The 269,358-nt window shown below is 42.0% G+C and overlaps 2 protein-coding genes across 2 annotated transcripts; both read right to left on the reverse strand.

The window, feature by feature from the left end:
* Window positions 1–8,956: 8,956 nt before the first annotated feature.
* ADAMTS17 (ADAM metallopeptidase with thrombospondin type 1 motif 17) lies at window positions 8,957–201,510 on the reverse strand. Its single transcript, XM_059824030.1, has 24 exons — window positions 201,441–201,510; window positions 200,355–200,716; window positions 189,819–189,984; window positions 173,397–173,569; window positions 161,912–161,995; window positions 161,172–161,329; window positions 154,815–154,858; window positions 126,807–126,912; window positions 104,345–104,485; window positions 102,855–103,005; window positions 88,194–88,295; window positions 86,341–86,486; window positions 81,025–81,191; window positions 78,499–78,626; window positions 67,405–67,525; window positions 64,848–64,922; window positions 59,275–59,355; window positions 52,545–52,702; window positions 48,079–48,238; window positions 45,952–46,087; window positions 32,872–33,076; window positions 28,290–28,442; window positions 12,334–12,511; window positions 8,957–9,108 (listed from the first exon to the last, which is right to left on the reverse strand). Exons 1-24 carry the CDS (start codon window positions 201,508–201,510, stop codon window positions 8,957–8,959), a joined length of 3,417 nt encoding a protein of 1,138 aa, XP_059680013.1.
* An 18,279-nt stretch (window positions 201,511–219,789) lies between these two features.
* CERS3 (ceramide synthase 3) lies at window positions 219,790–261,132 on the reverse strand. The gene is given in 11 exon segments (XM_009811687.2): window positions 219,790–219,928; window positions 237,751–237,907; window positions 239,892–239,998; window positions 241,704–241,832; window positions 242,105–242,197; window positions 243,412–243,462; window positions 244,353–244,410; window positions 248,193–248,311; window positions 250,356–250,473; window positions 252,064–252,246; window positions 261,104–261,132. Coding segments are annotated over 11 exon segments (1,170 nt in total). The 3' UTR covers window positions 219,790–219,802.
* Between the last annotated feature and the right edge of the window lie 8,226 nt (window positions 261,133–269,358).

The following is a 269,358-nucleotide window of genomic DNA, read 5'->3' on the forward strand; positions in this document are numbered from 1 at the left end:
GTCAGCCAGCCACAAGCAATGTTGTTGCTAATAACGTTGCAGAGAGAATGGCGTATAAATACCTGGGAACCCGCTGAAAGCCGTTTTCTATCTTGCTTACACAATAATGTGGTTTTTCTTTTTCCCCTTTAAAATTTTTTCTTCAGCAAAACATGGTTGGGAAAAAAAAAAGGCTGGAATCTTCCTCACCCTCTGGGAAATGCGACTGACAGCATTTCTTGGGCTCAGTGTCACAGTCCCGTCCTCAAGGTATTGCTGGCCAGTGCTGTGAAACGATGTGGGGAGGAAGCCACAAGCGAGAGCAGCTGAAGAGACCAGCAGCCTGGTAGTTCAGCAGGACTCCCCTTCCTTGACACAAACGGGGACATAAAGCAGAGGTGACGGTGCTGAAGCCAATGCAGCACAAGTGGCACAGAAGATGAATCAGTTCTGTGAGAAAACCAAGATGTGACATGTTGTTATTAGGCAGTGGGGAGCAGGGGAGGTTCAATTTATAGTGATTTCCTAAGGAATTAGACTATGATTCTGGACAGGATTTGTATTTTAAACAACACTTAATTTTTTTAAAGGACTAATTCAATCTAGATGTGGATTTCATACCTTTTTCTTAATGAGAGCAGCACCGGGGGAAGCACGCTCAGAAGTACTGACGTGTCCTGGCAGGGGCTCCGACTGCTGCAACTCGCCTTGCTGACAGCCCAAGCTTGACTCTCGTCCCACGACAGCCCGGGGTTACAGTCCCGGCGACTTCCACCACAAGCAGCTCTGGCTTAGAGCCGCCGAAGTGATAAAAGACTTCTTGTGCGATCATCTCAGGAGGAAAGTTTGGTGCCAAACAAAGCTGCAGTCTGGTTGGGTCTTTTTGCCATTAGAGACAAAATCAAGGCAAAAAATACAGGGCTGGGGAAATAAATGGAAGCTGCAAAATGTTCAAATAATGTCTTTTCCAAGAAAATGAAAAAAACCCCAAGACAGCTTGTCTGGCTTTGCTGGCCAGGCCGTGGTTGCACTAATCTTTGTGCAACCTAGAGATCCTGTTAGAGGATACCCCTTTTTCACTGATTCATCGACAGTCTGAATAGTTTCACTGCCTGTCTCCACGATGGCTGCACAATGATGTTGTAATATGCAGTGACCTTACAGAAAACTGTCAGTGATCTTTCAACAGCTGATGCTTTTTGGGGGAGCGGAGCCAGCCGTACAGACTGGCGTGCTACCAGCGCTCTCCTCCTGCTGAACAAATGAGCATTTCCCTCTCTGCCAGCCCACGTTTTGAGCAGTATCCAGGCTTGGGGCTGGATCTTGCAGCCCAGTTTCTCTAAGGGGCATCTCTGAAGTGATGTGAATTTTAGCCTTTGCTACTTCCAATAACAAAAAAATGTGTCTAAGGATATAAAATCAGTGGGGAGTAACCCTTTCCCTCCCCTGCCAGTGCGGTAACGGTGGCACAGCCTCAATCCCTCAATTCAGTAGCGGCCTATGCTCATCTCCATGCCTTTTCCAATTGCTGCTGCCAATAACCGCAGCTAGCTGCTTTGGGAGTCTCCCTTTTCCCCAGGACCACCTGTGGTCTGCAAGCTCTTGAGAGAAGGACCATTTCTTTGGGCATGGCCTTCCAGCATCCACACATCTGGTTGTAGCTTTTAAATGCCATTGCACAAAGAACATCGAATCATTATAGAAGACCTCAGAACAAAAACCATCCAGAAAGCAACAGGGAGGGGAGACATAAGGGCTACTACAGGAGTACGATGAGAAAAATATTTTTCTTTAGAGGGCTGAGGGAGTAGATTAAATGCACTTGAGCAGATGAGGGAAGGTATTTTGTATAGACTGCAAAGGTGGTGAAGTTTCTGGCGGGTGCAAAGCAAGTTTGTGGGGGACAAAGCAGCTACAAGCAAAACAAGAGGGGAAAGAAACAATGATCATGCAGGGAGAACAGGGCCATGAAGCATGTCTGTGGGGAAGAGAGGAAGAAGGACAAGGCAAGCATCTCTGGAGTTACACTGAAACTGCTATAAGCCCTGGAGGCTCAGGAGAGGCTGGAGATGTTGAGGATGCAAGGGTTCACCTGGAGACCGAGTGGTGCCAGGAGCTGGCCCCACACGCAGATGTCCTGCGGGCTCCACCATGGCGAGCGTGCAGTCTCTCTCTCCTGAGGTCGAGGAGGATGCCAAGGCCTGTGGCATGACCCAGACAAGTCACACTTGAGGCTCCAGCTCCACCCAGGCCACAGAGGGAGGAAAGGATGAAACACCCAAACAGGAGTCTTTCACAGCCAAACAAGAGGAGCCGAGAGAAACCACAACTTTCAAGAAAGCCCAGCTGCTTCTCTCCAGCCCAGTGGCCGAGGCGGTTACCTACCCGAGGCCATGTGGACCTGGCCAGCGTCTCAGCTGTGGTAACGTGCAGGGAACACATATGCAAGCCCCAGACATCAGCTGCAGGACTCTGCTAATTGGGAAAGTCTGTCTGAGTGTCTGGCCACCATTTGGCAGACATAGCAGCTCTGACAAAATAATAAATGTGGTACAGTGCAGCCTCCAGGCGTTCTTCGTGGGGTCTGTCACATGAAAGTGGCATGAAAGGAGATGAGGCGATGCAAGACACATGGAGGTCAGCTTTGGAGACTCTCTGGATTACCTTCTGGGGTAGTTACTGCTAAGGGGAGTTTGTGGTCCCTCTCTGCTTATATACTCTCTTGTTTAAACTCTCCTTTTATAAACAGACAATTCTTCCCATCCAACGCGAAGATGCTTCAGTCTGGCTTGTCCAAGGCAGTTATGCTGTTGGAAAGTCTCTCTCCAGGCATACCAGTCCATTTCTAAAGAGTGTGAAGACAAGCCAGAGACATGATAAAAGGACAAAAAAATATGCACAGAAAAGATAACTGGTCTTTGTGCATTAGTAGCGTTTGAGGAACTCCTGTCTTCCTATTGACCTGCCTCCAAATCAAGATAAACAGAAGGATGCTGAAATGCAAGTTGTATGGAGAAGTATTATCAAGGATGTTCAGGACAGGTCCAAGTACTTGAAGAAGAAATGCTGTTCAGGAGCAGTTCCCACAGCCTGCCTGTTTCTGGGAACACTATATTCATACAGCAGCAGGACAAGTGAGGCAAGTAACTTGTCAGCAAGTAGGTTACCAGGGCTTCTTTTCTTCCACCGTCAGAAGTATGAGTGCATTGAACAGGAGTGTATCCGGCAGGGTTCTTCTCTGCCTGGAACTCTACAGCATATTGGTATTTGTGCCGATGCTCTTCAATAAGAAGAAAACATACCTTTCCCAATGGACCATGTAGTGTTGGGAAAAGCACAAAGGAACATGCGGTTTTCACTCTACCAACAGAGAAAGGTCCTCCAATAGTAGTAGTCTGGGTGATGCATGGGGCTGGTGCTGGGGTAAGGTGATCCATATTGAGTTTTTTGGAAAGAAATTTCCTTCCAGAGAAAGCAGGGCCCTGCTAGCTTGCTGCAGGGGACCAAGAGACAGCTAAGGCTGCCATGTACACCAGGACTTGCAAGAGAGTGAAGGAAGCAGATGGAGTTGGTGGAAGCAGGTGGAGTTGGTGGAGGCAGAAGTGAACTCCAAGAAGCTGAAGAGAGATTATACTTTCCTCCTGGTACTTTTATGCCAGAGCACCAAAGCCATCCGACCTCATCTGCCTTCAATGGTCTTGGCTGAGGTGTCTTAAATAAAAAGACAACTGAGATCATAGGGAAGGACAATGGCTTCAAATCATCTGGTTTCTTGGTTAGAAGATGGGGATTAGGAATAAGAGAAAACCAGCAAACTGCTACATGCAAAATAGGCAAACTAAGTATATAAGCCTACTGGATTTATAGAAGAGATATTGGCACATACCAGGAAAATTTCAAGCCAAATGTATGACAGCATGCTTTACACCCCTCCCACCCATTGCCATATCCCAGCTTAATGTAAAGCCTTTTGGCTTCCAAAGGCTTATAGCGATTTTTTATTGTTTAAACAGGTCAACAATTGCAATCATATGTTGACTCCAGGCAATACACAAACACGATGATGTGTTAATATACAGCAACACTTGGATGGAGTTTCTACAATTTTGCTGCTGTTAACAGTCATACGTATGATTGCAGCTGGGCTGGTATCTCCTAAGGCTACCTCTGAAAACTAGGAAGCCTGTCAGTGTTGTGCCATTACCAAGAAGCCAGTGTGAGATCAGTAAATGAGCTCTATTTTTAATACAAGTATAAACTCCATTTCTGGAAATAATTTTCGGAGGAGGACTCTTACACCAACTGCACTTCGGCTTGTTTTTAAGGCTGCTTTAGAAAGGTGCTGCTTCCATCTCCAAGAAGTGTCCTTTTAACAAGAATTGAGCTGGAATGGCATACGGATGATGGCATCTTTGTAAGACAGGATGGGAGAGGATCCTACAGGCATATCTGTGAGCAGCTGTCTGCAAAAAACATCTTCACCATTCTGAGGGGGGAATTAAATAGTACAAAGATTCTGGCTAGTGCGTACAACAAAGACATCCAAAACACTTGGCACTGAAGTAATTCTGTTTATTTCACACAAGGGAAGTGTGCAGCTAGGTTATGTAGATACCTTTCCAACGGATGTGATAATTCTGCTCCAGTATAAATTTCCACATGCTCAGTAGCCTTCCTTATCAGGTTGCGCCTGTGGAGCAGCTACCATTAAACATACAGTAAGCTGCCACTTCATCTCAGCTCCAACATACATCGAAAGCAACCTTTCTCAAAAGCACTTGCAAAGTGTCCCTTCCCCCATGTATAAGCTTTAGCTTCCCCGCAGCCTGCTCAGGCGTACACAGTGATACCCCAAACAGAGCCTGGCTCACTTTTTCCAGACAGGCATTTTCTACTGTTGTGTCACTGACCACAGACCTTGCAAGGCATTAATCAGGTATGAACATTCCCCGTGCTTTATTTTGCAACCTGACCAGGACAAGACCCATCATTTCTTGATTTGTTAGCACACTGGGAACTCTGAGATGCCAGAATTTTAGTGACAAATGACCTTTTACACCTACCACAGCTATCAAACAGTTGGCCTAGACTTAACCGAATCCCAGTCTCAATCCAGTATTAGACAGATGCATAATGTACTACTTACAGCTTCACTCCTTCCTCCTAATTTTCATGCTAGCTGTTTGGTTTGCTTTGTATATTTTTCAAGTTCAGAAACCTTATTAAAGTTGTTATGGAAAAAATAAATTTATTATTCAACATACTCAATTTTTTCAAAATGGAATGATCCTCTTCTTTTTTTTTTTTTTGGTTTTCATTTACAACCGGTTGCATTCAGTTTGACTGTTTTTATCTTTTCTATTTATAACCAGCACCAAAAAGAAAATTACCATGGATACAGTACATATGCAAATTAGCTAATGGAAAAATATATACATTTCACTCTGTAATGAAAAACTTAAATGATATTATTGCCATGGAGAATATATCCCTGTATTATAATAAAATATCAAGCAATAATCGACTGCTAAGATTCTTTTCCACCAACAAAAAATAGCACCATACATGAGATAGTGAGAATCTACACTCAATAACACAACTGTGCAACTAGAAATGTACAGTACTTTAGTAACAGTACAGAGTATTGTTTACAATATGGAAATACCACCACTGTAATCAAAAGAGCGTCAATCTCTTACGAACAACTAAAAAAAGTATTGTCATAGATACACTGAAACAAACAGCTTTCTTTTCACCAGTATGTAGTAACTGAGGGCAGAGCATAGCTGTAAATTCATAGTAAAGCTCCTATAAAATGATACAAAACAGAAGTGCAGGAGTATTGAACAGAATTAAACTTTTTAATTATTATTATTTTTCTGGCTATTATAAAATGGGAAGGTTGTCACCACATGAAGTAAGAGAATGTAATAAAATGGAGCTGTGTTGTGCCATCAGTTTTTAACTAATGTTGGTTTCTGACTATTAAAAAAAAAAGGTTGATGCACACTAATCTGTGGGCCGTGAGAGCAAGCAAGGTGTTTTTTTCAGTGCTCAGATGTTCCAAAGAATTCCTTGTAAATTCTTGTTTCCTTAAGTAGGACCCAGAACTTGGACCCAAATGTCCTTTGAAGGCCAGGACCTAGCATACTGGGACAGGCCACAGGTCTAACTAGCCTAGTATCCTGTTCTGGACAGTGGACAGTAGTGAATTATTAGTGAAAAACATAAGAATTAAAAACCTTCCTCTCCTACGCACCTTTCTAGGAGCCCACCTTTTGCCTAGAGAGGGTGACAGATCAGCATCAGAAGGAAAAATGACCCCTGCTATTTAAAAGCACCTTTGATTCCCATTAATAATAAACAAACATACTATTCTTCCAAGATAACAGAGAAGCCCGGTGGCAATTCCTTCAACAGCCCAATGTGAGTATTAGTAATGCCAAAAATGATCAGCAAGGGGGTGGCGTTTCATCGGGCCAGGCCACTTCATGGGCAAATGTTGCCCATTAAAAGAAAAACAGCAAACTCCAAACCAAGTGAAGGATGTAAGGGGACCCCATCTCAGTCAAACTGCTGTGAGGTGGCTGGGGTGGTAGGGAGGCAGCAAGGACTGTCGCAGCCTGCTGTACAAGCAGGGCTGTGTTACTGCAGGGTATGTCAGCAGGCAAAGGGGAGAACTACCACTGTGAATTACCAACATAAATCAGGTCTCCTGGGCTCTGTCTGATCTCTTGGAACTTTCTCATTAGCAATTCATCTACCTATTAATTTCCCTAACTGAACATCACCATCGTCTTGCCTAAATCTTCCCTGTCACCCCTGCCAGCAACATTTTCCATTGATTACTTGCTAAGTAGTCACACAATCTCTGTGTTCGGGCTACAGGGTGGGAATAAGAGAAGAAGGAGGTCTGATCCTGACTATAAGATGCCAAAAGAACATCCAGTATAATAAAAAACAAGCTGGAATCATTTCCCTGGTAGAGAAAATCATCTGGGGCATTGGAAAGCAGACCTGTTTGAGACAGGCACTTGAGAAAAAAATTGTGTGCAGATGTGCCTTTGTGCATACAGGCCAGCCCTTGTGCGCACACACGTTCATTTGCACTACTAAGCACAGATGCGAATGTGAAGCCCACACAGTATTAGTCCGTTGATGAACATTAGCTCCCTGTGCTTGAAAAACTTAGCCCTTACTAAAATGCTAATGAGTTATTCCAGTGAGGTCCTGGATATTGAAAGGACTGTAATAAGGAAGAAAAAGTTGCTTTAAAGATATGTTAGGTACTAAGGGTCTTTATCCCTCCTTGTATTGGAAAAAAGAGACAACAGCAACAAAGACAACTTGAGGACAAGTGTGAGCTGCAATCCAGACTGGCCCAGGGGCTGAGGGTAGTAGCTGGGCTTAGTTCTGCACTCATTTCCAAAGAATAAAACAGTACCACGCAGTTCTAGAGCGAGTACAAAGCTGCAATTCATCCAAACGGCTCTGTTCGTATCATGAAGAGTGGGCTGTAACTTAACCACTGCACAACTGACCTTGGACCCTGGCAAGGGAAATGATACGTGTTGGAGCAAGATATGACAGAGAGACATTGATCTGTGGGACTAACGGAGGGGACAAACTCTGCCCTGGTAGAGCTCCTGTTTCAAGTCTCACATCTCAGAGAGGAGTTTGTTTTAAAGTGCAGAGACATGGAAGAGAGTATCATACATGCAGCACTTGCTAAGTGCTCTGATAGCACCAATCTGATAGCACCAAACCTGACAGCACCACAAAAGTAAGACAGGAAGCATTAATGTACAGTGAGTAAAATCCTAACCGTTACTGAAGGCAATCGAAGTCTTAGCCTTATGGCTTCAACAAGCTCAAGATTTCACTTTGAATGTCTTTTATCCCTGACTACTTTTGACTCAAAGACTACATAACCTCAGATGTATACAAGAGCCAAGAGATAGGAAACACTTGTTCTGCTCTCCACTCCATCCTTCACACAAAGGTTGTTCCAAAGCCTGTTTCTGTACCAACCCTATCTAGTTTCATGGTCCTCTTAAAAAAAATAATTCAGTCTCATTATCTGATTGACTTCTCAAAACTGGAGAGAGATTAGGCCAAGCAATCTCTCAGTGAGCTCTACTGGTTTAAATGATTTCTGTCTTCTCCTATCTCATGTAAATGGTTCTTGCTTAAAAATAACTATCTACTGCTGTTAATAAGATTCCATTTCATTAAGCTCAGAGAAAAATCAGGTTTCATAAAAGAAACTGTATTATTCTGGGGAAAAGAGAGAGAGGATTGTTTTGTAAAATTAGAAAGAAGAGCAGTCCCTATTAGTTGCTCTAAAAAATATGACTTGGAATGTTGGATATAATTGTACTGAGTTTTCTGCCGGAATTTCAGAGATGTCCATCCTCTGCTATCAGTTTTCACAAGCTTTTACAGCAAAGCCTCTCTTTAAATTAAGCCTTTCATTTATGTGTGTCCCTCTAAGCCCAATCCACAGTGGGATAACTGTTGGGAATTGAAAACATCAGATGAAAGTCAAGATTAAAAGATTAAGTAATGTCTCTACCTTTGCTGAATTATGTTGCCAGAGGCCTTCCTCCATGGAGGTACCCATAACCTTAGTCAATGTAATCACTTTGCAACTCTTGTCCTTTTCTTTTAATGGTAGCAAGCCATCCAGTGGCTGGTGATTTAATATATTAAAGTAAAAAGCATTAATGAAAAATGTAAGGATGTCAAAATACGATAAAATGATTGGCTCCTTGAGATGACTCTTTCTGTTTGTTTTTTTTAAGGTGGATGAGTGGATTACTTTGGTATCCAGTCTGTAGAATTAGTTTCAAGTCTTATTAGGTATGCTTTGGAATCCACCACATTGTAGCAACTCATGAAGTTCCAGTACTCAGACCTACTAGTCCGTGATTTACATACAAATAGCTGTAATACCCTAAGAAGTAGCACAGGTTCATTAACTCTTCTGCTGCATCTTGTTTGCATAAAAGTCTCTGCAAGTCTGGCAACAGCGCTGATACCACCGCATGTCTTGGCACAGATTCTTCTCCCGGATCACCCTGCAGTACACTGTCCACTGGTCGCCTGTGCACTTGTACGTGAGAGCAGCTTTGGACAAGAAAAGAAAGGAGAAACTAGCGGATTAGCCAGAGAACAGCATTGCAGGTGTGATCAAAATGACTGCATATGAGGGGAGAAAAGGCCAGTCTCGCTGTCAGCACTGGAGATCAGATGATGTTCTTTCTACCGAAATATCGGGCTCTTGGAAGTGCTTACTGCAAGGGTATAGCTGGAGATGACCGTGGGAGCGCAAGCCTCCTCACGTTGTAGCTATTTTGTCTCAGTGACAAATAGGCCTAGATGAACAAAATGTCTAAAGCATTGGCTTAGATTTAAGCACATGAACACCTCACAGCAGTCAATGGGAAGCTGTGTGCTCCCAGGGAGAGTGCTTTGCTAAGGCATGCTTTCAGGAGTGGCCATCATCCTCTTGGTGGAAAATGTTTTCACAGAGGAGCAAAATCAAACCCAGTTTGATAAAGCCAAATTAATAGGAAGTAAAAATAATACTTCTCAGTGTATCAAAACCAGTAGGAGAACAATTAGCTATTGGGAGAGGGGGCTGGATGGCAGAAACTCCCTCAGACCGACACAAGGTTTGTGCAGGGGAGAAAGTGGCATGAAGACACTGTTGCTGAATCTGTTGACGGTATCATTAAAGGATCACACGTGCTTTTATAAAAAAGTACTGGTAGCGAAACTGTACACTTGATAAAAATGCACACATATAGTGAGTGCTTTTCATGGTATGTGATTTATAAATTGTATGTGTCATTCTTACAAATGCTGTGATAATTGGAAAGTCTTCTAAATGAATGTTGTGGCCTCTGAGGTTGGGAAAAAACAGTTTAATTAAAGAACAACAAAAGGTGCTGGCCCAGCAGCATCTTGAGTCCCTTGTTCCTCATCTCTGCCATCTGAAACCAGGAAAGGGTCTTATCCTGTATTTAGCAGTGAGTCTCAGTGCCAAGCACCACAAAACGATGGCAGCAAAACTGGTAGGAATATTTATCACTGAAGCTTCATTCAGTTGGACAAGAAGCAAAAGTTTGATAGAATCTGATGAAATGAAGTTCCACTGTCCCAGAAAAAAAGGAACATGAAGCCAATTTAAAAAACCTGATTGTGAGAAAAAATTTGGAGTGAAAGTGACCATCCTGAACAGGGGGATGGTAGAGCTATTTCCGAGTCTGCCAGCAGTGGAGGGGCTTTTTGCGGGGGTTAAATTTGCAGCACTCCCCACTAGCTATGGTTCCAAACAGGCACAGTGTTCAGAAACAGTACACAGTGATGTAGCTGAATAAATTACACATCTTGCAAGAACATCTGAGATAGACCTGAGATGAGACACTTTATATAGTAGAAAGACACTGAGCCAAAACAAGGCTAGGACTCTAATATTTTGGAGGTCCAAGGTCCCTCATAGGTTGTGAAGTAAGACAGGAAGCATGTCGAGGAAGCAACTTGGGTCAGGTGCCTGAGGGCCAGAATAAACCCCCTCTGAATGTGTCTTCACTGAGGGACACTGGACACAGATGTAAATTCAGGTCAGGTGAACTCTACGCTTAGATACTTCTGAAAATGTTACCTGGGATGAAAAACATTCTGGAGTGGGGACAAGGCAGCATGGGTTTTGTAGACTACTGGGTTTTTTTTTCTGTATAATTTTTTTTTGGTGAGGTTTCCATTGCAGAAAACAGAAAATTTTGTTTAAAGATAATCCAATGAGAATTTGTTTATAAGCAGGAAGAGCAAACCACTCAATGATATATCTTTCTGCTAATATCAAATATCATTGTTTCTGGCCCTGGTGATTCCAAGCCCAGTTTAGAAACAAAAGCATCCCAAATTACTTGCAGATTACTTTCAGCAGGGACTTGAGCCTCCTCAGTCGTCTAAACATGTGAGCTTTTTATTGCTTTGTCCTAAAATGTGAATTAGGATGGATTTCTTGTCTCATCAGTGTATCAAAGGCTTACTTCTAAAATGAAATGTTTTCCTTTCACTGTGCTCTTAGTGCTAAAATATCTGGGAAGTACTCTTGTATGTTGTTAAACAAGAGGTTAGAAGCCCCTCAGTATGACTGCATTTGCAAGAATAAGTTTTCCCATATTCTTTTAAACACATTAAACTTCTGCGAAACAAATTTCAGTTCAGTTAAAATTTCAAGTCCAGTCCTAGTTTAAGTGTTATTTAATGCTGGACAGTGCTGTTAGAAAATGGTTCTCTATTACTTAGCATCTCTGCCTTTTCATGTGTATTAGAGGCTCCTTAGCCTACAAGACTAGGTCTGCTGAGAGGGTGGAGGCTGTTCTTCCTGGTAAGCTCTTAGCAGCATTGTTTACAACCCAGCCTCATGTACTGAAAAGTAATGGGAGGCACCGATGAGGCTGTGTCAGTGTAGCTGATGGCTTAGCTTAGCTTCATCTTAGTGGTGATGATGTGTGAAACGTAAAGAAACCAGCTTGGTTCTTGGAGCTGTGGCTGAACACATAGGCCTCAAGTCTGGAAAAATGTATTTCTATCCCCTTATAAATTGAGCAAATATGACATGGAAAATAATGGATTCCCACAATTTTGTACTAACAGAAGCATTCTTAACTAGAGCCATTTCTTAAATACAGTGTTAAGGTGTTTCGGGAAACAGATGGTTTATCACCATATTCCCATCTCAGCCAGGTACACAGGGGATGCAGGGAGGGTGAGGAGAAGGACAGTGACAGAAAATCAAAGGGTTCACAGAAAGAGGCTGGATGCTCTCTTGCCTCCCTGGGCAAATTAATTCATCAAACCACATTCTTGTGGCAGCAAATGAAAAGGGAAAAAAAAACCAGCGATGCTCTACTTGTCAAGGTCATGGACTTTTCTTGGGGCACAGATGAATAAATTATCATACTTTACACTCACCACAGTGAAAGCAGGGTGTGAAGGTGTTTGTGACGGAGAAAGATATGCCTGTCAGCTCCCTCACCTCTGTGATCAATCAATCAATCAATCACCCACCCACCATTTGTGTGCTCCTGTTGATCTCTCCGGTCTATCTGCTGCTGAGCACTCCAGCTTGGGCAAAGTCTGAGGCAGGGATTGATGGATAAAAGAGGACCTAGCCACACAAGACCTTTAGTCTAGAGACTGACTGGGGGGCTCTCTCCTAATTTCTGACCCTGGGCTATCCTCTGAAGCCCCGCTTTTATCACACAGGGCACACTGGGACCCTGGGGCTTTGTCTGGTCCTTCGCAGGTGGCATCTTCCCCGCAACACCCCTCACTCACCAAGTCTGGGCGAGGTAATTGTGTTGACGTTTATCTTCTCATTGCAGACCTCTTGGTGGCACTGCCTGTAGGCCGCTGGCTTGGACAGGACAGGGCACTCATTGCCGTGGCGCCCGGTGACTTTGTGCATGCACTGGACCACACGTGACTGAAGGCCCTTCCCACAGGTTGAGGAGCACTGGAGGAGAGAAGGCACTGAGACATGGTCCAAGCAGAGTAGCTTCAAAATCACATTACACACATACACCAGAAAAATCACTGCCAGGCTGAGGTGTGCAGCAGATTGGTAGCTCAAATTGGTGCTGAGGACTCAACAATAGAGGCATCGCATCAGCCAGGAGCCCTTCATATAGCTTTTGCATTTGTCCATGACAATTTTGCAGCTTCAGGGGGTGCTGTGAGCTGAGGAAATGTCCTGGCACAGGGAAGGCAGCTGTTGCTTTTCTGTCTCGACTTGCTCTGAGTCCACCTACACTGATTGTCCCTGTGGATGCCCACGAGGTTCAAGCAGGCAGAGATGCATTTCCCTCCACCAGCCACAAAGCTGGAAAACGTATACTGCTTAGTTATGGATGAGCAGCTTCCACCTCTCTCTCCATGAGGGACCCGGTGGTACTGGTTGCCTTGGTTTAAAAGCCCTCTCCAAGACTTGGACAGTCTAACAAGGCTTCCTCCACAGCCAAGATGACCACTGCCAGGCACTGATATAAGATAAAACCAAGGATTACAGCAGAGGCAGGCAGATCCTACTGCATGCCCAGACCTCTAGAGAAGCTCTGTTCCAGTACATGGCAGAATCAGGTATTCAAATATTCACTCTCATCTATCCCTGCTAACTGTCTGGCACTTGTCTGTCCTCCCGGGAACAACTGCAAATTGTACTCCACGAGTTTTGGCTTCTGTTAGCCAGGAGGCCCAGCCTGTTTATATGTTCTCTTTGTTGTCACACAATTGGAGTCCCTACCTCTCCCTCCCTCTTCCTGTGGACCAGTCGCTTGTGATTTACAATGTCCTACTTGCACGCTGCTCAATTTTAATAAAGCAAACACAGTGAGCACAGTGAGGTGCACCAGCTGGAGTTAATAAAAGAACCTTGTATTTAAAATAACGAAACAATGGATTGCAGGACTTCGGTAAGATTCCTACTTCTGCTAAAGCCACACACAAGCTGTGTGTGGGGAGAGGAGGAGGGGGAAAACTCAGGAGATATAATTAGGACAATGTAAAAAAGATCATATTTTCTGTCCTCTGCTGTTTCTCAACAAAGTCAGGGCAGTGGAGCTCTCTTCCTGAAAAACACTATCACCTCAGAGTGGTACTTCTTAAAAAAGGCGTGTCAAACATTGAAGAAGCTCAAAAGATGAGCAACATTGAGGTTGGACTGAAGTCCACGTACAAAGGATGTGTATGCAGTATGGATGCATGTAAGCCTAGGACCCATGGATGCATGTAGGCCGCCACCTCTCCCGTCTGTGGGGGAGAGCACAGCAAAGCTGTGGTCATTTTGTTCTGGAAGTATCACAAGAAACCCCTGCTGCTTCTCAAAGACCATCTGATACAAGAAGTATAGAGTTGTTCTGGGCTGGAACACAGGGAGCTTTTCCTTCCTATGCAAACCACTGAAAGGTCTGACAAAAAGTGGCCTCAGATGAACGGGACCATGTAAAATACAGCTGATGGAGTCCTGCTTCAGACAACCCCGTGCAGAAGTACATTCGCACAATGCAAACTCTTTATTTCTGGGGAGAAGGAGTTGTAGGATCAGTGAAGACTGTTGTCAAAAGTAACAATGACTCTTTATCTAATTTTCTTCTTTACGTCACTCACATTAATAACTGTTTATTAAACAGGTTTCTTATATTTGGTGTACTCACCAAATTTGTATTTGCTTTTCTCTTAATTTCCCCCGCTGTATTCCACCTGCTCTTTATTCCTATTCTTTCTCCCAGTGCCTTTCTCTAGGACTGAACTTCTCTATTCAGAGCAATCTCTGGCTCAGATCCCTTCTGGACTTTGCCACTAAGCCATGCTGGTGTGCAGTTTACCTCTGTGTTTCCAGCTATGCAGCCTCCTCCAGGACCTGATTATTGTATTCTGAAGGTAGCAGTCATGCTATATTAAAATTTTACATGTATTTTTGAACTTTTTTTTAAATAAATGGGTTTTTTCCTTTACATCCTTCTTATTTCAATTTAGGGTCAACACACTAGTTTACGACAGATTTTTTGCACTTAAGATTTTCAGGTGTTGAATTTACATCAAAATTTGGTCACTGTCTATTAATACGTCATATAAATACCTTACAGTATTTAGGACTATGCTGAACGAGCCCTTCCCTTGTATGCCCTACAGTGAGCTATTCCAAAAAGCAGTTGTTGAAGTCCCTTATTTAAACCCCCTCCATAACTTGAGCTTCTGCAGTGGGATGTAGGCATTTCATTAGTTTTGGGTGTCCCTCTGCTCTTCCCCAGCACTGTGTGCCCTCAGTGACTGCTACCGGTCTGGAAGCCAGTCAGGCGTGGCCATTACATTTGGATTTAAAGTTAACAATTTTTATCCTGATAAATGCAACTATTAGGCCCTTCCACTTCACTAGTCATATGCAACCTCTAATCCTCAGGATTTCAATGGCACTTTCAGTCTTCAGAGTGCTTTACTAATCTTAATCCTCACAAAAGTCTTTGCAAGGGGAGTGAATTGTACATCCATTTTACAAACAGAATAGCTGTTACTACATAGACGTAAAATAACCCATACAGGCCACGGGTTCCTTCACATGATTGTAATATAGTGAGTTTGAAACCTCTGTCTCTGGCTTTTAGGCACTCCCTGTGCTTAGAAATTGTCTTAACAGAGAGGAAAAAATAAAAAAAAAAAGAAGGGAAGAAAGAAATAAGCATTTTTCTCATAAGGTGAATAAGGTTTTCAGATACCAATATACAAACACTCACCTACCTTTGTCTGTGTTCCTGTCTCTGCATTTGTTAACCAGCAAGGAGGGCAAGCAATGAAACTTTTTCCACAGACACTGCCAACTCCAATCCTTAGACAAATAACAGCAGAGTTTTTGCCCGAAGCAGTTTTAGTCTTTCTCTTGGGAGACTGGGATCATCACCTATGCTATGCAATTAGTTTTTCACAGCCAGGAAGACAGATTTTAACATCTTTCTTGAACTCTTTTGGGCTTGGCAGCTAAAGGAAGGTTGGACATCTGGCTTATTTTAAGACGAAAATTTTCAACTCTGTACTTGGATAGTCTCTTTCCTAGGAATTTCAATAGGAAATAGGAATAGATACAAAATACATACAAAGGGGGAATTGTTACTCATGCTGCACTATGAAGAGAGGACATCATTAAAAGAGGCGTAAAAATCAAACTCCAGCTGAACAGCAAATTCCCATAAATACCTTCCCTCCTGCTCTGGACAGCTAAATGCATTGCTACAGTCTCTCTGTTCCCAAATATTTATGGAGCAAGTAAGCATATCCACAGAACAATTTTCAGGGCTAGATTCACTCTGTGCCCTTTGATACAGGAGCCTCAGGCTTGGACACAGGTTTAGAGGAGTTTGAGTAAGGAAAGGTGCTGCGGCCTTCTTGGAAACAGAGGAACTTCCAGGCAGCCAACAGCTACCAGAGCAAGCGTATCGCTTGTGGCAGAGTGTGGCCTGGGCTGCAGGGGCAAAAGTACTATTACAGACCAGCACCTGATCCAGCTTCTGTATAGCTGCTACAGTTCCACTTTGCCGAATGCTGGGAGGCTCCAGTGCTGCACGGTAAAACTGCGCTGGTCGTATTTAACATGCTGTTGATGGACACTGGACTCTTTGGGCAAATATTGAGTTCTTACACTGCTATTAACAAACACACTCTGAAAATCGGAAAAGCCTTTACAAGCATTGATGTAACTCTCAAAATACGCACATGTTTTGATGCCATGGTGGAGTAAAGTGATCTGTGAATGTGGAGGACTGGTTTTGGAACCTGGTTCAGAGCTGCGTGGATCTCTGCCTGCCACCTGAGCTGCTACGCAAGTAGTGAGAGAAAACCCACAAAAAACTTGCCTACTCTGGGAAACTGAGGACTCAGACAAGGGGTTGAACAGAGACACTGGTGTCAAACAAAGAAGTGTTTTTTTCCTTCTGCCAGGCATTGCCAGTGATATCACTATCAGAAAAATGCATATGCAAAATTCATGTAGTTTAACCATAACGCATTAAACTGACAATATAGCCATTGTAAATTGGAAATCCACCCATGTGCAAAGATCAAAGGATTCTTCAGCACTGTAAAAAAGAGGGAGTTAATGAACAGTTACAAAAAGTGAACCTAATGAGAGCCCTTATAACTCCCAGTTCAAACACTGCTTGAGAAGACAAAAGGAATACAAAAATGTCTCCATTCACATTCTTTGGCAGTAACATGCAAGTCAGTGGGGATATCCAGAAGGAAATAAACTCACAAATTGTCAAGGCAGCAGCTGCATTCATCAGCTTAAAGAAGATTTACTCACTGAAAAACGCCAACCTTAAGACCAAGCTATGATTTTTCAACTGGAATGCTATTTCCACCTTAGGATACTGATATGAAAGCTTGAAATCTACCAAAGGCGCTGACAGATGTCTAATTATTTTGAAAGCAAATGCCTCAGGAGAATATTGGGTATTAAAATAGAATGAATTTACAGTAAGTGCTGAGATATATCAGGGACTTCATCAGCTCCTGATCTACAAAAGACAGCCAGAGAAAGAGAGAGGAATAAGAATGAATGAAGCCAGGGCAGGGCTGCCGTTGGGCAGCTGAAGGAACGCATAAGAGAGACCAGTCCAAAGAAGCCCTGTGTTGAGGCTTAATGGAAATGGGAAAAGGTACAAATTAACCACTATAAAGGACAGGCTGTGATCTGTTCAGGACTGAATGAGATAATAAAGCATTGCTTATGCCTTAGCTGAGGGCTACTGGCTAGGCAGGGATGCATTCAGACTGCGTTTAACCTTTGAAAATGTCACTTTTCTAACTTCTAAGAGCTGTTAGTCTCTTTTATAAGAGACTTAAGTTTTTCAGCAGAAGGTCATAGCATCCCTTCAGCCAATCCTGAACGTACTCCAATATTTAGAAGGCTGATCTGTTGGAGGGAGATATAGTTCAAGATGACTGTCATAACTAAGCTGAAGGCAAGATGATTTTTTTCTTTATTCACCAGTCTGCAGTCATCTGATGTTTAAAGATACTGGTTTGTCCCCAATTTGCTGAAAGTTGCTGAAGCCAAGGATAACACTATGGCTAAAGCTCCAATATTCAGAGATAGAGTCATGCTTTACTGACTTCAGAGTTCAAGTATTTCAAGGCGTTAGGATAGGGTAGAGTGTTTTTCCCCTCAGGGGTCTTATTTCTTGCTTCTCTGAAAGTCAGAAAGAAAGCAAGACAAGTTCCTACTAATAACATTCTAACACGGCATCTGAGATGAATGACAAATGTCCTGTAATTGCCCCATTCCCGAGACCTTAATAGTATACATGTGTGTGCTCTGAAAGTCAGTGCTCCACACACCTTAACATCAGGCTTTTTATGAGTATCACTAATTTAAACTCTATAGTTCTAGCTGAAAAGCAGCATGCAATATGCTTTCATAAACACCAGGTCAACCTTCACCATGGCATCACGCTAAAGAAAGAAATTTCTGTCTTTTCACTGATAAGATCTAAGTAGCCCAAAGCAAACTGTAAGCTGTTTTTCAAGCTTCCTTGTTCTTTCTTTCTTTTTTTTTTCTTTTTTCTTCTTTTTGAACCAGATCTGTAAAGAGAACATATCTGGTCTTGCTTACAACAATCTTTCATTTGGAAACTTTTGTGAAATGACTGATTTGTTTAATTTAGCCAAGAAAAAATGCATACCCTTCTGACTCAGTATTGGAAGAAACAATAAATTATAGCAGAAAATGCTCATGGCTGATGTGACAGTATCTTAGGAGGAGAAGAGAGAAGCAATCTTTGCAAACTGCCTACAGCTGTGCTTTCAAACTGCATGACCCTAAGGAACAAGACCTGACCAGTACATCCAGCACGTCTCACTGCATAATTAAGCTTGACTTTGCTATTCTGAAAAGTTCCATTGTGTACAAAGAGTTCAGAGATTAAGAGCTGAATGCATGAATATTCTGGGTAGTGACACTGCCCCTAAGTACTTGTGCAATGCAGCCCAGGTGGATGCTAATGAGGAAATGTCATTTAATTCTTTATACCAATCAGGCAGAATTTTCTTCTCACTAGCTTTCAAACTGGATTTCAAGAACAGGATCAAGCAGAGATGTGAAATGATATGGTATAGCCTATAGGGTGCCATATGCTACCGGGCCGCCTACAGGGCATGTGCAGTGTTTTGATCTGTGACAGGGACAAAATGGAAACACTCCATAGCTTATTCCACCTGAAAAACTGCAACAAAACGATGGTGAAAAATGCGTTACACAAAAGGGGCACAATCAAGCTAATTTTGAGTAAACTAGTTAGCAATGGACAACTATGTAACCATAGGATCATATAACTCAACTCAGGCTGACTGTGTGAGAATTCACCCTGCTTCTCCAGCAGTGTGTGCTGCTTACGCTGAGCAATGTTTTTATGGGCTTACATGAGCTATAGTCCCACACTGACTCCTGTCACAGATGTTAGCCTGAAGGAATATCTTGGGAACTGAAGCTCCACTGAACACAAATTTTAGTTATTCGTCAGTTAATGATCAATGCTACCTAAATACAATTTATTAAAAAAAGTAATTAAACTAAGGACTCCATTAGGATTACTTAACTTCTGCAAGAGGCTGCTCATCTCTGTCACCTGAGTCCTGGCCTGAGCATTCTCCAGACAGGGAGCTACTCAGCTTTAAATGTATAATGCTGAACTAACACTGCATTTCATCTCATTGCACAGTCAAACAAGGGATCACCAGCAGGCTGATACTAATTGCTCTTTAAAGATGTTCTGGAATATTATCACCTTAATGCCTCAGTAGCCATTATAAATCTCAAAAGGCTATTAGAAAGACTGCAAAATTATAGCAGTCCCTGCTAGCGATATATATTGCGTGCTGTAAGGATTCAAGGGGCAAAAACCTCTTCAGATGAGTAGTACAGACTTTAAATGGTGTTCATATTTTTAAAAACATGATCGTAGACACTGTAACATCTCAGAGTAACTCAGAGAAAATGAATGGCAATATTTGAACAGGCTTATCTTTCATGCTTTCTTCTTTTTCACGTTAAAAAAAAGAGTAAAATAGTCACGATGGAATTCCATTTCCAATCCACTGATCTTGGTGGGAGGCTTTAATTCTCCATCAAAAAAAATGCACTTAATGAACTAGGCTTTTAAGTAAAAAATATCAAAAAGGAAAAGTTATTCTTCCAATTAATAGGATCACTGGAGGCCGTATTGGAACATGAGACAATAACACTGTGACAGAACATGCTCCACTTCAAACAAAACACTGATGAATATGGTCTTTTTGCAGCACATTCTCCTTTCCTAAGGAACCATCAAAATAATTTGTACTATGGATGTTCCCAGAAACTCCAGCAGAGATGAGCTGTGCAAATTGTTGTGCAAACAAGGAGCAGCCATTGCCTCAAAGGCATGAGCAGGATTTGATTTCTGTAGCTTACAGACCCCAGGGGAATGACTTGGCCAGCCAGCATTGTAGTCAGCATCTCTTCACTTCCCATGCCTAGGTTTCCAACTACAGCTGCATCGACTGGGGTTGGCAGTTAGCAGAGGTCTAGATAGAGGCTCAACCTTTTTTTAGTGTCATTATACAATATTTACATCTCTGACCATAGCTAAAGGCGTTTCACAGATGGGGGGACAGAAAATCAAAGAGCAAAAGGGGTGGGATTCATCTTACTGAACTAGCTCTGTTTACATTCTCTTTGCAGTCAGCAGAGAGATCACCACTTCAAGGGGCAAATCAGCCTTTACTAAGGAAAGGAGATAAAACTACTACCTGGAGCTGCCTGTCTTACAACGACTGTAAATGCATCCTAACAACTATCTCAAACAAGGCATCTACCCGTCAGATGACTAGGACCCAGCGATGTGAACTCAATTAAGTGGTGGACCCATGACCATACAGAAGTCTGTAGTTAATAAGAGCGGAACTCATATGAACTTTCCTTTCTTTCCTAAAATGTGTATTTCTAGCAGAGGTACAAAAACTGTATTTCTAACTTTGTCCACAACAAACCGATCAGTTCTACTTGGTGGTACAAGGCAGCAGAAGGGCCTTGGCTGGGCTTTAAGCAGCCCAAGGTGACCAATTTGTGAAATGGCAGCAGGAACACGGAGATGTCTCCCATCATGTCTCCCCTTCTGAGGCTTTTACTTCAGTGATCCAAGTCTTTTTCTCAGAACCTGGATTCAGGATGGTTCATTTCCTTTTACTTAACTTTGTGGAGTAAAATCATAAAGGGAACACAGAAAATTCCAGAAAGCCCTGCACTGATAGTGAAGATGACCAAAAAACAACCAATAGCCTTGGAGCTCTGTCATATGTAAACTACAAGCCATGTGCCAGAGTCTTCATTTTACACTGAAATCCTTAACTCACTGAAGTCATTGGGAGCTGGCCATTGGCTTTGGTGGGTCAGTGATTTGGCTCATAATAGTATAAACAAAATTGATTTCACTGCAGCAGAAGAGAGGGGTGGTTTCTGCTTTGTAAAACAAACACTAGTTTTGTCTCACACAGAGATCTATTTTATTCCATGCATTTCCTCAATGGAGGTTAAACTAAAGGTGATGGTTTTAGCTCGTCATAACTCAGGAGGGTACCATTCTACTTCAGGAATGCAGAGCTATGGCTTTTCATCTTCCTTTCTAAAGGGCTGCATGAAATTTTTACTAGGACACAGGCAACAACTTTGCCAGATTGAGGAGTGTCCCTGGCTGATATAACCAATTTTGGGCCATTTGTTCTCATCCTCTGTAGCCAGGGGTATTTTGAGATTAGCTGTTGGCAAGAAAGGCTGTGGTTTGCACATCAGTGATCACGTGCCAGAGGAACAAACCATGGGGAACCACAACTAGCAGTACAACTTAGAGCAGTCCACAGAGGCAGTAGTTAGGTTTAGGACACTCTGATCTCTGGCTTCTGGTAATGCCTAGGACCAGAGGAGCAGAGGGTTTGAATACTAAAGCTTGTTGGGTCCTCTCCTGTCAAATCCAGCTCTATCACCTTCTGGAGAACCACTGGTTTGCATCAGTGAGACCTGCAGACAATCTTGCAACATAAGTTTCTAGCTATGGTGCTGAATGCACATGAGCAGCCATAAATCATGAAGTTGGTTGCTGAGCCAAAGTGAGTAAGCGGCAGGAAAGGGTTTGTCAGCTGTGATGTGCAACTGCAGTTTAAAGCGACCATCCCTCCTGTGGAGTTTTCTCTGAATTCAACAAGAAAAGTTATTTTCTCCAAGGTAGAAGAAGATGAACTTAGTTATGACCTTTATGAGAATTAACAAGTTGTCCGTAGTTTATCATAAACAGATGGCAGGTCAAGCCATGAATTTGTAATGAATGTTAAAACAAAAGACAGTTTGCTTCTATATTTACAACAGCTTTGAATATACCTCTCAAACCACAGCTGTCCTTGATTTGCTCTTCTTATCATGTAATGTGAATTAATCATTAAAAATGAGGCGTATAGAGGATTTTGTTGATGTTCCCAAACATTTGGAACTTGGAAAACATGCCTTCCTGGCACTGGAAGATTGTAGAGTATTTTTTGAAAAAAAACCAAAACCCAAAACCCAACATGTTTTTTGGTGTACTGCAAGGCTAGAGGTTTTATCTCTTAGAGAATACAATTTACTGTAATCCTGCCAAAACAATTAATTTGCAATTATAAAATCCTTGTTACCACCCATTGTGATGAATGACTGCTGATCTTCGGTATGAAACACCTCAACGTCTGGCACAAACCCAGTATTTTTCTTATAGAAAATGAGATTTTTTTTCTCCCTATTGTTAATATTCTCCTGGGATGAGAACCTGTAGCCAGCATTTCATAGGCTGAGCAAAATACTGTAAAGAAATTGGCAACTATTGATGTCCAGGGAGGGCAGGTGGCTATAGGTAATTTTTCAGATGTGTTGTATCACTACTGACACTATTTGGCAACAAGAATATTGTTTAACATCGCACTTTGCCAAGCTGATCCTTACTAGTGCTTTTCAGTTTCTGGAATGTACAATCTTTCTGAATCCAGTGAAAGTTGTGCCAGGTGGTTATACAAGATGTAAAGTGGCAGTAAAAGATTTCTCCTCTGCTTTCTCTCCTAGTTGAAGCCCAGGTTGACATATCATATATTTCTGTTTTCACCTGAGAGCATAAATCTGTGATGGTTCCTACACAAGACCCAAAGGTCTTGCACAGCGTGGCAGGTCAGATCCTGATCTGCATAGCATTGGCATAAGCCTGCATTAACTTAAGTGGCTGAATTAATCTGGATTTACACTAATGTAAGAGAGACTGATATCTGACCCACTGTGCTGAGTGAGATCCTTGGCTTGTGGCCAATGGGTTGTAGGGAAGAATGAAAGACAGTTACCCTGGATTTACATTAGGTTATCTGAGATTAATATAGGCCTTAGTATTTACAGAGCATCTACTGTAACTGCAAAGAAAAAATATGGCAAAGCCAATACATTACAAGGCTTCTATGTATCTTTCTTCTTCTAAAAACCTTTTCATTGGGCTATGTAATATAATAGGTTAATGAGCTAAATTGTTGCCTGAGGGACAGAAGTCGCATGTTTAAACTTCTGCCCACAAAGCTGAAAATGCACCCTTGTGAAAGTCAGCACTAACGATGGAGCTAGTGTATCTTGCTTGTAATTCTACCTTCCTTGATATAATACCGGTTAAAAGGAGAATAGTAAAAAAATGAAACTGGGAACTCTGAACCATTCTGTGTTATTGGCTCGAAATAAAATACTTCAGTCACAGGACAGAAATAAAGTATGTTGAGGCATATAAAATAATGAAACAATTAAGTAAAACTGGAAATGAGGAAAAATCCATAAAACTTTCGTGGAGAATTGCTCCTGCTATATAATCTTGCCTCTTCAGTTATACCCTAGAAGAGTCCAAAAGCCAACCGGAGGAAAGGAACTCAAAAAATACAGCGTTGGCCTGTGCATTAGCACCCAAGTGCTTTCCCTGCTATGTTATTACTAAAGCAGAAGGGGAGAAAGCTGAGGACACAGGGGGAGGCTTGGGTAGCTAAAAAGCAGTACCAGTGCTGTTCACCTTCAAGCACAACTGATCTTTGTCACCACCATAGCTAGCCAATACATCAAGCCTGCATCTCCCTGCAGCAGGCCAACAGTGCACCCCCACATCATTTGGGACACATGTTTTCAACTGCGTGAGTCACGGCAGGCTTCAACGCAAAGCCGGAGTCCCGCTGCTGATCCCTTCAAGCGCAGCCTGGAGCAGGCAAATGGTACAGACTCAAGCTGTGCATCCTGCTAACCCTCCCGGAGAGCCACATATATAAAGACACATTCTGTTACTAGCTGCCTGCATTCTTCCCAGGAATGTAATTCTTGACATAAAGTTTGTCAGCAAAATACAATTCATCATGAAAGAATGAACTACTGTCTTGCTAAAGCATCAAGGCATATTTCCAGCAGCCTAGGAGTCTGAGGCAAGCGTTGGGAAACTGAGCAACCTATGTTTGTTCTTTTGACTAGCACAACTACAACAAAAATGTAAAAACGTTTCCAGTGCTATAATGTTTAACAGCTCAGATTTCAAACAAGGAGGAACTATTTCAAAGTGGAAAGAGTGTATGAGATGTTTGTTTCTTTAACTGAACACAAACTGGATGTGGAATTTCCTTTTGGAAGAAACGATTGAATGGGAGATGGCTTGGATTCCCATTTGTATATTGCATCATACATAAAAAAGGATGATAGAATGATTCTGAAGAATCCAGGCAACAGTTAAAGAATTATTTCAGGTTAACACCTTCAGTGGGTAACTCGCTGTGCAATCTGGGCTTTCTACTAGGTTCAAAGACTCGTGGGCCAGAATAGTTTAGTTATGTAACTCATAATACCAATGCTGCATTTTTGTTAAATGCTAAAAAATAATAATTACATCCCTTTAAGATATGAGGTTTAAGAGAGAAGTTGCAGTAGTGCAGAGAAGTTGGAAGTTTAATAGCAGTGGTAACAGAGGTTACACGTGGTCACTAGCAACAGGACAATACTCTGTCTTTTGAATTACAGTACAAAGTCTGTTCATCTCAAGCACTGGACTGACAAAGGTAACTTCAAAGACATTGAAAATAACTTTACAGACCTGGCCCTATGTGTTTGCAAAGTGAACTAGATACATCAGTTCCTCATGCAACACTTGAAATATGCTGCATATACATTGGGAATATACAAATATCACAGCCAAGACTGCTTGCTGAATCTGCTCAATTAGCTCCAAATGTTTTCCACAGCTATAATATTGCAGTAAGGACCATCTGCAAATAAACCTCACAAAAAAATGGAACAAAATTCCTCTTCAGAGCGTGGACAGGCAATGACTGCAAAGCCATTACTAAGGCCTGCGGATGAGGTTTTGGCTGGCAGGTGCAGGTTAAAGATGAGCATAGCCATGTCTCCAGCCCTCACCTCTTCTACACAGAAGTGGATCCAGGGTCTGAGAACATAAAACCACAACTTATCTGGCATAGACTTGGAGCTTTTACTGCTGCCCGCTCTTGCACCTTCTGAATGCAACAGGATCTAAGATCTTATGTAGGGTAACCATGTCCATCACTGTCAGATGTGAGGTGAGTTATTTATATAGGGCTGGGAGCTCCTTAGGGAGGTGATCTGTCTTCTCATGCACAGAGTCCATGTATTCTATAAATACTACTACTGGTAATATAAAAATAACAGTCTGCCATTACCACCCAAACAGCCTGTTCTATTTACAAGTTGTATCTGGACTTGACTTTTTATATGAGGTTTTGCCTCTTTCTTACATGACTTCCTGGTATGTTCAAATGATCTTGGTTTGGGAAATTAAGGATTGGAGGCCAAGTCACCATGCAAGCTGTTTGCACATAAAGCATCAAAGCCCCTTATTTTAATCTGTGATAATTACTACTGTTAGTTAAATCTGGCTTCCCTGATGATTCTTAACAAAAAGTAACAAATGCACAATGCATTAATTGCAAAAAGTTGTTGCTTGTTCTGAGATCAATTTGTATTAATAGAAAAAGTTTCCATCTTAGTCAGCACAAAGCTCTCTCACAGCAATTTTTACAGCACCGGCAACAAATGTTTTACAATGGAATTTTACCCTGGAAGTATGAATTTTAAAGAGTTCACTATAACTGCCGCAGACTTTGTGTTTCTCCTTAAAGGAGGAACTGTTGAAGGCCAGACAACACGAAAGAGGAGCTGCTGATAGCTGTAAAAGCTCTCCACCTAAGTCTAAGCCCTGCATTAAAGCTTCTGGATCCTCATGATGAAAATCTTTCGCTCAGGATTTGCAAAGAATTGAATTCCACACCAAACACTTCAGCTATCTGGGGTTCTGGGACAATACATTTTCTTTAAAAAATTGTATCTACCCGTACCCTTTTCTAGCAATCCAGTGGTGCCTTTTGTTTACCCCTCTATTTTACTCAGAGAATAAGAATCTAATTGTGTGATCTAAGTGTCCAGTCAGAATTAACCAATATGTCTAGAATTTTAAATGCTCATTACAAACCAAATCTAAGTCCAAGAACATCCTGCTGGACTCACACAGGATGAAATTCCTGGGAAGCAGAGAGTTGGCACAAGCTCTCTGCAGACAGAAGCAGGCCACATATGCAGCACATAAGCTTTTGTGCCCTTCTGCACAGGGAGGATCTTGATCCCGAGTTAAGAATTGCAAATAACAAGTGATTTTGCACTGATCCTGCCCTGCTCACATGCAGACACTAAATCCATCAATGACACTATTTACTGTGACCAATGTGTGATTGCAGCCTTTCCAGCAGTGAGCCAACATCTTTATCAGATTGGAACCATTCATACAATACTGAACTTTCAATCTGTGTAATCAGTGGATACACAATTATTTCATATTCCTCCCTATAAAAAGAATCTGAGTCAATTTGCATGCCAAAATGTTTTAAAATCCCAGAAATAAATAAATAATGTTATTTCACCTGTTAACACACGGGAACTGTTTGTTTTGGCCAGCTTGCATGGACTCTGTGCGCCAGGTTATGAATAAAATAATGTTCAATACTCTAAACATTCTGTGATACAAATTCCTGGCTCAGCATAAATACAGACCTTTTGTATGTGGCAGGTTCTTAATGCATTCTCCAGCACTGACACCATTAAATTCACATATCTATGGCAGAGTATATCTATAAATGTCTGTAATTCCTAATAACAACATAAAAAAATGCAATGGCAGATAAGCCAATTTGCCCATCATGGGCCTCTATTTCACTGGATTTTCCTTGCTGGGGTTTGGGCTTTTGGAAAGCAAATTGCAACTACTGTATCCCAGTGGTTTCTGCACATGCCGTACATTCCAGAACACAAAGTAGGCTTTCTGTTTAAAGAACAGTACAGTTACAAAGATAAGATAAAACCAAACTGGAATATAATATTCCTGGGAAATTTTAGTTCTTTACGCAAACATGAAGTCAGTAATGTAAAGGATGCTTTATGAACAACACTGGCAAAGGCTGAGTTTCTCACACTGCCAGGCCTCCTTCCGAAGCAAAACTACCTATTACTTTAAGATCAGAATGCAAATACAGAGCAGACTCTGCTCTGGTTTAATCCACTGCATTTGGGAATTAATTCCACTGATGTCACTGGAGAAACTAAATTCAAACAGGCCTAAGTGAAGGTAAAACCCAGCCCTGAGGAAGGGACCGATGGTTTTGGCTCTGCCTTGAAATTCATGGCTTTCTTTCATTTCAGGTGGTTGGAATAAGTCTAGAACTGGACTATGCTGTGTAGGTCCCAGACTAGCATGAAATTCAGCTGCACAGCTCTAGTCTTGCATCTGTGGTAATAAAATAGTGAAACAGTGTACTGTGTGACTCTGCATGCAGGACCTGCATAAGGCACAGAAACAGAATTCAGCTGTGAGTGCTCTCAGTTACCCTCTGTTTCTGTTTAAGTCTGCTAAGACTTCCCCATACTTCCTCCCAGTAGTGTTCAGTTTAACAGCAGTTCTCCCAAACCTTCAGATTTGTCACTTGTGGGATAAGACTAAGGTCCAGCTCCCTTCTCAGCTCCATACTGATGCTTGGAGGGAGACAAAACTCTCACCACAGCCCCCTTGTGAGATTTCCCTTTTTCTCAGTGACTAGGTTCCTAACTCGAAGTGCAAATTTTTAACACTTATTTACACTCAAGGAAACCAACCTTCTGCTATTTTCTTTTTAGCTTGCCCAGGCTGGACATGGTACACCTCCTTAGTTCCCTGCACTCCTGGAAGATACTGCTAATGAACTCTTTTCTGTAGAATCCAATCTGCTAGCCAGAACTGTTCAGAGTTTGCTTTTTGAAATATGGAAAGCTGTTTCAGCATTGTTTATAAAGTAGCTTTTTGACACCAACAGTCTTACCTGTGGAGGGAATCTTGAGTAGGTTTTGCCTTTGGATGGTTAAGCTGTCAGTTAATACTCATTTCTATCCTGTTTGGAATACACTTCTCTAAAACTTGCTGGGTCATATCCATAAGCCTGTGTTGCAATGTTTGGGTTATAAATGGCATAAGGGGAAAATGTAAATTCCAGCAAAACCTCCAATCAAAACCAGTTAAACCCTTCCTTTCCAAACATTTAAACTGCAAGTTAACGCAGACAGCACATGGAAGCATAGCACTCTGAACATCTTTGCACTTAAAAAGAAAACACCATGTAGTGTTCGCTGTTACCTTAGACCAATCGCCTGTTTTCCATTCGTAACAGCCTGTGTGATCCTCACACTCTTCCTCATCTCTTGGCCTGGTGGCTGCATCACATTTTCCTTGAGAATTTGTGCACGTCACTGTTCTTTTCTGAATCCCCTTGCCACAGTCTGCTGAGCACTGCAAAACAACAGGTATTTGTTTTCTGTCACATGATGCCTAGAAATGAGAACTTTTATCTGGGTAACATAGCTAAAAGGAAAAGCTGGTTTTATGAACACAGAGGAAAACTGATAACCCTAAGATTTTGTCCCAATAATCTAAGCCCCTTTCAAACATAAAAGAGTAATTTGAAAAGCATGATATCTGCCTGTGAAATATTTTACTTATGAAAAATGGCAATTCTGAAAATCAATCTTTGAAAAATATCAGCTGGCATTTTGCTAGAATTGGCGTTACAGATGAAAAAACCACTAAATCTGTGTTTAAGAGCTCATCATTCATACTGAAAAAGGACACACTGAGATTTACAAAACAGAACTGCCACATCCCTTGATGTATCATGGGAGTAAAATGATGGCGATGAATGCATTTTTAAATCACAGTAGCATGAGACCACTGTTACAAACGCATTTCTGCAGTACAGTTTGTACACACCATGGCAAAGTTGCAGTTCTCACACATATTCTCATGTGAAACACATACATGTCCTTCACTCTTTGTTTTGCCGTATCCTCATCACTATGTTAGTTCCAAAGAACTTTAAATGTACAAAGGGGATAGCTCAGGAGAGGCACTATTCAGTGAGCCACAGTGTTGTGATCAGCTTCCAACCATGGCCAGCAAGCTAGCCACAGACATCAGCAGGGGTGAAAGACAGACCAAAGACAGACACCAAAAGCATAAGCAGGGACTGTTTGAAGTCCTCTGAGAAAGCAGCTGGCTACTAGAGCTGCTAGAATCAGTTGCTGAAGGAAGACTTGATTCAAGCATTTGGGCACTCTAACAAATGTTCATGCGAGTGAGCACAAATTGTCCACAAACGTTTTTGTGCCTGCACACTATGAAGGTAGCTTCTAAAGAGCAGGGGTGTCTGGTTACCCGTTTGTTATCTCTGCCAATGGTTGGCTGGAAATTCTGTTTTACTGGAGAATTTGTCTTAATTTCATTGACCGTACTAGGTGGGGAAAGGACACTGGTAAGAACTGAAACAGAGAATTTCTGTTTTAAATAGCCAGTTCAGTAACAGAGTAACAGATCTTTTGATGCTGTTACAGCCATCTAAGTGCATGCCACTACACAACAGCATAGCTAGTCTCTCTGCTCTTCATTTTCATGCCACTGCATTGGTTAAGAGTGAGAAATTTTCTTGAAGAGCCACTGGGGACAGGTGGGTGGAAAAATGATATATGTACCAACTGAGGTAAAAACTAACCTCCTCTAGCATGTCAAGTTCTCCCCTTCAGGGGATCAGCATGGAAAAGACAGTTGATTTGACACTGAATAAATAGTGAAGATATGAGATATCCTGTGAGGTCTTTTGAATGTATTCCAAGAAGCTTCTCCATCCAGGGGGTCTATGCTGAAAACAAGCGTCAGCTTGATATAAATTACATCAAATGGACAAATCTCAGCATGCCTGTCTAACCGTCTTAAAAATACAATCCAGGCAGTTCTGACCTGCTGGCCTTGTTAAGGACATGAATGACAAGCGTTTATGAGCTGGCAAGCAAACAGACATGCCTTTAAATACTTCAGAGCACTACAAAGTGACTTCTTGAAAATCTGGGAAACCTTCCACTTAATTTACTATGTGCTGCTCATGGCGTGACCTCCTTACGGATGTAACATCTTTGTAACAAGCACAATTGTATAGTTCTGCTAGATACGGGGATGAATTCTTCCAGGCTTTGCAGAATTCCAGAAACTGCTTTGCTGGACTCCTCAAAGCGCAAGACTTGCCAGAGATCCCAGGCTGGATCTCCCTAAATGGTACCTAAAAGCCATGAATTTGCCCCAAGTTGTATAGACTTTCCCCAATTATAGATCATTTTCCTCAGTCCTCAGGGTAGACTCCTCAGGGTTGCACTCATTCATCTCAAACTACAAAGCACAATATATAAAATCTTTCAAATGGTCCAATTTACTCAAAGTAAATCAAGCTGAAGTGGGAGTATTTTTCACAGTAGGAGAAATCTCTAGGTGGGTTTTACAAGCAAGTCTGGGAAAAACACCAACTGTTTGTTCTTCCCACAAGCTTTTAAGTCATTCACAGATTAATACTGCATATACTTTCCTAGACAAAACAGCATTTGCAAACGGTTTCCAACAGATCTTTGGTGGTCACATATAAATCACCCTCTTTTAGAGTTTTTTTCTTTCCTCAAGTCCTCTGTTTTCATGCAGAATTTCTTAATATATAGGTTTTACAGAGATTCCACAACAGAGCAGTCTACTAAATAGTATGTGCAGTCCGTAAGTGTCCAGCTGAGATCATTAGGTATTATTTTATTAACAAATTACTTAGTCTAATCCCACAAGGTTTTGTAAAGGAGCAACACAACTTTGCAGTTAAGATACAGCTCCTTTATTTGAAGGAAATCCATATTTTCTTCTACTCTAGTTCCCTGACAGTAGAAACATTCACCTTTTTCTGACAGTCTCTATTTTTGTCATTAAAAATGGGTTGAGCAGTACTTTGTCCAAAACAATCTCAAGTGTTTGGCAATAAAAGGGGAACTTAATTTTTTCCACAATGAAGATTGTATTGGAATTTGCTTTGAAAACACACATTTTTGATTGGGGACCAGACTTCAATGTGGTCAACTGTTTTTTGTTGTATAACCAAAAAGTTCAAAAACGCACATGAAAAAATTGATTTATAAAATGATACCACTACTGTGATATTTACTTCACAACATCGGATTAAAATGTTAAGGATTAAAGTGATTACCACTGAAGAAAGTCCTAGTTATGAGAAGTGTTCAAACTGGCAGAGCATCAAATGTGTCCTGGAGTCAACTATGCTACCTAGTAGCAGGAATGTGCCAGAACAAGAATGAATTTAAAATCACAAGTGGGCAATTACAGACATGACAAAGGTAAACAAATTTATCAAAGGAAAAGTAAAGCAGTTATCAAAAAAATTGTCTAAAAATATTATGTATTTGCAAATTAGTTTTGTGGTCACAAGTATGGAAGATTTCCACTCTGGAAAAAGTCTTCTGTAACTTGATTTACTGCATTTCATAAAAAGGAGAGAGAAGTACCTGGGATTGTTGACTAAAGACCCCAAGTAAAAATTCCCCATTGAAAACAGGTAGGAACTGCACCATAAGAACAGTCTCAGCTGTAAACAGTTCAGCTGGTTCAGCTATAAGAAAAAAAGAAGGCATCATCTGAAAGGGTTACTTCTATAACACACAAAAGACCTATCAGACAAATTATTAAAACTTTGGTGTGTTTCTCCACATCTTTAGAAATGAAAGAACTCAGAAAGAAAACGAATCTTATGCATTAGTGAACAGATACAGCGTCCTACTGAAAGGAAACACTACTCTCACTTAACTATCATCTCACTTGCCAAACAAAGATTTCCTGTTCAAAAGGTGGACAATGGAATCACATTGTGTCTGTTTGGAGACGCTGTTCCTCAGTGCAAGATCCCTTGTATCCTGAGCTTCTGTGACTTTTAAGCACATTTCTAACAATAATATTTTGCAAAGCTCTTTGACAACATTTTAAACAGGAGCTCACTGTTTCAAAATAGAGATGAATAACAAGGAAACCTCCTTCCCACAGAAATGACTGTTGCTGTGTCCCGTAACACAGCCAGACTGGAATGAGACTGGTAGAGCTGGAAGCACTGCACCAAGAGTGAAAGGATCTTCTTATCATTCAGATGAGCCTAGCAGATACAATATCAAAACTAATATGGGCATCCTATTAGGACTGTTACTCACAAGGTACAGACAAAGTTGCCCTGTATTAGCTGAGTCCTCGTTGTGAACTGTAGGCATACTCCCGGTTCACTCTGTTACTAAACAAAACACAGGCTAACTGTCTAGACCACATATAATTTATATCTGAAATGCATTTATAATGTCTGAGAATAATTTCTTAACTTTCTGCAACTACGTGGAGATGCACCTTTTATACAAAGTATAACCAGCTTTTCCATGTTCCTGGAATTACACAAAAGAAGGTTGGACAAGGCCCAAACATTGTACATTCTCTGTAACATGCAGATGCTTGATAAATCTGGTATTTGTTTCATACTGCATTTTAAATGGAGCCAGAAGCCCTGGTGGGTTACTACACTTCTGGCCTCAGGTCAGTCAAATGTTTTTCCTTGCTGGTCAGAGTTTTCAGATGGAAAGATATAGTTATTATAGCATGATATCTAAAACCCACATTAATGACTCATCCTGTATGGAATACAAACCTCAGTTCCAAACTGATCATCTCAACAAATGACAGTCCTACCCAGTGCCCCAATACTGTGAGGCACTGAGTATGCTGACCGTGAGAACATGCTTAATTTTAAGCATTTAGCTGGATTAGGGCCAGCTGTGCTCAGTCTGGCTCCTTTATTGAATCAAGTTCCTACCTTTGACCACTCTGATGCTTCCCAGATAGAAAGGCAGTCCCGTCCTTCACAGCTTTGTACTGTTGTTGGTTTGTTGCCAAGGCAGTAGAGGTCTCTCGTGTTAACGTAGGTGCCATTTTGCAACTGATAAACACAAGTTACCTCCCGGTGCTGGACACCTTTCTCACAAGTAGCAGAGCAGGGACTCCAATGGCCCGTGACCCACCTGGGAAGGAGCCAGAGAAGGAATGTTAAAAAACTGGTGGGATAAAACATTATGCTTCACTTAAAAACAGTGAGAAATGGGCAACTCTTCCTAGATTTGTGGGTTCTTTGATGGTGCTGTATTGCCATCATACTGAGATCACCTGATCATCTTTGGGAGCTGAAGTGTGTAAAGCAGAAAAGTGTTGGTATACAAGTGAATATCCACTTCTGTCTCCATGCTAGACAGAAACACAAACTCTGCATAGCTCCCTTTAACCCCCAGTCTCTACAATGTGGCTGCATTTTTCCCCCACATAAAGACAGACTTGTCTGCAGACCATCCTATCCCACAAATATTGTTGCCTTTGAGAGGTACCTGGGAAAACCACTGCTACATCCACATGCAAATCTTCACCGTGCAGTAGAGCTGTGCAGAGAACCTATACTTACTGTGTACAAACTGGGATGATGCTATGGCCAGGCATCTACCCAACACGGCTTTCCCACATCCAGGACCAGAGTCAGCTTCTGTAGCCCTACAGTATATGACCTCAAAGCATACAAATCCTCTACATCCCAGACTATTAGAATGTAAAGACATCTCCTGCCTGACTTTTAGCTCACCCTCTCACAGCCACTGGTGAGATTTCACTTTTCATAGTTGGGCTTTCCAGGATGTTTAATTGGAATCTCATCTGTTTGGAGTTCATGGCATTAGGGGCCTCAAAAATGGAGAATAACTGGCCACGTTAATTCTTAGAGAATCTGAATTGCATTTAACTGCCGAGGCTTAAGAAGTACTTAAAAGGACAAGATTTTCCGTATAGAAAGAATCCTACAATGTTGTTTCAAAGCTGCCGTAGCTCACAAGGATGTGCCATAACCCAGTCTGGATGGGGGCGGGAGGTATTTCCCTATACCCATCATTTCTCTGAGCCTTTGGGATTCATTTACTTTGTAAGCACATTTCAGTTGCCGTTTCCTTCCCCTTTGATCAAAGTGTGCTGGGAACAAATACATGGCCTTTTTTTTGTTGTTTGCTTTGTTATGTCTTTAAAGGCTCTTTGGCAAACACCTAGCCCAACGTTGTGAGGTGTTCGGGTTCCTCCAAAGTAAGGAAAGCACTGCTGCTGTGAGCAGTCTCTGGCTATGGGCGTGCAAGGGCAATGAGGCAACCTCACCCTGCTGCCTTCCAGCTCAGTGTAAGGCCCACAGAAAGGCTCCCACTGTGGTTACAGCTGGGCTACAAGGCAGTGAATAAAATGTCTAAGAAGAATCTGAATTAGGAGGTATGTAGGGAGGAAGGATTTTTTTCCTAAAGAGAAGCAGCATCGATCTTTACGCTTCCTGCAATCTGTCAATGAGGAACATGTTCTCTGTAATTACCGGCATTCCTGAATGAAGTGAAAGACTGGAACAATAACCGTGTAGGTGCTGCGCACCGGAAGGCTATCATGCCTTTCTCACCAGGTAATTGACTTTCTAGCCTGCTATTTAGGACTGTTGTCTAGATTAGTATCCTTATACCATGAATCTTTCACTTGTCACTCAATCCTGGGTTGTCTGTTGCAATTAGTGGCTCAAATAAGACTTCCCAAAAACAAAAGTCTGCTCAGAAATACTATTTAATTTTGATGAAGGCTCCAATAGTCTAGGTAGAGCACAATACGTCCCAACTTATTAACCACATTTCTTTGGAAGTTGCTGCGTAACTTCTCCTAAATGAATCAAACAACTGTTTCCCATCTTCCCATTCCTGAACAGGGAAAAATCAGTTCAGCACAATTTGTAGAAACATCTTCACTTGGTGCAATTGTCATGACTTCATTTGCCAATTGCTACGACTGATGACCTGGTGTGACAGCACTGATGACTGCGTTGACAGTGAAGACAGAAGCCAGTTGGTTTGAGCAGGATGGGATCGGGCAGGCTGGCCACCTGTCTTTTGTGGAACAGGGCCCCGCTCAAATGTTTCTGTGCATTAAAGCAGTTGACACATCTGTGAATTTCTGTTGGCTAAAACAGCTGGCAAGACACCAAACGTGTTTCTCTAGACAGTAGTTTTGGCGCATCTCTGTGGCTGAGTGCTTGGTATTTTGCTTACGGAATGGGAAAATGCCAGCTGGGTAATCGAATACTAGGACTGACTGACAAAAATAGCCTTGAAGTGCAGAAATCAGTGTTCATGAAAATTAATAGCCAGGCTCCCTTGATATCAGCTGGGCTCTGCCCTGTCAGAGCAAATGTGGAGGCAGCTATCTATCTGGGTGAAGGAACTGCTCAACAAGGGCATGGAGGGGGAAAGAGGGACTTTGCTTTATGAGCTGAACGTGAGTCACAGGGCTGGGAATGGTTTCTGTACAGGCTCCACTGAACTAATATTCACTTCAGCACTGTACTCTCGCTATGATCTACAGCTACTGGCAAAAGAAAAAGGGAAAGGGACTGAAAGCAAAGGAGAAAGATAGAAATACATTATTGGCAGAGGCTGTGTGTGAGCTTGCCTTCAGGATGGGCAGCACATGGCATGCCATCTATTTCCAAGATGCCTTAAGGAGTAAGGTTATGACTTTCCTTTCAGGAAGGAAAAGTCCTTTTTTAAAATTTTTTTGTTGTTGTTGCTGTCATGGTAGGGAGAAATCACCTTGTTTCTACCCTGTTCAGTGGTCTCTAATTAGTGCTGCTCTAGCACAGATACAACAGAGTGCAACTGGAAAACTGGCACAAAAAAACAAATATTACCATCACCATGAGAAGAATGATTGCACAGGGCACGAGCCAAAATCCAGGGAATCAATACAAAGCTGTGCCTGCAGTGAAAACAGATTCTCCAGCTTTTTTGTCAAAGTGGCATCTGTATAGCCAGCTTCAACTACTGATCCACTATATCCATCCCTGATCCGAGCCTGATGGCTACAAATAAGGTAGGGCTATACTCTAAGGGATCTCTGAAACCTCACAGCCCACTCCATCCTACTTGTGACAACTGCTGCTAATGTGGAATCAAAATACTTAGAAATTAAAGGCTGTTTTAAAGTGGTGGGTTTAGTTTCATATCCAAGAGACAAGCGACAGTTCAAATGTTTGAATAATAGTAACAGCAGTAAAGCAGGCTATTTTCAAAGGCATCAAGGGGATGATCACTTTGACCACAAAACTTCATCCTCTCAGTGAAATCTCTGCTTGGTTCAATGGCTTGTAAAAATGATCTGGCAAACAAGTAAATGCGAGTCCTACATGCAGTACTGGCAGTGCCCTGATCTTCCCCCACAGTTCTCCCGAAGCCCCCTTCACAGGCAGCTGAAAATAGTGGTTTAGTTCCTGTAAGACCCAGAATCACTGCAACTATATTTCAACAACACTGTTCACAACCAAAGCGGAAAGACAAGGGATTTTTGGATAAAGTGATTAAATATGAAAATTCCTGCCACTTTCTTATTTGGTAAAGGAATGTGCAGCAAAGTATTAGCATAATATACACACAGGGAAAAAAAATGTGATGTAAAAATAGTATCACATTATGGTTACTATTAAATTACACTACAGACAGCTTTTCCTCTCTACACTGTCATTACACCTTTTGAACACACTTGGATGTGCTTAAGAATGAGACTTACTTTTAATTTTTTTTAAAAATGGTAAGTATTTTTCTTCTGACAATGTAAAAAAATATTTCCAGTGTTCTAACTCAAAACACCAAGCTAGCTCTGTATTATTAACTAAGACAATTAACTGTTGTACACTAAGCCCGGTGTATATCGTATAGAGCATTTGGCTTTCCAGTTATGTTTTAAGCCTGTAAACTGATATTAGGGATTGCTTGACACTACAGTTCTTTTCAGTCTGGTCTTTCCCTCCCAGGTTATAACCTATCTTCTGTTGGACCATGTGAGTGCCCTAGCTGGAGTCCCTGGAGAGCCTCTCATTTTTCCACCAAGCACTGATTTATGTGACAAACACACTCATCTTTCTCACAACCATAGGGATGGCTTTATCCATGGTATTAATTTTTGTAATCTTACCTCTATAGAAGATTCAAGAGCTAGATGATCCCTGCTGGTGGTTAGATTTAGGAAGAAAGTGATGAGCTTTTAAGCACAGATTTTTTAACCCAGTCAGTGGCTGTCTTTCTAGCTAAAAAATGCCCAGAAGGGTGTGTTTTTCTATAGCCTCAAAAAGCTGGGATCGCAGGACATGCAATCTGAGAAGGCTGTTTTAAATCTTTGTCTTCTGAGTCTTCCTCAACCTCTGACCTCTCAGTATCTCTGCTGAGGAATTGGGAGTTCTTCTTCTAATCTGCTTTGGCAACACTCATCTGGCAGGCCCCTGGAGCAAACTTGAAATATCTTTTGGAGGTTCAGTTCATCATTTGATCTTTTTATGGTCTGGATTAGTCATTAACCTTGAATTATCCACTGTACCTACCTGCCTAAGACTCCCACATTTTCTAGAAAAAAATTTGTCTACAGCACTATGTACATCAACCCAGGGGAGATGATTGTCTGCAAATGAAGACTTGTAGCTAAGGATTTAGGAAAAAAATGCTATGAAGATAAAATGAGTCAAGGCTGAAGGATGGGGTGGAAGAGTGCAATCAAAAGACATGAGGTCACTTTTCAGAGATTTGTAGCCTCTTATAACATAAAGCCATTACATGTTCTAGGGTAAATACTGCAGCCCATTAAATTTCATCTGGTTATTTCTGTCTCGAGCCCTGCAGAAGACCGGTGCCTGCAGGTTTGTTCTGTTCCACTAACTAAACATCCATGACGAATTCACACATGCACTCACTATCCACAGGGATTGTGTTACTTTTGTTCCCTCCCCAATGCTACAGTGAAATTAATTTCCCTGTTTTCACAATAATAGCTTGGATGTGACCAAAGACACATTTGCAGCAACACAAATTTTTCTGTTTTTGTTAAATCTGTTTTTTTAGAACTGGTTTTACTACTGCTGAATAAAGTATCAGAGGAAATTTGCTACTAAACAAGACATAGCTAGTCTGAAAAAGGACTTGTGACAGAAACTAATCTAAAGCAGTGTAATCTGAGGGTTCTATTTCTAATAGATTTTATTGTATACCTTTTGGTTTAATGTACATTGTTGCACTAACGTACAGGTGAGGGTAACTCCATGTCTAGTTAGCACTGGTTGTCTTTAGCACCAGTTTGTGATGCAAAATCATGTCAAAGTTGCTCTAAGTTTTCTAAGGCACCTGGGTGAAACTGGCTCTATTAATGTTAGGCAAAACTCAGACCAACTTGCAGTGAGGCCACAATTTCACATTGGATAATTTTAGCAAGGAGAACTGGAAAAGATTTCTGAGAAACAGTCACATGGAATTGACAGATATTTTTTGCTTACAGCTATCAAACTAAGTTCATGCTTGAATACGTAGAAGCAAGAAAACACTGTTTACAAATGGACTCATGATTTCCATGAAATACGCACACTGCAGAGTGTATTGCATCTTTCTCTCCCTACACGCTTCTCAAACTCTCCACCATATCTCTGCCACACTGGGGTCAAAATAGTATGGTGAATCTTGACTTTTGGGAACAGGTTGTGCCACACCCAGTCACTAGAAGGGATTTTTTTTGGAAAAAAGTACAAGGAATCTAGTAGAATAATACAGCTGCTGATGTCGAAAGTAGGACTCCAAGACTAACATTCCTGTCTGATTGCCTTTATAAACAGTGCTCAGTAATTTTCCAGTACAGTAGTCATTCTGCTAACAGACTTGCCAATTTTCACTCACCCGGGTTTCTTTTTTCTTTAGTTATTATAATTTTGACAGCTTTATTTTTTTTTTAATTTCCCACCAATTATAAGATCAGCCATAGGACAATGTTTTATAATTTACATGCACCTTGGGAAGTTTTTTTTAAATGGCAGACATTGTATTCTCCCTTCTCCCTCCCCCAAATCGAGCACTCAGTTTCTGAAGACTCAGTGTGGTCTTGGTGTGAGTAGGTGTCCTTCTTGCTGGCAGCTGCTTCGCTACACTAAAGCACAGTATATCAGCACTCTCAGAGCCCTTTTGCAGTGAGTTTTTGCACCTGCCCTGATCCATGGTTGGTGTATCTTTGATGGGGCAGCTGGAGTTCAAGGAAGGCAGTGCCTTTTCCTCACAGGATGCAAACAGTGTGAAGAGCATTACAACAGGCAGCAGTAGGACTGAATTTCACAATTAAATATTTTGCTACATTAGCCTGCTAATCCTTCTTTGTGGGTAAAGACTGCTTTTGGCCTGAAGAGCCTCAAACCAAAGACGCACAGATGATTTAACATTTTAAAACAAGACAATGTTCAACCATAAGGTTGTTGAGTCAAACATTGTAATGGGAAAACTGTGACGTAAGCTAGCCTGGGTGTTTACACCAAAGCTAAGAAACCTGTCTAATGACTCCATGTGAAAACGAATGCCAAATTGACTTCTGCTCTAGCAAGTCATCTTGAATTATTTGATGTAAATGCATTTAGCAGTAGCAAATAAGCCCTCCTCATTCTACTCTCTGTCTGTTCCCAAGCCTTCTCTCACTTCTTTTGCAGAGCTGCTTCATTGAGTTGAGTTGCTGGATCTGCTTGAAAATATCCTTTTGTCCTTCAGTAGCTAATTAACTACTGATTGCCTGTTGCTGTACTTGATGAATATCCTACAACCTGGAATGCATGCGATTTTGTCTCCTTCTAGTGGATGGTGATAACCAGACGTGCCTACAACAGGACACCAGCTACCCACTCACAAAGATGCCCAGAAGAGTCTCAGGCTTTCTGGTCTACAGCATTTGGCTTCTACTCCTGCAAGACCAGCCAGAGACCTGCTGCAGCTGCCCACCGCCGGCAGCCCAGGATGGTTTCCCTGAGGAGCAGCCACCAGGGCGCAGCATTGCCCGCTTGCTCAGCCGCCCGCAGCCACCGTGTCTTGCACAGTGTCCAGCACAGTCCTGGCAAATTCATTAAGCTCAAACTGATTCTAGAGATCCCAACTCCAGTTTTGGGAAGTACTTCAAAATGAGCTCTTACGTGGTGCCTCCTTGGATCAGAGGGTGCTAACATTACTATTTATGCCAGATTTCCAGACTAAAATGATTTGAAACCCTCCCCATGGCTGTTCCTTCTTTTCTTTTTTTCATGTAACCAAATTCAAAACACACCAAAGGAGATGTTTCTTAGCACAAGGCACAGATAAGGTTTTGAACTCGTTGCCATTGAACCTTACGGATGATAAACATTTGTACAGGTTCCAAAAGAGTCTGACTGCATTAATGGAAGAACATATCCATTTGGAACCATTACATGTCTAGCTCAGTCCCTTCAGTTAACAGACACTCCCAATATGTCCCTCCAGTTTAGTGTAATTTCCATACAGCCCTGCAAGTAATTTGCTAACGTTCTCAAGGAGTTTTCCATCACACTGCTCCCCCCCCCAATTCTACTATTTGCAAGACATTCACCTCACAAAATAAATTCAAAACCGTTCTGCTCCCCATCTACCTGTGATTCATGGTGCAAACAGACCAGAATCAGGGAGTCAGACTGATTTCTGTATTCTTGGACTGTTAAACAGGGCACTGTCACAGGTATATGGTGGAGTTTAAAGGGAGAGGTGGACTGTCAAACAGTAAGGGTCATACAGATAAGCACCATGAGCTTAAATGAGACTAGGAATCAAAGCAGTGGGCACTATCAACCATCACACACTGAGGCACCATGCTTTGAGAGGTCACTAGCCTTTCGGACAGGTCTGCAAGGTGCTGAGCCAGCTGGGGCCTTGGCTGACTCTTATAACTGGCTTCATTTTTGTCCCAGTGGGCATCACACTGCGGTGTGTGAGCCCTTGGAGAGTACGGTGTTGGATTCCAGTCCACGGATGGAAAAGTGAAAGGGGAATAGAAGAAAGAAAGAAAGAAGCAATCCATGTAACCACAGGCCTGACCTCAGCAGTGTGCCAGTTTTTAGAGCGGATTTGGAGGGAAACAATAGTCAAGGACATTGTGGTAAATGGAAAATAGTACAAAATGCAACATAGGTTTCCTCCAGGCAAAACTAATTGGGTGCATTTCTTTGATTAAAATAACTGCTTTTCCAGACAAAGGAAATGTGGTAGATTTAATCTATTTGGTTATCAGTAAAGAACTCCTTTTGCTGCACTGAAAATGCTTATATAAGTTGGAGAAACTGGTGATATGCTGGGAAATGTGGATATCAATGCGTAAATTGTATGGTAGGTGAGAGCTGGCCACAGTGTAGTGCTGTAAAGGAATATCAGGTATGAAAGGAATTTAGATTAGTTGCCAGTGGACTTCCTGAAAGATCTGTCTTGCATTTGATCTAATTTAGTACGTTCATTAATGACCTTGGCACAAAAAAGAAGAAAACTGCTGAAAAATTGGGGAAAATGCTGACAATACAGTCTAGAAGCATTGTCAATGCAACAGAGCATTAGGATGTCATACAGGAAGAACTGAATAACCTTGAGTACTGCAATAACAGAGATAGGATGAAAATTAATAGCATACAGTGGAAGATTGCTTAGGGACTAATAACAAGCATTTCTGTGTTAAAGTAGGATTCATATGTTGAAACAAATGAGGAGGAAAACATCTACAATGACTGTAAGCCACAAATATGGTGCAGCCATGAAAAAAGCAAAGCATGTATCAGGAGAGCTACTGCCAATGAAGACAGGAGAGTATGAATGCAACTGTGTAAGGGCTAGATTGGACTGAGGCTGGGATTCTCCATACAACTCTGGTCACCTGTGCACTCAGATTATGAATTTAAATAACGTAAATTAGAGCACTAGTAAAGAAGGTGACCAAGGTGACCAGAGGAATGAAGAATTGATGCACAGTCTCTGATCCAATAAGAAGTTAAAGAAAAGTAAAGGATTTAGCCCAGCAAAATGATGGAAGGAGGAGATACGCTGGTTTGCTGTATCATATGGCACTTAGCCCAAGGCAAAGAGCTAAGGAGGGAAAATACTATATAAGCAAGGGAACAGAGCTGATGCAAGAACAAATGGCTGAAACATAACAATGAAAAATTAAGGCTGGAAATAAAAGATCCTGACCCACATGAACAGCAAGGTCACAGGACAGCCTTCCAGTGAGGAGACTGTGGAGCAAAATCAGTTTATGGAAAGGAGTCTATGACATGCTGCTGGTAGCAGCAGAAAACCAACCCTTTCAAGTCCTAAACAGTGAAAAGAAGGGCTCATGTCTCCTGTGGTTTTCTGTAGATGAAGGCAGGGATTTCTGGATTTTATGTTGCTGCTAAGCATCTGTGTAGGAACACCACATATTCAGCAGGTCCCTGAAAGAACTCAACCTGTATTAAAATCTGTAACAGCAAAGAGGAGGAAAATTAACAGTGTTTGCATACAGGCCATTACAAGTCTAACAGTTGGGAAATTTCATGTGTTTTTGGTTCTTATCCTGCATTAGAGGGGAGCAGTTTCATATTCATAGACCCAACCATACATGCTGAAGTGTGTGGCCACTGGCCGACCTATGTTTTCAGTAATAACAGCTGATGTGATCTGTGATTTCTGAGTCTTGTGCCAACATGAGTGCTGGGTTTGCCTATATATTTGGGTTGGTGTTCAGCATGCTGGAAACAACCCATACGCACTGCATGCAAGAATCCAGATTCCATCTGGTTACAGCAGGGTTTTGTAAAAAATATCTAAAGAGCTAGGCAAAGGATTAGAATAAAGAGGTGCTAATAGGGTGCAGTTGGGACAGGAAAGGAAGCTGTAAAGAATTTAATGGAAAAAGAGGGTCAAGGAACATAAAAAATAAAATAGGAAGAAAAAGAGGCATTTTTTTAAAAGGTGAAAGAGTAACAATAATAAAGAATGAAAGATTCTTTTATTTTTGCCAGTTTCAACAAAACCCTTAAGAAAATTCTCTTCTCTGACGTTTAGTTTTAAAACATGTCAGTGTATCCAATCCTTTTTTCAATCCTACTTTGTTTTTTTCAGATGCTGGGTTGCAGTTGCAGAGCTCTAATCTTCTCCTTGGCCTCATGAAACTACTGTCCCCTGCCCCACGTTATTTGGCTCTCCCAAGAGGTGGCTGAAGTTCAAAGGGATATATAATTTGCAAAGCACTTTGGGATTGTGCTGGAAGAAAAACACTGTTATTAATATCATACCCTTTTTTTTTTCTCCAAATAACTTTATATATATAATGTGGGTTATTATTTTTTTATTTTTATTACAATCTCAACAGCAATAGCCTCCTCCTCTTCCTCCATTTATACAACATGATCTCACCCCGTCCCAAAGAGTTTGCAATCCAGATTATACACGGATTGAGAGAGGAAGCAAAGGGACAGTGTAGGATAGTGAATTGAAGTCACATAGCACATCCAAAAGAGAAACAGAGACTGAGTGTCCTATGACCCAGTCCTGTGCTGGCCATAAGACCCTTCCCCTAGAGATAAATTCTCTGTAAGGTGATTCTTTTAGATTTTGAGTAGAAATGTAAATGTAGATCAAAACGCACAAGACAGAGCAGGTTTACTACAGAAAGGAAAGCATTGTTCCTTCTTCTACACTCAGGTAAAGGGCTTAGGTCTGAGTGGAAACGGGAAAGGACCTTATTGTAACAAGATGCTACAATAATTTTACTTGAAACCCTAAAACAAATTCAGGGCTCATAAAAAAAGCATTGACATGGTGAAAGAGAATGGTTTCTTTAAGATGTTCTTGGTCAGAGAATATGCTAAGCATGCATTTCTAATATCTGGGTGGGCAAACGCAAGTGGAAATTTAAATTCTACAGAGGCACAGAGAATGTGCTTCTGAAAATGTTTCCAGTCAAAAGCATGTTAAGTGTGAAAGTGTGGTCTACACGGAGGGAGAGAGAGAGTGTGGTCTATCAGATCATCAGCAAGGATTTTGTGGCCTTTCTGGATTCTAAGCACATTTGGTGTTTGCTGTCATTGCTCTGACAAAAAATGGACCAATGACAGTGTCACTGTGCCAGTGCTAATTGCTCCTGGGGAGAACTGTGCTAAATTGTGGCTATAAATTGCCTGATAACTCCATACAAAAGAAGAGACACCTTGGAATAACATTATGGGCTGGACCTGAATCCACAAAAGGATCTGGATACAGGAACAGGGTATTCCTTTCTCAGAAGGTTTTGTGTGATTTAATCTAACCCACTGTCACTGCCCTGGACAGGCAGCAATGTCATGGTGAAAGAGTGCAACAAAGCGGAGACTTCACCAAGGCTCAGGGTCATGGAGATCCCATTAAGAAACAGCACTGTGGGTCTTACAGCTCTAATAGACCTGATGGCCAAGACCTCCCTTCGTTGCTCTCAGATAGTAGAGGCAGAAGCTGCCCACTTCTTCCCGAGCTCTGTAAGCTGCTTTTCTTCATCTCTGCCACCTGGAACCCCTGCATATACCTGCCTGGGCTCACTCCAGCCTCCTCACAATGGCTTCACAAAAGGTCTAAAAGAAATATTTCATGCCAGCACAGAAACACAAGCAGATGCTCCTTGTTTCTTTCTTTCTGAGAGAATGGCATGACAGAAATCCCAGCATCACTGAATTTAGGAAACTCCCTCATGGAAATGACAGTTATTACCTTGAAGTCATTGGGAGTTTGGCTGTCCTTACAGACCTAGAAGCACACGGGGTATCTCATTACACCTTTCAGTACCACTGAAAGCAGTATGGCCACAATATTGTACAGGAGCAGTAACAGGCAGTGCAGACAGAAAATGAAACCTGAAACAGCCTAGCCTTATTGATGGATTACCTGACACTGGATTTCCCTGCTTCAGGGCACTTTAATCAGACTGCAGGTCTAATTAGAAGGAAGTGTGCTGTTTCTCATTTTCCCTAGTGCTTCGGCCAGCAGGATTAGCTTTGTAGGTATGTTTCCCTGGCTTGTCTGATTATACAAGATGCAACAGCTAGCAGGTTGTTTTGAACATCCTTTTTTAGATATTGTTGAGCTTTATCCTGAATTGTTTCTATGTTCTAACCATTATCAAAAGTGGCACGTCTACATTACTCCACAATGCTAAATATTACTGCAGAGCAAGAGTGAACTTTTTCGTTACCAAACAACCTGAACAAATTAATTTGCTTTCCTGTATTTTGTCATTTTTGCCAGAAACGTCTTTTTTTATACAAAGCAGATCAAAATTAATTTAGCTAAAACTGCTCGCCAAATTAAAAAGAGAGCTTTTTATTACTTTTAGAACGTATTACTATTAGATCTCTAATTACTCCTACTGATGCAGAAAAGCACCCTCACAGAGGAAAGCATCTAAAATGTGTTTCATCATAATTTCTTGACTTCAGCAAGATGCAGGTATGTTTCCAAAACTACGCAGGTGTTGCTAGACACTGTACAAACTTCACATGAAGAGACACTTCTTGCCTAGAGATTCCCAGTCTGAATTATGCTAATACAGATCAGCATGCAACACAGCAGGTCAGCTGTAGTAGCTTAAAGGCTGTGGGTTGTTGGCAAGGTTTTTTGTAGCAGTGTTTGACCCTACTTTGTGCTGATTCAAAAAAAAAAGTTAGATATGTAGTCACTGCACTCTTGTCTAACTTTGTACTGCAAGTTGCTCTGTCACCCAGAAGGCAGCCAAGGGGAAAAGAAAACCATCCCCAAACAATGCATGAAGGCAGCTTGCATGGAATCTGGCCTTACTGGCCACAAATTTAATGGACTCTGAGGTAATGAAAATCTGACCTGCTAAACAAAAGGAAATTAATATTATAGCTTGTTACTATGGTTAAGAATGTGTCCCCTTTTAGACATTTTCACTGTGTTCACCAGATGGAGTCTTTGGAAATGGGGGATTTGCGAAGGAAAAGGATACGGGGTTTTATTATTTTTTAACTTCTTACCGTGACTGGCAGGGGTGTGTGTTACATTTTCTGACCTGGGGCTCGGGGCGATTCACTCGTTGGCAGTCACTGTCATTCACCAGTGTCATGGTCTTGTTAATAATTCGAGTACAGGACACAATGGTTTTCCGTTCACCTACAAGTCAAATAAAAATCAACTCTGAAAAAGGAGATCAGTGGCTAATAACAAAACCATGTCAACTCGTTAACCAAAACTCAAAAGCTAGGAGCTCCCTACTATCTCTACAAGATGTAAGCTACACAGACCCACAACATCTGCAAGCAATCTTATTTCCCACTTCTGTCTTACCTTTGTACTGTTCTGGTTTTGGTTTTTTTTTTTTTTTCAGAAAAGCTACAAATCTTTCCGCAATAATTGTGAAATTGACTGCTTCACAGGAACAACACATTAGGCTTTCTCTTTCTAGTGTTTAACGTGGAAACGATCTTGAAAACAATTTGCTTTCATTCTGGTTCCTCCTCCACAGGCAGCTGTGCCCTGTAATCACCTAGGTCAGATGCTCCAGCTATGCAAGCTGAAGCCACACAACCATCCACCCCTCAGTGACTGATAATGACAGGACAGCTGCCTCTCGCTGCTCTCCATTCAGGAAGAGTCAGGTTAAAAAGGAGTGACCCGGGTTTAAGAGTAATAAACTGGGCTTGTTCGAACTTCACAAGGAGGTGAAACTAAGCCACCAAAATATATTATTTCTGATCTTCTGGTCCTCTAGATATACTACTTTAGAAACCCTGCCAGTAGGAGACATCCCAAGAGTAGTCAGCATTTCTCACGTAAACTGTCTGTGCATCAGCAGTTTCACCGAGATGCAGCAGTGTGGCCCTCAGGGTTCAGTCTTCCACTGTGTGACATCAGGAAAGCTGTGCCCCAGGGGGGCATGACAATGACCAGATGTGACAAGGAAAATGCCATCCCTGCACCATATGACTCTGCCTTACTGCTAATTATTTTGGTTTCTCAGCTCCTCTTCTTAACCCTGAGTCTGCATCAAATTGAGTTTATTCATGATCTGCAGCAGATAATAAAAAATAACTCAAATTCTGTTCATAAAAAATTTGTAAAAGTCTATCTGGAAGGTAAAAGGCCCTTCCCAGCTTGGATAAGCAGCAAAAGCATCTGACAACCAAGGTATAGGAGATCAATTGCCATCCAAGCTATTGCTAGTGGGAGCCAAGTTGCCCAGTACTGATTTGATTCAAATATGTGGCAGGCTTGCAACACAAATCAAAAGAGACACAAACAAATTTCCTACTCATTCATGTAAGGGTTTAATGGCTCTAAGAAATTCTATGGTTTTAAAACGTGAGTTTTTAAAGAAAAAAATAAATCCATGGTTTCACTACACTGAGGGCAGTGAGCCTGCAAATGTGAAGATGAGCGCTCTTCCCTTGTGTCATATAATATGATAAATAATTGGGACTGCTGGTGAAGAAAGACTGTCCAGAATGCATGGAAATGATCCATTTTCCTCAGGAAAAAAACTACTTCTTCCTTCCAGCACTGAAAATTCGATGGACAGTGGCTGACAAACCAGTCTCTGGTTTCACAGGCATCAATTCCCCCCAGGGTTTCAGCAAACCTGTCTCAGCACATCCTAGGGATCATGTGAAAAGTGTGATTTGCAATGTGTGCATGTAATCCCAGGAAGTCCACGCCACATCAAGAGCTCTGACACAATCTCCAGGAGTTCTCACAGCAGCACTGCCCCCGTTTCATCCCTGGGGAAGGAAGTGTCTTTCAGTAAACATGCTGGAACACCTGTGAAAACTCTGCTCCAAGAATGTGACAGAGGCTTGAGATATGGGGCTGCACACGGCGCCTTGAGCCATCCATGGAGCACTAATCCAGGTGCAGTTCCAGCCTACGGTAACGAGCCGACAAAGCAGTGTCCCTGCCAAAATGCTGGGTGAAAATTAACTGTGGGGATGTGGATGATAGCTGGGAGAGCTGGTGAGAATGAGCTCTCGTTGGAGTTAATTATGGCAACATCCCATGGCCAGTTTTCTTCATGCTTTGGCAACACTGTCTTCTGAAGGCACATCTCTAATGGCTGGTGTCTGCAAACACCATACAGCAAGTCCCACCAAGCTTCCCAAAGGCCTTACCTCCTCCACACTGCACACTGCACCCTTCCCATCCGCTGTGTGTCCAGATGTACAAAGAATCCTGTTGCTTTTCTGGCTCGCTTCTGTTTTCAGCAGTATAGTTTACAGGAATGGTGTATTCATAATGAATTCCATAATTCTGGTCATGAAATAACAGCACCTGGTTCAGCAGGAAAAGAAAGGCTGTTACAACACAGTGTGTACTGGGAAAGCCAACAGACTGCAGACACAGTAATGCTGGAAATGCTGTTTTAGGCCAATATTTCTAAAATATAAGTACCTCATGAAAGGCAACCAAATCTTTATCTAGAAACCTGAAATTAACAGTGGTATCGGCAAAACAGAGCATCTGCGGGAGCAATACCTGCTCATGATTTGTGAATATTTAAAACAGTCATGGAGATGTCTAAACCTGGAATTAGGTGCATAATTTTGTTTAAGCCTTAAATATGATCAGCAGGCCACTGGCTATCTAAAGAGGAATAGTAAAGCAACAGGAAGCATTAAATCAGCAGTTTTCATATAACAACTGTTTTAATGACCATCTAGAGTTAAAAAGTCACTCATCATACCTATCCTACCCTTCTTTTCTAGAAAGCAAGTTGTCTGCAAGCCTCATGCAGAGATTCAGGCTTATGGTTGGTGACCTTTGTAAAGAATGGGGAAGTTCTGGGTTAACAATGTACCGTTTATGGATCACGGTCCCGGGCAGCCTGCTCTACACTACCCTGCATGAGCAGGGGGTTTGGATAAGACAACCTCCCGAGTTCCCTTTCGACTTCAGCCATTCTGTGATTCTGTGAGCTGCAGCATTTACTGTTGCATTTGAGTTGGCCTGCAGCAGTCCATAGTTTGAAGGCAGAAATGTTTATTAACACATCTCAAGGAACAAGGTGATCCTTCTCAAAGCAAAAACAACTAATGCAAAAAAAAGTCACATGCCTCCTTGGAAATGTGGCACTCAAAGTGAGTGTGACTATTCCTGCTGACATGCTGTAGGAGCAGGATTTTATTGTCTCAGAAACCTGAGGATGACAAGGAAGAGTCGTATCATACAGCTGCTGGCAACATATGTATTTTCATACCCTGCATATTGCTAGAGGAAGGTGAAACCTTCTTCCAACAGCAGGCTGATTATTTCCTGTGGAGTCACGTGTGATGTCGCTAGTGTTATTACTCCAAAATTCACTGACTATTAAAAAAAGGCAGAGGAACAGGGAAAAATGCTTAAATTTTCACCACAGGTAGATGACAATTCTATTCCTGTTTCGATTTACATGTTGGGCTTTATTTGGCTCTCACTTTCACTGGCTTGAGTCAGAAGTGTCTAGAAGATACCCAATGGAGTATGAGGTCCATGGAATCTGAGTTACCGTGCTATTAACAAATGCCATAGAAGTACTATGGTAATGCTGAGGGTGTGGCTTTAGACTTACTTATACTTATTATCCCATAATCTCAGCAGCATTAGACAGGTGAATTCTGCTGGCTCTTGTCACCTACTGAAATAGGAGCAGCACCTTAACAAATAAGGTATTTTAAGTAGGGCTATCATAAGTGAAGCAAGCAGCTGCCCAATTAAAAAATGCCAATTTTGCAAATGCTATTTTCTCCGAACAATAATTGTTTCCCATTCAGATAGGCAGAAATCACTCCTACTTAAGCAATAATCTCACTAAAGCTGTCATAATCTCATTTAACCAAAAAAATAACCATATGTGCTGAAAGAAGGAGTCCAGCTTGCAGCCACTGACATCCTGGAGATCTGTGCAGTGAATGCTGTGGGGTTAAATAAACTCAGCACCCATGAGTTGCTCTGCACAGTGCATAACCCTGGGCAGAAAAGCATCTTCCAGAAAATGTGGGGAACAAAGATAAGATTTTGCTTCAGCTACAAAGGGAGCCTTACTACCAGAACTGAATACCAAGGTTGAAACTAGCCAGCCATCATTACAATTTCAAAGATTAACCTTTTTTTTTAACACAATTTGAAATACCAGGCAGTCAGAGGCAGAGAACGCAAGACCTGCTCTGGCTTTCTTTAAGTGCATGAGATACAAACAGCTGATTTTACAGAATTAATCAGTCAGTCTTGTCTAAAGCATCTTCATGGTCTAGGAGTGTTTGGTTGTCCTCTGTTGCCAAGAGGAGGTCTAGCTCAGGCCTAGTTACACAAACATTAATTTCTCCAAGAAATATACTTACAGCAATGCACTTGGAGAAATGCCTCCAGTATTAAAAACCAGCTCCTAAAAAGAAATCCTTATTATCTCAATATGGGTGCAAGACTAGTGAATCTAAAGGCCCATATGAAACCAATTTCATGCAATTTTGTAGCCATATATAATTGGTGTGTGTGTGTATGTGTGTATAATTGGTTTCAAATGCAGGTCACAATGGATTGACTGAAGCTTCTGGCTCTTTGTCAGTCCAGTGTATTCCACCACTGTTTGAACAACAGTTTTATATTTAGAGGTAACTTGTAACCATCCTGCCTTTCTTGCATTGAAAGAATGAAACCCACTACCCTGTATCAAGGAAAAGATTAATATCTGATTTGCAGAAAAGACTTCACGTGTGCTTTGTTTATGACTGGCAGTGATTTTAAGCCACATGTTTTTTTAATCGTCTGGTAACTTTTACTTTCCTCCTTTTTAATCATTTCTGGGGTGGAAGGTGAAGAAAGAAAATTTCCTCTGCTCATATCTGCTGCAAATGCAGTCTGTACCTACAAAGGATACTCATGGAGAACTTCATAATCACTAGTTTCCTATGTTAGTTACTTACTCTGTAACGAAGAAGAATTGAGTATTTCTTTAAAAATAAAGCTACTGATGCTGAAGATCACAAAATGCTGCTACCAGATTCTACTGCAGTACACCTCAGCCAAGTAACACCCTGGAAGGTTCCAAGAGCTGGCAAAGGAACCCTGCGCAGCATCGTCACAAACGGTACTGTGTAACTCCTTTTTCTTACATGAGGTTAGGAAGACCTTGGCAGTACAAGATACTTTGTCAGAGTCCTGGTTTCAGGAGGGAAGACTTGTGTTAAGGCCAAAGTCAAGCAGAAGCTGATTTTTCTGATGATGAAGAAGGCTCCTGTATACACTTCCTTTGTGTGGGGAGACCTTGAATTACATGGCCAAGTCAGGAAGGTGCTGGTGTGCCCAAACCTGCACCGCTGACTATTTCAGTAGTAACCTCTTTGAATCCAGCTTTACACTGGTCTGTATGTGAACCTGGTAAACTCACTCACTTGTCTGAGAAAGCAAAGACAAAACACCTCATGTTCCTATGCAGCATATTTTGACACAGAGAAAGTACTGACCAAGTGGAGTATTCCTATTATTTTTTTGTGTGTGTGTGAAAAGTTCAAGCAACTTTTGAGCTTTTCAAACTGGCCGTGAAATATTGCACAATGAGCACCAGCAAGCCAAAAAATTCAGGTGAGGAAAGGGAGAGACTTCGGATTTTTAGCAGTGCTTACAGATAGCCTTCAGTGAACAAACATGGCAAAAAGTCACAAGGAAAAGAAACAGTACACAGAAAAAAGGAATTGGATAAAAATGTTACAGGAAACAATGCATACATTAAAATACTTTATGCTTGTATGCAAACCTCACTATAGAAACTGTAAAGCTTTCTGCAGACTTTCAACTAGTAACACATATACAAGCCAGGCATTATTACAGCTATCTTACAAATAGAAACGTTAAGGTTACTACCAACATTAAGGGACTGGCCTATGAGACACCCCGTCACCCATTAGTGACAGGACTGGGACTACAATCCTGTTCTTACCCCTGTGGACTTCTCACTCATGTTCTCATACAGCAGCCATACGACTGTTTATAAAATGACATGCCTGGTTAACAGAAGGACTATGTTGAACATTAGGAAAACTTTCAAGAACACCTTAAAATACATAAAATTTAAAAAACAATATAAAGAAAACATGGAACATTTCTGTGTGTAACTAAGTCACTATAGAGGGTCAAATTCAAAGGTATCATCTGTACATCCCAAATCTGCATCTCTTCTGTTAGAGCAACAGTGTATTTAAATGCAGAATATGTTCTGGCATCAGCTGAGAAGATATTTCGGCAAATATCCTTTCATATGTGTGAGCAGGTATGTCCATGAAATAAAGAAGGCCACTGGAAACCTATGTCCTCTAGAATGGACCTGTCACATTGTCTGCAATACATTACAGGAGTAATCCGTACTGGAAACGAGCCTGCTGGGACACTGAGTGTTCTCCCAGAATAGAGCATCATTCATTTTTAAATAGGGAGCTGGGTTTCTCCGGCCTTTGCAATGCTGCAAAAGAATGCAAAGAGAGGCACTACAGCATACCTTTAAAAAACTCTGGTGAGGAAGCAAACAATCAAAATTTAACTTTCAGTTAGGATATAAAATCTTTATGTTGCATCACTTAAGAAACACAAACAAAGGAGATAAAGTTACCATCAAGTGCAGTGGTATTTTAGTTGGTCCTTTGGCAGAGATTTTCTCCCACAGACCCCTTCGCACGTACCGGACAGTAGTGCCTGCGATCTGAAACTCACCAGGAAGCTCAATTTTCCAGTCGCTGTTAATGGATCTCTTACTGGAATCTTTTAAAGCTGGAATGAATCAAACATCATGGAATGTAAGCGAATTTGTAATTACAATATAGACTATTGAGCTTCTGTCTCAGTGCTGACATACAAGATGCAGTAGCCTTGTAATGGATGTGAGTTAAAAAAAAAAAAGTATAATTTTAGCTGACTCATCATAATGTTTCTAACTTGGGCATATTCTGTATTTCGGTTGATGAAGGCATTTCTAATTACATTAACATTGCTATGAAGTAATAATAATGTCATATAAACTGGTCTTGCTAAGGTTTTACTACCTAAAATTATTACGTTCTGCTTTCCAAATAAGCACTGTTCTCCAGTTCCAAAACTTCGAGGCATTCTCTGTGCCATTCCACTGCCAGAAAATTTAAAGGGATGAAAAAAGACTGTGTAGAAGGAGTTACAAAGGAAATAAAAGGAAGGAAAGATAACTACTCACCATCCTTGAAAAAATACCAGTAATTTAGGACTGAATGGCAGAACTCTTCCACAGTTTGCCCTATTTCAGGAGCATGTCCAAAACCCACACATGCTCATGGCATATTGTTGAATCCAGTTATGTATACAGCTCTGCTTTTGCAAAGGAAAGCTTGCACAACTGAAACGTTTTTCTTTGATTTTCAGTGAAGAGATTTAATTTGGATTTAAAAGTAATACTAAAATTCTGCAGCATTGTGCTAACAAGCAAGAACCACAAAGTAGAAGTGACTGACTAGGGAAGCGCAAAATTTACTAGCCCATTTTCCTTATCCAAGCTGAGCAGAGTGCAGATTGTAAACAGAGAGCATAATCAGAGAACAATCAGTTAGAGACATAATTCTTCTTGGAATAATCTAAATATTATTTGTCAAAGGTTACATGGGAAACATGTAGGCATGTATGTAAAATGAACATGCCTGGAATATCTGGTATATTGGAAATTAACACTTAGATCACTTTAAGGATTATTGTCAAATCTAACTATTTAGATTTTAATCTTAGAAAAATGGATAGTACCATAAATTCGGGCACGTATACCAAATTGGCAGACATGATGTAAGAATCTAATACCACAGAGTAGCTGCTTGACTATGACCTGAACATAACTTGTGGTGCAACACTTACATACCTGCAGTATTATACTCTTACAGATTATTAAAACTGGTACTTGGGGTGAAATAGTATGAGAGCACCAGTGGCCATAAACCGAAGTCTGGTTTGCAAGGCAAGATCTGTATATTTTTATGCAGACTGCCCATCCTGAGACTGACCAAAGTCTGGCAGCAATTGGGTTCAAAGATTCTCATTCAGATAGCATATAAGGAAACCTATTCTGATCTTCAAGCATTAGCATAAAATTCATAGATCATTTATCTCTAAACTCTCCTTCCAAATGTAGCAAGACAACTTTGCTTTTTTTTTTAGTTTTCCTACGCTTTCCTTGAGAAAAAGATGAATGAAATCTCTGTATTGATACACATGTAAAGATTTGCAAGTGCAAAATGGAACTGTTCCTGAGTTTGTGTGTGCTCTATAATGCAAACTTCGAACAAGTTAACATTTAGCTGTCATAGTTGTAAAGAGAAGTCAAGTTACAGAGCAGAGACTGGTCAGTGGACAGAATGGGAACTTGGCAAATCAGCTTAATACCCCCTTGTGCTCAAGCCTGGAGGGCACAATATTCCAACCTGCAAGCACTATCTACAGGCACAATTTAGAGTGGCCCTTAGGTTGTTCTAAACTACTCCAGAGGCTTTTTTATGAGTTAAAAAGTTGGACAGGCATTATAAAGCTCCAGCATCAGAAATAAGCAGAGCTTATGGTCAGGATACTTCCTGATGCCTTCTTTGCTCTCAAAAGGCAGAAGCAGGTGAGATATGATCTACCCCTGGGTTTGATGGAAACCAGGCCACAAATAAACATCAGCAGGCAAGGAACAGCCTGCCACAGCCACCCTCCTTTCAGAGTCCACGAGCTGGACACACATGCATAAGGTCAGACACTGTAGGATCACATCTGTCCTGTCAGGAGGTGCCTCTATGCATCAGTAAGGACAACGTAGAAAGCTCTACTGCAGAAGGAAGCCCCGTAAGATGAATATTGAGAAGAAAATATACTTGGAGTTACATGTCCTTTCTTCCAGCATAACCTATAGCATCAGCATCACTGATATCCTTCAAACACTGAAAGACAACTCCAGCCATAAGGACATCACATTACTGTTGACTCACCAGTGCAAGTTGATTTAGGGATTTATGTGTCTAAATTAGAATGGAAGCACAGTTATCCAGATGTCGGTGTGATGCATTAAAGGAAGAGAAAATTGGCAGACTCTGTTCTAACAGAAAGTCCCAGGCCCCTTGATGGAGATCCATGCACCATGATCAAATTTGGAATGTGGAAGAATGTTTTTTCTGAGGAAAGTTCTCTTTGGCACATGGACTAGGCGTATGATGATGTCCTGGTTATTTGCATGCTACAGCAATGTAACTCTGCCTGCAGCTTACTTCTCTTCCTGCTTTGTTCCTCGATCTACAAAGTACCTTCTGCAAACTTCAGACAAAATTCAGAAGCGGGATTGCTTTCCTCTGCCAAAGCCTAGTGGCTTCCAGGCAGATCAAAGCAGCCATCACACTGTCCTTGAGGAGCGGAACATGACTAATCAAAGCTGTGGACTAGATAAAACTGTCTCCATGCAGTATGGCTGACTAGTAAAGATATCATGGCACATGCTCAAAACAGTGTATAAGAGCTTGAATGACTAACATTATGCTTTGGTTCCAGCGCATCATCAAAGGAAGATAGCTTGCTGATGGAAAACAAAATGTTTAATCCTTGTGGACCTCTTTTCTGGGAAAGGTTTGATTTTGATTGCTGCAGGCACTGCTCCCTTAGTGACTGAGGAGACAGAGAGCTTGGAAACAGCCTTGTTCCCAAAGCTGCTGTTTGAGGATTACACTGGAGATTCAGCAAGAGTATTTGGCCCAGAGTGTTTTCATCACTGTCTTCAGTAGGGATCAACGCTGCAGCTATAAAACCTCCATGTCTCTTAGCCACAGGGTACTGCTCTTTCTCCAATGGCTGTTGTCACACACAACAATTGCAGGCCTGGCTCTGCCTAGCCCCAGAGTTGATAGTACTAAATTCAGTGGGGTGAACAGGGCCTTTTGCTCTTACTGAATGCTGTGCTTTTCATCCAAGCATTGCAGAAGCAAGTATCTTTACTGCCATTTTAGAGAATAAGCAAAGCATGCAACAAAGAACAGTTGCCAACCTCCCTAAGAGTTCAGTGGCAGAAGCTGAGGAGCCCAGGATATACGCAGTCTTCTCTGACAAAACTCATCTGACTGTGGTGGAAAAGCCCAAACAGGAAAGCGGTTGTAAGCCCTTTTTGCCAAGCAGTCCTCACTGACTTAAACTAGCACCCACAGGATTTATTCTGCCTTGGACAGCTAACGGCAGTTCTCCTGGGACTCTATGCCTCAAATAGGGTAGCGAAGCACAGCTCTTTCTCTTCTCCTCACTGTGGGTGCATTTAGGCAGTAACAAGAATCCACTGTTACATCTCTGAGCTTTTTCTGGCTCAAAGTTGTACAGTAGAAGAGCAAAAGAAAAAGGAACCCTAGCAACAACCCATAACTTCTTTTTTCTTGTTGGCTGGAAGACAGGATCTGACCAATCTATTCCTAAACCTGGCATCTAGTCAGATCTTTATTTCCACCTTGGGTCCCTCCAGCTTGCTTCCCAGCCTGTGGACACAAACTGCCAAGGCATTTCCTGTTCAAGGTGGTTTTTTAGGCATTACAGCCAGCCAAGGCAGCCAGCGTGGGTTGCCTGTAGGTGGAGGGAAATTCTTCAGGCACTGCTCCCAGCACATGGAATAATGATTCCAAATTATGCTGGGCTCTTTGCCAAAGTGCTGTACCCGGTTCTGAGTGGAAATAGGACCTGATTGGACTCAACTTTGTCAGTGTAATTGAAATAGAAAATCCTTCCATACTCAGAACTGGATTTACAATGCATTATAAGGCCTATCAGAGTGATTGGATTTTTTTTTCTTGGTCATCTTTTTTGTCTTATTGGAACACTCCTGCTGCTATTCTTCAGCTTAGGTTCGCAAGACATGGGGCATCTTTTCTTTGCGTTCAGTGTTCCTTGAAAGAGAAAACCCTGGAAAGCTTGGAGAGGTTCTCCTGGCTCCTGACCATGAACCAAAGAGCTGAAAGCATTCAGAAGATTTAAAATCACCAGATTATCACTTATTCAATTCAATTTTTGGTCTAAGAACCATTGAAGAAGTTTTATCTATCTTTATGTGATGCACACAGGGCCAAATTCTGATCTCAAATATATACAATCCTAATTTTCACCACCCAGCAGGTAAACATCTGCTTTAGTCAAGGTTATGTGGTCACAATGAAGGGCAGTCACTAGCTCCATGGAAGACTCTGCAGCTATCTGCCAAAGCCCAAGCCCCTGACAAATACCCTGTGCAAATCCCACCAAGACAAACAAAAAGGCTGGCTTCCAGAAGGCAGAGTATTTGCAAAACCCAAGGAAACGCTGGCTCTCATTGTTCCACCAGTGCTTTGCTATGTCAAACGTCTTACTTGTAGGCGTAATCCTCTCCCAGCTGCAGCATTAGTGGAAATACTAGTAGTAGTGATACGTGCTTCCTACCAAGAAGTGGCACAAATACCAATGCTTTTGACTTAGGGGCAGCTGAATGACATGATTTGCCCTCTTTCTTCCCCGTGAATCTGGAATGAAAGAGAACAAAAGCATCTTTCCCAGTGATATTGCCAGCTTTGGTAGCATCTCAAGACAGAGAACCAATGGCACTAGACCTGAAATCCTAAGACACAATCACTATGTAAATGTTTTCAGCGGCATCCTATATCCCCGTACTGGATATTAATGTCTTGTTTTGGCTGTGGAGATGGAGGATTATAGGCAAACAACACGGAAATCGGAAACCAAGGGTCCTAGTCTGAGCTTTGCTACTAACTCCCTGCATAGCCATGAGGAAGTTGCAACACCTCAGCTTCCCCTTCTGCAAAACAGAGCAACAAGCTTTGTAATCCTCTCAAAGTTCCTACCATAGGCTTGATATATCTCTAGAAGCAACTCAATCTTTCAGGGTGCTTTTCTATCCTAATACCTTGCAGTGCCTCTGCTCTGAGAAGCTCTGGTGAGCTTCTCACCAGAACATGCACAAGTGAAAACAGTACAAAATACTTCCCAGGCTAAGGGACAGCTGGAACATGCATCTGTTCCAACCACTGCAATAAGAACATCAGCATGTGGAAGGGCCGAAACACTCTTTGATAGGGAAGGACAAAAATGATGTGTTAATGAGTTCATCAACAGTAAGAAGAGCTTAGCTTTGACAATGCAGGGACCTATAAGCTGCAAAAGTTCACTGAACAAAGGAGGAAGTTTGGGATTTTCTCTTATTCCTTTGTTTTCCCACACATAACTCCATAGCATAAAAAACTTAAGAGAAACAGAAGAATTCCCCCATTTATGCGTGGCCATGCAGCTCTGAGTGTGCAAAGGATGTCTCAATGTGCTGGCTGTTCTTTTGGGCCTTGGACAATTTTCCTTCAACTCCCTGCTCTGCCACAGACTTCCTGTGTGTCTTCAAGGCAGTGGGGCATTAGCATTTCTATGACTTGGTCTCCCTAGGGGTAGATGGGAGATAAAGCCCTTCATCTATTGCATAGTAATGACACGAAAAGAAGCACCCCTAACATTGGAGAGAAGAGGCAGAAAACCAGACTGACAGATGTGACAGATGTATATTGTAGCTGAATGGCTGCGTTTTACAAATGCCCTTCCAATCTTTACGCGATTAGTAACCGGACAACACATTTGTTGACAGACTTTGCCCTACAACAACCTCACATACAAATCTGACCCACCACCCACATCTAAAACTTTGTTTCCAACAGGGAAAAGAGGAGAGGAAGCCTGTTCCCCTCAAAAGGAATGCAGAAGTAGAAATGAGAAGACGATTAAAGAAATTGTTTGGCCCGAGAAAATAGAGGCAAGTGGACTAGAGGCTGCAGGTAGCCCATCTCAGAGTGTAGCATCAGGGCTTGGGTACAGAATCAAGTGAAAACCTGCTGCTGCAGGAAATGGCACAGGCAACCTCATGGTCAGGTTTTTGAGGGATATCAGCTGCCCTGTCCTGCCTCTGCTCCAGCCTGAGCTGGGTGCCTTCCTATCTGTATCTCTGTCATTCTTTTCTCTAAAGGCACTGCCCTCTTTCCCACTCCCTCCCAAAGGGCTCTGTGCTCCCGGCAGTTCAATCCAGTGCCAAGTTATATTCAGGAACTCTTTTGTCTATATAAAAGTATCCTCTGGTCCTTTCAGGTTGCAGAGGGCCTGTAAGTGTCACATACTATCACATCAAGCAAACATCATGAAACTAAGCCATGAAAGCAGAGAGAGATGGCAGCAGGAATGAAATCAACAGCCACTTCCTGGCAACAACAAACCTGTCACCTTACAGGTCATTTAGAGAAGGGTCATTTTAACAGAAAACAGAGTTGAGTTTTGAATCAAAACATTTTTTTCTTTTGCCTTTTTACCCAGAAAACTGTGAGCAGGTTTATCCTCAACCACTCTGATCCGACGGGCACCTGCAGGGATCACAGCTGCTTCGATGTAACCTATGGCAACAAAAGAGCAGATGAATGAGAGCATGCCACAGACAGCCAGAGGCATCAACCATTCAGTATCTCACCATGAAAAAATCAACTCCTGCACAGGTTGGGGAACGGGTGGGAAACACTTCAAATGAGATCCCTGCGTTGGCAGCCAAGTTTCACTGCTGTGACACGCATGGTTATGACTAACGTTTCAGCCTGAGAAGAGGGGGAGAAATGCACGTGTGCTGCTTAATTGTGACTTAAGGCTTGTGCGTGGGCCTAATTAGATTTGCTCCCCTCGAATCACCCAGGCTCTCCTGCAGTACTGACAGGGATGCATGAGGACTATTTCTGAGCTGATGCAAAGTGCCACTGTCAGGACCAACACTGCACGTCACAGAACAGACATCTGTGATTTGAAATGAAGTTTCCAATAGATGGTCCTGCTTTCCCCTCCAAAAAAAACCCTGCTCGAGGCTGTGATCAGTATCAGAAAGCACTCAATTCCACAGAACATTTTGATGATGCTAAAATTAAACAGCAGGAATTAGTGGGACAACTGGGGGAAAAAAATTTGTTTTCAACTCACACTTCAGCTTTATACAAAAATTCTGGAGGATGCAATGGTAACAGTCTCCTTGCATTGGGCTGCTAAACAGAATTCCACAGCTCAGACTTAATGCAACAACAGAGCTGAAAGTTTCTCAAGGACTGACCACCAGTCACCTCTAAACGCTGCCAGCAGACGCACATGCCAAATTAGACCATCTGAGCATCTGACATGGTCGGGAAGTTTTTACAGCGCCCCATCATATTTTTATAGAATTCTCTTGGTTTTTGTCTTTCTGAAACTCTCTTGGCCTTTTCATGCTTCCTTCAACAACCAGCAACACAACACAATTATACTGCTTTTGACTAACAGAATAACAGTAAGAATAATTAGGAGCTACAAGGAAATGTAGTCTGTTTTCCCCCACCACTGAGCCATATGGAGTTACGGACTTGTTCCATGGGGTGGAATTGGTGCCTTTAAACTATAAAGCTGAGGAACATTAGGACCCCTTTCAAAGGTCTGGGAGCCAAGCAGAGTTTTTCCACTGGCTTCATTGGACTCTGAATCAGGCCCCTGTAAATGACACTAATCTCATCACAACCATTACTTGATTCCTTCTAATTGGCCACCCAGTTTACTTTGCAGTGTATAACTTGGCACCTCTTTTGGGTTACTGCTCTCGCCTTTCTTTTAGATGTTAAAAGTAGCTTATCCTGTATGTTCCCTCATGTCTTTTTTTGCTTTAAAGGGCTGTGTGAAACTGTTTTGTGCCAGCCCTGCCTTTATGGAGATCAAGGGCAGTCTAGAACAATGGGTTGGAGAAGTGCTGGCATAAGGAACAGTGACTCCTCTAGCATTCAGCAATATTTGGGGAGCTATTTTAGGGGTAAGTGCATCTGAATGGCTGTGCTTCTGCTACATTGATATGGGAGCCTCAAAGGAGGGTGCTGACAGCCTCATGCATCTCAGGACTAAGTGATTCTGTTACCACTATGACATGGAGTGAGACAGATGGGGATTTTAGGTCTCAGACTGTGGATTCATTTCTACCTGTCTGAACCCGCAGAGTGCCCAGCCCCTTTGTTGCGCTATGAATATGGCTTGAGCTCTTGGGTTACATGAGGTGCATTGGGTGGATAGCTGATCGGGGCTAGGCACACTCCTCTTTCCCTGACCATTGTATGTGAATGACACTTTTCATTTGACGCTTCAGCTCAGTTCCTTTTGCACTTGTTTCTCCTTACTTCTCCGTTACTTTGGATATCTCAGAAACAGTCAGTCATCCCTTGCAGGAAAAACAGAAAGAGGGAGAGCAGAGCTGCAAACCATGTCTGTGTGCAGAAGCCAGAGCAGTGGCTCTCCCATCCACTATGACAGAGTGGGTTTCAGCGGGAAAAATCATTACTTCCAGGATCAATTTTTTTTAAGGCAATACTGAAATCTGTTACGAAATCAAAGCAAACAGATGTTGGATTTCATTCTAGACGTTGCCAGGAGTTGGTTTTTCATCAGCTGAGATACCAAATTACAGTCAAAACAGAGTGTTTCAGAAATCAAACATCCTCACTGCACCCCATGCATCTGCATATAAACCCGACCGACAATTGCCACCAGACATGAGCACACAGCAAAGGTGTGATTAATGACAGTCCGTCATGGGGAAATAGGCCCTATGACACACCTGAACACCCGTGTTAGGAAGCCAGTTTGGAACATGCCCAAGTTTCAGGTAATTTAATGTACCTACTGGGGGACTATTTACTTATTTGTTTTTTAAATCACATGCCAGATACAAATGCCCAGAGCTAAATCATGCAGGGGTTGGATACAAAATTACACTGAATTTAGTGGAAAGCCAGTCACTAACTTCAGCGAACTTTGGATCAGTCCCCTGACCTAGCAGCAGCCAGGAGTGTGTCACACTGCTTCAGAGGTGAGCGAGCTGTGGAGTTGCATTTGAGGTTCAGCTAGTGCCATAAATACGCTCTCATTTCATCACTGTGCCATGAGACAAACACCACGTGGAAAAGCTGACTTTTATGTCACTTTTTACAATGGTAAATAGTGGAGTGTAAGCTATTAATAGCATATTCGTTCTGGAGACTGTTTAGTTTGGTCTTAGACCAGATTTTTCTCCTCATGTAATTTCTAATCCTGATTGATGGCTTTGGGGGGTTGTATTCACAGCTCCTGAATAAGAACAGCCATACTGTGCTAACCTCACTGAGATCATGTGGCACAAACCCGACTGCTGACCTTCACTCTTCTGTTAGTGAACTGCGAACCACTTTGCAGTTGTATGGTCTGACCTGTCCTTTCAGAGATGAAGCACAATTCTTGGGCATGTCCCACCAGGAGGGTCTTGACACTTTCATTCATTATTTCCAGCAATATTGTGCGAGTTAGTGGTCAAATCCTACTGCAAACAGACTATATAACATCCATGCAAATTTGCCACAGGTACAAAGTCAGATCGCTACCACCACTCCAGTCTGGTCCTTAGACCTAATGTGAGGCTTCTGGTCACACAATATTCCTGATTTTTGAGATAACTGCACCAGAAAACACCTCTGTTGTTTTCCAGGCACATTTTATTAAGCAAACTGTAACTGCAGATTGCCAGAAAGATTATCAAGTGTCAGCTAGTAAGACCAAAAAAAGTCTCAGAGTTGGCCCTAAGTCAAGGACTCTCAAAGATCTGTTAGGTCTTAGGATAATTGTCTGCAATGCAGGGGTTTGCAAGGTTGGGCTTAAAGTTCTGCTTTAAATGAGGAACTGGTTAAAGACTGATGAGATTTGGCAACTATCAGGCAGTATTTCTAGTAATTTCACCCATAAATCAGCCTGTTAAGATGAAGCTTTGAAAGTACAACAGGAGAACTTCATTATTTGATAATTTATAGTGCTGTATGTAGTATACTCCACCTTGGGAACAGTTACTTTGGCACACACCAATCTTTCTGGATAATCTGCATTACATCAGTGTCTCAGGAATGTAAGACCGTGATTGAAGCAAATCCTAGATACAAATTATATGGTGTAACTCGTATTAGGAGAGACACCAGAACAAAGAGGTGGCTTTGTCATCAAGGAGATTAATATGTGAACAGTGACTACTGTATCTTCATTTAAATGCCGGAGAGATTTGCAAGAGGAAAGCAACTCACACAGGAAAATCCATTGTTAGCCATTGTTATTATTCCCAGAAAGAACAGAAAATTTAGTGTGAACTTCAGAATGCCACTGATCTACTACAAAACTGTTCTCCTGCTTCCCATTGCAATGAAAGACGGACTCTGAAGTAAAGAAAAAATTATCCCATGGCTGAAAGTACTGATCTCTGGGCACTGTACCTTCATATCTTATCCCTGTACACACATGACAATTAAGTGTGAGAAAGTCAACAGTACTCATCCCATTATCAAACTTCCCAAAAGTACTTTGAACAAAGATCTCAGGGTAGAAGCCAAGGAAATCAGAGCGCTCTGCCTACCTGCTGGTCATGGCCAGCACAGCTTCCTTAATATTTTAGGGATAAGTACCAGCTGGGCATCTCAGTTTCCATGACCCTCCCACCTTGCACCTTTTGCTGAGTGCTAGTTGTTGCAGTGGAGCGGAAATATGTCCAGTGGTAACTATATGTCCATTTTCTGAATAGTTGTGATGATTCTCACTTGCTATTAGCTTGAGACAAATTCTTCCATCGGCACTTGTCCACCTCCAGCCATGGGATAGCTCATTTGGAAGAAAATAATTTCACTGGGGAGCCATGGATAGATTTCAAAGCCTCCTACTATTGCTGTGAATTTGGTTGCCGGGATTTCTAACTTGCATGTTCTGCTTAAACCCTTACAAGCCATTCCAGAGTTAGCTGTAGGGCTCTATTTTCTCATAATTTAGATGTACACCCTATTGACGAAAAAGAGTTTCTCGTGTTGGTTAAAGATGCCCCTAGCCAGCACTACAGCATTACTGTTCAAATATCTTTTCTTTCTTTTAAATATGTGCTGGACAAGAAATGTATATAATAAAAAGCCTGCTAGCAAAGGTACACTCTTCATTTCCCAAAACGATAGTTACAACAACTGCATATCTCACCTTATTATGTTCTGCCATTAAAAAAATCCAAATATCTCTGGTCCTTCTTTTGGATCACAAGCAAAGGGCAGCAATGAAAATCTTGATATGGCTGAGAAAAATCAAGAGAGACAGATGCAGTTCTCATTCGCAATGCAGGTCTCTGAGCACGACAGGCACAGCTTTGGTGTTTGGACAGAAGTCATCAGTGATAAATCAGCTACCCAACAGATGTGAGCCAAAGAGCTGTCCTTTATCTGTAGGCCCCTTGTACAGTGGCAGGGAGACAAGAGATGGACTTCAGAACAAGTCTGTTTGGTTTTGAAAAATTATTTTGTAGAAATAGGTACAGGGCATGCTGCCAGTCAAAAGTAAACCTCAGTCTAAACAGTGCATTCAGTTGGCCTACTGAAGGCAGCCAGCTGCACACAAGTGTATGTGATGTTTAGCATCACAAATAAAGGCTTTTGACCTTCTCCCCAGGAGAGAAATGGAATCCATTTACAGCTGGATTACCCTGGATCACAGGTGGCAAGATCTGAACTGCTGGACCTCCTGTGAGGCACTTTGAATGTTCCACCATCATGCCCCACCAGGGTGGCAGAACCTCATCTGTGACATTAAGGTTGGGAAAAAAAGAAATAGGCCCAGTTCTTTTTAATGAAAATTTGGCTTGCTTTCCTGGAGATAGGTTTTCTAAAAGGAAAGGATCTGTATTTCATACCTTTGACAAACCAAGCTAAATAGTAAAAGGACTTGAAGTTTATCCATGGCTTTTGATACCAATCTCCCCATCTAATCCAACCAAAAGAAGACAAAGAACCAACACCAAAGGATGTCACCAACACCCACTGACACTGCAAACAGCATTCAAGTTTCTTACACGAGAAACACTTGGGAATAGCCTTTGCCTTTGCCATCACACATGTCGAAACCTTCTTACAATGACTATTGGTTACTAAGAAACAGAAAGGAGTTGGCATGGGTTTAGTTCAGTTAATAGGGCTTGACAACATAATTTGCAATCACAGGACATGTAGGGACCAATCCCACAGTCAACAGAGTCCCACGTGCAAAGGTTGCAGCTGCAATTCCCAAACCAGGTACCACTCCAAAACAATCACTGTCTTGTTATTTGAACTCTATTCTCTTCAGAAATAATAAATCAGCACACTTGATTCAGTGTGTTGGCCTTGACTTGGATTGCAGCAAGTTCCATTGCCACTGACCTATGCGATCATTTACATATCCAAACCCTGAATCTGTTACTATAGTCATATTGTGTATTCTCCTTTACCCCAACTTTTGTCAGATTTTTGTACCTATTTGCTTAAATGTCAATTTAAAGAAAAAAGGCCATTTTTTTTTCTTGAGTAACCTCATGTTACACCATGTCTGAGGGTGACACTTCATAGCAAACCCTGGAGCTTTGCCTACTGCATAAGGTTCAGTAAGTTAACCTGACGACCTGATTGTGCAAAACAGCAATATATGAATAGAAATTGATGGCAGTAACTCACAATGCATAAAATGTTTGCAGAATTGGGCCTGGTAATCATAAGTGAAACCAACAAATCTGTTTTCAGTGTCTAACATAAAAGAAATCCAAAAGCAGGAAAACATAAATAGTGAATAATTAAAAGACTAAATAGTCTTTCCATTTTAGTAGGCTAGGATGCTCATTAAAAGAGCATAATTTAAAAAAATAAAAAGCAAAGATGATTTTGTTTCGTGTATCATGTCACTTTTTAAAACTATTTCCACATAAAATTTAATTACCTTTAAAATTAATAAATCAAAACTTCTAATAAATGTTTACGAGATTATAATTGTAAAAACAATTATCTTCTAGATTATGTGAGATGGGTAACAGTAGGAAAAAAATTGACAAAGCAACATTTTGACAGGTTTGCGCTTCTGAGATGATCAGCAAAGAATAAGGATCAATAAATGCTTGAACACTGACCACAATTCAGTCAGCCATCTTTTCTTACTAGGTTACAGGGTGCTGGGGGTGAAAGCCTCCCGTAGTGTCCTGGCAGCCAGACAACCACTGAATGCTGAACTGTTCTGTTCCTACAGCCTTGTGAAGTTACCACCCTCAAGCAGTCTGTCCAGTTGGAAATGGGTGCAACCTCCTGGCAGTGACACAGAAATTTCTTATTTATCTGCACAAGGTGTTTCGTAGTCTCATTGGAAAAGATAAAAGATAGTTACTCTTCAGGAGCAATTAAGAAGTTCATGAACAGCTACAAAATCCACTACAGAAATGGAGAACAGTTTTTTCCAATGACAATGAGAAACTTTTCCCACTGTTTGCATCAAATGCAAATGCCTTGACATAAGTAGGTGGAAAGTAACTGGGAAAAAAGAGTCAAAGGCAATAGTGCAGGAAATAATTCAACAGGTTGGCCTAGCAATGCAACAGCACAAATGTGCTCCAGAAAGATGTGGTGGAGGTGGGAAATCCTACCTGCATCTCAGAGGAGGTGACAGATAACAGCTGGCTCCACAGATAAGAAGGAGAAGGGTGCAGAGGAAGAGGTCAATGAACAAAATCAGAGCCTCAGAATTCAGTGCCGAGAGCTTGATTCAAGGAAGTGGCTAAGCACTGGTGCTGCTTTAGTAACTAAACAGAATTGAATTGTGTGCTTAAAGGGAATCTTTTTGTGCTTTGCTGAACTCAGCCCTGGAGTATCACGTGTTGAATGTATTCCTCCATACAGAAATGGCAATTCTGTATTCCCTGAATGTGAAATATGTTTTCCTGGACAATTCCTTCCTCTTAGAGCAGCTTGCAAGTCCTGGATCTGGCTTTCCCTCCCTTTGCTTGATTAGGATGTGTGATAACAGATTTCTCAGAAGCACAGTACAGAAACTCTAGAACAAAGACTAATTCAAACACCAAGCTGTATATACATTAATGATTAACAAGAGAGAAGAAAGTCTTAAGTCTGACTGGAAGCTCTTGTATCCTACACTGGATACTATTGCTGGCAGGGAATCAGTAAAAATATTCACAGGGGAGTGCTCTTTCGTTTAGCTGAGATATCCTGATTATAACATGCATCATCTGCAACATGCATTATTCTGAGCTCTCAAAGAGCTCAGAGATGGTGCTGAAATCAGACTTCCTTCCCACAGGAAAAGATACTGTGATTTTGTCTCTTACTTAAAATCAACAGCACCGGTAGCATTCAAAATGAGAAACACAACTTCATTCTGAATTTCAGACAGAGGCAATGGCTGGTATGTGGGCAACTGAGTAAGAAGGATATCACATTTGAATTGACTTGGGTTTTGTTTTGTGTTTCTTATGCGTTTACTAGAGCAGATGAGTCCAACGCTATCCAAGAAGAGCTATTACTACCACTCTTTAACTCTCCTCAAGCAGTTAACAGAACCTCCACTCCACTAAAATGCTACTGAGGGTTACTCACCCATCCCCTTGGTGTGGTTGAAGTCGCCTTTCACCACTTTACAGGTTTTGCCATCACCACTGCAGATTCCACAGCGATCCTCTTTGGCAGCTGAGCCAATGATTCCATCGCAGCCAATTTTCTAATGACAACAACCAGAGGTCCCCATTATTTTGTTTGCAAGGTTAAAGTATCTCTAAACATTGAGGTCAAGACTAAGATAAACATCTGACTGAAAACCTGAATGGGAAGAGAACACTGTGGACCAGGGGAGCACTCACTTGGAATGGTGTTGAGCTGGTTATTCAGCAACCCCCTTCTCTAACACTAAGAGCATGAACTTTGATTCAGAAGATTTAACTGAAGAAAGTTTCACAAACACTAGTTATTCCAGGTATCATCATAGATTTCATACTAACCCACTCTAACTTCCTTCAAACACAACAGATTAAAACAATGTTTCACGTTCGTATAGCAATTTCCACCTGAGGAGCTCAAAGACATCCCAGAGATGCTACTCTGCGATGTACTCTGCTACTACTGCGATGCTTAGTTTAGAGAAGAGAAAAATGTGACTTCCTTAAATGAAAAATAACCCAAGCATCCAGAATCCTGGTCATAGCCCCTCACCACACAAAAATTCAGAGTGCTGTTACAAGTTCCAGTGCTGCTCACTGAATGAGCTCTGCTTCGGATTGGGATCTTAACGAGGAGCGTAACATTCAGTTCTGATTACACTTTTGCAATACCTGAAAAAAGACCTCATTAATCAAATAGCTCAAGACACCTGCAATGCAAAAATACTTCAATGGAAGCAGGTCAAGTTCATATTTGGCCGATCCGTACCATAAGATTGCTTACACAATTATGCCATTTTCCATATGCTTGCACTGTATTAAGCTTAGACATTCAACTGTAAAAAAAAAAAAAATCTAACAATTTCACCTAAAGCTTCATTTTAAATGGTATTTTCATAATTTTCTACATCTCCCTAAACTTTTTCCAATAAAAATCTGCAGCTTTGCTTCTAGAGACAGGTATTACTAGCATAGTCACAGTATTCTCCCTGTAGCTATAGAGTTTGTCATGGTAATCTTCCTCATTCACAAACCATTTACAGGTTATGATGGTAACCATTGCACATTTGTAGGTGTTGACGTTGGTAAGACTTACTGTCATTAGTCTATGTAAATTGTTTTCTGTCCATATAAGACCCTCAGAATAATCAGCAATTCACTCTTAAAACATAAATTTCTACTTAAATAAGAGCTGACATTATGCAAGTTATTAGCAGAGATTCTACTATTAAAAATAAGTTGAAGATTTATTCTCTGTAGATAAACAGTTTCTTGGCAAATGAATTAGCAGGACTGTCACTAATAACACTTATTTGAATAAGGCTGTTGAGTCTCTCCCTTCCTTGCCTTCTTATAATAAAGCCAGAGGAAAGTTGGAGAGATATCTTAGAGAACAATCAAAACAACAAACATTTTGAAAAATAGGGTAAGCAGGGAAATATTAAGAGAACTTGGGCTGTTTATCTGAGACTGTCTGCGTGTAAGCAATGTGATTTGGACCTGAACTCAAACGTTCCCCTTGTTTCAGAAGACACTGGCCACTGCCTAAGTCCAGATGTATTACAGGGATCAAAGATTGCCAGCATTCGGACGTGTTCTGATGCAGTGTTTGTCTGGGTAAATCACTAGGAACAGACACAGGCTGAGGAAGGATGATCATCCTAAACACATACAAGGGAAATGCTGCTCACAAACTAGAACAGCATGTAAGTTGGTGGACGAGAACAACAGCAAAAAACCTGTATAAATGGGAGTTGAAGGAAGGTAGGAAGAAGGCAATGGAGTTTCTGGCAGTTGCAATTCTCAAGTCTAAACTTCACACCCATGTCCAACAAATAATTTTGGGATATTGAATGTGATTATGCCCCCAAAACAGGAGGATGTCCCAGCAGTTCTCCTTCCAGGAAAATAAATATGATTTATTAATGGGGATGCTGAAAGGCAGCTGGAAATACATGCCTGCCTGCCACCCTGCTGAGATACTGGAAAGGCTGCATTTAATTTAAGACTGTAGTGCTATCTTTTATTGTACTGCATTGTTATTAGCACTATGTGAGCACACAAATGAATAAAGAGAATATAATGAGTGTTGAACCACACTTATTCCCAGTGCTACATGAGGAGTCTGTAGGACTATAATGGAGGCAGGCAAAGAATGGGGAGTTAGCAATCACATGCTTTGCATTTATGCTGTAGTTTCCCAGATAATGTAAACCAGGGCAAGCCAGGAAAGCCTCTGAAAGAATAAGTCCCCCCTCTTCTGACACTGGGGTTCAAGACAAGCCATTTCCTCCCACATGTACTAAGTCACTGACACACTTTGACTTGAGAGACCCTCTCTGAAGGCATAGAAAGAGCACCCACTGAATCCACAAATATACCTCCCAAAACATTTGCTGTTTTTTACCTTTCATCTTCATCCTAATTCCCTGTGAGTGGAGGAACTGGGAATGGTTCTTGCAGCCTTCCCTTCAATGGCATCATCCCTCCCATCCACAGGGCAGACTTTCCCTTCAATCCAGGGCTTGAGGATTAAAGCCCCCATCAGATTTGGGCCAGGAAATGGCTTCTTACAAAGGAAAATCTTTAGGAGAATAAAACAGTTTTCTTTCTTGGCTTCAAGATGAAAATTGCTGTGTTCTTCCTACTTTATGGGGGAAAAATACCTTGGAAGCACTTCACTCTTATCTACATAAACATTAGAGCCCATTTCCCCCTGCCCAAGCCTTCCAATCATTTCCAAAGCAAAAGTGTATTTAACAACAGTACATAATGAAACAGCTTTTGTTAAGATTTGACAATTGATTCCAAAAGCTGCAAAGTCATTTAGAAACATATTACAGTGACCCCCTCAGTCACTTGGATCCTTTGAAAACTCCCCACATCATTGAAAATACTGCCACACTCTTAAAACAAGTAAGGCCTTTTCTGATAGGACAAGGGGTAATGGTTTGTAACTAAAAGAGGGTAGATTTAGACTAGATATAAGGAAGAATTTTTTTATGATGAGGGTGGTGAAACAGTGGAACAGGTTGCCCAGAGAGGTGGTAGATGCCCCGTCCCTGGAAACATTCAAGGTTGAGTTGGATGGGGCTCTGAGCAACCTCATCTAGTTGAAGATGTCCCTGCTCATTGCAGGGCGGGTTAGACTAGATGACCTTTAAAGGTCCCTTCCAACCCAAACTATTCTATGATTCTAAGTGGCAAATGGGAAGAGACAGGGCTGGAAGGGTGAGGAAGCAAAACACAGTGAGCTTCACACTCCCTGGGAGGAAAGTATCTGCCAGCAGTCCTTGGACTGTTAATTGAGAGATAAGTCCAGCTTCCTCCAAGGTCAGAAAGCCCCTGAGATTCCAGCACTGGGGATGAGAGGCTTAAGTCCGAGCCCCACCAGACCAGGGGGTAGATCTATTGAGTCTGTACATCACCAGCTTCTCACTGACGTTATGCTGTATGCTATATGTATTATACTGCCAATTGTTAAAATAAATAGAGCCGTCCTCAACCTGCAGAAACCTTAAGTAACTGTATGCAAAGGGAAAATTCCAAGTTTCACTGCTCAAAAGTCAAGTTTTCATAGTGCAGAAACAATCCCTTAAAACCCAAATAGTTCAAGGGAGTTGTTTGAGCTTTACCATCTCTAACTTGTTTTATGATGCTTCCTGTACAGTTCAGCATACTGAACAACGTAAGGTGATATTTTTTTTTTTTAATTAAGAAACAGAAAGGCAAAAAGGGGAAGCTTTACATTCTGAGGAAAGAAAGACCTTGCAAATAACATCCTGTGTATTTTCTGACCCAAGAGTTATCCTGCAGCTGAGCAGACTGAGTCCATGGACCATCCCATCCAACAATAGCTGGATAGTTTCACTTCCATCAGTCTTGAATGGACTGGTGAGAAGGGAAGTGGTTTTGTGTTCTTACCAAGATGATCCATTAAGGAGTGAGCAGGGCACTTGGAGCTCGTCTGTGTTCAGAAGGAAGAATAAAAAGTAAAAAGCCAGCCTGGTGTAACCACCATCTGTTTAGTAGTCTGTGGGAGCATTCACCACTGTCAGCCCTGTTCTTGGACTCTCGGAGCTTTCCTGTACCATCCAACATGGACTTGGACAGTGATATCCGTAACTTTGGCAAAGGGACTGATGTTGACACCACCCAGGAGTTCCACCTCCTGCCTGTACTAGCTGTTGAAAGCCTGCAGTGCTGCAGTATACTATTAACAGCATCAATGGACAAAGAGGAAGCAGATTTTAATCAAAGCCAGTCTCATACTAAAACGTGGGAGTGCTGGCAAGAAACTTAAAGATAGTCTTTTGGGGCTTCAAGTCCCCAGCATGGACAGTCACAACTATATCCACAGGTTTCTTAATGATCTTCAACCCAGGCAGTCTCCTACTCTGACACCATGTTTTGGAACTGTCCATTGACCTTTAAATTGTCAGGTAAATGCACATTTGCTGAACCAAAAGCCTGAAATTCATTCTCTCTGAGCTGGTATCTCAGTCCACCCTTCCTTCTCTCCCACCCCCCGCCCCCTTCTTCTCATTTTTATAATTAAACATCTGAAAATACTGCTTGTTGGGTGGTATTTCAGCTTCAGTCATTGCTGGCTCCAGCATAGGAAAACTCCTCTTCTCTTCTGAATATACATCATTTGGATTCTTCTGTGTGAACTATTTTCTGTATTGCTTGGATATTTTTTAATGATATTTTTATTTGTATTTTCAATGGCTGTGCAAGAGTTCAATTGATACAGCCTGCGTGAGTATGTTTTGCTACATAAACACAATTATTTTTGTTATATATACACCCACCCTGTGTAGAAACGACATTGTAGCTCACAAAACTATAATGCTTCCCATATGCTGAACTAACTAGCTGTCTCAATGGATCAAATATAAATATTGATGCAACATGTGCCATTTTACAAATTAATCATGTACAGAGCATGCTGGTTATGACAGATTCATCTACATTGCCAATTTTTTGTCCATAATATCCAGTGTCCATTGATACCTCCAGGGATGGACCACATGAAACAGAAATGTACATATGTGAGCAACTGACATTCAGATCTGAGGGTAAGAGAATTCTTATTTCTTTGTTTTAAACACGACTGCCCTTGTGGAAGATTATGGGTGTCTGTCAGGATTTGCACAGAAGGGTGAGCCTAGATCCATAATCAAGCAGTTCATCTGTAAGTTACTTCTATTTCTGTTCCACAACAAATTTTGTGTGATGGATTGGAGTCCATGTAGAAGTTAGTTCAGCAAATATCCTCCTGTCATTTCCCAAGCCTTCAGATTTTATCTGAATCAGAGCAGCTCTGCTGGAACAGGACATACGCACTGCCTATTTTAAATTAGCATTATCTGCATTAGATGCTCAATTACACTTGCCCATTGGCTTTATCTTTAGATTCCTTAGCAGTTCATGGGCATGCTAGATACAATTATTCTTGATAACCACTTTTTCATATATAGAGCTTGAAGGTTATGTGCCAAAACCCCTGTGTTCCGGCAGCAGAGCAGGCTATATGAGTGAACATGCAAATAATATAAAGCCTTTTCCCATCCCAGGAAGTCCTTTGCTTCTGTTCTTTCATTGCTTTCTGTAGCTACCCCTTTCTGATCCTTGCAAACCAGCTTCATCTGAATTGACACCTCTGACCTGATTCCATGCTGCCTCTGCCCTGGTTTGTACAAATGCCAACAGGCTGCAGATACCAGAGGATTTTATATCAAGTGCCTATTCTTTAAAAGAGGCATCTATCATGTCAGTTCTGGATTTGAAAATAATATATATTTATCAGTATAAGAAATATCTGTAGTCTTCCTTCTAGTCAATTCTTGCCTGCTCAAGCCACAAGCAAAATCTAAAGCTGCCAAGGTAGATAACACAATGAATTGTCTATTATATGCTCTCATAGGTTAACATAGAAGAAACACGGGGGGGAAACAGCATGATTTTTTTTTTTCATATCCCACTGTAAAGTACACTAAAAAAGTAGTAAGGTATCGAAAAAATCTTGTTTGTTGTCGCTATGCCTTACTCACCAAAAGCCCCGATACTCTTTTTAGGCCTCAGATTACATTGCTACAGACCCAGAAATTGAAAAAAAGGCAATTACACAACAGGTTTCTGTAGTTCAAACAATCCTTCTGGATTTTGTGCACATACACTAAGTAATTTATCAAAGTACAGTGCTAAGCCAAGTTGTCGTATGGAGACAAGCTACCCAGTCTGGAACATCTTGTACCACAGTCTGTAATGCAGGAATATGAATAATACATGGAAAATACTCAAGTGAGGAGGCAAAGCCAGAACTGCATGCATCAATCAAATGTAAAAAGTGGGTACTGAGTACGTAGAAAACTGTTTGCCAGCAACAGATCCAGTAGACAACTGCAATTTATCCTCTGCCACCTGTGGCCCTCTCCTGATACTCTGCCTATCCAATTTGCAAAAACTATTTTTGAAAATGTGTCCATTTTCAAATTTGTGCTCCCCTTTCATACTGTGTGACAATCGCTTTTGGAAGAAAGTTGTTCTGTAATATTTTTGTTGTGCCAGGACAGCCTAATGTGTGTCTTGCCATCATTGAATGTACTGTGGATTCACCAGCAAGCTAAAAGTAGACGTGACGTTACAAAGCATTCATGACAAAACTGTTGATAGAGCCCAAACATTCACCTCTTAAGTTGTTAAATCACAGCAAAGACTGCCCTTGATCTCTAGCCCAGTTCCACTATCCAGGAGGTCTCTCTTTTCAAAGAGACCTTAGATTACATCCTAAGTACAATCTGTAGTCCCCACTGGAAAGTTCTCATGCTATCATGAGTCTCAGACTAACCCTCCTCTGAGAAAAGCCAGCACAAAGTTATGTGCGTCATAACAGTCAGCTGAGCAGTTTGTCTTCTCCCCACACCACTGCTGTGTGATACCTGACACCTTTTTTAGCTCTACTTCTGCCAGCAGTTTTCTATTAACATCAGCAGCACAAACAATGAAAAACTGTAAGAGGTTAGAAAGTGCACTGCTTCCATGAATGTTGACTCATGAAACATACACTGAACAGTCTTGAGGAAGAACAAAGCCCTCAGGGAATCCTCTCTTTGAAAGCCACTTGTCACTTGAAGAGACATATGAGACGATAAAAGTCTGAGCTGCAAGTTGCACCGCTCTACCTCATCTTCACCATGACTGCAATGTCCATGCTAGAGAAAGCAAGCTGTGGAAGCAGGCAAAAGAGAGAGGCTGCAAAGCCTAGATGAGCACACACCCTCCTCCTCCTCCGATGCATCAGACTGCTCTTGTTCTCCAGACTGCTACAGATTTTCTGTCTCTGAAAAATCTCAGGAGAAAATAAATTCTCCTTGCTATAAGACTATGTGCATTTCAAGCAGAAAAGGTCAAAGACTTATATACACATTGAATAAGGCATCTAGTTTGCTCAGAAGATGGTAAGGATAACTGCATTTGTCGTTACTCTACAATGCTTCTTCTAAAGGCACAATTTTATAACACTCCCTTCAATTTTTGAGACCAACTCCTGAAGGTCTTACATAGCATTTATTTTGTCCTCATTCTGGCAAACTTCTGTCACTATCAAGAATGAAATGTTCAGCCTCAAAAACAACTCTAATGAACAAGGACAGGACAAAATTGAATGAAGACCTTATGATTTGTCTCAAAGACAAGGAGTAAGATTATAAAAAGTCTAGGTGACTTAGGAATGCCTATGCTAAATTTAGGGCTGACTTTGCTCTCTGATGCTTCTATGCATGACCAAAGTATTAACCGAGTTTACTCACTCCAGCTGCCTTCAGGTATAACTGATAGATACAGGGATGCTGCTGCTTAAGATGATTTTGCTTCAGGGATAGTGAGGCTGACACCAAAAGGCTTCATTCACACTGTTTAGATTGGAGCTCAGCTCATGACTTTAAAAATGAAACTGTAATAAGTTCACAAAGTACAATTGAAGGAAAACTCTCCTCCCTTAGTGCCAAAATGCAGTTAGGGTATTTTGAGGATTCAAAGAATCTGTTCCTGCTTCCCTTCTCAAAACCCTCCTCTCCTGCAAGAACAGGTTTTGTTCTTTGCCATGCTGATCTACATACATTCGTCACGCGAAAACAATGTATGAGTTTCATTTATGAGCATCTACTGCTGAAGGGAAAAGAGCTATTACATTTTCTGGACTAGATGTTCACAGGCAATGGATACTGCTAATTTGTCTGTTACACTGGCAATGTGTCATTCCTGCCTTTGAGAGCCTTTAACTAGAAGGATTACACAAGAAAATAAATAACAGTAATACCACCCCCTGATTTCAGCACTTATTCTTTTCTCCAGGCCCCCTGCAATGCTTGTTGCCAGGCTTTGTCTACACTGGGTAAAGAAATAAGGAGAAGAGTAATTAAATAAATATGCTGATTAAATTAGCTTAATAGGCAGCTAGTTAGACAAGTATCTGTGGCAAATGGGGTACACAGTCACATATGGCAATTCTCAGCACTAAACTGCATATAAGGCAGAAGAGTATTATAAATGAGTTCACAAGGCTTTCAAATCTGCTCGGCTTGAATTGATCATTTTGCATTTTCTCTCAGCCAGATGCAAACGGACTGAATGTTCTGCAGCTGTCATCACCTCTCTGCACAGTTAAAGGCAGTTGCCCCCGACTTAGAGTGCAATTTGTTTTTCATGATGTACCTCCAAAGCTCTGTGCTCATAAAGGTTTTCATTTGGAGGGGAGCTGGCTACTGCTCCTCACTGGAAGAAGAAAACATACACTGCCATAATGTCTGATTTACCATTTGTTGCTGATCTGAATGTTTGGAGCAGTAAAGCTGGCCAGCCTAGCGTAATGGTCAATGGCACACAGCTGGAGGTGCACAGCTGGCCTTACTATAAAAGGTTATTAATGGATTTTTTAAGTTTTTTCAGATACAACTGAAAACAGGGAAAAAAATAAGTAACTTGGGATGCACCAGGAACCTGGCTTTATGCAAAGCACTTTGTATTAAAGAGCATATAAAGAACCAAACCCGTGCTGGCTCCCCAGCAACTTGCTGTTCAGATTCTTCATCTGAATAAATTAGGAGGACTGAATCAAACACTCCTCTTCAGCAGCGTTTGGCAGGAAACAGTGGGAAGTGTCTCCTGCAGCAGTGCAAAATTCAATCCAGAGAGATTTTTCACTTATCTTGTCGCATTGCTATTAGTAAAGCTGCATTATGCCCCTAAAGCCTCTCTTATACCCAGGTGAATATCGTGTTCATCTATCTCCCTGCCTGGAAGGCTCAAAGCAATAAAAATTGGTACTTCTTAATCACTGCTCACAGAAATCAGAAATAATGCCAAATTTGGTGTGCCTTGTGCCCCCAGGGCAGACCAGCATATCTGCAGTGATGTTACTGGAAGTAAAGGGTGATGCTAGAAAGCTGTTCTGGTGGACAGAACAGGCTGGTTAATACTGAAAAGGGGAACTCCTAGCATACAGTACAAATCTAGATGAGGATAAACCTAGAGGAAGAACTGTCAGGAAGAATCCAGCACTGGCAAGGTTGCAGTAGCCAACTCAACTGCCTTTCACATCATTAACGTGTGTGCAGCAAAGTTTGAACACATGCTACATGATTAGGAGAGAGAAAAACCACTAAGTGTCTGCCCTGTCATAGTGTCCGTAACAAATGCCTTCAATCCAACTGCAACACACTGCTAGGAGCATCCATTCTGAATGATCTCCTGTAATTTATGATCTTTAAATAAACATCATCTTCTCTCCATTCCCTTGTCCAAACCCTAAATATTCAGTTAGTATGGGTCTACACAGCTCCACTAAATTTTCAAGGAATCTGAAATACCAGCTGTAAGAGATGGCCTCCCTAAGCATTCAATGTGCTGCATTACGAATTGTCTCACTGCCCAGCAAATCATAAAGAGTTGTATAACCATCTCCCACACCTAATTTTGGTTCCATATGCAATTTGGGTAGAGAGAAATAATCATCATCGAAATGGTTATAGGCCATCACACCTTCACTCCAGGAAAAGGGAATCAAATCCAAAGACTCTTGAACAGAGTCCTCTTCACTTCCATTCTTCACTTGTCTGACCAGAGACAGAAGGAAACAAGCATGTTCAGGGTTTGGCCAGTTCATTCATAGATAACCAAGGGGACATTGACTGTCCCATTGTGGTAAAGCAGAAGGAAGCCTATTCTACATTCTCTCTGATTTGCTTTTTATGTGACCCAAGCAAGTCAATGCAGATGAGAGGCAGAAGAAAACTGGTTTGGGCTGTGCTCTGGGCTGCAGGATCTTCTCCTTTAAACTTATATTCTCTATCGTGTGAAGCTTTAAAACCTAGTTTGTGGGAGGAAGGGAAACTTTTTCTTAATGCAAGGGAAATAGGCCATTCAAACAGTTTTGATGGACCCCTATAGTAACTCAGCTTGGCATTATATAGCAATAGTCAACAAAAACCACACAGGGGAAGCTACTGGCTCATGCAGCTGCAGGAGCCAAGGAGCAACTGGTATTGAAAAGCTTCCTCAATATTTCTAGGCAGGAATCAGGTAGACCTGGAAAGCATCATGATGCTGGCAATGTAACACTTGTAACAGGCTAGTGACAATTTGTAATCCAGTTTGCAGCATCAGTGTTTTTTCAGTGATTCCTCTAATAGCCAAAATGGAGCAGTTAAGCAAGCCAGATTTCTACTCCCATCTGCTCCCCTCACAGAAGTCCCTTCCCACCCAAGCCATTTGATGACTACATACAAGCAAATATACTCATTGAACATTCCCAGCAGCTCAGTAATAATCTCATACCTCGGGCATTTATCATAATTCTCATACCAAGACACAGGGCTGCGGAGCGCTTCCGATGGGTCTTATTAGACAGGGTTGCCCTCTCACCTCAAAGGCAGCTTCCCAAGCCACCCACAAGGATGCCTGTTCTTCTAGGATATACACAGCTGCCCCAGACTACACATAACACTAGAAATAAAAGAAGAGAAAGTTACTCCACCTGGCACTTGCCATGTACACAGAGGTCGGTCTCGTAAGGCCCACATGGCGTGCCATCGAGGACTCTGTCCGTCACCAGCACAGGGGAATCCTTCCCCAGTGGAGAGCAGAAGAGCTCACATGGCTTATCTGGAAAAAGAAATACAAAAGCAACTGCCTTTAGAAACCACACAAACAAGTGTTTGAGGCCATGGTGATGCAATCTCTACGTGAATGGATTTGGAAAGGTATCTGTTGATATTCTCATCTTTGAAGGAACATGAGCCTTTCAATTTATGCCTGTCATTTCCTCACTTTGAAATAATCAATATTCAAAGGGTTACATTGATGAGATTGGTCTTTTAAGACACAGAAAACCATTTAGTTAATACACTTCTACGCATCTGTTTGTGAACGGATGTTTATTACAGTGAACATTGAGCAGCCTGACATGAATGACCAAGTCACTGTGTGAGCGTCTCAGACAAAATTCAGGCTACCACCAGTGATTTAAGAAGAACAAGTTCTCCAGCCCTTTTCTACTCTTGATGGACTGACTTCTTGCATCAGTTTGCCAGTAAGAAAATTTGTATACATAAATTTAAAGCATTCTTGCATACATATTACCTACTATTTCATTAAACTGATACTTGCAGTCTTACAAACATTTCTGTCAGCAAACTATGCTGGTAGAATATATACAGAAAGAACCCCCAAATTAATTTGAAATACATCAGTAACAAAAAGTTGCATTTTTCTTCCATGCTAATGGCAATCATTATATCATATATTTAGACCTCACTTCAGAAAAGCTACTATTGTGTTTAGCTAGAAAAGGAGTTACATAAAAAAGTATTTTCAAAGATTTGTATTGTTAACTGGCATCTAAGTTTCCAGTGCAATCAAAAACCTGTAATCAGCTCCCACCTCACTAATACATGTAAGTAGAGTTCAAGCACAGTGTAGATTAGCTCAAGGTTGGTTTGGATCTGTGTCTATTTAAATGCTTCTGAGCATGGTGCTTCAATATGCTGAAAAAAGGTACTGGAGAACATTGCATGGGTGCTCTAACATGCTTCAAGAAACAGCGACACTGAGATGTGAAGCTGAGCTGCCCTCTGTCCATCTGTCTTGCTTGACACAGGCATATCCTGTGGATGTTCAAACTCCCTGCCTTGTGTCTGATGCAAAGAAAATTCGCAGAGGCTGGATTTTGATTTTACTTGCAGAGTGAACAGAGGAGCTGGGAAAGTTGTCGAAAGAGCAGCTTGTGCAGGAAACCACTAGTCTGAGTGCCTCTGGACAGCCTCTTTCCACAGCTGCGAGATCTGCAACAGGGCAGGAAAGGTTTCTAATTTGCATTCATGGAAACTGGGGCAACATGGCTCAGGTGAGTGAGGCTTTGCTAGATAGCAGGGACGATGTTGGCTATTACCTTTTAGCAATAGCTTGTTCAGTCTTCAGCTGTCCAAAAAATGGCGTATTCCCTTTCTGTGGCTGAATGTTCCCACTGCAATATGCTACTAATTCTGGCAGCACCGATCAGAGAAGATCACTGAATCATCTGGTTTTTTTGTTCTTTTATCTCCTATTTACAGGACCCTCAGCAACCCATAGTTCCTGATCAGAAATGGAGAAAGGAGTGAAACAGCTCACCCCTGGAAAAAACTGGGAGAGTTTTCTGTGACTGAAATTAGTCAGGGAAGTAGCTCTGCATTGTGCATTCACCCAGCAAAACTATTTGGGGAGTGAGGCGGAGGGGAACAACAAGCAAAACCAGTCTGTCTCCTGGGGCATCTGAAGGAATTGAGCTCTTGGAGGGTCTGCTATGGGAACTGAAATGCTGTCTGTACGCTTGTCCTGGCATCAGACCTAATCTGTCAGTGCTAGCACAGGAAAGGGCTTATCCAATGTCTGGTCTTCTGGTATCAGTTCCAACACCACCCTCCTCTGTTCAAGTATGTCTTTAAGATGACCAAATGAAACTAGCCTTGACTGTTTTTCAGCAGAATGCAGTGAAAGATGTTTGTTCCTGCAGAAAGGACATCATTACAATCCTTTTTCATATCCCCTCAACATCTGGTTGAATAGTAGATGAACAGCAAGATCCAGCAAAGGAAGAATTAAAGGAATGTAAGTAGGATAGACAAACATGCTGAAATGCCCAGAAATGACACATATCAAAAAGTCCTAGGGAATCCGTCTTTTTTTCCAGTTCCAAATTAATTTGAACTTTCTAATGTTTAAATTCCCACTCCCAAATATCTGCCTGTTCAGACTGGGAATCAAGTTAAGGCACCTCTTCCCCATCACTACAAAAAGATGAGTAAAGAACTGACAGCTCTGTATTTTCTGTTAAGAAGGCTAAAAGAACAGCAGGGCAGCAACAAGAACAACTAATTGAAATTAGTCTTTCAGCTGTAGCTAAGGGGAACATGCTGTAGCCTTCTGACCAACAAATGGGAGTCTTGCAGATGAAATCAAGATGGGTTGAGAAGCTGCAGTGAAAGAACAGCAAGGAATTACAGAGTAAGATGAAAAAACTTACCATCAACGATGACAGCTGTCAGGAGGCTTTTCTTCTTGTTGGTGTATCTGTCATGGGCCTGGCACTGTTGGTCCCTGAAGCTTGGCACACCTTTAGGGCAGGGTAAGTTCTCACACACAGTGTGCTCCACACTGGCTCCCCGGCAGTTCTTCCCACCTGGCCCCGGGCTATTGCAGGAGAGAGAAACCAGGGTCAGCAGGAACAGCACAGCTTCTCACAGGGACACCTTTGCCTAATTTTCCCTGTCCAAGGCAACTCTTAAAATAGCAGGAAGGATCCTTCCTCTCATATGTTCCTTGTTGGAGGGCAAATCCTGCTCTCAGCAGCTCTGACAGAAAATTATTCAAGCTCCATTCTGGATCTATAACTGGCTTATCATAAATGCTCTGGAGTACTTCAGAAGCATGGTCATTTGTAGTATCCCACACACAGATCAATAAATAGGGGCTGCCTACACATTGCACACCTCACATAAGAGGTAATCCAAAATGCTATTCACCTGTGGGCACTTAGCAGCCTTCTTACAAGATACAGAGTGTTTGACTATTTGTATCCTGGTCATGAACCAAGGGATGTGACTGATTTTGCATTGCTGACCTAGATTTCCTCTTTGACTTCAACAGCAATTCTTTCCTGTCCTAATCTATTTTCAGATGGAGCAGGCAAATGACTGAGAAAGAGTGGAGAGAATATATGTGTGTGTGTGTGTACCAGCAGTTTCAGAACAGGACTTAAAGTAAGGCACTCCCAAACTTTGCATTCTGCTGTGATATCAGCCCTGAGCTCTGACTAACTTTTCCTGTGACGTGGGACAAGTTTCTTAACTGATGGTGACTTGTGGGTGTTAGGCTTTGGAAGGTGCACTGAGCAAGTCACCTAAAGTCTAAGTATTATTTATATTTGCACAGTCAGGCAGTTCAGAAGATAATTTATGGTTCCATCATAAATACCGAAATATTTATATTCTTAATGGGGAACCTAGAGGCACCGAGGTGATGCTACTGTGCCCAGGATCACACCAAATACTCAGGACAGAGGCAAGCAACCCAGAAAGTTTCACCTTTCTCTTCCCACCATTTGCTTTGCCCCCTGCCTCAAACACTCTTAACAATGGGGACAGAGCAAACATCTCTTCAGCAAATGTCCTCTAAGGTTTTGTTTTCAGTAGTTTGAAACAAAAATAACATAGAAGTAGCTATAACCTGTACTGTAAGTAGGGTGTCCAGAAACAAATCTGTGCAGCAGAAAATCTCCATCCATGAAAACCATGCCATTTTACACATTTGTTTTGTAGCAGGAGCAGGCCACTAATCCAACACCTGCAAAATCTATTTATTCTTATTTACGATTCCCCAGAGAAGAAGGAAAACTCAAACTCTCAACAATAGCCTATATTTTCTTTGCAAAACAAAACAAAATACAAAAAACTCTAGTAAGCATAAGACTTAGCCATTCTAACAGATAATTTCTTTAGCTGCTTGCTGATACTCTCCTGAATTTGTCACATATCTATCTCCCCAGCTGTAATCAGCAAAGACAGAAAAAGTCATGTTCTTACTTTTCTTTAACAGATAGCTATAAAAAGCAACTCCAGCCAAATTCGGGTTTTTAGCAGTATGGCAGTTCATTCCAAAAGCTTCTTCCACCCTCCCTCCCAGAAGAGCAATGAGCATCAGGTTATATCACTCAGCGAATTAGAAACCAAGGCCCTCATTGTATATCATTTATTTGTGTCAGTGGTCCTAGCAAGAGTTGTCCTGTTCATTTACACACTGGCTATAGGACTGGGTCTTTGATTTCCTAGCTGTGCTGGACTTGATGAATTCAGCATTCGGTGCAACAAAAACATTTGATTCTGCATAGAAGAGCTTTATGCCAAATTTCAGCCTAGATCAAATTTTTACAGTAGCTCCATTAAACCCAGAAAGAGTGTTTTGTTTTCTTTTTAATGAACATGCTGTAACATCACAGAGAGTCACCAGAAGAACAGCCTGAACAAACGCATGCTTGCACTGCTAACACCTCTTTTCTGCCACGGACACGTGCAAGGCAGCAGATGTGCTGAGACTGATGCAGAAATCTTCTGGGAGGATTGTGTCTGCTGCCTTAGACTGGATGAGATAAGACACTCAGTCCAGATGACTAGAAGCATGACACAGGCTTCTTCCCACGTGAACTCTGCAGTCACATAAAGACATCAGATACACAAACTTTGGTTTCAGTACCATCTCTTTGGCTACAGCAAAAAGAGATGTAGCCATTGAATGTAAGTGACTCTGTGCATGTTTGTGTGTACACGCACAGGAAAAAAAAAAAACAAAAAAGGAAGTGGCCAGAATACCCAAAGAGTAACAGAGCACTCTCTCAAGAGCAGGATATCAAGCTGATGCCACGGAACAGGAGACACAGCAGGACTACTATTTACTGTGCTCATCAGCAGTTGCTTTGGCTTTAACCTTAAGATGCCATTAATTTTTGAAGGACTTTCTATGAGTTTGCCAATGCAGACTGGAAGCGAGCAGCTCTCACTGTTGGTATTAATGGTCACTGGCAATACTAAAGTAATAGCCAATTCCATTAGGAAACAGAGACTTCCTAAGCACCCACCACTCCCAGCCAGTGGGAGCTGCAGGGACGTAGTGCCTTTTGGCCTGCACTCCTCTGCTCAGCCCTTCAGCAGCCTGACCTGGCTTCCCTTTCTAATTAAGGAGTAAACCAAACTGCTTCCTCCTGATGTAGTTTCTCCCAAAATTAAAGAGTTGGATGCACTCATCTCATCAGCCACAAAACAACAGAGCATCCTACAGATCTGGGAGATGTTTCTACTCCCAGTAATCCAATAAAAAATAATATACCAGACAAGACCCTCCCACCTCAGCTCCCCTCTGTCCAACAACATCATACTTTATTTGGTAGTATGTTGCTGCTTTCTACTAGACTAACTCTAGTAAAACACCAGTAGAATATACAGCATCTATTCAAGGGGTTCAGGAACAAGTAGATAAACAGACATGGACAGGCAGTCAGAGATATGGACAAGACGTAGCTCTGCCATGCTGATTATGTTCTGCTTTGTTACTGTTTAGGTAGGGAATGCAGAATTACTGACAGTAATCTTTTACTTAACTGACCTTTGTAATATTATTTCAGTATTACAGGCCTGCTGGCATGTTTAAACAGGATACTGAGGGTTTTCATCATGCAAGATGAAGAAAAACAATGACAGTCACTCTCTCTGGTCTCCCACAAATAGTTACCTAGCACTTGTTCATGTATCTTTCTTTTCCTGCTTCACTCCATTTTTATGGCTTCATCCTTGCATCCTTTCCACCTTTCCAAATACTGAGGCCAAGACTTTGGGCATCACCTCTATCAGATTCTGCAAAAGAATCTGAAGGGAAAAATCCCAAGCCCTGTATAATACGGGCTCTAGCACTGCCTGGGATTTCCAATAGACAGTGTAATTCAAGCGCACCCTGTCACATGCCTGAAAGAGTGACTGTGCGAGATATCCTGGTAGACAACTTCACGGCCATCTTCCACTGTATTTATACCAAGAGAATCCACCCACTAATGGGACTGAAGAAATTAAAGCCCATTTATACTACCGTGACCCTTTTACATGACAAGAGGGAACTGGAGAAGGGGTGATCTCATGCTGATATTTTGTTTAAGCCAGTGGTTTTCTCTTCAATCCCACTGTACAACAATAGTCCCGAGCCTAAACAAGAACACAAGGCAGTACAACTCAAAAGTCTGCACGTGCAAACTGGCTCATGACACACTGCCTTACAACCATTTGGAGGCAATGCATGCAAATACTCGGAGAAATTACAGAGAGGAAAAACCAAATCAAACAGTGAAGCAACTAGTTTAAAAATACTGATAGTCCCACAGGCTCAAAAGTCAGCTGGCAGGAGTAGAGATTCCAGTTAAAAAAATAATAATCCCAAGACCAAATATATATAAAATAAAAGATAAATCCCTTAGCCAATATTTTTGGACAGTGAGTAAACCAGCTGCAGAAGTGGGCTGATGCCAGGAATTTGAAGCAAAAGATCACGTGTGTATCCCCAGCCAAGAATGTATATGAGCAAGAGAATTTTAAAATCAACGTGCAATCTTGGAGGGAGCATTTCCTGTAATTTAAGGAACGATGATGAATGGATTTAGGTTTGGTCAGCACTGTGGTTAAAGAGGCTTTTTGTAGCTGACAGCAAAGAAAACAGCTCAGTCCCTTGTTCAGGAAAATGAGCTGGTAAAAATCAAGCCTGGACATTATAGACGTGCAATTGCAGTTCAGCGTTATTTAAGGAGAGGAATAAACAAAAATATCCCTTTCACATGAATACAGCTCAGCAGCAGCCAGTGTGTGCCTATCCATCATCTAGGCATGTCTTCAAAGTGACTATATTGCTAGCCAGAATTTCAGCCCCTATTTAAAAAGAAAAGTTTCCTGTGCTTTGTGTGTGGAGAAAAAATTGAAATATGAATAAAGTTAGAGATACACAACTTGGAGGGCTGCTCTCAAGGCTATGAGCACCCTCACTCCTTTCAGAAGTTATAATGCACACAAACAGGGGTGGTCAGTTAAATGGCCACCATGGTAACCTGTTCAGGCCTCCCACAAGGAGAAAACACTTCCAGATGTGCCTCAATTGACCTGAGGGATGAAGGATGGCACATGGGAGATAACATCACTTACATTTCTTCCTGAATCAGAAAAAAAGCCAAGCCCAAGCAAAGAGCATAGGCTTATTTGTAGTCACTGTGCAGGAGCTAAACAGCACCCACTGCACTCTGTGTGCAGGAACACCTTCCTTTTCATGTGCAGCACACCCTGATGTACAGAATATCTCAAGGTGCTTTACCAACACAGCTGTATGACACTATGACCACTGTCAACCACTCTATCGCTTCCCAAGCCCAGAGCCAGCACTCCCTGCAAAACTGATCTCTAAGACATATTGGCTCAGTTTGGTCTGTAGATCCATATCAACTCCTCCTCATTCATCTCAGTGCTGGAGAGGAAACAGCATCATTTTTTCTGCCAAACTACAGGTCTTTAATTCGATTGTATCTATGTTTGAATCATTGCAATGGACCACTTACAATGGTAACCCTTCAAGCCACTTCCACAGAACCTACTTCGTTCTGAGTCACTCCTGGATTTTGAGCTGGTCCTTGCTGCTTGTGAACAAGAAATCTCTCACGTCCTCTACACCGCTCTGCTGCCCATTTCCTCCCTGTACTCTTGCAGCAAGGACTGTCTAAGTGCTACATGCAAAAAGAAATCAGCATGGTGTGAAGACTTACGGGGGATTGTCACATTTCCGCTGTCTGAATCGCACTCCTGTGCCACACGTCCGGCTGCACATGCTCCACTGACTCCACATGCTCCAGTCTCCATCAACATGCTCAGGGATGGGAGTTTTACTGACACACTCCCCAGCTCGGCACCACTGAAATGCAATTGTGTTAGCACAGGCTGGAAAGAAGCTCTGATCTTGCAAACATTCCTGCACAGGTGGACTTAAAAGGATGTCTGCGAGATTACAAGAAGGCCATGTTTAAGTTTCTAGAGATTCAAGGCTTCAGTGAGATGGAGGTGGGAGGAGGAGAAAGGGAGGAGGTGAAACATAGAAACTTAAGTGTCACCCTCAATGAACCCCTGAAGGGAGTTCTGTCATTAAAAAAAATATCACAGAATTGAGTCCCTTGCTTTATAAAGCAAATAATTATCTAAGTGCTAACACTTAAAGCCACACTCTTCACAGAAACCGAGTCCAAGAAATTATACCCCACAGCACTGTCTTCATCAGCAGTATTCCCAGTATGTACAAAATAATTGAGGTATTTTGGACCTAACTTGGCTAAAGTCCCAAACAACCTTTGACTCTAATAGGTTGTGCTGGCTCCTGACCAAGCAGCAAACTTGGCCTATTCTCCTGCTCTGTCCAGGATATGATACAGTAAGCACTGCTAAGCAGTCTTACGAAAGAATCACCAGGACTCCCGTAGTTAGAAAAACATGTATCTAAAAATCTTTTGTCTCAGTTTCCTTGTCATGCTTTCCAGGACCCAGCTTTTCTTGTCATTGTTTACCTTTATTTGCAAGCAAAGAAAAGGTCTCTAATCTTTGATTTTAGCAACAAACTTTTTAATTTTACCGTTTCTTGTCTCCCCAACCATACAACATACAAAAAATATTAGAATCCAAAACTAGTAAGTAGGGGGCTGGCAGTTAACAAACCAGTTAAGTTCCTTTGTAGCCTAACAAGTTATCAGCCACACTGGGAGAATCAACCACATACATTTACGAACCACATGCTACCTATCACAGCCCATCTCAGAGGTTAAACATGTTCACTTAAGTCAACTTCTGTTAGCACAGTAGGTCAACTGGGAGGGAGCAGCTGGGCATCAATAACTCCCACCCCGATGGCACTGAAGCCAGTTACTGGAATGGTGATTTTCACTGGAGGGAGATCCACTAATCTAAGAGTTTATTTTGTATTTTTTGTAACAATTTTCTACATTGACCTGGATTCTGGAAAGTCCATATATGTCTTAGTCATCTGAGTATATACATACAGTACAGCAAACGATACTTCAAAAATAACTGAACATCACTGAATTTGAGCTCAACACCATTTGAGCGACTTTTAGAAATTATAAAGTTTTTAAGTAGCCGCGTTTTCTTTCCCCATCTTTCTCCACTCCCCAAATGTCAGCCTAAATGCTGTCCACACTTTCTACCTCAAATATAGCCAAGAACACTACTACCTTAGCTTACACTGAAAAAACACCTCACTCATGAAACACTACTGGCAGCAATGAACAGAAGTGACAGGAGTGAGCTACTACCTAACATGACTCGCAGGGTACTCACTCTGTGCACTTAGCAGAGTGAGGCATGGGGTTTTCCTGCAGTGTTTGTGTAGGGCCTAGACCACAAGAACTTGACTACTGAGGTCTCCAGAGGCTACTGGAATACACGTAACATAAAATCAGAAAGACTTAACCCAATCCAGCTGTTAATTGAGCAGTTTCTGTAACAGAATCAGTATAAAATATGGGTTTATGGTAAATACAGAACATCTTGGAAACATTATTCCACAGACAATGCTGGAAAAAACAAACCGACTGCTACTGAGCATTTTGATTACCTTGTCTGCGCCACATTCAGTGCCATCCAGAGGGGGGTCCAACTTCGTTTTACAGGACGTATCTCCTTCCACCAGGCACCAGAGCCCAGCACACATCAAATGCTGTAATCACAAAGCATCACAAAGCAACGAGGTGCAGTTATTACTTTTGGAGATGTCAGCTATCATTATGGGATACACTGTAAAGCTCAGGCAGTCTTTGTCAAGTGAATCCAGAGGCATCTAGTTGGTTTGGGAGCAGTTATTTTTTAAGGATAGATTGGCATTAAGTGGTGGGGCTGGGAACAAAAAAGAGATTGATGGATGCCATTGTCAGGAACAAAACCCACCTAAAACAAGAATTGCATTATTTAAACAGATTTCTTTTCATAAGAATAAATCTGGTCCATTAAAAAAGAATGGGAGGCCAAGATGGGTGCTTTGGAACCATGCCACATGCTTAGATGTCCAAGCTGCTTAATTACTTGTATTTTTTTAAAAGATAGATACTCAAGTAACTAAGTATGATGAAATGCAGTCAGCCCTGCGGGACCTGGTGGTAGCTATAATCAGCCAGCAATGCCCCTTGGGAGAAGAAGATATTAAGGTGTAATGAGAAAGAGGAAAGGATTTCATGGTGTGCCATGCAGCAGAGGAGGAGCTTGGTGACAGGCAGGGGCAAAGTTAGTAAATGTTTGGTGGTGAGAAGTAGCTGCTAGAGACCGATGTGCTAGAGAAGGTGAAAAGTGAGATGTGAGGGCAAGAGTAGCAAGAGATACAGCACATCTCGCTACCAGACTTGAAACACATTCTGGGTATCATTACACAACATGGCTACTCTGCTCAGCCAATATGCGTTGCAGAGATATTAATGCTGACCACACTTGCATGATCTGTCAGATCAATAACGTTTTCAGAATTTGAGAAAAAGAACCAGGAAAAGGGGCCTTTACATCGTTAACATTTTCCACAGCATCCACCATGCTTTGCATTCCGTGAAAGTGGATGATTTCAATACAGTGCTACAGATCTGAGTACCAAAAAAAGAAAAAGAAGAGTTACATTTCTTTCCACTATTGTTCACGTTTCAATGTAATGGTAAAAAGATGAGAAGCCTGACTCAAGTGCCAGCTGGTCTTGTCAAGATTTATTGCACCTCATTAAATAGTTGAGTCAACACGCTTCAACCTTATGGTTCTTTCACAATGTAATGTAGGGGACTGTGGGGGCATGTGTGTTTTGCGTACATGCATGTTGGTATGCCTATATAAAATAGATTTGTACGGCAGAGGGTGCAGGCGAGATAAATCCCAATACCAAGAGTGATGATACATACTGAAACAAAATAGTTATCGCAGCAGTATCTGCATTCTGTTTTATTTCTACATTTCTTTCTGGAAAGAGAATTTTGCACTATTTAAACCAAAAGAACATTCACAAAAACTAGAAGCAGATGGCACAATTCAGCAACATCTGTATTAACCACAACACAGAAAGTCATCGTCAAACAAACAAACAACAGCAAATACACCAGGGAAGCCTAAATCAATGAATTTTCAAGACATTTTCCCTCAACTAATAGAGCATATGGGAAAATATCAGACTTTAGTAATTTTGACTAAACAACTGTGACTAATTAGTTGTTTACCCACAGCTCTGAAAGCACTTAAGCACCAATTAGCCATAAGGACATCATATACTGTTTTACAGATAGGTATACTGAGGCAGAAGAATTGACAAGCCAGAGATTTCAGAGTTTACTGAGAAATCAATTGTTCCACACTGCAATTCCCAGATTTTCAAAACTCCGCCTTCCCTGGAGAGGACTAAAATCAAAAAGTACATCAATTAACTGTCCACAAGTGTTACAGAAAGAACACTAATCTAGGCAATAAACCGTTTAAACTGAAAAAGTTTTTCCCCAAATGCCAAACTTACAGTCCCGAAAGAATGCTTGTTTTCCGAGTTGTAAAGCTACAGTACCCTTGTACAGGGCTTAACTCACTGGGATCTAAAGGTGATGATTCTTTATGTTAAGACTACACATATGAATGATTACAAAGGATTCAAAAACAGTTAAGATATGTTAAAAGCATATCACAGACTTAAGTGGAAGGTATCACAGGAGGTTCTAGCCACAGTGGTGGGCCGTGCTACGTGTACCTACAGGACACAATTAAATGCAGTCTATGAACATGATAGACTTGCTAAACTCTAACAGTTTCTTTGCCTTACAAATAATTGCGTTGATGACTTATAAATGTTGTTACTGTTAAGCCAAGGTCAGGAATTAATTGACAATCTGGACAGTCTCTTCTCCCTTGATGTCTTTGGACAGTGATCTTGTGAAAGCACTATCAGCGATGCCTCCTTTCAAACTGTGGTTGGGGAATACTGACACATACAATGAAGGGAAGCTTGAGAGATGAGGCTGGAGATAGCATGAATTTTCACTTTTCTAGGCTTCAGCCCCTCTCTTGCATATAAACACAAAGCTTCAGAGCAGAATGTGATGAGAAACCCTCCAGCCTGATCTCCTGAATGACCCAGACAGAAATTTTGCCCCATGGTTCCAGAAGGAAACCCTTTGCTTCTGCTTTCTGTCAGAAAGACATCCTGGCTGAAGATGTAATGGAATTCACTACATCCCTAAAGTTGTTCTAAACACAGATAAGCACCATTGCTAAATATCTGTGCATTATGCAAGGCCAGTATTTGTTAAGCTTCAAGTCCCTGGTAAGCTACATGTAAATTACTCAGGGTTAAATTCTCCTCTTTGATGTAAAACTGGCAGGAGGAAAGGGGGGTGTGGAAACAGAAAGTCATAAAAACGAAGCAGCTTCTTGTACAATTTTGGTTGCCAACCAGAACTCCTCTATAGCCCACAAGAATGTGGAAGGTGATAAAGCCAGCTAACGTGCCCAGGTATGAGCAATGGCCTGGGGGAAGCAATGGGCACAGATAACCTCAAACAGGTGTGTCTGTACCAGCAGAACTACAGAACTGAGCCTAGCCTATGGATACAGTGGGTGCAAATATTCACATACACGCGTGCATGTGTGTATGTATACACATGTGTATATATTTGTGCATATATGTACATGTACACACAAACACACACACACACACACATATTCATAGGGAGATAAATAAAGGAAAAATCTCTCTTACCACCAACAACCTTTCTGAAATTTCCCATCTTTGAGGCACGGAAAACATAGAATTTTTATAGTATCCTTGTGTTTGATTCCGAACACTAAATGCAAAGCATATTTCAGGAAACAGTTACAGAAAAATCTGGTAACTGTGCTTCAGCTCTGTGTTCTAGTGCCATACCACTACAAAGCTCAAACACTCGTTAGTGCAGTCCCCTGTATTTAATACAGCATTCAGATACCCCAACAAAGATTAAACCATCAGCTTTGGTATTGTATGTTCCCAAGATGTTTTATCATGTTAATAGCTCATTTCAAAAGAGATCATATATCCTCTTCAGCTACAATAGAAATCCAAACAAAAATCCCCATTAAACAGTCCTATAGCTAACCAGTCACAGTGACTGACTTTTTAATAGTTAAATAGCCAGCTTTGTGGAGAAATATCAAAGTGAGAAATGGCAGGACTTGAAAGGAAGTTGCTTGTATATATATGAGTGGCAGTTCAGAGCTTACACTGATATAGAAGAAGACATGAAAAGGGCTGTATTACTGCTAATTGTAAATTCAGCAACCAGCTTTCAGAAGGCAGGTCTCTGCCTGCAAAGTCTTCCCTACAGCATTCAAAAAGTGCCAGTTAGGATTTTCCAATGATAGATATTTTTCACCAGAAAAATACTGATTTATTGAAAGTGTCTGTGGGGAAAGGTCCTCTTTGGATCAAATATTTCCAAGAGCAAAATAGAATTTAAAAAAGTGAGATGGTTGTTGAAAGGTATTATGTCAATAAAAATTTATTTAATTTTTTTTTAAATTGAAATGCTTGTTCAACTGAACCCCTAAGGAATTTATACAGACAGAAAATAAAATTTAAAAATCAAAATAAAAATGGAGTTTTTGTAAAGGTGTAAATTTTAGACTCTCAGAAACACCTGGAAGATAGGAAAACTTAGAAACCAGTTCTGAGAGAGGTCACAGTCCGGAAACTCCCAAGCTAGGAGATATCTGCTCGGCAGGTGAACAATGCTTCCGATTACAGGTATTATAATGGCATCTATTTGAGAAAGGGGCCTTACTGTGCCAGGTGTTTTCTCTTCCTCAAAGAACTTGCAATCTAAACAGACCCCTGGGAGCTTGGAGATAAAGGAAGCTTTATCCCTCTGTTATAGGTGGGAAGATGAGGAACAGAAAGGAATTAAATGTCTCGCTGAAAGTCTGCTGGGAGACAAGCAAAAACGCTGCTCAGAATTCTGCAGTCCTCTGCTCAGTGTCACAGCCACAGGCTCACACTGCCTGCTCTGGCTAAACTTCAGGGTAAAACCAGAAACAACTCCTGGGATACTCCCAGGAACATGTCTGGCTGTGGGCCTTCCCACCTTTCACAGCTTTTCATACTTTTTCACAAGACATACTGTTTCTGAAGACGGTGTTTACCTTACATGTAACTCCATCCCACACGTGTGCCAGCACAGACTTGCAGCATGTGAAGCGCTACGACCACTCACATGCGGCCCTAGGGAAGTAATTTATTTTAGGTTCTTTAACTCAGTGCTGCAGCTGGAAATGAGGAGAAGCCAGAATTAATTCAGCCAGCTCTTTGCCCACAGGCAGTAAGTCTAGAGTCTGCTAGTTTCTGGGTTAGCTATTGCATCACCACTGTTACTAAAATCAGCATGATTCTGCCCAATGACCTCATATGGTCTCAGTGAGAAGAGAGGGCTCGCAATGCTCCTCTGTCTCAAAGCCTCAGATTATTACCTACAAGGGGGAGCTTCCAAATCTCCAAAGCATAAAGAGAATCCAGTGAATAAAGATATCCTTCCCACCAGGGAACAACTCTACAGAAGCTAATTCCTTCCCTACATATTCACTCCCTCACCTTGGATTCATCCAAAAAAAGAAACACATTTCTCCTGAGAATGAATTCATTCCTGCTGCCTATTGCCCACTGGAAAGAGGAACCTCTTATTTCTAGCAGCAGAATTAAACCACCATGAAACCAATTTTGCTGTCAAAATGAGGGGATTATGAAGAAGGACTTAGAAAGAGTAAATATCCTTAAGGAAGAGGAGCAAGAAACCACATAACACACAGACACGCTTATGAATAGGCTGGCTTTCAATGAAGTATCAGATCTCTTCTATTTTGCCAAGGTTTTGGCTTGGCATATAGCTAACCATGAGAGAAAACATGCTTATAAACAGAATCCTAATTAACACCTATTAAGTACAATAAACACACAATTTACACATGCTTTCCTGTTCAAAACACTGTGTATATGTTCTTGAAGCCTCACAGCATGCTTCTGAGGAATAATTCTTTACACAACAAGGTGAGAAAAACAACGCCCCCAATTTCTACACTGTCGCTTTCTTTAATTTTTGGGTGCACAAACAACTGACAATCTACAACGGATCACAAGGGAGGGGAGCGCTGTTGTTTGCCACTGCAATTAGATGGAGCTTCTTGCTGTTGAAAACTAGACAAAAAGTGCTCAAAATCAGAATCCTGTAAAACTGAAAGGCACTTTTGAAAAGGAGCCATGTGCTGTCCCAGACAAGATAACTGTGAGGCTTGGATACATGTATCAGCGGCCAGATGCTGACCCTTCTCTAGAGCTGATATTCCAAGGAACAAGTGGCAGGTCCAATAGTGGAAGTATCTGTCTATCTATCCAAACGACAGACCTGCTCCAAAAGTCAAGGCAAGGCTTGATAAACAACCACAAGGACTATCCTAGAATATTCAGGCAATGGTTGATATGCACTACTCATTTTAACAAAACTGGGCAACAATCCCACCAATTTCTAATGTGTAATTTTATTCATTAATGACAAAGTAGAATGGATCTCTTTACCGTTGGACGGAAAGCATCTCAGCCTGTATTATAAAAACCAATCATATAATCTTAGATGCAACTAGAAAAGGTTTCTTACAAAACATTTCACTGTTTTCACTACCTGGTGATCACCTTTCTTCAGAACATGGAGAAACACACATGGACATTATGCTTTTTAGATAAGCAGGACCAATAACCTGCCTGCTTGGAGCCAACAAACAATTTTAGAGTTGATTCCCCTTTATATTAGTTTTTTTCATCAATGTAACTCCATTAACTCAATGAACGGCCTCTTCATCAAAACTTGTGTGAGTGGAAAGTCACCAATATCAGACACAAGCGTATAAAATCAACGAGATTGTTTTAACTCTTGAGGAAATGGCCCTTCACAGTTAAAGAACTCTTAAGGAAATGGTCCTTGAGAGTTCACTGCTTTCCAGTGCTACTCTTTTGCTTGTAGAACAGTACAAAAAATTCAACATAGTCATTTCCGAGATTTGTTAATGTTCTGTACCAGAAAAACAAAGCAAACTGAACCCAGCAAACATGAAGGATGTCACGCTGGATTTGGTTCTCTGAGCTAGGTGGCTTGATATGCATTAGTCCAACTACCAACACATGGATCCCATATGAAACATACCCTTATATATATGGAGTGATACCAAGAGCTTTTCTAATTTACAATTAAAACATAAGAATGTTTCCCCTTCATCTTTTAGGGAGAAAGACACAATATCTGTCAGCTTCCAAAACAGTAACTTACCATGACACACTGCTCACCACAGACAGATTTAGATGTCTAAGGTCTGAATGAAATTAACTGGTTACAATCTTCAGTCAAATAGCCTTTCTAACAGCAGATGAAAGCCAAAGAATTAGAAAAATCCAGAGCTCTCATGTTTTGACAATGTTAGCAAAAGCAAACCCAGGCTATTCAAGAGCTGCCCAAACCACACTTACAGACAGGAAGATGAGCCCTGACCTCTCGAGAGTGGATACAGCAGGGATCTTTTGCCAAGTGTGCCGTCATCTCTCATAGTAAAACTGCTCCTAGGACACTATGAATGGCTCTGCAGGATAGATGGTAAGAGACAGAGAAACGTAAAAATGCTTCTTTTGAGAGGGGTTTGGCTTACTGCAAGCCCTTCATCCCTTCCTGTGAGGAAGTTAAACTGGAATTAATTACTTTTATACTGGAAATGTGCAATGCAGTATCTGGAAATTGTTCCAATCTGGGGCAGATACAAGAAGCCAGTATTTTGAGAAGTGAAGACTTCAAACCTTTCAAAGATGGTAGAAACTCAGGGTTTCTGGAAAACCACGCAGCTTCCCTGAGACTCAAAATCAGATGCTAAAAATTGGACACATTCAAAACCGTTACTTCATTTGAAAATTTAGGCCATGATTGAATCTCCTGAACATGCATCAGGAGGAAAGAAAAACTGCCAAAAGCAGCAATGGCAGGGACACTGCACAGAAATGCAAATGTGAAGGGCTAGTAATGAAGCTGGTCACAAGGAGTTCAATAAACAAGAATGGATCCTGCCAGACAAGCAGTGGAAGAATCCCACACTGCCAGAGAAGGCACAAGTGAGTAGAAACACTTTTTTTTTCAACTGTACATTGGTAAGCAAACAATGAAACAGAAAAACACTGTCTCTAGTTTTAGCAATTTCTGGTGCTCTCAAGGCAAACTAAATGCCTTCCTCACTTTCTAAAGTATTTCTTTGCAAAGCACCAGTTCCATTTAATTTTTTCATGTACCTGGAATTAAAGTAATAGTCAAAAGAAAGAGATTGGAAAGATAGCATTAATGAGACCACAAACTAATTTTATTGCAAAGCAGTCTATGCTAAATACTAACCTTTTCAGTGCCTTTAGGGCATTCATGAAACTAGCTCCTGTGGGTCTATGATTCATAGCCACAAAGAAATTCAAGTAGAAAAAGATAAGCTTTATCCACTTTCCTACCAACTCACAATTCTTTCTCGCTGCTTGTGCTCTTCAGCTTTGCTGAGCCCTGTTTTCAGCATCTTAAATGAGAGAACACAACCATACATGTTACATCAGCTGAAGAAATCATGGAAGTATCTTTACGTGGTCAAACCTGGAAGAAGTAGAGACGTGGTACAAGGCACTGGAACCAAGTTATCCCTTTGAATTAAACGTTAGAAATTTTGTACTTTGACTTATTACTAATTTCTACCTCAGTATGCTTGAAAGAGCCGTAGCTAATCAACTACGTCACAACCACAGCAGCTATATTAGCATCGTACTGTACATGCCATGTGTTAAGTGCTGCTCTGAGGTTCGCACTAGACGTACCTCACCAAGAAAAGGTTTATGAGTTCACAGTATTCTGGCTCAGGAGAAGATATCTGCCCATGATGAAGGTAGGGCAAGAGCTTCAGGCAAGTTTCGTAATCAACCTGATCACTCCCATCTAACACAGTGTTTGCAACTTAGAGCCTAAAATTCTGACCTTGCACTCTGCAACATCCATCTCATATTGTCCTCACTGAGAGTAAGGTTCACTCAATAATTCGCAGTGAACTCCTCAGACCTGATTGTAGGATACAAAAAGTATTGATTTTTTAAACAACAGGCAGTGTTGTCTGTTAAAAAAAAAACAAACAAAAAACTGGGAAATTAAAAGAATGAAATCATGGATCGTGTTTCTTGGCCATGGGAAAAGAGAAGAAAGGGACAGTAAAATAAATATAGATATGTACACACACTGTTCAGATGTGGTTGTGAAGATTATGGGAGTTTTCTCTTGAAGTGTTTTGCAGATGGGAAGTTCCCAGAAGGCCAATGGGAGAGGTCTGAATGCCCTTCAAGCTTGTTACACACTATTTTCAGGCTGATACTCAATCGTATTTTGGCTAATTTCGTTAAGTTCAAACTTCAGCTGTAGATGCCACATCACAAGGCTACACTAATTCTTTCTCCCTCCCCTTGTGTCTTAATAAGAAATGTAGGATTGCCAAGCTCAAGTGCTTGATTCTTAATAGGCACTCTGTATTATTTTTAAGAGTTTATTATTTTTATATTCTTAAATTTCCACATTGTATTTTTATAATTTTATTTTGGTTCCCCTCTCTCTTTTTATTTTTCTTTAAACCACTGCACCAGAATGTGTTTTGACCGTCTTCCAAACTGAAACACGTACAAAAATTTCTGAAGCATTCCAATAATTGTAAACTGGGCTGTGCTGCCCAGGCAGGAACTCTGCTTCTCCCTCTTTCTTTCTCTCCCTTAAACAAAAAGTATTTCCACTGAAAATAAAGAGAAAAAGGTCTTTTTGCAACATACAGAAGCAGTGAAATAGGACACTTCAGTTTCATATGAAACAGGCAATGTGAAAATAGTCTGAATTTTAACAACCTGCGTTAGGAAAACTATAAAATATAGAATGGCAATTAAGTAAATTATTACCTTCACTTTTAAAAAAGAAAATCTTCTTGTTTTATTTTAGAATTGCCAGGCTTTTATCCTACAAGCCTCAAGAAAACCAAACTCATCCTCTTCCAGATTTTTATCATTATTATTATTGTTGTTGTTGTTTTAATATATACACAGAAGCTAAAGTGTGTAATGGAAAATTATGTAGACAAAGTCCCTGGTTGTACAGAAAATGACAATGCAACCTATTATTTTCAGGATAAATTAGCTCTCAATCTAATTACCATGTTCTTGTAAATATTCTATACATTACTAAGTAATAGGGCTTACTGTCATCGTCTGGATCTTGTAAATGACCCTGCAAAGAAAAAACAGAGAGAGGGCCATTGATTCCCATGCATGGAGTCCAAGAGACCACTCCGCCAGTTTCTTTGCAAGATCAAGACCACAGAGAGACCCACACTTGCTTAATTTTATTCACCACCATACCATCAAATATGAAAACTGAAGGGATACGTAAAATCCACTTGATTATTACAATTGTTGTTCTTCCTTTACTTTGTTTTTTTGGTTCCTCTCCTTTTCCATTTTAGCCCAGAAATCTAGTCAGTCTCCTTTGGCTTACAATCAGCTTTGCCCTCTTGTTCTCTGCTGCTGCTCCGTAGCTTGTAGATTCTGGGAGATACCTATATTTGTTAAAAACCAACTTGAACTTAAGCAAAAACAGTAGAGCCAATTCTAACTGTTTTAATTTTTCTAAAAACAGTGTCATGACAAAATTCACATTCCTAGTTACATCCCAGTTGACAGTGTCCCTTTTTCAGAAAAAAATCTCTTTGTAGCAATGCTAATCTCTTTCCACATGCCATTTTAGCCTAAGCACAGTTTTGACTCAATACTGAAAGATAATGGTTATGTAAAAACCCGCAAAAATGTGTTAATAATAAATAAGCCAAAAGGCATATAAAACAAAAAGCCAAACACTGGATACAAGAGATAGAAATCACATTTTTTCCATAAATATGATTTCAGTGCAAAAGCCTCTGTTCGTAGGCACATCAGTCTGAAGAATAAACCCAGTGTTCTGACTAAACACACAGCATATTTTCACGTGAGGTTATGAACAATGCGTTTTTCCGCATTTCTGGTGGAGAAACACCATCTCCGCTCTGTGAGAGATTCAGCATAAACCATCTGTGCTATTCCCCTCACTGACAGCAGTGACAAATAAAGGGGACAGCAAAGAGTTAAAGTCTGGTCTCTGCAGAAGCCTTCATTGCTTGAGTAGAATTGAAGCTTTTTGCTTCCTCTTGCGTAAGGGTCAAATGAATTCACAATACTTGATTCATAGTGCAGCGTGGATCTGAAGAACAGAAGTCAGACAGGTTGAAGTTCCTGTAATTTGCACAACCTAGCATGTTAGCCCTGGACTCACGTCAACATTTAGCAACCAGAATCCCAAAAGGTCTCTGTGTTTGGGGTACATCGATAACACACTATGCAGTGTCAAAGGTGCACTGCTGTTCAGTTTTTCCGCAACTCATATCACGATTTTGCTCAGAGCTTGAGAATGACATGGTCATCTACTTAATTTCTGCTAAAAACAACTCATCTCCCTCAAAATAAAGACCACTGTGCAAACTTAGGTGGGCCAAAAGCTCTCCTAGCACTGCAAGGGGCATGACTGTACAGCCTCCCACCTGAAAACAGGCAGCATGTCTGGTATGGTAGAAGCACATTTGTATGTCCTGCTAGATAAGCGTTCTCATTGATCAGACAATGCCTAACATTAGCAATGGGAAAGATTAACAGAAAGCACTATGTGAAAGCACTTCTGATCGCTTTGCATATTACCGGAGAACACGATGTAACTCAGATGTAAAAGGGGAACTACTGAAGGGTCTTGAGATATTCATTATCATATGTGAAATCATCTCATTTGAGAACTGCCCAACTTCTGTTTTCTTATTCAGTTCCTCAGATCAAAACTAATTCTTCCACAGAGCCATGAAAACATTTACTTTCCTGATGATGATGAGCAAGGACTCACCCATCTAATACTCAGGTTAATCTAAAATGAGCCACCTGAACGTATCTCAAACCAATAAAATTATGAGCAGAGTATGCACCAAAATGGACTTGCATTCCCTCAAGGGGCTGGCAGGTAATCTTGCCATTTATTATTCATACAGTATTATAATAGAAGCAGTGCTTTTCAAATAAACAGAAATTGATTGTTCCCTGCCTAACAAGCGTCCAGCCTAAAAGTCTGATTCCACAGCTCCTTAAACAACTGACATGCCCTAGTAAATCTTACCTAACATTAATGTTACAGAGCCAGATCCTAAATTATACATCTTGGAGGTCATCGATTACAACAATAGGCTATGATTAAGCTGATTATCATATACTTATGCTGTTAATTAGTTCATTTTTTAATATTTTAGTATATTAAAATGTAGATGCAGTATCCAAGCAAATTAAAAAGGAACATCAAGAGGTATAGTTTATGTAAAGCTGAGCCTACCTCATATGTTTTCTTTTTTGTTCTGTAAATTTGGAGCACAATAGTTGCAGGACGGCTGGTTTGGCAAACATATTTCTGAGGGCTACTATTTTGTACTAGGGCATCTGAGTTATTAAAAACAAACATGGAAGAAGAATTTTGGAGATGCAACCTGAAATATCCTGATAAGGTTGAATATTCATGGATTAACTATCTAGTTGGCCCAGTGTCTGAGGTCCAGACACTGCCAAGCATTTAGGCACCTGACTCTCTGTGAAGGCAAAGGAGATTACATTCCTTCAAAAATTTGGGCCTCGATGCCTTTAAGGGAGAAAGCTTACTGCACAGAAAGTTTCTGCAGTTTCTCAAAAATGTTGAAATTTTTGATTCATCTAATCTCTGAAATTAGCTCTACAACCAGATTGTATAGTATTTTTGAATATAGATCCTCTAGTTTGCCTGATATAATGATGTAGCTCAACTATCTCCAATGAAATGTTATAATGTAATTCTTTTATTAAATAAGAAAATAGATAGTAGACACATGTAATCATAAAAAGATTGAGGAGGCTCATTTCCTGAAGCTTATTTCCTTTTTGTAACAAATATTTACTGTCATATGTTTATTACTTTTACATTTGGATTTTTTTAATACTTTATTGAATTAAAAATACCACATTACCATTGGCTAAAAGAGGAGACGGCTATATTTGCCAGTAATTTCTACAGCTAATGCCAATGACTAGTGCCAATTTTTTTTTTTTGTTCATATTTTTGTAGACAGCTTTGAGACTTACGATACAAGCATTCTGCAGATGAGGCATGAGAAACACAAAGGTGAAAAGAACACAAATTTTGAAGGTTTAAAAATTAAAGCTGATCATTTCCTCTAAAGAAATTCCTTTCATTGCCTTCAAATGCCAATTCAGAGTAGCGTAACAGGATGCAAATGTTTACTTAAATTAATGGCATGTGACATAATTGATCCAAAGCTTCACAGTGTGAATGCTAACTCTTAATGCATGTCTGTACCAGAAAAATACTTCTAAATAAAAGATTGCAAATTGCTTTTAATCTGCTGAAGTTCTACAAGGCTTTTCATTAGAAAGTATGAAAGTCCTGCCAAAATATGCTTTTCTTCGGGAAATATTAAAGGAGTGATGGAGGAAAAAAGCACAGATTTCATTGTGTTCTAAAGATGTCAAATAAGACTGGTGAAAAATCTTGGGAGACACAAACACCTGCTGTCTGTATCTTACAGAGAAGAACAGTGCCTGTTGGCTTGTTATTCTGGCAATCAACTTGTCCCTGATGCAATTCCAGACTGGACATGCAATTTCTGCATGAGAAAAGCTGACCACCTACCAGTAGGCTGACATTCTCATTAGGCACTGGACTACCCAGAAACAGAATGTTTTTTATCACAACAAGGGAAATAGCAAATATCTATTCCAACTGCAGTCAAGCTGGGTGACACCCACACAAGTAGAAGAACGTGAATCATCCTGGGTAGATCTGGGGTTTTCTTTACAGACCTATATTCTAATACTTTCCTTCCAGTACAGTAGTCCTGGTGGTCTGCATTTTCTTGATGGAGCTGGAAAATACCACCTATCCAGAATTTTTTCTTATTGTTTTATATTAGCTAGCTTCCAAATCCAAAATAAATAAAACAGCAAATGTGAAACATGAGCATGTTCCCAGGACTTGCATGGGTTCAACAGTTTTAGTAATTTGGCAGTTAGAAACCTCAGTTATCACTGATTATTATTTTCTTCGTTAACACTGATTTAAGATCCCAAGTTTGTTCAGAATGGGAATAAGAGACAACTAAAAAATACAAATGGCTAGCTAATGACAGCAAGAAACTTGGCTGCTTCACACCTGTCGATATAGAACAGAATGCTGCCAGCTGGTACTAGTGACAGGACACAGTGCTTCATGACTTTCTTCTGGATATCTCCAAAGCCACACTGGACGTAAGCATTTCCTCAGTCTCTGTCTAAAGTGGGATGCAGACAAGCTCTGGTCAGAGTGAAGACATGTAATTATGTGTAAGACCTTAGGAAATGTTTAGCTGTTTAAATTCCAGAGGACAAGTCAGACAGCCTCATCTGAAATACGACCTACTTCTAGAGACACCAAAAATCAGTGTTTCCATTTTGCCAACCAACCATGTGATATAAGCCATTTTGCACCCAAATCCTGACTAAACATCATGTTGCTTAGAAAACATGCAGGAAGGGGCCTAATTCTGCACAAATCTCTAAATAGCCTCATCAAACAAGCAGTCATTAATATTTCCTTGGCACAGAGTTAGTGTCAGCTCCTAAGAACATTGTAGCAGTCTGAAGGTGAGGTCTACTGAAAGATCCAGACAGTCATCTATGCTGACTCAGTGGAAGTAGGCAAGCACTCTTGTGAGAAGAGACTTTCAACCCAGCTGAACTTCCAGCAAAACAATCTCTACTGAGTACTTCAGCAAAACAGTGTCAAAAGGGAATTGTCCCTAAATTAAGACCAAATACAAACAAAAGTTTCTCTGGGTGTGCTCTAGGAGATTAACAAGACCAGTGTGGGGAAAGGAGGAGGACTGCAGAAGCATGTGCTGTTGACACACAAAGGTCAATGGGAGCTTGACTACTGATTTTGTATCAGTAGTGCTGAACATGCTGAAAATCCCATTAAGTAGTTCCAAGGAAAGTACAGACTCCTTTTCTTCCCCAGTGCTTGACAGCTTTATTTCCACTTCCCACCTTGTTTCCAGGACCTCTTACCTCCATATTCTTACAGAATGTAGCATTGGTCCCAAAAAGTATCTGGCACTGTTCATCAGCACTGTAGTGCATTCCTGGGAGCTTGTGAGGGAGCCGCACCGCGTATTGGCTTCTGGGATCTGTTACCAGCAAACAGGTGCTGACCTTGGACCTGTGGAGTGTAAGAATTAAATATGCCTTTAAGGGAAAGCACCTTTGAACTGGAGTGTTAGATCACTGCTGTAGAGAAGCTGTTGTCCTCTCTTTAACAGGGAATCTGATGACTTCGTGTAAAACAGTGGTGATTTTTCCCAGTATATATCTGGAAGCCTTCTAAATCATTTAAAACTATGCATAGAAAGGTCGTTGGGTACTCATCCCTGGCCCCAGGCCTCGAGGCAGAATTGACTATATTCACATCATTCTGAGTTAAACATTTGTCTAAACTATTCCTAAAAATCTGATGGACACTCAATTCTGCTCTTAGGCCATCTAGGCCAAAACTTCATGAGCCTTAACAATGACAGAAAGTCTTCTATCATGTCTCACCTGAATCCCCCTAGTTGAACTTTAAGCCCTTGACTTCTTTTCTTATCCATCACAGATATAAAGGAAACATTTTTCCCTTTGCCTTCACAACAATCTTTTACAAATTGCAATATCACTTTATCATCTCCCCTCTATCAGGGACCAGGGTGAGTTCAGATGCAACTTCTTTTTCAACTTCATGCCTTTACTGCAACAGTAGATATCCCATTTTCTTTCATTATTTTCCTTTCTCTCCCACCTCTAATTCCCAGAGTGGGGAATTTTCCCTGCCAATTTCCTTCCCTTCCCATTTCTAGCAACAAAAGCACTGGCCACTGTGCCAGACACTGTCAGAAAGCTGCACTGTAGGTCTAAGACCACAAATAAATAGAGAGTTCAGACAATTCCAGTGCTTGCTATAGTACATAAGATTTAACAAGCAGCAGGACAGAAATCCTTCCTGAACTGTTGAACATGATGAACTGAAATATGGATGGAGTGGGAAAGAAGTTTATAGTGAACTGTCTAAGATCAACACTCACTGAGGGGTGAGAAAACACATCAGAATTACCTCGAGGCAAAATAAAGTTTCCATAAAATACAAGCTATTTAATAATAATAATGACAGTAAAAGCCACAGCACAAAGCTGGCAGCATCCTTCAATGGAGAAGATTTTTTCAGGCCACCTACACACAGATTTTTGTCATTGCAAACATGAAGGGCATTTTTTGTAAAATGAAGGTGATCTGGGATTGTTTTTAAGAAGCTATCAGTACTTTGACAACTGCACATAATTCTTCTGCCTCTCTGCAAACCTCAGTTTCAAAGGGGCTACATCTGTAATGGAGACAGATTCAAACTTGCACACCCTAATGACACATGCACACTCTTTTTTTTAAGGAAAATTGTTTAGACTTTCACTTTCAGAAAACACATTGGATTCTTGCCTGATAGGATTTTTGATAATCAGCACAATCCTTACTTTAGGAAGTTTTCAAGGTCATCGCGGCTGCATGAAGACCAGGAAAGGTCACTTGGGTTCCTGCCCTTCACCCATTCTCCAGACATAATATGAGACCTCCCTGCGCAGGGTTGGTGATCATCATCATGGCTCATTCCCATGCTGTTTGATTAAAACAAAACAAGACAAAAAGCTATCAAGTTATATGATGGGGGTTTCTCATTTCCCATTGGACTTAGTAATGACATTCCCAGCAATTAACAAGTTGAAAACAGGCTGCAGAAATAACACAGAATCATTCACCTACTGCTCTGGGCACCTGTTTAATGAATAAATCTAAGTAAGTTCCTTGAATTTATCCATTGCCTTAATGTCACAAAGGCTTTAGTATTTGTCTGCTTGCAACTTTTAAATGTGCTTCCTACCAGGAATGGACTTTCCTACCAGGAAATGTAACTATTTGAGGGTTCATGAGAAGTAAACCTGGAGAAGTGATGTAGCACAGCTGAAGGATATCTGCTAGACCATCAGAGGTAGTATTTATTGAAAAATTTGGATTGCTTTCCCAAATCTAGTGGATATGGTCCCTATAATCATACTGAGAGAATGGTCAACAAATTAGTACTAGAGATGGGCCAATTTTGTTGTTGTGTCAGTGTGGATTTGGAATAACTCCACTGTTAGGAAAAACATTTCTCTAAATTTGTGGTATTGTACAATCTCTCTCTCATGTAACTTTCAAGCTGATCCTTCTTTCAGAGTTGCGTTGGATCAGATGAGCTCCAGTGGCCCTTCCAATCTAAATTAGTCTATGACTCTATAACAGCAATGCTCAGATAGGAGCCTGAGGCAGAATCAAGCCCCCCTTTCTGCAAGCACTGTCCAAACAAGCACCAAGACTGCCCCATGCCAGTCTCAGTGAGAACAGAATGTGACCTACTGAGCAAAACAAACCATCTAAACAAACAGCAGATTGTGTAGGATAAACATACATGGAGGAATTCAAGTACATTCAGTGAGGATTTCAAAAAGTATTCAGAAATAGAAAAGTGTTACTCTAACCTCCATCCAACTTTGCACTCAGGACCTTCCACCCACTAGTGGAGTCCCTACCATAGGGTTGCTACAGTAAATCACTGTTCAGAGTAAATCTCTGTTGCCACTTGTCGTGGTTTAAGCCCAGCCGGACTAATCACCACACAGCTGTTCACTCACTCCCCTTCCTCAGCTGGACAGGAGAGAGAAAATATGAGGAAAAGGCTCGTAGGTCGAGATAAGGACATAGGGAGATCACTCACCAATTACCATCATGGGCAAAATAGACTTGACTTGGGGAAATTAGTTTAATTTATTACCAATCAAAACCAGAGTAGGATAATGAGAAGTAAAACCAAATCTTAAAAAAACCAACACCTTCCCCCCACCCCTCCCTTCTTCCCGGGCTCAACTTCACTCCTGATTTTTCTACCTCTTCCCCCCGAGCGGCGCAGGGGGACAGGGAATGGGGGTTGCGGTCAGTTCATCACACGTTGTTTCTGCCGCTCCTTCCTCCTCACACTCTTCCCCTGCTCCAGCGTGGGGTCCCTCCCACAGGAGACAGTTCTCCACAAACTTCTCCAACGTGGGTTCTTCCCACGGGCTGCAGTTCTTCACGAACTGCTCCAGCATGGGTCCGTTCCACGGGGTGCAGTCCTTCAGGAACAGACTGCTCCAGCGTGGGTCCCCCGCGGGATTGCAAGTCCTGCCAGCAAACCTGCTCCAGCGTGGGCTCCTCTCTCCACGGCTCCACAGGTCCTGCCAGGAGCCTGCTCCAGCATGGGCTTCCCACAGGATCACAGCCTCCTTCGGGCATCCACCTGCTCCAGCGTGGGGTACTCCACGGGCTGCAGGTGGGTATCTGCTCCACCGTGAACCTCCATGGGCTGCAGGGGGACAACCTGCTTCACCATGGTCTTCACCACGGGCTGCAGGGGAATCTCTGCTCCAGTGCCTGGAGCCTCTCCTCCCCCTCCTTCTTCACTGACCTTGGTGTCTGCAGAGTTGTTTCTCTCACATATTCTCACTCCTCTCTTCTCCGGCTGCCGCTTCCCAGTTTTTCCCCCCTTCTTAAATATGTTATCACAGAGGCGCTACCGCTATTGCTGATTAGCTCGGCCTTAGCCAGTGGCAGATCCGCCTTGAAGTTGGCTGGCATTGGCTCTATCAGACATAGGAGAAGCTTCTAGCAGCTTCTCACAGAAGCCACCCCTGTAGCCCTCCCTGCTACCAAAGCGCTGCCACGCAAACCCAATACACCACTATAGGAAGGTGAGACTCCTCTGCTGGAGGTAAGTCTTTGTGAATAGCCCTCATGGTGGCAAAGAAGGGATAAATGACGTGACCAAGTTCACCCACTACATCAGTGAAATGTCAGAAGTCCTGACTGGCAGTCCTACACTCAGCCCATTGTACCATGCTACCTTGCAGCAAAAGTGAGTTAAGGGTTTTCCATCCTACTTTGAAATGATCATTAAAATATTTTTTTCAAATCGTATGGAATAATAACATTTTGAAAGGTCTTCCTTCGATTCCAACATGAAATGGAAAATGGTTGTCAGACAAAAGGTGCCTTGTATGGCCAGTGTCACTTTCTAGCAAAATAAGAGTCACCAATTTGGGGCTGAAAACTCAGGTTAATAGGAACTCTCTAGGTCTCCAGCTGGCTGAGCTGAGCAAGCCAGGAGCAGTCCCTTCAAATATGGTGTTGGATTCTTTAATCCATGCTATTTCTCTACAAACCAGAGGCTCCTGTTTGCTTTCTGACTACGCTCTTGGCTTTGCTTCTCTCCAGTTTTGGGACTCAACTGTTCAAAGCCTAAACACGACATACATTTCTAGTTGCAATGAACCAAAACCGGCTTCAGCAGTTTGATAATTACGGCTTAGATTAAACCGCCATCTATGCTATTTTTAGCTTAAAGTGAAGATTGTATGGTGGAGTCTATTATTTTAGGTTTATCTCCAGGGACATTATTATTTCTAGCAAAACTACATTTAACATAATTTTTAGACTCGGAGGTTCATAGTTATTCCTGTTTTTAAACCTTTGTGGGTATTGAACACAGCAGAAACATTAACATCAAGCACATTTTGTTTGGTGCTTGCAGGAATAATTTAACAGTCTATTAGTAACTCTAAGTTCAAAACAGTAAAGAGTGAAATTCCTGCTCCACTGAACTGAATGGGAGTTTTGCCATTGACTTCAATGGAGCCTGGATTTCACTCCAAATATTTTACCCATGTTGTTTCTACACACAGAGAAAACTCTTCACATGCTAGGAAGAAAGTTCCAGCAGTATTCCTCCAATGCAAATAAGCCCATCTAAAGTTCGTATTCCTAAAAGTCAGGAAAGGAAGAGCTAAGTACTATGAAGCAAGGTATGTAAGCTTGCTGGAAATCTTCCAGAGGAAAGTTTAACTGCCCAAAAATGCCAGTTTAGAAGGCTTGTGGGCATGCAGCAATCGTGTTAACTTTTCTAATGGAAATGAGGCAGGTTTCCAAGGTTTCTGTCAGCTTGCCTGCCTTGTGACTGCCACAGTGCTGAGACTCAAAATTGGGTCCTTCAGGTTTCTACTCTGTCAGGCCTTCTGTGGGACGGGACTTGGCAGCACTCCCATTCTGGCAGCTTCCTGAATGGCCTCCTGGTCTGCACCTCAGCTGTTTCACTTGAAAAAGGTGGAAACAAACCATCTTCCCGACTTTCCAAAGTGTTTTAGGCTCCCTGATTGTATCTCTTCCACAAAAGGCTAGTGTTTGGTCCAGAGTTCCTTAAGATAAATGCCTTTTAGTTTTCTGATTAACTTCATTTATTCTTTGTTAAATTTGTTGAAAGTGGGATTTCTTTGTTGGCAAACAACATGGGCAACAGTTACTAATTATTACATTCATGTCCTTAACTTTATTTCAAACCTGACCTCATGTAAGATGTCTGCCTAGGAGAAATGCTGAGGCTAATATTCATTACTCAGCTTTGATCTTGCAGGGGTGTTTGAGGCAAATAGAACTTATTCTCTATAAAGACTGAGTCAGAACTCAAATCTCAGAGTTATTTACAGACTTCTGAAATTCGTTCAATTCTTAAATGTGTGGAAATCGATACCTTTCTGAATCATTCCTGATTTCTTAACAAAAATTCTTTTAAAAGTTGTAAGCTTAAAGGAGTTGAGCCTGAGCTATTGGTATAAAGCAAAGGATTTCTGCTAAGTCAAAAGAACCATGCCAGTTTATATTAGCTTGGGATCTGGCCTCGAGGTACATAGGCAATCTCTGCTGGCCTCTCTGTGATGAGTTTCTGGTAGAATGAAACCAGCAACACCTTTGGAGCCTGTTTTAATTGGCAGTACAGAACTTTTCCCAGCATCTACTTTACCTTACAATGACTCACTTGAGGAAAGGATTAAATGACCTGCAGGACTAAGGCATACCCTAGCATGCTAACACATTCTTTTCTGAAGTTCAAGGGTCTCCAGCTACATCAAAGGGATCAGTTTTTCCTAAACACATAGTAAATGTAATGCCATGCTGACTCTTTTCACTAATGAATAGTCCCCCTCCTTTTAACAGAAATAAATAAGACAGAGCATTATGTGTTTGTACTAAACAGCACTGTAAGCACTGATTCAGTACTTTGCATTTTCTTTATGATCATCTAATCTTACCTTCTATTCAGAAGTTCACATGGAATTAGAAGCAGATAATCAGTCTCTTGAAATATTCTGCCATGGGAAGGAATTCTATTCTTACATGAACAGATCTTGAAAAAAGAGCTGATAAGAATGGCTCTTAGAGTAGAAGTAGGAACGTCAAAATGGCACCACATTACTCTGCAAAACCACTGCCCTCTGTGCTCTCCAAGTCAGAACTGTCCCTCTTATCAGGAGCAACAAACACATGCTGCATGTTATCCTTTACACTGCAAAGCCATCAGAGCCATTACGGAGGAGCAGGACTCGATTTCCCTTTGTGCTGTTACTACCACAGTCACTAGCTCCCTTCTAAGCACAGGGTAAATTTCAGCCTTCGGTTCATCACATTCTCCTCCTGAAGAAAATGAGCTTCCACAAAGGCAAGCAAGAACAGCATAGACTGTCAGCCCTTGAACTCCTTTCATTCTATGTTTATTCAGAGTAAGCACAACAGGACTCTGGTTTCCCACTCCAGCTTCTTTTCTAATATAAATAATGCATTGGTTATCAGTCAAAGACACTAAGGTGTCACCGAAGGAGTCCTGCAGCGTATTTATTGTTGCTCATCATATGTGAGTCCAGAAACAAGCTGACTGACCAGTTTGAGTTCTGACCGTTAACATGATCACAGCAAGGCAAATTTTATCAGGAGTCACAGGGAGGCAGCAACAACAAATCTCTTTGATGGTGTTTTTTGTAGAACGAGAATTTAAAGTAGCATTGCTGTGAATAAAAAGTAGTATGCAGTCTCTCAAAGCCATGGTCTCTCTGAAGTCTGTGCTCCTTTCCCAGACACTATTCTCCGTCAGAGCCTACACATCAATCAGAACTGGGTCAGGGCGCCAGAATTACACTCCAGGCCTGAGCCGGCCAATTTCTTGTGTAACCCTCTTTAGCTAAATGCAATTAACAGCCTTTTGTTTTCCCACAGCAATGCTAAATAAATGCACTTGCTTTGTTTGTTTCAGTCATTAGTGGAGCTTCTCCTCTAAACAGTTAATATAACTAAACTGCTCTGTTTACCCTTGGTGCATTTTCCAATGTTTCCTGTTATTCTTTAAAAGCCTGAGCCAAAGAGCACCAAAGCCTGTAGAAAGCCTCCTAGTGCCTTCAATCCACTGTGCATTGCACCTCCAAGTTCTTGAGATCATTTATACAAATCTTCATCAGAACCACTATGACTCTTGATAGGTTTCCTATTAAAAGCCCCAAATCCGACTTAAAGGATAACGCCAGGGGCTGGGGGAAACTGTTTTAGGAGATGCTTTAAATTTTTTCAACAGCTGCAACTTTGTGGCCGGTAACAGACCACTTGAGAAATCCCCAGGATTATTATCATAAACTCCCGCTCCAGTGGGGAGAGGTTATGAAGTAGGGGCAAGGGGCAAGTTTGGTAGAAAATACCATCAGCAGTAAAAGAAGAGCTTTTCTTCATAAAAAGGCAGGAAGAGGGTAGCAAGTGAAAGAAGAACTATGAAGAAGGGAAGCCTGAAAAAACCACACCCAGGAGTGGAAACACCATGAGCTTCTACAATCCCTCTGTTTCAAATAAGCACTTCAGCTGGCTGTTAATAAGAGCTTCTCCATAGCCTCCCTGTGAAAGCCAAACCATTCCATTTGTCTGCAAATAATTGAGGGTGAGTCAAACACTGGTTCACTTTAGAAATGAGAGTCCTGACACTCAGGACTCGCAAGGCTACCCAAGGTGACCTGGCTGTCACCCCAGCTGCTTATTAAACCTCTGCACGACACACGATTGATTGCTCTCCACACAACTGGCACTAACCTCAAAGTCACTACTTCTCCAAAGGACGGTGAGGCCGTCCAACTACCAAGAAGGAAATGAGGACAGCGGTCTGTCTCTCACTTGTACAGACAGAGAAACCCAAGGGAGAGTCTTCCTGAAGAACCAACTCACAAACTGCTCCAACTGTGTAAGCTTGACAAGACAAAAAGGAAGAGCTCCTTGGGACCACTTGCCCTGCAGACCTACATGGACACAAAGGATTGAGCAAAGGGCCTGCCAGAGCAATGTCGCCAATACAGAGGGTGACAGGAGAAGGCAGAGCTATCTCGGCTCCAAATGAAAAGCTCAGTGGGGACACTACGGTTTTTACATTCTTGGCTGATCTTTGTTTGCTGGAAAGCATGTTTTCTCTACCTCTGTTTATAATAGGAGGCTCTTAACCTGCAGATGTCCTCTAAAAGGCTCTGTTTCTGCAAGGCAACAGTGAATTGCTAAGAGCTACGTGCAGTACCACAAGCTGCATGTCACAGCAGGGTAGGTCACTACTGACCTTCTCAAAAGAGCATATGAGAGAAGTCACTCTCTGTGACCCAGCTTGCCATGACTCACCCAGAGGTAATCTAGCATTAACTGCAGAGCCAGGATTAAGCACACGATTTCTTTCTAAACCCCACTGGAGAAATATAAATGCAAACAGAGGGCAGACTGGACAACACCCTTGCATAGTATGAGAGAGAAGGGAGAAGGGGAGCTCTAATTTATCCACTCTGGCATTTCAGTGTGGGCAGGATGACAGTGCCCCATGGAAAGTGTGCTATTTAGACACACTGTAGGCACAAATGCTATCTGTTTATCCATATGAAGGACATAACTGGAGGACATAATTCCTCCCTCTTCCCACTTCCTATCGGGTCTCCGTGAATGGTTGAGAAGGGAGTCCTGTCTCTATAGTCCATCCAATCTTAACCACAAAGGAAGATGCTGGTATGGAAGGAGGTTATACAGGGTGCATGGCTGACAGCTGAGAACATTAAACATGGCCACTAAACCCAAATCAATATAGGTCACTAAGCAGAGAACATACATCAACAGTTCTCAGCAGCTACTGATTTGGGCTGGATTTGAACCAGCAACTTAGAAGTGGGAGACAGTATATCACATAATCAAGCCTGTGAGCCATCCAGTCCCAAATCGAGTTCAATGTTAGGAATTTTTATTAACGTTTGAAATTGAAGCTGCATCACTGGAAAGATGCCTACTTCTGAACTGGTTCAACATGTTTAACATTTCAATATAAAATGCTGATATCTTGCAAGTTATGAGGTTTCCAACCAGTTGAGAATAAAGGCATAACAGCGGCAGAAGTGAAATGGGGTTGCTCGTTAGAGCTGGAATTATAATAGGAGCCACAATGCAAAATGAGGACAGTAAGTTTAAGAGAGTGACCTAGGAAGGTGATGCAAAGCAACAGAAAAGAGGCAGAGACAGCTAGAGGGGTGAGAAGGGAGTCCACGTGAGGCTTGGGTGGAGGGCAAACAAATGCTGGGGAAACACGCTGAGGTGAGCTGAGCTGGGGGGATGGCAATGAAACAGCTTGCGTAACCTTCTTACAAAAACGATGGTCACTAAGACTGTTGGCTTAATAGAAAACAGGCTTTTTCACTTTGTGCTTTTCAAACACGTAAACACAGTCACTTAAATATAACTCAACTATTTCAGAAGCTGCCAGGAGGTACTTTGGGGAGCTGTGAAGAAGAGGAGGAGATGACCCTACTTAAAGCATTTGAAGTAATTAAAGATGGTCATTATGTACATAATGTTATCTAGAACAGGGGTGTTCAGGTTGGGTGCTGAGCTATTGGTTGTTTGGTTTTTTTTTTCATCAGGAGAGACAACATTTAAAGGGAGTCATGACTACTGGTCTCTTGTTTTCATAACCAAATTTATGTCACTCTCCAGTAATGAAGTAACCAGATATTTTATATGGTTATCTACTCATCAAACAGCCAAGAAGTCAACAACAGCGAGTGAGAACACATGAACGCCTATGGTGAATAACAGTGTGGAAAGCTGTGGTTTATTCAGCTGCATGACAGATCCAGCCCTTTATGATATGGTTTTCATTTAAAAAGAATTAGTTCTTTTGCCATGGAATCTGGAAGGCAGCAAGTATGAGCTTGTGCCGCAAGGGACAGATAGCACACGTGAGAGACCGACATGGCAGGAACAGACAGTGTGGCCTTTTACTCGCCCAAGCATTTAATCTAAAAGCTTGCTGCCCGTGTGGTCCTAGATACCTGTAACAGAGCTGGCCAAACCCCACTGACATCAATGACAGTCCTTTTATACAGTTTGACTGAAGTTAGACCAAGGCCATGAAGAACAGGGTGAACTATCTTATGACGTTCTCCCCAGCAATAATATCACATGCTCACACTATTGACTACTTTTTCCAGCAAACATTTGCTCATGCAATTCTCTCTCGAGAATCCTTGCCTCTTTCGCAGAGTGGCTGATTCACAGCAGGGCAGGCATTGCCTGATGTATTCCAAGATGTTTGGTAAGATGCAGGAATCCAGCTGCAATGCAATTGAACACTTACTGTTTCAGTGGCCTGCCTCCGCTGCATCTATTTGTCGGACGTGGTCCCAGCATAGCAACCTTTTCCTGAAAAAGCTTTACAGTATTTTTGGTAAGAACCAGCAGGTTCTGAGAATGCAGAGGGTAGTGTACCATGTGGCAGAAAAAGGAGTGCTCCACCAAACACGAAGTCCTAGAAAAAGCTAAAGTTGATCAATATATACACAAATAAACTCGGTGGAAACACTACATTGAAGAGGTAGCATTACCTCAAGAACACAACGTTCTTCTCTCTGTTCTTAATGCTCACTCCTTTCCAAGTCCCGTGTAGTATCTAACACAAATCTCTAAATGTGAGAGCTGTCAACGAAAATAGCCCCAGCAGTATGCATTCAGACTCAGAAAGGACTGTGATTACACAGCATAGTGTAAACCACTCAGTACCAACTCTCAGCACAGGTGACGTGGTGTCCTGTTCAGAATCCTGTCTCTCCAAAGGAAGACTTTTAAAGATGCAAAGTAAGGTACAACTCCCAGTTATCAAAAGAAGCGTGACCAGCAGCTCAAGGGAGGTGATTCTCCCCCTCTACTCCACTCTCATGAGACCCCACCTGGAGTACTGCATTCAGCTCTGGGGCCCCCAACATAAGAAGGACACGGACCTGTTGGAGCGAGTCCAGAGGAGGGCCATGAAGATGATCAGAGGGCTGGAGCACCTCTCCTATAAAGACAGGCTGAGAGAGTCGGGGTTCTTCAGCCTGGAGAAGAGAAGGCTCTGGGGAGACCTTATTGCAGCCTTCCAGTACCTGAAGAGGGCCTACAAGAAAGCTGGAGAGGGACTTTTTACAAGGGCACGTAGTGACAGGACAAGGGGTAATGGCTTTAAACTGAAAGAGGGTAGATTTAGATTAGATATAAGGAAGAAGTTTTTCACTATGAGGGTGGTGTGGCACTGGAACCGGTTGCCCAGAGAAGCTGTGGATGCCCCAACTCTGGAAGTGTTCAAGACCAGGCGGGATGGGGCTTTGAGCAACCTGGTTGAGTGGAAGGTGTCCCTGCCCATGGCAGGGGGGTTGGAACTAGATGATCTTTAGGGTTCTTTCCAACCCAAACCATTCTATGATTCTATGATCAGGGGTGAGCATGTAATGGCTGTAAGAGTCCACTCCCCTAATGCATAAGGACTCAAAAGTGGCCGTAGTGGTTCAGTGTGATCGTGCTGATGCAGAAAGGACTCACCTGAACCTACGTAGGCAGTGGAGGCACAGGAAAGGTTCATGCAATGAATACAATCACATGACCAGGGGAATAGTAACAGTTTCACTGTCTTTTGTGTTCATGAGAGCTCACAATAGCTCCTATTCCAGCCTTTCTTCTTTGCCCCTGTGGGCCTTAACATCACACAGCATGTAGATTCCTGGCCACGCACCACCCCATCTCCACAGCAGTCATCCACCCAGATGCTCAGCATTTCTAAACCCTTTCACAAGCTTTGATACATGCCAACAACACATAGAGGCAACAGGTTCCTGACACAACTGTATCGGAAAGAGTCAAGGATTGCTTTAACAGTCCAATTCCTGTTGAAGGGATGAATATATATCAAAAAACACTCATTGTAAAACACACGTCAGTGACTCTTTACTAGGAATCACTTCTCTCAAGCTATCAATGAAGAAGCACTGGCTAATTGTCACGATCACCCTAGAGCAAGAATAAAGTTATCTGAGGGCCAAAGGGTAATGTCCCCATGAAAATATATGCACTGAGCTGTTTTCTTGCCCTCCACAAGATTTAATCCACTTCTTGAACATAAAAAATGCTTGCTCTCTCACTTGCTTCAGTCTGGTTTCAGAAAGCAGGGAGTTGTTGCAGAAGGAGCGCAGTGACTATGTATGAGACAGTGGTGGGGAGTGAAAGACTCTGCTCATTTCTCTTCTCTGGTGAGCAGAGGCTGCTGTGCTCCATCTGTAGCTCCTTGTATGCAGAAAGCACACTGGTGCATCGCAGAAGTAACATGCTGAAGGGTAACAAGCTGTTTGCTTTCAGCACTGCCTGAAGTGGGTGAGAATGAGACCTCAGAAAATGTGACATGCATTTCCTCAGAAGATAAAAAGGGAATATAAATTGTAGGGTGGAAAAAAAGGCAAAACCCTGGGATAGCTGGGTGGGATTTCCCACCCACTAGGGAAGAAAGACAAAAGCTCAGTAAAAACGGCTGACGGGTCTGTCACTCAAAGTGTTAGCAACCTAAGGGGAAGCTATTGCATGCAAACACTTGAGTGCACTTTTCCAAAACTCCTGTGAAACCACTGAGAGCCTCCAGTCAACTACATTAAAGACAGAGGGCCAAACCTGAACAAAGAGATGCAACACGAGACAGCCTTAAAAGAAATGCAAGGAGAAGGGAGAGATGGTGGAGCATATTTGCCAAATATGTGCAACACAAGTAACCACAAATGTCCCACACTCTACCCCATCAGGAAGCCACCCACTGCCGAGCGCTGAGGGAAGTGTGGCAGCCGGGGGAATGCACTGTAGGAGTCAGGAATGCTGGCTGCTTTCCCCACACCGGGAGATGAATTCTCCATTCCTGGAGGTGGGAATGAGGAAATGGCCAAAATCAAAAGACAAAGAGGTGTGAAGTAACTGTAATATATATAATTCTACCAGCATCAAGTCTTCTGAAGTCCCCAGACAAGCCAGTGGATACATGCTTTATGGTTCCCAGAGCAGCAGAAGTTCTTTTCACGGAAAGAAGTATTTTTCAGCCTCTTTCTTTTATTCTTCTTTCTTGGTCTACGTTGCCAATCACTGTGGGCTTGCAGATTCAGTGCAAGAAGAAATCCATCCTATGTGACCCTCTTACACCGATTCACAAAAATGACAGGTGACTGCAGTGGACAGTAACAAACCCACGTGCTCTCTTTTGCTTGCAAGAATGAAAAAAAAGAACTGTCTAGAAAAAAAAAGTTGCACAGGAAATGCATGATCCAATTCTATTAGTTGCAGTTATAATCTAGCAATGGATCAGTCTGCCGTAGTTCAGCTGAAGACATTTTCTGTAAGGACATAGCATTTTCAGTGGTATCCTTGTCACAGCCACTTCCATCACTCAGCAGTGCTCCCCATCCTTATGGAAACTTTGTTTCTGGTAATGCTCCTCCTATATACCAGCTCCCTAAACTCTTGGGATTTTTCACAATGGTGCAGCTGGGAAAATAATTCATAATCCCAGAACCATCTGGCCTTGGCTGTTCATAAATAATTTTAAAAGCTCAGCACGCTATCTCACTTAGTCTCACTCATTTGATCAGCAGGGAGAGACTTGATATCAAACAGGAATGTTGCAGATTATGGCTTGGTATCAAAGCAATTTGGAAATGATATGTTCAGACCAATACTGAAGTGGAATTCTTTGGGTAGTGGGCGTACCTGGTTGCCTACAAACTTCAAGGCTAATGAAGCCACGCTTGCTTTTATATTGTCTAAGAATGCCACATGAAGAAAGTAAAAAGCAACTTGAAAAGAGATGCTCTTGCTTTGAATAACTTTGGCTTGAACATGTTAATGTGAATACAAATTACAGAGAAACAAAAAAGTCTGTTATCTTCATAAGAAGATATCTCTTTAGAGGGTCTTTAGCTGATAAGATGTGCAGCATGCCTGTCATTTAACTGATGACAGCTTTCTGGAGACCATGTAGGAGTTTTTCTCACATGATTCTGTTCATTATACTCAGAGGTGCTGCCTGCAATAATGCGTTTGGCAAACCTGGTAAGGTTACTTCAACAAACACCATAAAATTTTCAGAATGAGCTGCAGGTATGTATTGTAGTACTTAAGGTATAAAAAGAAAATATGAATACATTTTTCTAAACAAACAAGTTGTTTTTTTTCTTTGAATGGAGAGAAGCCTCAGGATCATATCTGTATTAGTATTGAAAAGGTGTCAATAACAGAGTGAAATAATGGAGAAAGAGGTGAAAAAATATACCCAATGGAGAGGATGACACTTAAAATGAGTAGATGTGAGTTGATGTTTGTGCACACAAGCAGAAAAGCAGAAGACAAAGTCATTATTATAATGCTCCTGTAGGAAAACCCAGTTTGCCACACTACTTTAAAGCTACTAAACCCAGGCAATCTGCATTTTTACCAAAAATTGATGACCATGGTGGCTCATGATGGATACTAGGGAAGAGTTCTGCCCTCTTGGGCTAAATCTATCCCATGTTACATAGCAAGCAGCTTTACTTGAGATAAAGGAGGCGCTAGACAGGAAAGAATTTACCCATTGAAAGGTGCTAGCGGTTGTGTTTTCGAGAGCAAGAAAGGAAGCTCTGCTCTTCCTTTGAAGGAAAGATACTTTTCCGAAGTATAAAGACTACCTAAACTAAGAAGCAAACTGTTCCTAGGGAGCATTTCTTTAGCCTGTCTAGTTTTAATGTGTATAATTAAAATGAATATTTAAAATGCTAGATTAGAAACCTGCCACTGCATTAGCTATCTCCAGAGCGATGCCGGCAAACAGCAAGGTAGTAGGAAGGGAGCCCAGCTGGTAGCAGGTGAAAGAGACAGGCAGGCTTCGGACTCTCACTGGCAGGTGAGAGTCAGCTACCAGAGGATAGACGTCAGAAATTTCTGAAAGGTCAAACTGTCCCATATGTGGACAAGATCCGGCATACAAAATGAGTGTCTCAGTGGACTTTGGAGCAGAGAAAGAAGGTACAGTAAAAAATACTCATTTTTAAGGCTCAACACCCTAAGCTAATCAGAGCCCAGCAGGAAGGAAACTTTTCAAGCAAGTAAGAACAAACCATTATGATCAGACTCCTTTTGCTTTGATTTGATTTACCTAAGCAAGAACAACAGCAGGAAACTGAGAAAACTGTGGATTATTCTTCTCTTTTTTGGAAACTGGGGTTCAAGTAAAGACGCAGATGACGAAACTCCCTGCTGGGTTGGATCCAGCAATAGAAAGAGGCCCAGCATCTGATGTAGGGAGGATTTTGCAAATGGAAAGGGATCAGTGAGAACAAAGAAGCCCTGTTTATTTCGTTTGTCCAGTAAACTCTTTTTGCTGAATTTTATTCCCCAACACAACTGTTGGCTAAGAGGCAGCCAACCTTGTTCCACTACAGTGCAACCTTCCACTGACATAACGCTGAAGGGAACCACGTTTTTAGAGGCAACAACATTTCCACTGGCGTTGCTGTTGCTGAGTTACTACCGAAGGCTTTTCCAAGTGACAGTCTAGGATTTATCACCTTCCACAGCTCTGCAGTCATTTTCACCTGGAACCTGTTGAACTCAGCAGGCCAGGCAGACATCACGGGTTACAGGCTATTGGAAACCAACTGCTAGTGGAAAAGTAAATATTTCAGCTAGATTGCTGCCCTTGTATAAAAACAAATTATTATTTGGTAAATGGCACTTGCAAACCTAATATTTCCTGTGTTGGTGTGTACTGTACAGGTTGCACAATGGGGACTTGTACTGTCCCTGTGTTTTGGATCACTGGGTGCACAAGGCTGTTGCCAGCAAAGCCAATGAAGTATGAAACCAGAACCCTTGTAGCAGGAAGCATATGCAAGATTTGCCAAATCATTACGGCCCAGCTATTTAACATGGCCTTGGCTTACTCAGCATAATAAGCCTTCAAAAAGACAGACATAGCTGGCAAAGCCACAAAGCTATTGATTAAATGAAAATTGTGTTGTCTGGGAGTTTCTAAATGACTGCCGTTTGCCTGTTTGGCGAAGTTTTATTATGTTAAGTAAAGCTGTACAAGATGCTCAAAAACAAAGAAATTAGAGGGACTGCAAGAGAATGTTGCTTCACTAGGGATTACACAGACATCCTTCACAAAGCGCAGAGTAAAACCATAGAAACCCTTGCCCAGAACCACACTAATGCTTGCCACAAGAGTCCAGAAAGCAATGGGAGGTGGACATTCCCACGCCCGGTTCCAATGTGGTTACACTCCAATACTGTAAATAATCTATCAAACATGGAAGATACAAGGGTAAGAACAGATACGCATGATAGAGGGAAGGTACCCCACCACCATGCTAGGATTAGCAGGTTCAGTAACCACACCTGTAATTATCTTGCAGTTTTACATAAAACTAAAAAAACCCACCCAAAACCAGGCCTATTATCTAGAGTCTGACACATGATACTACTCGAAGCTCTGCATTTCTCCTTCCCAGTCATCTTTTTCTCTATCTGATTTCTGTATGTGATCTTCTTTATGTGATTTTTGTCTGTGTGATATCCTGCTGTCAATGCAAAAACAACTTGCCCAAACAAGGTTAATACAGCAGTGATATTCTAGTTCTGGGATTCAAATTAACTTATTCAGGTATCATGTACTGTATTATGTTGGGAAAACACACCTTTTGTTTAGTGGTGCTCCATCACTACCTCTTCCTCAGATCAAACCATCTGTGCTTGTAGAAGTCTCCAGTGATTTTTTTTATTTACATGTTTAGATCTCTATCTGTCTTTGATGTCTGCTTCCTTTTGACTTACTTAGGACACAGTTTTCAGAAAGCTATTATCAAGCCACTGATAGCAAGCTACTTAGGTACCTAATTTTTTTGTGTGTGTAAAACAGACCCCTCAGTGTGTTACCAAAAGTGGAAGAAGCATCTCTTGAAATTTCAGGCTATACCTAGGTCTCTCTCAAAACCAGAATATGTCATTAAATAATTGCTTTGACTAGATCATACCGATTCTGATGTACAAATATATATGACGAAATCGGCAGTGTTCCATTATGTCCTTTTGGAGTTGTACAGAGAAGGGCAACTTAACTGTGAAAATGTGCTTGCAATTATCTGTGGAAGAAGAATGAAACCTGGGAGGAGGGGAACAAGAAAAGGGAGCCTGGGAACAGAGAGAGACATTCCACAACAGATTTACAACACAAATGGCAGAAAATAAAATTAGCAACTCCAGGGTGGCTACGGACTGTTGCCAGCATTTTTGGCCAGCCTCAGGGTATGTCTACACAGCAGTCAGTCACTCCCAGGAATCCTGCGACTGCAATATACTGGAACAGCGACATACTCCTGTGAGATTTAAAATGGAGAGTGCTGGCACTAGTAGAATATAGCTGGGGCAGTAACTGCCTGAATCAAACTACTCAGCTACTCAGGAAGTCTTGGTGCAGCAACACAGTGACTAGTACCTGAGCTTGCTAAAGTAAAGCTTGCATGGAATTGCCTCTGGCTCCAGTCCTCCTTGGGATCCAACTGACCTTTATTTTCAACCCCTACAAATGCAGACATGTGAGTTCCAACACATTGTCTTTTGCAGCATGGTCAAAACAGCCACACAGGGTTTTACAAAGGAACAGAGGGAACCACACCACAGCTTTCCACCACAAGACAGAATCTACATACAAACTGCCAGCAGTGCCACTGGAGAGGTTTATCCAGCCACAAAACAGATACTGTCAGCCACAGGCTACATCCCTGAGCCGTCACATAAATGGATACAACCCTACAGGCCCACAAGATGGGCACCTCTTTGCAAGGTCTCTCTCTGGTAAAACACGCGCTGGAGTGAATAAGATGCCTGTGGGCATGTGTTAAGCTAGAGTCTTTAACTACATTCTGAAATACTACCCTATGCATAGAAGTTTGACCTCATTTGCAGGACAGAGGGACTAGAGTTAAAATTGAAGTTGTCCAGATAATCCTGAAACTGAGACTTTGGTGCTTCTACATGTTTGATTCTGCAACTTTAGTAATGTTAGTTTTAATGCCTTTTGGCAGGTAAGAAGTAATCTGGGGACGCATTGCTTCCTGGCGTTAATTGGTGTACTTTTGCAATAGCAATGAAGAAAAACATTCACAGAAATTCAGGTCAGGCAGAACCTGCCTGATAAATGTGGAACTAACTCATGCCTCTGCTACACTTCAGACAGCAGTTGCAAGGTCTGCCTTCTTTCCTGTGACTGATCTTGCTGTCAGCACCATAACACTCAAGGATCCTACCGCTCGCTTTGCTCATACTTCTGACACCCAGCTCTTTACAAATGCTATGAAGACATCCTTGCATTTGCCATCATGACAATGCAGATGGTCAAAAGAGCAACACAGAGCAGAAAAAGAAGTTCAGACGGGAGCCTTTTTAAAAAAATAGGGTTAATGTTTAAAGCCAGCCAGGATAGAAACTACATCCAGCTGCCTACATCGGTAGAGCCGTGCATTCAAGGCTAGACCATGGTGAGCTGCTCTAAAAAAGACAGAAGGTTGTTGGGTTTTTTTCTTTCAAAACAGCTTGTTGGCTCCCACATCCTGCACCTAAATGTTATAATCCCAGGATAAAATGAGAGAAATTGTAGCAAAGGTCCCTCCACTTTTATCTCGTTTCCAGAACCACTCCCCTTGCACCACCACCATGATTTGGCTGTCTAGCTCCATTGCTGCCAGCACTGTGCTGACTGGAATCACAAAACAGCCTGCATAAGTAAAAAAGAAACAGTTTTATATCAGCACAGTGTGCACCCTGCAGCACTACCTGACTGCTCAGATCTGTGTCCCATTTACTGTGCTGGTCCTCAGCTTCCACATGAAACTTTGCATTTTTAAAATGCGTTATGGCCAAATCTTTATAAATTGCAGGGCAGGGGAGAAAGGGCACTGTTAGTTTCCTGGTTTGTTCTTAGGAATTAAGCTTGTATGCCTGCACCACACTGACCTGGCTTTGCCAGTGTAAGTTGTCACAGGGCGTTACTCTGTACCTTTTGGATCTGCAAAAGACACATTCCCCTTCAGCCTGCAATATTTTCACATCCTGCCTTACAACTATTCGCATGACAGAATCTCTCTGCTGGGTTCTGTACTAGACAGATCAGGGAGGTAAGTTTATTCACAAGTCCATTAGCCTAAATATCAGGCCACAAAGGGAACATCCAGAGAGTGCTTTTCCCGTACCTGCAACACCACTATTGCTTGAGACACACCACAAAGGCCATACTTAATTATGCAGCAAATAATTATGCACTCTAAAGTAATTTTAACCAAGCTACATCTATCAATACTTAACATCTAAAGCAAATAATCATACTGGACAGAAACCTGCCAGTTCTAAACTCTTCTCTCATCTGATTCCAAATTCAGAGCTGTTTGGTTTGTGCACTATAGGCTTTTTACCTTTGGACTTGTTTTTGTCCTCATCTGTTTTTTCAGCTTCAAGTTTGAGGCCATGCAGTTTCAGACTGTTGGCAATGTACTACATCTTGCTTATTGTCAGTTGATTTTGATTCACTTTCTTAAGGGCATCTGACATGGTGTGGCTTCCAGCCATACCACCTCCGGCTATTCTCTCACCATCTAGGCAGTGCCAGGTTCCGCTAGCTCATGAATGGGAATCCTCCCTCCTCACCCAGGCCTGCCCCCATCCCACAACAGGAAAGCCGAGGCTGTTGAAAGAAACAGGAACGGCAACAAAGCTGGCATTGTTGTCCCAAAAAACCACTGGCTACAGCCCACCCGCTTCATTTAGGGGATAACGGATATAAGGATGAATCCCAGCTTTTGTTTAAAAAAAAACTTATTTGCCTTTTTCTTTGGAGAATGGCTTGAAAATGGTAACAATGTCATTGCTGTAGGCAAAAAGAGAAGTGGGAAGGGGGAAGTGGCACTATTTTTCTAGAAGTCACAGTTATTCAGGGTGGTCTTTGGGGTATGAATCTCAGATCAACTTCACAGTGGTGCAGTTCATGGAGGAGGAGGGAAGCAGCATTCAGGATCCCGTTGACAACTGTAGGGCACTTTCAAGCTCTTACTGATGGAGTTGCCCTGCTAGTCTGAGGAAAGATGAGAGTAAGAAAGTGTTCAGCATATTAAGCTGTTTATAATACATAGACCTTGGACTTTTAAGACTTCAGGGTCCACTATGATCTCTGTGTCTTCCCTTTTGCATAGGTCAAACAAAGTACTCCACCCAGCAATGCCTGATAAAAAACAACTAACTGTAGTTATATTAAAAAGTGTTATTTTAAAAGACATCCACTATTGACCATACTGAATGAAGGAACGAGGCTTGCTGAGGGTCCTGTCTTGTATGGTAAGAAGGTTATGATTTGCAGCCTCATCACATATCCAGTGGTCTCTACCCTGCCTGTTACCTTTTTGTAACAGTAAAATTCTTCTCCTGGACACTTTGTAGGAAAAATTGTATCTAAATACACATGGATGCTCTCTTTGAGTCCATGGACCAAAATTATCACTCCAGGTTTGAAGATATAAATACAACAGATGAAAGTTATATCACTCACCCCATCATCAAGCAACAACAACTCTATAGGTTAAACCTGAAGATGAACTTTTATAAGACCTATAAGCATCACCCTAATGGACCTATTTAATGATGTCTCCATGTTTTCACAGTGCAGCTGTCAGCAATAGTGTTTTTTGCAGTGAGTCCAAATGACATTAGTGGCAGATTAGGAATCCGACACATCAATTAGTAATCCATTCACTTTTTCCAAAGTCTACATCAGAAACTATCTGTGAATGCCAAACTGGGCTTGTGATCTCCACAGACATTTGTTAGTCTTAGGGCAAGAAGTAATAAATCTCAGCTTTTCTACACTCATAAGAAAATCAGCCTTCAATTATAGGTCTCTAAAATTTATATTTTTGTGAATATGGATGTAAGTTTTGATTGGAAATTTTTTTTAAATAAGAAACTTGCTCCTGGTTTTCCTTGGTTTTCATTTTTAAACCTGAAGCTCATGTCAGCTTCTTTGTCTTTGTCTCTGCAATGAGTTTCCTTACATTTCACTTAAAAACTATGAGTTTGTAGGTAAAGTCTGCAAACAATCTTCTTTTTGCACAAGACGTGCTGAAACAGGACTGCTCAGAGCATTCTGTTGCAGTTCAAAAACAGAAGATTAAGGAGAGGCCTGACACCTAGTAAGGTCAATGAAAAGACTCTTGTTGACTTCAAGGCCAGAAAGGCACCAGTAAATTGAGCAGACTTTGAAATAAGTAACTAGGTCACTGGTGGATGACAGTATAGAGGGATGATTTTGATGCTCAGGTTGGGTGGTGAGAGAGAAATGGCATTTTTTCCCCTCTGTTTAATTTGGCACGCTGGGGTTTGATTATACGTCCTTATGGCTGGGCTTAAGCAAGGGAAGAGGGGGCAGAAGGGCTGGATGGCTTGCTCCAGTGTGTGACAGAGAATTGCGACTCATTGTGAAACAGGCTAACCTGGAACACGTTCCCAAAACACCTGTGGCAGCAGAATCCTGCCAGCAGCTTCTCTAACCTAACCCAGCTGGCTGCTTCAGTTGGAGACTTCCTGGCTCGTGTGCCTTCCATGAGTTACGTTCCCCAGACACAAACACCTTAGGTCCCTAGACTGGCTCTTACAGACCCTCCAAGCCCCTCCAGTACTCAAAGTACTCTTCCCAGTCTCTCTTGCCTGAGCCTGTTCTAATCTCTTCTCTCTTAGTAAAGGGGCTCATGAGGCAGCTCTGTTAGAAAACGCAGTCTCCTTTGTCATTTGTCCTTCACCCACAATCTTCATTTAAGCTCTCCCTCTCTCCCCACAATGGGATCTGTGACTCTCCTGAAGGAGAAGATTCTCTGCACAATAGCACACTCACTGTCTAAATCATCCAGAGTACTGAACCCAAGCCACACTCTGTCAACCCCTTTAGACATCTCTTACCTACCTCTTGAAACAGTTTTCCAAGATGGAGGCAAGGAAAGAAAACCAGCAGAGAAAGGACATTGTGGTCTTACCACCAAAATTGCACTCAGAAAAGAAAATGGAGTTTGCTATTTTCTGCACAGATGTATCTGAAAGCATTACATCCCCTATTTATGTTATGGATTTTTTATAAGGCATTATTAAAAGGCAGCTTGACAGCTCTGCTGGGAAACTTGGCAAACACCAGGGCAGACCAGTCTCACTCTTTTACACAGCTGGATTTTCTGCAGCTCAAGTATTTTTCCCTCCTGCTCTTGGCCCATCCAAAGATGAGTGCTGAATTTCCCTTAACGTTACCCACAGGTTAATTTGTTATTAAGTTTAGGCTCAGTTTAACATCTTGGCATGAAATTTAAATAAAACCAAAACCAAATGTCCTTCATTTCTGCTGAAACCACCCTTGGTTTGGCTCAGCTGCCTTTGGTGTCACTGGAGGGTGAACAGGAGATTCATTTTCGTCTTGTCATTTTTGGTAGTAACCTAAATATCCTCTATGCAACTCTGAAATACACTGCGATAAAATAATTATTTGTCATGAAATGAGATTAGCCAGAGTCTCAACATGATACATTGGCTCTGACTTAGCTGTCAAATACTTGTTACTGTAGGAAAGGAAGATACAACAGACATAAACAGTAGGAGTCCAGAAGGGTGCAGACAAAACTTACACACTACTCCTTACTAAAAGAACAATGGTGGGCTTTCCCACCTTCCATCCAGAGAGGCTAAAGGAAGGAGTACCTGAAAATCCCATAAGTACAGCCCTTGCTTCTGTATAAATTTGTTCCTAGTCTAATTCTTTACCTTACACAATCTGTGACACAGTGCAACCAGAGTGATGTCAATGGAAAGGGAAAAGAGCTTGTAAGTATTATGAGTAAGTGCATATTACACTTAGCCTGGAAAGCAGTGAATGTGGATGCTGACCTTGGGGTTAACTCATTAACTGCACTAAGATGATGCAGGTGACTCTTCCAGTCAATTTTATTTTCTTCTGTCCATGGGATATTTACAGGCAGTTTAAGTAGTCTTCAAAGTCACCTGCAGAAAGTACCCGCTAATGTCATTCTGCAAATTTCTGTCTGACTAGGAATTACCACGTTCTTTGCTGTTTTTTTCCAGTCAGTGTTCAAAGTGTGTTAGCTGTGATTGAGCTGATAAATCAAGTTATATGATTTCTTTCTGTTGATCAAATAATACTGCTTAAGGGCATTTCCAAAATACTGATGTTTACAATTTCAGCCACAGTAGATTACTTCACATGCAGAGATGAAACCATTACCAAAGTATTTAACTATTAAAATCCTTGACATAGACACCTGAACTTCAGAGAAAATTTAGCAAGTTCAAAGATTTTGAAGTTGATGTTGTTTTTGTGGACCTATGCTACAGTGTAAACAAAAGCAGAATTTGTCTCTAACTACTACCATCAATCATTTAAGAGAATGAGGCCTCTTTGTGCTACTCAAAATCAAAACATAGAGTGGAAAATAGGGGAGGATCAAATAGAAGGATTTATGTGTGCTGAACTGAATATTTACATAAGCCTCCTAAAAATTAGTTATTTATGAATCTGCTAGATTTATGAAATCATAGCAAAAATGCCACACCAGCAATTTCACTTGTATGGCTTTAAATAAAAGTGTGCTATAGTGGCATCAGTAAAGAAACAGAAGCACAAGTTCTTACTTGTGTCCAAGTTCATGTGCAATTGTAAATGCCAGATTGAGACCGTTGTCTTCAGCAAGAACACACTTTCTCTTGGCACTGCAGACACCTCCAAGGTAAGCAATTCCTGCAACAGAAACACAGAAAATATTCCCATCAGAATCAGTGAAACAGCTCATTCATTCAAAATGTACAGCAGTAACTCAACCAAAATGATAAAAAATGTGCCCAGTATGAAAAATATTAGCTCAGTTTGCACACAAAATCATCTGAGTATTTTGTTCATCGTCCTATTGAAAAATCAGTCTAGAATTTTGTCAGACAGGAAACAAGTTAAGCACACTCACCTTCACTGCTTTCATTGGAAAATATATTTCACTGTCTCAAAAATATATTTCACTGACCCAAAAATTCATCTAAGCTTGTCTATTAATGCCCCCTACTACAACGTTAGAAGATGCAGTGAAGTAGCCTTAACAAGCATTTAAATGGAGTTCTCCCCATTTTCAGAATAAAGTTGGGGAGAAGGAATAAAACAATAAAAGCAGAAACCCTCTGAAAAGATCTTACATTTCCCCTTATTTTCATACTTAAAGAAAGCAAGAGTGGCAGAGTCAGAAAAGCTGGCAGACTCCTGATGGTGAGTCACAAAGCCAATGTCGGTAGCAGAAGTCTTCTGTGACTTAGTGGAATTAAGGATTTGATCCCATGGACAATTGCATAGTATTCTCTAGGCCTGTTTGTGTGGGCATCACAAGTGGTTGTAGGCTGAAGTGAAAAAGGAATTCGGAAGTTAGGGCATGAAACTTCTGCTATGGAAAAGCAATAGTCCTCATATGCCCTTCCTGCATCCAGACTTTCCCCTGGAGAAAGTGCCATTATACTTGGAAACATTGTGATGGCATCAGAGGCCACGCACAGGACAATTTGCTGATGAGATTTTGTTTCATCTGCCACCTAGAAACCACAGTTAAGCCATTGGGAGTTATGCACAAAGGTTAAAGACAGAGACAGAGCCTAAGGATGTCTCTATACAGTCCTCCACTGCTAAAGGAGCACCTCTCGAAAGCCACACAAACAGCTCAAGTGTGCATACGAAACAAGATTTCCAGATAGCATGCAGCAACCTAAATGCTGAGTTCATCCTGCCACTTCACACACCCCTCTGCCATGCTGGAAGAAGGGAAAGTGTAAAGATCTTCCACAAATGCCTTTCAATTTTTTCACAGCGGATATATTTGCTTATATTTAACAGAAAACAAGAAATCTATTTCCTTGCTGTAATACTGTTCCCACAGGGGGGTAGCTAGGATCTAGCTGCCTTTAATGAGTAGATCACAACCATACAACGGAGACATGAGATCTTTTTTTTTTTCTCTTCTGTCAGAGTTGACAAAGCTGTGTTTATCAGGGTACAGATGGTGTAAAACTTTAGACCTGGAAGAAGTCCAGTTCTGTTTTTATGAGTTTTGACAATACAGATATGGATATTTGTTGCCAGGGGGATTCTGGATGGAATGAAGGGATGGCCTATAGCCTTTTAATTCAGCACTAGCAGCAGAGAGTGAAGGCAGTGCAGAAATCAGACACTAACATTTGCTTACTTTAAAAGTGCTGACTGTGGAAGGCCAAATTTGTACCACATGCAAAACATGAAATCAAGATTTAATCTTTTTAAATCAATGACCATAGAAGGCTGGATTTCAGCACTCTTCTTAAGCTGAATTGCTTTTTACTCACAGAATAGTCATAAGGATGTCAAGGAATTGCTCAGGAAGTAATATGTTACTTTGAGAAAGGGATTGCAATCTCAGTCCACACACCTGATGGCCTAATGAACAAGTCATAGAACAGAATCTCAGCTGTAGTGTCTCTTGGGCTATGAACATGCTTTCTGTTTCTTTTAAAGATCACAAAACGTTCCTGGTTGATTTCTGAAAGGGAAGTAGATATTTCTCCTGATTCATATCTGCTACCATGCACCCTTACAGTGACTTAGAAATAATAATACCCTCACCAGTAACTTCTGCTGCCAACCCTACTTGGGATCAGCAATTTCTGGGAATACTTTTGGCAGAAGGAAAATACTGTTTGGGAAAATGTTAGCTTATTGTAAAACCAATAGCAGAAGGTATGAGATTAAGAGGAACTGCCAGATTTTCATTAAAGAGAAACAAAAATTGAGTATTTGAGTCAGAGAAGCTAGAGATTAAAAGGAACAATTCGGTGACTTAGCCAATCCTCTGCATCTTTCAGTTTGTGCCTTTATGCATTTTTGAGTTCCTAAATCCTCTCCCAGTGTGCACACAAGAAACAGGGTACTTGGGAAGAAGGATGCTTCATGCCAAATTGCTAATCCACTCCATAGCTGCCTCTCCATCCTGTGTGGCTATTGTATAATATTTGCAATGACCAATTTAAAAATGTAGACATCTAAAATTAGTTTATTATTACAATTGTTAAAATCTTCTGTTGCAGTGGAGCCCAGGGATCAGACAATATGGGAACAGAAGTGGACTGGGCAGGGAAACTCATAATCCTAGAAGAGCAGACAGCAGAAAACATCGGAGTACATGAAATGAACTCAGTAAGAAGTCCACCTTCTGAACTGCTGAGTGCTTATTAATAGGAGTCATTCTGGAACAGCAAGCCTGTTATAACATTTTAAGCCTGAAAAAGCTTGCCTCAAAAATGTTTTTGAAATATACATTTTTAATCAAACTATTTCCTAAGACTATACTTTTCTTTTGGACCAATACATTTTACCATTAAATCTTTCGCTGGAACATAAATAGCAAATAGGCTATTGATCTGCAAACATAATACAGTTCTGTGGTAAATATATCTGAACCATTAAGATAAATGCAACTTTTTTGTAACCCAATACAATGATCCATATAACTGATATCCAGCGAAAAATACACCTTTAACCGACAATGATAGTAGTACAATGCCTTGGTAGCTGCATTAATATGATTTATTTTCTTCATCGGGATGAATGGAAACTGTTGTTTGCCTCTTAAAATTCCAGATTTTTATCTGAGCCTTTCAAGTCTGCAGAACTGGAATAGACACTTCATGAATTCAGATATGTTCATGAAAATCCTGGCATGCTGTGGTTCTACCAGGCTGGGAATAATATAAGAGGAACTTCTCTTACTTGGTAATTTTGCTTCTGGCCCTGTCTGGAAGACAGGTGTATGTGAATGAAAAATGGGGGAGAAGGTTGAACTGGGTTTTTTGTTGGTTTCTTTTTTTTAAACCCCACACTTCTGTGCTCATGCAAATACACAGACAGTGGCTTTCTTTAGGGAAAAAAAGTCCTTATCTTCCCAGATACATTACTAACTGCCAGCAATTATTATTAAAATATTGTTAAAAAATATTAAAAATATCTTTTTAATATCAAAAAGGTCAAGCAGAAGCATCAGTGCTAGAGGGAAAGGAAAGCCAATTACTATTTTTACTATTACCAAGTGTGAGAGTTTTTTCCTTTCTCTCATGAGAAATTGTATAATTACAGTCCATAACTTCTGTGCTTGGGTTTGAACACGCAAAGCTATCTGCACTTCCATAGGAAACCTTAGGACACAGGCAACTGTGTAAACTCAGATTTATCCAGAAAGTTGTCATATATAAACAGTTTGCAGCTGTTGGCCTTTCTGCCAGCTAATGAGCCCTCTGCTAGCAATATCTCTAAGGGGAATGATTACATTTATCCTACCAGCTCAGCTAGGCATTAGGATATTACATAGTTGCCACAGTGATAGCCAAAGCTGGAAGAAGACAAGTTCTGGTGCATGGGTTCACATTTTATCCTATTCGAAACACCCGGGGCTTTCTTCTGATGACTGTGGAATATTCACTCAGCAAGTGGTTTATCCAGGTACTCCAGCTTTCAACTCTCTAATGTCTTGTTTTCATTGCACTCCTAATACTTTAATCTCTTCTTTTGCCAGCCACCTCTGGATACAGAACTTTTACTTGATTAAAACTTGGCTAGCTTTCCTCTTCTCAATGTATTTGCTGTTGGGAAGGGAGCCAAACTCGAAGTCCTGAAGTCTGCTTGGCACAGATGGAGACTCACTGCACATCCACATGCACAGGGCAAACCTCCCATTCCCCACCATTACTAGTTTGGTGTTGAGCTGATGTTTTTCTCATCCTCCCATGATTTTCAATTTATGCAGCTCACACATTGCCATCAATTACACTCCTGTAGCCTCTCTTAACATCCTACATAAGTAAAATCAGGAAACCCTAGAAGTGATTCATGCTCTGCCTTTCCGTTCAATTGCAATGATATGTTTGACAGAGATGCCCTGCCTGTATTTACACATCAAGTCAGTCACCAAGGGAATCTTTCAGTGCTTATGATACTTAAAAATGAAAAATACTTTTCCTTTCTAGAAAGCCTACATATAAAAGATTCCAAAATTTAAAAAACATTAAAGAAGAAGTACCCACTAAACTGCCTCCAAGATAGGTAATAACACAATCCCTGTTCTACAGCTGAATAAACAAAGGTCCCAAGAAGTTAGCGGTATCCAGGTGAAAAAAGCACAGTATCCGTGGAAGGACCCTCTCCAGCATGTACAACATAGAGAGGCTAAGGCTGTTACCATCGCTGTCCTACTGAGCCTCCAGTTCCAAGTTTGGTTTATAGGGATCATCCAGAAGAAGTTAACAGGGTGAACTGTTCCTTCATTTTATGAGAATGTGCTAATTCAAAGCCAGACATGCAATTTTAGTGGCATAGATTAATTTGGCTTAATGCTCGATAGTCATCTAGATGCCAATTTCTGTTAATCCTACAGTAACAACATGGTTTCCATTAGAGTTTAACATTCACGTATGGAAACTGTTTTCCTTAGCAATAATTTTCATTGTTGCTGTATTTAATGAAAACCACACTGGAAACAATACACTCATTATGAATCACAAGTACAGGGATTATAGTACAACCATCCAATGCATGGGAGACAGCTACAGTCAGGTACGAAAACAAGTTAACAATCGTGACAAGTGCCATGCCCAATGCAAGTCACAATATTTTGAATCCAACTGTTTATATAGGAAGAGTTTCTGATGCCATGGACCATCCAATGGAACTGGCTCCCAGACACCACAAGAAGTCAGCCATAGCCTATTTCAAATAGGTATCCCCATAAGTATGCCTTTACTCTTAGAAGGAATGTGAAACATGAAATAAACTCAACCTCTATGTGCCTGAGAAAGAAATCTACGCTGACAATAGGGATGCCGTTTTTCCTCTGTTTGTACTTAATCAAAGGACAGAGAATATGACCCACTGTCTGTCTCATTCTCTTGGTGCCATACAAAAGACAAAAACGAGTCCAGGGAAGAAATTAGTTCAATTCACTTGACCTTGTTGAGTGGCAGAACATCCACTCCCTGTTGAGGGCCTAAATTCCCTCCAAGTTGGGAGGTGGTTGAACCATATCGAGGAAACAAGGCATCATAGGACTGGTCCAAACACAACTCCCTATGCAGAACTGGGTAGGAACTCAGATAACAAGGGAATAGTCAAAGTCCTCAAAAGGATTTTGTAATTCTGCAGAATTTAAGCTAGAATACCATCAAGTAGGTATATTGTGTACACAACTCCCCTGCTTTTAGCTGATGGAGGAAAGTAGTGGAGGAAGTAGTTACCAGCACTCATTTTTTGAGCATAGGTAAGCCCATGCCATTTCTGCAGTCAGAAGATGATCTGGATTCCTGGGAATCCCAAGAAACCTCTAGCTAAGGGCACATGAGGTTCACTCCTCCAACTCTACAGCACACATTTGTTTTCTTATACAGTTTTCAAACTGGCATCCAAGTCCCCGTATTTATTCCTCCCTGCCTCACTGAGAAACTGGCAAGTACTACACCAACTTTACAGAAAAGTGAGCTAAGACACAACATTCAAATAACTGGTAAGATCACACAAGAAGTCACCACTACTTCTGAGAATACACATCAGATTCTGACTTTCTGTACCTAGCCAACTTGTTGCAAATGTGCCCATCATCACAGAATCCTCTTCTTACTTTGGAGAATCTACCTTGTCCCGAGTTTCAACATGACCTCTATAAAACTCTCTTCCTTGCTTCCAAACCAGCATGAACTGCAGAGATGCAGCACGCTTTCCCAGAACTCAGTGTACTCTGGGGCTGGACACCTCCCCTATGGGACTGACTGTTTCCTGCAGTGCCCAATAAAATCTCTTCTTCCTTGTAACTCTGAAAACACTGTCACTTCCAGTATACACAACTGCTGTCAGAATCCCAAAAGCCCAGCAAGAAAAATAAATAGCTGAAACACAAGGCGTAGTTACTTTCTGAATCTCTTGATTTTCATCACACACACCCTGAAAGACTAACAAATAAAATCTCTCCCTGATATTCACAATACTAGCTGTGATGTTTCTAGAGCTGATAATGTAATACTCCTCAGAACACAAGGTCCTAACAGCACAAATGAATGAAATACACAATACTTTTTATAGGGGATACTTTTCTGACCACTGGGAATACTTAAAGATATTTGGTACTGAAATACTGCTACAGTGCCCAAGGGTCTAGTGACTGGCCCTGGATAACATTTCACAAGACCAGGACTCTAATTGTGAGCACCAGATTCAACCACATGCCTTAGTCTTTGTGCAATGACTGCGACTCATGCAGATGATACACCCAAATCTTAGCCATGGCACCACTGAAGCTCAACAGAACTTCTCAGTTGACTCTTTCAGCCCACAGTGAACTCTGTGCAGGAATGTGCTGCCCCAGTTTTCGAACAGATTAGCTGACATCTAACTAGGGTTTGTCTATGCAAGTTGCCCTACTCTATACTTTTCTGATAAAAAGGCCTTTGTGAGGCTAGACCTCTTCATGTCTGTAAACCTGCAAAGAAAGCAAGATTCTGTAAATCATTAGAGCTTAAAGGAGTGCTTTTGCTATCTTCTTTTTCTCTTTGTTTAATTACCCTGCAGGACAGCAATTAATGGAACATGTGGAATCCCTTCCCCAGCATGGCCAACTCTCAGCTTTAGCTTTCAGTCTTTCTGCAGGGCTTTCATGTTTCCTGGGAACCCTCCTGTGGTTTTCTAAGTTTAACGGATGAATCATTTATCTGCTCCTTTGCTAACTTGCCCACACACAGACATTCCCCAAGATGTCAAGAGCCTTATTCTAATGCTACTTGCATTGGATTTACACTGTGCTAAATCACTGATTTAAGCAGAGCCTCTCCCAGTGTACAAGGGGCCGCCCAGGCAGTTGAAAAGCCCCAGAGAATGAGACCTCTCATGACTTTAGGGGTAACTGTCCTCACCCAAGCTAGTAAAAGGTCGCTTCAGATACCAAATGCATTGACATGAAGAACACTGACAGATGTTCTATCACCTTTTTGGCCTAGAAGAGACTATAAACAAGGCCTACAAAAACATGCTGGACCAGCTATTAACACTGCATTATGCCAGCAAAGAGCAGACAACCTTCGGAAACCGCCAGAAGTTTGGCATGGGCATCTTTGAAAACCATATTCCTTTCCAATGCCATTCAACAAGGATTTGTGATCACAAGCATAAATATTCACTACACTGACCATACCTGAGGAGAGGTATGGCATTTACAGTAATTCAAAGAAAGCTGGAAACAAGTATACTGGTTAGCCTCATAGAGCAGATATCCATCAGGAGTGACATGTCACTGATCTTGCCTTGGAGTAAGGGAATGCATTAAAAGACCACCTGAAGTTCTTTCTAGCCCTAATTTTCTAAGCTTTTACGATAAAAGCTCTGGGATCTAAGACCTCAGCAAAGAAGGAGATAAAAAGAAATACCCTGTTTATTTGACATCTGCTCTTTGTTCAGGATGACATCCTCTATGCCATTACCAGGGCTCCTCCCTTTCAGCAAACCATTGCTTCCCTAGATGACAACACATTAATAAATCCTCTCCATCTAACGTGACATGAGGAGTGGTTTAATTAACTGGAGCAGAGGAAGCAGGGTATCATCTACATGTTTACTCTACTTTGATATGCTAACACCCACATTCCAGAGACCTTCTCCTGCACACTCCCCAGTGACAGAGGAGCCTGGGCTGCTGCTGAATGCAGATCTCAAACAGGCAAAAACACAGTTCCTTTCTGCGTTCTGTTTCTCTAGTTAAATATGAAGTTTTGGATATTTAGTCCAAATCAAACCACCATTCCCAAATGTAGATTCCCAAACCCTGGCAGGTAATTCACCATCTGTGTATAGACAACTTTACACAGTGCTGAAAGTCTCCATGCTGATGCACACACATAGAAATACATGGGCTTAATTACCCAGAGTAAGATGTATTACAACAGCTGTACTCCTCTTAAGAGGCAAGGTGAGGGAAGAGCTAGCTAGGTGGATCTGAGAGAAGTACTCCAGTTGGGGAGGGATTGATCAACTGCATGAGTCAACACACAGTGCTGGGAAGTATACAGAAGCCTGGCATAATTCAAATTTAGTGAACAAGGGGGAAAGACAGATGGGAAGAGATTAGGCACTGAGAGGAGACAGGGACAGAAATGTAGCAAATGGAGATAATATGGGTTTTCCAGAAGTCTTCAAGAAACATGGCTTTGATCTCATAAGCAGCAGGGAGTCACTTCTGTGGGAGGCAGGGGTCAAGGAGGGCAGGAGATAAGATCAGAAGGGAAGATGAGCTCTCCAAGAACTTCTGTGTGTACTTACTGCTGGAGAAAAATGGATCTACAGACCTGGGTCATATGTTTCTGGCATCACGGGTTCACTTGAGGAAAGGTAGGAGCTGGACTGCAACAAGGCCTGATAAGGACATTGAAGTATTCAGGCAGGGAGGCCTGTGCATTAGTGTGTGCAAAAAAATGGCATGTAGTATAACGAAAGGACAGCTGTTAGAACTGGTATAGAAACAAGCAATGGAAATCAGTGGGATACAAGCAATTGAAAGAAGAAGAGACAGGCATAGGGGACAAGGTTGTTCAAGTGTATCTTACACCAAAAAGGAATCAGATCCAGCAGAAGTCAGGAGAGATCTGATGCTTTTGAAAGACTGCAGAGACATGTGACTGTGAACTCAAAAAAACCATCACCAACAACTGTGAAACCAAACTGTAAATCAGGATTTGGATTCTGGCCCTTGAAAGTCACCCCTGCCTGGGGCTCAAAGGCATTTGAATTTGAATGTCTTCTGCTGGCCTCATTTTGTTAACTGGATGTAGACTGCACTGCAAAGATGAACCTGCTGGCTCTTTCTACAACTTGTTGTAGAATTAAGCAGGATCTTCCCTTCTCACATACGTGCAAATATTGGCATGATAATATGCAAAAGACAGGCAACCTGCCAAGGCAACAGGAGGATTCAGCACTGGATTCAGCATTTGTGGAGCTATGTGAATAACTGTCACTTCAATGGATGAAGCAGAGAGACACAGATAGAAATAAGTCCATATCTCTCACCTGCTGGATTGCTTGACAAGAGGAGAGAGCTCTACCTGTTCCTTCTCTAAACAGCCTTCATGAATCTCATCCTTCACTTTCTCAGATGTTATTAAAAATCAAAATTATTTCAACATTTCAGCAATTTCTTTTTGACCTGTCCTATTTGGTGGAATAGTCCTGAACTCAAGAATTGCTTCAGTGTACCCTAAGCTGCATCTTTCAGGAAATAAATAACTCACCAAAAGAAAAAAAAAAAAGTCTGCCATCAGAAAGAAAAGTGCTCAAGGGCTACCATGTCCTATGCTCGTCACTCTGCCAAATGCCTATGTTAGTCCGCTAACACCCATCCTGTTCTCAGGATGGGTTCCCATCTGAAGGTGATAATCTTCCAAGAAATGGAAAAAGAACCCTGGCATTGCCTGCAATAGATGCAGCTTGGCAAACTGTGTAGAGTTCCAAAACCAGCTTTGAGGCTATTTTCACCTTGCTTTTTCAGATGAGTTCTGTGACTTCCAGTTTTGAATTTGTCAGTTTGTTCCTGCAACTCATCTGAGCCATCTGCTTCAACAGAGGGCCTGAGTTCAGAGAGAATGAAGGGAAATGAAGAAAAAGGTCAAATTAGAGTTTTTAATGAGACTGCTAAACAAAGAGGAACATGAAATTCAGCAGCAGGGATCCTGGAGCCTTCAAATTCCTCAGTATCTCCCTTCCAGAATGAAGAGACAAGGTCAGACTTGGCAATAAATCAGAAAAAATATTTGGAGTCTCTGTACCAAACAGCATCTGCTTTAAGAGCTAACAGTCAGGGTCCAGCATTCAGTTCCAGTTTTTCTTTCTCGTAATTGCAAACACCAAGAAACTCATGAAGCTATGCAAATAAATTAAAAGATTCTTTTAACAGTTTCAAGAGCTTTACTGAGCCATGCCTATCTCAGCCTGCCATGGTGTTGGTTGGGGGTGGGTTCACGAGCAAGGATCAGTCCTGCAATTATTAAACAACCTTCAGCAATGTATCATGAACAATGTTTCAGTGTCTGGAGAGTTTCAGCGCAGTCTGTGGAACAGGGCAGTTTTGGAGATGGCTGAACACCTGTGCTGCTGATGAATGGCATTCTTCCACGGCTCTCAATTAAATTCTTTCCATGTTCTTAAAGAATGACTAAGCAATTGTTACTCTCAAAAAGTGGATGAATCTATACTTTTGAAATATGTTAATATTTAAAGTGTATTTTATTTTTAGGCGCTGTATGCGTGTCAAGCTGTTCTCTTGGCAAAATAAGAGCAGCTCAGGCGACTAGCAGAGCAGGCCAGCAGAATGGGATGATTCACAGTAATCAAACTTTGAACAGATGCTTTTCCAAATTGCTTCTGTGATACTTCTCAATTACAGCTCCTACATCCTGACTTTCAGGGCTGTCTAAGCTCCTTGCTTCACTTTGTCAAGCTGCCAGCCAACACACGCACTGATAAACGTATTTAGCAATTCCTGGTTCAGCCCTTCTGTTTTAATTCTTTGCTGAGTGCTGATTTAACCTCACAGCCTGCCTGACTTGAGAAAACTGACAAACCTGGGGACTGTGCCCGCTAATGTTAATAGGGTTGAGCTACTCTGTTGAAGTCAGAACTTTGGTTGAAAAGCTTGTATCATGCAAGAGAATGAAGCCGGTCCCTAACACCTCAGCACTGGCTACTGTCTCTGCTGCCATAAGTAGGGAGTGAAAATGATCCTTCCACGTCGGCAGGCAGGAAGAGGAGACTAAGGCAGTGCCATGGCTCTGCTTCTCTCCTCACACAGTACCACAGTCAGCACATTTGTTCTGGCAGAGCATGATAGTATGGTGGAAGGGGAGGTGGCAACAAAAAAAACAACCTCTAAACTTGCTACAAAATTAATGGCTTGATGTCCTACACATTTGCATTTCCACTAGGGGTTTCTGATGTAAATGTGGGTGATGCAATCTTTCCCTCAGTGGCAGCATCAAAGGGAGAGGACTTTCTCCTCTACTCAGTTTCCTAGTTTTCAGAAAACTTCCAAAAGCCTAATATTTCTGAGATCCATATCCTCAAATTTGACTCAAATTGGCCAATGGGTTAAAAAGCTGTTAGGGAAAGACTGTCACTGGGATAGACACACATAAGCACAAAGCACACGTATTGCCTACACACACTCACCAAATCAGGTTAAAATTACTATTAACTCCTCTGCATCCCAAACAGAGCTGTCCGGTCCAACTTCCACCCCACAGGAAGGGAAGGACCTGCATGGTACTTTACACAGACATAAACACATCACAGTGCCAGCCTGACAGAAGAAAAGTAATGGCTAATTTCAGAGGTAATGTAGCTGGAGATACTTTTTATATGTCCTGAATCTACTTTCTTTAGTACCTCTTTGTCTGAATTACTCAAAAATAAAATGTCACCTTTAAAGTAACACAAGCAAGAGAGAAATTTTCACTAAGAAAAAGACCAGCATGAGCTTTTCTCACACTTAATAAAAAGAAATCTCTCATGTTCAAACTCGAGCTCCTGTGAAAGAAAACACAAATTTGGATGAATACCGCTGAACTCCTTGCGATGACTGACAGCAGCCAGAAGAGTCCCTGGTGCCTCACAGACACAAGTCAAGGCACAGTCCCAGTCCTGAGGCCTTTATAGTCTGAATTCAGAAATGACAGCATGTGAGGCTCACAGGCAGACTGCACCTGCAGGCAGCACTAAAGAAACTTAATGTCACAGTATCCTGCAGAAGCCAGCGGGACACTTTCATGCACGTGTGTTCATGTTATTGCTCTAGGTCTTTGTGCTAAAGCATCAGGACCTACAAGGGGAGAACTGCCTCTTCTAGTCTCACGTGCTTCTAAATAAAACACCCCTGGTAAGTGCAGAAGCTCCTATATACTTGTACGCTGTCTGGGTGACATTTCCAGTTATGAATCAAATCTGTGTGTCCCTGATTGAAAACTATGTGCTGAGTCTGCACCCTGTTTTGTGGGGGTTTTCTCAGCTGTCAAGCCCCACTCAGTAAGTGGCTCGGGGAGAGAATTTGCAACGGTAACAGCTGTACTTTCCAGCTACTAAGATAGGATATTTTTGTACAAGTCTGCTTTGGTGCTCAGTGGCAGTGGCCTCCTGTCAGCTGCCATGTAATGAGATGATGCATTTTCCAACAAAGCCACCTGATTAATGATATCATAAACAATTTCATGGCGTTCACAGAAAACAAGTTGAACATGTAATACATCTGGTCTAATTGTACCAGCTATCATAATCACCATGGGTTTGATCAAAATCTTACTGAAATCAATAGGAGTATTACCGCTGGCTTTGGAGAAGGTGCATTAAGCTATTTCCTGGCTTCTTTTGCTTAGTTCCCACCCCCAGAAGGCTGGTCTTTGTCTTTTTTACTTCAGTGTAAAGCCAAAAAGCTTTATTTAATTCAGTGTTTAGATCATGTCATGGCACACAGACAATGGTGCATGAGCGGGTGTTCTGCATCTCTGTAAACACACTAGTTCATTGAACAAATATAGACTACAGTTTTCCCATATTTAACAATGCAACAAGTGACACTGATAATGATAAAAAAAGAAAAGAGAGGAATTGTTCTGAGATATTCAGTCAAAAGTTATCACTTTTAAATCTGTCATTCAGACAAGAAAGTCCCAAGGATCTAACCATCACAGCAAACACAGCTCTGCCCTGCAACACAAACCACAGCAGTCAAGAGTTGAGGCCCATCATGATGCCTCATGAGGCAACTGACATCTCTGAAAGAAAACTACAAAGCTTAGGGCTTCAGTAGTCCTAAGCAATATTTTTGTTTTGCAGGATCTGAGGCCCAGGTTCACAAAGCATGTCTACTTCAGATGCTGCTTAAGTATGTGTCCAGGTACAGAAGGTCAGGCAAGAATCACAGGGAAAACCATCTGGAAGGACAGAGCAACTCCAGTGAACAATGCTGCTTTTCTGAAGTCCAGGCCAACACACGCTTGTAAGAGGTCATCAAAGGGATTAGAAAGAGCACCAGCACTTCCCCAGAACTGACCAGAACTGATCAGGAATCAAGACATAGGGTTAGAGAGGTGTAGTCAGTCCATACTTGGACCCAGACAACCCCAAGGTGGAGATAGCACTTTCTCTCTGACCAACAGACATAGCTAGTAAAGCAGACAAACTAGGGCATAGAAGATAGGAAACATGAGTCTACAGGTTTCTTAAACAGAGATATAAAATATAAATTCTAAATAGAAATCTAACTTCAGTCTTTTACTTTTCTCTCTTTTCAACAACAATAAAGTCTGATTAGACTCATTTTAGAGCATCAGTTTAACTTTCCTATAAATAAAAACATCCACACAGAGTTTCCTAACTTACTGGCCAGTTTTCTTATAACTAACTGCAGTGTTTACTCTGTTTGTCTACTACAGTGCAAATATTGCTGTACATGCTAGAGCTTGATGGATGACATTATTAAAACCAACAAGTAGATCCTCAGCAGAACATTAATGTGTACCCAGCAGTCTAATTATGGTCAGGCAGAGCCTTAATGTAAACAGATCAGGCAAAATGGCTACACAAAAATGTATGACACAACTACACAAAACCAACAAATACCTTCAACCTGCTGACTGCTTATGACCACTAACTAAAGTAGAAATACAAGGCTAATTCCAAGCTAAGCAAACACAGAAATCCTTAGCATTCTACAAATCGTACTGAAAGAGTGCAGAAGGAGAAAGATATCTGATGGGTTGGGTCTAGGATTTTCTTTTTGTTTTTTATTTTAATAAGTTCAACATATTTCTACCAGCTGTTCAAAAAGGCAAAAAGACTTGTCAAACTAATTCAGACAAACACCATGCAGATTACAGGACTCTGAAGCTGAAATCTAAAAGTGCATATAGCAGAACCCCTGTGTCCAAATAAAATTCCAGGGGTTCAAAAGACAGTTTATATATACACATAGATATATATACACACACCTCAGTGAGAATTAGGCTAAAATGTCACCATCTCCTACAGTCATCTTCTTATCTAAATTGGCAAAAACTTGATAAGGAAACCCCAGTATTTTCTACAAGGAAGATCTGGTCAAAATTCAGGTATGTAAAATTCAAGGTGTTCTGCCATGCATAATTTTTTTCCAGAATGGGCATTATCAAAAGATGTATACTTTCACATAAATAGATATAGAAATGCAAACACATGCATATGCACAGATATATTCACATATTTTTGCATTGATCTAACCAGGAAGCAAAAATAAACAAAGAGGACCAATTTCTCTCTAGTCTGTATCCCAACCCAGAGAATCATTATACCTCTTCAAAACAAATAATTGCTCAGAAAAAACAGAAAACTAAAAGCCACTGATCACAAGTGCCACATTGTATTCACTGAGGGTTAATGAAGATTGGTGTAATTTCCCAGCTAGAAACCCATGCATTCTGCAAGACAGCTCAAAAGCCAAAAGATCCTACAAAATTTAAATCTTTCACTGTATACCAGCACTGTTGATTATTAATGCCTCCTCCCTCCCTAGGATGTGCAAAAATGCAAATCTTGGTTTTGACTTCATCAGCCTATTCCTTTCTCAAAAGACACAAGCCCAGAGGCAACAGTTGTTCCCTGCAGTATCTGACTAAAAATTTTGCATTGGCACAAACATAATGGACTTTTTATTCGTACTTTTTCCTACTTACTCTTCAGGCCACTGAAATCATTTATTTCTCATGTTCCGTGACCACAAACGTCAGACACTTAATACTGCAATGAAAATCCATCATAAGCTTTTAGAAAAAGCTAGGAATGTGAAGCCCACTGCATCTCCCCCTTCTCCTTCTCTGTTCTGGCAGAAAGAGTCTTCAAGAATTCCAACAAGTCACTGAGCCATGATCTTGCTTCCTTTCCTAGAAACCATGTTGGCTTTCATTTATCTCTTTTAATCTGCTTGGTCTGTTTGCTCACCTCTACCTGTTTAAACTTTCCCAAGAAATGAGGTTAAAAGAGTTGTTCTGGATTTTCTGGACATTAAACAGAGAAATGTGAATTTGCTGATTCAGTAGGCCAATCCTTAGCTGAGCATTATCTCCATGCCAGATGTTCTAAGGTGAGGCCAAAAGATTACCAAAATTATCCCAGAGACATCAATTCTGAGCAAATTATGAAGCTACCATCTTATCTTCAGATATAGTCTCCTGTGGAGTAAAAGAATCGGCTGAAATGGCCGACATGCCTACTGCGTGTTTTCTGCATTGTCCCTCTCTAGAGTTTGCTGTCAGGGAGCATCTAAGACAGGCGCTGCTCCAAAAGGGAAGGGGAGCTGAAGTCGAGCATGATAAGGCAGGTAGAGGCAGTGGCGTCACTGACAAAGGGGCAGTCCCACTGCACCCAAGCAAGGTGAGCAGAGAGGTTCTTAGCAGAGCTTTCTTGAAGTGTTTTCCTCAAAGCTAGACACCTGAACTACTACATAAGTTGGCCCAGGCAGTCAAACCCCCAGAAGGGCTGACGATGCGCTTAGGCCCCTGACATTTGCCATCCTTGTAATGCAAAAGCATCCAGTATCCCCCTGAACTGCCACGGATCACAACCCTACATGTTAATGAAAAATTGTGTGGCAAATCACCTTAAGCCTTTTGTAACTGCTTCATCTGATTTCTCAACTTCCTAGGTGCTTCTCTAAATGTCTTTTCCACTCCTACAAGCAACAAGTACTGAAGGAAGTTTAGCTCCTTGTTCACTCATTTTTCATGATCTACCATTTAATAAATGGCAGGATTCACAGTGTTGATGTATAGAATCCTTGTCCAATATAAAGGGTTAAAAAGAGGGCGTGCTGAAATATGATGGATTTTTATTTACATGGCAAGATTTTTCAGGTGTAGGGTATTCAGATAAATTTGCATTTAAAGTGTAAATTCACTTCCACTGTGGGCAACAGAGTATTTATACCACTTTTAATGGCCTAGTTGAGACCAAGTAGGTGAAATTTACCCACTTTATCATTTACAACTATAGCACAAAACAGTCACAGCTGATCAGCTTGGAGTCACAAAACTATTAAATATAATTATATCAGTTATACTTTGCTGCATTGCAACCATTACTCAAGTGTGGGACAGAACCTCTAAAAATAAGACTGTATTTTTAGATGCTTAAATACAGCTGTTACCACAGATCACGAAGCAGTCGTCTTTAGCCCCTCGATTTTGTTGAACTGTGAATACGGCGCAAATCTAACTATGAAGTGGGATGTCCCTGTAAAATACCGATTTCGTCAACAAAGTGGAGGTGCTTCTTTCTAACACAAGATGGCAAACCATGGTCTGTGCATTCTTGGGTCAGCTCAAAATTTCACCACCTCTCCCACAGCACCTGCCATTGACATTTACAGCCATGAAGTGAGCTTGTACTGGATCATAGCTGGAGCACACTTCCTACTGCGTTTTCAGCATGCTGGTAAACACAGGGAAGATTTTCAGTGGTGCAAAGTCCTCTTACATGCCCAATTCCTAATTGCGTTATGTGTAGCACAATCACAACTGACAGGCCTGGATCTTGTGCTGATGCAGTGGAAGTGGGAGAATTGTTAAATAAAAACCAACAGCATTCCAAGGACTTAAACTGATTTTCAATCTATTGAGTGCACTTGGTTTAGCAAAATCCTTCCAGGACCAGACACCCTGCAAAACAGGCTAGGTTGATACCAGGTCATGTTACCAGACGGTTAACCAAAGTTGAAAAAACCAACAAATGAAAATCAGTGCAGGTCAAGCTTCCTTCTTGAGGATGGGGGGGAGGTTTTATGCACACTTCCCAGTGCTGTTTTCTTGGTTATCACTAGTGAAATCTCATCTCTACGTTATTTAAAACTTGCTCTCAAAATTGCATTTAGTCTTGACAGCTGCAAGACAAAAGAAATGTAAAAGTACAGTAGGCAACTGTCCTTCATTTCCTTCCTTTACTCTTACATATCCTGTGTGCAACTGGAATGCTTCTATTTGATTATCCAGTGGAGCAAATGCTACAATGAATGCAATCATGCCTTATTACCCTACGTGTCTGTAGCCTATTGCACAGCTATGTACAGATGTTTTTACACAGCTTGGTTTTTTAGCTACAGGGTCTATAAAACAATAGAAACTATCTGAAAAGTTTTCAAGCCAGCAAAGGATAAAGGCACTGTAAAGCAGTCAACTGGATAAAAGCCATCTATGTCTGACAGGAGAAGAAGAAAAACCTCAGAGGTTTCTCAGTTATAAATGCGTCAGCTTTCTTAAACAATATGTGGCTACAGTCTGCAGCGAACTGACCAGGCTGGAACATGTAAACTGAGGTAAAAATAAAGACCCAGGCAGTGGAAAGAAGAAACACAAACCTCCAGCCTGTCGAAGGGTTGAATCATTATTTTACTGACCTGAAGAACTGGCTGCTGCCCAAAGAAGCCGAGCTTCCACTGGGAAGGCCTGAGAAGAGGTAGCATTGCCTCCAGCTGAGGAGCCTGGACTGAGATTCAAGAGCTGTGGCTTAGCCCCCAGCCAACTCTGTCCTTTGGCATGTCCCTTCACATCTCTAGGCTTCATTTCCTCACTCAGCACAATGGGGATAACAGTTCTGATCTCTTTGGTAAAGAGCTTTGAATTTTACTGAGGAAAAGCCCTATTTACAAATTCATTTCCTTCTCCTCTCAAGAAATTCTTTTTTACAAAAAAAATAGAATGCAAAAAAACCTCGATGTATTGTTTAATGGGACAGGTCTATCAGGGAGGCACCATCAATTAACTGGTAAGGCACTGGATTGGAAGTTAGGATGTGCAAAATCTGTTCCCTGCTCTTGGTTAAGAAACAATAAGCAACGGCATTTATGACTCCCATGTTTTCCCTGTCTACCTGGTCTGAAAGCATGTCATAGCAGAAAATCCTGCTTTCTGCGGCAGAGAAACTTGGGTTGGCATTTCTAGCACAGACAACAATAGCAAGCAATGGGTTTTTTACAGTGTACTAACAGCAGGTTTGACACTGTAGAAAACAAACATTATTTCTCTTTCCACAGCCTTATATTATGAAAAAGAAAGGAGGAAGCAGGGTGAGCTATGAAAGCAGAAGAGATTATTTTATTTGTTTTATGTTCATTCTTGCAAGAATCCCCTAGAGAAACAAATCCTCAGCAAGGGGAAGTGATGGAGCTGGGGTGTGAAGCTGGTGAAGCAGTGGAGAAAGCATGTAAAATCTGCAAGTCTCTGTTTACATGGATGAGGCGAGAGACAACAGCAGAAATACTATAAACCCCAAAAGACAGAAATGGTCTGTCCACAGACCTAATATAATGAGATTGCTCTGCTCCTGTCTGCCTCAAAGGCTTCTCAGCTTCATACACACAGTAGCAAGGAGCAGTTCCAGAGCTTTTCTTGACAGTTGTTTGGCAGTGTGTGCTTAGCTGGACATCAATTAGGCTTCTGCCTTCAGCTCGTCTGTTTGCAAACACAATGACCACTTTCAGAGATAAACAGCAGAGATTTCTTCAAATTGTGATTAAATGGTATTTAGCCATAAGCAAAGCCTTGGTTCTTAGGCAGTGTCCCACACATCATCTCTAATTTAGAAAATAATCAAGGCAGAAAACTGTCTAGGAGATAAAACTATAATTCAGAAGTTCTAGCATAGTATATTCAGGTGAACCAAAAACATAGGAACTGCCTGTCGCACAAAAGAAAAAGAAACATTAAAAAATTGTGTTTCTGATTGTTTTTTACTCCACGCACGAAAATTTACTGAGGGACACTATCACATAAATTCATTGGGAACTGTTAGTTGAAACAGTAATAATGAGTCCTTTTCCCCACAATGATTGCATGTCAAAGCCCCAGACGTAGGAAGGGGGTGAAAGGTAAAAAGATGGGGAAGGGAACATCTTATGCAGGTATCTGCCCTTTAAGCTAGGAGACCGAAATTCCCAGGTGCTTTGTGTACATGTCTATATAATTTCACACAGACATAAATGGCCCTGGAGTGGAATGCAGTACATGTTTGCACCCGTACCAGTCAAACTGCACACTCATTTAGTGCATAAAGTGAGTTATGGCATGGAGCTGAAATGAAAGAATAAAGTCAGAGTATCAGAATAAATATCAATAAAGTCATGGCAAATATTTTCCCTCATGACATACTCCTTTTGATAAAGGGAACATAAAGGAGCTTAGTTATGCACCAATTTGACATTAGGCTAGGATTTGGTTTGGAGTCCTAGATGCCTGATGGGAAAGTACCGTAACACAATTCTTGTAGCCAGTGAGTTTTCTGAAGATATCTTCAATTCAAATAGTAATCAGCACCCACCTTGTACAACGACGAGATGTGATGACCTAAAGGATATTTACTTAGAAATATGTTGCCTGGTAAAGGAATACTATGGTTCCTTTTCACAGCATTTTAGACAGTTGTTCTCTTGTATTTATCAAAACTCATTACCATGAACCATTAATAAAACCATGGGAGAAGGTAAAGTTTTCAAGCTAAGATAAAATTAAATGTCCTGCACCAACTTACTTTGGGGGCGAGCCACAATAAGGAAGACAAAAGCTCTGGCATAAAGCCTGACTTGAGGGTTTGAGTGAGCAACAAGAAAAGCAAGATTTAAGATCAGTGAAGATATGCTAACAAACCAAAGCAGGGTGGTAAGCTGATGAGAAGATTTTGGACCTACTGCCTTACAGTTGACAAAGACTATGTATGTATTTCAGCAAGCCAGCTCAAATATCTATGAGCATTAACTACCAATAGCAGTTTGATGGTGGAGGAAATGAAAGGCCAGGTAACAGAGCAGGAAGTATGTTATTCCTCCCCACTGACAGTGTTTAGTTCCAAATTACTGAGAACAAGCTAGCTTCACACATATACCACCACTGTGAGGCCTATTGTTTTATCTTGTGGGATGGGTCCTTACTAAGAAGACAGACAGACAGATAAATAATCGGAAAATAAAAGTGCTTGAAACACATTTTGGGGCTACAAAATGAGAATGATGTATGGAGGAGAACTAATAAGGAACTGCTGGAGGTTTACGAAGAACAAAGTGTAGTAAACGTAGGGAAATTCCATGACCTCAGTGGGCAAGCCATGCGGTTAGCGTGATGGAAGACAGACCATCCAGGCCTCTCCAGGGAGAGCAGCCTCTTGGTGTCCAGGCCCAGCTGAACAAAGAGAAGATGAAGGAACAAAATTGAGCAAGAGCTTCTAAGAGCTCTGAACTACCACCAAAGAGAAATAGACCCTTGGCAAAAAGGCAAGGGAAGGGGGTTAATCATGAGAGCAGCTGAGGGTCTGTGATACTTCAGAGCTAGCGACTGAAAACACATGGAAGAGGGAACAGTGACAAACATACAGAAAATCTGTCACTAACCCTCCCTCCACTAAATGCTTTCATTTATTTTAATTATGCAAGTTAATTCTTGCCCCCAAGACATGAAACAACACAGAGAAGATTAAGAAAAAAGTTGAGATAACTAGAAATTCAGTTGATAGCACTCACAGATTAATAAATTTTAAGAACAGACCAGACTGATCAATCACCTCTTTTCTACAAAAAGACCTTGCAACGGGACCATATAAGCTCTGAACTAAGGACAGTATCTTGTGTTTGGCTACTCTGTCTCTTCCAGAAAAACAGCCATTTTTCAGCTAAGGAGACCAAGAACCCACCAGTCTTAGTATGTGGAATGAATAAAGACAAACCTAAACAAGACTACTGAGCTGCAAAACAAACCCAAAGGCAAATGAAATTCAAATGCTCTACTTTCTGTAACAAGAAAAACAGAAAATAAGTCTCTATAAAAAAATAACAGCACTTCACTCAACCAACTACATTGCACACATTTTAAGTTTTCATATAAATCAGTGAGGAAGTTGACGTATTTAACAATAAATATGTAGTCTGTTAAAACTAGCATGCCCAGCTTTTTTAATTTTTACAGACTGGATGGAGGGGAATAGATTGCGTATATATGGCCTTTGTTTGTATTTTCTGTTTTACTTGTCTCTCCAAAAGCAGACTGGTAAGCTTCACTGTGGTTTCTACTGGGTTTCATTTTCTGGCTCTCACAGACTATTGTTTCTTTGCAAGAGTTTTAAATATTTCAGTGATTTTGAATGCTCAAATAGACAGCTTAATAGACATGTCAACTGACATTCAGAAAGTACAAAGGACCATCCTCAGGATATCAGGCTTTCTAAAGATGTCTCAGGTACCCCAAACCAACTAGTCTCTCTAGAAAAAACCTCAGCCAGTTTTTTGACAGAGGCCCAAGGGAGGGTTGCATGTCTCAGACAACAAGTAAGAACAGGACCAGGATCCTGACCCCACTGAAATCACTAACAAAACTCACACTGAGTCCAATGTAAGCAGGATTTTCCTCTGGTCTTTAGCTGTAAGCCTGCAAACAGCTGTGCACATGTGGCTAAAGCCATGTCTCTGAAACAAGAAAGAAGGAAAAGTGCACACAGGATACTGAAGCGAGGAAGAGCAAGGGTTACGGCAGCAGGAATTCCTGATTACTTGAGTGGCTGTGCTCATCCCAGTGCTTCTATTAAAATTTATGCAATCTTATATTACACTCACTTGGCACACAAATTTTTTAGTGGGAATTTGGAAGAGGAGAGATTGCTAGCTGGTGAAAAGAAACTGGAAGGCCATTGTGGGTAGGGTGGGGCCTGAGAGATGGTAGTGATGAATATGCCCAATAGCACAGTTCTGCACTGTCTGGGTTATGCAGCCGAGTATTTATTCCCTAGCAACCAAAAAGCAAGGGAAAAAAGTCTTCCACTGCACTCTACCATGGCTCCCTTTGGTTTCATAAAGCCACCATTGCCCTACACAGCCACAAGTGATGTAAAAATTTGCAATGCTGTGAGGTCCCTTTCTTTCACAAACACCAAATCAACTTGACAGTGTCTCTTTAAGGGACATTTTAACCTACAGTATGTTCATTTTAATGCATTAAAGCATGTTTGATTTTGGTCTGAAGGACAGTCCCAGCAAGGCTTTTGCTAAAGCCAGGCACTGCTTCTCTAATGAATTGTTTTAAGCAGCAGGTATTTCTATTTATTCTGGCATCAAATAAAAACCCGCCCTGGAATATACAGAAACATTCAACACGAACCACTATGGAAAATGTTTTTAATGTGAGAATTCCTTTTCTTTTCCACTCACAGCAAACCAGCTAGTCTTTTCCCTTTCCTTGGGGATTAATTCTCTGTTGTGACACTGTTTGGGGACTGGAATCAATATTACATAGGGAGGAAGATTTAAATGAGCAGTACACAGTTCAGGCAGGACCTACCAGAACTGTTGCTTGCTGTGGACAGGCCACCTGACTGCACAAGCAAACAGGCAAGGAAAAGCTAAAAATGTGCAGTCCTTTACTCAGGTGTTTTCAACGGAATAAAAAAGGATCAAATTTACTTTGAGACATAGACCAAATGTCTGGTTTGCAAAACTTGGGCATATTTTGAAACACTTTGCTATGATAAACTTGTAAGAAGAAAGCAGGGTGCAGTTAGAAAGGGAGGGAAATCGGCTAATATGCAGCTCTCTATGATAGCGCTTTTCACCCATAGCTCTCTACACACTTTTGAAAGAAGGAAAGGACTAAGATATGACCACACTGGTACAGCAGAAGGATGTCATCTGTGCAGTCACCCAGCAGCACAGTGGCAAAACCAAAACCCGATTTCCCCATTTACATATCAGTGTTTGGAAGACTCAGGAAAAAGGACACAAATTATGGAAGGATTTATAATCTTCAGGACTCTCAGTAAGTTATCTTTGAGCCCTTTAATTAAAGCCAGCCAGGAGATGGGAATGTTTTTCACAAAACATTGATTCACTTGTGGAAACAGTCTGGAAAACTATGTTTCTCAATCACCTCCGTTCTGATGCTTGGTTTTCTCCAGGCAGCTATTCCTTCAACTAAATCTGCCCATCTGCAGTACATACACTGTACTCTGCTTTCTTTTCCCCGACATCAAGCCACAGAAAAGCACATGTGACTGCAGCAGAGGTAAAGACATTTTTAACCAGGGCAATTTAAGGATATTTAAGACACATTCTCATTTTCCATTTCCCAATTCCACACTGCCCCCACTTTTATTATTAGCTGAATACAGGGAAGCTTCAGCTTGGATCTGGGGTAACATGTACACTGAGGAATCAAGGCCAAGCTTTGCCTTGAAATATGCAGGATCATTCCTAACTAACCGTAAAGCTGCTTATTTGGCACTAGCAGTGGAAATATTGAACGAAAGGGGCATTCTCAATCTGCTTATGTCACAGAAAGGTTGGATTCTGACAACGTGCAAGGCTCCAAGCTGCAGCCTGATATTAATAGCTAGACATTAAACTCTCAATTTGGCTGGCTTAGAGGCAGCTCAATTGGAACAAAGATTTTTCTGCAGGAAACGGCAGATCTGGTTAGAGTCACATCACGAGAGAAGAGTTTGAAGCAGCGGCAGACTGCAAACTTTTTGACTGGTGTGTGACAAGGCTGTGTCGCACGAAGCAAACCTTCCCCATTCAAACTGCAGAGCCTATCGGAGGTCCCGCTGTTGAAACTCAGTGTTGCAAATGTATTGCACACAGGCATATTGTCTTCCTTCTGTCCACCTTCTTTTGAATTCATTCATTCTTAGGGCTAACTTACACAACCAACTGGGGCAATGAGCATTAACAAACCATTTCTTAAACAAATGTGGTTCTGTTTCTTGACACAGCCAGTGGGGTATCACCCCACAAAGACATACCTACATATTTTCACCATTTTTGAGCTTGTTTCAGCCATTATGTAACCTTCCACACTACCTTGGCAGCTGGGCCAAGAAAATTTGAACGAAGTCCCCAGAGCAACTGGTTTCAGTGAGGGGCCCCTGCCAGAATACAAATACAAACCTCCTGCTGCTGTTTTCTCTCTGTGTCTGCATGGCAGGCAAAGATTCCAGACAGGTTTTTCAATATGGATCTTTTTGAGCACAAATGAACACCTCTTACAAGCCATTTAAACTTCATAATCCCACTTCCGAACAACAGCTGGGCCTCAATACTTCCACCAGGGAAAGTTTTGCTTCCATATTTCTCACAATGTAAAGAAAATCAAGGCTCTGTCAGTAAAAAACACGTTACCTACAGCACTCTGAGTCCTCTTATTTCAGTACACATAATCTCATAGATTCTTTATAGGCTCTTAAACATGACTAAGCAACATTAGATTCTGGAGTTGTATTGCATCATATACTCAAGGACATCACACTACTTTTATATGAGAACTTCTTAAGCCATACCATCTCCTGTAGCTTTGCACTCAAAATCCTCTTTTCACAGAGGTAGACAGAAGCATTCAGAATGTAAGTAAGTGACTTGCCAAATGTCACACAATGAGTCAATGCCAGAGCTGGGAATAGAAATCAGGAGTCTAGAGTCCAAATTCTCTGCCTTATATAGAGCAGTAGCCTCAGTCTCCTAGTTTAGGAGAATGCCTGCTCACCAGAAAGGTGTTTCTTCCTTTACAGGATGGCAGTGTACCACATTGAAATGGCCAACTTCATCCATAAGCAGGTATAAAAACCCATAGGCACCTACTGAGACCATGTTCTTCATATATAAAAGCAAAGTATAAAGAAAGAAATGAAAGCCAGTTGCTGTTCTAGAGAACTTTGGGGAGTGCTATAACCTCAGCATCACCGTCAAGACCAAATGCGATGTCACTCTTTGGACTAGCTTCTTGCTTTTGCAGGCAGTCTTGCTGATTTGGAGGGGACTATCTGGGAGCTGGAGTGAGGAATAGGAACCTAGCAGCAATAGAGACGGCTGAAACATCAACATAATTCTTCATAAGCCAGTATGGTATACCAGTGGGCATCAGCCTACTTTGATTGTTGCGTTCATATTAAGCCCAAGTAAATGCCATGCTACATTGCTACTTCTATAATCCATGTATATATACAGGGCATGGAATGGTGGCTATTAAAAACCTACTTCTCTACAACTGACACTTATTTTTCCCCATTCTAAGAGAATCTTTCACACAGTTAAAATTTAGTAGTACCAACACTAACCACTTTCTCAAACCAGTCACTTGCCACGGAAGTACATTCCTTAATTTATTCTTCCTTTGTTGTGACACATACGCAAATGACATAACAAGGTCAAATTCCCTTCTAGTCTAACATCTGTGATATTAATGGATTACACACGGGCTAACTTTCATCACTAAAGAAAAATCACATAGTTATATCACCAATACAATACCTTTGGCAGAGAAAGGGGAATTAAGCTAATACAGTGCTACATCCATCCTCAGAAGTCAGAGACAATGATCTCTATATAAATCACAAGTATATGATATATTCAGGGCATCAGACACATTATCCATAATTATCAGATACTACCCTATGGGTTTAGGACACACAAAAGAACTCAGAAACATGAAATATCTGTTTTATGGATAGGAATCCATCAAAATCCAGCATTCCAATTTTATATTGCACCACTGCATTACGCCTGAGCAAGCTGATGACCAGAGGAATTGGTTATCTTCTTCAGGCTCTACCTCCAGCCACTAAGCAGAAGAAGCATTTCTCAAGGCAAGGACAGATGAGGTATCAGAGCGCAGTATAACTTGGGTGGACTTCATTCAGGTTGCAGCCCTACCAGAATAGCTCCTCGTTTTACAGTTTTGAAGAAAACTTTCAAAATATGCTGCCAGTATATACAACACAGAGGTAAGGGCCTAAATTGTAGATGATCTGAAACAACTGCAGTAATGTACCAATTTGGGTACAGGCAATACTGCTTGAAAATTGATGTTATCACAATATTTACTTATTTCAACAGTATTTAAGAAAAGATAGTATCATATGATGAAGGATTTCATCTGTACTCAGGGATAAGGCACACTGCCTCTGGATTCAGACAACAGAAACAGCAGGACGTAGAAAATGCGTAAGTGAAGATGCTAGTGCTTTGCTGCTACGTAATGAAACTGTCAGGGGAGAGGGAAGGAAAAGTAGGATTGAAGAGAGCAAAGAGGCCAGACTGGTTTTGTCCCAGGAACATTCACCTTCTAAATACCTTGGGAAAATAATGCTGGAAAGAGTAACAAATGAGTTTAATCTTTATTGCTCTGATCTTCCACTTTCTCCAATGCAGCCACAGCCTGCAGCAAGCCGCAGCACAAGAAAGTACTTGGGTAAGAACAGAAAAGAAGTCATAAAAATATTTCCTTAGTCATGCTGTCTATGGTAATATAATTCCCTCAATAGAGATCTTCAACAATACTGTCTTTACAAATGGAAAGAACTCTGACCTTAGTCAGCATATGTCTTCCATCAGCTTCTCTTTTTTTTTTTTTTTTAAATTTCTTTATTGTATCTTACCACAGCCATCTCCAGATGCAGGTACACAGTATAAAAACGTTCCTCAGTGGAAGCATGTTTTCCATTCGACACAATAAACGCATTGTGAGGGATTCTGACTGGAAAGAAAACTTGGATGTAGAGGCCAGTCCTTGCTCATGTTTGAAAATAAAATGTATGTATTTTTCAGCTCTGTATTTCCTCCTTTCACCTGATCAGTCTCCACAACACAGAGAAGGAAGGATCTGCATTCTGAGATGAGGCTTCTGTAGGTAGTTTCAGAGCTCCTGCTGAAGGCACTTTCCCCCATGCTCTTCATCACCCACTATCGTCAGCATAGCAACCCCTAGTCTGCGAGTGTCTCTCTGAACACTGGAGTGTAAGATCAGCTGAAAGTCAGGATCCATTCCAAATTCACATAGAATGTAGGATAAGGGACCGGTTGACTTTAAGGCAAATCTAAAAAAATCATGCAATCATCATAGAGAGGATGTTGAGCTATGCCTCCACACACTGCTGCTACTGTGGTGATTAAAAAAAAATACCAGGACAACAGATACAGTGAAGGTTACTGTAACCTCAGTTAAATAAATAAATAAATAAACAAAGTATTTAATGTGTGGGATGCAAGGACCCTGTGTATCCAGGGTTTGGATAAGATGAAAGGCAGTTAGGAAGTAGGAGGAGTAGGAGGCAGAAAAGAAGATTTAACTTGGCTTGCCTACAATGAAGTATTCTTCTCTGGTGTCTGAGTGCCAGTTTGATCTGGGACTGTTACACAGGTTCTTACAATGGGAAATACATTCATTAGTTAGCAAATTCTTGTTTTAGGTGAGAGAGCACTGAAAGGAGCATTATACAGACACACCAAAAGACAGTTTCTTAATCTCCGATTATCTAATTCTACATCCACTCCGAAGAGGTAGATATACTTAAGATTACTTCCTAAACTCAGTGACCTCCAGTGCTTAGAAGCGGTTAATGTTTAATGGCTTATTTATAGTTCACACCCTGCTCAACTAACCCATAATTGCATCACAGAGGTATACAGAATAGCAAAAGCAACATTACAGCAAACCAAAGAATGAAAGATTGCCCAGAAAGCTCCTCTTAGCATAGAGGTGGCTGTCAAAATACTCTCCCCTACTTCTTTGACTTACCCACAGTGTCACAAGGCTCGTCTTTGTGTACGCAGAAATCTGTCCTAGAAAGAAAAACAGAACAGAAGTGAAATGTATCCTGTACCTCCAGACTTCAGGCTAGGAAAAAGCAGTGATGCATGATTCACATATCATGGGTGTTGAGGTTTGGGTTTTTTTAAAACTGCTGTGCAGTCTACATGATGACAACACAGATAGCAGCATTGATTGCTACTGCAAGATTACAAGCAATTATGTGAATCAGCTCCATATACTACAGTCCAATTTAATAGATTTAAGATTTAGCATGTAAAAGAGTACTGCCTCACTCTATGATGTCAGGCTTCTTCAGCAACTGGATTAAAACTGAACCTCTTATTTTCACAAGAGAACTATAACAAAATGGAGCAGACACCCTGTGATGCAACAGCACCATGAAAAGTTGGTGGAGGACATATGTGGGGACACTGCCTGGAGGCACAGAACTGATCATGTATGCCCAGAAATTCTCAGTTCTTCGGGTTTTATTTCTTCTTCCACTGGGATAGAAAAGGACAAGAAAGAAGCAGGACTAAACAGAGAAAGACAGATGTTGACAAGAAGGAAGAAAGAGAATTTCAGGATTTGCCAGGTAACAGCCAGGTGAGATGGCTTCAGCTAAACTTATTACAGTCAGATTTGCCATTTTATGATTTGAATCCAACAGAGAGAGGTTCAAGAGACTTCATTTGATCTTTGTTACTGCCCCACATCTCACCCAGTCTCCCCAGATCTCATCAAGGCAGGAAGAGATACTACATATGCCACTGGCACCCACAAATCAACCAGGGATCCATGCAGCTGTATTAAACAGAAACAGAATAAAAAGCCTTGAAGCCCACCATCTAAGTGATGACACTTCATGTGAGAAGATTTTGTAAATGAGATTCCTCGTGACAGAAGAACAAGTGTGGGAGGAAACGTATTTTATAACTAAATTAATGGTTTTAATACATTTCAATAAGCACTTAGACCTAGACTTTTAGGAGCTATCTTCACCAGACCTGCTTTGCAGTGCTATCCGCTATGAAGAGGAGCTGGAGAAAAGCATCACATGTGCTAAAACATTTCAGAAGTTCCTTAACGCAAGGGAAGCCAAGGAACCATAATCTCTATCATTATGGCTTTCCTCACCCTGTGGGAAGGCTAGTGAGAGAATCGTATTAGTACATTTGGAGTGTGTCATTTGAAATGTCCTCAGTGGGATTTTGCGTTTAAGAGTTTGGCGGGGGGAAGAATAAAAATACTTAGAGAAAGATAATACTGAGTGAACACTCAGAGAAAGATAAATACTTCGAAAAAGAAAATACTTAGAGAAAGATTAAAAATACTTTTTTCTTGAAGAAAAATATGAAACTAGGGTTTATAGGAACAGGGATTTAAGGCACAGGACTATGGCTGATGAACCCAAACCCTTCACACCAATCTCCTTTGAAAGTCACAAATCAAGTTGTCAAGGGCTCAGAGGGAGAGAAACAACAACTATTACCAGCTCTTGTTAAGCAGACAGAAAAATAACCATGCTTCAACGCAGAAAAACCATAACAACCATCAAAGTGTTAAAAAAATCAGATAGGAACAAAATAAAATCGGAAGCTACAACCACACACCAGCACCAGCTTTCATTTTTTACTGCAGCCTTACTGTGTCTCGACGCCTTGGCATTCCAGCCTTTCCAAAGAAGACTAATGACAGTCTCCTGACGGAGCTGGCACAAGTGCGCCTGCTTGAGTACCCAGAGCCAACTTGACGGAGGTTTATTTAAGGACTTATTATGTTATATAAACTGGTAAATCAAACAGATGCTTTTCTTGTGACAACAGATAGCTGAACTATTAGTAGATGGCAGGAGGCCATTGCTAGAAAAGCATCTCTCTTCAGGGGCTGGCCAGCTCTGGAAATAAAGCACAGCAATTTTGCTCCTTGCACTCTGTGTTCTACACTGAAAGGTGTCCGGCACTTTCAGGCAGCTCCCTGGAGAAATTACCACCATGTCATAAAATGAGGGGTCTCGTAAATGATACAGCACAACTTGCAGACTCTCCTACAGAGGTAGAACAATCCTCGTCTGTAAAGAGAGTGCTGTGATGCTGTCTGGTCAGGCAAGGACTTGAAACAAGTCAGCAAGAAGAACTGAACATAGCTGCCCAATTCACTGCATGCGGGCCTGCAAGTATGAAACCTCCTCAGCCCATCCTTTAAGCTGTCACAAACACAAGTCCAAGAGACGCCATCCTTCTATTCAAAGATCTTGTACCAAAATGCTAGGCTTTAAATCATCCAGACCTACCGTAAACATTTTACCGCAAAACTCGGTGGCCAAACAGAAAAGCAAATCCAAACCTTTAGTCACAAATGACCTTGGTGGGTCTCAGTCTTCTTCCAAAGGCAAGAAGTCACCCCATCACAAAACCTATAGACTGAAACTCCTTCAGGCCTTTCCTGGCAATCAGAGGGGAGCCAAAGACTGAAAAGGCATTAAGAAAGATGTGTCTCACCTGTGGACCAGTCACACCAGTAAGGTAAGATGGCCCCATCATGGCACTGAAACTGATCTGCTTTTAAAAAGGTTTCAATCACAGGTCTGTCTCTGTTGTATTTTTGAGCTTGACTGCATCTATATTTTTGAAGTGAGAGCTCGACATGAATGATACTATAATGCTACTCCAAGGATATAAAAAAGATATCTTAATATTCATTGCATGTGCGGAGGTCTCTTATCACAGAGACACAGTTCTGTTAGCAGAATCTTTTATAGACCTACATTGGAATAAAACTCTTACTCCAGGAGCTGCAGTTCAAATCCAAGATCTGACCTTATCACACAAAGTCTTGGATAATATATTGAAATCACACGCTGTAGCTGCGAAGCAATTTTACTCTTCACTTTTAGCAACTGACTGAATCAAGCAGGACATGTGTTCCCATCTTCTAGGGACCTGTGAAATTCTCAGACATTATCACTTGTGGTACTGTGCAGAGTGTTTCCATTATCAAACTTAAACAATTCTTCTAAAAAATGACAAGTCAGTTGTTTTGTTCAATAAAAACAGCCAGAAAAGAATTGCTCGGAACTCCTCCTACAGTCACTCTTCCATCTGGCTCACATGAACTGGAAAAAAATACCTAACTGTGCTAAGCTAAATTCTGCAATTCAAGTCCTTCCTGTAAGAAAGAAGGACAGTAGTTGAACTGTGCAACACGAATAAGAAGTATTCCGTTTAATGGCCACTTCCCAGCATCCTTCAAATGACATCTTTTGACCAGCTTAACCCTGCAGGGTCATAAAGCTAAAGGACAGGGGAAACTGGTACAGTCAAAAACCTGCCAAAAAAACCTTTCCACAGCCATACATACATTTAGTAGCACTATGCGCCCAGTTTCCTCGATGCACATTGAATTGCTTCATTTGCCCATTTAATGGGAAGGCAAAGGGCTGGAGAAATGTGGAAGGGAGGAGCAGGCTGCAAATGAAATAACTACACCAGTATGTCAGGAAAAAACCCAAGTCTTTGCTTAATGGCAGCTCTGAATTCTGTTCCTATCAGTGTTGTGTCATTCTTTGATCTGCTATCACATCACCTATAGTCTAGTAAGTAACCCAAACACCTACAGCCAGGCAGTGAGGAGAACCTCAGAATGTCTGAAGATTTCCTAGGGAATGCAAAAGACAAAAGATCAAGAAGGGGAATGTGTTTCAAATGAGATATGCTTCTAAGATCACTAAGATGCAGATTCTGCAGACAGAAGTTATTCTGGTCAGCTGCCCATTAAAATAAGTAGTACATTATCCATAGATGCCAGAGATCTGAATTTCTGCAAGTTCAAAACCAGAATTTGAGCAAGAAAAGTCTAATGATTATAGAGACCACAACACTATACTCAAACTTTCAGGGCTATAACAGATTATTCCCACTGTCTCATTTATTCACTGAACTGGACATTGGTACATCTTATTTCACAGGCATAGTATACCTCTTACCTGGAACTCAATCAGGTGGGTACTATTAAAATCCCACAGGAGGGATATTTGCCACCTAGATAATCTACTTTTGCATAGAAATGAGTATATGGGGAACATCAGTTAGAGATGAAGTTTCAAAAGGCAAGCATGCCTTGGTGTTTCAGATGAACACAGCCAGATTGGAACCAGAGGGATTTCTTCAGAGGTTGACCCCAAAGAATCTGTTTCTAGTCCTAAAGCAGCTGCAGCTGCTGAAAATTCAGCTTCTGCTTTTTCTGGCGCAATTGCTTGTGCTGGACATGCTGTTGCTCTCATATCCTTTACCACTGGTCCATCTGTACAGTCTGGGGAGGGTCCAGGGACACACACACACAAACTTCCAAAGCCAAGAGTAGAAAACCTCATTTCCCTGACGCAGGAATCAGACTGCTGGGCCAGAAGTCTTCCAAACAATGCAGCATCCTCTATGCGGCAGAAGCAGGGTGGGTTAAGGATGACAAGACACAGCAAGAAGGAAGGAGAAAGACTACAAGTACACACTGCTGACCTCTCAAACAGGAAAAATGCTGCTCTTATGCACAGCAATGTGCTCCCTGTCCTGAACTTTCTCACAAAATCTGAATCTAGTTTCTAACCGAACAGAACCTGTATTTCTCCAGCTATTCTGACTGCAAAACCCTGCAAATCTATTGAACAATTCTTCCTACCAATTCTTTCTAGAATTCTTCCTCAGATGCCTGAGTCCAACTCATTTAGCCTGACATTATGCATTCAATTTTATAAGCTGCAGAGAAACTGCACAGATGAAATGCTCTGCTCATTGCCTCTGCCTCGTGCTTAGAGCACATCAGAAGAGATTCTGTATGCCTCACTTGTCATGCAGGACAACTGGATGCCCAGATGAGTTTAACAAAAATGTTAGTTATTTATTTAGGCCCTGATCCAATGAAGCACATGCTTAACTATAACCAGGATGTGCAGCCCATCGACTTCAAAGGAACTATTCACCCTGTCTAAAATGTGAAGTATCTGCTTAAGTGCTTGGTCGGACTACACTGAATACAGAGGAGAGAGAAGGATTTGGGGGAACTGCACACATGTCTGTGAAGGTGCATTCTTAGGAACTTTGCTGGCCCCATGCCCTCCTCCCCAGCTATTTTACTGAACACTCATCAAAATCCCATGGATAGTTTGCAATGTGACTGTTAACACAAGAGATTATTACAATCAGAATGGCAGTTTACGCAAAACCATGTATTACTACTTACATTGTTGGCAGAGAAAAAAAGGTGAAAGAGGTGAGTAACATTGAACTGCAGCATAGACATTTCCTGTCTCAAACTGGGGAAGAAGGGGCTAGGAAGTAGTGTTTTTCTAGCAGATACAGCATTCATCTTACGCTATATTTTTGTGCTCACTTTAATTATTCAGAAATCATTTCTATAATAATGCATTCTTCATTTACATCTCAAAGTATGCAATTAACTTAAAAGACCATGGATTTGCTAGTCAAAATTTATGGTGACTGTGAGGAACATGGGACTTGCATTGTATTGAGAGGTTGAGCTCAGGTAATGAAGTTAGAGGAAAAAAGACTACAGGTTAATAGAGACAACACCCTTTTTGCTTACTTTATCTGGGCCATACCCTGATGTGTTCGATACATCACTAGGTACAGAGCCATGGCCTGCGAGGAATTTTGCTCAAGTATTCATACGCAGATTATTTCATGTCTTAAATAAACGCAACAGTTTTCAAACATACAAACAAATTAAGACTGACACCCCTCCTCTATGTCAGCTGTGATACAAGAGAGGTGTTAAAGTGGTTATTTCCTAGGGCAAAGAGAGAGAAAATTAATTTAGTTTATGGTATTCATCTCTCACTTTCTTTAGGAGATAACTCCCTCATCACTTCCACACTACTGACACACTGTCTGCTCCACAGGTACCAGCTGTCTCTCCTCTCTGACTGTTCAGTTGATTCATACCTAATTACACACAGAGCACTTGTTCTCAGCTGTGTTCTCAACTCCACAGCTTCTTTCTTCTCAGAAGAAGGGCTTATGCTCCAAAACCTCCCCTATTTTTTCCACTTATACCAGCTGGTGTGAGAAAAGACAGCCACGTCTTGCCTGTATCCTGACTACAACAACGCTCTGGTTCAGGATGAGAGATGCTTTTGCGTAACCTTGTTAAGTATACACAGAAACAAGACAAATCACTTTCATCTGAGCCATCCAAACAGCATGTAGGTAGCAAATGTATCATCATCAACAGATCTTTTTCTTAGATTACTACTAGACCAGATAACCCCACCATTGATTATGGGCCATTATTGGTTGAAGTAAACTGATAAACCAGACCTCACTGTACCTGGTTACAAAAACAGCAGCATCCACAGGAGGGGTGTCATCCCTCGCGCCAGGAACCTGATTGTTACCAAGGTATTTTGCCCCACCATATTCTTCATTTTGCCATTGACAAAAGCTCTCCAGAGACCTCTCTCCATGATGCCCAATAGACAGCTTTGCCTTTTGGAAAAAAAAAAGGGATACAAAAGAAGAAATATGAGTCACAGTCTTTACGTAAAACATTAGACCTCTGATGAAATATCAGAGGCTCAAAGATATAGATGTGATAGAATCGAAAGTGTGAAACCAGCTTCACCTGAGCAGGTGAACTAGGGACTTTGGAATCCACACTGACTTCTGTCATTTGATCTACAGAACAAACTCCATCAGCTGGCAGCAGTCATAAGCTTCTAATACAGCACTACGTTCAAAAGTCTCGTAAATCTGGAAATTATATATTCGATACCAGAGCCATATCTTTGTAACAGTTAACCCCCGAGACTTATTCACAGCTATAAGTGGACAAAGATTTACCAGGAAGGATAAATAAAAGGACTGTAGCTCCTTTCACTCCCAGAGCCCCCTATACTTCCCACCTTTAATACTGCCTGGTGTGGCGTGGCAGGCACCGCTTACAATTTGTGACCATGTGGCCAGACATGCCCCACTGTCCCTCCTGACCCCAGCACAAGGATCCTGTTCCGCCTGTGAGACTACCACAGTACAATTATAGCAGCAGGGTAAAAATGAGTTAGAACTCACAGGACGGTTGCGGAGCAGGACTAGTTTGGTCACTCGAATGCTGACTTTAATTCCAAGACTTTGATGTTGAAACATGTTGTAGACCTGTTAAAATGCAAAGAAAACATCCACAGTATATAAGTAACAATATCACGACCTAGTAATAGTTGAAGGAACAAATTGTGACTAAAGTCAGACATTTACTTTTCAAAAAACTGACCCAAACCAAACTCAAATGGGTTGTGCTACTACGCTCAATAAAATAAAGACTTTTTAAGAGCTACTGTGTTACCACTGTAACAGTTCCACATACTACAGGGTAGCTACAATGCTTGCAATACCACAGTAGGTTTGCTTCTACCGCACTGCATTTGGCTTCACCACCGGACCAATTTGTCGCAGACAAATCTGAGCAAGCGTCAGCATTCAAGGACAAAAAACATTAAAAAAGAGAACAAAAAGTACACAAGCTAGTTGCAGAAAGAAAAATACTTTTAACTGGAACAAACAAGAGAAAAAGCACTGCTGAGCAACAAAGGAAAGGAGAGAGATATTCCAAAGGAACTCTAAACATACACCAAAGTCTCAGGAACATGGACATACGTTATGAAGTATCCAACTAGTATGGATCTTCAGCATTTAAATATCAGAGATATCTGAATGCAAGATGAAATAATGGTGTGTATTAGACTTCAGGAAATAGAATGGAAAAGCAATTTCCCTCCGTTATTTTCCTATCTTATATAAGAGAATAGTAATAAGGCAGCACATAATGACACAAGCCTCAGGAAATACAAAAATAGCACCGGAAACTACCTTACTACTTTCTCCAGATTTTGCATTCCAGCTCAGATACTTCACCTCATTTTTATAGGTTAGAACATAAGATCTTAATTGATGCCAGAATTTTATTCCACCCATTTCTCTGTGTACAAATGCTTTAACTAGACTATATCAAAAAAGGTGACGGAGAGGTTTGTTTTAAAAAGGTTTAAAATCCCCCATAATAACCTTTGGATGAATATTATATTCCCTACTCAGTTAAAAAAATAAAATCAAGACCACTGAAGACAGACTCTTGACTAATGGGAGGCAGGATTTGGCCTCAGGTAAGCTGTATTCCTTAGTCACATCTAGCTTGGCTAGAAATACCACACAAGCTCAGCTAACTTCCTACAACAAGCCCAAGACATGAACACATTTTGGATATTATGTTTTCAACGCCTGGTATTTTTCCTATTTGTGCAAATACTCAGGAATGTGCTCAGTGTAAGAGTGTTCTTAAGCTCTCTAGTGTTTGGGGTTGGATTTAAGCACACACATAAATGTTTCCCATAATTCAGGCACAGATTGCAAGACAGACACTACTCAGTATTTGACCTACTGACCTTCAGTATGAGCACAATAAGCCATTTATCTTCCCTGCGGCTGGTATACAAATGCATACAAGTGCTGGTACTATTTGCTTAGCTCAGGGGTATGTTGGTAGAGTAGCTAAAGCCTCTCACTACAGACCTGGGGGGATAAACTTGACACTTGCAGAAAAGGCTCCTAAAGTTGACCTATGTGTAAATGGAGACCTGTACGTTCAGCTGAGAGGGTCAATGGGGCATCATGCTGATCAAGTCAATCTCTCATGTACCACTACAAAGGCTAACAAATAATTGCATGTGATGGATGCCTTTGATTTGCCTAGCTCACTGGTAGCTCTGACCAGCCCATAAAGTTTCTACTCATAAAACGAGAGTACAGCAAACAGATTCTGATCGTTAAGCCTGACAGATGATGGTGCTTGCCTTTCCATCAGAGCAGGCAAGCTGCCTGCCTCCAGACCCAGCACGGAGAGATCCAAACACCACTGACTTCAAAAGGTAGTTTTCACTGACAAAACTTGCATAGCAGGAACCAGCTGCTGGAGATTTAGCATGTTATTTTGAAGGCTGTCAGCCCCTCTTCCTTTTCTCTTGTGCTCTCCGCCCTAACGATAACTTTGACTGCATTTGTATTTGCATTAATCAGTGATCTCAGAAGAGCCCAACCTAGCTAGCAGCACTAACAAATGGATACTAAATGAAAAAGACGCTAGGCATGCAAAAGAGGCTTTACTTTGCTTGTTTATTCAAACTTTGTTTGCTTCTCTTAAACTGAGCCCAAAGAAGCACCAGATTGATGGCAGTTTGTGTTGCCTAGTAGGAACAATAACCCTTTCCTCTGCTAAATAAGCCTGACCGGTACAAGTGGCTGTTCTACTTCAGCACAACTAAAGCATTCAAACACAATCCACCTAGAGAAGAGACAGACCCTTTCTCATCAGAGATCAGCTCCAGCTAGTTCTGCTTCCATCCCCCACTCTGAATGCCTCAGAGGCTGAACCAGACTTTTCAGTCCATGAGCTCTGACTGCATTAATAGGGAGACTCTTGCTTCAATGCAGTCTGACTGGTTCCTTTGCACTGCACTCAGTACTTCAATGTGTGTACAGGTAAACATACTGTAACTTGCCTGACACCACAGTGCTGGCCTACCAGAGTCTGATAATGACAGGATGCTGATTATCGCTGTGGCACAAATCCAGGTGTATTAGCAAGAAGTGTTTCTCCTGATGTTTTAGGACAGACAGCGTGCAGAATTTTGAAGATGTGGTGCAAAGAAAGTGGCAGCGCATATTCTGGTCATGCTTACGAGCTGTTTAACTACAAGGACGAATCTCTAAATAGATGATTTATTACTAGCAAAAGGCAAGAAAGTGCGATAGCTAACAATACCAAATGTTGGGGTAAATGATGTCGTAATGAAGTTTTAAGAATTTTTCTCAGAGATGGATAGACAGCTGCCAGTAGAAAAGCAATCCTTTTTTGTTTGTTTGTTTCATACAATTCTGCACTGTTTCTCAGGATTTAAACTGTGATCATAATAAGCTCAGCTGAAGAAGACATTAGCACTGTGATTTAAGATGGTTCAGTTCCAGAGCTGCAGGACACTGTCAAAATATCATATTTACAATTTCCAGTCTTCTTTCATGAACCAAGTTGAAGAGTGGGCAGACATCCCCAGCCTCATCTGCCTTCACTGATTCTTCTATTTCTTTCCCAGTTAGCAAAAAGCCCCCTGTAAAGTTTTATACAGAAAGGTCTACATAGATTTAGCTGAGACCTGTTCACACTCCACCCACAAATAAACTTGTCTTTCAAAATGAGCTAAGATCTGCAAGCAAATTAGCAAGAAACCAGACCTAAAAGTGTGCCTGCAAATTGGTCTGTGCAAGCAAACATCAGCACCCAAACAGATCTTATTCATTAACTGAGTGAGTACAGGATGTATACTCTCCATCACTATACTGAGAGGACTTTCTCAATTAAAACAGAGTGCAAGACAGTTCTGCACAAGTGATTTGCCCTTGCATTTAGCCCAGACATAGGACTGTGAAATGGAGACAGAGTTTGAGACTGAGAGGCAACCAGCCACATGGCACTTGAGGTTCTCTGACTAGATGCCTGCCAGACCCCACCCAGCCGCTCTCTCACCGCCCCTCCTCAATGGGACAGGAGGACAAAATAAGGTGAAGAAGCTCGTGGGTTGAGATAAAGAGAGGGAGATCACTTATCAATTATTGTCATAGGCAAAACACACTTGACTTGGGCAAAATTTAATTTATTGCCAATTAAAATAATTTGTATTGAGAGAAACAAAGATAAATTAAAACAACTCCTTCCCCTCACCTCATCCCACCACTTTTTCTTAGGCTCAACTTCACTCCTCCATTCCTGACTCCTCTACCTCCTTACCCCAAACCGCGCAGGGGGATGGCGAGTGGTGGCTGTGGTCAGTCCATAACAGTTCATCTCTGCTGCTCCTTCCTCCTCACACTTTTCCCCTACTGCAGCATGGGTCCTTTCCACAGGCCACAGTTCCTGGTCAGGAGAACCTGCTCCAGTGCAGGCTCCTCTCCACAGGCCACAATATTCTTCAGGAAATACCCACCTGCCTCACCATGGTCTCTCCACAGGCTGCAGGGCAATCTGCTCCGGCACCTGAAGCACCTCCTGCCCCTCCTCCTGCTCTGTCCTGGGTGCTCACACAGATTTTTCCTCACACTTTTTTTCCTCACTGCCTATGCAGCCTTTTGCCCTTTCTTGAGTATGTTTTCACAGAGGCGCCAACAGCTTTGGTGATGGGCTCCGCTGTGTCCTGTGGCGGCGCCACTGCAGAGCCGGCTGGAACCGGCTGCATCCGGTACGGGGCAGCCCTGTGGTCTCTCCTTAGAGAGGCCCCTGCAGCCCCCCACTGCCAGCTGCACCCAATACTCTATCCTTTTAAAGGAAAATCCAAACTGCCTCGAACCACCGTCTTTAAGGCTAGAAGGAACCCCCGTGAGAAGACAAGCAGACCTTAAATGACTTGATGAAAAAATACGAGACTGAGCTCAGCACAGGTTATTCACAGCCATTTCAGCAGCACACAGCCAGTGTGAAACCGGACTGCGCAAGGTAGGTTGTGCCCAGAGGAAGCATTATCACGGAATCCAGGTGTCTTTAAAATAAAAGAATCCAAATCCATAGGTCTTTCCTGCTAGGAATCGGATTCCACCATGGCAGCGACCACCTTCTACCCTTCTCACCCAGCCTACGAGGAAACCACTGCTTGGCTTGGCGTGTCAAAGCCGTTCAGACACCACGTCCAGCTGGCTATCGTCAGCATGAGAGCGAACAGTGCCAAGTGAGGTGGCCGAGATGATCGGTACCAGGGGAGGAGGAATGGGATTTCCTAGTGCAGATGTTCTCGAGATTTCCTGCTGCACGGACAGCATGTATTAATAGAGAGACTGACTCACAGACACCTCCCTTCCCACTCGCAATACCGTGGGCCACCCTCCCTCAAGCCCGCAATTGCATCACACCCTTGAGGCTGCTGTGACCACTTCCAACAGGGGAAAAGTAAAAATATTTGGGGTATTTTAGAACCTTTTAATAAAATGAGGCAGCTGGGAACACAAGCGTCAGCTGCATGAAACCCGCTAACACTCTGCTGTGGAACAAAATGCAAAGGTTGCTGTTTTAGGACATCACCACAGTGTCAGAAAGCAGCTTGGCTGGAAGGGCAATGGAGGTTCTTGGTCACTGGGCTGAAGGGAAGGGATGTGAAAAGTTGTCAATGTGGCTGAAGCGTGGTCATGAGCACTGGTTGCCCTGTTGCAGGTGAACTTCTATGCTTTCTTGATTTCCATTCTGTGCGGAGTGATCAAAAGCAGATAGAGTGCTTTGGAAACAAAAAGAGGTATGGTAAAGAATCATATAAAACAGATAGAAAAATGAAAGGGGAGTTGCAGAAGAACAAGAAAAAGACTAAAGCCCATCTCTGACATCTCCCTCCTTCATCTGCACTTCCCTGACAAGAGCCTTATTGCACAGAATGCCCTAGAGAAAACAAGAGCTTGAAGCCTGGACCATCCTTCTCCTCCTCCTCCTCTGTATGCATTCCTTCTGCCTTTCTTTATCCTTATAGCTTTGACATGGAAGGGACAGAATAAATAGAGCTTTGGCATGAGCTGTCCAGGCCTGCCCCAGCATGCATAAAGCACAACCTAAGCATGAGGAATTGGGCTAAGAGAGGAACTAAACTACATCAGTTTAATTTTTTTTTTAATTCTCAAGAGCTTCCTCTGCAGGTGGATGGTGGGAGGGAGACGTGTGCGTTTCAGATGTTTCAAAGTTCAGAACAGCAACCCTGAGGGTAAATTGACTTTTTTCTTTTTTCTTCCCTAAGCGTTGCACTCAAGCGAGAGCCTCCTCATTGCCTTGGCGGCTGGACGACGTTTGGACAGCAGAAGCATTAGTCAGGTTACTGAGGTTGTCTTTCACTTGTTTTGAGAAGTGCTATAGGATTTCTAACACCTCCCTAAAGCCAAGCTTTCAAATTACCCCATTAAACATTATGAAAAAGAACATATTCACGGCTCTTTATAAGATACAGATCCTGGGACTGCTGGAGTGAAAAGAGAAATCTGTAGACAGTGATCAAATATTTATATCCTTTTCCCTTACATCCCTGTGCCCATCATGAAAATTCCAGATCAGGGTAAGGGAGCCGATTATCAGTGGCAGCTCTGGAGCCTTTGTGTGCCAGCCCCAAGAGCACAAAGATATAAATCCATCAATGCATGCATGATAAAAATGATTTTATCTGCTTCTTTAACATAGAAAAATCTCTCACAGGGGAAATCCAAAATGAAAAATGATCTGCAGAGTGTAAAATACAGCTTCAGAGAGTTAACCACTATTATTCCTAAAGAACAACATAAAAATTTTCCCTCTTAATGACATCCAAAAGATCACTTACTTCAAGTTACTGCTTGCTGCTGCAAAGGGCTTCCACACTAATCGCATGGCTTAGCAACAGCTGCAGGAGAACTAACACATACTGAAGTAACTTAGCCCTGCATGCTGTATTCTTTCAGAAAAAGACAAGCTCAAAACCAAGGCACAGTTGTAATTTATTCCAAAACCCCCAAAAATTCACTTAGGGGAGGGACAAAAAAAAACCCAACTCTTTTTCTTAGGTTTTCAAACCCATAGAAAGCAGTTTTTAAATTGCTATGTTGTGATCTTGGAAATTCAGACATCTCTGTCCCTAAATGCTCAGAGGGTCAGTCTGAGTGAGACTTGGTTTGGAAAGTAAGCTCTGCACGATTGTAAGGAGCCAACATTCACAATTTGCTGTTCAGGTACTAGCGGAAACCAGTCACTCCTCATCGTTAAAAACATTATGGCCATGGACAGAACTTTCCAAAGGGAATAAGTCATTTATCATATGCTTCAGAATCATTTGAATTCAGAGTTTTCTCCAGAAAGATGAAGGCATAAGTCATGAAGACCAGCCACAGTAGAGGGCCAGTGCAGTTTGCCTGTTTATGAGGACAGAGAATCTCCTTTTTGTCTTACTGGCCATTTCTCTCAGATGAAAAGAAAACAACAAGAGGAAATAAAAGCATAAAACTCCTGCAAGAAAGCAGTGCATGCCTCATACTTCAGAACCTGCTCCTGAACCAAGACCAAAATGGCAGCTATTGTGAGCAGACACACAGAAACGCAGGGGAGAGGAAAAGAGAAAGCCAATGCACTGGTCTCCTAGTTGCTGGCTGAGAAACCTGAAGTTCAGTTTAGATGAAGCCATGAAGCATCACAAAACGCAACACAGGACTTCATAAGAAACAGAACATCCATCCAAACAGCCTCCACATGGATGAAATGCAATAAGAAATTATAGTTGCCAGATGCAGACTAACAGAATGGGTGAGCAAAATAAGCATGTTTTACCACAAAGGCAAATTGTTTTGGAATTTAGAGGAAGTTGTAAACACTGCTGGCTACTGAAGAAGGGCATGAACGAAGGCAGGAAATGGGAGATGCACCCAGGCCAAAGGATGCAAAGGGGAGACAAGAACTGAAATGCAAACACTGCAACACCATGCAAAAGCTCAATACCAAGGGAGTTTAACTTAGAAAAATAAATCAGCACCTATATTTAAGTATCTGGTTTTGCATTTCTATAATTCTGCTGATATCTCTCCATGTCCTTACATCCAGCATATCCATAAACTCACTGCCTTGCTAAGGCTGCAGATGTACATGGTAGCATTTGACAACTTGTTTATCAGCTTATTTTTTGTAACATTATCACAAGCCATCAGGAGTTATCCGTTAGGAAAGTCATGCTGAATCAAATACCTTGCCAGAAAACAAGAAAATATTTCATTTTAGAAGTGGTGACTTAAAAAATGTCAACTCAAAGTCCTGGAGCCATGCTTGTTCCTACTCATACATTACAGAATACCTTAGAGGGAAATTCTTCCGTGATCGTGGAAAAATCTGTCTTACAACTTCAAATATTAGTTTATTAAATGGAATGACATTCAGAAAAAACAAGTAGCTTTAATGTGAATCTATTCTCTGTTCAAGGGGATGGTCAGACCTACAGAATATCATTAAAAACACAGTATTTGCTATATGAAGTACTACCTGTTATTTCTGGGTTGCAAAAGGGGTTTGCTGTGTTTCTTAGCTGTTATTCTAGAGGAGGGTGGTGGGGATTTTTTCCCCTAAGATTCTCATTTACCAAGGGAGCAATAAAACAGTATTTTGTAATGCTGACATTTTTCCCTTCAGAAATTCTTGTAATGTAAATAGATATTAAATACTTTAAGGCAGATCACTTTATTTAAAATGTCTATAAATATAAAATGCATTAATAAGACCTCTTAATGCTTGTTTTGTGGTTTGACAGTAAACGTAATGACTTACAGAGAGGAGTTAAGTTAATATACCCCTGACCAGTAATGTTCTATTTGCTTAAATGCAAGCATTCAAGCCAAAATTAACATTCTGGTTTCTTTTAGAGGCAGCCTGCCATCCTGCAGTGTAGCTGAATAAGCACTGCCTAATATCATGGGGCAAATCCTGCCCCCCAACTAACAGTCACAGAAGGCTGACAGAAGTCGTATCGAGGCAGGCAGGAAACAAAGATCCCAAGCAGCCAGGAGGCCTTCATTTGCGTGGTTACACAGGGCACAGCCGATCCTGCACCAGAGAAGTGTGTAAGAGATGTTGCCCTAAGGAGTTAGGGCTGTGCTATTCCTCACACCACAGTTTTACAGATGAGAAACTACCACACAAAGATTCACCGTGGCTGGTTCAGGCACTACCCAAAGAGTGTGGCTGAGCGAAGAGTTCAGCTAAGGCCTACCTAAACCACATGACTACCCTATCCCTCTTCCTGAAATACATTTTCTGAATTATTCTGCAAACTCTTATGCTGGGATGAAGATTAGCTTTCATTATGACAAACGGAATGTTAAAATCCCCTTTGATTTCCTTGAATTTCACCTTGTTTTATAGCCTCAGAATACAGGATTTATGCAATGATGCCATCTATGTGTTTGCCTATTATTATTCCTCACTATCTTCTGATCTTGCCAGCAACTCACAACCAACTTCCTCAGGGAGGTAGAGGCCTGAATGGTATTATGTTCCTACAAGTGTGGGAATGTAGGTGGCCAGACAAAGGAGAGAGACTCTGTCGGTGCTCCTCTGAAGGCTGAAAAGCTGAAAAGCTGAAACAAATTCAAATGCTATCAGACATCAGAAAAACCACATGGGTGAGCCCCTAGGAGCAATGACTTAACAGTGGGAAACATTTCAGCTGGACTTTGCACCTTAGGAGATGTCAGATAAATGTGTTCCTCAGCCAAGACTCCTCTTCCATGTGCACTCTCTAGTGTCTAATAAAGGGGTGAGCTCACACTACAGCATCAGAACCTAGCTTAAAAGCCCATCAGCCAAATCCATTGGAAACTAAACTTCAATATTTGTGTAGTAAATGGGTTTAGAGAACCCAACCCATCTATCAGCACCTCTCCATGCGGATATATATTCACACCTGGCAAGCTGATGTTGCTGAGATGTTTTGCAGTACTCCTCAGCCTGGACAAACAGTATTCATGGCGATCTTTTGTTTAGGACTTGGTCTATCAGTGTACTCAACCTTAACAACCTTCACAGGCTGATAAAGCTACACAACATAGAGATGCACTAATGGCTACACTGAAATAATTGACCTTTTGGCACGAGGATCCATCAAGACAGATGATTAGACGCATGTTTTAAAAGCTCTCACAGCCATAATGCCCTGTCACAGCCCAAGCACAACTGTGGGGCACAATGGCAGATTTTTATTATCTCACTGATGAATCAGTGCAGAATGGATTTTAGGAGGACACCTGGGCTGCCACTGCAAACAAAAAGCATCCATCACCCCTCTCGAGGTCCCAAGCATCTGACATAAGGAAGAAACTCAGCCTTGACACATACATTACATCTGAATATGCATTTCTGTTAGTTCAAAAAGTGACTTGAGAAGCAGATTTGTTCAGAGCTGAACTTACGTTCTGCCTGCTCACTGCAAAACTGGTATGTGAATTTAAAGGTGGAGGACTGTGGCTTTGAGAAGAATAAGGCTCTTGTGCCCCCAGCAAACACATCCTTAAACACAAGAGAGCCAGTAAGTAGACCCTGAAGTGATGGTGACATGAATGGATTTGTTGCAAGAAGACATTTCCTACAAACCAATCCAAATAAATGTAGAGACACAATGAAGCCCTATTAAGTGACTATTGTCACAGCATGCTAGAAGGCAAAATAAAAGGTAGAGGAAGGGACACAGAAAAGAAGCTTGTTAACGGAAAAGACTAGTTAAACAAACTCCCTGCTTAATCAGCAAAGCATTTCACTACAGGTGGTCTCCCTCACACCAGTGCTTGATAAAGGAAAACAAGACCACTTAAAAAGCTGTTGTCCCATAGCCGGATTATGCACTGAGCATCCATCACTCAGCTCTTCACTGGGAAGCATGATCAGTCAATTACTATTAAGAGCTGTTATTTTTTTTCCAAGCCAATTTGCTGCTCATGAACAACAACAGAGCAGTAGTCAGGAGAATTAACTGTTCCTGGATGTTACAATAGCATGGGCAGAGGAATACAAGCTTCCTCCAAGACTTCCTTGTGCAAATGCCTCTGGAAGGACCCCTGCCGTTTCTGAGTAGAGTTTTCAGTGTCCACATCCAATTTAGCCATTATCTCTTTATTGGCACTGCCAACAAGTGAGTGAGTGAGCATCCATTGTGAGCGGCTTTGTGCTCCCTTATCAACTGAGAATGAAGGCTTAACTACTAGGACAGCTAACATATTAACACCCACACTTCATATGAGCTTGCAATTTCAAAAGGCTTTTCTCACTCCTGGCAGATCCTCTGCAGAATTTCTAGAATACTTCCAAAGGCCAACCCCATCAACTAGTCAGAGGTATGATCAGTACCACTTCACGTAGCACAAGAAGTCCTGGGGTAAAGAAAATGGGATGAGCTGGCAGTTTGGTGATAAGTTTGCCATGTTTTCTACAGCAAGGGAGGCGGCCATTTTCATTATGTAAAAATCAAGAGATAAAAAGTGTTTCTAACTGACTTAAAGCCAGGTTTTCTGCTGGAAAACAACATGACTGCTGTCTTCAATAACAATTTGCCTGCTATGACAATGACCCACAGAGAAATATCTCTTATGAAACAGATGTGCCATGGAAATCTTTAGGAACCCAAGAAACATCATGTCAGACAAGACCATCTATCCACTCCAGGAAACTCTCTTACTAGGTAAACCACAGCAGTGCAAAAAACATGGTAGAAAACACCACTCCTGAAAAATTATGGAATATTTCCTAACTGAAAACTTGCAATTTCAGTTTCAAAAAGTTTTTTTATTGTGATGTCCTTAGGCAAATACAAGGTATCACACAGATGGGAGAGAAGAGGCATATAACACAGGAAAACCAAAACCTTTCCTCATACCTCAAGATCAAAACAGTTACCTAGTTCAGCTGTCAAGGAAGCCAGCTTTAACCTACCCTGGATATGATCTGTTTACTCTTGCTGCTTCTTTTGAGAGTAAAGTGCCTACTTACCATATTCATAACTGTGAGGATGAATCTTTGGGCAGCCTCTGCACCATGGTATTGGACCATATCAGCATCTGCCACCACCAGAGTTTCTACTGTGTACTCGTTGGTAAGTCGAATGGCATTTCTTCTCTCCCTCCAGTCACTGGTTGATTTCATTTTCTTTTGTCTCTTCTTTTCTAAAAGTCAAAATACTTATTAAGGCTGGCAGATCATAATAAAATGTTTATATGCTTTTCAAACATTCTTGTGCACATTCAGATTGCAATGAACTTTTTAATTAAAGTGTCCTTTGCTGATTAAAAGAAGCAACCAAGAGGTTCCATTGCAAGTACATCTGTACCTCTGTATGCAGATTTGTATATGACCAGCAGATCAGTGGCACACAAATAGGAAAGAGGATGAGAAAAGAGAAGAAGTCCAGAACAATAAAAGATTAGCTGTAATTCAAACAAAGAAGTAGTCACGCTCTTGCAAAAATTTCAGAAATTGGAAATCCTGCTTGTGAAAAGAACAACATTCCACTATAATGGAACAAGTGCTAATTAAGGGAAATTTTGCCGAAGAAAACTTTAGGATAGGAGACGGTGCTTTGGGATGCAATGTACACTCTTTAGCCAGGGCAGTTGTAAGATATTCCTGGAGTCAGTATTTCCATCACTTGCATTTTTACTTGCTACCAGCATTACTAGAGCAATGTAACAGAACACAAGATAGAGTCTCGAAAATTTTAAATTGAGTCAGATTGTTTTGGAACATGCATTATTGGCCAACTGCAGAAGTCTCTGGATGAAACCCAGAAGTGCAGAAGGTCAGGCTAGATAAGACCTTCTCAAGCTTTCTTTGCTCATTTATTGCTATTGGCATGAGCACCAGCACCAGCAGCTGCAGTCACCGGCCACCTACGTGCAGAGCTCACATGCCTCTTTATTGTGGTATGTATGTATACCAAAAGCAGGGGACTCCCTAGACCAGCTGATCCTTAATGAACTTAAGTTACAAGAACCTGTGAAAAGGACCCATTCTAAGGACTACAAAGTGGAGTAGTGGTCAGCTACCGTTAACACAAAAATTAAAACACAGAAGTTAAACCTCCCTTCCTCTAAACTAAAGGACTAATGTATTAGTAATTTGTCCTCTTCTAAACTGAAAGGTGAAATGTGTTTCACAGCTCAAAGGCAGATATGCAGAGCAGCTGAGGCATGAACAAAGGAGAAATTAAGTTCAGATCAGAAATTGAAGCTACTCACTTCATTGCAGCCACAAAAAATGTATTCGTGTTTTCAATTGTAAAATGAAAGAAAAGCAAATGAAGTTATTAAAACAAATTTTTTTTGCAATAAGAAACAAACTACCAAGTTTCACTGAAATTACATCTGCTTACTGCTCAGCCTACATTATACTATGGATAAGATACTGACACTGGTATTAACGCTGATTTCTTCCAATGAAAAAAGGAGCAGAACACACAACAGGTCCTGAAACAGCATAAACACAACATTCAATGCAAAACTGACACAGGATAGACCATAATGGACAATCAGACAGATACCTCTTATGTCACACTACACACGCTGCTCATTTCCCAGAGCAGAGAATCACTTTTTAATTTTCTGTAGATTTAACTTGAGACCCTCTCTTAGCAAAGCACCATTCTGCAGCAGGGAGTCCGGAGTTAGCGTTCACTGATCCTGTTTTTCCACAGCCTGTTTACCAGCTCCCTTACATAATTCAGCTTGAATTTCCCTTCTTTCCCAGGCTGGTAAATTCACTCGCATCCAGATCATCAGTTTTCCCTGACTGACCCTTTTATATTCAGGGTGATAAACTCCATCAGCTGTAAGCCCGGCAAAGCCCACCCAAAATGGACTCCCTGCCTTCTGCTCATTCACACACTTTCTGTCTCATCAATACGCACATTTGCACATGTCCACCCCATCTCCCTATTCTGAGTTGTCTAGCAGTCATCCAGTATAGCTCTGCACATGCTTTTCTGCCCAAGGCATCAACTGTCAACACTGGGCACATATTTTAAACTGAGAAAACAACCATGAAATTTGATTTGAATCTTTTTAAAAGGAGTTTGGCAATATCCCCCCTGGGTCTAAAAAGACAGACGAGAGGCCATGGACAAGCAAAAAATGGAAAAACTTGGGGTGCTTATAAATAATGGCAGCTACATGCCAGCAGCAAAGAGGAAAATAACCAAGTTTGGAGGCTTGTTTTCACATGGACTGCAGGACAGCTACAGAAAAGTGCACAATCATGACACAGCTGCCACAAAGCAGGCGATGTCTAAGTGCTTTAGAAAGGCAATAAAATAAAATGGAGTGACTATAACAGAAATAAGGAAAGATGAATGCACTTTCGATTTGCAAGTATGAAATGGAGATGACTTCACCAAACTTCTGTGAAAAAGCTCCCATGTTTGCTTGTTTATTCATTTCATTCCATTCATCCACCCATCCCTCCCTCTGCACAGCCACGCATCTTTAGCTGCAGTACTTTCAAGGTTACCATTTAAATACCAGAGCAGAAATTGGAGGAAAAGGAAGGGAAGGCAAATTATTCCAGTAAGAACATTGACCTTTTGGGTCTTGCTGCTAGCAATCAGAACCTTCCTGGAAGTAACAGCATTTCCCCATCAAATTCTTATTTTGGTAATTCCCTAATAAATTGAAAGTTTTCAGCTGGTCTAAATCTCATGCCTATAGAGAATTTGCTCTTATGGGGGGCTAGGCCTAGATTCAACTAAGTCTGGGCCTGATGTTGAATGAGTTGTGTAAAAAGATTTAAGTGGAAGAAGATAAATTCAGAGTACTCTGTGTCGTCACTTCAAAAATCTCCTTTTTGGTGGAAAAGAAGTCACTTGTGTCAGAGGAGGAACCCACTATGCTAGACTGTAGCTTGCACTGCAGGGAGAAGAGGTCATGCCATGATCACTTGCCATGGGATTGCCTGGCATGGTCCCTCCTCCAGAGGCAGATGAAGGAATTGGCAAGGCTTTGTCGATTCCACTCACCACCTCTTTGCAGAAGGCGGCTGTACAAAACTCTGAAAGGTGTGATTTCTGGAGAGCAGCAGTGTAAAGGGACTCCTGGCAAATCGCTGGGTAGTCTTGGTTCACACAAAACCTCTGGCCCCCATTCCTCCATGAGTTTTACTTGAAGCTGTGGATTGGCTGCTTTCCACTGGGTGGTAGGGATTAGAGGTTGTGTGTGGAAAACTACCACCCCACAGGCTTGCCTAGAAACACAACCAAACTGACCTAACTTAGAGGATCTGGGCTTTTACTCTCATCCTCTCCCTCACATTCTCCAGGTGTAAGCTTACCGAGCACTTAAAACAGGCAACATGTAATGGACTCAAGGGAGCCTACAAAGAGCTCAGGTGGTCACTGATGATACTCTACAGAAGAGGTAAGGCAAAGCAACACAAACTCCTGGAACAGAGATGTCATGTGTCATGCCCCCCCTCCCCCTTTTTTTTTTGTAAGTCTGTAGCTCCTCTATAGGGTAACTTTTCTTTATTCTTTTTGTCCTTGCAGAGGGCTACTTTCAGAGTGGTCTGAATTTGCATCTTCCTGCCTAACACACATGTAAACAATTTTCCAACATAATCAAGCACACAGAGAAAACACAACTATCATTTGCATGGATGAACCATCACAAACAGAACAAAAGAAATACACACATCCCATATTGCAGACATTTGATGAAGAGGAGAAAAAGATCCAAAACCAACAGTAAAAATCCTCATTAAATGCATCTGCAACTCATACCTGAGGTGAGTCAACTTTATGGAGGTATCAAAAAAAACCCCATCTCCAGAGCCTCACTTCGGAAACAAGCCAGCACAGAGAAGTCCCACTCCTGCCCCATGTGATTTATGGACTATGGGCAGAGAATCTCTCCATGAGTACATGAAACCCCAAACTAAAATAAACATCAGCCATTAAAACAAGGATTAAATGCTTGGTGGATTCTTTATTTGAACAAACTGATGTTACAAATTTTGTGGTGCAGATGTTAAGTGTTAGTGTGAAGGCATGAGAGGCCATAAAACATGGGCAGCAGCCTGTCAGAGGAGTTTACATTGTGGGGAGCATACATAACCAAACTGCACGCTATTTTAGGAGTCAGGTGTTCCCTGCTTAAGAGGTCAGACAATTTCATGTGAAATATGAGCAGAAACAGTCAATCTACAACACAGCACATATATGCTGTGGGTGACTAGGCACAAGGGGACATTACTCTTTTGCTAGTCACTTTGGCAGTGTGTTACACAGTCTATCTGGCCAAAAATGCTACAAAATTCAGGACTGTTAGGTGATGGGAGAAGGGCGGTAACACCCCCAGATCCTCAATATAAAATGGATGTAACATTGCACAAGCTCATTAGCTGGCTTTTATTTACAGGCTCTTACCTTTCCTTGGCTAGTCACCTGCAAAGCAACGTGATCATATCACATTCTGCAGTCCAGTGGTCTTTGCAATCTTCCTCAGAATGGCAAAAAACCATAGTCCCTACTGTGATCAGAAGCACAACAGAGCTCTTCTGAAGCCTCAGTAGAAAACTCCTTAATTTCAGTGCTTTTCATGGCAGCCCAACAGATGTACAATTCCAAAGCAACCGCCCCAAATGACCTTTTCCTATTACACACCAAAAGCCGTGTCTAGTACTGTCTGGGTTTTGGCACATTCTTGCTGTAACTGCAGAGTCCCTTCCTGCTCCTCCTACCTCCCTTCCAACAGTATTTCCCAGACTCTTCTGAAAAGTAACCTCTTTTCCTATAGCCTTCCACTTTTTTTCTGCCTAATCCTTCGCTTTGTAATTTTAGCTACCTCATGCTAGTTAAACCTACTGAAAGTTTCTGGATGCAGTTCAACACAAGCCACAAATAGAAGTAAAATTGCAGAGTCCTTTCTGCAAGGCCAGATTTCTCCCTAGAAGCTCTTTTCTATTGCTGCCTTAAACATCCTCTCCAATTCTTCCTCAGGAAGCCCTCTGCTAACTTCCCTCCACCCATGACCCCTTTAACATCTCTCAGTACCCTCACATGGAGAGCTAGCTCTGTTTTCCTTTATGCTGTTACTTCAGCAGCATAAAAAGGAGGAGAGAGTATGCAAGCAGGGCAAACAGCTAACATTAGTTTTCCCTATGCCCCAGGAGTTTCTAGAGAATCTTTCACTGGTACTCACATTAGGCCAGTTTTATTAGTTTCACTTAAAAATAAAAATCATCACCTCTCCAAAGCAAAAGAGGGAGAAAGAAAAAGGAGATCCTGCACACAAACCAAGACTAGAAATTAAAGAAAGTAAGTTCTTGAGGTATATGCTTACTAGTTAACCCAAAACCATAGGTCAATCAGAGAAAGGACAAATTTGCTGAATTATCAGAGGGACAAGAAGCCACAAAGTTTCTCTGGTACTAGATATAGGATACAAACGTCTCTCAAAAGGCTATCAATTCTGTGTTTAAATGATCATTATACTGCATCTATTTCTCTTAGGCATTGCTATTTAATCTAGCAACTTATTGCTACTTAATCTAGAAACTGCACTAATTTCAAAGACATTTTCAAATCCAGCATAATAACTTGATTTGATTTCAAATCAAGAAGGCAAGATGTAAGGTGGAGCGTATGAAGGAAGTGAAACAGAAAGTGGAAGTTAGCAGCAGCATTTACATCCCAGGAGCAGAGCAAAAGCAAAACCTAAACAGAATACAGGCAGGCTTCCATCTTAGTTTGAATTAAGATCAAGGGGTGGTGGGTTGAAACACAGAGAGGAGTGTTTATTATTTAAAAACACATCAAGAGAAATATGCTACATTTAAATCAATCTACTCCTCGTGTTTGGATCTGACAGCAAAGCTGCATCCAAACCATTTACTGAACTGCTTCTTCAAAAGACTGACTGCACAGCATCACCACGGTGGCTGCCCACAAGCTGTACAAGTCAACAACCTTGCTTGCTTGGCCTGAGGATCAAGTTGCTCATGGTTAGAAGCAAGACAAATTTGAACAGGTTTAGAGCTCCGAGACTTCCAGGATGACAACACATTTGCTGCAGAAGTCAGCCCACTGAAGGATATGTGCTAACATAGCCTGAGCTAAAAGAGCAACCACAGATCATGGGACAGCTCAGAGCTGTGAGATCACCACAGGCACATAAAAGAGGCCAGTTCCAAATTCATGACACCACCAGAAACATCCCTTCACTGCCTCCTGTGGGCTTTACATCCAAAGCTCTGTGCATTGATTACCTTGCAGCTGCAGTTTTCATCCATATAACAACAGAGAGGTTCTTTTCAAAACACTGATCTCCTGAAGGGAAAAAAAAAAAAAAAAAAGAAACCACACTTCAGCTCCAGGGGTCTTGCTCCACACAGTTGCTTCCTTGAGACCTTTCCTGTGGCATCCACCTCAGAGTAGACACAAGCAAGGATTGAAGAAGGAAACTGAGAAGAACAGACACTATTGGAGTTGCTGCCACAGCCAGCACTCCCCAATTTATTTCCAGCCATAGGAAAATGGAGCCCCCTTCACTTCTGTCAGGACACAGCACAACATTGTCCCTGTGCACTGGTCTTTTACACCTCCATTAAAAGCTTGGAATTTCAGCTTTACCACAGCTAGCTGATGCCAGTGAGTAGTCTGAAGTTCAGGAATTAAAAATGGTTTGCTCATTCAAATCACAGCTGATTACAGACTGAGAGCTGTGCTCTCATTTTTAATGTCTCGTCCTACAAAATAGTTATGCACCTCCAATTTCTTTCTGACTAGAATGGCAGACAAAATCATGCATCAAATGGTAGGAAAAATCATTGCACAGCAGAATGATCCATTGCTCCCTAATCCACCTTCCTAATTTTTTTTATTTTCTTTTAACATGGCCACTTTCATACCAAATCACAAGTTCATGACTATTTGTCTGGCACAGCAGCAAACAAGAACTTGAGACAGAAGTCATGAACTCTGTGCTGCATCTCAAAACACCATGGAGATTTTATTGCAAGGATTGTTATCCAAGTTAGTCTGTGGCTTGGAAACATCAGTTAAAACCTTATCCTTCTGCAAAACATACTCAGTCATCAACATAACGCATCAGGACTTTGTCTTTAATGGCAGGCCTGTAAGACAGCACAGGCTGAGCACTATGATCTCTAGCTGCTCACTGGTTCAATTTGTCAGCAGGATTTCAAAGATTGCCGCTTCCTGAACTGTGTGCACTCATGTCCTTTTAAAAGGACACGTTCATTATAGGCTTTCCATCCAGCTAGAAACAAGGACTCACTCATGTAAGACCGTCAGCTAAGACAATTTAATGGTACAGAAAGCAGGCACAGTGAGCATGGCTTAATGGTAAGACTATTAAAGTGGGAATGGAAATACTGGCTCTGCCACTCCCTCTTAGCCCCTGTGCCTCAGTTTCTCATCCTATATTTAATTTGCTCCGTTACTAGTTGTAGACTCTCTGAAGCTGAGTTGATTTCCTTTTTTTGTGACAGACACACAAAGGTCCCAACTTGCTTGGGGCCATGGGGGAAGCTCCCGTAACACAAATACAATTAGGCCCTAGTGATAAAGAGTGATGTACATAAGACTACAAACTCAGAGTACTCAGTTTTGATCACTTAAACTCAGCAGATCTGAGACCAATCACAAAGCACAGTCCTAATCCACTTCAGGGCTTCAGAGACTACAAAACGCCTGGCTGCAGTTATACTGTGAAAAATGGCATCATTGGCCTCCAGGTTTATTTTATTTTAATGAGTCTTTAGCGAATGTGCTTAGTTTCCAAAGAATGTTTTTACAACTGCCAGCCTTACCAACCCATCCTGGACTTTGGCAGCTGAACTCCAATCACTTCTGCTGAGGTTGGAATTGCTCAGGGACTCACCAAACCAGAGGCTCCCCACCTACAGTCTGGCCTCACCATTACACCGATACCTTGAGAGAGGTGGCACAGACCTCTTTGAAAGCCAAGTAATTTACTTCTGGTGATTTGCAAAACCCAGTAAAGAATACAGGTTCATCTCCCATAATGGTGTTTGCTCAGCAGGTCAAAGTGAAGTAAAAAGCAGTGTAATAGTTATTTCTAATCCCTAATGTATACAGATATGTTAAACTACCCAAGAAACAGATCAGCTGAGAAAGAAACTGTCAGTTTATAGAGCAACTTTCAGATCCAAAGGCTCGCGGTACCATTGCCAGCTCAGAGTTAGTAGCCCTAATTTGCAAATAAAGAAACTGCTTGAGAGTTAGAGGTTATAGTCTAAATGACCTCCAATTTTCTGTGCCTTCAATCTTGGGTTCACAGTTTGGGACATCTGACTTAGGAAGCTTAGAGCTTTTGAACAGAGGCAAAACCTGCTCCCAAAGTGTTCCCATCTTGGCCACACAAACATGTAGATGCCCAACACTTGGTAACTTTTATAGGTAAGATCCCAAGGAATCTGCTGAAGGTTGAAGGTCAAACAACATTAGGAATTGAGGCCAACAGAGTCCCGATTCCCAACTCTTGGCTCTAACCCTGAGCTATGATTTATGATAATCTGGAAAAAAACAAAAGACAGCTAAAAGGTAAGCAATGTACCTTAGTCTCCTTGGAGCCACCTGTCTGCCTTTCTAGCCAGAATGACTACTGGAATACCCGTGAACATCCCGAGACAAGGATGGTATACACTAGACAACCTAACTCATTACCACCTGCCAGTTTAGATTTCATTAGGTTCCAATGGAAACTAGCACTAAGTTTTATTAGGAACCGACTGAAGAAGCAGCACAACTCTACTGCGTGCAGCTGCTCTGGAAGGGGAAGAAATCCATACACGACGCATATTTGCATGTCTTCTTTTTTGGTCTCTTTTGCACCTTGACAGTAGAGGAAGAAGAAACTGGAGTCCCTCCTGCTCCACGTTATCCATGCTGCCCTCATGCTGAGGGCTTCATCCAGAACAGACCGGCAATAAAACTTCACTTGCCACATGTGATGGAAAAGGACACTTCTGAATGGTAGACTGCTCCAAAAGGCTGGTGTTTATCAGCCATAAGGAAACAATCACACACTTACAGGGAAAATCCAGACTCCCTGTTTGGAAGACCAGGGACCTGGAAAAGCCAAGGGATTTATCCACACAAGTGAGACACACTCCCACGGGTAAAGTGCTGAGTTTCTGATACAGGGAATACTTCTATGCTTGCAAACACTTAATCACATTACATCTTCTGCATAGCCCATTGTTGAAATCCTCGCTTTAATTCTTCAACAGATGCTTCCTAATATGGACTAATACAGGTTGCATTACATCTCTCTATTTTTAGTGCACTTTTTTTGGCCACAACAACTGCTATTTCAGGCCAAGTGAAACCTGCAGAGAAAACATAGCTAAGAGACAATGATTAAAGATGGGGAAATGCAACGTAGCAGTAACATGTGTTTAGGATTTATACCTGTTCAGGGAAAGCGTTCCCTACATTTGATACCTGCATACTAGCACTTATTTAAATTATTACCAGCTTTGATCAATTGTTAAAACAGGTTGAGAAGTAACTATACAGAGAAGCAACGCATTGTTATTTTGCAAATTAAAATGTTGATCTTCCTGGGTTTTTTACTACATGCTGCTCTCCATGCAGCACATTAGCATTACATGAAAACTGGTTCATTTAAACTGACAAAAGGGTTTAAAGCAAACCCACATTTAAGAGTAATTTATGAGGTCTATATCATAAACATGAAATAACAACCTTCCCTCCAAAGACAAGCTGCTCTCTCTCATGCTCCTCGACTGTATTTTATATCAAACCCCTTCTATGTAAGGAGACTTTAACAGGTCACTGGAGACATTTGGAAAAGTTATAACAGAACTTACTTTTCCCAAAGAAACAGAAAGTTTTATGACATGGTTAGAGGAGATTCCTATGCTTTCATAACATGGTTTGATTCTGTCTTTAACACTGATATTTTCTGTTACCAAGAGAAACTGAAAAATTTTTCCCATCCATAGACTTTGATGGCATTTGAAACATGCAAAATACATGTCCAGATCTCAGCACATTCATTAAACTACTGTTGTTCCATGATAGTTAACCTAACTAGATCCATTCACTGCAACTGAGGGTGTGGTGGATATTGCCACGCGGAAACAACATTATTGTATATATTACAAGGTCACAGAGAGACAAGGCAATGAAAGAAGCCCTATCTCAGGCGTCTTCTACCCCCATTCTTAGCTACAGGGGGTTAATAAAGGAGATACAGCTGCCCCATAGTCCTCTCTGGTCTGCCCACTGCCTCTCTGCCATGAGCAATTCCTGTGGGGTCAGAGATTGGTGGGAATCACAGATATTGCCGAAACACAGATTAGCCCTGCAGCTACATCTTGTCCCCACAAATAAATTGAGAAGTCTATTGATGGAGGTCTAGGCCAAACCTGAGGGCACTGCAAAAATCATGTATGATGCATTAAGAGAGTCCTCTTTCTTTTGCCAGCTGGCTCATCTATAGAGAAATTCTTGCTTTTATTTATTAAAATCTAGAAATAAAACTCCCTATGACTCCATTCTCTCTTCAGAAAGACTAGTCCAGGACCTTTGACAAGCAAGTCAAACTTGTTCTTTAAAATCAGAACAGTGTGCAATAGCAGGTTTGTACCCCAGATGCAGCCCAGTGTCCAGAGATGAGGACCAAAGAAGTGTTTCACATCACTGGTGTGAAGCTATTTCCCATGTTCCTAATGACGCCATGCTTCAGAGCAACTGAAACCTAACCTTTTCTTCTTTCCCCCTCACAGCATATGCACCTGGAAACCTTTTAAAAGGTTTTCTGTTTGCCTCACAGGGGCTCATGTTCATGCCTGGGCAGAAATGTGCATTGTGACTTGAACCCTTTCTCTTGCTGGATGACAGGTGATAAAAATAATATGTATACACGTATCATATGACTAACAATAGCACCTGGCCCATGGTGATGGGATCTGTGCTTTGCTGCTGGAGCACTTCAGAATTTAAACAAAGGAATTAAAACATCAGCCCTGAATCCACAGACCTGGGATTTTTTTTTAACCCATTAGTAGGCACTTTCAGATTGAAATCTCAAAGATCCAGTCATGCAAGACCCTAAGTACTTTCCCATTCCTGACTACAGCCAGATTAATCCTCTTATACAGATTATTCCAGGAGAAATTTGGCTCCCACAAAGTTCTCATGCAGCTCTAAAAATAATTTTGAGTATTGTAGGACATGTTACGCCACTTAGACTAAAGGAGTTGTTTTAGAGGTTTTAACAACCACTTATCAAACCAGACTGCTAGCATTACCTAGCCCCACGGAACTGTTCAGCTCAGTTTCCCTCTTCCATGGCTGGGGTCTGCAAGGAAAGTACCCCACTTCTGGGTGGAACACAAGAGGAATGCTCTTGGAAAGCTGTGCTCTCTATCCCCTCAGTAGTACTGACACATGGCATTCCCTGATTAAGTTCATTTTGCTTTCTTAAAATGCTTTCCTCGTCCCCCTACAAATACTCACACAAGTCATTACATCACCATGCATCTTTCTTTACAATCAATTAAGTTCATATATATTACAGGACTATTGCTGTGAATAGAAATTTGCCATTGAGCAATTTAGCCCTGTTTAAATTCTTATGACACGATCAATAACTAACATTAAAAATTCAGCATCTGATGCTTTGTATTTTATTTGAATCCCAAATAACCCCAGATGATGCCAGGTACCGCTGAATTACAAAATTTTAAGAAGAAAGTATCTTTAGAGGTGATTCTTGTCTATTCAGAAAATACAAGAACAGCAGCAAAGGACTGGAAAATGCCCAAGCATGGCAATTCTGTGGCTTTGAAAAATACTAATTTTATATTGTATTTACACAGACACGTATTTTTCTGTCTATGTTGTTCCACAATATAGGACGTGTACCTAAAATGTCCAGCATGCAAATATTTCCCACGTATTCACAACCTCCATTCTTTCCTGCCAAGTTGTAGCCTGGGTGAGCCAAATTACAAGCCAGTGAAAAACAACCTCTTGTATAAATCTGACCACTCCTTCACTCTGCCAGCATTGGTGAGTACCATAGCAAAGAGACCTTTTCCCAGGATAAACCCTGGAAGCATGCCCCTAGATCATCATTTCCACACAATTTCATTAGGAATGGACCTTTTGTGTGTCAGAGAGGATTATTTTTTGTTTCTAAACTCCTTGTGCACAAAAGTTAATCCAAACCAGACAGGAGTCAATTAGGTCGTTAACGTGCTAAGCCTATTAACAGCCATGACTTACATTTCTTTCCCACAACAATGAAAAACATTCAGGACTCTGCCTTTAAGTGGCAAAGCCCATGAGCAATTTCATTATTTTATGACATGGCTACTTGAAGCGGTGGCTGTTTGCACGAGCAAGCAGCACGCCGCACTGTGCAGCAGTCGGGTGCTTTGCTCCCTTTTTAGCATAGCCAGCCTGTGGTCAACACAAAGGACCAGCACCCAAGGGATACAAATTCTCTTCCCAGCTGTTTTGCAGACTCCTGTGTGATTCCAGGGCAGGGCAGGGCATCACGCAGTCCCACATTTTCCTCACCTACCCGCTGGGGGAGGGACTAAAGCTATCCTGCTCTCACATAAGAGTCAGAGAAGCCCAGGCTTTCCCCAAATCCAGTACTAGCTTAGCCCCTCAATTAGCATCAGGTAGGAAAAAAATCTAGTCACAGAAAAAGATCCATAGCCTTAAATAAATTTTATATCAGACTATCAATCTCCCTCTGCCTCAGAACTCAGATACACACTCAGCCTCTGTGGCCTGGCCACCACCTTTGCATGAGCTGAGCTGTGATAGTAGCACGGGCACGTATGTGCATGTGTGTGCACGTGTGCTCTTAGCCCAAGAAATATGAAAAATTTCAGCAACTTTGCTTGCAGTAGGGAATTCTTGTTCCTCAGGCTGTCCATGGATTAGGAATCTAATGGATATGTCATTAATTTTGCTGACACACAGAGTTAAGTGTAATTGCATCATGTCAGACCAAGGGTGCACCTAGCCCATGCCATGAGGTCCCCCAAGGTCGGGACCTGCCTGTCAATTACCTCTGGGCCAACCTGAGGAGGACAAAGCTTGCAGAGAGGATCCCGACAACTGCGGGGTCTAATCACATTCCCTTTGGACAAAGCAAAGAAGAGCAGCATGTAGTGAGTCCCCAGAAGCCTTCAGGAAGCAGTAGGTGCTACTGGGAACACTTTTTTCAGTGTGTCCTTTTAGTGTCTTAATTTTACAGTTCTAATACCTTGGTACTCACTCACCTCCTCTTTCCTCTTGTGATCCCATGTAATTACCCAGTGTCTCCCCAATTTCCTTTCCTTTAGTCCCTCTTCTCAGAGAGGGAATTTCAGTTCTGCCAAGGACAGGCTGCACCCTGCCCCTAGACAGGTCAAAAGGCTCAGCAGCAAAAGGGTGAGGCAGATTTCCTGGACTGATTTTGGTTCAGTTCAGCTTTTAACTAATGGCTTATTTTACAATGTAATAATTTTGTAATGCATTTTCTATGAACACAGTGCTGCAGCACCTACAGTACTTGGCTAGGAAATCAGAGTAGTGCTGAATTCTGATGTTTCCTCTAAAAAGAGACATAGGGGATCTGTAACTCTAACCAGAACCAAGATTTCATACTCAGAGAATCAAAAAGAAGATTGGCTTAGTCTGAACCCATGAGAATGATAAACCTGCTGAACTACTAAGAGTTCAATTCCACACAAGAGAAAATAAAGTTCCTGGCTACAGGATTTACCAACAAGCAGTGCCAGCTAGGAGACACCTTACGAGCAAGCAAAGGTCATCTCTGCTGGCACACAGGCTTGGTTAAATACAAAAACAGAGAGACAAAGACTGAGAGATACAGGCAAACTAAGTTCATAGCTGCCTATTCCAGTCAGTTCCTTCAGACCTCTGCTTCCACTGCTGTTCCCAATGAGGAAGCCTTTTGTGCCTCCTGCTGCTGCCGTGTCCCTTTATGTTCAACAACAGCACTTGTTCCTGACCAGTCAATTGTTCCCATACTAGTGGGTCTTACTCTTGTACCCATTAAACCTGCAGTCCTGCTTCCCATTTCGTTCCTTTGGCCGCCCAGTAGAAGACAGCATAGATGCCTTGACCCGCTGCCTCCATTTACTACGCAGTCCATCCAGTAGAAGGCAGAAGCTGGAATATTGGTGGGGGAACGGTGCAGGAGAGGAATAAAAGGAACAGAATATACAGGCTCAGTGAAACCTAAAGAAGAGATTTCGCAGAGTTCATAAAAAATACCCTCTATGTAACCCACCCCAATGGATTTCCAAAAAGGATAAAATTCAGTTGCTCCAAAGAAGCCAAAAAGTAGACCAGTTTATACTAGCTGACAATCTGACTGTTTGGCTTTAAAAATGGGAGAAGACAGTATACAATCAGTGAATAGAGTTAGCCATTTTCTCTGGAAAAATGATAGGAAATAATAGTATCAACAGCTGTTTTATTATTAACACCAAACAAAAAAACCCACCCAAATGAAAAGGGTGCAAGACAACTGCATCTTTTCAGGGTTTCACCTGCTAAGCATTAGAACACCAGCAAGGTTTGCAGCAGCTCACAGGCACACACTCTTTAAGTGCAAAAATGTAGTAAAGCTACTGACCTTCTGTGGTGCCTTGACTGGAGGAAGGTGAAAGACAGGAGAAAAATATTGACAGGAGGACTGACACCAAAGAACTGGATCTCTTTACTATTAGTCTCCTATACCAATGGGGACTTTAGGGCTTAAAATAAGATTTGCAATCATTGCTTTTTTTTTTATTTAAAAAACAACTTTAACATTGTCACGCTGGGTAACAACTGAAGACTGATAATTTGGAACATGCCACCAACACCTCACATACACATGGAGACCCACAGAATTTAAGCCCAGGATCCTAACACTGGCAAGGTGTGTCGGCATGACACTGGAAACTGAACCCAGAGCATTAGAGAATGTCTACTATTAACTGCCAGACACGCAATTAAAATCTAAATCATTGCCATTTCTCAGGAAGCTGGTTCACCTCTCAACTCTTGTTATACTACAGAAACCCCACTGAAACAATATATGTCATATTGCTGAACTATTTAAGCAGAAAAGCACTAGAAATTGCCTGAGAGGTTGTTGTTTGGTCCAGAACAGCTTCACACACGAGGCACATCTGCATTTCAGCTGCTACTGTATCCACAGCCAGGGTAACAGGACGGCAGACAAAAACTGCTCAAGCACTCCACCACTTAACTCACACAGGTTCCCTGCTGTCACAGCTGTAGCTCCTTCAATATCCAATTTAACTAGATTAAAGTTAGCCTAGGGATATCTATATGAGTTGCTATCACATTTTGGACTCTCAGACATCAAACCTGGGTTCACAGATCTCCAAGAACAGCTAAAGACCTTAAAAGTTTCTTTGCTATCTCTATGAGCTCATTCCCTCTAACACAAGGCAAGAGGAAAAAAGTTTAATTTATCTCACAAAACCTTAAAGCAAACAATTTAAAAGTTGCCACTCAAAGAAACAAAAAGTCCTATAGCATGAGAGCTAGAGCTTAAGTTTGATGAGTCAAACACCAGAAAGAAAAAGCAAAATCAAGTTTCTAGTTAAAAAAATTACCTTGCTCAACTACATCTGGCAGTTTCAAATGCACATAAGCCTATACAAAAGCAATAGTAAAAAAATGATAATATAAAGTCTGCCCAGTTGACCACGTACCCTGGTACACGCTATTATGGATGGTATGCTCCGCTAGACAGAAGTAAAAATGATGACATGCGAGAAGCTGGAAAAGAAAGTAGATTGTTTCACAAAAGAAGCTATGCATCTCTTCCCCTCTCCAGATATCTTTTCATCCTGTTATGAGCTGGATCCCTGGAGCTGGACTCCACAGACGATACTTCTGATTAAATTACATGAAAGTATCTGAAGTGACTCTTTCCACATTCTGAAATGCAAGGATCACCATCCTATCCATGCCTACCTGGCACACCTCTAGTGGAAAGGCGAGACAAAAGAACACCCCTCACCACTGACTTCAGTTTCAAAATTTGGGCCTTTGCTAAGAACATTGTGAATACCTTCCTGAGCAGTGGTCACATTGCATGGTTAAAGCAGAAGTTTACTCTGACCCATCATAAAGTTTATCTTTTCACAAACTGAATGTAACAGCATATGTTCTAACATTTTTTACATTTGCGATGTGGCTCCTTCCACCTGAAGTAGCAGAAGGATTCATTAACGCATGCCATTTCTCACTAGCTCCAGCTGCCCGAACATTTGAATTACAAAATACAGACATATCTGGCAGAACAACAGTTAAAGATATAATTGCATACTCATGGCTGTTCTCTTGAGCCACTTCAAGCTCACCTGCTACAACCTTGCAGTGCTCATCAGGCATGTGTGACTTCACGGGATGGCTTGATTTTGTGGATCGTCTACGCCTGATGAAGTGTTCTTTTCCACTAAATGAGGTCTCTGATGTATTCACTGGTTGTATTAGCATGTGCTCTGATCCAATTTGGATATAGCCAACCTGTCCACAAAAGAGAACAAAAAAATCCCATCAGGCAGTTTGGTATCCCAATCTTGTCTATCAACCCAGTCTGAGCCTAGACCATTTCACTGCAATCATTATTTACAGTGTGAGGAAATGAAAAGTGATTATGATCGTGTTCAGTCTGCATAATACAGACTAAAGAACTTAATCTGCTTCTCATATTTATTTTTTATATCACTGAGCACTATTTAGAAACCTTGTGCACTGTACATGTACAAAGAAAAGGTGGGGGTTCTTGTCAACACCTTTCCTTTCCCTTCTTCCTCTCCCTCAAGCTAGAGCACCACTCTAGCTGGAAGCACAAATACGTATGTCTTACGAGATGCCCAGCTCACATGAGGACAAATAAACCCTATTAACAGAAACTTTTCATAATCACATTTCTAGCTGCCGGCTAGAATTGCATTGTTATTAAATGGCATTTACTATCTCAGTAGAGCAAAGAGGTGAGATTGCCTACAAACAGGAGACTGCCTATGTATATCACTCTTGCAGACAACATCAAGTGAATTGAAGTGATGTCGTAAGTGTGACTTGCAGAGCCACCCACATTTTTTTGTATGGGGACCAAATACCTCTTTGTGACTATAGTAGGGGCCACACAGCAAGCACTGCTCTCCCTGCAAGTCATAGGTTGGGTTTCAGCAGTCAAGCCGGGAATGCACTGTTGTACCTTCCCAGTTATGAGATTTTCCACCACCCCTGGAATAAGTAACACAAGGAAGGCAAAGACCCTGTCTAAATAACAGTAGACTCCATAGGCTACAGGTCAGAGCACTGAACCCCTGCCTTTCTTGCACCAAGCCCAGACCTTACACCAGGGCTGGCAAGAACATCTTTTGGAAGGCAGCTTCTGCTGCAGGAGAGCCCTCCTCGGCTTGCAACCTGGAGTTTTTAAGGTTCTTTTACACCTTTTCCACTCCTTTTACAGAAGTGTTCAAGGCCAGGCTGGACGGGGCTTTGAGCAACCTGGTCTAATAGAAGGTGTCCCTGCCCATGGCAGGGGGGTTGGAACTAGATGATCTTTAAGGCCTCTTCCAACCCAAACCATTCCATGATTCTATGTGAGGAAGAGAGTGAAAGCAAAAATATCACCTTAAAACTTAACACAGCTTCCAGGTTTAGTAATCAAGTCTGAGGTTACAACACATTGGAGAAACTGAATACGTACAATGAGGGTTTACTTTTCATTGTACTAATCCAATGATTATTTGTACTGCAATTAAAATTAAAATCTCGAAATACAGCTCTTTGCCATACACCCCCTTGAGAGAACTCTCTAGGTCTGATCCATCTTCTCCTGCTAGCAACAGGAGGCCTTATCTGGCCTGCCAGGAGGCATCAGATTGTGCCTATAGTACACCTTATACGTAAAGGAGCTTACAAAGGGGTTATGCTAGGCTGTGTACCCATAACACCCATGCTATACATATGAAAAGAGACCAGACTATTTTTTGCCCCCCCACTGCGTTCTGTGCCAGGCAGGCAACCATCCAAATAAATGCTCTGCACGTACATGCAAATACTATATATTCAACAGCTGACTGTACTAATATGATTTATAATATACATTACATACATACTGTATATTGTACATTTCCACACCTCCCTGCCAAATTCAGTCCTCACGTACACCCAGGAAATCCCTTTGGCCTAGTATTTCCAGCAAGAGGAATTTCTGCTAACAGAAATGAGAGCTCTCCTCTTTTGACAGCCGTACTATCTGAACAGCATTCAGGGGAAACCAGGATCTCTCAGAAAGGGTAACTAATCTCAAAAGTGCACTTGGGGGAAAAAAAAAAAAATAAAAAAATCAGTGCGCCTATTTGCCATGGCTGCAAAGCACAGCAGTATCAATTAGTCCCCTGTCTCAAAAGAGACAAGAGACACCTCTTTTGAGGTCTTTCAAAAGAGACCTTGGCCTTGGGGCAAAGTCACTGATTAAGTATAAAAATGCCTTGACACATCCCAGAAGGGCTCCCATTTACGAAGAAAAATTGACATTATTTCTTGGCCTTACAGAATGCATACCCGTTTAGAAAACCCACTCTGCCCTGGAGTTTCCAAAAGGGCTGCCTCTTCATTTAAATTAAAAGTTGGGCTTTGTCAGAATTGTTTCAGAGACAGCAAAAGCTCTAGTGACTTATTCTTCCAGCCTCCTTTACGATGCTCTCCACTACTTCCCCTCCTTGTTCCAATCTTCCAGCTGGGAGGTAGCCCCAGCCCCCTTTTTTAATATAGCTTTTAATTATTTAGAAGAAGGGTTGTAAATCTGGTGCCATGGTACTAAAAGCCACACCAGAGCTCCTGAAACACTGCCAACCATTTTTATTGGTGCCAAAAATATGTAAGAAGAAGTCAGTTTCATCACCACCCGACATTATCCTAACTTTCTGGCATCAAGTGTGAAAATAATTTAAACCATTGGAAAGGACTTATGTTTCACATTTGCTTTGGAATTGTGAAACCTATGGAGAAAGAGCCATGCGTCTTCACCCTGGACTAGGTTAAGAAGCAATCTCAGGTTTAATCTAACAAGCCACATAGAGTTTCAAGCAGGAAGGATTTGCAGGATCGGGCCTATAAAGAACTCCTAGGGAGTTAAAATTTTCCCCAAATTTGCCAGTTGGGGTCTAAAGAGTCCTCAAACCTGTTGGCCCAGATGAGATCTTTTGGACCTCGTAACTTGAATACTCTGGTCATTATTTTGCTTTTTCTGTAAGAAATGCATTCCTCATGTTGCCTCCCTCAAATCCTCCAACTACCAGATACTATACTGTGCTAATCTCAGCGTGAGATATCAGACATCAGCACTAGACAAATACTCTGGGCTTTTCTTCTCTAGTCTGTGTGATGTTCAGGGACTGCAGAAAGCTGGATTTTTGAAGATAAAGAAGTAAAACAGAAGACCACGTAACTGTCAGAGCTATTTTCCCCACATCTCTGGAAATCATTCCAATTAAATAAAATGCTTTGGATCTGCCAATTCACATTTGCCTGGGGAGATGCATATCAAAAGCTGGGATACTCCCTCTCATCCTTCTTTTTCTGTGAGAGCCCGTACGACCAGGACCTGCCACTGTGCCAGACCCCAGGATTGCTTAGCGTCCGGGAAAAGCAGCTGTTGCCCAGGCCCACCATCCCAGAGCACCTGAGACACAGGAGTCATCAGGAGCCCCAAAATTCACACGGGCGTCGAAGTTCATCATCATCTGCATTATTAATCTAACCTGGATTTTACAGTTAGTATGACAGGACCATATCGCTGACAGAATCATGCAGCTCAGCTAACAGGAAAGGCTGGAATGATTTCAGCCTCAAAAGGCAGGCAACCAAACTGACAAGTTGATTAAAATAAACAATAATCCACACTTCCCACTACAGCCCCACTCACCACTGTGCTTAACAGTGGCTATATCTTTCATATTAAGGATATTTCATATCCTTAACTTAAAAGTCAGCTCAACATTGCTTACTAGCAAAAATGGCCCTTTCTCCAAACCACCAAAATATTCCTACATGCTCTTATCCAGAGTTTTATATATACATTGGTCACTCGAGCAATCTGCTCGCTCTCTAATCTGCTCTTTTACCACCAGTAGTTCACTCTTCTTCTATTATCCTCCTTGCCATTGGAGCTTTTCTCAGGCTAAATGACAGCAGGGAAAGGAGGAAGGTCCTCACACCGTATCACTGAAATTACAACGGTAACAATGGGACTGTTAGTGCTGGCACTCAAATAGCATTCGTAATCACATCGTCCTGCTTCGCTGGCTTCCCTGTTCTGTCTCTGTCCCCTGGTAGTACTGGTGGAGCTACAACTGCTCGAGGGCTAACTCGGGACAGGAATCCAAATCTTCAATGTTCTCTGCACGTGGTTCTGGACCTTCCCACACGTTAATACTCTCCAACAGTTACACTGTTTTTCCAGCCCTTTCTATTTTCACAACATCTTTGAACGAGATCTGTGAAATGCTGAATCTTTAACAGATTTTTCTTTTGCTCCTAAGTGTTCATTAGTTACACACACATGAACACACTGAAAAGAGAACAGTTTTAAACATGACAAATTCCAACCCCTTCTCAATTTCTCAACTGTTACACTGTAAATCTTAGTTTAACCATTTCCTCAAAGTTAAAAGGAAGTTAATATTTAAAGTGAAGAACAAAAAACCAATACAAATGCAGTTTAATAAACTTCACATGGCTTTTAGTCCTGTCCTTATTAGCCACGCTTCAGCCTGAAGTTAGTTATTATTTACACGTGCAATGCAAGCAAATTTAAAACAAGAGCTTGAAATGAGGTCTTGCTCCAGTGTCATTTCAGGTTTACACTCAGTTATGAGAGCAGATCATACCCAAGAGTACCTAACTGCACCTCTGTTCCAGCCTGCCCCAGCCTCTGAGCCTGCTGAACAAGGAAACCACAACATGCTCTCCCTTTTGTCCATTGTGGAAGGGGAAGGAAAATCCCAGCACAAAGAAACCCAGCACGATAATTTTAAGAGGTTTAACTTTACAGCTCATGGACCAGCTGTGGATGAATGCCAGACAGCTCCTCTCCCAGACAAGAGAATTCAGCAGAGCTGAAGGTTTCCTCAGGGGAAATCGTATCGTTTCATTATCCTAGCATGCCTGCACTGCCCTGCTTCCCATAACAGCAGAGGCTTTTGCAGTCACCTAAAGGGCAGCACTGCCCTGTTGCACACAGAAAACACTCACTACCACTGGACAGGGATTAAGCTCACAGAGCTTCAGACATCTGCTCTCAACCAGGCATCACCTCCCTCTACAGTCAATGAAGAAAGGCAAACACCTCCAAAGGGACAAGTCACCAATCTAAAGTACCTAAGAAACAGGACGAACCGTCAAGGGAAGTGCTCTTCGGAAGTGCCTATCTTTCTCGCTCTCTCTCCCCTTTATAACCAGAGTCAGGCTTCAAACCAACAAACTGTGGCCTCTTCTGTATTCTTCTTCCTCTTTTTCCCAAGGACAGAGCAAATTTACCAATTCACTAGGAGTCCTTTGAGTTATTGCTTGCTCCCTGGAGCCTGCAGTCCAACCTACTCAGTTCTCTTCGCCCTGACTGGCCTTCCATATTGGATCCAAAACCACACTGAGACATCCAGTTCCTGCACAGGCACTTACACCCACCTGGATATCACTGGGAGTTCAGAGACCCTAGAAGCAGCTACGCATCCAAACAGTGTTTGTATCTGGTCCCACAACGTCATGGGTGAACAGTGATATGGGCAATAGCAGGGGCAGAATTTCCCAGGTACTCCAGCTAACTGGAAAATACATTTCTGGCATTTAACCTTGTTTAGTACCCAAATGCACTCATGACTTTATAATAATCACCATTTTCCCTTATCACCGCCACCAAATTTATAGCATCTCTGCCTAACCTGCCTGAAAAAAGGAAACACCTGGCTGAAACAAAGTCCAGAAGGATGCTCTATCTTCCCTCCTTGCCCATACTTGCCAAACCTTGTTTACATCTATACCCTCACAAAATTTGTGGATGGTACCAAACTGGAAAGTACAGGGGACGCACCAGAATGAGGAGCCACCATCCAGAAATATTTTAACAGGCTGGAAGATCTGTCCACCAGGAGTTGCATGAGGTTTAACAAAGGTAAATGTACATGAAGCTTGGAAGAAAAGAAGCCCTTTTCTTCTCTGTGTTTATTGTATGAGAAAATACTGCAAAATCTTTAAGGTTTCCCAACTTCCAGCATGTATTTCTTAAAGTGTAGCTTCAATTACTCTATTCCGTCCTATAACGAAAACATCTCTGTTCTCATTCCATGAGCCCCTGCATTAGCACATCATCCACTTCCACTGATCCAGTCTGCACAAGGAGTCTCACTGAATTCAAAGGAGATGAAAATGTGGTGTGAAAAAGTTAAATGAACAAGCCTGAACAGGAAGGAGCCACGACCTCTTCTCTTATCTCACTTGAAAAGGACAATCCACTTTAGCTAGAGGCAGGCCAAAGAACAGTCCTGAACCCAAAGTCAGAGATTCCAGATTTCAAAATGACAAAGAGAAGTTAATTGGAGTTAAACCTCTGCCTCTAAATGCATCCCAGTGATTTTCAGCTTTCAGATAAGGTTTCTGAACAGACAAGAGTTTTCAAGTTCATTTCTAAGTCAAAACCTAATGGTCATTTTAAAATGAACCCGTGTCCCTCTTAAAACCGTAACTGTTTCAAAACTTTAGGTACGAGAAATTTGAAAAGCCTACACCAGTTGTAAGGTCCTGACATTGCAGTCCAACAGACTGCATAGCAGTCCAGCACTTCAGCATGTGAAAATGACTCTAGTATGAAAAAAAATTAATACATCAAATGAAGTCTTCGGGAATGCCACATTTTGCAGATAGCTTGAGGCAGCATTCTGCAATGTGCAACCGGGGAAGAAGGCTCCCCATAGGTTACAGGACCCTGCCTTTCTCCCTTATCTTGGGTCCACAGGACTGATAAGCCCTGCTAGGGCTCAGAGAAAGCATTGTTGCAGTCACAGCACAAATATGTGGTGCTGAAAGGGCCTCCTCTATTGTGTTCTTCAGGCTTCACTCGAAAAAGTTCTACAGAAGGTAACAGTGCTCTGCCAAACTTTGCTAGAGAGGATAAGGGCAGCACACAGAGAGCAACAGTCAAAATGTAACCGTGAAGTTGCACCTGGAAGCAATGAATGAGTAGTTCTGAGACGTACCAGGAAAACTGGAATTTGCTTGCTGGAGAGAACATATGTCATCTAGGAACTGATCTCAGAAGCAGAGACCTTCGTCCACGACACAACCCAACTCAAGGTAACACACACCGCGGCCTTACAAAGCTGGAACTTTCCAAAAGAGAGGCAATTTCCTGTACTGCTTACTGTCTTCTAGTGTTGGTCAGAAGAGTTGCAGAACTTTGCTCCTGCCTGTGTCTCCCCAGCACCAGGGAAGGACAGTTCAGTCCTGCGGTGTGGTCAGAATCCAAGTGTTTACACAACTGCGTTCCCCAGACGGGATACAGTCCTGCCGAGTTGAAGGCAGAAGCGCTTTTCAGGAACATAGTACCTCTTATCTATGCTGCAATTCCCAGGTTGTCAAGAGGGACAGGAGGGTTGGAGTATCCTCACATGCGGTACTTTAACTGTGCAGATGAGACTTTAGGTACATCAGTCCTAAATGTGCTATGGTCTGACGTAGCTACAAGAGTGTGGCCACCCTTCTTGATGGAATTGCAAGATGTAGCAGGAAACTACAACAGACCACATACTGGTTAACAGCAGCATCTGCAAGCAGAGTTTAACAAACAAAACACAGCCTTTAAATGCCACACTGGGAATCTGATATCATTACCAGGAAGCAATTGCTCAGTCTGGTTGTAGCTCAGTTTTCATGCCACTGTGCCAGGGATTTTGTTTGTATTAGAACTTGCCCTGATCATTTTATATCACTTTTTGTGTGATTTATGCTATGGTTGAGGAATACGATTACAACAAAGTCTGAGCCGGCTGGAGATCAGGATACAGTATTATTACCTACTCTACTTCTTAGCAACCAGCTTTTCTGAATGAGATGTCCCGATCATCCAGCTGGAGTCCAACGAGCACTCCCACACTGGAGTTTTCAGGAAATCTCCCACTGCAGTGCTAGTCCTGCTCAGGAGACAAGTGCCAGGATAAACAGGCTGCAAGGTTTCCACTACCAAGGTCCTTCTTCTAGCCCAGGGTGCAGGCCTTGTCCATATCCCCACCTGTGAAGCTGTGCTGCTGATGAGGGCAAAGCCTTATTCTTTCTGCTGCAAACAGGGCTTAAGAAAGCAACTGGAAAATTCCAAACCCGCTGTAGTGATGGTCTGATATTTTAAATTGCCAGACTAGGAGGCAAAAAATTGGACTCTCAAGTCACTCGACCTCAATTCCACTCATAGCAGATTCAAGCCTTCCTAGATAATTTGAGGCAAACTCTTAATTCCTCTGATCTCTGGAATCATCTTACCACTAAATTGCATAGCTTTCATTGCAGGTATGCTGATTTAGCATGGCCACTGCAAAAGACTGCGTAAACGCTGAAAGCAGGCTAAACTCTGGTGGTTTGTGTTTAAGAATAGACTTAAGAAGCCAAAAGACCCGTTCAGCTAGAATAAGGAGGTCTATCTACGTGGTGATGAGGATCCATTTAATGAAACCATTTCAAAAGTTAATGAGGTTCATCTTAAGTTTAGGTTCATCCTAAAGACATTTCAGTTTTCTGTCCTCTAGTTTTCAGTTCACAAGGGTGTTATAAACCTTACCTCACTCATATGTAGCATGTGTCTGCTTTGACCCCTTTTCCCATTCCTGGTGATTATCTGAATGAAGAGTAAGCGAACAGATTCCTCTAACAGGAAAGGAGTATCCCAACATGCAGAAACACATCTCTCTCAACGCATCTGCCCACACCACTCTCAGCACTCCCAGGACCAGATCCAGAGGCAAAGGCAAGCAGAGCTTTACCAACGCTGCCTCTTACACGCGTGGCAGTGTGGGCTTTGGTCCCCAAGAGGTGCCACAAACGAGCAGCTTTGACGCCGATCACTTTTTGATCCCAGGTTCATCTAGCTCAGTTATGTCAATTTAGAATTCATACAATACAAACAGATATCGCAATATTGCGGCTCACAGTTGCAGAGTAATGAACAAAGACTAACTAGTCTTGTTTCTTTTCCAGCTTTTCTACTGGGAATATCGCCAATCTTTTTCACTCCCCCTCCTCCATTCCCTGATCTCAGGCAATTAATATTGTGCCTACAACTACATTCCTCTTTTTAAAAAGGTTCCTTCTCTGCCTGTTTGTGCTTTCCAGCTCTGCTGGAGTAGGTAGCTTTGGAAGCCCAGCACTTCATGAACAGGATTAACAAAGTGTGCCTAGTGACAAAAGCGTAGAGCTGTTAGTGATTTAAAGCTTGAACTAAAGATATCGGTTTTAAACTCCGAGAAAGTCCTCGGTGGTATACAGCTCAATTTACAGTGCCACTCGTACACAGAGTGCCTCAGAGCCACTGGTTTTTTGTTTGTTTGTTTTTTAAAGCTGAGGCACAGCGCCCTCAAATGGTTTGGGAACGAAGGCCCGAGCCCCAAGTGCGAAGCGCATGAAGTGCTTCTTACTACAACGCTTAAGACGAAATCTCCGTCGACGGGTCTGTACCGAGAAGTTAAGCGCACACACCCCAGGACAACGTACTGGGAGTCTGTGCTTAACTCCCCGGTGACTTTCTGAAGTATTTTAAAGTTATCAACAATAATTACAAACTAGCCATCGTCTTAAGCGTCTAAGTCTTTGCCACTGAGAAACGCAAAGGCTGTCGCACGTAAGATCACCTCTTCTTATCAGGATGCTCGGAGGAGATCCCAGGCCTGTGGAGAACGCTACAACCTCAGGCAGAGAAATCCTGACACCCGAGGTGGGAAAAGCATCCCCGAGAGGGATGGTTCCTCCGACCGCGCCAGAGTACCAGCTGTCCCTACACCACAGCTCCCACAAAGCGCCCTCGCACCCCAACACCGATCGCACGAGCTGGGTGAAAGGGGCCGTTGAAGAGCTGAGGAGCCCGCTGTCCCAGGCTGCGCCGCTGAGGCCACGCACAGCTGCTGGAGGAGGCAGCCAGGCAGGCGGGTGATCAAGTCCCCACAGCGGGACGCAGCCACCAGCCAAATGGCACGGGTATAGTGACAAGAGGAGGGTCCGTCAGCCAGGACGCTCCTCTACAGCCTCCTCGGGCCCTGTTGCCCATCCGCAGCGGACACGCTGAGGCCCTCGGCCCCTCAGTCATGGCTGAGGCTGGGGCAGCTCCCACAGCGGAGAGGCGGGATGGGCGGGAAACCCACACGGGGGACAGCGGTGACGCTCGCCAGGGCCCCAGCGGCGAGGGGACGGGGAGGACCGCGGAGCAGCGGGCAGGGGCTGCACCGCGCTGAGGCGAGGCGCGGGCACGGCCCGACGGCCACTTCCCGCCTCCGCGGGGCAGGGCGGCGGGGGCGGCTCCCAGCGCAGGGAGCCGGGGCTGACAGGAGAGTCTTCACGGGGGACATCGGAGACGCTCGCCAGGGCCGGGGAGGCGAGGGGACTGGCAGGAGAGCGGAGGAGCGGGCAGGAGGCGCACCGCGCTGAGGTGAGGCGAGGCGCGGGCACGGCCCAGCGGCCGCTTCCCGCCTCCGCCGGGCTGGGAGCGGGGCGGGGGGCCGGGCAGCTCCCGGGGCCGGGGCTGACAGGAAAAGCCTGGCGGGGGCGGCGGAGGGGCTGGCCGCAGCCCGGGGGGGCGGTCGGGGAGGCGGCCCGCGCTGAGGGGAGGCGGGTCGGGGTGGCAGTACCAGCCCGGCGCAGGTGCTGAGGGAGGCGAAGGAGTCGCTGCGGTTCAGCACGTGTCCCGTGTAGAAGCAGAGCCGCTCCTCCGGGGGCCGCCGGGGGCTGGGCGCCCGCCGCGCCTCCCCGCGCCGCTGCTCCACCACGAAGCCCCGGGCGAGGAAGCGCAGGTCGCGGCGGAGGTGCAGGTAGAGCTCGGCGCCGGCGGCGGGCAGGCGGAGCAGCAGGGCCTCCGCCGCCGCCCGCTGCCGCGGCAGCGCCCGCCGGCGCCGGGGGCCGCCGCGATCCCCTCGCACGGCGGGCGGCAGCAGGTGGATCTTCTCCAGCGCCACTCGCTCCGGGATCACCACTTCCAGCTCCGCTCCGCCAGCTGCAGGCGAGAAGGAGAGAGGCTCAGGCGCCCGCACAGCCGCCGGCCGGTGCCGCGGACCGACGGGGCGGCCGGGGGCTCCGCGCGCCGCCAGCCCCCCCCACTCCCCGCGGGGACGCCCCGTCCTGCCGGGGCGAGGACAGCCCTGCGCTCGGGTTTCAGCGCAGATACCCAGGCGCTGGAAACTGTGAACAGGCTGCAGAGACAATGGAGCCAGCGGAGGAAAGGGATTTATTTCTCTCTCTATATATACACACGCACATGTATTAGAGACAAAAATGTGCAGGGAAGAGAGGAATAAAGCAAATGCTAAAGCTACTTGTATCATTAAAAAAAATATATAGCTCAGACACAAGCATCGCATTTCACCAACCCCAATAAAAATCTGCAGGGAGAAGGGGAAAAGCAGAGCAAGCCGAAGCCGCAGCCAAGGACAGTCAGCAGCTTTCCACATGAAACGTTACAGCAGCAGCAGCAGCAGCGAGAGGACAGGAAAAGAAAATACAAAAGCCTGGAGCAATTCATCCTGCAGACTGGGACCGCGGCCACGCAGGGGATCCGGTGCATGCCCTGCGGTCTGCGCCTGCATGCTGCCGCCCGGGGCCGGCGCCCACCGCCCGCCCCGCCGGACCCGCGGCGCGGGGCTGCCCGCGGCGAGGGCTGTCAGCGCCGCCGGGGAAGGGGATGCCGGCGCGGGGAGCCAGGGGAGGGAAGCGCTCGCTACCTGTGCCGGCGTCCAGTCCCCAAAGCAGCAGGCAGGGAAACACGAGAGGCAGGAGGCAGCCGTCAAACATTTTATGGCAGCGGCGGGGCCCAGCGCGGAGCGGAGGCGGCAGCGGCGGCGGCGGGAGCCCGGGCCGGAGTGAGCCCTCCCCGCCCTCGGAAAAAGTAATCAGCGCCGCCGACAGCCCCGGCGTGGTGGGCGCCCGGCCACGCCCCTCCCCGCGGCCCCGCGCGCTCATTGGCGCGGACGCCCACCGGGCCACGCCCCGCGCTTTCCCATTGGCTGCGAACTGAACGCGCTGGGCGGAGGGCTGGGCTGCGCGGGGAGGGGGTGCACGTGGGTGGGGGTGGCCGGCAGGGGGCGCCCTCTCCTGCCCCGCGCCCGGGCAGGCCCCCGCCAGAGCCGGTGCCCGACCCCCCCGATGCCCTGGGGCGGGCATTTCTGCAGCCAGTTCTCCCAGACCCGCAACTGGTTTGGTGCCCATGAAGCCCTTAGAAACACCCTAGCGAGAGGCATGGGAGGGCTGATAAAAAGCAGCCGACTGGTGGTCTCCTGCGTCACGTTTTCTGCATGTCATTCTCTTCATTGCTAAACGAATTCAGACGCTGCTGCAGAAGCTCGCTTGAAAAATTCACCCATTCCTTCATTTCCTGCAGCCTTTCCCACCGCCTTCTGAAGTATTAACCCCAGGACTCAGAAGACCAGGAAAAAATGAAGTTGGCAATATATGAGTGCACAAAGGTTTTAGGCAATGGTTTTACATCCTCCTGGAAGCACTCATCACATGGATAAAAACAAGAAACAAGTGCATAAGCTCAGGAGATATAAAAATTGAGTTTTACAGTGGTGGACATGAGGGGGACACTAATTTAAATCAGGGGGGACAGGTTGTTCAAGCTACTTAAGAGGGCAGGTTGGGAGAGGAAGAAGAGGAGGAAGCTGCCTCCCAGCTCCCTTTCCGCTGCCACTCTGTGGGTGGGGGACACTCACGTCCTCACCCAGGTGCACCCAATTCCCATTTTCACTGAGATCCTGCAGCCACAAGACCTCCTTCCTACCTAATGGCTGGGCCATGTCCTGTGTGTCCTCAGCTGCCCAGGGGTCAGGAGAAGTCAGCTTGGTCCAGGGGCTGCTGAAAACAGTATGGTGATGTCCAAGAGTAGAAAGATTTCCTCTGCGTTCAGTGGGCTTTGGATCGGGTCCTGTGCTCTTGGCATGGCTGAATGGTGGAAAGCGGCGAAGACCCGATGTGCTAGCAGCTTTAAACTGCTGTGGCCCAGCAGAGCAGTGTCCTGGAATTCAAACTTCTGCAAAAATCTGCAACTTTGTTACTGAAATTGTAGAGGTATTCAAAGGAAGACCCATAAAAGAGTGCGAATGACTCTGGCAGATCACAGTGCAGCGCTTGTCCAGAGTTGTACTGACAGTGGTAATGGCTCTGAGTCACAAGCGAGGGGAATTAGATTTGGATGCTCATCCCTGCGAGGGCAGGCAACTGGGGTAGTGCTAAGAAAAGGGCCGTCTGAATCTAGAAAAAGGACTGGTAAGAGAGATGAGTGGGTTAACACCATTTTCTCTCTTTCAGGCTTTGGACAGGCAACAAGAACCGTGTTCTCTTTGAGATCCGCTCCTGTGACAAGTGGAGAGGCTGTTTGAGAGCCAGAATCCTAGAGCTGCCTCTAGCCCTTCACCCCACTGACTGTGCTCTTCCCGGGCGTCGAGGGACACCCTGCGGCACATGGCGGGCTGGCGTAGCGCCTCGCCAAGACCTACCACTGCAGCACCATACGGGCATGAGTGCACGCAGACGTCCCACCTCCTACTGCGGTCTCAGGGAAGCTCCTCGTCTCTCCAGTGCGGTGGCACTTGGGGGATGTTACCAGAGGTCAGCAGCAAGAGCGAAACTGAGGACCTGCAACCAGCTGCCAGCACACAAAATCTGGGCGAAGCCAGGACCCATGGCTCAAATTCACTTTCTTAATATGAGATCAGGTAAGTTTTAAGAGCTCTGTGTTTTCCTGTCTCTTCAAAGGCTCAGTTTGCTCTCCAATAAGAAGTAAGCCACCAAAGCCAAAGGACTGGCCTAGAACCCATTAAAGCGAGACAAAAACTCAGTTTGGGACTGCCTGCCTTGCTGTATGTCAATAATGTAACATAACACAGTTAAAACAAAACCTCAGAGCCTGAATTTCTCTCCTGACCTGTTCTGAACCAACAATTTCAAGCGCCTCCCTCCAAGGCCAGGGCCCCGGCTGGCACAGCAGTTCTGGGCAGCGGGTCCCCCACAGCTCTTCCACCCGTGGCAATCCTCCACTCCTGAGAACCAGGAGGCAGTTTGATTTGTGAGCTGCCAAATCTGGCCTGAGCCCCGAACATTCACGTTTAAACCCAGACCACCAGCCGTCTTCATTTGCTAAGGGACCGAATCTGGTGCCTCCTCTCTTCCCTCAAAAGGGTTTGACGAAGGGGCTTAGATTTGCTTAACTCTTTAGGATATCCTTTCTCCCACCTTCCAAAGTCCTCTGCCAAAATAATAACAACACAGAGAAAGAATAGATTTAATAGTGTGGGGGAAGAGGGGCACTAATAAAGAGAAGTCTGTAACTTACTGCATGGAAGGACTCGCTCAGTGGCTGGGCTGGCTGGCACAGGCTGCATTGGGGTAGGGCTGGTCCCTGCTGAGCATCGCAGAGTTGCAGAGCGTCTGGGCAGGGGCCCAAGAGGCTGCAACACCCCAGAACAGGGGCAACATCACAGGCAGGCCTTGGCGTTGGCAAGGGCTGGAGCCAGGAGCAAGGGACTGCAGAGGTACCCACACAACAAAAGAGGAAACTGTCTTAGGAGCAGCAGTGTTTTTATTGAATCCAAACCCCAAAGCTCCAGTGAGAGACAGAGTTTCTTTATTAATTTAACACCACGGGCTTTTCAGAAATGTCTTAAAATTGTTGCTGATAAGGATAACGCGTGTGGCAGGAGGGCACTGTAGTCCTGTTGTGGTGATTGCATTTCTCCCCTGCCCTCAGCCCGTGTGTGTGGGGGGGGGGGTGTTTCTCCTCCTCTCACCATCACAGAGAGTGGATTTGGCCCCGCAGTTTCTAGGAAACAAGCCCTCTCCCCCTCTGAAACTCATGGGGGTTTTTTTTGCAATTTTAAATGTACACCGAGGAAGCCAAGTTTCATGGCCATTATTGCACAGTTAATAACCCTTTGGAGACTGCAGACATGTGTTATATACATCTTCCCGAGCAGTCATTTGGCTCGCCGCCTGGAAAACGCCAGCATCCAAAGGGTTAACTTGGCCATTACTCAGCCTTCTCTCCAGCCACCCTTCTCCAAACCCTTGCTGTCCTGGTCCTAAGCGGGCAATCCCAACCTCACAGGTGATGCTCTGTTGCCCGGGACACTCCAATGCCTTCTCTGCCCTCCCCACAGCTCCTTGCCTCGCTGCGGTCTTTGGGCAGCGGGGATTTCCTTCCCTGCTGCAGCTGCCCTAAGGCTGCAGAGTTTGGCCAGGCTGGTCGAGCACGGACCTGGCAGGTGCTGCTGTTACCCGTGCAAATGTTCCCCCAAAGAAGCCAGAGACACCTTAATGACAAGTAGGGACCAAGAAAAGCTCTTTTGTCATTTAAAACAAACAACCAAGTAAATATAAGTAGTTCTATAGGTGCCAGAAGTGGCTTTCCTACCGATCGGTCTTTCACAGTGAGCCAGAGGTTTGATTAAAGCTTCTTCCCTGGATAGAGGGTGTGCTCCTTCATGTGGAGTCTCCAGTGCCTAGTACTGTTGAGGCAGCCCTCAGCAGAGGCACTTAGGAGGTTTTTTTTCTTCCAGCAGCCTGAATTCTCCTGAGCCTGCAAGAGAAAAACTCCCTCTGGGACATCTCTGTCAGGCCTGGCTGAAAATGTAAAGCCTGTTCCTCAGCTCCTGGGGATAAGGAGCAGAAAGAAAAGTGACAGTGATACTGGAGGTGTCCAGGGACAGAGCTGAGCCACCGGCACCTGTGTCCTCATGGGAGCACGCAGCCTGCTTCGGTTAAGGTAAGTCCATGGCAGGAGAGCTATCCCTTTCTTTTCCCTAGCAGAAAGCTTTATTCACAGGCTGATGAGGGTTCCCTTTTGTCAGAGGGAGTTTGCTTTGGTTGAGGTGCATCTGTCTCACAAACAGTGAGTGCATTGCATGAGGTTTTCCCTGGACACCTTCCCTCCAAACCCTTCCCCTCTGCCTGTCTCCAGGGGCCTCACAGCTTCACCCAGCTGCAAGGGGGAAAAATGTCCTATTTCCATGGAGTACAGAGAAAAGAGGAGAAAAATACTCCTGTGGGATAGGGGCTGAGGAATAGACTCCTGAAATCCCAGGTTGCTCCACACCTGCCCTTGTGAGAGTGGAGATCTGGCTACATCCCTGCACTGGTGCCACTACTGTCTGCACGAAACCTCCCAGGGTATCTTGCTCCCTTGGTGCAGACATTTGGAGCGATCAGGGTGCAACACTGTCAGGAGCAGGAAAAGGCATTGCATGCGTGCCACTGTGGGTGAGAAAAGCCGTGAATATAAAAGAACGTGCTCCCAATTCTCCCAACGCAGCTGCAGGGTGCTGGGAGAATCCGCTCCCTCCAGTGCATGCAGCACTTCGTGTAGAGAGATCGGAAACCTAAGTGCACCACCACCTCCGTCCAGACCATACTGGGATTTTAAAACACAGACAATGCTAGCCCAGGGTCTGTTTGGGATCTGAGAGCTGTGCATAGATAGCCATCACCCAGGCAATAATAATCAGCCACATGTCACTCCCCAGGCATGCAGGAACAAATGGACAAAAGAAAGAGCTGTCGTTGTTTGAGGCTGACCCTAAAGTTCAGAGAGGCTTTTTATGAAGTCCAGTGTTGCCACCTCTGATGATGTTATCAGGAACCTGCAAATAGCTGGCACTTTCTTTTGTTCTGTTTTATGGTTTGTTTGGGTTTTTCCTCTCCAGGCCTTCGCTCCTGCAATCATGAGACTGATTTCTCATTTAACTCCATCACTCCATGTTTGACCCTGTGACATGGAATGATGGAGTTAAATGAGAAATCAGTCTCATGATTGCAGGAGGGAAATGTGAGCTGCAAGAATCCTCGAGGCTTAATGCCCAGGAGCAAATGAAGAGGTTCCCAACCATAGGATTGTTTAAAATAATCCCTTCTCAAAAAATGATGCCATTGGTTTCTTTTTTGGTGTGGAGGCAGATCTTCTGAATGCTTGGAGTTGACAACACCAGAGCCCTTCATGCAGGCACCACCTCCCTCTTTCTCTGGCACTGTCCTTCAGCTGGTCATCATCTGGTGTTCCCCTTCTCCTTCTCAAACATTTCCCTTTGTATCCAACACCTGCCTTGGATGAGGATCACCCCCCACCAAGCTGAGTATTTCATATAAGGCTTCTTCTCTGCATATTCCTTGCAGCAGGGCACAAGAAGCCAGAGGAGGAGCTTTGTAAGCCAAGAAGGCAGTGCAGGGCTTGGAAAAGAGATAGACACGATGCCGAGGGGATGCACAAGACAGTACAGCCGTCTGCGTGAATGTCTACAGGGGCCTGGACATGGTGGCCCAGTGCAACTGCACAGACCTAAAGTGGCTTCTTTCCATCATGAAAGTACTAATAAGGGAAACTGCTGACTTAAAACACTCTTAATAATGTTTTCCTATTTCTTTAACACCTCTCCCTTGAGCACTCTCTCCTGCCTTCACAGCGTCTTGGCCAATTACACTTGCAAAGCAAACAGAAAACTCAATATCCCCACGAGCAGGGATTACCGGGGGTCAGGGGCCCTCGTCAAGCACTGTGGCGGGGGCTCCAAGGTGGGTCACGGCACAGGAGCCTGCTCTCCTCCAGCCAGCAAGGCACCTTCCCATCCCCGGAGAGGGTGTCCCACAACCAGGCGCTGGAGCGCTGGGGTGCCCCTCATCGCAACCCACCAGAGCTGCAGGGCCATGAGTGGGAGCGATGCGCCAAGGTGGAAAGGGCTGTCCTCCAAGCACAAGCACTGCTGGATGGTGGCACAGAGCTGAGGAAGGACTGTGTCCCAAGGCCAAGCCCCACTGCCCCAGCCCAGGTCTGTAAAACACCCTTTTTCTCTTGTGGAAGTGAAACAGGCCCAAGCCCATGCGCTCGGGTAATTGTTGCTCTGGATGTTTGTTGTCTAACCCTTCTTCTTTTGTCTCATATTCAAGCTGCTCCCAAGCTGCCCTCAAAGCTTTGTCTAACCGTTTGAACTAACTTTTACACAAATTCATCCATCAAAAACCTCCACCTTTTATTCATGAGCAGTGATAGGACCAACAATGCAACAGCATTCAGAGTTACTTTTCCCCACAAGACCAATCCTTTACTCAAGTTTGTGCAAATTTTCCTGGTTGCTCCCATTTTGGATGTAGAGCTGTGCAGAAACATTACTGTAATGCCACTGTCTGAAGCGGTGCAGAGTTCACAGCCCAAAACCTGTGGCTGCCTGGAGCTTTTAAAAATTAACAATACAGTTTTCCTAGCCTTCTCCCCAGACTTGGCTGCTCTGCAGTTCCCCCTCTCTGGACCACTCAGTCTTTGTGCTCCCTCCCCATCACCCGCAGCTGAGTCAGCAAATTCCCCAGTGCTGTCCCAGGAGGACAAACACCCCCAGCAGGGAGGGAGCTGCGGGCACTCAGCCTCCAGCACGTGCGGTCCCACAGCCTTTAGCATGAGCTCCACAGCCTGAAGATGCAAACTGGGACGTTTGGTCAGCTGATGTTGCATATCTATGATGTTAGCTGTCTAGCCTAGGGGTCACTTGGAGCACCTATCTGGGGAAAGAGCCCCACGTTTTGGGCTCTTGATCTGTCCTGAAGCAGCAATAGCATCTTTGCTCTCAGGGGAGGAAGGAGCAGGGCAGGCAGGATGTGCTGTGACCATTGCACAGCCACATCTGTAATGCCGTGCACTTTGATAGAGTTTGTGCAAGTCACACTCTTCTAAGCGACAGCAAGGGCTGCCTTTTCCTCCGCAGCCAGCAAGGAAACCCGACTGCCCACGTCAGCAAAGTCTGCTTGGAGTCACTAGGTAAGAACCGGCCAGATGGAGGGCCAGTGCGAGGTCTGGAGGGAGCAACCCTTCTGGAGTCTGAAACACATCCTGCTCTTTAATCAACAACAGCCACCAATACCTCATCCCAGTCCATTTGGGGCCAATATTGTCATTATTTGCAAGGTCGTACAGTCAACCAAGAACAGAATCGGGATCCTCCTCTGATGCTAGATCCTCTCTCCCAACAGAGCTGGCAATTGACTTTGGCTTGGTTGCAAGTATTTGTTCATAAAAGCAAAATATTAGCGTCACTCTAGGACTTTTATAACTGCCTGCTTTCAGGCTTTCTGGGCTGGACACCCACAAGAAATGAGAGGAGATGCGTTTCAGTTAACCTGCTGGCAGTAAGGAGTCCCACTGGCACCATCTGTGAGCTGTGATGGAGGAAAGTGCGCCAACAGCTGGGTACCAGCCCATGGCAAACCCCACGCACAGCGAGTGCCAGACAGGCAACCTCGAAGCTTCAATCTCTACTGGGGCAGTCAAGTCAAATCCAGCTGCCTCCTGGCTCTGAAGGAGAAACCTAGAGAAGAGCTGGGGTCAGATGGGAACCACAGAGGCTGCCACCCACAGTTCACAGCTTCCGAGCGCCTCCTGCTCATCCACAGCCACGCACAGAGAGAGCTCGGAGAAACGCTTCATCCCACTAGCAAAGTAAATCAGTTCGCAGCTCTCTACACAGTCATAGCTGAGCGCAGCCTGACCACGAGGGTTGTGCCGAATGGGATTAAAGAAGCTTGTTTAGACCAATAGATCCCTTTTTCCTGCTGACGCTCGAGGTGAGTGTGGGAGTGTGCAGGCTGTTTGCTTGGCTCAGTGGGCCATTTCAGCCAGGGCTTAGTACAGCTACGGAGCTGCTGGGTTCCTCAGCGCACCTTTCATGGAGCCCAAGCCCAAAACTTCCTCCTGGCAGGAACCAGCCACAGCAGCAGCAAGGGAGGAGGTACACCCTGTGTCCCCCAGACCCTGAGATGTTCTTGGGGAAAAACTCCTAGAATGGCTAGATTTCGGTCTAAATTGTTTGTCTCTCTGCTCTGCGTTTATAAAAAGGCCAGTTTGTCCAGCATTAAACACTGCTCAATGTGTGCTTCAAGCTGGGGCTGCAGTGACCACTGCTTATTGGCATTAAAGAAGTTTGGGAACAGCTTTCTATAGGGAGCACTTTTCAGTGGTGCCTCCTTCCAATGCGCTGTGGTGGTTTTGCAGGTGTTTTAGGGCAATGTTCTTGGAGCACAAAACCCAAAGCTCAGTCTGTGCCCCTGCACATCATACCTGCCAGGGCGATGTAGCCCCCATTCCCTGAGCAGCTTGCCTTGCACCTCGTCTTTCCCAGCACACAGCCAGCACCCAATTAATTCATCCCTTGTAAAAGTTGTTAGTGGGGGCATGTTGCCAGGTGATGCAAGGTGGGCTGTTCACAGCCCTCAGCCCATGAGCGCAGGCATTCCCCCCTCTCTCTGGTCAACCTACTCCGCAGTATGGTGATGGATCGTGTTCTGGGGACAGGCTGTCCTCAGGGAGCTCCCATCCTCCCTTGATAACAGCACCAGGCAGGCTGAACACAGCTGGGGTTAGCACGTGGGGTAGGGTGCCCTCCCAGTGCATGCTCACAGGCTGTTTTTATCTTACACAAAGCCACTTCTTGGCATTCCCAAATCCTTGGATTGCTCTGGCCTTAATGCTCAGCCCCTGTTAGATTTAAGGGGTCCAAGATGCAACTGCTCCTCAGTCTCCATCTCCTTTTGTGTTTGGGAGGTGATGGCCCACTGCTCCCTCCCTTGCACACACACGCACTGAGCCTGGCCCAAACCCTTCTACACTTAGAGCTTTGCTTTATTGTTGGTAATGGTGCAAAACACAGAGCACCTCATATGCTTGGGGTGGAGAGTCTGTTTCCTAAGGTGGAATGGCAGTGTAACCCTCATTACAGACATTAAAGATCTAGGTGAGAATGGGCCTTCACTTACTAGCAGCTGCAGACTCTGTGGCTTGACAAATATGTAGTTTAAACAGACAATACAAGAGAAGTACAAGCAGTAAAGCAGAGTCAGAGAAGATTTGACATCCTTTCTTCCCCAGCCCTTACCCCAGATACACCAGGTTCAGCTCTGGTGCTGCGGGAGTCAGCAGGAGAGCGCTGCATCTCCGGGGAAAGGGCCACTGGTGACACCCAGGCAGATGCCAGCCCTCGGGACACGGGCACGTCGGTGCTCTGGACTGGTATCAAACACTTGCTCTCGGTAAAGTTTGTACCGCTTTTTTTACCGGCGATGTACCAGACCCTCGTTTCACAGTTAGAGACCGACCAAGTGGAAATCACCAGTTGCAAGAAACACTTTTGCACCCCAACCTTCAATAGAATCTCTTTGTTTTAAAGGGCAAAAAGATGGACAAAAATGCTCCATGGGAGCCGTGTCCGAGCAGGCAGCAGTGTCCTGCTATTGCCACCTCGTGGGCCCTTGCAGCAATAACCAGGTAACCAACGCGTTTTTAATGGCGTAGGTACTCGAGTTTGCCCATCGCTGCGTGCAGCTCGTGCAGACCAGCAGTGCTGCTCTGGGCTTTCCGAAGGGAGCTGCCAGCCAGAACCGGGGAAAGGCCCGAGGGACATTTACTTCCCGTACCTGAGACATCTCCTCCGTGTCCGGTGCCGGTTGCCTTGGCCCGGAGACCAAGAGCACTGTCTGCCGTGCGTTTCGCACTGTCCCCCACGGTTCTACCACGCACCAGGACAGAGGAGCATCCATTCCCTCGGCAGGCAGTACAATCCTCTCTGATGTGTAAAATGAAGAAACTTGGAGGTTTCCCTTTCCTCAACATTGTGTTACAGAGCAGGAACCTGTGGCACTCAGTGAAAGGAGCGTGGCCCTTCCATGGCCCAGACTGAGGGTGCTCAGCTGTGGGCTGGCAGCTCCACTGCCTTGTGGAGCTGCTGGGACCCTGCGTCCGTCAGGATGCGGGACTAACCTCACAAGCTGTGGCTAAGCTCCAAAGCTTGCTTTGGATAAGTCCCTAAATGTTAAAAAAAAATAATCATTGCCCACAAGAGATGGAGCAGCCATATTTGCAATCCACGGTGTAGAGATGTAGTGGTGCTGGTTTACAATTTCCCTCATGTTGGCCATGCGCGCCAGGGCAGGGGAAGGGGTAAGCAGCCCAGCTTCCCTCTTGCTTGGATTTTATATCACAGCTGAATCACAGCTGAGTGCAGGAGGGGAAACTGCAGCACAAAAGTGAACGTGGGGGCAATTTCCAAGTTCAATAAATGCTGTGTGTGCCCTGCAGGGTAGTATGGGTTATAGGATAGTCCTCACTTCAGGCAAAAGGGGCTATTGCTACAGTGTCCTGCTCTCTGCTCAAGTGCGATCCCTGCAGGATCCAAAGGATTCGAAGGGGAAAAAAAATCTCCAAACATACAACTGCTATCAGACCTCACTGCCCCTTGCAACAGGGAAATGTATGAAACATTCTTTGCTGAATAATCCCTCCTTTAAAATAGCAAAGGAACTAGATAGGATTTGCATAGCCTGATAAGATTTAGCACAACCTGATAAAATTTAGCTCCGGCTTCCCACAGATTCTTCTCCTGAAATACTAGAACTTCTCCTGCGTTGTACGCAGCCCATGACATAACCAAGAAACTTACCCATACGTGCTAGTACTAGAAAGGCCTTTTAGCAGCTTTCTTCTGCTTGTTGTAGAAAGCAAACACACAAATCTTCTCAGAGCTCTTCTAGGACTCTCAGGGAGTCTCAGTCAGCCAGGAAAAGCACAAAACCAGCGCTGAGGTTCAAGGGGGAGTCAGGCTTGCCCAGCAACTGGAGGTGAACCATGGGGTCATTGCCACAGCTGCAGGTCTGCTGGCCTCCACTTGTGGCTACCCTGGCCCAGCCCCAGCTGAGTCCCTCGCTGTCCCCTCACTCACATACTGGGAACTTTCTAAAGGAGTGTTTCCCAGATCCTCCTGCCTTTGCTCCTGCCTTGGGAACTCATCGGCAGGGCTCAATCTGAAACGGCTGGTGCTCAGGGAAAAGGAGTTGTCCTGGCGACAGAGTTCATCTCAGAGTCCAGGCAAAGCTGCCTTCTGCCGCTTGGAAAGGGCTGATCCCCAGTATTACAGAACTACCGTCTTTTTCGTCCTCCTTCTTCTCTTGGGGCTTTTTTTCTTCCTAGCCTTGTTACTGCTTTGCTTTGTGATTCTTGGTGATGTCAGTTCTTTTTAAACTGTTGCTGTGTTGCCCCAGCCATTTTGCTCCAGTTTCTCTCTCTTCTCCCTTTTCTCTGGCTCAGCAGCCCTCTCGCACTCACGCGCTAAGGTGGTTGTGATGACCACAGCTCGTCATTTGCCTCTTCCTGGTAAATTTGGCCTTGGATCGCAGGCTTTAGCATCAGCAACCCAGTCTTTGCTGAGATTTTGAACAGCGCAGAGGACAGGAGGCAGGCTGCTTGCTGGAAGTGAGGTTTCTGGCTTGAAAGGGGAAGGACTACTTTCCCAGGGATGTCTTTCAAGAGACACATGCCCAGTTTGGGCAAAGGCAAAGCCAGACCTGTGTTCAGGTGAGTGTCCCGCAGACAGAAGACCTCATTTTCCGGGGAGGATTTTGCCCTGGGCTATAAGAGGAGGAAACACTGGGGCTGGAGAATGCAGCGCCTTGCTGCCCTTATCATATTATCTGGTCGCTTGAGGTCTGGATCCAGTTCTCATCAGCATCACGGGAAAAGCTCCTGTGAATTTCAGTGGGAATTTAATAATCTATTTCATGCTCAACTCTAACTTTTTTTAGACCAGCTTCTTTTGTGGTAGGAAAAATATGGACTTTTCACCACCTGAAACAACTGCCTGGGAGCTGTTTCCTCCCACCCTGGCTCAAAGCAGAGTAATATTCTATGGCTACAAGGACATGCTTCTTGCACTTCAAAGTCACTGTGGATAGGGTTTATACTTGTTATTCCACTTAATGTTTCTGACTTTGAAATGATTATGGGGTCTCCTCTGAATGCTTTATGGGGTAACAGAACTCCAGAAGAACAGGGCTCTTTCCAGCTGAGTAAATAGCAGATATTTTCATAAATCTTCAGACTATTGGAACATCAACAATATTATCCTACATGGGTTGTTATGACTTTGTATTTGCAGAGTCGTATGTTGAAGCTTAGACCTGTGCTTTCAGCCTTGTCTTCTATTAAGCTAGAAACTTCAAGTAATCCCACTGAGGGTACTTCAGTTAAATAAGCTCTCAGAGCCCTGCTTGAAGTTCTCTGTAGTCAGCCAGGGTGAAGATTACATTGCTTTGATCACCTCCATTTCCTCGACTGGGAATCCCATTCTTTGACAAGGGATTAATGTCAGGGCTTTATCGCCTCTCTGCTGCTTAAGATCTTAACACACGTGGATGACAGGACAGAAAGTGAAACTATTCTTTTTCCTGCAGGATTCCTCGTTTTCTGGTCGATGATTTCCTCTCTCTCCCATTACGTCCCAGTTCTTTGTGACATTTCCCTTCTCATGCGTAATATACCAAAGAGCTTACACTTCAGTAGGCAAGTGTGCTACCTTAGCAGTATGTGCAAACACTGCTGCTACCACAGGTTGGAGCAGACACGGGGCACGGAGAAATCTCTGCAGAGGAGGTTAAGCAGCACTGCACCTGAGTGGCAGGGTGGCAAACACACACCAGGCAATGGGAATTCAAGGAAGCGAACCTAAGGTTGAACTAAGTTCCTCACTCAAGGTGTGCTCAACCCCTGCAGCACAGAGCAGCTGGTGGTTGTACACGAGTGGCAAGAACATCTAGAGCTGCAACCGTTCACGGTAACACCCTTCCTCCCCCAAAACGTGTTTCAGAGCATGAACCTACCTCTGCCTCATAGCCGAGTGGGAGAGGTTTGGGCTGCTGGTTTGGTATCTACCTCTCAGGATTTTGGTGCTGGCTGCTCTCAGAAGTGACTGATGACTGCTCTGACCTTGTTTGGCAACTTCCATAAACCAAGTAGCATCAAATACGGAGGCAGAGTGAGAAAAAATGCTTCCCACTAAAGAGCTGGAGAAAGCAGTCTTTAACTGAGTCTTTCACACCTACATCTGCGATAAAAACCTGGGCGATGAGTTGGCCAAGCCCTCTGCTGACTTTTCTTCTCCTTATTTGTGAAGATCTGCTCAGGAAAGGCCAGCTCCCTCTCTGTGATGCTGGTCACTCACAGTGCCAGCTTGCTCTCTGACACACGTTGGTTACTCTCTGTCTCTAAAGCATGGGCATCAGGTAGATTGCATAGATTTCGTAAGCAGAAATCACATTCTCAGTGGGAATACAGGTGTCCTGCGTGACCTTCAACAAGTCAGAGGTGTTTATCCTCCTCAAGGACCACACCTTGGGCAGCCAAAGCTCAAACTCTACAGGCAAGAAACAAAGCCCTGGCTCCATACGGCACAGACAGGGTGGGAGGGAGTCCGTAAAACTGACTGGGAAACGGGAACAGACATTTTCAGTGATTTTGAACATGACCAATGACATCCGCTCAGAGGTACATTCTTGGCTCATTCGCTGCTCCATACAGAAAGGCTCCCCAGGTCTTGGGCAGCTAACAGCCATCAAACCAACTCTCTTTGGCCTTTTCACAACTGGGCGATGTTCTTATTCTCAGCATGGACCTTCATTTCTGCCCGCTGGTTATCGGTTGTTCTTCAAACCCACAGCTGGGGGAAATGCCTGTGGAGATGGTGTTTTTCTTTCTAAATCAGCAAGATTTTTTTTTTATCCTTCATGGATTGCAAGTGGTTTGTAGCCAAAACTCACATATCCCTGTTCGATTTGTTTTCCATCTACTTTATTCTTACTCATAAGCTTAAAAAAAAAAGAATCCATATAATAAAACCAAAGTATTCTGCTACAGTTCATTATCTGGGCTGAAACACCTTCCCTTATGTTTGTTTGCCCATGGGAAGAGATGGTAAGTCAGAACCTCTGTGATCTTCCCGACTAGGGAGGCAGAAATGGAAAGAGTAAGAAACATGGAACAGCTTTGCAGCTGATGCAAATCGGCACAGCTCCCTTGTTTTCAGTAGAGCTTTCCTGCTTTTGCCAGCTTAAGATCCATGTCTGAGTGGTCTCAAGTGTACTTATGATGAGCCGTTTAGGTAGTAATTCCACAGCAAACTGGCCGATAGCACCTCAGTCTATGTATAAACATAAGCACTCCTGCGAAAAAAAGAATTATCTCTGTATTTGCATATTATTCTAACATTCCTCAGATACACATAACTTCATGAGCAGCCCTAACATGCACAACAAAAAACAACTGAGTAAAAAGAATGTGTTGGCATTCTAGAGTGAGTAGTTCCTGGTGTGCATAGGACCACTGTCAAGTACTTTAGTCAAAGCATAACTCTTGAATAATACAAATGATGGATGATGCACCCATGAATTTTGCTTCCTCTCCACTCATGAACTGTCCAGGAAAAAACAAGTTCATTTACAGCAATTGCCGTTACCTCTTGAGAAGGGTGTGGGTCATCCAGCCTTTTCCGGGCAAGGGAAAAACCTGGAAGAGTAAGAAATTAGTTCCTGAATGGGCCTTCACTGGAAAGCTGGGAGGGAACGGAAAGCAGAGAGGAGGACACTGCAAGGTGGAGAAAACAAGGAAATCCTTACATAGATACCTGTTTTTAAAAAATATTTATTTATGGTGTGTAGCATAACTGACCAGACAAATTCAGTGGCATCAAGAACAAAAAAAGATAATTATGCTGAATAACACAAATTGACAAAATGAGTTCTGTGGAGTAAAGGAGATCTGTAAATCAAATCCAGAGTAGATTGGTAAATCTATGTAGTAAACGTGTACAGAGGCAGCATAGTATACGCAGACAGGAATACCTGAACAAAATCCAGAGAAATTAAATGGAACAGAGGAGTTTCCACTGAGTCTAAGGGACTAAGATTTCATTTTCAGTCTGTAATTCCATCACAGATATTTTGGCATGGTCAAAGTGACGTAGCAAAGCCAGACGCACAGTGTCAAATCATTAAACCAGGACCCGTTTTGTGACATGGTAAAAATAATGTATTAGAGTCTGTCATCTGTGCTCGTATACATTACCTACAATTGTTCTGCACTTGCATTTTGAGACTCTCTTCACCATAAGATTAAAAAAAATGTTAAGGGTATTGAATAGACTGAAAATCTTGAAGCACCATGACATTTATTTCTTCAGCACGAATTGTGTTCCCCATGACCTCAGCTTCCTGTTTCTGAGTTTCTATCAGTAAAAAGTGGAAAATGGAACGTGTGTAACTTCAGGACTGACAAATCTGATGTTAACACAGGACATGGTGTCCAGCCCCACTGTGAGAGTCTGTTCCCTCTTCTTTCTGTGCTTGGGTATTTATCCCAGTCCTGAGTGGTTTACGTTCAGAATTTTGAGGTCTTTTTAGACTTAATCTTCACCTTCAGGACGTTATTTTCTTCCATATTCTTCTGTACTCACCCAAAATTTGCCTCAACATTTTATGTTTGAATGTATTTATCTACCTTTTACTCTTCCTTTAACACCCTAGTTTCACATCAATTTAAAACAACAGGTCTTGTAATTAGGTTGGATAACTGCAATCTAAAAATTTTCCTAGGCAAAACTCCAACAGAGTTAATTGGCTTCAGTGGGAGACTTGTCCGAGTAGGAAGGGCAAGATTTGGCCTCAACGAGACTATAAATTCCAGTTTAAAACTCAGTAGTTGTTCAGAGGCTCACTCCTGTGACAACATCATTCTTCGTGTTTCCTTTCCTGAATTCCTTTCCTAGTCCTAGCAGGAAAGCTTTCTGGCACCAAAATCAAATGATAATACCCTGGCCATCTCCCAAAGCCCCGTTATGTCTTGTAGAAAGCATCCGTGTCTCCACTGCTCTCAAAGGGAGCGTAAAGCCTCCAAGACGTCGGGTTTCTACATTTTGTTAGGCAAGGCCAGTTCTTTTCATGCAGGCAATAAACAGGCCCTGATAAGCAACCGTGACCCTGCCAAACTCACCACTTGCTTTAGATGATGTAATAAGTACTTACACTTCCAATAAAACCACACTGCAGTATTTAAGGTATTCTCCACAGCTGTGTAAGGAAACACACAGCTATATACCACCTACCCAGGGAATTCTACCCGCTCAGCCTGAGTGGCACTACTGAACTACAACCATGGGTTCAGGAGTCCTGTCCCGCCACTGTACATTTTCCATCCTTCTCAGAATCACAGAATCACTAAGATTGGAAAAGACCTGTAAGATCATCAAGTCCAACCATCAACTAACACCACCGTGCCCACTAAACCATGTCCCACAATGCCTTGTCCACACATTCCTTGAAGCTGCAGGCCATACTCCTTTCTCAGTGTAATTCTCTTTGTGGTAAAACATAAACATTTGGGGTATTACATGGTCCAAAATGTAAGTAAAAAGTTAAACACAGCCTAGTTCAACAGACCATATGTAGATATTTTCATGCTACCAGCCTCTGTAACGAAGTACTCCTACAGTTTCTTGTAACTGCACAGAAAACACTTCTTTCTTCATATCTGAGATCCCAAACATTTCCCATTCTTTCAAATGCTTCAGTCACTGAATAACACCCCCCTTTGCCAAGGAAATCTTGAGAAAACAAGTCAGTCATATAGTGCTTCCCGTAGGTCACCAAATTCCTGCCTGAGCAGCCTTAAGGGGAAAAGAGCCTTTCCAAACCAAAAGCTCTGCACTGAGGCTGTTGTAGCAGTGGTCCCCCTGGTCTCTATCAAGCTACTGGATTTAGTTCACCAGATGATCTCAGCTACTGCAGAACCACATAGAGAGCCTCTCACCTCTAAAACTTATGACACAAATCATTTATGACCTTGTGAGCTAAATGCATCTGGAAATGAGACTGGTACCACCCTGTTTAAAAGGCCCAGGCTCTCCTTGGAAAGCCCCCGGACTAAAAATGCTGCTGCACTCTGCACTAGCGTTAGAACAAAAGTGCAAACTTAGGATAGAGGCACTTTTGGTAAGAGGAGCTGATAAAACATCCACTGTTCCTCCGCTTCTTACAGCGTAAACAACGGTATGTGGCCTAAGTCACATGGCTCACCTCCAAGTTTGGCTCTAGCCAATGTGATTCCCAATTTTCAAAAAGAGCAGAGACAGAAATACAGATTTTGATATGAAATGAATACACAGCACTGACGATGTGACATTCCTTGCTAGTCCCATGCTCCCCCAATGCCCGGATACACGCAGCGAACACACAGGAACCACAAAACAGAATTTAGCAGACTTGCTCCTGAGAAGACAGTCATCCAATAATTCTGTGTGAGACAAGCTCACAAGAAGGGAATGGGTAAGATTTATTTTTAATTTTCTGAGCTGTAGATGTGTCAGGAGCAGAGGGTGTTCAGCAGTTTTGAAAAGAAATAAAAAGTGCAAAAGAACCTGTAGGAAGACCCGATTTTCATTCACCATCTTTCCTCCTCACTGCACCTTCAGTTCTAACACTGGGCCAAAAAGACTGAGATAAAAGACATTTGTGAAACCTGGAGCTCAATAGAGAATTGGAGCTGAGTTTTGCTATTTTAACAGTGACTTCCTTGACAGGTAGATCTTCAAATGCAAATATTGAGTTATGTATCATAGAGCATATTTCGGAGAAAGACTGTATTTCTGCAGCAAAGCCAGCTCTTTACAGGCAAGTAATTTGACTTCCTCCATGTTAGCTTCCACTGGCCTCCAGGAAATGAAATCTAACTCACAAAAATTAGCCATTTTGATGAGGGTTTAAACTGAAAAGTAAAGACTAAAATGCTAGTCACTGTACACCACTCTCAAATTTTTCCCACATTGAGTAATTTTGGTTGCTAATAGAGTTCACACCACCTACTTATCACAAAACATCTGTGAATTTAACTGCTTGGTGAAGTATTTCTTATATCAGATTGAAAAATGACGTTAGAATCAATGAGACACCACATGATCTGACGCTCTTGAGCTTTGACCTTGTTGAGCACTGTCAGAGTGGAACAGTCAGTGTGTCCAAATGCCTTTCCAAGCACTTAGCAACGATTCAGAAAGTGGGTCATTAACACATTTTGTCACGTTATGCAATTTTTCCCTCCCCTCTAAACTGGGCTTTTTTCCAGGTCCAGTAGCCAACAATAAATCAATCACAGTCTCTCATAAGCCTTTTGACTTAAATTCTATCCTGTAGGTTGGGTTAAAAACAGAGCAGAAATCACTGCAGGAGGTGAGCCAGGAGGGGGCTAGTGGTGACTGCTGTTTAGGAGATGTTTGCTTGACCCGTTCTTGTTCCCGTTCTTTGTGGACTCCTCTTCGTTATCTGTAACAGAATCTTCCTCCTCTTCATCGCTCCGGTCATCTTTCAAGTCCTAGGGAGAAGAAAGCACCGTGAGCATATTCTATACCTGCAGATAAGTTACCAGATTGCTATTATTAGTGCAGCACGGACCTTCCAAAAAGGCCTACGGGTTCCAGGCAAGCAAGTAATTTGTTTTTAACGTGAACTAGGTATCTGGATTTTTGCAATGCCTTTGAAAAAACAGCCAACTAATTCCATTAGTCAGGTGCCCCCCATTTGTAATTACAAGATGAAAAGATGGTGGATAAGAGTTCCAGAAAATTAATTTCCTTCTTGGAAATTCCCCATCATCCTCTGAAGACAAAACTCCTGTGCCCTCCATTTGCCTCAGCAAAAAATTATGTGCTAAAGGGAACAAATGACACGGGAGCTCTAAATATACTAAACTATCAAAACTGCCCCCCAGAAACACCCCCTCCCCAAAAATGGAGGCTGACATCCAAGGAGAGACCAGTTAACAACACTTTAATCTTGCAGAACCTCATGTTCTTTAGACAAAATTTCTTCCATGACCTTGGCCCAGTCATTTGACCTCTTCTTGCTTGTTTCCGCTTTCCCTTGTAAAGCATTACTAGTAATCCCTGGGTGCTGTGGGATTAATTAACAATTGTGAAGTGCAGGGAAGATGAAAAGAATATTGTACAAAAGCTAAATATGATGAATACACTCACCCAAACATAGGAGCAGAGAGGCTGCCTGCTTCTGACAGGTGTAAACTAAACAGTGACTAGTTGTGCCAGCATCTCCTGGTATTAACTTTGCTCAGAGAGACTTACTGACCTTAAAATAGTCTTCCCTGCTTGATGGTGTATAATCATGTCAACATCTGCAACGGGGAGGCCACGTCTCTATACAGCTATCATATACATGATGGGTACGTCATCCTGCTAAGGGAATTGCCAGGGAGGAGGGAATGGCTGCTCCATTAGCAGGGATGAAAGGGGGTCAGCGAGACAGTCTGCCCTTACAAATTCTCTCCCAGCTCTATAGGAACAGCTTCTAACATTTGGCAACCATATTTCATGCCCAGACAGTCAAACATGGCACTTGCTAATGAAAGTTTCCACCACCCAGAGAAAAGACATTATGTCTACCCAGTATTTCACAGCAAAGGTTAGGAAGAGGTAAGACAATTCTGTGCTTTTCGGCATGGTACATAAAATATACCATTATTCCCTTATTTCTCAACTGCTACCATAACCCAAGACCCTACAATGTGTTCAGTAGTTTGGTTCAAACAATTGAGGCTTTGGCACTAAAACCAAACACCTCTATTTCCCTTTCAGTGCAACAAGCTTACAAGAGCAGTACCTGCCTCCCTAGAAGGACACTCCATCCCAACTAATGATCTGCTCTGCAGACTCAGGGTCGGATGCTCTTGTTAAAGACACTGTAAATCAAGTAAACACTTCCTTCTGCCTAAGCGGATGACTGAGAACGGAAATGAAATCAAAACAGGCACCTAAGAAACCTTTTCCACCTCTAGCAGTTTCCTGGGTGATTAGCAGCCGCTGCTGCTCATCTCTTTTGGTTACTTGGAAGGTGCCTGGTAGACCTGATACCCTATAGTTCTTGTGTTGGAAGAGATGGGCAATAGTCATTCCCATTCGAGTACCTCATGATTTAATAGACCTCTCACTTAAAACCAGGAATTTCCACGTAGCTGAGGATCAAAACCTGGGCCCTCACACTGTGGCTGACAATTTACCCCTTAGCACCAGCCTATCTAGTTTGTTAATGGGAACTCCCAAAATTTAACAGCCAGCTAGTCGGTGGTGTATTGAGGACTGGCAGGTGTCATGGTGTCTTTTTGTAACGCAGGGGTGTTGGGCCTGCAGGACTGTCTGCTGAGGGAGACCTGAGGCTTCTCTTCATAACAAAGTAAGTTGCCTCCAGAGCTGCGTGCTGGGGCTGGGAGGCATGTTAGCCCTTGCGCAGAAAACCTGCTGCCTGCACAGCCCCAGCGAGAACCGCTCCATCATGGATAAATTTGTTCTCTTGTCATCTGTCTTGACCTCAACTAAACAGGCACAGAGAGCACGTTCTTCCTGCTCCTGGAGCGATGTGCCAAGGTCAGAGATGAGAGGCAGAAAGGAGAAACCAGTGTTGTTCCTGCCCATCCTGTGTCTGCTCTCGGCACGAACTAACAATTTCACTTTCTTAGCGTGCAGGTCTGAGGTCTTTCTTACGCACCAAATTCATATAGAGAAAATAAATGACAGCTCAGTAATAACTCATCCAACTGCAATCTCATATCCCTTTATATATTACACTTCTAGTAAAATGTATAGGACTAGAAAGAAAATTAAAGCCTAAACTCTGTCTCATCAGAAACTATAAACTTCCTGGAGATTTTCTTTTGCCTTTTCCCTAACAACATACAAAGGGTATCAAAACAAACAAATCTTACTGTAAATACTATAAAATAAACTTGGCATGCCATCAGCTAGAGAAAAGGAAAGACAGCCTTTCCCACACAAACAATTTATGAGGTTCTGCCTCTTTCAGATCACCTCTCTCGCTCCCGGTAGTTTTGCAATTCGTATTTGTGGTAAAAGACAAAGGTTGAGAGTGTGGGGGGAGGCTTGTTACTTTTTTGCCACCAGAAATGTTTCAGGAAAAAAATGCAAACCAAACCTAAGTCCAGTGTCTGATGCAGAATCTGCTAGACTCGCTGAAGGACTCTCATCTTCCTGAGCAATCTCTGGCTGAGGCTGCAAACATGGGGAGTGACGGGGGAGGAGTGCTTTTGCACTCATTGTGAATAGACTCGAGTCAGCAAAGTTTGTGAGTGCGTATTTCATTTTGAGTACCTCATTGTGGTCCATAAAAGTTGCTGGTGCTCAAGCATACGCTTAAGAATAGCTGGCAATCTGCTTTGCTTTGAATGATAGCTGATATGTGACATCGATTCCTATTTCCTATAGGAATAAACTGGCATTGCCAGCATGGAACTGGAAACTAGGATGGGATTTGCTTCCCAGTTTTAATGCTGTCAAGCTGGATGCTCTGATTAAAGGCACTATATGTAGTAATTAAAAAACATGTAAATGTTTTTTCCAGCAGACTCCAAATCCCTGCATTTGAGATAATGTCTTACACATTTCAAAGCAGCAGGAATTAAATTTCTGAAGCAACCATTGCAAATTTGCTTAATTCTGGGAAAGAGTACTACTTCTGAAATCTTGATATTAATCAAGAAAAAAATACTGCTAAATCAAATCTAAATTTATATTATATTTTTAATCATGAACCCGCTTCCTGGCCAACTGCCTCTACAAATTCTTGCTTTAGAAGAGTCTGGCCATTTTTGTCTAGCTTGTTTAAATGACAGAACAGAACTTTAAATAGCAATAGCTTCATCTGTACCTAGAAAACCAAACAAACCTGTCTTTGCAAACTGTTTAACAGACCATTATAAAAATATTAAGATAGCATAAGTGAAGTTTGCGCCTCTTAACTTTGACCTTCCAAGAATAACAAAAAATGTAACATTTCTAGGATTTTCCCAGCTTTAATACCAAGATGTTTTCTCTAAGCCCCTCACATCATATTTTATAGTTGTGCTTTCCAACTCTGAGACTCTGCCCCTACTGTCGCTGAGCAACAACAGATGAATATACTATCAGAAACACAAGAGCTGGCAAATTGTAAATACCACAACTGAGGCCATCATTAATACTCAATGCTTTGGGTTAATGGCATCAACTGCATTTATTATACTTCAGATGGTTTAGGGTAACAGACAAAATGGATGTGTATATTTTATGTTCTGGATGACTACCCAATTTAATCTTTCTAAATGGATGAATGGTTTCAAGGTTTATGAGAAGCAACACTAATGCTATAAAGTCTGCAAGAGAGCCATTTGTAGTGAAGCCAAAGCCGCAAACTTTTATAATCTTTTTTCCTTTTGTTTAACCCTTCCACCTGCTGCTCAGTCTGCCTCTTTTAGTTAAATGAACCATATTTGTTAAGGTAGTTTTGGATTCTTGCATTTCACTGCTGTTAGAACACGTATCATTCAAGTCATTAGCACCACATCTTATTACATCAACAGTAAAGGACATTCCAAGAGACTTCACCAAGGAAAAAGACTTCTTGAAATTAAGAGATGAGCAAACTTCATAGGACACTTCCCAGCCTCTTGTAAGCAGAAAAACATTGGTCAAATCTCCAGCTAAACTAACAGAGAATTTACTCCTAATTGTGCAAGTTTGTCTCTCAATAAAGCACTCAGAAATCACTTCCCTCTTGACAAGCTCTTGGCACTGCACTCTTTCTGCTACAGCTGATGAGCGTACCGGGAGAAGGACGCGGCTGTGCTGGAAGACAGATGGAAGTGTGGGTTTCCTGTTTCGACGTACTGGTGATACCATCTGAAGCTGACTGGTGGAGAAGTGGGACTGAGGAGACACCACCCTTCTCTCCCACTCCCCTTTACTGGGCACGTGGCATCTTTACCCACACGCATGTTGAGGTCGCAATGCAGTCATGGCTTCGTATCTGCTACGCAGTAGTTAAAGTGGAAAGTGTAAGAGCAGAGGGAAAGACAGTGCCAAGCAGTATAAAAAAGGCAAAAATAGATTGTAGCAACGTGGATTGATCCTATAAACAGTGAAGAAGCCTTAGCAACATGCCTTCTGCTTTCTCAGAAGGGGAAGGGCACTTGCTAGCAAATGCACCGTTTGGTCAATGTGGCTTACTGCAGATTGTCAAGTCAAGGTCTCAAAATGTAAACTGTTACTATAATGATGTGCTCTGAAACAGAAATAGTCACTGGAGGCAGCATAGAGAAAAAGAAAAAGAATCTGGCTGAGAGACATCCGAGCAGAAGATGTTCTGCAGTGAAGCTCAGTTGCTACAACATTTTTTTTCACGAATGAGCTTCCAATCCAGCTTCTCCCTGGTTCTCCCTGACAAAGGCACATACTTTTTAAGAGGCATGCAATAACTTCAGTTGGCATTATGAAGACAATAGTGTAGTGTCTACTTTACAAATTCATGGTGTCAGTTTAGGAGTACAGTGGTAGAGGAATGTTTGTTTGTTTGCTTTTTCAGCTAACCAGCTGAAAAAAAGAGAGGGTGATACAGGCTTGCTGTGCCTTACCACAAGCAAAAGCAGGCAGGAGCCTGAACTGATACGGACTGATCTTTCTCACTGGTATCAGTGTGTCCGTGTGTGGGGTGGGAGATGTACCAGGCCTAACTCATCTGGTGGAATCAGCATTGAGTAAAGGTTTCTCAGCAGCATAAGGAGATTTCAATTTTGCCCCAGCCTGGACAAGACTAAAACCAATTAATCCTGGAAGCTGAGCTCACTCCTCCTGCTGCTGCTGCTAGGAACGTGGTAGCACAGACTGCTGAACAGCTTCCCCATTCCCACTAGCTGTAGCAGACCGACACACCCGATCCCCGTTGTGGCAGTAGTGGCAAGCAGGGAGCTCTGACAGGGAAGATGCAGCCAGCATAGCTGAGGCTCTCCTTTACTGCAGATGCCTTGCCATTCCCAGGAGTGTGCTGCCCCAGACTTCGCTGACTCTTTATGTGCTTTGTTTAAAGCCAGCACTGGCTATAGTTAAAGTCATGCAGGAATCAAAATTGAAGCCGCCCTTTGTATCTACTGACAAACTCTCTCTGAACTACATCATTTTCAGCCTAGTAAGATCTGCCACCAAACTAAAATCAGCTCAGAGTAAAAACTTTAAAATTCCAACTCCTAAGAGATTTGGGTACCTGAACAGAAACATTAAAATCGACTGATAAATAAATAACAAGCAGTGACTAAATACCAAGTCTTTTACTAGATCAATTGTTTCTTTACTGAGAGCTTGATATGGAGGAACCTTATCAGGTACACCGATACCCTCATTTTTTGCTTATTGTATAAAACAAAAAGATTAGCTGCAGATACGCACCAACTCTAGAAAAATTCTGACTCTCATAATACATAAAAAGGTCACAGTCAAAGGGCAGTTACACTGTTTCAAGTGATATTTCTTAGTTCTATAACTACACATTTTTTTTAAAAAATACTGCTTTTAAAGTACAATTAGAAGACTTGAACACTAGATTTCTACATCTCTAAATGCTGGGAAATTTGAATGTGTTCAATAAATCTTGATTCTAGCCCTTATTTTAAACATTATCTGCATATTCCAGCACTGTAACTTTTCCACAGAAAATGCTGCAGTTATGACACAAATTGCAACATGAATGCCAATTTCTGCCCTAATAGTACGAGTCAGAATCCAGATCATCATGCATGCTAATATACTATATATTAGGACAAGGGGCAATGGCTTTAAATGGAAAGAAGGCAGATACAGGTGGGACATGAGGAAGGTATTTTTTATGATGAGGGTGGCGAGATGTTGGAACAGGTTGCCAGAGAAGTTGTGGGTGCTCCATCATTAGCAGTGTTCAAGGTCAAGTTGGACAGGGTTTTGTGCAACCCCATCTAGTGAAAGATGTCCCTACCCACAGCAGGGGGGGTGGACTTGATGATCTTTAAAGGTCCCTTCCAATCCATTCTATGACTTTATATAGAGATAGCGACAGTCTCCAGAGCATCCAATGGCTACATCACCCTGAGCACGTTCATACTATTGTAACTGCATCTATTTGGGAGTATGACTTTTTAACTCTACCAGCACAATCCCAGCTGACTTGGTGTATCACAGCTTAGTCTATTCATTCTCCAGATAACAGAGACCTCATATTGCAAAACAGGCCGTCAGTCAACTCCTCATAGATTGACCCTGCACCTGAGATAAGCCAGGTCATATGCTTACACAGGAATACGCGATTGTAATTAATAGGTGCCACAGAAGACTGCATGGTTCTACATACTCACTGAGCCCATGTTTTTTTCATGTATGGATTACAACCGCATGCTTCTACATAATCACTGAGCCCACAGGTAGCCTCTTGGTTATCATAAACACAGGGAAAGCCGAGTCTCTCTCACGAAGACAGTACGGCTTAAGGATATACATTTGGGCCTTTTAGGTTAAGCATAATTTATGTCCACACAGTTAACTGGATTTCTTCAACCAGGTACAGCTATATAAAGGCAATTCACAGCTGATTCTGGAATTTTAATTATGCTTTTTCTGATCTGGTGAAATTTAGGTTTTTGGATTTTCAAATATTTATTTTTATCCTTTAGTCAGAATTTCCTGACTCTTAAATGTATCTTACATTAAAATCAGAATGTCCTAAATCCTATATCTTAATTCTACCTTAAGAATATTTTCATTTAAATATCTACAAACATATTGACTAGATCTTGATTTTTCAATGTAAAGACAATAAATTCCACAGCACCTGCACATATGGAAACAGCTTGCAGTACAAAGATGAAAGCTATTAGTCAGGTCAGCAACCACTGACTCAAATAAAAGAGATAATAAACAAGAAAGATAGTAAAAAGTCAGTCCAAATAGATAGAAGGGGGTACTTTTCTAACAAATAATACTATAAAGTTGATGAATCTCCGAGTTCAACATGTTTAATTCAACATCAATAATTCAACTCAGCTGACATATGACTTAATACGTCTTTACTTTCCTGTGGAGACTAAGCAATATACATTTGGATTCAAGCAAACTGTTCTGTGTTTCCAGCCTGGAAGATTTTATTGGAAAATATATTTCCCTTTTCAGTTTATACACACTAGGCAACATAAATAATGTTGATCTTCAGTGGAAGATGCGGTGTTGGACTCTGCCTTCTGCAGTTTTTAAATGAAGATGCAGACTTTCTAGATTAATTGTATTGGACATCTTGTGGCCAAAACTCCTCTTATTTAATCTCTCTCTTCTGTGGAATACCCATTCCCCGAGCTTTCCACTGGGAGTTTTCAGACAGAACTCAAAGATGATGTGTGAAAAACAAATTAAAAGAAAAGTTACACTAATTCCACAAATACTGAAATTAATTGTCTCATAAAACTAGATGTTACTATAGGAACATGTCCCTGATTTTGATTGAAAGAATAAATTTAACCTTAAAAAAAATATCACTTGTGTTATCACTCAGCATAACACACCTGTAACTGGAGCTATAATGCCCTGACTGTTCAGAAGAAATAAATCTTTGTTTACAGTTAATCAGGTACTCTGTGGTTTCAATAAAGTCTGCTAGCTGTGTTATTGAAATCCACTAACTAAACCTTGCACTCAAGTGTATGTGGCTTTACGATAATGTCAAAAGCCCAGGAGGTACTGAGTGAGTCATAACGTCCCACTGCTTTTTGAATTATTCCAATTTTAAATCCACAGTTGGCAAAGAAACAAAGAACAATATAATAGGCATTGGATGCTGTTTTCTATAGTGAACTTTTTTTTACCCTAGGACAGAACTTGCATTAAGCTAAGGAGTTCAGCGGTATGAACTTTTATCAGAACATGCACTTTTATTCCTTATAAATGCTTTTTTGGCTACAAAACAGCTTATCAGACACTCACACTTTTCTCAGTGAGGTATGATACTGTACTTAAGTTGAAGGTTTTGAAATAACGCAGCTGCTGAAGAATATTCCTACAGAAGCCTTATAACTCTATTAAACTAACCTGAAACCACAAAGTATACAACCGTGTAAATGATAGGCACTTCTAACAATGAAAAGAGAGAAATGAGCACCTTAATGGACGCATTAGATAGAAGGCATTCCATTCCTTTTGTGATATATCTAAAGGTTATCTCCATGCTTAAATGTTATCAATCTAATTTTCAAGTCACATACCTAACAAGTAATGTCTTTTCATTTGACATTCATATCATAATACCTAAAATCATTTCAGTACAGTATATCTAAACACCCTGACATTGAGGCTGGATATAGAATACTTTAAGTAGTACCTAATGAATAAAGTTTCTTAAATAGCATTAGAAGTCCCTGAGACTTGTGTGCTTAAGTCACTTAGTGGGGGATTTACTTCACTGAAGTTCAGCATTCTGGAAGTCGGGTATCTCCTCAGATACTGTTATCTGGGACTGCTCTATAACCAACAGAAAAGAAACTGTCTCCCCAGAGGGTGACCTGCCCCACCACTGCTGGGTGACAACACTGGACACGGTGAATTGCTCACTGGAGACACCACTTCTTCCACTGATTACAGAGGGATCCTTGAACTTGAGCTAGGCACAGCTTAAAGTCACACAAGACAAATCCTACCCTCACATGCTTCACAGCTGCCACTGCCCGATTAGAGCGATAGACTGATCAGGTTGGGTTGTTTGCTTTCTGCAAGTGTGCTGTGCCCGGTCAGAAGTTATTAGAACGGTGTTACGGAGGAAAGATTGCTCCTTTTAAGATTTCCGTCCTTCTTTGTATGTAATAAGGATTATGGAGCACTCCCAGGTCCTCCTAGGGAAACATATTTTCTTTAAATACAAGACAGGACAATTTCCTTTCTCAATTGATATTAATCTATCATTAACTAGCTTTATTTCCAGCTTTTTTTTTTTTTAATCAATTCAGCAGATTGCAGTACCATGAACCCCGCTGAAAGTGTGAGAATTACTCACCTTGTGACAAAGCCACAATTCAAACCTCTGCAGCATATATTAAAAATAGTAAATGAAGGCATCAAAAGTTCTGTGGAAGGCCTAGGGTTCACTCTGTGAATTGATTTTTGGCAACTGAAAAAATACATATGCACACTATTTTATATAGATATAGTTTTTATATAGGCGCATATATAAAACTAGCAACAAATGGAACATTTCATAAATATCCTGCTAGAAAATTAAAAAATATAAGTAGTTAACAAAGGAAGCCAGAAAATCTGTCAGCAAATGCCCTTCTGCGAACCGCAAGGTAAATCGATGAATTATAAAGCAAAAACTTTACCAACGTTTGCCTTTTAGCTGAATTAGGAAATTTCACATAAAAAGAGTCATTTAGATCAGGGATTTACCGAAAGCAGAGTTGCCTTATGCCAGACATAGATGCAGAGAGAGGGGCGGGGGTGCTTGTTTGGCCAGATCCATTGCTGGGGAAAACTAACACGATCCCATTGACTTCAAGTCAAGCCATGCTCATTTATACCAGCTGAGAACCTGGCCCTGTATCAACACTGCAGACTTCTGCCGAACTGGCCAGGGCAGGAAGCTTTGCTTTCAGAATTGCATATAGTTTTGATTTTCTATTCTTAGAGGCAGTGGTCATCTGCAGCAACTACTGAAGTCAAACTCAGCAACTTTGGAAACAGCAGACTTTTATTGCAGCACACAAGAGACCTGCACAGCCCCATTTATGACACAGCTAACATAAGAGAAGCAAAGGGAGCATCCACACACCCAGTTTGTTAGACTCTGGCCAGAGGACTGACTCTGCTCTTGCATAGTCTTCTGTGTGCATAACAGGGCCGTGGAAGGGTACTTTGTCCTAACGCGCCCATCCCAGCGTACCTTCACAAACCCATCTATTTCAATCAAATGCTCAGAAATTATTTCCTTCAGTTTCTCATTAGTTCATTCCTCCATAATAGTCATAACAGTCCTTAACTTAAGTTTTCTAAACTTTACCTGATTTTTATATAGTATTCAAGCGAAAGGTGTTGTGGAATTATGGGCATTCTAAACAGAGTTTATTTAAAAAAAAAAAATCAAAATGCCAGCAAAGAACTTTGTTGCTGTTTTGAAATCTGAGAAGTATATTTTAGCGTATAGTATAACCTACCTCCCTGGAAATCATTGCTCAGCTGCTGACCTCTTTCATAATGTGGAGTAAAAAGTAAAGATTTAAACAGCAATCTGCCTTTTAACTCACAGTGCCAGGAAATGAACTGGTTGAGGCAAAGCAGACCAGACAGTGCTTTTGGACTGGCACATAACATTTGTGCAGTAGAGAAGAACTGGTGGCTTTTCTTCTTTCACAGAGTCTGCTGGGCTACACGCTTTGACAATATACGTTACTGAGGTCAGCCTTGACTTCAAATCCCCAGTAAGGGTAGGACTCCAGAGCTCCCCAGCGTGCATACAGCGGCTTTTCTCCTTTTTGCCTATCATTGTAAAGACCAGCCAGCAAACCTCTTACTCTTTTATGCTTTCTTCTGCCTGCCTCTCACCCCTCCTCCCTCAGATGAATTTGGCAGCATGAAGTGAGACATGTAGCCAGGCTTTGGGCTTAACTAGATTGCTGTAGCAGAATGGGAAATATGCAGATGAAAGAAAGTCATAACAGGAAGTAATTTCCCTTTACTAGGTCATGAGCCTTCACGCTGCTGACCTGGCTGGCTAGTTCCCATCTCCAGGCTATTAAAAAGCTCATGTCCCAAAGGCAATAATTTGAATCAACTGGGAAGGTTCCCAGATAGACTGGTTTTCATCTCTAAGAGGGAAAACTTTCATTTGTCCTATTTTGTTCCCCTAGTAAGCTATCCTCATGAGAAGATCTGCTATAAATATTTATCTGTTGAGAACCAACAAATTCAACTTCTCCATTACCCATTTTCCTTTAAAATGGGGAAAAGGCAACCTCTACTAATAAAGTTCAATCTATCTTGTGCTTATGCTAAACCATCACTCAGAGAACTCAAACTCTAAAGTGTGTACTGGCCCTTCCCAGTCTAGAAAGTAACCACGAAATCTCCAGTGAAGGCTTTTCATGACTCTGTGGGACTGGGAAGTTGTGGAAATTGTAACTAACTAGATTGTCATAATCCTCTAAAATATATTACTGCTTTTAAAATGACTACTTGGAATTAAGGCAAGCACACCTCTTGGTCCGTTTTATCAGCACCCTGATAGCCATTAGTACAGTACAGGCTTAACAAAACACATAAGTAAGAGAAAACAAAATTTATGTGCCTCTAGTTTAGGGAACTAAATCCTGTCCTCTGTTTAACTCCTGTAGAATGACATTTTTCTGAAATGAATGGCTTCTCACTGAATGTGTTCATTCTCATTAAATTTCATTTTCTGATTATGAATGTCCCGAAAATAGATTTTTTTACCACTTCAGAAAGAAGGAAAAAAAATGAGATGAAAGTCTGACTTTTAGGAGTCCAATAAACTGCTGTGCATGCCAAAACTGAATATACATTTCATGCTTCATTTTCACATCCCAGTAATTGCACAGTGTATGGAAGCGCAGCACTGTTGTGCATGATCAGGGTCATGTGATGGCCCTTCGCAGCCCAAGTTAAAAGTCAAGAGTTTATTAGCTGGGAGCAATCAGGCTCAGCTCACCTATGGTGTGTCTAGTGCACACCGAACAGCATAGAGCTTGAGCACGTGAACGCTGGATCCAATTCTATTTGCCATAAAGGAGATTTAAAATGTAATCTCTTTAAAGGCCATTCTACTTTCATGTTACATAGAGCTTTTCTCCCCTCTCTGTAGTTTGAAAAATAAGATTTCTGTTTAGGATTAAACATCTCAAGTTATTGCACAGTTCAATGAGAAAGTCAGGGCTGCCTCAGCTGCCGGAACAGCTAAGTGTTTGCAGTCACAGTGCTGCTGGGTGAGCGGAGGCTGAACAGTGACTCTCGTTTGCTAAAGGTAAACCAGTAGATTTTAACCGCTGTGGATCCATGGTCTAATTCTAAAGTATATAGATCTGATTCTAAAGGTAACTAAGGGAAGCAAAGCAAGTGCTAGGGCTTTGAATTTGTCATACAGAAGTCTGTACTTCCATGGCGAAATGTTTAAGGACCAAAAAACCCCCATGGCTTTAAACAACGTGCTGTGGGCCTGTGTTTCATGAACAAGAAAATTCTCACCCAAGGTCAGCACTGAAATTCCATACTCCCAGGACCCATGTGGTTACAAAATAAATATAAAAGAATCAAATGAATTATTAAAAATAAAAGTTCTGTTTGATGCAAACAGATCAACTACAGAAAAGTAAGAGGCAAAATAATAAAAGGATCCCAGGGAAGGAAAGTTCTGCAGAAGCTGAGGCGAGTCTGAATAGCCTCAGACTAAACTCAGCTAAAGGCATCTGTCAGGAACAGGTAGTATGGCCTCTGGGAACTGTATAACTTAATTTAAAAACTTACACAAAGGTTTATAGCAAGTCTCTAAAGAGATAAATTCACAACAAGAAAGATAGAAAGTAACATAGGCCAGCACCTCTGCAGGTGTAAAGAATTATTATTCTTCAATATAAGCAGTGAGGGCACGTTTTATAAGAGCATATTATGTTTGTGTTCCAAAGGACTTTCAGGCCTTGCCTACGCATTAATATTAAAACATGTCAAGTATTCTAGCCCATGGGTACACTTTTAGGGATACAGTTTTAGTAGTATATCTTCTTTTGATACAGAGAAAGAAGTAACTGATTAAAGGAGTCTTTATATGGCTAACCACTCTTCATAGCAAGGACTCTACTAGCATCCCAGTATCAGTATATAAGAAAGAATGAAGGAAAGAAAGTTAACTCGAACTGGCAGCGATTTCTCAGTACGAGAGCAATCCTCAGACAGAACAAAATGCGAAGTAGAAGAATGACTGCTGGAAACAGAAGTATCATAACAAGTATTTCACAGCTCTCACTTCAACCCCAAAATAGTATTTTCTTATTGTTTTCAGCTACCCCTACTCTGTCATTAGTCATTCTTTGAATGCTAACTCTCACTGTTCCCTTGGGAATTTGGACCAAATAAGGAATGAACAAACCATGGACAAGGACATGCCCAACCAAAATCTTTAAAAAAGCCTACTTACTGAGTACAAAATAGCAAAGGAATATTGAAGGTACATGGGTGGCACCAGTTTGTTCTTTTTAAAGAGTGACAAGTCCAAAGGCCTGCTCTACAGCGTTGCAGGGTTTCTTCTGCTTCAGGAAGAGGAAAGAACCACAGTGAATTAAATAAAACTGCAGCTGATAACTCCTAAATAATAGTGACCATTAGTAAGAAGCTCATTGCCTTACTTGAAGGCAGTCTGACGGTGACAAAACAATTAAAAGAGAAAGAAAACATATTCCTGGTCACATTACAGTCCATTAAAAACCTGCCATTGCCTTCTGCCATTGATGGACTTTGCATCAGCCCTGAAGTATCTGAGTCATGTGGACATCATGCCCATTTCCTACAACTTACACATATTTTTCAAGATTTAAAGCATTGTAGTCTCAAAACCTTAACTCAGTGTGTAATGATTTTAACATATATTTTACATCTTAATTTGCCATAATAATGTGGCTATAAGCTGCTGTCACTCGCTCCCTTTTTCTGACCTTGGAAATACAATGTTTAATCTCCATGGGATTTTCCTGGCGAGATATTTTAAATCAGTGCATATGTACATACTTCTCTATATGTTTTTTCAATTTTCCTAAAATATTCTCATATGTGCAGACATGATGACTAGACATGTTTCAGTGGTGCTTGAAACTTGATACAAGTGGGTAATTTAACCATGTAATTGAACAATATTACAGAAACACACGGAGTTTCCTAGCAACAAAAGGCCTTGGACATCAAGATGGCAGCCAGCAGCTAACACTGCAATTGCCTGACCTAACTTGAAAAGAAATTACGCTGAAGAATGTCCTCCTTCCTCTCGCAGCAGAGCTGATCTAAGATACATGGCTACAGGTCTGACCTTGAAGGGCTTTCCTTACGTGCGTATGCCTTACTCATATTCAGAGTCACAAAATGTCATATGAGAAAGGACCTTCAGGTTCCTTTTTGGTTATTTTTATATTTTCCAGAATTAAGAACAATCTTTGATTTGTAAAATGCAATACTCCTGTCCCCTCAAGTTTATGCCCATAGAAAATAAAAAGCTTCTTAATGCAACGTAGCTGAGTACAGCTTAGCTTGTCAATGCAGAATTCCCCCTTGTTAGGGCATTTCTGGAGGACTGGGCCAGGGGAAAGGTGGCACAAGTCCCATGAGCCTGGAGACCAGTGCTGCTCTGTGCTACCAGCTCCGGTGCCAGAGACGCCCGTGCCTGAGAAAATAGGACACAGAGGGACAGAGCAAGATCATCTCCTCCCTTCTTCCCTTTTTCCTCATTTTTATTCATCTCTGGCTGCAGTATTTGGGAGGAGGGAAATCGCAAGATTTTTAGTCCAAGTTCTTTTTTCCTGAAGCAAGTCAGTCGGCCAAGACGTTATCCCAGAGGACTGAGGATAATTGTCCCCTTTATTAGTGCAGAGGAGAGGTGACATCTGAGATGAAGAGCTTCTGACCAGCCAGTCTCAGACAATACCCATCTCTTCCTCAGGGGGAAGAGTAAAGCATGGAAGAAGCTACCAACTCACGAGGTTGCAGTACTCGATGTCATTTCTATATTAATTCCTGCCTTTAACAAAGCCTCCTGCCACAGTCCGGAGATAAGAGTATTGAATCTAGACCCACAGATCTAAGCAAGATGTGACACAGCTCTGTGTGACCCTTTGAGTAACAGCAAAGGGAACTTGGTGGGTACGTGACACCCTGGAGACTTGGGCCCTCCTGTTTATGTTCGCCATCAAGTCCCACCTTTCATGTCTGACCCAGACAAGTCATTTAACCTGTCCTTCGACAGGGGACAACAGCACTTCCCACTGAGAATAAATACATTCAAGACCATTGCTTTTCAGACAGTGCGATGACATAGTCCAGAAGGATGCAATCAGGGGAGATGCCTGCCCCTGGGCAGAGGCTAAGAGCTGTTAACTGCTGCACTACAGTGGTTTTCACTGGTGACCCCAACAGTCCAAGGTGGCTCAAGGCACAGAGGGCACTGAACAAATTCATTAGACCCTGGCTATGCTCAGAGCTTCCTTCAGTTAAACAACAACATCAGTCCCTATTCCCAGTTACATCATTACTTCATTTTTCCATCTGAAGTAGCTAACTGTTGCTTCAAGAAAAGTGTCAAAAATTGCTTGTTTTCTGAATGAAAACTTAGAAGTCTTGGGCAGAGATACAAACCCCTTGTAATACAAGGATGATGGTTTACTGGTATTTCACTAAAATAGCAACAGCTATTTGTGTGGAGTATGTCTATAACAAATATGTTAGTATAAAAACGCTGCCTTGCAAACACCATTCTTTTCAATGTTGCCTTTACAGCTTTGGAGGCGCTGGCTGCTTTCACAGCCAAGTTTGCCACTGCTATGGAAAACAGGCCGCACATGCAAGCCAGCTGAAGTCATACAGACTGAAAAGGGCTAGGGCTGCTGCTGCTACCACTATAAAAATGTTATTTGGAAACCGTCTTCTCAGAGAGCTGTATAAGGAATCAAAAATCCATGGTAGGGATGCAGGCTTGGTGCTTTCCCATTTTTTAGTAATGACTAGTACAAAAACCCTTTTATCTCAAAACATTTCTGCCCCTTACAAAGGCATGTAAGCAGGCAGGGCAGAATGGCCTTATATAGCTGGCCTAGTAATGTCCTCCTCACCACCGTATCTGAAAACCTTCTTGCACTGTACTCGCCTAACCTCAAGCAACATGGACGGAGAACTATGCCAAAGCCTTCCTCTTACTCGGCTGGAAGGCAGCGGGATGTCCCTCTTGATTTCATCCAAAGAGTTGTGCGAGAACAGCACAGAGACAAGGCCAAAATCAAAAAAGAAAATGAGGAGAAGTAAAACACTTTAACACTCAATAAGCCAGGCCAGCCATAAATTTTGTAACTAATTAACAGAGGTAAGTGACATGCAAGAAATACAAGTTTTTCAGTGTCTAAGGGAACACAGAAACATGTTTTAGAAGCAGAACAACGCAAGCCATTTCTTCCACACATTTGTCCCTTATGTACAGCTGTTTACTGTCTAACAAGGGTTGAGTTTGTAACCGCAGTTTTCTTCTAGGGAGGACATTGGGTCTCCCTATGACATCCAGTTGTCTATTTGTGTAAGATTTGAAGGAATCCAATAATCCAATAATTATAGGATGGGTTCTGTTATCAGTCAAACAACAATTAAATATGGGTGGAAAGGAATATTTCCATTGCCTTAAGATGCCAAGAATAAAAGGACAGAGTCCACCTAATTAAGTTTTTGCATCTTGATCCTCAAAAGAAATACCATTTTTCAATAGCACAACTTAAGTTTCACCTTAACTAGCAAGATACACCTGTCAATGCTTATGCCAAATCTTAAGAGACATTCTCCAAAGCCCTTTTCTAAATGCTTTTTGCTAAATGTTTTATCTACACTGCACCACACTGCATACTTTATGACAAGAGACCTTGTGAAAATGGTACTACTTCAGGTAATCAAACTAGAGCAAAGTTTTCTTTATAGCTTCTTCCCACATGAGTTTTCTCTACAAGGTAAAAGCAGGTTATGGCAGCACTAGACTTGCACTGTTTCTCTACTCCAGTTGAATATGACAGTATTTAATTCTGTCATAATATAATACCAGATCAGCTTCATATGGTTTTCTTAATCCAAAACCAGTGTTCAAGTATAGCTGACCTCAGATTTAGACAAACCTGAAGAACATTGACTACAAGTTTTCTGCAGTATTTAAAGATCTCATCACTTACCTCTCCTCTCTTTTTTTTTTGTGTATGTCCCTACAAAGTCCAGCGAGAGATTACTTTTCACTCTGAACACAGAAATTTCTAAAGAGTTCTGCACCATCTCAGGGCTTCAGATCTTGGGAGAGCTCACTTCTCATTTACTATCAGAGCAAAACATCAGATACGGAAAAAAAGGGTCTAGCTGAACTTTTGATATTCTGATCTATGACCTACGTGTGACAATGAGAGGTAGAAAGCACATTTAAACATCTCTATACTTTGTAGATCCCTATCAAAAATGCTGACATGGAAGTTCAGGAAAACAACAAGAAATTCCGAGTAAATCTATTTGAGGTATTCGCATCTTTTTGATACTTCACACATCTTTCTGCAGAAGCAAAATTGCTTACCTTTAAGAAAATGAACCTTCTCAAAATCTTGAAAATTAAGTAACCCCAATATAAATGCAAGCCTTGAAGGATCAATAACTGCCCATTGAATAAAAAATATGCTATGACAGGAGTCGTGGAGTAGTATGTAGGCTGATACAATGTGGCACGAAGAATCCTACAAAAATAAAGGTCACTGTTAGGGTGCAAGAATCTTTCTCTAGGCTTAATTTCACATTCCAAACCAATTAACTATTTACACGAAATACTAAAAAGCTCTGCAAAGATGACAGATTAATTAACAAGCCCTGTCTTAACTAGATTATGCATCTCTGTTGAAATATAGACTTCAGAAGATGAGAAATTTGAGTCTGGCATGAAAGTATTCTAAATAAGTGTATTGGGTCTGGCTGAGATGGAGTTAATTTTCCCCATAGCAGCCCTCATAGTGCTGTGCTGTGTATTGGTAGCTAGAACGGTGTTGATAACACCAGTGTTTTGGCTACTGCTGAGCAGTGCTCACACAGCATCAAGGCTGTCTCTCCTACATTCCTCCCTCACCAGTAGGCTGAGGGTGGGCAAGATTTTGACAGGGGACATAGCCAGGACAGCTGACCCAAACTGACCAAAGGGATATTCCATACCACGTGATGTCCGCTCAGCAATAAAAGCTCAGAGAAAGAAGGCGGGGGGAGCATTCGTTAGCACAACATTTGTCTTCTAGAGCAACTGCTACTTGTACTGAAGCCCTGCTTTCTGCGAAGTGGCTAGACATTGCCTGCTGATAGGGAGTAGAGAATAAATATTTTGTTTTCCTTTGCTTCCATGCATGGCCTTTGCTTTTGGTTTATTAAACTGTATTTATCTTCATCCATGAATTTTTTTCCCATCTTATTTTCTCCCCACCCCATCCTGCTGAGGAGGGGAATGATAGAGCGGCTTGGTGGGCACCGGTCATGCAGCCAAGGCCAACCCACCACAATAAGGTTAGAAAAAATCCCATTTTTTTAAATCTTGAGCTCTGTGTGGTCTAGATACTATACAACTCAGAGCTTCTCTATGCCATTTTTTTTAAATGCAAATTCTTTCTAATCTGAAATCCACACTCCAGAGAAAATCCTATGGGCTTTGCAAGAGGGCTTTTTGTTAATTAACATATGTTTTGTCCATCTTCAGACTTCACCACTTCTATATTATTTGGGGCTTTTTGAGCCCCTTTAATCTCATCATGCTTTGCTTCCAAGCTCAAGAACTCAAGAACAAGAAACTCAGTGAAGCAAAATGATTGGAGATCACTTGTGTAGTTAATCAAAAAATAACAAGAAAGTAAAAGTCATCAGCATTTCTGAAAGAAAAATACTGCAGGAAATTAAAACCTTGTGTTGATCAATGTTCAGAACTATTAATTTAACCAGCTTGAGTCTCTAAGGGTTTGTCCACATGCAGGGAGGGGCATGAAGGCAAACTAGAGCAAGTCAACGAAACCGTGAATGTGAAACACATTAAACACTTTTTAAAAGCTAAACATGTTAAGCATTAAGCACACTAAGCACCCGTGTGGATACCCCAAAGCAGATTAAATCATAGTACTCCAAAGTCATGCGAGTATTTAACACATCATGATTTATTTGCGTTGACTTCATAAATTAATTGGTTCACCTTAACTTTCCTGAATGCTCCTCACGTAAGTAAATGAGGTGAGGTACTACCCAAGAACTAGGTAGCAAAAAGGCGGCTCTACAGAAAATTAACTACAATCATATAGGAATTACACTGTACTCTGACTTCACAGCTACAGTAGGAAGGGTGGAATGAAAGGGAAAATGATTTCTCCTAGTTAAGCAGCTCAATCTCCTTGAAAATGCAGGAGCTTATAGCATTTAACTACAATTAATGAAAATAAGTTAAATAATACATCAAAGCCTTTATTTAGGTTAGCATATTTTCAAGAGGCTCAGTTAAAAAATATTTTTACTTAAATTTTTAAAGTAAATGAGGTTTTGTCAACTCGCTGGCCTTTAGTAGCCAACAATAATGAAAGTTCTGCTTCTGCTCTTTAAAGTACAATCCATTCCTTTCCTTTTCCCATCACAACCAATACTAACCTCTCAATGGAAATGGGAATGAAATAAAAGCCTGTGACTACATTAAATACGGCTTACCAGAAGGGGAACAGGATGATTCTTGTGATGAAGAATGCGATGGAAAAGATGATAAAGAGCATGTTGCAGGTTTTCTCCCAGTGAGCGTAATTAAACATTTTGGCTGCCTGCATTGAATAAAAACCATCAAACAAATTACAAATATTCCCTGAAATAAGTTCCTTTCTGCATTTTCATGAACAAGGATTCATCTTCTACCTAAGCAGGAAGAAAATTTCCTCCCTGTTTGACATGTAAAGCAATCATTTTACTGATACCTCATAAAGCAGTATCAAAACAGATTCTTTGCTTGTATTTCTCCTTTCATCTTAAAGGACTCTGTATCAAAGGCCTAAAGAACAGCTCTCCAATCAGAATATAAGTGTCATGAAAACACAAAGTGCTCTTGAAAACAGGGGTAATCCCCCGTTCCTGTACCAGAGACAAAATGGGTTGAATCAAAAAGAGAAGCTGCTGGCCATATCTGCATGCTCAGGAATGGCAGTGACCCCTTATACACAGGCATTCTGGTGCATGCGTGTTACTGACCCTTCTCTGTGCCTAATTCAGCTTCTGCTTTCCCCTTTTTGAGAGTTGGAGATCCTAGCATTGGTCTCTATCCCGCTAATAAAGATTATAATTACTGCTTCTCCCTTAGCTGAACTGTACAACTCTCCACACTTCATTTAGGAATCACCCTGGGCACTGCCGAATGAAACAGCTGTTCTCAAGTGTGAGAACAAAGCTTCAGGTGCCAAGCCTAAGTTTTAAATAGCAGTTTGATGAACTTTTGAGTGGCAGGGCTGAATTAAGTTATTCTGGTACCCAACTTCAGTTTCCATCTGAGTGCTGTCCTACCAGTTGTCAGCTCAACTGTTTGTAAGGCCACGCAATTAATTGGACCACAAAGCAGTTCAGGATTAAAAGTAATTCAGCAAAAACCTGTATGTGTGCGTTTATTCTGCACCAATCCCAACTGCATGACCACAGAATTAATTGTGCCAATACAACGGAGAGGGTATGAGGAGCAGAAATGAACAGTAACAGACAACAGCCTACGAGGGCTGCTTACACTGGCACTGCCACCAAAAGCAATGATTAAACTATGATCTCTATCTTGGTGTTATAAAACCAGGATTACTCTATTGAAGGAAACATTGTGCATTTTGTCTTCCAAGAAACCCAACAGCAAGTCTCTATGACCACAATGCTGTGTGCAGAATAGGGCACTTCTTAAAGATATCTAAACATTGGTATTCAGTTCAGGGAAGAGACTTCCCCTTTGGTCCAGGGGAAGAAACTTTTCTTCTGCCAGTAGACACCTGTGATATCTTGTTCAGGGACAGCTTGAGTGTCTCCAGCCAGAAGTGTATAATGTAGATGTACCCCTTGGGTCAACACAGGGGTGTGAATGCTGACAAAATTAAGCCAGTCTGGAGAAGTAGCCAAAATTTGGCTGCTTGAGAATTGGTATCATGACAAGCTGTTCACAGGCTAGCCAACTTGGTCTAATTTTAACAGTGAAACAAGAACAATCCAGGGAAGCAGCTGTATTTCCAGTCCCCATTCTGTACTGAAGAACTTCTCTTCTGCTCTTTTCTCATAATGGATTCTGTAACAGAGTATCAGCTTAATTTATAAGCTCTTTTTTGTCTTACAGTTTACGAACCTGTGAAGCCGTGTATCTGTGGGGGTAGGAATGGATCGTATGAAACTTGTGGCAAAAAGATTAAAACATCACTGAACATAACCTGGGCAACAACAAAAAAACCCCAAAAAACCCACCAACCAAAAAACCCCAAACAAATTAAAAAAGATGGAGGGCAGGGTTACCTCGAGCCAGAAATCCGCAGTATCATGCACAAACATCACCAGTGTTCCAAGACGCACATAATTGCCACACCAAGAGCCACTCATCAACCCAATGGCTGCCAAGTGATGAACGACATGAGCCAGAAAATCCTGTGAAGGAGAGAAGAAAAAAGGTAGAGCCAAGCAAGTACAGCCCCTGAGGGTCTCCGTGCAGAGGAAGTGACAAGCAAGAACCAGACACAGAGAGATGCCCTGGCAGCCAGGAGAGCGTGGATGCCTGCAGGTGTGCCAGGGACAGACTGATGCTGCCCTCATGTGGCTGCACCAAATCCAGTATCAGGACAGTGCTTTTCCTTAAAAACATTTTTTCCCTCCCTTCACAGAAACAGAGGTTCTAGCTACAAACAAAAATGACCACTTGCCTTCCTTTTGTTGTCAATCCCAAGCGTAAATAAGAGAGACCAATAAAAACTAATCTCAGCCATGTAGTACCAATATTGGGATGGCAGCAGAGTCTGTAATGAAGAAAAACACAGTTAACTCTGAGAACAGCAAAGAGTGAATGCCAAGTGAAATTACTTCTTTTTTCCTTTCCTCACTTCTTTTGCTCCTCTGCTGAGTCTTGCTTAAAAAATTAAACTAAACTAAATCCCTGTTCTGGGCTTCATTAAGAAGGATGTTTGGGTGCCAAATATTTTAACCTTTACTCAGACCAAACTCTTGGTTTCTGCAGTTCCTCCCCCACCTCTGAATTTTAGCATGCTTTTTTTCTATGTTTTTGTCAGAGAACTACACGCAGAGTGCTTCTGCATTTAATTACAAACAACTGCAAATAAACGAAGCCCTCCATTTTGGTGAACAATTAACATTTTAAATATTCACACATCCCAGGACTAAAATGTCAGCTATTTATGCTAAAATCCTATGCATCTGCTTAGGGCTAGATGCTGAGCTTGGCTGCTCCCTTGGTTCAATAGTTTCCCAGGTGGCAGGAAGTAGGCTTGGTTATCAGGTCCCATGAGTAAGAGAAGCTGGGAAAACCCAGCTGGGAGGCAGGATCCTTTTTATTTTTGGCCCCTCAGTAGGGCAGGAACAAGAAGGCAGTGTGACAGGCCACAGATTTATAAAAATAGGAGTGGAGGGCACGTAAGAACCTCTGGCAGGTAGGCAAGAAGGCAGTTTGCTTGGAGTCACCTGTCATAGGACTTTTAGTAAAATATTTTAGGAAGAAACGAGAGCCTTGTGTCCCTTGGGAACAAGCAGAGTATTGAGCAGAGATCCCCAGAGCAGGGACTCACATTATGCCGAACCATATCACTGCAGCACTCCCTCCACCTACACTACTGAGCAACAGGGCCCAGCAGCCACACAGCACTTGTCATAACCCTCCACGTAACGCTATTCTGTAGTGCCTTGAAGCATCGTCAGGTCTGGTACAAACTTTGGGGTTCTGCACTGAAACCCGTAACACAGATAGCATCTACTGTGCGCAACTGGTAACCTGGGATGGGTGGAAATAATAGCGGTCTGGCTGGAGGGCTGAGTTGCAGATCATGGAGAAGTCCTGCAGCAGTCAGCAGAAGGTACCAAAGAAGGGCAAAAGGCTTTGGTGCCACACCTCTCTAGGTGGTGCCCGTTGGGAGGGAGAAGCACTTCTGCGGATTAGCCCTTCCAATGGGGAAATACTTGGAATGCCTTGAGGCCAACGGCCCAATGCCAAAAAGCTCACCTGAAATGGATAGCCAACCCACGTCTGCCATATGTCGTAAAACCAAGGTTTCTGGGGAAGACAGATCATTCAGAGACTGATCAGCTGAGCGACAATAAGTCATCTTAACTCAAAATCTTCAATACTTAAAATTTCTTTAAATGGAGCAGGCTAAGAAGCTATAGTCTTGATAACTGTTCTCCACCAATTTCTAACATCTCAGATTTATTATATTGGTCCCAGCTTTTTGGCTTCACTTCAGGACACCTGAAACATTCCAGTTCATCATTTCATCATCCAAAGCAGTGGGTGTGTATTTTGTTACTGCAATTACTCAAGATATGTTGCCACAGTGATTAAATTTTGCTGTGTTTACCAGCCACACACATCACTGGTTCACGATGATAAACACTGGTTGGGGAGAAGAGCCAGATGAACGTAGACACCCTGAGAACTGTTCTGTTGCTCAGGAGAAGCGTTAAATGACACCCCAGGCAGTGCTCACATAGTTACAAGCAGCACTCTCTCTGTTATTCCCAATTTCTGACTCAGCAGCAACACCTCGATAAATAGCCGTGAAATACACCATTGTTGTGACCCCCAAAAGTGCTGCCAGAAAAGGTTTATGGTCTCCTTTGAGAAAAACACATCCATGTGATGCATTTGTAGGTGTTAACAAGGCATGTTGTAAAACCATCTGTGTGAATTCTTAAAACTTTTCTTAAAAATACTGATTACTCATAAATTACTTTATCATAGAAGTTCAAAAAGAATTTAAAAATTAAGTAAAGCCTCAGTTTTACTTGCACATTGCAGCCTATCATCTAGATTACATACAAAGATCTGAACCCAAAGAGCCACGGAAGCCAATGAGGCTTTCAATGGGCCTCAAAAAGATCTAGAAATCAGTCCTTATTTTGTTAAAAAAAAAAGAATATAAATACTTCAAAAAATTTACTTACATCATACAGAACTATAAATCCAGCAATGGAGGATATAAAATAGAATGAAAATCGCCAGCTGCAAAATTAAAATGAAGAAATAAGAACAAAGCATTATTTTATTTTTTTAACAGATATCATCCTGAGCCAGAATTACTGTAAATCATTGTACATCACAATCTTCACATAAACGTGCCCTCACACTCTACATTAATGGTTGTCACATATTAACTATATCTGAATTATTAATATTTAAATACTTAAGCTTTGACTAATTGCTAAAGTTATTTCACATTATCACAATACAGATATCTTGATTGTGATTACAGCAGTAATTTTCCAGCCAGACATGAGCTGATCAAGAGAACAGTCACAGCAAGTGTAATAAATTCCCTAAAAATTAACATTTGATAACACCAACATTTCCTGCTGTATCAATCCCTCTGGAATATTCACACTGGACTAAGAACATCTCACAGTTCCCCGACTCCAGAAGGCCTATCAGCCACGTGGCACGTACTTTCCGATCTGATCAAACACTGTGAGCGCTGCGAGTACCAACAGTGACTTGTTTCAGCTGCTGGGTTAATTTCTTTTGATCTCTTAACACCAACTGTTGAAAACAGGGGAGCCCTATGAAACTTTAACAACAACTACTGGATTAGTTTATGTCTTACTATGGAGGTCTGAATTAACTATAAACCTCAACCTTTGACTAGGTTTGCCAGCATTTAGCCGGAACTAAGCTTTTTGTGGCTTAAATGGATATCCATCAGGACAGATAAAACTTTCAGGTTTTCACCACTGATCTGGTAAGTCAGCAAAGAGAAAAAAGTTCTTGTGTATCTTAGCGAACCGAAACTATGTTGTTGCTTATATATGTCAGAGCAGGATGCTGTGATTTGGAGCCAGCAATCAGCGTTGTAATGACTCCGGAGCCTGCGTGGGAGGTATTGTCCCTGGGACTGGGTGCGGCTGGAGACTCAGCTAGAGCGTTCCCACTCCCACCTCTACAGGTGATGGAAAACTTCTTCCTTTCCACTTTTCTCCTTGGCAGGAACAAGCTTGACCTTTCCCAGAACAGCTCTTCAAGATCAGTAGGAAAACACTGCAGGATTTCACATGCTACAAAAGGTTGTGATCACAGAAACAGGCACATGGCCCCAAACCCGGTGAGAACATTTTATAGAACAAGAGGTATCCTGGAGGAGAGCAGCAAACAGCCTCCCAGAAAACCTAAGTTTGCTAAAAAGGAGGAGAGCGCGCCTCAAGAAGAACATTGTCCTAATGGATTGAGAGATGTATAAAAATGAGATTGTGGTCTTTGGCAAACATTAATGAAGTGCCATATGAGAGAAGATGATGAGAACCTGCCTGGTAAAAGCAGCCACTCCTTTCCGAGCCCTACGTTACTTGGATGCTGATATCCCAGGTGAAAGAATGAGATGTTCAAAGACTGAGCCAGCATTTTACAAGAAAAACAAATAAACAAAAGATGAGGACATGGAATGGTGGAGGCTAGGCAGGATAATATGTCTCACGCCTGCGGAAGAAGTCAAGGAAACAATTATAAAATTGCCACTTGATACACTGGTAATAAACAATTGTTTTACGTTTCAACTTTAAAGCATCTTTCCTCAGGTGATTTGAAAATAATACTTCAGAACATCCACTGTGCAGACAGAAAAATTCAAAAGGTACATGGTGGAAATCAGGACAGCAAATGGAAGGGGAGAGTGGAACCCACAAGTAATACCTAGCTCAGAGTTAACCAAGAGATACTAGGAAAAACAACACTGTGGCATGGGACAGACTTTACACAGGGGCTGATTCTGCCCTCATGCCTCCTATTTCATGCAAGGGAGGTGTGAGTAGTCCAGTGGATATAGCGGGACTGATCCTGTGTTGACTGTAAAGTGTAAGCGGTTTTCTAAATCAGATCCAAAGCACAGAGCACCTAACAAGACTGTGCCATTAGTCCCCAGCCCTACAAATATATATTGAACATACTTGGCAATAAACACTCAGTGCTTCAGATGAACTCATTATATGTGCACGACTGCCAGAGAACTACCTCATTTTGCATTTAGCCAAGCTTCTTTATGAATTTGGTGAACAAAACCTAAAGTAAAACTCATCCAAATTCACCAAATTTTACCCAAGTGCCTTTTAAGCTCTGAACCCGGCCACCAGGGAGAGCACTGAACAACAGCTATGCAAAAGGGTTTTCTGATTTAACTTCAGGAATCTTTTCTCTTGAACTGAGTCTAACAAAAAAGAATTTAGAAGGTGAAGTTAAAGGCTGGTAAGTCTTTTAAGGTAGGGAAGGTTTCATGCAAAGGGCTTTCCAAACCCCAGTGTTGCTTAACTGGGAGCTCTAATAGCTTAAGTATGGTTTAGATCTGGCTCATCAGATTTTCCTTGTGATTCAGAAAATTGATCCTGGAGATTGCAGGCTTTCAAAAATTTCATAATGCTCATAACACTGACTACTAGCGTGGAATAACTCTGTTCCTCATTTGCTGCCCTGAGAATTACATCCAATTAAATTCACTGACAAAGAGCAGAGCAAGGTTCACAAAATTGCACAAGAGAAACCTGTTTGCTTCATTCTCACTCAAGCTGCCAAGCAAGTTTTAATTTCAATCTTTGGCTGTGTATTACTAGAGACATGCATCCATGGCAGGGAGGTCTTTTATCAATAGCAGGAAATCTTATTGTTACTTGTAAAACAAAGATAACTGATCCACAAAACACTGGCAGAAATAAACCATGGATGTCGGTTTGCCAGGACAGCTTATTCAACTCAATTAGGCTTCAGAGTGACATATCTACGTCTATCAACTGGATTTATGCCCAACAGAGGACATAATCAAATCATTATCATAAATTCACACTGAAAATAATCTTGATAAAGTTCTCAACTTTGAGCTTTGTAGCTGTACTTTTAACCCTCATTCCTTAAGCTAATCTACACTAAAAGAGGTTAAATATTATAATCATGTGAATTTTTGCCAATGTAATTATGCTAGTCAAAATTCAAATACACAGGACATTAGGAAAGTCTTTTACAATGGTACAGTTAATTTCAGTATCCAAAAGGGATGAGCTATGTAAGTAAAGCCATGCCCATTTGGGTATTTGCAATTTGCATGAAATTTTGGATAATACTGGAATAGTTAAATAGTAAAATGTTTAGGTATGGGGAAGTTCTCACACATTTGTGAAAAATCAGACTCTTGAATGCTTTTCCAGTTTTCAATCATACGCAGGAGGTTTTGAAACTTTTTACATATTAATTACTATCACTCAAAATTGCTCAATGGCCCACCCTCATCAACGTATTTGAGCTCATGTTTTGCACATTACTCCATGTTCAAGCTGTGATGCCCATCATTTAGTTAGGATGCCATGATTCCTGCTCTTGAATTGACTTCTGTACACTTAGTAGCATCCCAAGATAACAATATGGATACATATATAAACAAGAGTAAGTAAGCATTTTTGTTCTCCTACGATTACTGGCAGACAGAAAAGTATTTTCCTATTCTCTGCATGTTTTCATTAAGCACTATGTAGCAGGAGCCTACAAGTAAGTCCATTATTACACAATGAAGAAAACTAAAATATTTTTGAGGGTTTTTTTCAAGAGAAACTGTTAACCTAATCTTTTAAAGTCACACTATTTGGAGAAATGCTACTAGATCCTTTCAATTTGTTTGTGAATGCACAAACCAAAACCCTCATCTGACAGACCCAGATTTCGGGAAATGAGTCCCCCTTAAAAGGCACCTGACGACTTCCATCATTTTTTTCAAAACAATAAAACCCATAATAACCAAAAGCATTGTCTTTTCTTACAAAGCTTCCTGGAATTTCCGAAGCACTGTGGGGATCTCAAGGTTTCGCCGTCTCCTAAACCACTTTTCCACCAAACGGACCGTACAGTTACACTTTTTGGCAAGGCCTTGAATCTCTGACTGCAAAAAATGGAATAGTGTTAGTAACAAGATGTACTCCAATGTCATTTTCATTCATTTTGTAGTTAACAGATCAGCTTCCCGCTGTTTTAAGGTCTGCATTTAAAAATATTACTAATGCTAATTATCTATAGGGGTTTACCTTGCAGGTTTCCTGGTTTAATTTTTGGGTGACGCTCACAGAAACCCTGGATTTTCGAGACACTAATTTATATAAATAAAGCAGGCATGAAATGTACGGATCCACAAACTGTGCTATTGTCTTTCTGGTGGCTTCTGATAGTTTCAAAGATGCAACTTCTACTGCTAAGCAACAGGTTGGGCTGGGGGGGGAGAACTGCCATGTATCAACACATGTATCTAATATCTTACCTAATTATAATTAATTATATTATATTTAAGTAAGTCTCACAGGTCAGATGCGGGCCTGGAATTAAGGTGACCTGAGCTCTGTTCTCAAATCCAATGTACTTCTGTGGTACAGGGCAAGTCAATTAATCTTACTGAGCAAAATCCAGACTGCCTTTTGACACCTAAAAATAAAGTAGAGCTAGAGCATTGCCCAGAAACGCATCTAGCCATTCGAGTGCAACAGTCAGGTGTCTCTGCTTTATGCGTGCTCTGAAGGTGAAGCGGCTCTGCTGTGCAGCCATGCTAGCACGTGCTAAGCACACGGCAGTGCGACTCCCGCATTTCTGGGTGCTCAGGGCCCCCATGCAGCAGCTGGTAGGCTTCTTGCCTCTCCTCCGTCCTGAAGTGCAGAAGGTGTGGGCTGACCTCCCCTGGGGCTGCTGCAGGAGCGGAGGTAGGGTTTGACTCATCCTTGGGGAAGCTCTTTCCCGGCAAGGCTAGTATGCAAATAGTGGGTGGCAGCAGCGCTGCCTCCACCAAGGTAAGTCCAGTTCAGTTAGTCTCCTGCCCTCAGAGAAAGCTCTGGTATGTGAGCGAAGGCACCTCCGCTGCCGGGGAGGGCAGGAGTGCAAACAGTCTCTGTGTTCAGCCCATCCTGCTGGCTGGAGAGCTCTCTACTTGCCATGCAGGAATACCAACGTTGTTTTGACAGAGAGTGGAGCCTAGATGCCCTCAATCGCCAGCCAGGCCTCCGCATGCTTTCTGAGGCAGCTGGTCCCCAAGCTGCACACCTAAAGGAGGCAGCCTGACTCTTTCCCATGTCCTGACGGGTATAAAAATGCTGTGCTTCCTTTCAGAGATTAATTGTCAAACTTTACTCATGAAGGAGGAAGGTATGAAACAGAGAGATCAGGGTACTTGCCCAGATAGAGAAGAGCTCATAGGTGAACACGAATACATCTATTCCTGATGATATCAGGCGAAAGACACAGTAAGAGAATAGCAGAGTTACGGATAGAAAGCAAAGTTCCATGTATCAATAATTATCAATATTCCTCATTACTGGAAAGCACGTATTTCTTTTCACAAACAGCGTAGGAACACTGCAATTGTTTGGTAACTGTAGTTAGGTAAGCGAACTTTCTGAGGCTGCATTCACAGCAAAGTACCCGTTTCCCATCAACAATCAAGTTGCCTTATTTTTTGAGATGGTAAACATTGGCTATTATTTTTTTTCTTGTTCAATTTTAAAAACAAACAGCAAGGTAATAGAAAGATTGCTTTTCTTTCTCACATAAGCCAGGATTAAGTATGCAGCAATATAATGGATCAAAAGGCTTCCATGCCAGCGTTCCAACATTATTGCTTGCAATAAATATGATACCGCTTTCCAACAACAGATGTCAGCTGATGTTTTCTCCAGGCAGAATGAGTTAAAGATGGAACACTGATCTTCACTGGAAAGAATATTAACAGTCTAACCTAGAACAGCATGCCAGAAAATTAAACATATTTTCTGTTTTGGATGCCATATACCCTTGTCAGCAGAACAGCAACAAAAACCCAAATAAATTAAGTCATCTGTCAATCAGCTGGAACTCATCCCATGATGTCATTGCTGATAACTGATTGAAACAGTAACACTTGGGATTTTCCAAAACCAAAACTAGTTTAAAAGAATGAGAATCCTTACTTGGGATGGATGTTTTGAGCACTCCCGGAAATAACTCTCTAAAACAGGATTAGGCTGTGGCTTCACACGTCTTACATTCTTTATACCCAAGGCTTTTGCTAGAGGTATAGCAACGTATCTGAAAAGACATACCATTAAAAACTTTAAAAATACAACACAGTTACAAGACCTTAGCTATTCTCATGCCAGGTTATGAAGAAAATAAATCTGAAGCAATTTACTCTGCCATAGGATATGACAGTGCACTGTGAGAGAAAGGAATCTCCCTCTAGCTAATCCCAAGAGAAAACCATAGCATATTAGCAGTTATGCAAAAAAGCAGACCCAAGGACTCAAGTTTGTGGCCAATGAAATGCTATAAAACTAAAGGAAAGATCCTGATTTTTGTGTCCCTGTGTTTTTCAGAGGCTTACTGGAGTTAAGCAACATTTAAGGGAGAGTGAAACCAAGAGCAGATGCTCCCTCCACATGAGCTGAAAGATTGCTACCTGGCTACTTTCTCCTAGTGGCAAATAGTCACTTAGCACATTGCTCCACTGGGCTACCACTGCCCAAGACACTGGATTCGGCTTGTGGCCTCCAGCTTGTGGCACACAGAAACTCCACTAGACTGAAGGATTCTCTTTCTCTTCCATTTTCCAATACAAGTTGCTGCAAAGCGTGCCAAATGCTTTGCTCTTCTACTTGGGCAGGCTTTTCTGAAAAAGCCCCCCTTCGCTCCTGCTGATATCAGCAATTGATTCCTTATTACTCATAGCAGCGGTCAGTTTTCCTCATGCATGGGCAGATTCACTGCAGGCCAGATGTGTGGGCTAATTATTCACACGAGTGATTTCCAATAGCAGCGTAGTGAGACACAGTTGGGCAAGCATTTACTCAGGAGACACTGAGAATGGTTATAAACATACGATCCAAATTACTTTTGATCTCTAACATGAATGATCATATCTGGTTCCGTTTTAAGTCTGTCCAACTTACGACATTCCAAATTTCCTCATTCTATCCTGAAATAATTATAAAAACCTACTAATCACATTCTTTAGAGCAAAAAAGAAAGGCAAGCAAAAGAGGCACAAATAAATAAGTCAAAGCACTGCAAATCTTAATATTTTTGTAGCTTTCTTCTGTGGAGCCAACCTCTGCCTGTCCCATAAGATTCCAGCTGCAGAAGCAATCCATCTTTCAGTGCCAAAGTGAGAAAAAAAGGAATCAGCATTACTAGATCTGCATAAAATGTTCACATAAAACTCTGAGATCCCTCCAGTCTGCTTAGTTTTGCTACAGCTAGACACCTGGGATCTATCAGCCTTACACAAATGTTCTGGTGGAGGACCAAATGAAAGCAGAGGTTTGGTTTGGAGGACAAATACCTCTGCCCTTCCACTGAAGGAAAAAAAGCAAAAGGAAACCCAAATGGTTTTGTATTAATTGTACGTCTAGTGAAAGGAGATAATTAGAATTATCCAAATGCTGTTCTAGAAAAGCTAGGTAGAAATATTTGCCTCCTAGATTGGACCACAGCCCCATGTTCCTAATAGTGAAAATATTTCCCAGTTTTTCACCTGCCATATTATCTGTACTAGATCTTTCTAGCAAACCACCAACTAATCCTCCTTTATAAAACCATAAAAACATTGGTCTAAAGATATCTTATTTTTCAAATATGATAAATTTCAATTTTCAAATATGATGCATTTATGTTTCTTACCTTTCACTGAAGAATCGGATAATCAGCAATACAAAAGCATACGGTATTGTGGCATATAGTTGATGTGGTTTTGGAAAGACAAGTCCATCACGGTCTACAAAATGTGCCCATGTGACATTGATGGGCATCCAGATATTCTCCCACCAGAACCAGCTGTTGAGCGTCTTTAATATGTGCGCCATGCTAAGCAAATAAAGAGATAATTAAAAATTATTCCTGACATACTAAAAAGAAAATGCATTAAATAAAACATATTGAACCTTGTTGCGTAGAACAGTGGTTCCCAGCTGGCAGGACCTTTCCTAAAGATAAGGTACAAGCAAACAGCAGATGAGGCTTGGGTCCCACAAGAACAAGCTGTCCGGGCCTGCATGGGTTGCACTGGTATTGCAGGTCCAACAGAGGCACTCTACAGAGAACCTGCAGGCACTGTAGAGATGCTCAGGTGTCCCCAGACTAAATCAACAGCAAACAGACCTAGCCAGTGAAGTCAGTTTTCCTGGGGGGGTGTGGGGGGAATCAGTTACAGCAAGTTGAAAACCCCTTGGTTTAGAGCATGCAGGTGGGATTAGAATCCAGCAGAAGATAATAGAGCTAAATTCTGAGCTGGTATAAACCAATGCAGGGCCTTTGAAGTCTGCGGGGGGGGGAGGTAACCTGCTGTCTCATTTCAGTCATTCACAGTAGACTGCTTAGTATCTGGTCAAATCTTTTTCAATAATCATTTATAATCTACTATACACAAAATATACTAAAGAAAACTGATCTTCCCTAGGCTCCCTTTGTAAATTAAATAGAAGTGCATGGAAGAGTAGAAAAGAAATGAGAAAGTCCAGGAGGTGACTAAGTTCCATAATAATGAAGACATTTTGCTGTCAAATTACTGCTGCCTAATATGCTAATGGCAATACACACCCTGATCCTGATTTTGCAAACACCTGTGCACAGGACCAAGTATAAAGAATTACACTGCACAGCAAGCTTTTTTGGGGATTTGCAAGTAATACTATGACTTAACTGTGACCAAATCCTAGATCAAAACAAAATGTCTAAAATCAGTTCTCAAAGGAAAAAAAATTTTCACTTAAACAAAAACATCTCATTCTTGTAAAAGTCTCGTTTTTCAAGCTTTGCATTCTACATTGTATATTTAGAAATTTCTGTTATCCCTCATTTAGTTGTAAGGACTTTACAGTACAAACATGTTATATATCCTATAAAAATATTCCAAAACTGAATAAAAATAGAAGTTACTACAATGTTTTCCATGAGGCTGAAATAAGTAATCTTTCTATAATTTCTAGGACTAATAAATTTAAATAACTTTTTCCATACTAAAATTTCCTGCAAACCAGAAAAAAATATGAGGAAATAATTGATTTCACTGAACCATAGTTTTGAAGAGGAAACAGTTGAGCTGGAAGAATTTCAACCAAGTCTCCTCCTAGCATTAAACATCCCATCAGAAGATCTCACAGTGATATATTGGTATAGGATCAAGTGATAAGATCAAATCATGCTGAGGAGAGACGGCAGTTCAGGCCCTTTCATGTTCCTCCATATTTGAGCAGGGGCCACACAACTTTAGTTTTGCCCGCAGCTACACATAGCTTCCACCCGTGCATGGATCAAACCATGCTTAGCGCACTCACACCGGCTTTCCAGATTCAGACACAGCTGGCTCTGAAGCCCACTTTAATCAACAGCTAACGAACAATCCCTGTGATCCACACTGAGCTGTTTCCACTAAGCTGAAGCCTTGCAGCAGGTTTGTGAAACAGTGACTTGTATCCATCAAACAGAGCTGGGTTAACAGACACTGTGAATCAATTTACTGGCCATGCACAGTAGCCAGTATTGAAATATTAATAACCCAGCCATTTAATCTTTTTAAATGCCGAAAGGGGACAGTAAAAACCTACTGAATGAATTGTGTGTGTATAAGCAAACGCAAAAATAAAGGAGGGAGAAATCACAATTGTTCCTGCACTGAGACTTTATATGCCAAGTTTCAGCCTAGAGCAATTTTTTTACTGCTGAATTATAAAATCCTGGAAGTAGGGATTTATAATGGGGCTGCTAACAGACTTTTAACTACAGCTAGCAGGCGCCATGATAATGAAGCAGGGCTTTGAAAATTGACATTTTAGGTCAGACAGAAAGGCTTGCAGACGAACTGCCCTAGAAGACTGGGGAGAGACTCATTACACAGTTCTGCTTCCTAATATATCTGTATTTTTAAACTACCTGTGCATTGCAAACTACCACAAACTGTAACTGCAATAAAAATAGGCCAGTCTATTATAAGACAATGGAAAGAGCACTAACAGTTGGATTACGGTGAGATGGGTTGTCACTAAATACGCACCCAAAACACTTAAACCCTAGAAAAACCCAGTAGTGCCTATTTTCATATTGGATTCTTGGGATCTCACTAATTCATTTTCCTTCCACACATGGATGCCTTACCGTTATGACCACCTTTTCAGGTCTTAAACTAGTTAATACATCTCTATTAAACTAAGCTCATAAGCACATGCTTAATCTTAAATTTTTAAGGGAATTCTAGGATTTGGGGTCTGATCCAGAGTCCACTGATTTCAGTAGAAATCCTTCCTCACAAACACTAAACAGACTCATAGAAAGGTGGGTTCTCTGAAACTCTTTCTCCTGTAATCCCCTGTATTTGTACCAGGTCTTGCCTGGGACACAGGGGATTAGACTGTCCCTGATGAAGGTTGTCCAAGTAATTTTTAAAAAAACCATTGATCAGATTCCTCATCTGTCTGCAGCCTATTATTCTTATGTTTCATTACCCTTAAACTGGATGTTCACCCTACATCCAACCTATGTTTCCACTGCAGCAAATCAGGCCATTCCCTGGGCAATCTTGGAGATTTCCATCTTCCTAACAGCAGCTCTTTAAGTAGTTGGGCTGTTTTCCTGCCTTCCTTCAGCTTCAGTTCTCATCATGAGGTTCCTGGACCACCTGGAAGGTGAGGAAGTCCTTCCAAACACACCTGGGCAGCAGTGACCTGAGCATTTTACAGTTTCTCTTTCTGCCCTCTTTGCTCTTAAATGGCAGACAGCTGTGGCTGTGTGATTAAGTAGTTTCATCCTTCCTTAAATCATGACGATCCTGAAACATATAGGAACTCCATAAACACTGTTTTGTTGCATGTATCATATACCAGCAAGGTTCTCCTGTACTACAAACAAGCTGTGGCCCTCTCAGCTTGCTGAGAAATCTCTCATGAAACCCACATGTACTTTGTATGTTTTTCTGTATGAAAAGGAAGCTGATACCTGACAGAAGTCTCCATCTCAGGAAGCACCACTCAAAGCAAACTAACCGTGAATAACTCAGTGCTAGCTTTATTTATCATCAGCTTCTCCACAAATACATACTTGCTACTTCCCAGAAAAATTAAAATTAGTATTGGAACTCAATTACACTTTTAAATATGAACCCTCTATTATCCCATCCCCTCTGCCAAAAAGGTTCTTTCAATGCTGCCACGGCCTCACTGATACAAATAATCCAGCTCTATGGTTCACTCACCACCTCTGCAGCAACCACTGTCCCAAATGCTAATCCTCATTATCAGCTTTCTCCACGTTATGACTTGACCGCTTCATTCTAAATTATTTACTTTGAATCCTTTTGACCCTAAACAATGGCTGTGTAAATTGTGAAAGAAGAGGCCAGAGGATGGAGAAAAGGAGACAGATCGAAAGCACACAGGTCATTTGTCTCTAGCAAGCTTTGTCTGTCAGAAAAACCATAGCTGCCATTTGCTAATCTCTCCTCCTTCCGATTACCAACTGCCTGGGACAATTGTGGCAGAGTGACTTCTCAGAACCCTTAATCCCACATCTGTGTCAATTCACCAGGCAGAGATTGAATGGCCAGAGAGAGCAAACTCTGCTCTCAGTCCACACCAGGTTAAAGGCACATTGCCAGTGCCATTTTCCATGCCATGCCATTACTGTTTGCATGCTACTTTTTCTGGAAAAAAGGTTTTGCCCTTACAAGGGCTAGAGTTCTGGCATATTACATGTAGACCAATCTCAGGCACTTCCATATATTTTAAATGTCGTCTATACTGTTTAGTTTTGATTTTAACCCAATGATTTTTGGCAGCTTGTTAAATCCTAACAGATTAGGAAGGCCAGTAACCCTTTGGCCACACAATCTTACACTGGGAACACCTCTTCCAAGTGCCCATAACGTGAGCAGGAAAGGGAAGGCACCCACCACAGGTCCTCTTGTGGAAGGGCCTAATAAATACATAGAAGTCTTTCAGCTGCCCCTTCTGCCACCCAGGGGCTATGAGCAGTGATGGTGAGGTAGACAGGCATTTCCTCACATAGTACCCGAAATCTGGGTGGGAAATGGGAGAACCAGTTTCTTACCACTTGGATGAGTGGAGTGCATTTTGCAACAAGCTTGTTCTATGCTGCTGAGAAATTTTTTGCCTCTGAGGAGTGCTATGGCTGCAGTCCTTGGGACCCAGGTTTGACTCCCTAGCACATCAGTGTAAAGCTAGAGGACACTTCCTTTTGTCAGGAGCTCATTACCACACAAAAGCATGTGTTCCAGTGTAACCATAAGTGGTGGCAAGCAGTCCCAGTGCTGGGATCAGGCTGTAGATACTGAATTTCAAAGGCAGCTGATCTTTTTAGTCTGCATAAACCGTCACAAGTTGTTATTCTCCCCTCACACAGGCTGTTTCCAAAGAATGGGCAGCGGATGCGAAAGCCCAGCTTGTCCCGATTTGGGACCAGCTCTAACAAGAAACTTGAAAGCCTACGCAGCCTGAACCTCCTATTGCTAAGAGTGCTGAGCTCAGAACTTTTTTTCCTTATAGCTTGTAACAGCACCAAGCAAGCAGGAGTGAGAAATGACAACAGCCGAGTGACCCATATTCTGCCCAATTTACGGTGAAAAACCCCTGCTTCTTCCCAGATTCCTATCCATACACCAGCACCGCCAATATTATTTTCATTGACAAAACTGGAATCATCGCCCTTGCTCTATAAGGGCCTAAAAGTCAGTCTAACAATAAAATAAAGATATTTTAGAAAACTGGAAAGTTCCCCCTGCATCTTGGAAATTAAATACTCCAAGTAAAGAAACGTAATCTTCTCCTTGCTAAGGAAGGATCTCCTCTGTAGCCTAATCTAGTTTTAAATGGGTTAGTGCAAAACAGGAAAATCAGGAATGATGACTCAAGGAGCTACATCCTTTATAATTAAAGGAAAGCCTACACAGTTGGGAAGTACCAATGTGAAGTTTCTTTCAAACCTATGTTCCTTGGATCCTTGATATAGGCAATCAAAAAAAAAAATCTCTTATTTTTAATGCTGTTAAGCAAAAAAGGTAAACTTTGGTTTGACAAAAGCTATGTGGCTACATTTTGAAAAACAAATTCAGGAGCTGCTTTGAAGTGGAGTTTCTGGATGCTGTAGTCTGGGGAATGAATAAAAAGAAAGAGAGCCAAAGCTTTGATTGTGTTCTCCGCACAGAAGCTCTCACTTGCAAAAACTGCATTTCCAAAACCAGAACTAACAGAAGGCGATATCCAGGTTTGAAGTATGTGTTGGGAGGATTTCCTATCCTTATTTACTGAATAAATTAGAAAACCCCATGGATCACTAATACAAACATGCAAGTGAAAGAAGCCTTAATTTCTCTAAGCATCCTGTTAGACTGTCTACTCAGTGTGACTCCAGAGATGTCACAGGGAAAGAATGAAATCAGCAAAAAACAAAAATAACATAATTCTCCTAATTACTCACATCATTTGGTAGAACTGGTAAAGCTGGTGCAGTGACTGTTGGGGAAAATCAGATCTCCCAGATATCAAAAGAGATAGCAAAGCTGTTCCAGGCTGTTAGTGTTCCACATTAAACCAAAGCGGTTTAAAAGAGTAAATAAAGATCAAATGCACCATATCACAGGTTTTGGTTTTGCTTAAGACTAAGCAATACATGCAACAGATAACACACAAGTTTCAGCAGCAGATTTGTGTTCTGCTAAAAATAGCTAGCACATTGTTTCAAGAATCCCAACTGCGGTCACCACCATGAAACAGGTGAAAAAATATGGGACCTACACTTCATTGCTAGCAGTTATGCAACCTTTTTCCTAGTGAAGATAACAGAAGCACTACTTAAGAGATACCTTTTAAAAAAAATAAATCCCAATACTACAGAAAAGTGAGTTTTAATAAAACCCAAAACACTCCACATGGACAAACCTTAACTTGTTAACAGTTTAGTATTCGTGGAAGTGTTGATACTGTGCCGTACAGCCTTTCAAATGTACAACAGCTGCTTTATACATCTTCTGGACATACTTGCAAACTTACAAGTTTGAGAAATCACAGGATGTGACACCAGATTAGCTTCTCCACTGATAATTTTTTATGCTAAAATATTGTTAGTCCCTAAGGCAGTAAAAGCAACCCTGACCTCCACTGTTTTCTTCCACACAAACCCATTCATTCAGGCATCAGTTGTTAATTGTAGGTATCTGCCAGTTGGAGACATTGCTTGTTCCTGCTTCTTGGCACTGCTTTTTGCATTTGATCGAGCAGCGTTTCTCACCCAATTGGCATAAAGGTTTTGAACTATGGTTTGTGGAGGAAACAAATGAATGAAGGATATTGGATTGATGCTACCATATCTTTGCATCTTGCCTTTTCTCATCTTGTTTGTCCAAATGTGAAAACACAATTCCAGTTAAATTCCACACAACCTAAGCCACAGCATGAATGACACCTTACCAAGCCTACACATACAACCAGTGGCAGCACAGAATAAAAGAGCTGTTGGACTTAGAGGTTCTTATGATGAAACGCTGAAATACTCCACACACATAAAACAGCTGAATTAAGATTGCTATGAGACCTTTAGCTTCAGATTTACTCCAGAGCTTGTACAAATCTCAACTGTAAACAGTTTAAGTGCCTAGTTATAGGGCAATTAGAGTATTCTACTACTTTTACTATTCTATCACATTACCTTGTAACTTGGTTACTATATTGTAGCAGGCTAAAATAGCCCTTTGAATAAACCTCAATTACAGTGGCAAGTGAGTTTTATGTTTTTCCTGGTTCTCCAAGGGGAAAAAAAAGAGAACCAGACCTGTTTGAAATAATTCATTTTCTGCGTGAAAGTTACCATGCTCTCTCTACTTAAAGGTAAATAGTTTTTGAGCAGCTAAAATGGTTTTACCTGATCAAAGGCAGCTGAAGAAAGTGAAATATAGTTCTCATACTGTACAGTTACAGTGCAAACGAAGTCTGCTTTTAAGCTTTAAAAATCCATAATGTTGATAGAGTTGGATAAAGAGCTATGAAATAACTCAAATATCTGCAATAATTCTGAGGTAAAAAACCCAGTTTTTTGAAAAAAAGAAAAAGCCCTATCCAAACTACAGGTTCTTAATAGATGCTTAATTCATAAAAAGTTTGAACAGACCTAGAGGGACACCACCAGTTGCTTCAAGAACTTGTTAGTAACACTTGTCAGAAAGTAAGGGAAAATCTTTTTAAGTATGACACTTTTTCTTCAAATTCATACTATTGGGGAAAGATGCAAAAATGATTATTTTCTGTAGCTTACCAAAATTTTATTTGAAATAAAACGCTGAAGTCTAACTTAAAATGCAAAGTTATATAATGGAGATTTTACCAGAGTTGTAAGCCTTCTTGGTCACTTATTTAAGATAAGGGTTAAGGGCAGAGAAGAACAGAGCAGCGTACAGGTACGCAGCGGTCAGGATAATCACGTTAGCAGAAGTACGACAGTACCACAAAACATGTGAAGACAGCAGAATAGTAAGGGACTAGAGAGCGGACCTGAGGGTGCAGAGGCAAAGTTTGTTGGCTTCTCCACCTGCACAGTGGATGACTCAATGTTTTAAATCAGCCCTTGGGAGGTAGGGAAAGGGACAGGGCTGGTGCATTCGCCCTATGGAAAACTGTCCTGTTTGCAGCTTCCTGAAGCAGCGTCTTCAGCTATCAAGTACACATAGTGGCTCAAGCTTGTACATTGACTTTAACGATCTCTACACCACCCTGAACCAGCAATTAAACCAAGTCTGTTGTGCTTCACTGCTCTCAGTTCTCCTCCTGTTGGTTATCCCCTCCTTTGCAGTTTAACCTGCCCAGACATTCTCCACCCACAAAGCCAACTAGAGGAGGAGCCAGAACGTAACTGGTATTTCATTATTTCAGCCATTGTTCGGCATCCTTTTCATGTCCTAACAAATGCAAGAGAGAGATCTTCAGCTAAATGTGTACCAGCCTAGCCTCTTCATCAACAGTGGCATCCCAGCTGAAGATTTGACCCAAGCTAGGACACTAGCTAAAAACAGGTATACATTACAAAAAGTAAGAGGAAAAAATGAACGAGGGTTCCTCCATCTGAATGTCATAGCAATGCTAGGGAAGAACCCTTTCAGGCAGCTTGTTTAACGTGTTAGTTAGAGCATTAACCTCTTCTGATCTTCAACAGGTGAAGTCTTATAACAAATTCTCTTAAACTGAATTTCTTACAGAACATTTTTTTCTTAGCATTTTACAGAACAAAATTAGAACTAGCTTTTTCAAGCAACTTAAATTCAAGGTTTTTTTTATGCAATCACATTTACATCATTAGCTAACATTATTTTTCCTGTTAAAAACTTTTCCTCTCTTCCAGTCCAGTTCAGAAAGAAGTGCTCTTACAAGCACTTAACAGAATAATGATACAAGAAGTAGAAAAGCAAAGTTACTACTGTAACTTGTACTACTTTTCTCCCAAATACAAAGTGGTTCTCATAGGTTGGAACACTTAGTGGCAACATATAAAACCTCATTAACACCTATTCCACTCTTTATCTGAAGACTATCGTAAAAGTTATTCTAATTTTCCCTTATAAAACAGACAATGTTAGAGACCAGCACATGCTAACAATTCAAACCATAATCTGTTGGGGGGGGGGGGGGGGGGGGAACACAGAAAAAAGGAAAGAAAAAGAAATTCCTACCTTTATGATGTTGCAGTCAAAGAGAACATAAGCACATTAGCAGGGAAGAGGCATTACACTCACTACTTTGTCAAAGGTAAACACGCCCTATCTACAGAACTCTCTCAAATTCTTCAGAGACCCACCCAGCGAAGCTGCACTTCAGGATTTCTGACTGAAGGCAATCCTGATGTCATTTGTATCTACTCGGTGAAACTTGGGAGTAGTAATGCCAAGTGCCTTCCCTTGTGCTTGTTTCAGCATCGTAGATGAAGAAATGTTTGAAGTCACATGGTATTCTGTTGCACGATGAGAATTCATCTCAACTTGTATTGCTCTATACATGCACGGGAGGACGCTGCACCTGCTGATTGCGCAGAAAAGGAAACCCCAGACGCATCACTTCACACTGACATTTTTAGATGTGTTATTAGATGAACTATGGGTTTTCAAACAAAGTTAGAGAAAGGTTTCTGGTCCTACTGACCAGCCTCAGGAATACTTCCAGCCTCAATCAACTGAATGTTTTACAGAAAGTGTCCCAGTTCCTCAGAAGATATAAAGTGGAATTTTTGAAATTCCTAAGGCAGAGGGAAAGATACACTGAATGTATGTTTGGTTAGAGATACCATACAAACATGTAAATATTACTTAACCCTATGTGATTTTTTAATAATTATTTTTTAATTCCATGATTAAGGAATAAGGCTGACATTCCTCACCAGCTCTCCCCAGTTTCAAATATTAAGTAACAGCATTCAGACATGTTGCCATTACTCAGCATTCCGGTGGGCAGGACACCTTAATGTTGTTTGAAAGGCAGGAGAGAACCTCACTGACAAGCCAGGAGCAGAGAACCTCTTATTAGCCCTTTCTTCCTGCTTGCAGTCAGCAAACAGCAACCCATGAAATAGGAACAGACATGTCAAAGACGAATGAAAGTTTCACCTCGCCCAGCATACTGTCTCTGAAGGAAGCTAATAACAGATGGCTACAGAAGAGTACAAGAACAGAATAAACACAGAATAGTAACTGATGACACCCCCAGCTTTCAGTAGTTTGGGGCTCATAGACTTCCCAAACCACAGATGCTGTCTATGTAAATAACACTGGAGAAGTTTCCCCCTCCACCCCGCGTTAATTTCCACAACTCCTTTTCAGCATATTGAAACTTTCATCATAATCCGTAAGACTGCAATAAAAGATGATGTGACCCAGGCAATACTTGGATCCTGTTCATTTATTTCCCTCCAGAAAAAAATTTGGTTTTGTTCATATAGCCCTTTTTTCTTTTCTTTTTTAGGTATTGTATTTTGCAGCTATTGCAAGTCTTCAGTCCTACCATAAAACTAGGAGCGGTATTCAATAAACTGATGCATCAGAGAAATATTAAACATGAAGGATTATTTCAGAAAGGTAGAATTATGGCTTTGCTATTGCTTTAAATTATCTCCATACTTTTCCACATCTGAACCAAGCAGAACATTTAGGAACACTTTGCCAATTAGGAAAGCCTAGAGCAGTCTGATTCATGTATCACTTGGCTAATACTGTGCCAGTAATGTAATAGGTAATTGGCAGAAACACCTCTTTCTTATGCCTCAATCCATGATTTCTTCACTGTTACTCTAAATTGCAAAAACCACGTTTGTTTGACTGGAGCAAATGTGGGGCTGCTACAAATAAAAACATGGGAAAAAAATGTTTTTATGTACTTTTTGAGGAGCACTTGTTAGGTAGCACTCACCACCTAGGTAGGACTCTATTACAAGATTAAAGATATTGCATAGTAAATAACAAGCTAACCATACCCTCTTGATCAAAGCTGCCCACTGACCTTTCAATGCTGCACTTTCATAGTACTTATCCTTCAGGTATCTTAAATTTGAATGCTGCAAAAAAGAAAACTAAACAAAAAAACACCTTAGTCTATACATCTCACTAAGAAAAACAAAAATCTAAGTGTTACTACTCCTTACTTGCTGGATAACACCTACTCAACCATACAACAATTAAATATAACTAGATAATGGAGGTATGGTATTTGACCCAAATAATTATTTCACATATCACTGGAAATTATGTAAAAGTTTTCAGTGAAAAAAATATTAGAACAAAAAAAGAAAAATTCACCATTTTCCGGCCAGTTAAATACATATATTAAATTACAGTGAAACAACACATTGGATGCGAGCTTTCACCTGAGCTTCTAAGCAGTTACATAAGGAAGATTATAGTATTAGTTAACTTTCTCAGTAGAGAAAACCCTCTTGGCAAATCTTTGAGACTGTATTAAATCTTAAACTTCTAGAATCAGAGCTGTTGTCTATGATGGCACCTGCAGGGGGAAGAAAGGGAAAAAAAAAAGAAAAAACCTAAGGGTTTCTTTTGTTTTCCTTTATACAAAAAAATTAAAATTCATCTGAGGAGCCCACAGGTAAAGGTTCTAAATATATTGCCTATTAGTACCTAGTCATTTTTGCTAATTGATTATCTCAAGGGCAGACAGTTAATCAAATCTCAGTCGTATGTATACACAGAGAAAAAGTAGGAATCAATTTGATTTAATAATAATAATTTGGACTCTGAATTCTCTTTTCACCACCAGTGAAACCTATCTGCTTGCCATCTGGCATTCCTTCAAGATTAAGATAAAAAACCTTGATATTGCTATACTTACTGCTCCTCAAGAATTTCAATATCTGAAAATGAATCATTCAAGGACATCAATATCATAACTCATAATCTTGCAATCTGTAGTCTAAAAGCTAAGCTCCTCTTCTTCACATGAATTATTATGTTCTCCTAATATACCAACCTTTCCCTACATAAAAGGCATGAAGTCGTCTGTTTACAACCTATCATCAAGCTTTCTCTTCAAGACCTTTCTTACTAGGAAGTATGACCTGATTCATAATCCATACAGGATTTTAAGTAAGGGGAGGTTCATCTCTAATTAATTAATTAATGCCATCTGTCATAATTGAAGACTAGATACCTGACTTTGAACAGAGCAAGCATTAAGGTAATAAATACTTACCGTACACAAATACCATCACAGGACTAAATCAGGAATACACACAATTTGAACACATAGGCTGAAATCTTCAAAACACTTAAATCTTTTTAAACTGTTTCAGAACTTGGCTCCTGTGAATTTTAATAAGAATTAGAAAACTCAATACTTTGAGAATCTGGGTCTTAACAACAACAAGGAAGATGACAATTGGATAAAAAGGGGATGTCAGTAGTAATACTGGAAGGATAAAGACGGAGAGAAGTGAAGGAACACTAACACACTCTACTGCTGACCCCAGCCACCATCACTTCACTAAAATGCAGAGAACAGGATTATTAATAGGCTTCAAATATGCCTTAGGGAAAAGGCTCCAGGAAAAGACATTGACATTACCTGCGGACCTATTTCTAACCAATTTCTCTCGCACACTTAACAATTGAGGGATATAAATACCACAACTATGCTCTCTCTTTCAAGTTGTTACAAACTCTTGGCTGTATTCAATTTAAATACTGAACATATAGTGTATCAATAAGCCTCCAGGACATCAATTAAGAATGCTCTCATATCCAGAGCCACAGAGATGTATGTGTGATTTACTGAAGAATTCATCTGGTTACAGTTTGGTCAGCATTCTTCATGCAAAATCCTAGTTTGTTTTGTCTTTAAATTATCCTTGCTGAGAAGATTTTTTTCTTTCCACTTGACTTAGCATCACCTTGTCAGTACTTGTCAAATGCACCTTTCTAACAATGAGAAACACTAGAGTAATTCAAATATAACTGCCTATCTATACAGCGTACTTTCATTAAATATGTTCCAATACGTTTGAAAAGGTAAATTTAGCAAGAAGAGTAACTTCGGTCGCTCACATTTACAGTAAGCAGTGTGTTAAAACTTGTGTGCTACTCAAAATCTCAGCAAGAACAACTGTATCTAAGGGTTGACTTCTATCGTTCACCCTTTCCACTGCAAATTCAGCGCTGCTAATTCACTCAAATAATACTCCCGTGTGCTATTAATATCTTAAGTTGCAGGAGACTAATACACAACCTGGCTGCAACACTAGAGATTTAACAATTAGTCCAATCAATTAATTCAGAGAGTTTTTTAATTAATTCCCAACAGTCCAAATAATATAGGATTAAATAAAGATGCCTTGTTGATCCTTGGAGCTGGAAGCACTGGTTTAACAACCGTATGAAAATATATCTCAACAATTTGTAACACTTGCACATAAGACAATGCTGCAAATGTTGTTTGATTACATTACTGGAAGACTCTTAGAACATCAATCTTTATCCGTCCACAGAGAATGCAAGGGCAAATATGAGCATTTGCTTGGTGAAATTGAAAGGCAATCCTGTTGATGCTTCACAGCCAGCAATTCCCCCCTCTGCATCAGCTCATAATTGAAAATTACAGAAAACACTGCCATCATACTGGTCAATATTTTTAGCTTAGGTGAAGAAACACTCCTTTAGAGGGACCAATATTCTGCTGAAGACAACCAAGTACTAGACTCTCCCTTGAGGAGATAAATAATTTTAAAAAAATTAGTTGAGTTTTAATTTGGTGCATAACAGATTTTTGCCTAATTGTCAGAGCAGCCGTAGTGGTGACAGCAGAAGAAGAACACCATTTCATACATGATTTTCTGGAAGAATATAAATACTATCATGGAAGCCAAGTACTGGAGGTAAGTTTCCAGAAAGCATTAATTTCTGTTTCAGTTAAATCCCTACATGAAATAGCTATGAAAGGTCTGTATCAACAAAGTTACTTTAAGAGCTGACTAACTCCAAAAGATTACATTCTAATACAAAGCTAGCAAGCAAAGCATGAACATTGTGAATGTAGAAATAAGCACACAGGATTTTGTCATTTAACAACAAATCTTTTTCACTTAATCAGTACATGCTGGTTTGCAAAATAGGCTTCAAAATCTTATCCATTGTCTTCTATGTAGCTAATACTTCCTTCAAAGTAGCTAGGGACATTTGGAAGCTCTTCGAAGCTCCACAGAAAATCTTTCAGGTTTCAACTCTCTAGCACCTGGATGAGATGGGGCAGATTCTTGGACAACTACAACGAGCAGCTAGAACTCCTGACATAGTTCCAGGATATGTACATACAACCTTTCCATACCTTTTTCCATACCTTTTAAGGAAGCCAACATTCAGTAGTGCAATTACTTTTGAGGTTGTTTGTGCTACTTTCTTGAACATTTCACAGTTTTTTCAAATCTTCCCCCTGAAAGGACACTGCTGACTGACAAAACTTATGTTTTGCAGCACAGGTAAACAGGAACCAGAAACAACTAAGGATATTGTAATTCTCCACGCAAGCTTTTTACCACAAAATACATTGTTGTATTCCTTCCTTCCTTCCTGTGTGTAAACCAGCAGCAAAACAGCTTATCTATTAAAGAATGTCTCTGATAGTTATCAGCAATAAACTCATTCACACAACATTTAAAAAGACAACGACTTGGAAAAACTTAAATCCCTGAGATGTTACTCAACCAAGTCCAGGTCCATGCCTGCTGTTGAGCTAGTGATAGTCAAAGACTGCCTATCACCCATTCTGACACATACAATTGGCTTCTAACAAGATTTCAGAGTGAACCAGGTAGCTTGAAAGGGTTCTACAAAGTGCAACCAGAATTTACAAATTCGTTTGGACAACTTTTTAAGGGAAAATACACAGAAGTAAAATTGTAATGACCACAGTATTTTCACTCCTACTGACACTCAAAGGCTGTGATAAATACTCGATACTGACTTCAGACACCATCCCAGACTGACTTTGGGAGAAGTACAAACAATGCTTATCCTGCAGTGATAAACGAGGGAACAACTAAGGCTCTTTACTCCCAGCTTTATGAGAGTATTGTAAATACAGAAATTCTCAAGGTTGGTTTTTATTCTTGTATTACAAGGTTGGTTTTTATTCTTGTATTACAGGATTAAAACTCGTATTACAAGTCTTGAAGCTACAATGGAAAACAGTCGTAAAAATATTGGAGGAAATCCAGTTTGAAGAACCATGAGCATGGAACCACCTGAATTCAGCTGTAATTGCAATCAAGCTCCACAAATATTCAAGTTCAAAAATATTACTTCTAAAAAGCACATCCTGTAAGCAACTACTAGTGCTAACTGCTTACCTCATTAAAAGGATAATTTATTCTACTGATGTTGAAGGTAAAGTCCCCAAAACAACTGCACAGACATAAATAGAGACTGTGGACACTTCAGGATAAGTCCTCAGAAAACTGTCTCCAGACAGGTCACCTGGTTTGTTCTGTGTCTTGCTTCAAAATAATACAAGAAAAGTTGTTAGCTATCAATAACCAAAGGTAAGGCACAACAACGTCCTAGTACTAACTGACCTACTTCCTAAATTCTAATTTAACATTGCTATAGGTTCTGCAGCTGAGTTAATTCACTCTAACAAATGAAATAACAGCTCTGCCTAAAAATTTTAGATAGTAAAAACTCAAGCCAAAAAAACCCAAACAAACAAACCCCAAACATCCCACCTTATATACTGACCAATGGATTAAAATACAAATTGTTTTGCGAGGTGTTTTCTTTGTGCTAGACTTTTTGAATATAGCCATAGAACTACTAGCTACCTTCACTGCTCACACTCATTTTGTGTGCAATAAAAAAAAAAAGTTGCCTCACATCAGTTTTACTCTATCTCAGGTCCTACAGTTCACAAACGGTAAAATATCAACACATTAAGGTATCTAGTTGCCAGTTACAAACCACATTTACCCATTTTTACCACTAAAACATTCTGGAAATTAAAACAATGGCTTTCTGAGAAGTGAAGCATGTGGGAATGATCACTACTAATAACCAACTGGGCACACAATCAACTTCATGCCCGTAAGAATTAAATACAGTTGGATTGCAATTGGATATGCTGTATTCAAAAATCAAAAGTTATAGCTCCTACACTTCTTGCTAAATTCTACAAACTGTTCTGAGATGTCTAAACTTTTACTTCAAAAAAGTTTTTATAGTTGTAGTAATCACTGACACACCAGCAGGCTAGCACTTAACAAAAATGAAATTATCTCCCCGTTCTACCTTTCCCACCCTGCTTATCTTATCAGTATCTGAGAAATACTGTTGTAATTTAGGTACTTCCAACTGACAAAGTATAGACCAAGAAATGCTGAACAAGATTATGTTCCGTGAAAACAATGAAGTTACTCAGTTAAAATAAACTAGTCAGCAAAGGCTAGATTAGAAAATAAATGAGGATAGTGGAAAGGATTTCACTGAAATGTAAGTACCTACCTACATTTAAAATTGTGATCTTGAGAAACTCTTGCTCAACTGCCTTGCCAAAGGGACTTCCCTTGTTCAAACTGAAAAGTTCCCAACTTGTCTAGAGTTGCATCTTTGAACATGCCCAGAGGCATTTTAGTTCTGACAGAAATGAGCAACTCAGCATCTAGAGCATAACCAAGTTCAAACAGTAAAGAGAAACCGGGCATTCTTCTGTGCTGGACAACTCAGAGGTTTATTTTTAACTAAAGTAACTATAAGCATGAATGGAAAAGTTTCCATTCATCAACATTCTCACCCACTCCTATGCACCAAAAGTTATCTCAGGGAGAACCCAAAGCACAACAAACGCACAAAACATCCAGATCTCCTACATGCCAGGGAAGGGGATCACTCTTGCCTATATAACTGCCAAGTGATCACAGCTGTCATCCTGAAAGAATACGACTGAGGTTCAAACCTTCCTGAGAATTCATACCATTCAAGTGTCTCTGGAGAGCACTGTAATTTCCAGCTAAATTATCCTATAAGCTTCACCTAGTCTTCTTCCCCTCCCAATAGTGTTGATTCACCAGTTTAGAGCTCAAGACTAATCTAGAAGAGATTTTGAGAGATTTTGAGATTTGATGTCAGAGTCACCTGCTCCAGACTGTTCGTCTTAACTCAGTATCTATTTTAATTTAACACTAAATAACTATTTAAAAGGAAGATAGAACTTACTTGGTTCTCAATCAGAACAGAGCACTTATCTTCAAGAGACGATCCTAAAAGGAAAACTGCTTCTTACAGTTCTGATGAGGTCTGAGATTTTTACAGTAGTCCCTGTCATCAGTACTTTCCCATTGCCTAACCCTTGTAAGATCACTACAAGCTGCACGTTAAGTGTGCCAACATTAGGTGGCTTCCTACTAAGTGCACACACTGGTTTGGATCCTGTTCTGAACTAACTC

The sequence above is a fragment of the Gavia stellata genome, chromosome 13, assembly GCF_030936135.1.
Source record: "Gavia stellata isolate bGavSte3 chromosome 13, bGavSte3.hap2, whole genome shotgun sequence".
Lineage (NCBI taxonomy): Eukaryota > Metazoa > Chordata > Aves > Gaviiformes > Gaviidae > Gavia > Gavia stellata.

What these genes read in the sequence shown, in the direction of transcription:
- ADAMTS17 (XM_059824030.1), bottom strand. Translation starts at nt 201,510, where the DNA reads ATGTTTGACGGCTGCCTCCTGCCTCTCGTGTTTCCCTGCCTGCTGCTT. An exon ending in TCAGCACCTGCGCCGGGCTG is followed by an intron (nt 189,985 to 200,354) that starts GTACTGCCACCC and finishes TTTTGTGGACAG; the next exon opens with GTTGGCTATATCCAAATTGG. An exon ending in GACCTTGAAAACTTCCTAAA is followed by an intron (nt 103,006 to 104,344) that starts GTAAGGATTGTG and finishes TACACTCCACAG; the next exon opens with GTCCAAGGTCAGCACCTGTT.